Raw genomic sequence first — 211,388 nt, forward strand, 5'->3', positions numbered from 1 at the left:
ATTGCCCTTTAAAGCATGTACAGGCCAAGGCCAGAGTCTTCCAGGCACTTCTTTACCCAGTATTCTGGAGGGAGCAGCTCACCTACAAATCTAAACCTGAATTCTGCATTAAAAGTGATCATTGGAGTTCCTGTCATGGCTCAGTGGTTAACAAATCTGACTAGGAACCGTGAGGTTGCAGGTTCGATCCCTGGCCTTGCTCAATGGGTTAAGGATCTGGTGTTGCCGTGAGTCGTGGTGTAGGTTTCAGATGTGGCTCGGATCCCTCATTGCTGTGGCTGTGGTGTAGGCCAGCAGCTACAGCTCCAATTCGACCCCTAGCCTGGGAACCTCCATATGCCACGGGAGCGGCCCTAGAAATGGCAAAAAGACAAAAAAAAAAAAAAAAAAAGTGATCATTGAGTTCCCTTGTGGTGAGCGGGTTAAGGATCCAGCATTGTCACTGCAGCGGCTTGAGTTGCCACTGTGGCGCAGGTTCAGTCCCTGGCCTGGGGAGGAAATTCCACGCACTGTAGGTGGAGCCATAAAAAAAAGGGATAAGGGAGCAAGACATTCCCACATACCATGAAGGTCCCCAGGAAGTCACGGAAAGAAACCAAAACCCCCTTTTTTATCCCTTTCCACAAGTAGAATCAAGGATTCATGACCTTGGTCCCCAAATGGTCCAGATTGTAGTAAATCAGAAAACCATCTCCAGGCCTTTACAGGGAGAATCGTCCTTGCTCATCCTTTTTAAGCCCGCCTTCAACCCAGCCTTCTCTCCAACTCTTTACAGGAAAATCGGTGTGGCGGGGTATTCTTGTGGGGTGCCCTCCACAGTCAATGGTTCTGTCCTGAGTTCTGAGGCACAGAGGGGGCGGGAGGAACACACTCCAGATGCAGAGGCACGGAAAGACGGCGCATCATGGAAACGAAGAGGAGTTTATGCATACCAGGAATTCATCTACAGGAGAGCAGTAGCAGAACGAATGAAAATCAGGAACGTTGGCGAACAGCACCCAGCACAACTCTGGTTCGAAATCAGCTCTTACTAAATTTGAGTCTCCTAGAGTTCCCGTTGTGGCTCAGTGGTTAACGAATCCGACTAGGAACCGTGAGGTTTCAGGTTCAGTCCCTGGCCTTGCTCAGTGGGTTAAGGATCCGGTGTTGGCGTGAGCTGTGGTGTAGGTTGCAGACGTGGCTTGGATCCCAAGTTGCTGTGGCTGTGGTGTAGGCCGGCGGATACAGCTCCAATTCGACCCCTAGCCTGGGAACCTCCTTATGCCACGGGAGCGGCCCTAGAAAAGGCAAAAAAAAAAAAAAAAAAAAAAAAAAAAAGACAAAAAATAAATAAGTAAATTTGAGTCTCCTTCCTCACCTTTCTGTCCTGCTTAGTTTCAGGTGAGGGTTTGTGGGGTGAGGAGACCGAGGAGATGGACTGACAGAAATCTGGGTTCCCTGAAATCTTGGGTCAGGAGAATCACCGAAGCTGGAGTGGGAGTGTGCACTGGCGTTCATCCAGCCGTCCTGTTACAGAGGCAGAAGCCAAGCTCCCGGAAGAAGTGACTTCCCTGAGCCCACACAGCGTGTTAGTCAGAGGGAGAAGAGGGCCTGGACCACAGATGCCACAGGCTTCCCAGGATGACAAGGAGCCGGGGGACACAATGGACAAAGCCATCCTTGGAGCCAGGTGCTCCTCCCTGTTGATGTGCCCTCCTCCTTTGGGCACATCCCTTGACGTCTCTGTAAAGGTGGGCGGGCTTCTATGTATGGTGGAGGCGTGGGGACGCGGGGGCCGGGCACGCCATGCGCAGAGGCTGTGCCGAGGAAAAGGGGGAAGACGGGTGCAGATGCTGCAGAGTTGGGAAGTGTGAACAGCCAGGTGAGGTGGCTTCACACCAGTGTCCCCGTGAGTTGTCCTGACGTGACGTGACTGGTTCCTCTCCTGCCCCAGTGAAACTCTAGCGCTCCTGGAGCAGGAAAAATTGCTTTAACCAAACAACTGTCTGGTATTTTCCCTCCTATTGATATGGAAATGTCAAGTTCAAGATTCTTACGTAAGGTAGACAGAGAATCAAGTAGGTCTTTCAAGGTCACCCTTTACAAGCCCCTCGGGCCTCTTCAGTCATCAGCCCAGGGCCTCTCCGCCCACCACATCGGAAGCCCAAAAGCTTGAGTCAGGCCTCCAGCGTGGCTCACAGGTCCTGGGTGCCAGCCTATCTGGGCCAGGGGAAGCTAAAGGTGATGGTGACAGTGTCCCCATCCTCGGCCTTCCTGTGGCGTCACGTCCTGCTGGCTTCGCCCCTGCGTCCTAGCCTTCCACATCTCATTTCTCCTTCCTGGTTTCATTCCTGGTTCCGTCCATTCAGCCCAGCGGTCACAGAGCAGGGGCGGGGAAGGCGTGAGGGAATCCCAGGCCCTGCCTGCAGAGGGCGCGCGGCCTTGAACGCGGAGTTGGCAGGAAGCAGATGGCCACCATGTGCCAGGCTGGGCAGGCACCCCAAAGGGAGATGCTTAACACCCCACTGTGCAGAAGAGGAAGATGAGTCCTTGGGAGGCCACATCCCCACGGCCAGCAAGCAGCAGCGCCAGACTTGGACCAAGACTCCGAACCTAGAGCCTAGGCCCCCTCGTCCTCCCATACTCACTCACTTTGGGTGACTCGAATGACAGATAAGAAAGAAGAGTCAGGAGTTCCTGTCATGGCTCAGTGGTTAACGAACCCAGCTAGCATCCATGAAGACGCTGGTTCGATCCCTGGCCTTGCTCTGTGGGTTAAGGATCCAGCATTACCATGAGCTGTGGTGTAGGTCACAGGTGCAGCTCAGATCCTACATTGCCGTGGCTCTGGTGTACGTAGGCCGGCAGCTGTGGCTCCGAGGGGACCCCTAGCCTGGAAACTTCCACATGCTGTGGGTACGGCCCTAAAATGACAAAAGACAGAAAAAGAGAGAGAAGAGTCGGAAAGGTGGCTGTAAACCTGAGGTGTTAGCAAGCTTAGAAATGGCTTTGTCACTGTTCTTAGTTTCAAGGCAGCGGAGGGAACAGTGGCAAGAATACTTACCGTTTATGGGGAGCAGGTACTATGTCCAGGCACTGTCTATTCTAAGCGCTTTATATGCAGTAACTCCTTTAATCCTAACGACTATCAGGGAAGGCAGGTGTTATTGTCCCAATTTTCTCTGGGAAAACTGAAGTTCAGGAAACAATCAGCCCACCGTCCCGGCCCAGCTTAGTGACAGGCAGGGGGCCGAAACCAGAGGCAGAGAACACCAGCGCCCCTGCTCCGAGCTGCGGCGGGACCCCGCCCCTCCCAAGGCCTCTCGGCCTGACGGCAGGGGCACAGGCGTGTGCCGCCCTTAGAGTAGCGAGTGACACAGGACAGAGTAAGCAGCAGTGGCGTGGCCTGTCAACCCCGTCACCATGGAGAAGCAGAAACAACCATACATGCTTGACAGTTTATCCAATTGTACTGGCAATATTTCTATAGCTGGGAATACAGCTGATTTCAATTGCCTCCCATCCTTGGGGCTCCCAAAAATAGAACGACCTGGTCTTTAAAGGCTGGTCTTTAAACAGAAGGCAGTGTGGGGTGGGGCCGGGCAGGCTGGGGTGGGGTAGTCCCCGGGAGCCATAAACGAGGACGGGACTGAACCCTGTCCCAGCAAGTGTGTGAGCTGAGCCCCGCTGTGGCCGCCTGGGGGCTCCAACCCCCTCGGAGCCTGAGCAGAAAGAGAGGATTAAGTCCTCACCAGAGGGGCAGCTGGAGGAACGCGGCCTAAGCGCCATGCTGAGATCCAGACCCTCTCCTCCCGTTAGGCAGGGGCAGGAGAACTCACCTGCTGGAACAGGCTGTTGGAAGAAAGTTTATCTGCTCTAAGCACTGGGTGAAAGAAATGATTCCCGGGAATTCAGGACTCCAGGCTTTCTCTTCAAAAAGAGGTGGAACCTGAATTTATCTCAGCCTGGGATCCCCAAGCCATGATATTATCATAAAATTGGTTGCAAAACTGGTCTGGAAGGACTTTCACCACAAAGCTACAAGGAACTCTGATGGGGGAGACAGGCCCCACTGAGCAAGTCCCCAGTCAAATGGCAAAGCATGTGGGCCCGCAGCCAGCGTGAGTGAGCAGGGCTGCAGATGCTGGAGGTAGTGGGACCACAGGGTGCGAGAGACTGTAGCGTCGAACCTTGAAAAAATAGAAAAGAATGAATCAAACTTCTAAAAAAGAGTAAGGTCCTATTTCAAGGGCGGGGGGGGGGGGTGTTGAAAATGTGCCACGTAGAACTTTCAGGAATGAAAACCACGGTCAAATAGCAACAGTGCATACAGCTAAAGAGAGATTCAGTCGCATTGAAAGGTGCCCTGAGGGAACCGTGCAGAGAGCAGCACTGAGGTCAGGACCCATGGGTGAAGGGAGAGACGTGGGAACAGGGGGAGGAAGCCTGTCTGGCTCACAGGTGCCTCGAGGAGAACAGGAGAGGGGCCACGTTCAAAGACAGGGGCAGAGACGATTTGTAAGTTTTCAGATCCAAGAAGTTCAAGTCCCAAACAGTGTAAATAAATAAATAGAAATCCAGAGGGTTTTTTTTTTTTTTAACCATGCCCATAGCGTGCAGAACATGTCACAGCAGTGACAACGCCAAGTCCACCAGGGAACTCTGATGCAAAGGTTTGAATGGCCCACGCCAAGAAGGCAAGGAAACAGGAAGCAACTTTAGTCCTGCGGTCGTGTCGCTGTCCAGTGTCTCTCTTCACTGAAGAAGAATCTGCCTCTCGTCATCAGCAGGACACGCCTGGGAAGGGGCACCCAGGCGGAATAGAAGAAACCCTGCGAAAGAGCGAGCAATTGACAGGAAGGAGGTGGCGAAGGTGGGCTGGGGGCTGGGGTGGGGCCAGGAGGCGCAGTGGAGGAAGGGGCTTCCTCTGAAGCTGCTGAGGCTCCTGCCGGGGAATCAGCCAGGAGCACGCGTGGGAGGGAGCGGGGAGAGCAGCTCAGGTCTCTCTGACTCGCCAAGCTACTGACAGTCGAGACGCCCGCCCCACCCTCACTGCCCCCATTTCAGGGTGGAGAATTGTGGTCGTTCTCCCCCAAGGTTTGTGATTCTCAAAAGTACCCAGTGCAGTGTCCCTCAGAAAGGGCTCGTAGGCACTATTATTTTTCACCATCATGTAATTTCTCCGGTTTGGACCATGGACACGGGAGCTGTTCTCACATTCAAAAGTATGCTTCCCCCAAGGTTTGTTTGTTTTAACCATATTTTCCCAAAAAAAAACTTGCCACTTTTAGGACAACTATTTGGTTAAGAAGTGGTTTGCACTGAAAAGTGACATAGATTCAAATGTCTGCAAAAAGTATTTGAAAACTATACTGAAATTTGCCCTAGTTATTATCTCATAGGAACATGCACACATGAAACATTTTAGAGCTGTACAGGTTCTTATACAACCTCTCAGCCAGTGGAGAAATGCTTTTATTTTCTTTAAAAGACCCTTAGGGAGTTCCCGTCATGGCGCAGTGGTTAACGAATCCGACTAGGAACCGTGAGGTTTCGGGTTCCATCCCTGGCCTTGCTCAGTGGGTGAAGGATCTGGCGCTGCCGTGAGCTGTGGTGTAGGTTGCAGATGCGGCTTGGATCTCGCGTTGCTGTGGCTGTGGTGTAGGCCGGTGGCTACAGCTCTGATTAGGCCCCTAGCCTTGGAACCTCCATATGCCGCGGGTGCAGCCCTAGAAGAGACAAAAAGACAAAAAAAAAACCTTGAACACGTGTTCCGTCAGTAATGACTTCATTAGCTCTTTTGACGTTTTCAAATATGACACATGCCCTTTTATGACAGTGGGAATATTAACTTAAAATCAGGAGCCCAATAAAAGGGGAGCACGGCTTTGATTTTCACGTGTTCTGTTCCCGTACTGATTTGTGCACATGTGGCAGAAGTAACAAGCGTGTATTTCAAGGCACGTCCAGCTTTTGTCTTAAAGTAAAAATGCTGGAATGTAAGTATGTGACTGTCCCTGTCCCCACAGTGGCCTCGAAGAGCAGCAGAGTTTCAGGAGGAGAGAGCATTTCTCTCTGAAATCAGTCCGCACATGGCTAAGATCACGTTCTCATACCATGTGAATGCTGCCGTCTGACACACACGGCTTCTGAGGTCGCGTGGTCCCAGCGAGGTCTCTTGCCTTGTGTGCGGAGTATGTTTCACAGAGGCTCCCAATCTATAACAGACACGAAAATAGCTCCCCCTACGAATGCTCACTCCCTACGGACCCCAGGGCCCTCACCTTCCCGGGAGGTGAGCACGTGGGCCCCCGGGCTCGGGTGCGAAAGCGCAGCCTCCATAGAGCAGGGCAGGCAGTTCCAGTGTCGGCAACTCGACCCTTTGAGGCTGGAAGGACTGTGCGGACGCAAGATTCAAAGACTCCAGAAAGGCACCAGGGCCCGACCCGGTTCCCTGGGACAGACCAGCTGAGCATCAGCAGTGCTGTGTCCGGAGCCGTCTCAGCCCATGCCCAAGGGGGCTGGGCTTTTCCCTCTGATGCCCTCGATCAGCTGCCAGGCTGATGAGCTGTCTGCACTGGGAAGACCTGCCTGCGGGACAGAAGGGCAGGAACGGGCAATTGCTGTGGCCCAGGGGAAGCCTGGCATCGGTGGGCCAGGAAGCGCTGCCCACCTGTGCGTATGGGGGAGCATCCACGGGGCCCAGTCCCTTCGGTCAGCAGAGGCTCACGCCGCAGTCGGGAGGCCAGCCTAAAGGGTGCCGAGCTGTCTACACAGCAGCTCCCGGCAGGCGTGCTGCACAGCCATCTGGGCTACCTCAGAGAGCAGGGCAGGCCAAACCATCCCTCAGGCTTCTGTTCCTTGGCTGAGGGATGTTCCTGTGCCTTGGGTTTGAAGTGATTTTTATGAAAACCGAGGGTTGAGCAGTGCACAGAGGAGAATTTTCTGCTGTGGGTTTAAGTGGGTGAGACCTGGAGAGGAAAACGCTGTTGGTAAATAATTACTCGTGAGCATTATGCAAATGTTTCATCTCTTGAGCCCTGAAGTGGGTGGACAGGGAAGCAGAGGGAGGCGAGGTGCCCGCAGGCCTGGCCTTGGGACGGGGAGGAGGCCCCCGGTGCCTCTGTGGTTTGCGCTGACGTGCGTCCCCGGGTGGGTGTGGGTGTTTGTACCTGTGGACTCTCCCCATGCCTGAACCAGCCAGTTTTCAGAGAGCCGCTTTTTGCATGCCTAGGGTCACCACTTGGCAGCTGGAGCACCCCTCCGTCTCTGCAAACCCAAGATGTTGGCCCCCAGAGGGCTGGGAGGGGGGAGGGGTAGGCACTGTCCCCAGGGCTGGTGGGCACACTGGACCCGCCACGCGGGGTTGCTGGCGCCCGTCTGTGCTGCTGTGTGTCTTGACATCAACCCTGAGGCAGGTGACCCTATCGCCTCTACAGGGGAGGGTGGCCCCACGCCAGGACCACCTGCCAAGTGACGGCCATCTCCCTGGGGTTCAGGAGCCCGGCCTGGCCACCAACCAGCCCTCACCTCATCACACTCAGGAGCCTCAACCGCGCCCCAGGCTCTCCGAGCTGGTCCTGGTGCCCTGGGGCTCTTCGACCTCCGGGGACAAGACACTTATCGAGCCACAGTTTCAGACCCACTGAGGCTCTCAAGGCCCAGTTTGCGTCTCTCCCTCCTTACATGTGACGGGCGTGCAGTCCAGGCCCTCCACCCAATCAAGGACATCACCTTCCACTGGCTCTTTGCACCACTAGCTTCGTTTCCATGTTCTTAAAACACTCTAAAGATAACTCTTTATTTTTATTTTTATTTTTGAGCTGTACCCATGGCAAATGGGAGTTCCCTGGGCCAAGGGTGGAATTGGAACTGCCTTTGTGACCTACCCCATAGCTGTCCAGTCCCAGATCCTTAAACCGCTGGGCCACAGTGGGAACTCCTAGAAGACTTACTCTGATCTAGTTGACAAATGGCTTAAAAAGTTTCCAGTGAGAACCTTGAATTGTATGTACATGATACTAATAACGCAAGCAGAAGCCAACAAAAAGGACATGGCCAGGCTGGCAATTCTGCATCTAGGGCAGGCGCTCTGTAAGTCACACTAGGAACTGAACATAATGATAATTCTAATGAGCCAAGAAGTCAACAAAAATGTAAATTATCTATGGAGACCGTTTCAAATGTGGCTTTAACGCATTACCCTTATGACGAATCGCATCTTACGTGATACCTTGACATGTGAGCTAATACATACGTGAAGGTATCTGCATTTTTTAAAATTAAAAGTTACTTTGTATTTATCTCTATTTATTTATTTTTCCTCCTTGGCAGTGGCTCAGTGTGGGACCTCATCGGGTTCCCACACCAGGAACTGAACCTGGGCCACAGCAGTGGGAGTGCTGAGCCCTAACCCCTAGGCCGCCAGGGACTCCCCTAGTTTATTTGATTTTAATTATGTTGATAACATACCTCACGTGTTCATGCTACAGTACCTGTCCATCATTAATCAACGATTATACATAGATTGGGGTCAGGCCTCAAACGTTTTTCTTGCTGATAATGATGTGAGATCATCAAAAGCTGTTGGAGCACAGGTTCAGACCACGAGGACTCTGTTAGGTTCGTTAACTCTTGAAAATAAAATCCATCGTCTCCCTGGCATCAGCCTGGGCCTACACTAACTTACTGGTCCTTCAAAACCTGCGCCAGGCGGCCTCCGCCAGCATCACAATAGTTAACTACGGCCTTTGGAGGGTCCAAGACCCGTTCAGAACAGAGGAGAGCACACGTGTGCGCGGGCCTCTCTTCTTCTTACCGTCCATCCAGATAACTGGAGAAGCCTCGGGGTGGGTGAGCAGCACCCTGCCTGGCTCAGCCTCCTATCCACTCAGCCCAGGAAAGGCCTCACGAGCCGCGCTGGTACCGAGCGCTGAAACGCATCCACGGCACTCGCCTGCGCAGCACACGAGCCAAAGTTGCAGCAGTACCGACCCGACGCTGGCGTGGACCCTGTGCGAAGATGACACACAGATCCATGAAGCCTTCCAGCCCTAAAAAGACAGGAAGCGAAAAGCAGATGTCCATGGAGTGAAGACAGCTGCCCCAAACTGAAACGGATAAAACTAAATAACCCCGTTCAGCACTTCAGACAATGACACTGTCTACAGCCGTGTTACACATCGAGCCGCTAAACAAAATCAGACCTTCCTCAGGCCGGATTTTGATCTGGTTATGGTCCAAGGGGAAACCCGGTTAGCTGCCCTCGCATTTTCAAACTGAAATTGACTCTTCCACGGTAACTGCACAGAACCCTAGAGCCTGGGTCAAATACTGTTCAGCTAAGAGCTTTAACGGATTCTAAGCCCGTATTGAAAAACCTGACCCTCTCCACAGATAGTCCAAAGAAAGATAGGCTTCTATTTAGGCTACACTGCTGACTGGATTTGCAAAACTGAACGTTTATCATGATGCCCAGAGTTTGGAATTTAAAGCATGTCAATATCACAACTGAGGAGAACAGCATCTCAGGTGCTCAGCTTGTCAAAGGTTCCAGAGAAGACGTTAGTTTACTTTTGTGCCCATGGAGCACTTCTCACTCCACGAGCCTTCCCAATATTACGTAACCGTGCTAACGGCGTTAAAGTTCCCAGAACATACCTTGGTAAGTGCGACTCCAAACCAAACGGCTTCTTTTACCAGAACCCAAATAACCTGATCGGTTTTCCTTTTGTTTTGATGTCCAGATCCTTAAAGCTCAATTTATTTTAAACTCAGTAAGTCTGTTTCGTTTCTTTAGAGCCACACCTGCGGCATATGGAAGTTCCCAGGCTAGGGGTCAAATCGGAGCTGCAGCTTCCGGCCTCCGCCACAGCCACGCCAGATCTGAGCCATGTCTGTGACCTACAGCACAGCTCGTGGCAACGCCGGATCCTTAACCCAGTGAGCGAGGCTGGGGGTCAAATCTGCATCCTCATGGATACTAGTCAGGTTTCTTTCCACTGAGCCACAACGGGAACTCCGTAAGTCATTTTTTTTTTTTTAAGTTACCAACAATGCGTCTCTTTGTTTATTGTGATGTTTATGAAGATTTTTTCTTTTTGCAAAATTTGTGGAAAAGTTGGAAATTTAAGAAAATATAGGAGTTTCCTGGTGGTCTACTTGTTAAGGAGTCAGCGTTGTCACTGCTAAGGCTCAGGTTCAATCCCTGGCAACTTCCACATGCCACAGGCGAAGCCAAAAAAAGTAGAAGAAGAAGAAGATATGACTTCCATAACTTTTAGCACTTAGAGACAGTCACTGTTAAAATTTTGTTATATTTTTCCAACTTTGTAGTATACATTTTGTCTCAAAACATTGGAACTACATTTTATATAAGCTGGTCTTTTTCCACAGAATATTAATATTGAATATTTTCCAGAAGTTGCCATCTGGCGTAGAGAATAGAGGATCCAGTGTTGCCACAGCTGTGGCACAGGCCTCAGCTGCAGCTCGAGGTCGATCCCTGGCCTGGGAACTTCCACATGCTTTTTTTTGGGGCCAAAAAAAATATTTTTCCCATGACAACTAAATATACCTTCAAAATATGAGCTATACTAGCTGCATAATAGTGTATGGTTTTAATTATTGTTCGACTTTTAATTTTTTTGTTTTAACTATTAAAATATATAATTTTTAAATACACCAATACACATTGCCAAACTGCTTTCCAGAAATTTTGCCAATCTACACTCTTACCCATAATGAATGAGAACACCGTCCCAACACACCCTCACCAATATTGAGTAATATAGCTTTTTTTCCCTTTAATTTCACCAAGTTGGTAGGTAAAAAGATAGCATTTCATCTTTATTTGCCTGAATTTTACTGCTAATTGAGTAAAACTCATTTCTTCATTTGCTCATTTCCAGCTTGTATCTTTCATGCTCATGGTCTTACTCCTATATGGACGTGTTTATGTATATTCAATTAAAAGTTCTTTAGATATTAGTAATTGTACTACTTTCTCTTTCACTAATGTCCATATATTTTCATTTGTTTGACATCAGACGTTTTAAATTTTTTATAGACAGATCTAATGACGTTTCCTTTTCTGGCTTCTTCTGTGGATTATTCCCTCCTTCCCTACCCCACGCGTAGCCCTAGGGTCTGTTTTTGTTTCTTTGTTTGTGTATCGTACAAAGTAGGAGTGTAATTTCACTTTTTTGCACATAACATTACTTCTCTAGTCTTCATACCTCTCCTGTCTTACCTGAGGTTTTCATATAAACACGTGTTGTCTTTTCCACTGATCTATTTTTGAACTTTTCTTCCATTTGTCTACTTCGATTCAATACGCCCCAGTGTCTTAGATACTGTAGCTTAATGATAATTTCTTACATCCAGGAACTCAAGTGCTTCCCCTTAATTTTTTTTCCAGAAACATTTTAGCTATTCCTAGATCTTTACTCTCTTTCTGTGGTCTTTTAGGGCTGCACCTGTGGCATATGGAGGTTTCCAGGCTAGGGGTCGAATCGGAACTGAAACCCCCAGTGTACGCCACGGCCACAGCAGTGCAGGATCCTAGCTGAGTCTGCAGCCTACACCACAGCCCACAGCAACGCCAGATCCTTAACCCACTGAGCGAGGCCAGGGATCAAACCCACATCCTCATGGATACTAGTCGGGTTCGTTAACCGATGAGTCACGACGGGAACTCCCTAGTTCTTTTACTCTTTCACTGGTGACTTTTCACCAAAAAATTTATTGGAATTTCTGTTGGGACTTTATTGGATCTACAGATAAATTTATGTAGAATCTGCATTTCCTGGTTATTGATCTACGCAGTCATGAAACCCGGCCTATTTCTGTCTTTATTTGGCTCTCCCACTTCTTTCGATACTATTTTAATTGATTCCATAAAGTTCTTGCACATTTTTGTTTGAAGTACCTTGCAGTTTGTTGCTATTTTTTTCCTACATTTTCTACTTGGTTTTTGCATTAAAATATTATTAATTTTTTAAAACCAATTTCACTGAAGTATAACTTACATAAAATAAAATGCACACATTTTAAGTGCATCGTTAGAGAGTTCTGACGACCACCCATCACCCCAATGGCTCCCAATCTTTACCCGAAACCCAAACACCAGAGATTCACTGCTCAGCTTTGGGGCACTACAGATCAGATCTGTCTTTCCTAGAATTCCACACAAATGAAACAGTATAGCGTATACCTTCTGCCTCTGGCTTGCCTCGCAGCATGTTTTAAAAGGCCATCCAAGTAGTGTGTGTCAGTGTTAATCCCGGACGTTGCTTCTGTTGCACGGATGGACCATAGGTTGTGCATCCATTTACCAGCTGATGGACATTTGGGTTGTTTCCAATCTGGTGCTATTTTATCTTATGGTTTTTATTTTTTCCATTATAGTTGATTCACAGTGTTCTGTCAGTTTTCATTGTACAGCAAAGTGACCCAGTCACACATATATATATTCTTTTTCTCACATTATCCTCCATCATGTTCCATCACAAGCGACTGGAGGTGCTATTTTATTTTATTTTATTTTGCTTTTCAGGGCCACACCCAAGGCATGTGGAGGTTCCAGGCTAGGGATCAAATCGGAGCTACAGCTGCCAGACTACACCACAGCCACAGCGACGCAGGATCGTTAACCCACTGAACAAGGCCAGGGATCGAACCTGAAACCTCGTGGTTCCTAGTCAGATTTGTTTCCACTGCACCATGACGGGAGCTCCTGGAGATGCTAGTTTACACAAAGGTGCCATGAACATTCATGTACAAGTCTTTGCATAAACATACATTTTCATTTCTCTTGACTAAATAACGAAATGTGGCATTGCTAGGCAATATGTTTACCTTATAGAAAGGTGCTGGAGTTCCCATCGTGGCGCAGTGGTTAACAAATCCGATTAGGAACCATGAGGTTGCAGGTTCGATCCCTGGCCTCACTCAGTGGGTTAAGGATCTGGCGTTGCCATGAGCTGTGCTGTAGGACGCAGACTCGGCTTGGATCCCGAGTTGCTGTGGCTGTGGTGTAGGCCGGCGGCTACAGCTCCAATGGGACTCCTAGCCTGGGAACCTCCATATGCTGCGGGAAGCAGCCCTAGAAAAGGCAAAAAGACAAAAAAAAAAAAAAATTGTCTTCCAAAACAGTATTTTACATTCCACCTGTAATGCATTTAGCTGCTCTACGTCTTAGCTAACAGTTGACAATTTGACTCTTCATTGATATGGTACAACTCCTTCAGCAAATTCACCCATTGCTTTTAAGTTTTCAAAATTATTAAATTTTAATGTCTATCATCCTTTTCTTTCTTCACCCATCTAGATGTATCCATTTTACCCACTTAAAAAGCTTTATGTTTTGTTTTCTGTATTGCTTGTCTTTTCAAATTTCATCCCTGTCGTCATTTCTCCCTTCCTCCTTTGGGTTTAACTTCTCCTAGCACTTCGAATTGGAAACTTAGAGAGTGATTTTAGAGCTTTTTTTCTAATACAAACACTTAAAGATACAAATTTCCTACTTTTGTGCACCCCACAGATGGTATGTTGTGGGTTTAATTTTTATTTTTATTCATTCCAAAGCATTTTCTACTTTTCCTTGTGACTTCTTTTATCCATGGGTTATTTAGAAGTACGTTGCTTAATTTCAAAACATTTGGGGGGTTTCCAGATATCTTTCTGTTATTGAATTTAGGAATAATCTATCCAAAAAATTGCTGAACTCACTTGTTTGTAGTCATAGCTCATAACCACATTTTCTTGACTTGTCCCTAAAGGTAACTATTTCATATGATAGTACAAATTTCACACTGACTAGAACCACTCCAGTGAAATGTTAAATTATAGCAGTGATAAGAGCTCCCGCTGTGGCTCAGTGGGTTAAGAATCCAACCGCAGCAGCCCTGGCCAGCGAACTTCCAAGTGCCGTGGTGCAGTCAAAAAAAAGAGAAGAATTGGAGCAGTAATAACAGGGACGTGCTGGGTCTGAGATGCTTGTACGACTTTGCCGTTCAGTCCAGTGTTCGCTGTATGTTTTGAAGCCTTGCCCTTTAACAGATGGAGAAGTATTTATATGAAGAGACACTGGACATTTGAGTGCATTTTCTATATCTGCTGACAACACGACGCCTTTTTTTCTCTTTTAATTTTCCAAAGTGATGACTTAGATTGAAGATTCTCTAACAGTGCATCACCTTTATAATCCTGAGATAAACTTTATTGCTCATTTCTTAAATACAATTCTGGATTCATTTTTGCTTGCTTTTTTTGTTATTGTGCTTTGACAGTGATTTTAATATACATGAAATTTATTTGGGCATATGGTATGAGGTGAGAACCAAGCTGTAGTTTCTCCTTCCTTCCTATATAAAGCTTTTATCGTGACTTAGGGAGCACAGAATGAGCCTGTGGCCTCGCCTTCCCATGTCCTCTGCTCCCTGGTGAGGGGTCTTCCGTCCAGGCATCCATGGTTTCCAGGTGGACCTGCTGCTCCTGGGGCCAAATGACCCTGGACCTTCAGCCAGAACCCAGCAGCTCCTGCCCTGGGCAGGGCGCCCTCCAGGCTCCTGACCCAAGCTGTGGGTCAGCCAGAGCCCCCAGCGCCTCAAAGGACTGCTCCCCCGGACACGATGCGCTGGGCATGGGATGGGGGTGGTCCTGGGGCCCCTGCTGGTGTCTGCTCCCGGCGGCCGCGCCTACCCACCGCGTCCTCAGGGCCCCGGGCTGCAGGGGCTCCGAAGGCAGAGGAGCCAGAGCCAGGGAGCCGCAGAGGTAAGGGCTCCATCCTGAACGAAAGCTCCAGGGGTCTGGGCATCTTTTCTTCTTTGCGTCTTACGTACAAACGCCCGGAAGGTAGGAAATAATCCGCCGTCGCCCGCAGGGATGAAGGACCTCACCCTGGGTGGGCAGAAAAGCTGTCTGTCCCACCTGAGCGGCGTCAGGACGGCCTGACCTTGAGCTTCCCCGTGGAGCGCTCCCCCAACTAGGCCCCTGTAAAGCTACGGCCTGCGTGTCCTCCACGCCTCCTCCCACGCCCCCCTCACCCCCATCCCCTCCCCCTCCCTCGGCCCTCCCACCTCCTCCCGCGCTCCCCCCCCCCCGCCTTTCACACCCTCCCACGGCCCCCCATCCCTTCCCAGGACCGACGGCTGACTTGTGGCCTCTTGACCCCAGACCCAACAGACTCTGCTGTGAGTCTCCGCTCACCCAGAGCCTCCGCTGTGAGTGAGGAGCCGGTTAGCAGTGATTCCTTCCATGAAGGCGATTATCTGAGGAGTATTTTCAGTTACTGTCAAGCTCAAGGCGGAGGGAGACCCTTCCAGGCGGCCAGGTCTTGTTTAACGGGCCTCTTAAAGACTGGCTGGAGAAGCGGGCAGTATGTCCCCTAGCTGGCCCTCTCTGATTTCTTCATCCAAGCCTGTGATCCTGTCACCACGACGCTGCCGCATCCAAACGCCTGCACGGGGCCTCGGTGCGACACCAAGTCTAGGGCGAGCAAGTGGGGCGAGCGCTCCTCCAGTGTCGGCGCTGCCCGGGCCCAGCGTGTCCGCAGCAAGGCCGGCCCCGCCGCACCGCGCCAGAGTTGATTTTCTGGCTGCTTTCTGTTGCATAACTCTTGTATTTCCCACTGGTCCGTCGTTCTTTTTAAACAATTTAGTTGTCCTGCAGTGTTTTTGTTTGTTTGGGTTTTTCTTTTTTTCTTTTGTTTTTTTAGGGCTGCACCCACTGCATAAGGAGGTTCCCAGCCTAGGGGTCCAATCGGAGTTGTAGCTGCGGGCCTACCCCACAGCCACAAAAACGCTGGATCCAAACCACGTCTGCAACCTACACCACAGCTCTCGACAATGCTGGATCCTCAACCCACTGAGCGAGGCGAGGGATCGAACCCTCATCCTTACGGGTACTAGTCGGGTTCGTGAACCAATGAGCCGCAGCGGGAACTCCCTATCCTGTGGTTTTGATTAATGTATTTTAATGTTGACCACTTCAGATTTTTCTTGAAAATAGATTACAAACAGGATGTCAAAGATTTTCTCATACAGGAAAGCAAAAAAAAAAAAAAAAGTACTGTCAAAAGATTGTTTCTTGACTGGAAATATTTTTACTTAGTGGAAGGTAATTTGAGGTAAAAGGGAGCTCTGCTTATCTCTGCAAGAATATTTACTGCCACCTATTACGGCAAATGCATTTTAATTGATGGGAAGGCGAGCAGGTCCAGTCTGGTCCACCTAAACCATAGCCATGCTGCAGTCCGGCTTGAGCTGGGTCTGGGGACATCGTCTCCTCAGGAAGAGTGCTTCAAGGACAAGGCTCTGACCCTCCAGAGCAGGCAGGGTTGTGGCCAGTCCCAGCCTTTGCCCAGACGTAACCACTGCCCCTGTTTGCGTGTGTCCTTGCAGAGCTCACAGCTGTACCTGTTGGTCACATGTACATTCTGGAATGCGGAGTGTGGTGGGGACAGGTGTGGCTTGCTGTAACAGTGGCGTGACTTATTCTCGATGGCTTTGTTCATCAGTGCCTTGGAGGTCTTTCCAGGTGAGTGCACGTGGGTTGGGCTCCGTCTGCACAGCACTCTCCAGGGGTGTAGAGGGGCAGCCGCCTCCGCCTCGTGTAACCAGCCCTGATGGGTGGTGTCTGGGCTGTCACCAGTTCTTCCCTGCGACACTGAAAGAGTGGTCTTTCAAGATGACGTTGAAAAGTATTCCACGGCACCTGACGTTCTCGCCTCCACCTGCCTCTGAAGCCTCACCTCCCAGTTAGGCAGCCTTCCCGGAAGAGAGCCTCCCCGACTAGTCTAACACGATTTTCTGGCCTCATAACTGCTGAGCGCGTCTTATCCTTCCCCCAGAAGGCCCATCTCTCCTCATCTTCCTAGATTCAGCCTCTGTTAGGAAGCAGTTTCCATGACTCCAACCCCAGCAGACCCCGCTTCCCCATCATCACCCATCCGGACGCCGCCAGGCCACGTGGAAACAAGGAATCCGGTCGGAGCACCACACCACTGCCCGCCTGGTGTGAGCCTATGCGGCCTTTGGCCATGCCTCGGCCTGCAGGGCCTCGGCCGCCCCCAGGTCTGCACGTGTGGCCCCTCAGATGAAGCAGGAGCGTGCTCAAGACTCACGAGTGCCCTTAACTGCTCCACCCGGAGCAGAGCTCTGCCCTGGGGCCTGCCCTCAGCCCATCTGCAGACTTGACTCAGGCCTGAGAGACTGGAAGAGGCTTGGGGGGAGGGGCACACACAGGAGGCTGGAAGAGCACCTGCCGCCTTCGCCAGCGCCCTGTCCTGAGGAACATGGGGCCCGAAGAAGTGGAGGCAGCGAGACGCCATCGACAGCAGAAAGAGCCCGAGAAGCTGCTCACGCAGGAGACAGACTCCGGTGTAAGCTGGGGGGAGGCCTCTGACCCCCAAATGCCCCCCCACACACACACTGTGGGAACCTTGACATCACTCTGCCTAAAATCCCAGCGCTACTGAGGCGTTCAGCCTAACTAATTTTCTTCTTGCGATCTGGAATTCCTGTCCTGTCTCAGTGGTACTGAACCCATCCATGAGGTTTTGGCTTTGATCCCTGCCCTCGCTCAGTGGGTTAAAGATCCAGCGTTGCTGCGGCTGTGGTGTAGGTCGCAGCTCCAGCTCCGATTCGACCCCTGGCCTGGGAACCCCAGTATGCCACAGATGAAGCCCTAAAAAGAAAAAAAAATCTGAGGTGACTTTGAGAAATCTAAGTGATTGCATTCTCTGTGGGTTAATTCAAATCCGCCTTTCCCCTCGGTCCCTGGTGGGGCCCGTGAGAGAACAGGTGCATGTGGGAAACCCGAAGAGGTCGTCTTGGAGCAGGGACGACTTTAGAAGGCGACCTGGCTGGGCAAGGGGCCAGCAGTCAGGAGGGCCCAGAGAAGCCAGAAGGAGGAGCCCAAAGTGGGCACAGCAGCCAGATTTCACTCTCCTTCCTCACTCACAGCCCTTCCTCCTCCTGGACCAGCTCGAAGGCCGGCTTCACAGGGAGACGGCAATCCCTATGAGAAGGTGGCAGAGTTAATAATTAGATTAGCCTTATCTTTTTTTTTTTTTTTTGCCTCGCCTGCAGCATGTGGAAGTTCCAGGGCCAGGGATCCAACCTGTGCCACAGCACCAAGCTGAACCACCAGAGCCTTAACTCACTGAGCCACCAGGAAACTCCCTAGATTAGCCTCCTTTTTTTTTTTTTTTTTTTTTTTTTCTTTTTAGGGCCACATCTGTGGCATGTGGAAGTTCCCAGGCTATGGGTGGAATTGGAGCTGCCGCTGCCAGCCTGCGCCACAGCCACGCCAGATCCAAGCCGCATCTGTGACCTACAACACAGCTTGTGGCAATGGCAGATCCTTAACCCACTGAGCAAGGCCAGGGATTGAACCTGCATCCTCAGAGGCGTCGTGTCAAGTTCTTAACCCACTTAGCCAAACACAAACTTGAAGCAGTAATTTTCAGTTACTTTTTAGGTTACATAGAATTTTATCGTTTTGCCTGGGGATCCAAACAGCATGTTATTTGTTTCTTTTTTTTTTTTTTTTTTTTTTTTTTTTTTTTTTTACTTTTAGGACTACACCCTCAGCATATGGAGGTTCCCAGGCTAGGGGTCGAATCAGAGCTATAGCTGCTGGCCTACACCACAGCCACAGCAACACAGGATCCTTAACCCATGGAGCAAGACCGGGAATCAAACCTGCATCCTCATAGTTCCTAGTCAGATTCATTTCCACTGTGCCATGATGGGAACTCCTTAATGGTTTCTACAGGAGAATATAACAAGGGAGTTCCCTGGTGGCCAAGTGGTTAGGATTTGGGTGTCTCCCTGCTGTGACCCAGGTGCCATCCCTGGTCTGGGGACGGAGTTCCCCCATCAAGCCACTGCACACTGCATCCAAAAAAAAAGAGAGAGGAAGAAAAAGAGCTTTCTGTAATGATCTAAGTTCCGAGCACCTGGATTACTTTATTTTTTCTTCCAGTTTTATTGAGATATAATTGATATACAGCACTCTATAAATTTAAAGTGTACAGCATAGCAATTTGACTACATGCATGAGGACGTGGTGATCACTGTCAGTTTACTGAACACCCATCATCTCATGTAGATACGAAATAAAAGAAAGACATGGGAAAAATAGGGTTTCCTTGTGTGGTTAACCTTCTTTACATGAGACCTGTTGCTTTTCTCTGGTTATAAAAGTAATCCATGTAATCATAATAAAAAGACATATAAATATAAAAGAAGCAAATTTAAATCATCGGCAGTTTCACTTTTGAACCACGACCCACACTTTAACTGGAGCAGCACACACGCCAGCCACCAGCCAAAATTCCTGTTTTTGCCTCCAGGGCTACACAGCTGGAACTCACATCCTCTGTTGCCGTCAGGCGAGGCCACTCACTAAATCCTGGCTGACGACCATAAGTAGTTACACGTGCCCCTTCTGGGTCTGGCCCATAAAGAGCTCCCACGCTGCACTTCCCCGTGTCCTTCCTTTCCAGCCGGGATGAAGACAATCTCCAGGGCAACCTTGGAAGCCACACAGCAGGACAGCAGGGCCTCCATCAGCCTGGGAGCCGCGAGAGCGCTGTAGAGCAGGGGTCCTGGGTCCCGGGTCCCGGGTCCCGGGTCCCGGGTCCCGGGTCCGCTCTAGAGAAGGGCCTCCCCGCTGCACAGCCGCCCAGTGCTGCTAAGCCAGACAACGTGACCTCCTTGAGTGCAGTCTTCATACTTGGGGCCCACCTACCTGCAGTCACCTGTCCAGCCAGCATAGCTGAGCTTCGCCTGGATTTCTCGTCACTCATGCACTCTCTGTCATGGGCCTAGCATCGATGACAGGCCCTCAGCAAACATTTATTTGATTATTGATCAGTTGTTTGACTGAACACATATATTCTCACAGAAACGATTCCTACAGAATCTCCTTCGCTCTGCAGCTGCAATTGCTCTAGGACTGGAGTCGAGGCCTTGCTACGCAAGCGCCCCATGGCCCGTCTGGCTGGGAAGCCTTTGGCCGACTATGGAATTCTTCACTTCCTCATTTCCTCCACTGGAAGCCCGACCATAAACCTTTCAGAGCACAGTCCTGTCTAACAAAGAGTTTTCTCTCTGTTTTACAAACCTGCAGTGTCGAAAGGAATGTCACATCCTCACACCTGAATTCGAGGTTCCCGGTGGGAGTTCCAGTCCAGCACTGAGGGGTCAGTCCGCTACAGTTTTCCTGCTAAGCACATTCGCTTCCAAGCAGGCAGACAGGCAGCTTTTGGAACACAGACAGTGAGCACATGTCCCCGGAGGAAAGAAAACGGGAGCGTAAAAGTGGGCCGTTCACTTGAAAATGTAGAGCAAGAAAATATAAGAAGGAAAATACTGAAATTTTTCTGAGATTTTCTCGCTTCCTGGTGGCCGCTGGCCAGGTGAGGCTGGATGGAGCCTGGTTCAGATCCGCAGCAGGGGGTGAGTCTTTTCACAGTTGCAAGATTTAATGGGTGTCCCAGGGCCTTTCACCCACTTTCTCCTCCAGGAACAGACCTTAGTGTAGAATTATGCCAGCTATTCTGGAATTGCCTCTTCAAACGAGTTTAACGGCTTGCTTAAGCCAGAGAGATGCAGGGCCGAGACTCATGGAAACAGGAAGTGGTCCAGGATCTCCACTCCCACAGTGTCACCTTCTGCCGCTGACCGACCTGACCCTAACCCTAACCCTAATCTTCCATGGAAACTCACCGCCGCCCGATGCCGGGCGTTTGCATGGGCAGCTGTGGCCTTGCCACGTCTTGCCAGAAGCCCCTCAGGGCAGAGCCCCTTACGGATGAGTCTCTTGCCTACGGGACCCGAGTCTGAGTGCAGAGGCAGGCGTGGTTCCGCCCTCGCCCGCCCCCCGTGTGTCTCAGGGCTGTTGCGAGCAGAGCACACATGATACAAACTAAGACCAGGACCAGCCTTCAACAAAGCTGGGAAGTGAGCAAAGTTCCTCTTGCCCGTTGCCGCCACTTGTGCCCCCGACCCCCCCCTTCACCCTTCCTGTCATCGTCTGGCTCTCTGAAGTGTCCAGCTGATAAATGCCAAAGTCACGTGTATGTTTGCAATAAAGCTCTTAGAAATCAAAAGACCTTCAGGACCCGCGGGGAGGAAACTGCAATAATAGGATTTCAAGCCCTTTGCAGATACTGGAGATTTACAGGGACCTGCAGATTCCCCCCAAACCATACCCCGTGGATGCTAATAACTCAGTAAACGGCTTCGACTATCTGTCTCCACGTCACCTGCCCACTGTCACTGTGGAAGTGACCCCGGAAGGGTGAGCTGTGACCCTCTTCTCCTCTCAGCTCTCAGGAGGGTGTGTTTAACAACGGATTCTGAAGGCTCCATTCAGAGTCATTCCATGAGGCCATAAAGTGATTGAACCTAAGGAAAATTCGAGAGATGTTTATTCCGGCTTCCGCTTCCTCCTTCCCCCAGTCAGCCTGTTCCCAGTTATTCCATTTAGCGCAGTGATTAGATCTGTGCTACCCCACAACGTTCCAAGACCCCACATCCTGCGGGAGACTCTATCGTAAAAGGAAAAGTAATAACCCATCAGGAAAAGCAGAGGGGAAGCTAAGGGCTGGGTGGTGGCCATCGCAGGTAAGCAGCCCTGAGGCTCTCAGACCACAGGTAGAAGTTCTTACAGATACAAAGCATTCCATCACCGATGCTTCATCGGGTCCAGGCATCCGAGGCCCTGGGCCAGGCGGGGTTGCTCCCCAAGGAGCCGGGTAAGTCAGACAGCTGTTAACGGACAGAAGAACAGTTTTCCAGGCTCTCATCCAGTATTCTTTTCACTGTATTGAATTACCCCTTGTGCAGATATGCCCGACTCTAGACAACTGTCTTCCCAACTGAACAGTGTAAAGATGCCTGTTGAGAGGGTCATTTTAGCCCCAACTCTGGCTGGAACCAGGCCCCGGACCCAGAGGCCAGCGGAGAGCAGCCATCATGCCACCTCTACCTTCCCATCGCCTGTTTCTGGGGAAAGATGATCCGTCAGCACAGCTCTTGAGTGTCGGAGTCTCCAGTGATTCAGCAAGGGGCACAGTTCCGAGGTAAGAAGGTAGAAGAAAGTAGCCAAAGTAGCAGTTCCCGTCGTGGCTCGGTGGTTAACGAATCCCACTAGGAACCATGAGGTTGAAGGTTCCATCCCTGGCCATGCTCAGTGGGTTAGGGATCCAGCGTTGCTGTGAGCCCTGGTGTAGGTCACAGACGCGGCTAGATCTGGTGTGGCTGTGGCTGTGGCTGTGGTGTAGTCTGGCAGCTGTAGCTCTGATTAGACCCCTAGCCTGGGAACCTCCATATGCCGCAGGAGTGGCCCTAGAAAAGGCCAAAAAAAAAAAAGTAGCCAAAATAAAATGGACTGAATTCACCTGGAAAAAAACAAACACTGTCAGTTTGTGTTGCTGTTAAAACCCCCCATTACTCAGGGACAGGAGCCGCAATGCCCCACCCCTTAGGTGGGGGTGGCCCATGGCAATTTTCCTTCCAAGAGCGAACAATGGGTGGTGGCTGGGGAGAGTAACTTACAGTGGAGAAAACTGACGAGCTGAAAAAACTGAACTCAAGGAGTCCCCATCGTGGTGCAGCGGAAATGAATTTGATTAGGAACCATGAGGTTGCAGGTTCGATCCCTGGCCTTGCTCAGTGGGTTAAGGATCCGGTGTTGCTGTGAGCTGTGGTGTAGGTCAAAGACACAACTTGGATCCAGAGTTGCTGTGGCTGTGGTGTAGGCTGGTGGATACAGCTCCGATTGGACCCCTAGCCTGGGAGCCTCCATATGCCAAGGGGGAGGCCCTAAAAAACAAAGCAAAACAAAAAACTGAACTCAGAAACAGAAAAGATGGAGTGAGAAGGGACGGGATGGATACAGGTGGTCAAAAGGTATAAACTTGCAGGAGTTCCCGTCATGGCTCAGTGGTTAACGAATCCGACTAGGAACCATGAGGTTGCAGGTTCAATCTCTGGCCTTGCTCAGTGGGTTAAGGATCTGGCATTGCTGTGAACCGTGGTGTGGGTCACAGACGTGGCTCCGATCCCGCGTTGCTGTGGCTCTGGCGTAGGCTGGCAGCTACAGCTCCAATTGGACCCCTAGCCTGGGAGCCTCCATATGCTGTAGTTGCAGCCCAAAAAAGCAAAAAAAAAAAAAAAAATTAAAAAAAATTTTTACAAAAATAAAACTATTCTAAAAAATGGTCTAGAAACAAAAAAGTCACATGATTACTTCATATAGTTGCAGAAAAATAATCGCAACTCAACAATTATTCAGTATCTGTTATAGTTTCTATTTACTGAGTTATTATTGAATAAATAAATAAATGATGTTTATTAAAGCTCTTGGCAAATGTGGGATTAAAAAGGATTTCCTTAACCTGATAAAAAAACGTTTACTAAAAACATCAAACCTAACTGTGAACTGAGACATAGTCCATTTAAAGTGGGGGCAGGGTCAGACACCCAGTCAGCATCTGGAGGGCAACCCAATGCAATAAGAAGCAAAAGATGTTAGGAGTATGCCAGAAAAAAATTCATTATTCACAAGTGACAAACTTTATCATGTAAATGGAAGCAGATCCCTCTGAGGAAACATCCTGTCCGCTGGTGTGTTTCTCCTGCTGTCTCCTTCCACGTCCTCGTGCCAGGACCCTGGTCTCCTCTCCACGTGAGACCAGAGGGATCGCACAGCTGCCCTGGAGCTGGAGGATGGTCAGGTCACGGCATCAGGACCAGCCAGGCCAGGGGTCCAGCTGGCAGCGCCCCCCACCCAGCCCCAGCTGCCAGATGATTTGCACCCAGAGCTTCCCGTGTCCCTCCGTCTCTAGGAGGACGGAAGATTCATGGATAGAAGCTTGGCCTAAACTACCCAAGGCCTCGGATCTGCACAGAGCCAACACCGGGGAGAGGCGGGGGCCCCATTTACACCAGGACTTTCTACCCCCTGGCCAGTGGAGTTCAAAACAGAAATTAAACTGTTTTAGAAAAGAAAGTTCTGTTTCTCACACACCCACCACGTTGGCGATCTGAGTCTCATTCCCGCTGCATGATTGGTGCTCAGTGCGTGTTCAGTGTAGCAACTCCTAACCTAAGTCGGACACTGCAGCGCCGGGGTCTCCTCGGGCAGCAGAAATCTGTGCTCCAGCCAGCGGTCGAGGGGATGATTTCTGAAGACAAGGACCGTCGGAAGCTTTCAGCCACCGTGTGCATCACTTTGTGCTGAGACCTGCTCAGCAGGTGAGGGCTGAAGAACAGGTGCTGTGAAACTCAAGGGAAAAGTTAACATAAAACAAGACACAGAGACATTCATCTCAAGTAAAGGTGGGAACCGGGGACTCAAGGTCTCAGGGACCAAGAGCCCCACCTCAAGATACCACACTGCTTTGGCTGTGCTCTTTAGGATGACGTCAGGTGAGCTGCAGGTGCAGGATGTAGGTTTTTTAAAATTATTTTAAAAGTCCCATAGCCGGTAGCTGATTAAGCGTTGATTCTGACCTTTAGGCATTTAACAATCGTGAGCATTGAGGAAGCTTGGTGTCATGGCATTCTAGAGAATCGCCATTGTGCTTCTGCAGCAACCTGGCGTGCCTAGACCAACGCATTTTGTCCTCATCAGCTGACCACATGAATAATTTGTGCCTTTAGGTCTTTGTACTTAAGCTTAAGTCATTTACCAGCACTGCGACTGTTTTTCAAGCAGGGATAGGGGTAAAGTACGGCAGGACAAGATGGAGTTTTCAGCATAGAAAATAGAAGCAAAGAGGCTAAGAAAGTATTGTAGAAACATGTCTTGTGACAACTTTGTAATTTGAATGTCAATTAGACATCAATTCAAAAAAAACTGTTTTTGTCTTTTGTCCTTTTAGGGGCACCCTTGCCGCATATGGAGGTTCCCAGGCTAGGGGTCGAATCGGAGCTACAGCCGCTGGCCTACACCACAGCCACAGCAATGCGGGATCCAAGCCGAGACTTCACCCCATCCCACAGCTCACGGCAACGCCGGATCCTTAACCCAGTGGGCGAGGCCAGGGATCAAACCTGCAACCTCATGGTTCCTAGTCGGATTCGTTTCTGCTGCGCAATGACAGGAATTCCAAAACTTTTTAATAAAATTATATTTATAGTGAACCTGGCACCTAGTGAGCACTGACTAAATGATAACTAACGATGGAAAGATTGAGGTGAAGCAGCGACTGTGAGAAGAGAGCTGTCCATAAGCTGGGAGACTATGTCCTTTCCAGGAGGACTTGCTTTTATCATGACTGTAGTTTATTCTGCCCAATCTTTAAATAGAGTATTTTGACTGACCAATCATGTATGTAATCAATTAACTAATGTAAATGTTAACAGTTTCTTTTTTAAATGATTTTTATTTTTCTCCATTATAGTTGGTTTAGTAAATGTTAATATTTTCTAAACAACAGAACATAATACATGAACTCAAATAAAATGCGATACTTCAGTGGGTACTTCCAAAATTGTGCACGAATATCTTACTTTATGGAAAAATTAATTTTTTGATAAAATGATCACTAAAACTGCCTTCTTACTCATATCCTGTTGTTTTCAACTATAAACGGCAAGGGGAGGCAGAAACTATATGCTTGTCTGAAAATGGTTGGTCTAAGGCTAATAAAATGCTTTCAGAGTTCCTGTCGTGGCGCAGTGGTTAACAAATCCAACTAAGAACCATGAGGTTGCAAGTTCGATCCCTGGCCTTGCTCAGTGGGTTAAGAATCCGGCATTGCCATGAGCTGTGGTGTAGGTTGCAGGTGTGGTTCGGATCCTGTGTGGCTGTGGCTGTGGTGTAGGCCGGCGGCTACAGCTCCTATCCGACCCCTGGCCTGGGAACCTCCATATGCCGCAGGCATGGCCCTAAAAAGAAAAGGAAAGAAAGAAAGAAGCAGGGATTTGGTCACCGGTGCTCAATGCTACCAAAATGACAAGTTAAGAGCCATGGTTTTTCATTCTTAGCATTTTAGTGAATTCATCAAATAGAGTGTTTTACCTAAAGGGTTAGCTCTCTAATTCCAGAAGATAAGGAAAGAATGGTGCAGATTCCATCACTGGCATATACTTGCTAACATCGTCGGAAAGAGCCGTGCTCACCAGGAAACTTTTCTCCTTTTTTTTTCTTTTTTGTCTTTCTGCCTTTTCTAGGGCTGCTTCTGCAGCATGTGGAGGTTCCCAGGCTAGGGGTCTAATCAGAGCTGTAGCCGCCGGCCTACACCAGAGCCACAGCAACACCAGATCCAAGCCGCGTCTGCGACCTACACGACAGCTCACGGCAACACCAGATCCTCAACCCACTGAGCGAGGCCAGGGATCGAACCCGCAACCTCATGGTTCCTGGTCAGATTCGTTAACCACTGCGCCACAACGGGAACTCCCTTTTCTCCTTTTTAAAGGGAGAATGGCCGTGCTAGTCACCAGGTTACACAAGGAGGGAGGTGAAAGTTACCCAGAGATCCTCCAGGTCCATTCAGAGAAGGAACACTCCTCATGTAAACAATTACCCAGTTGTGTTTTACTTTAAAAGTTATATCATAGGCTCTATATATTCCCCTACATTCCCCATAAAATAAAAATAACTCAACTTCTGCTGCGGCTATAATTAGCTCTTCCAAAAAAAGAAGAAAGAAAGAAAGAAAGAAAGAAAGAAAGAAAGAAAGAAAGAAAGAAAGAAAGAAAGAAAGAAAGAAAGAAAGAAAGAAAAGAAAAGAAAAGAAAGAAAGAAAAGAAAGGAAGAAAGAAAGAGACAGAGAGACAGAGGAAGAAAGAAAAAAGAACTCTCTTTCCAGCCTTCCTGGTTCCAAATGAGGCAGTCTCTTGAGGAAGCAATCTTTTGTGCAAACCACACATCTGGCCTTGAAGATATAATTTTCCAACCTGTGTTAAATCCATATTGACACAGACTTTATGAGTATAGAGATGGAAGTTCTATTTTAAGGATATTGTGACCTCATAAGGAAACTGCAAAGTTTAATTTAGGTCGTGTATTTGGGGTGTCCTCTTCCTGCACCCGGAGCTCTGCCCCTGGCCTGGAAGATACCTTTTGAACCTTGTTTGTTAGGTATGAACTCATTTTTCCTGGAAGGAATTTTCGAGGACTTTCTCGCCCATCTCCCTGCCTCTAGAGTTAATGGGCTTTCCGGGTTTCCAGGAAGAGAGCCGCCTGTGAGAACACTGTCCTTGGGCATCTCAGTCCAGCCGGGTCCCTGGACCCTGGCACTGACACTCCTGTGTGACTGCGAGGTGGGAAGTGCGTTTGCGCAGCGGCAATCGCCAGATCGCCATGGGATCCCCTTTGGCCACCTTTCCTTGGGACCCTGCCTGTTGGGTTCCAGACCCCTGGGTGTGGCCACCCGCTCTCAGCGAGGTGAGCAGGACTGCAAGACGCTCTCAAGGAGCCTGTGCTGGCTATTCTGAGAGTGTGGAGGAGGAGGGCCAGGCACATAGTTTCCAGCGTTTCAAAGGAAGTTCTATCAGCCTCATGAAACTTTCTGTGGAACTTTACAAAGGAGGGTCAACAAACCCTCCCTTCCCTTTTGCCCCGAGTCAGAAAAATGAAGAGGCCACATAGCAGAAATAACTCCGGCCCGAGGTCCGGATCGGTCCTTGTGCCGCACGCACCTGCTGGGGAGTCCACTGAATTCCATCGGCCGTCCCGAGAGCGCAGTGGCCGCCTGGTCCAAAGTCACCCAGTGGATGGCAGAGACGTGGCTCCCGCACCGAGGGGCCATCAGGTGTCCTGCAGGGGGAGTTTTTCACCAGAGGGCTTTGGTCCCTTCACACATCTTCCAGGACCGTCTGCGTCACTCAAGTCAACCGACTAGGGACCAGTCGCCTCTGCAAAACACACCACAACACCTCTCAGAAGGTCACACGACTAAGTCCGGGGTCTGAAGTGTTGCCACGTGGACACATCAAACTGACCCTCCCGCGAATGTCTGTCCTCGGCAAGCCCCCGGGACATGACCACCCGCCTCACACACTTGGGAGGTTTGCACCTTGCTCCTTCAGAAACTCGAACCATTGTGTAAAGGGAACGCCATCAGTGTCACATTCTCAACCACCAAGGTCATTCCACTTCTCTCACAGTCGCTGACATACATACGTAAAATTCCACGTAAGGGTTATCATTGTACACACAACCTTTTTTTTTTTTTTTGCTATTTTCACCTATTTCACTTATGCGTGTCCTTGAGTTGATATTTTCTGCATGACTGCCATTTTTCCAATTAACTCATAACATTCATTCATGTTAATATGCTGTAAATTTTAATTATAGCCCACTTTGTGACATTCAAATAGTTTTGAATGTTTGCCATTTAAAAAACACTACTGTGGGAGTTCCTGTCGTGGCTCAGTGGTTAACGCATCCAACTAGGAACCATGAGGTTGCGGGTTCTATCCCTGGCCGTGCTCAGTGGGTTAAGGATCTGGTGTTGCCGTAAGCTGCGGTGTAGGTTGCAGATGCGGCTCGGATTCCGCATTGCTGTGCCTCTGGCATAGGCTGGCAGCTACAGCTCCGATTGGACCCCTGGCCTGGGAGCCTCCATATGCCACGGGAGCAGCAGAAAGACAAAAAAAAAAATCACTACTGTGGATATATTTATGCAAATAATGTTGTGAACTTTTGAATGAAACCATTCTTATTACTTCTTCCTGCCCTCCAAACCCTCAAGCCCATGGTCAATGCTGCGCTAACACCTGCCCTGCTGGGCTCCTGGCAGAGGTGGAAGGAAGGGCTCCCTCGGCTTCCCTGCTGGTAGAGGGCCAGCTCCCTGGAGGGGCAACGCATTCTCACAGCACAGGTGAGACTCTGCATATGGCAATGGTGGATGGAGAACTGTGCGTGGGCAAATTAAATAAATCTCCTTCTGATTAACACAACCTTATAAAATCAGATTTTCTATTCCAGTAAATGGCCCCCTGAGGGAGGCTGGTGGGGTCCTAGCACCTTTTCAATGCTAAAGCATGGCACTTTCCAAGGATGAAAAGAGCACAGTACAAAACGTTGCTGCCTGTGTTTGTCCTTATGACTATGTGGCAGAACTAAGAGTCCATGGCGCACATTTGGGGACTCTGATAAAATAAACAGTATCAGAGTTCTGTGGTGCAGCGGGTTGGGGATCTGGTGTGGTCACTGCAGCAGCGCTGGTCTCTTTGGAGGCACAGATTCAACTACTGCAGCTCTGGTGTAGGTCACAGCTGCAGCTCAGATTTGATCTGTGGTCCAGGAACTTCCATGGGACATGGCTGGGGCCAAAAGAAAAGGTATGTATATAAATTTGTGAGCACTGCAAAAAATAAAATAAAGTAGTGTTTGTGAAAATGGATAAGTTGATGATAATATCCGGTGGCGATAACATCAGTAGCTTTTCTCCATAAACCAATTTCTGAAAGGCACAAATGACTGAAAACAGCCCTTGACATTTGATTCCTTCTCTAGGTGATAAAAGTTCTATGTGAGGTTTGCTAGGCTGAACTTAAGGAACTTAAGGAGGTTGTGTTAGCTCAGGATTCCCCAGACACATGGAAACAATAGGATGTTCAAATAGATTTATTTTCAGGAGTTTGTTCACACAGTCGTGGGGCTGACAAGTTCACAGTCGTCAAGGCAGACCCAGGGAGGAGCTGATGCTGTAGCTGGAGTCCAAAGGCATCTGGAGGCGCACTTCCCTCTTCCTGGGGGACCTCAGTCTTTTCATTTTTTTTAGATCCTTCAACTGATTAGATGAGGCCCACCACATTATGAGAGGTAGTCTGCCTTTTCTTTTTTTTTTTTTTAAGGGCCACACCTGTGGCATATGGAGGTTCCCAGGCTAGGGGTCAAATTGGAGCTGCAGCTGCCAGCCTACACCACAGCCACAACAACACTGGCTCTGAGCCCTGTCTGCAAACTATACCACAGCTCACAGCGATGCCCGATCCTTAACCCACTGAGCAGGGCCAGGGATCGAAATCTTGTCCTCATGGATACTAGGTGGGTTCATTACCACTGAGCCAAAATGGCAACTCCAAAGTCTACTGATTTAACTGCCCGTCATGTCTTTAAAAGATCCCTTCATGGCAACATCTAGACTAGTGTTTAATCAAAAGCTGGGTTGCATCAGAGTTCCCTGGTGGCTCAGTGGGTTAAGGATCTGGTGTTGCCACTCCTGCAGTGCAGTCACTGCCATAGCATAGATTTGATCCCTGGTCCGGGAATTTCTGCCTGCTGTAAGCACAACCCCCCCCCCCCAAAAAAAAGCCAGGTTGCAGGCCTAGCCAGGTTGACACATAAAACCACAGAGCTTAAAACCACGGAGCTTTAGTCAGAACTTTCCAGGCCCTGAAATGTTACATCAGAAGTAGGATGGAGTGGCTGAACCGAGACAGCTCTCTAGCTTCCATGGGGCGTGCCCTTCATGGCAGCTGGGCAATGTTCCTGGCAGAGGATCTGGCCCAGCCCCTGGGACAGGCAGCGTCTCCTAGTCTAAGCCGACCCCAGCTCATCTCCCCAGCCCCGTAGGGAGGGTAAGAAGGACAAGAAAGGCGCCCAAGTCACCACTTACCTCCAAGCATCGGGGGGGAAGAAGTGCTTGGAAGTGGCGATGTGGCCCCTGTCATCACCTAGACTAGCAAGGATCTCCACGTGCTTGCTCGCTCACGACAGGGGTGGTGAGTGTCCCTGCAGACAGTCTGCTTCTTACACAGAGGGGTGGAGGACAAGCAGCAGAGCCTGGCGTTTTCTGAGCTGAGCTGAACAGTCTCCTGCAAAGGTCCCAGCACCCCGATCCCCACGGGCCGAGGGCACGGCTTTGTCAGCCCTGCTCCCCCGCTCAGAGCCTCGCCTGCAGCCCCCGGTGCAGGAAACATAGCGACCCTCCTCCCCTCCTCCGCTCCAGCCCTGGTCACGCTGCGCTCACACCCCACCCCCCAGACAGGAAGCTTTGTCGCCACATCCCACAAGTTCCGTGGAACACTTCCGTGGAACACTTGCCCACGGCCCTCAGGGCTGAAGCCTGGCCCCTCCATGGGCCCCAGATGCACCACGACCCCAGCGGGCAGGACAGCCCTGCAGGTCCTCCCAGGGACCGAGGCTTCCGTGCTGCACCAGGGGTGGCCTCCCTCGCTTCTCCCCGCCTCAGGGAGGTGCCTCCATGGTCCGCCCTCCCGCCAAACGGGCAGGGCCCGGTGTTGGACATCACTTAGGCTCAAGCTGGAAGCCCTGCCGCACTTGCGATGTGTTTCTCTGCCTTTGCCCAAACACACATGGGTCACTTTTTAAAATATAGAAAGAAGCTGAAATGTGGGAACTCTGGGGTCATCACAAGCCAATGAGTTGTCCGCAGAATGAACCAAGACGCCTGTGTATGAAAAGCTCCATGCAAATGTCAGTGACACACAATCAGAGCCAGCACCAGGCCGCAACGCCTGCTTGCTGTTGGTAATCGTGCAGGCCTGGCCGTCTCCTTGGCGGTGGCGGGGGCTAGCACTGACTCACCCGTACACCACACCCTTTTTCTGTGAACAAGGGCGGTGCTGTGTCAGGAGGTGGCTACGAGTCTGCAAGCTCAAATGACAAGAGCAAAGCGCCACTTTAATTAAATGCAGTAAAGCTGCCACATGAACACTTATAAAGACGAGGCAAAGGTTCTCAGACCCTGGTGTGTTGGAGTCAGAAACAACTTTAGAGTCAGGCCCTTGACCTTGGCTGCACCAGCACCACCCCGTCCAGCCATCCAACCTCTTCTCACAGCCAAGCACGGACGTCACTCTCAGTCCGGGCCCCAGGATGTACAGCCGAAGGCCTAAGACCGAAAGCCCACGGGCCCATGAGAGCCACCAGGGAGACCTCAAGACTTACTCCAGATTTACAGGATGTGGGGTCAGGGAAACTTTTAAACTCCCAGAAGATTCTGTGACCAGGCAGGTTTGCCAACCATTGATCTACTCATCTCACACCCTCTGCGGCCACAGAACGTCAGATGTCTTGTCCGGCAAATACAGCCCACAAACCTGAAGCCAGAAAGCCAGGACCGAAATTCGGGTCTGCAGGCTCAATTCCACACTATTTATGAAGAAATGATCAAGCCTCTCCCTCAAGCTGGAAATAAGTATCGACTTTCATGTTTTAGGTTTCACAAAAAATGTAAATCATTTTTCTTCTGTTTCATTAGGACCCCACATACATAGAACTAAACAGTTGTACAATTTTTCCCGTAGTTTATAAGGAAAACTTTGCTAATTCCAAGAGTCAATGACTAAAATCAAAGGTCTTAAGGTCAGATCATGTGATCCTCCTTTAAAATATTTTTAAAGTATTCTTTCATTTCCCCCAAGAGAATTGGGACATGGAGGCACCTGCCATGCCCGTCACTGTGTGTGCCTTTGAGAGACCCAGTCTACCTGTGTTGCCGTGGTGGGAGACAGACAAATGACATGAAGCTTCGGGGCTGTGGGAGGAAGACACTCCCTCCACCTTCTAGGTCCTTCTGGCCGCTCTAGCGTTAAGTGGGCCTGAGGCAGACTAACCGGAGAAAGTCAAACCGAAGTTTACACCTGGTCTGCCCGGGAGAGACCCAGGAAAACGGAGTGACTCACCTGGACGGGCCAGGCCCCCGCCGCCAACACCGTCCGCAGCTGGAGACCCCAGAGGGTGTTGGGGGGCAGCTCTGGGAGGACCGGCGAGAGCACGGTCACAGGGCCAGGCTGCTCGGCCTCCTCCCGTCCTCGCCGTCTCCGTCGATGGCTTCTGGACCCTGGGGACAGTTCCCTTGCAAACGCAAGTGTTTCTCAAAGAGGGAACCCCTTCTCGGCGCGCAGTTTTTCCCACGCCTGCCGTTTCTTTGACAATAACCAGCTTAAAGCAATTCATGTGCCAAAGAGCCGCATCTGGGGGTGCATTAGCCCTTTGAGGAGGCGGGCGTGAGGTGGGCTGTTACTCGGAGAACGTCTCAGGGAAGACGTTTCCAAGACCCACCCCGCCCTGGGAGGAAGGAGACACTGCGTAGGGGGTTTTTTCTTTTCTTTTTAGGGCCCCATGTGCAACATATGGAGGTTCCCAGGCTAAGGGCCCAATCAGAGCTGCAGCTGCCAGCATGCACACCATCCACAGCAATGCAGGATCTGAGCCATGTCTGCGACCAGCACCATAGCTCACAGTAGCGCCAGATCCCCAACCTGCTGAGCGAGCCCAGGGATTGAACCCACATCCTCATGGATACTAGGTGAGTTTGTTACCGCTGAGCCATAACAGGAACTCCTGGTTTTTTTCTTATATCATGGTGTTTTCATTGTTTCTGTGTGGTGATTATCAACAGAGTTTTGTTTCTTTTCTTTTTTTGTCCACACGGCACCTGTGGCATGTGGAAGTTTTTGGGCCAGGGATCGAACTAGTGCCACAGCGGCAACCCAAACCGCGCAGTGACAACACCAGGTCCTTAACCCACTGCACCACAAAGCAACTCTTGTTTCTTTTCTTTTACTGGTGTTCTTTTTTTTTTTTTTTTTTTTTTTGCTGGTTTGTTTCATTGGGTTTTGTCTTTTAGCAAGGTGTCCACTGATCTATCAGAAATGAAGTATTTGGCACGAAGGAGCCAAGCCAACAGGTGTTCTCTAAGTTCTCCATGCCTAAGTGCCTGCCTATGGCCTTTGGGGGCTCTGATCTCACCCTGGATCCTGAGTCCCAAGTGGTTATGGAATGCGCGCCCTCTGCTGGTTGCCTCTAAAATTGAAAGTTGGTCTTGAGACAGCCTTAAATTCCCTCAGCGCTCTTAGCAGCTCTGAGAAAGTGACCTCTGCACAATGGTAAGAATTTTCTGGCTGAAGAGATATTTGATTTAAAAGACAACAACAACAGCTTACTTCCACACTCATTCAGGTTGACAAATCCAGCTCATGTGGGCTCTTGGGAGGGGCTGCCATGGAAAAAGAGAAAGTCTGAACATTTTTATCTTCCTGTCCCTTCTAGTGATGGAAGACTGCTCAGGCTCAGGCCAGCATCCCAGATGTGCCTGCTGATGGGCAGTGACGGACCCCCAAGCATCCAGCGGGAGCAAAGTCGCCAACGTCAGCAATTAACAAAGACATCCAGTTACACGTGTACTTTAGCCAAACAAGGAACACTTTTTTAGTGTAAGTGTGTTGCATGCAATATTTATATCTGAATTAACAGCTGCTTAGGGACCTGACCCACTCCAGGCGTTGGTCAATCGCATGCCGCTGCACTGGCACTGCCAGCTGACAGCAGCCTACAGGGACGGGAGCTGGGTTTTAGCCTTGCGCGCGGCGGCGGCGGCGGCTGCGGCGGTGGCGGCGGCGGCGGCGGCAGCGGCCACCCCACCACGCCAGGGCCTCGCTTTTGCTGGAGTATGCCTCGTTTTCTCCAAATGCTGTTTCCTTTATGCCCCTCTCATCCTCAAGGGTTCCCCCAGGCAGAGTGATAGAGCCCGGGGGCCCCACAGCCCCCACCTTGACAGCTGGACCTCCTGCTGCTCCAAGAGGACCCCTCTCTCCAGCTGCCCCCACCCCCGCCCGCCCCCCTCCCTGAAAGGCCCCCGGTCTCATCTTTGCAGGAGCTGTGCCCTCCTCGCTCCCCGCCTGTGTCAGGTCACCCAGCCTTCAGGATGCCCTTGGACGTGATTGCAACTGCACCGCGCGTGCCTTCCTCGGCCGTCCTGCAGACTGGCTCCGCTCACCGACTCAGCGCTGCACCTGTCAGGCCTTTGACTGTCCCACCTGGGGCGACGATCTTATCTCCTCAAAGAGCTCCTTCAGAGGGAGGTCCTGGAGTGGTGCTACAGACACAGCTCAAACCTCCGAGAAATATTAGAGGCCTAACTAAATCGCGGGGTGTCTGCGTTTGGCTCCCCAGCTCTGAAGAATGTGGCAGTTGGTGACCAAGAGAGACTCCCTCACACCTCAGAAGAGGCCAGTTCCTGCAAAGTGGACCAGGCATGTTCATATGAATGCTACCCTTCAGGTCATACGTGTTAGGTGTTATCTATGTTACATACATAGGTATGTTACAACTTCCAAGATAAAGGCGAAGATGACTCAAGTGGGGAAGATATGTGTTCCTCCTAAGATTACAAAACAAAATCAAAGACTTCAGAATGCAATCAGTATTTTTCAATCACTTATTATAAGGAACATGGTAATTTTCTGAATAAGGATCCTATTACCCCAAATAAGCCACAGAGAAGGAGCGCTGCAGTGCCCTAAGGCTGGGGGCACTATATGCCCCTCCCCGAGCCTGTGGCTGCCCCCGCGCGCGCGCGCGCCTGAGCCCCTGCAGCCACCCCACCCCTGGGGCACCCTGTCCATCTGGCCACAGGTGCCGATTTCTGGAAGCGGGTTTCCTTTCTGCAGGATGTGTGAACGCCCATACGAGGGAAGAAATGAGGAAACGGGGCAGAAGCGTGCCTGATGGAAGCTTTGTTTTTGTTTTTTCATCGTGACTCCAACTCCGGTGGAGAAATGCCGCCTCGTCACAGCCCAGCCGGCAAGCAGACGCAGGTGTGTGGGGCTGCGCGTGGGAGAGCAGGGCGGTGGGCGGGAGGCAGGAAGGGAAACTTCCTCTTCCAGGTACTTTAGCGCCTGATGTTCCACTGGGAAGCCAGCTGGTGACATGCCTCCCCCACCCCACCCCTCCCCACCCCCAGGACTGCGACAGGAGGCCCCCGGGGACCAGGAGGGGTAACGCACAGATACAGGACCAGCTGCCTCTCATCTTTCTAGGAGGGTAGGGGATGGAAAAACCCCAGATAATTAAGTCTAAGTAATAAAATCTTGCCATCCCCCCTCCCATCTTTCCTTTAAACTCCTAGCACTCAGAGCCTATACCATTTAGCGCTAAATTCTATTCTGTCTTGGATCATGTACTACCCTTGACTCGTTCGTTGTGCCTCTTCAATTCAAGGGCAAGTCCCTCCAAGGCAGAGGATAACAAACTTAGCACCATTTTTCTCAGCCAACCCCCATGTCTGGTGCAGTTTCAGATACATGAAGTGGATGAATTGATGAAAAAAGCTGGGAATGCTTATGTATTTTTGACAAATATTTGTCACTGAGACCGTTCCTGGAAGAGACTCAGCAAGGACAGGAAAACAGCCTCAGTAGAAGCTGCCATAGGGAGTTCCCCTCATGGTGCAGTGGTTAACGAATCTGACTAGGAACCATGAGGTTGCGGGTTCAATCCCTGCCCTTGCTCAGTGGGTTAAGGATCTGGCGTTGCCGTGAGCTGGGGTGTAGGTGGCAGATGCATCTCGGATCCCGCATTGCTGTGGCTGTGGTGTAGGCCGGCGGCTACAGCTGATTCGACCCCTAGCCTGGGAACCTCCATATGCCGCAGGAGCGGCCCTAGAAAAGGCGAAAAGGCAAAAAGACAAAAAAAAGAAAAAAGAAGAAGAAGCTGCCATCACAGTCTCTGGGGCTGAGGAAGTGTCCCAGGTTGTACCTCAGCCTGTCCTGCCCGTCCAAGAGAAGTCACTAGAACTGGGGGCAGGTCAGGGTCCAAGGCCCAGAACAGCGTGGGAGATGACCCCTGGGGCCTAAAAGAGACGGCTCTTTCTCTCAGGTGAGGCCGGCTGCAGGTGCCTATATCACACACCCCTGGGGGGCATTCCCCTCCAGGAGCAATGGGAGGGGGAGCTCTGGGGCAGGACAACTCTGCAGGTAGGGTGGGTGCAGGGAGGAGAGGCAGCGGTCACATCCAGAACCCTGAGACTGGCACCTGGAAGCCAGGATTTCTGCAGGACCAGCAGCTCGCGGAGTGTTCTCTGTGCAGCGGGTAGTGACCCAGGTTTTTCCAAACTTGACACCAAGATGGACAGCAATCTTCTCCAAGAGGGTTTTTACAACTTAGAGTTTTTCAACCCCCCCCCCCATCTCCTGTCCATTAGTGCGCCCCTCCTCCACCTGCCTCTCTACCGTCCCCCGTCCCCCGTCCCCCGCACGCCCCCCCCCTCCAATTAGTCAGTGGGCAGGGCGTTTGCTCCCTAGGGTCCCGGTCCTCCGCTCCCGTCTGTCCAGAAACACGGAGCCGCAGCCTCCGTGTGTCAGCAAAAGCTCTTCTCTGGGATTCCCAGCAAGGGGGGAAACGTGTCACACCACGTTTGTATCTCCTTACACAGCTCTCACCTCAGAAGCAGGTGCCGCGAGAGTCTGGCCTCTAAAGAACCTGATATGTGGATCTGTAACCAGATGCCACAGGAGTCTCCCTGTCCCTCAGGACTTAGTCAAGGAGTGACTCACTGGTGTTGCCCTGCTCCAGGGGGTGGGGGGTGGATGCGAGTTCAAATTCTGCCCATTCGGAAAGACAAGGGATGGGAGGAGGAGGGAAGAAGGGAAGTGGGGCGGGGGGAGGGGGCCGATGCGCCCTTGCGGGAGGGGACAGGGAGACGGCCAGCCCCACCGGCGGGTGGGGGTCCAGCCCAGCCCAGCCTCCCAGCATCCTCCTCCCAGAGCCCTCCGACCTCACAGCCCCTCCATCCTTCTCCGGATCCTGCAGATATGCGGCTGTTCGGCAGAGGCTCTCCGGGCTGTTCCCGAGTTCGCTCTGCCCAACTCCATTCTCGGATAATCCCGGGCCCCTTATGGCCGGGACACCTTAGGGCAGGGTCGCTGCCGGGAGCTGCCATTCCCCCACCCCCGCCCACCCCCTGCTTTGGAGCAAAGCAAGTTCTAAAGAGAAAGGCGGCTGGGGGTTTTCCCCGGAGCTCTCCGGGCTGCAGGTCGGGGCGGCCCCACGGCACTGCCCACCGGACCCCACGCCCGCCCGGCGCGCAGCCCGCGGCAGGGGGCGGAGCTGGCCGCGCATTTAAGGCCGCGCCACCTCCCGGGCCCGGCTGGCGCTGCACCGCCTGAGCCAGGACCCGAGCCGCCAGCCTCAGCCGCCGCGGGACCCCGTCACGTGCCCGGACGCCCGCCCGCCCGTCGGGACCCCCGCGCCCCGGCCCCCGCCCGCCCGAGAGGACGGGTCCCCGCCCGCGCCATGAGCCAGGTGCGTGCAGCCGGGGCGCGAAGGCGCGGGGCGGGAGGGGAGAGCAGGGCGGGCTCCGCTCAGCGCTCCCACTGGCCGATGCTCGGCTTCTCTCCTCTCCCAGCCCAAAGCGCCCTCAGTGGGAACTCCAGGGCTGGCACGGTAGAGACCCTGACGCAACCGCGGGGCGGGCCCCCGGGGGTCCTGGGCCGGCTCCATTCCCAGGGCGGCGCTGGGCACTGCACGGGTGCGGTGGTCCTGAAGCCGTCCTGGGCGCTGAACTTCAGGAGCGGGGTGGGCGCTGCGCACCCGTTATCGGGCGCGCGCGGGAGTGTCCTGGGGGAGAACAGCTAACTCCCCCTCCAAGAAACGGGGCGCTCAGGAGTGTCCTGGGGGAAACAGGTACCCTCTCCAAGAAACGGGGCGCGCCGGAGTATCCTGGGGGAAACAGGTACCCTCTCCAAGAAACTGGGCGCGCGGGAGTGTCCTGGGGGAGAACAGCTAACTCCCCCCCAAGAAACGGGGCGCTCAGGAGTGTCCTGGGGGAAACAGGTAACCCCCCAGGAACCGGGTGCTCAGGAATGTGTTGAGGAGAACAGGTACCTCCCCCCAAGAAACAGGGCATTCGGTAGTGTCCTGGGGGAAATGGGTTACTCCCCCCAAGAAACGGGAGGTGCAGGAGTGTCTTGGGGGAAACAGGTACACCCCCCCCCAACGGGGTGCACAGGAGTGTCCTGGGGGAAATGGGTTACTCCCCCCAAGAAACCAGAGTCTGGTGGGGTTGGGGTTAGGGTTAGAGGGAAATAACTTCCCACCCCAGGGAGGGGTCTCCTGAGGAGAAGCAGGTGCCCACCCAGCCTGCGCCCCCCCCACCAGAGAAAAGGCTGGCACTACTGTTTGCAGGAGGGGGAGAGAACCTCTTGGGAGGGGGCACCAGAGGGAGGGTGGCCTCTTCCCCGAGGTCCTGCCCTGGAGGCCTTCAGCGCGTCTCCAGAAACGCCTGCCTGCCTCGGGCTACCCTGCCTCTGCTTCTCTTTCAGAAAACAGAAATTTACTCTGTGGAGCTCAGTGGAACCAAAGCCTTGGAGAACCCAGACGAGGGGGGTGGCAAGAAGTGCAAGGGCCAGAAAAACAACCTCTTGGAACTCAAGAAGAAGCCGCAGAAGGAGGAGCCTAAGAAAGAGCTAGATCTGGTCAGTGCTTCTCTCCCTAAGCCAAGTGGGTGCCTTGGGGCACTGCCCTCCCGTGGGAGCTGCCCCCAAGCCCACCTGTTATGAGAATTCAGGCTCAAGAATTTGAAAATCTCTGAGATTTGTTTCCTTGCTTTAAAAAAAAAAAAAAAAAAATGGTGTGATAGTATCTGCCCAGGGGTCAGGGCCTCTGAAAGATTCCTGCATTCAGGCTGCAGGCACGCGGCCCCACAGAGAACTCAGAGGGAAGAGCCTTTGGTTCCAGTCCCCACAGGTCTGGCCCAGACCTCGCTCCTTCCTGGCGGCTTCCTTGAGATAGAAGTAACGGCTTGCCAGATTTTAGCTGATAAGATTGGACTCTGAGCCAGAACCACCCAGGAGGAAAAGCGCTAAACCCAGCTACATTTCTGAGTGTATGTGCCCCACGAGAAATAATGTCGGTGGTGAGGCTCTTAGGCTTGGACTCAGACAACCGTAGGCTCAACTGAGGTCCAGTTCTCTCTGACTGACCGGTGGCTGGGAGCCACGGTTCAAGCTTCTCTGAAACCTCCCCCGCCCCTTTTTTAATGAAAAACTGGAAATAAACAGTTTGCTTGGGTCGGTGAGGGCGAAAGGTGAGATGAGACCAAGAGCATTTTGGAATTAAAGCGCTTTGGGAAAGTGCAGTGCTGCTACTTGGGAGAGAACTTTGGAGTTAGGAGAGCTGGCCTCTCTGCAAAGAGCTGCCCTAGAACTGAAAGGTTGACCAGGTACACCTCAGGAGGGCCAAAGGGGAAACGCTAGCATCTGCAATCATGCTAGATCTTCTCTACGCTTCATTGCGACTTTACAGCTTTTTTTTTTTTTTTTGTCTTTTTGCCATTTTTAGGGCCGCTCCCACAGCATTGGAGGTTCCCAGGCTAGGGGATCTAGTCAGAGCTGTAGCTGCTGGCCTACACCACAGCCACAGCAATGCAGGATCCGAGATGTAGCTGCTGGCCTACACCCCAGCTCACAGCAATGCCAGATCCTTAACCCACTGAGCAAGGGTAGGGATTGAACCCGCAACCTCATGGTTCCTAGTCAGATTCATTAACCACTGAGCCACAACGGGAACTCCACAACTTTACAGCTTTGACCCTGAGCTACTGGTCGCCATGTAAGACCCCCCCCGCCCCGTGTGCTGTAGAGCCTCTTGTTAAATACTCAGGAAGTGGGCAAACTGACTGATGCTGTGTTGGTAGCTTGAAGTCTGGTTATGGTGAGACATCAACAAATGCTGCGAATCAGAGCTGTGTACTGATTTTTTCTGGAGAGCTCATTGAATAGCCCGAACCACGTAGTATTTGTCCACGTGTATTCTGAGGACACGGCAGACCACAGCCCTGGAATCGCACTGACCTGAATTCAAATCCCGGTTTGACTGGAGTTCAGTTTCCTATCTTGAAAAATTGGAATTAGAGATGGTACCCACCTCCGAGGGTTGTTAAGACGGTTAGATGAGACAAAGCAGGAGAAAGACTTAGGCGGTCGCTCTTTCTGTTTGTTCGTTCTTGTCTTTGTTTGTTGTTTTTTTTTTTGTTTTGTTTTGTTTTATTTTTTGTCTTTTTAGGCAGATGGAAGCTCCCAGGCTAGGGTCAAATTGGAGCTGCAACCACCAGTCTACACCACAGGCACAGCAATGTGGGATCCAAGCCCTATCTTTGGCCTACACCACAGCTCATGGCAACGCCGGATCCTTCACCCACTGAGCAAGGCCTCGGATCAAACCCGCCTCCTCATGGATCATAGTCGGGTTCATTACCGCTGAGCCACGACGGGAACTCCCTGTGGTCATTCTTGCTCCCTTTGTATGTCTAGCATTTAGGAGTGTGGGCATAACGAGTCTTACTTAAAATCAGTATTTATAACATGCATATATATCCATCTATCAGATGCCTGTTAATTATAATGAGAAATTCCTTTGAGATCTGAGCATTTTGTGAAGATATGTAATATAGGAAGGGAGTTTCCATATCATTGGCCAAAATGTTCCTTTGATTCCTTGTTGAGAGAGGTTTTTTTTCACAACCTTCTCACAAGAATCCTATCAAGCGGACATAGTTACCCTTGAATCCTCACACACACACACACACACACACACACACACGCACGCACGCACGCACACGCGCACACGCGCGCACACACACCCGCCCCAGCAAATTAGAACCTTGATGAGAACTGCAACAGCCCTGGCTTCTGAAGAAACAGGCAGAAAGTGACCCAAGCCTGAGCCAGCTGGTGCTGCCCTGTGCTGTCCCAGCAGAGTTCCCACACAGCCCACCTGCCTGCCGTCCCCCGACTCCGAATCTGGGGAGCGGGGAGGAGGCTAGTGCAGGACAGGTCCATAGAGCCTCAGGTCCATCCTCCAGGCAGTGGCTCAAATTATCTGTTAGCTTTTATCAGCCCAGAACTTAGCATACTGCGCGAGCTCCTACAGTGTATTCAGTTGATATTTGTGCAGTGATGCGAGTGAGCAGAGCAGATCTGGCCGAGGAGAGGGCAGAAAGTCTAGCTCTTAATGTAACACGAAACTTTTACATACACTTAAGAAAAGAGATGGTTCTTTACCAGTCACAATGTAGATTTTTATTTCAGACCACGAGAGTTTTAGCTGTTTTTCTAGGGTTTTTCCTTTCTCCCTCATCTGAGTTATAGTTCTCCGTCTTTTCATTTTTATAGGTTTTGGGTGTGGTGACCTTTTTACAGATAATAGAGTCGTAGCCTCTCTTACTTCTGGTGTCTGCCCCCCTTGTGGCTGAAGCTGGTATGGGGGTTGCTGTGGGCTTTCTCATGGGAGGGGCTGATGCCTGCCCACTGGTAGGTGGAGCTGATTCTACTCCCTCTGGAGGGTGGGGCTTTGTCTCTGGGTGAGATTAGAGGTGGCTGTGTGCCTGGGGGGTCTTTAGGCGGCCTGTTTACTGAGGGGCGGGGCTGTGATGCCACCTGGACTGTTGTTTGCCCTGGGGCTTCTCAGCACTGATGGGTGGGGCCAGATTTTTCCCAAACGGCCACCTCCAGAGAAAGGCACTGCTGCTGAAGATTCCCGAGAGCTTTGCTTCCAATGTCCTTCTCCCACATCAAGCCACATTCACCCCTATTTTCCCAGGAGGTCCTCCAAGAACTGCAGTCAGGTTTGACCCAAATTCCTATGGAGCCTCTGCTCTGCCCTGGGACCCAGTGCACGTGAAAGTCCATGTGTACCTTTTAGGAATGGGGTCTCCGTTTCCCCCAGTCCCGCGGATCTCCTGCGCACAAGCCCCACTGGCCTTCAATGCCAGATGCTCCGGGGGCTCTTTCTCCCAATGCCATATCCCCACACATGGGGGTTTGATGTGGGGCTCAGAACTCTCACTCTTGTAGGTGAGTCTCTGTGGTAGTTACTTTCCAGTCTGTGGGCTGCCCACCCAGAGAGCTTGGGGTTGCTTATATCACGTAATCACCCCTCCTACCTCTTGATGTGGCCTCCTCTTTGTCTTCCGGAGTAGGATATCTTTTTGAAAGTTTCTGGTCCATTTGGTTGAAGATTGCTCAGCTTTTTGTTGTAAGTTTTGTTGTTTTTAGGAGAGAAGTTGAGCTCCAGTCCTTCTGTCCCGCCATCGTAATCCCATCTCCCACGAGAGTTTTAGAATCCTGAGTGCTGAGTCTTCTGGGGGTGGTGAGGGAGACTGAGCACCAGGTTTTCTGCTACAGGAAGAAGCTTCTAGTCCTTTAGCCCAGTGATTCTCAGAAGGCAAAGAGAGCGGGATTTTGCCCCCCAGGGGCCAGTAGGCAGTGTCTGGAGGTTATCCCTTCTCAGGGGAGGGTGCTGCTGGGTAGAAGCCCCCACAATGGAGTTATTGCCCCCAACATCAGTAATGCAGAGATTGAGAGACGCTCTGCTTTCGTCTAGTGCTCCTGTGGCAGAACTAGCAAGCATGCGCCCCCGCCCCCATGTTTATGTGGCAGGTGTTTAACCTGAGGGCTTCTCTGATGGGGAACTGAGCCTCAGGTACTGGAACAAGGAAGGGCAGGCGAGCTTCTGCCAGTGAGGGCCGTCAGAACATGTGAAGCGGGGAGGGCTGCTAGCATCCTCTCCCAGCCCCCTAGGTCAGGTCCAAGTTCAGCATCCAGACCCCTGGGACCCGGACAGCAGGTGTGTTAGGATGTGCACCTGCTGGACATCAGACTGAGGGGACATGCCTGCTTTGCTCCTCAAAACTAAAGACACCTGCTGTGTGGGAAACAGTGACTTAAGTCTGAACTCTTCAGAGACAGAGGATCCCCGCCAGTGACCTGTCCTGCAGCAACTCTGTCTGCACTGCAGGAGCCACCTGGGACTAAAGGTTCTCTTTCCACCCCGAAATTCCTGGTCCTCTCCCAGCCTCAGTGCTGCTCCCAGCTTTCGTGGGCCTGTCAAGGCAGAGCATATGAGTCTTTTGGAGTTATCTAATTTACTCTGTTCTTTTTTCCATGGGCCTCAGGATGACCACAAGCTCAGCAATAAGGAATTGGAAACAAAATATGGCACAAACATCATTACAGTAAGTCATCACCGACCCGGGGTGGGGAGAGAACCGGTGACCCCACAAAGGGGAAGCCTGGCTCATGTTTGTGCCAAAGAACGTGGTGCCTTTAGGATGGGTGACCTGTAGCTGCAATTCAGAGAGGGCCAGCCCCCCCCCCCCCCGCCCCTGTGCCAACCTCATGAGAGAGGGCTGGTTCACCGCAGCAGCTACATGTCTGAACCGCAGCCCTGGCCGAGCCCTCTGCTGAGCTGTGTGCCCTTGGTCACGGGCGGGTCCTTGACTGTGACAGCAGGAAAGCTGTGCTGACCAGGGAAGGTTCAGATGCTTCCTCGTTGTCATGGTCAGAGGTTGCTTTCCAACCCCGTGCCCTATCCAAAGCCTCATCTGGGGAGAAAGAATGGCTGCAGGTACCAGGTACCCGGCGTGCCTCACAAAATCACCCACCATGGAATTAGGCTTCCTTCTGTGAATTCATCCAAAATTTCAACAGTTCTGGTGTCTTCACATCAGGAGATTTGGATGCAGCTGGTCAGGTCAACAAAAATCCCTACTGTGTGACACCCCAGACCTGCAGGGCGGGGGCGGGGAAGCAGATGTGCAGGGGAGCGTCACCACCTCCGCACTGCTCCCCTCGGTGGCACATGAGAGGGTTCAGGGGTGTGCTGAGAGAGCCGTGAGTTCTGACTGTGTGGCTCCCCGCGTGGCACAGTGGTTGCCCTGGGGCACAGCAGCCTCTCCCCGCGGGCTGTGGAAATGTGACATCCAGCACCGGGGGGTGGGGTGGGGGGCAGACGAGTCTGATCTGAGTCCTGTTTCCTTCGCTCGGCTTTCTCAGGGTCTCTCCAGCGCCCGGGCTGCTGAGCTCCTGGCTCGGGATGGGCCCAACGCCCTCACCCCCCCTAGGGAAACCCCGGAGATCATCAAGTTCCTCAAGCAGATGGTGGGGGGGTTCTCCATCCTTCTGTGGATAGGAGCCGTCCTGTGCTGGATCGCGTATGGGATTCAGTACTCCAGCGATAAGTCCTCCTCCCTGGACAACGTAAGGGCCTGCGTGGGTCTGCAGGTGGCTGGGTGCGGGGGGCCTGGGCCGAGCCCGGGGCTGCAGTCGGGGGCTACCACTGACCAGTCTCTGCACGGGTGTGGGGACATCAGTCGTTTTCCAGCAGGAAATAGAACTCGTAGCTAACTCTGATGACTCAGAGGCAGTATGAGCATGAATTTTTAAGAGAGAGAGACTCTTAACTTTCTAGGTGAAAAAAATCGATATTCACACTCTGTGTGATTCCGTTACTATGAAATGTCCGGAACCAGGCAGCCTGGGGTCGCAGAGCTGATCAGCACCTGCCAGGGCGGGGCTGGGGCAGGGAGTGACTCCCGTGGGCACCAGGGGACGGATTAGGGCAGTGGGTTGTGGAGTTCCCTTCGTGGAGCAGCAGAAACTGATCTGACTAGTATCCATGAGGATGCGGGTTCAATCCCTGGCCTCGCCCAGTGGATGGGGATCCGGCATTGCCGTGAGCTGCTGTGTAGGTCACAGATGCAGCTTGGATCCCGCATGGCTGTGGCTTTGGCGTAGGTCAGCAGCTGCAGCTCTGATTGGACCCCTAGCCTGGGAACCTCCATATGCTGCAGGTGTGGCCCTAAAAAGACAAAAAAAAAAAAAAAAGGATGGTGGGATGTGGTGATCGTTATACAACTGTGTCAGTTATGAGTAGTTATTTAATTACATACTTCAGGTGAGTAGATTGTGGGAACTCCGGCCGTGGGATCTGGCTCCTTCCTGATGCTTGTTTTTCCGACCGATGGCTGTCCTTCTCTCCCAGGTGTACTTGGGCTCTGTGCTTGCCCTGGTCGTTGTTTTAACCGGGATCTTTGCTTATTACCAAGAGGCGAAAAGCACCAACATCATGGCCAGCTTCCACAAGATGATCCCGCAGGTGAGTGCAGCCGTCCCTCTGCGTCTGCGAGACCTCAGGTGAGCAGCATCGGATGAGGAGGAGACAGGGGCCTGGGAGGCACAGGGTCGCGCCCAGGCCCTGGCCCCATCCTTGCTGCCTGCAGACTCCTGGGCAAGTGACGTTGTTTGTCTGAACCCCCGTTTCCTCCCGGGGTTTCGAGGTGTTCAGGATGAGGTAAGATACAGGAAAATGCCCAGTGAAGAGCAAACTGGGACAGAAGCATGAGTCACTGTACGGCATCAGCTTCAGTGAACCATCCAGACAAGAGCTGTGGTTCATGACGGTGGCTAGCAGCCACGGAGGCCAACTGTGACGCTTTATCTGTGACCATTTTTGCTGCCACTTTGGAGCTTCCCTGCTCGCTGCCCGCAGATGCTGCCTGCGTGGGAGGGCCACAGCTCCACGCCCCAGGAGGCCCCAAGCCCCTGTCAGCTCAGCAGGCACAGCGCCCTCCCTAAACCACAGGGCTGCCAGGGGGGACTCTGGGGCAACTCTTGTGCTCAAAGTGGAGCCCCAGCTCTCACTGCACTCAGTTTTCCTGACCTTGAACCCTTGGGCTCAACCTTCAGGCGTCTCCCAAGACACCCCAGCAGCCTGGCTCATCTTACTTGTCTCCCTTTCCATCAGGCCCAGGGCTGTCGCTTTGCTGTGTGCCCTCATAGCGGCATTTTCTGCTTCCAGAGAAACTGCTGTGTGTGTCCACTCAAGAAAACAGTTCTGAGGGTCTTCAAGTCAAAGCCTTTGTTTAATTTTTAGATTTTGTTGTTGTTGTTGTGAGGGTTTTTTTTTGTTTGTTTTTTTGTTTTTTGCTTTTTAGGGCCATACCTGGAGCAAATGGAAGTTCCCAGGATAGGGGTCGAATAGGAGCTACAGCTGCTGGCCTACACCACAGCCACTGCAACTCAGGATCCGAGCCTCGTCTGCGACCTATACCACAGCTCAGGGTAATGACTGATCCTTAACCCTCTGAGAGAGGCCACCTCACGGTTACTAGTCGGATTTGTTTCCACTGCACCGCAACGGGAACTCCTAAACCCATGCTTTTTTTTTTTTTTTGTCTTTTGTCTTTTGTTCTTATAGGACCACACCAGCGGCATATGGAGGTTCCCAGGCTAGGGATCGAATCAGAGCTATAGCCACTGGCCTACGCCACAGCCACAGCAACGCCAGATCCGAGCCGCATCTGTGACCTACACCACAGCTCACAGCAATGCCGGATCCTTAACCCACTGAGCGAGCCCAGGGATCCAACCGGCATCCTCGTGGATACTAGTCAGCTTCGATGCCACTGAGCCTTAACGGGAACTGCCTTTGTTTCGTTTTTGCCGTTCTGATAGCTATGGGTTCCAGTGCCCCTGGCCACCTGCCCATGACATCGGGGAGCAGGGGAGGGTCGGCACCAAGCCGGGAGGGAAGCTGAGATGGGGTGCTGTTCTCCTCACACAGCAAGCCCTTGTCATCCGCGACTCAGAGAAGAAGACGGTTCCTGCAGAGCAGCTGGTGGTGGGGGACATAGTGGAGATTAAAGGCGGAGACCAGATTCCTGCGGACATCAGGCTGCTGACGGCCCAGGGGTGTAAAGTGAGTGTTGTGGGTGCTCCCCAGCTGTGGGGTCGCGGACAGGGAGCAGGTGCCTCATGTTGAGCTCTTTGCCCGACCTCTTCAGGTGGATAACTCATCGCTCACGGGGGAGTCAGAGCCCCAGCCCCGCTCCTGTGAGTTCACCCACGAGAACCCCCTGGAAACTCGGAACATCGGCTTCTTCTCCACAACCTGCCTGGAAGGTACGTCCAGCCGCACGCAGGCTGCCGGCTGCGCTCGTGTCACTTTGTCCCCTCTCCCTCGTCAGGCTCTAGGTTTCTGTCTCTTTACCATTTCTTGCTGCAAAGCTTGTCCAAGGCAAACCCACCCTGAAGGGCTCAGCGCGCCGGGGCTGGGCCCTGGCGGTATCCTGAGCGGGCTGGCCGTGTGCCCCCTGGTGAGGGCCCCGGGGTAGACTGTCTGCCCCTCCTGCAGGCACGGCCACGGGCATGGTCATCAACACGGGGGACCGCACCATCATCGGGCAGATCGCCTCGCTGGCCTCGGGAGTCCAGAACGTGAAGACGCCCATTGCCGTCGAGATCGAGCACTTCGTTCACATCGTGGCTGGCGTGGCCGTCTCCGTCGGCATCCTTTTCTTCATCATCGCCGTGTCCATGAAGTACCACGTCCTGGACTCCATCATCTTCCTCATCGGCATCATCGTGGCCAATGTGCCCGAGGGCCTCCTGGCCACGGTCACGGTGAGTCTGAGCTGAGAGTGCCCACACCCTGACCCCACTAACCTGCCGTTCCGCTGTGCGCGGTCAGCTCCCGCCACAACCGGCTTTCTTAGTGGGACAAAAGGAATATGTGTTCATATTTGAGTGCATTGTTCCCCCAAACCTTGTATTTTCGTTTTCAGGAGATCTATCGGCAAATCACATGTGATATGTTGCCCTTTTTTTTTTTTTTCTTTTTTTTTTTTTAAATCTTTTTGCCTTTTCTAGGGCCGCACCTGTGGCATATGGAAGTTCCCAGGCTAGGGGTTGAATCAGAGCTGTAGCCGCCAGCCTACGCCATAGCCACAGCAACGCCAGATCTGAGCCTCGTCTATGACCTACACCACAGCTCACAACAAGGCCGGATCCTTAACCCACTGAGTGAGGCCAGGGATCGAACCCTCGACCTCCTGGTTCCTAGTCGGATTCGTTAACCACTGAGCCACGACAGGAACTCCAACCACTCACAGATTTTCTAGAAGCCTGATACCTTCCCCACATTTCCACAGTTCTTAAAAAGAAAACAAGGGAGTTCCCATTGTGGCTCAGCAGGTTAAGAACCTGACTCGTACCCATCAGGACGCAGGTTCCATTCCTGGCCTCACTCAGTGGGTTAAGGATCCACTGTTGCCGTGAGCTGTGGTGTAGGTCGCAGATGCGCCTCAGATCTGGCATTGGCTGTGGCTGTGGTGTAGGCCAGCAGCTACAGCTCCGATTTGATCCCTAGCCTGGGAACCTCCATATGCTGCAGGTGCAGCCCTAAAAACAAAAAAAAAAAAAAAAAAACAACCCTGCTGAGCTCTTGAAGTGAATCACATGTTCCCCGATTCCCCAGAGCAGCAGCCGAGCCCGCTGGGCCAGCCCTTGTTTGTGGCGACAGGGGCTGGAGCATCAGTCGGCGTAGCCTTGCGCGGCTTTGCTGCCTGTGGGTCCCTTCGCATCATTTTTCCCAAGGGGCAAAGGTACCAGAAAGCATCCCGTATTTACTGAAGAAAGAACTGAGACGTCTAAGGCTTTCTGTGGCCTATGAGCTCTGGTCTGTGCACCTGTGCTCTGTCTGTCACCACACCAGACACCGTCTGGCCCTGTTCCTGCCTGACTGAACCACCCTGAAAACGATGGTTTTCTCTCTCCCCTCATCTAGGTGACTCTGTCACTGACGGCAAAGCGGATGGCCAAGAAGAACTGCCTGGTGAAGAACCTGGAGGCCGTGGAGACCCTGGGCTCCACCTCCATCATCTGCTCGGACAAGACGGGGACCCTGACCCAGAACAGAATGACCGTGGCCCATCTGTGGTTCGACAACCAGATCTTCATGGCGGACACCAGTGAAGCCCATTCAAGTAATGAGCGCCTTCCGCCTGGCCCCGCGCGGGCGGGGCTCAGCAGAGGGGCCGTCGGCCCTCAGGGGACCGCGGGCACAGCACCCTCGGCATCCGTGTTCCTCTTCCAGACCAGGTCTTCGATCAGAGCTCTGCCACCTGGGCCGCCTTGTCCAAGATCATCACCCTGTGTAACCGGGCTGAGTTCAGGCCAGGCCAGGACAGCGTCCCCATCATGAAGGTGAAGCCTCGGGCGGCGGGGGCGCCTTGTCTGTCCCGTGTGGTGCTGGACGTCGTCTCTCCAGCGGAGTGACGTTTGTGCTGTTAAGAGCGAGTCTAATGACCAGACTTGTAGAAATCCCTCTTCTCTGTAACTGGCTCCGAGAACCCTAAAAGCGCTCAGATGAAGCTCTCAGGCCTTTTGAAAATTCTGTCTCATTCCAGAAAATGGATGTGCCTTTAAGTGACTCTCTTCTTTACCGGCTAAGAGGGTATAATCGAAGGCTCTTCGTTAGATAAATGCCATCCCCTGGCAGGATCCTAGAGCGGATTCCTCTGGGCTGCAGACGGAGTCCCTGTAATTGCAGCATGTAAAAGCCAACTCCTCCCCTCCTCCCCCCTCCTGCCCTCCCTTGTCCCCTCCTCCCTCCCTTCCCACCTCTCCCCCCTCCCCCTCCCTCCCCTCGTCCCATCCCACTTCCCTCCCCTCCCACCCTCTTCTCGCAGTGAGTCACTGAATCTGTGCTCTCCTGGCTCTTCTGTTTGCCATCTTTTTCCTTCACAGGCTCTTACTCTTTCTTACGGTTTTTGTTTGCTTTTCTTTCTCTGTCGCCCAGGTCACTAACTGTCCTTTTGGCCAATTACTTCTCTGTATCTTTCAAATCCTTATCTCCAGGACTAATTTCTCACCCAAACTCGGGGACCTTCGCCTAGCCGTGTGTTTCCATTTGGAAGTCTTGTGTGTTACACGCTCAATACAGAGTCACTTGTCCCCTTCCATCTGGACCCAGACCGGCTCCAAATTAATATCTGGTCCCACCTTTTCTATTTTCCTGTGATGTAATTATTTTACCTGTCATCCAGGTAAAACTTTGGGAAGCCGTCTTTATCTTTATATCCTTTCCAGATGTCTAGCGCATCACCGAGTCCTATTATTCTCGTTTCAGAATATCTGTAATTATGCATTTCTGCTGAATCACCAACACCTTGCTCTGAACAGCGGTACTGGCCTCTGAACTGGCCTCCACGATCCCCCCGATCCCTCCCCCAGGCTTTCCTGCCTGCCACTCATTTTCCTTAAGAACCGCACTGCAGGAACTTCTCCATCTGACTTTGTGCAGAAACTTTCCGCACGTCTCTGCCTTGCTTCTCGAGTGTAGGCCTCGGCCGCTTCCAAGGCCCTCTGAATCCACAGCGCCCTCCTCCCCCAGCTGTCCTCCGGCCATCCTTGACGGAACACTGGTTTCTAGAAGGCTTTCTTCTGCTCCTCTCCATAGATAACCCACCTGTCTTGCAAGATCTAGCTCCGAGCTGCTTCTTCCAGAAAAGCTTCCAGCCTCAGAGGTTCTGCCTTTCCTGAGCTTCCCTGACACCAGCAGGCGGCACCAGGCAGCCGCGTGTAGCTTGTAGTGTGTCGTGTGTAGCGTGCCTCGGTCTTAAGTAGTCACTAACTGAGGTGTAAGGTTTTCTTCCTCCAGTTACAGAGGAAGCTTAGTTCATTGAAAATAATCACAAAAGAAGCAGACTAGGTGCTGCAAGTATGTCTCTCTTCTGATTTTCAGAAAGTTGTGGTTGGCGATGCCTCAGAAAGTGCCCTTTTGAAATTCTCAGAGGTCATTTTGGGTGATGTGATGGAAATTAGAAAAAGAAACCGCAAAGTAGCTGAAATCCCTTTTAACTCGACCAACAAATTTCAGGTGAGTTTTTCCTCACAACTGTATCATTATTATTATTATTATTTTTGTCTTTTTAGGGCCACACGTGCAGCATATGGAGGTTCCCAGGCCTAGGGGTCAAATCGGAGCTGCAGCTGCCGGTCTACACCACAGCCACAGCAATGCGGGATTCAAGCCACGTCTGCGACCTACACCACAGCTCATGGCAACGCCATATCCTTAACCCACCGAGCGAGGCCAGGGATCGAACCCTCATCCTCGTGGATCCTAGTCTGGTCCGTTAATCGCTGAGCCACGACGGGAACTCCCACACCTGAATCTTTATCATCACTAGAACCGCATTTCTACCTGCAAGTACTCCCTGGGTAATATGTCCTTCGAATGATACGCGAGCTCAGGGATGCGGGGCCTGGACATTGGGTGAACCGAGAGCAGGTTTCCCTGAAGTGCGTGGGGAAAATGGGAAAGTGACGGTCTCACCGGGGTCTGTGTTCCTGCGCATGATCTGTCCGTGACACGCGCCCACATGCACACACGGACCAGCGCCCGCATGGGGTAACCTCGGTGCAGGTGAGGGGCGCCCACCTCATCCCAGAGGACAAGCAAATGTGGGGACATGGGGAGAAGCAGGACTGCACACGGTCTGGGTGGGGCACTTGACACGCTTCCTCTCGCTTAATTCTCATGTTGCGCCTGCGGGGTGGAACCAAGCCCCCCGAAACCGGCAGGTGGAAGCGGCCTCAGAGTCCCACAAGCATCTGAGGGGCGTGGCCAGTTCGCACACCTCTGACTCCTGAGTCTGTGCCTTTTCCACCACGACACAGGCAGGGCATTTAGTTCCAGCCTGGGGCAAGCGGTGCCCTTCGTGAGACCAGCAACAGCTGTCCAGTCGGCCCCGCGTGCCGTGTGGAGTGCTCTCCTTTCCACCCCCTGCTTGGGAGGAGCGTGGCCATCCCTGCTAGCTGTCCCTCCCCTCACCAGGTGTGGGGGGAGCCAGCCCTCAGCCATGCCCCCCCGCCCCCCACCTCCTGTCGCTCCAGGCAGCTTCCCCTGCCCCCCAGAGCTGAGACCAAGCAGCCGGACGTGGTCTTTGCATCACAGACATTGTACAGATAGGATGCCATGATGGCGTGGGAGTTTCTGGAAATGACCCATGCATTTTGTTTGGAAGGAATTTAGGATCGGAAAGTAACTGCAGCACACATCTTTGTGGATAAGTGGCCAGTGAAGAATCATGGCTAGCCAAGTAGCCAAGTAAGCAAAGGTGTGATGTTAAAATCCAGGGAGTTCCCTGGCAGCCTCGTGGTTAGGGCTCAGCCCGTTCACCACTGTGGCCCAGGTTCAGCCACTCCACACCGCAGCCAAAAAAATGATATAAAATATAGAAGAAATCAGATCTCTGATTTCAGAACATTCAGGATGTAAGTGGAACTAGAACGAGTAACAGTCCTACAAAGCACTCGTCATAACCACGAACAGGGGCTGATTTCCACACGTGTTAAAAAACGACCAAACAAAAACTACCAACTTAGAATCAACCGATAGACCGCATTGGGAGGGTCTTTCTTTGTAACTGACTCGTTCTCTCCCAAATACTCCCGCCTCCTAAAGTTCCTTTTAAGGACTTAGAAGGGTACCTGGGTACAGTCTGGACGTCGTCAGACTTAGCTCCTTTATTACTGTCTGTACGTGTTTTCACATCTTCCCTGATTATCTTAGGAGGCAGGTGGAAGTAGAGCTGCTCGGTCAGAAGGTGTCGCTCTTACAGTGGTTCTGTCCCCTGCGGGCCCGTGCGTGACAGCCCGTCCCACACCCCAGCAGAGCTGCCAGCACCCACCTGCGCCCAGGCTGCTTCTCACAGCAGGGAGGTCAGGGCAGCAGCTCTTGTTCCAGGCAGGTTTCTGGGTCCCAGAGCTGCCAGGGTCAGTTTCAGAGACAAGCTGTACTTGGTCTGAATTCAGACTCAGGGGGTGTCGCCCTGGGCTGGGACAGCGCTGGAGCTCTGCATGTGTCCTGGGCCCGAGAGAAGGGACAGGCCCTGCCTGCAGAGAACGCGCCTCCTAGCGTGTGGAGGACCACGGGCAGCCGAGAAAGGATGTGTGCGGCCTGGTCACAGGGCTGCCCTGCAGGTCTGCATGGTTCAGGCCCCAGGACCAGGCGGGTCACCCCCGCATGGCACGGCCCGTCTCAGCAGCCGCGTTCCTCTCCCCAGCTCTCCGTCCACGAGACCGAGGACCCCGACGACAAGCGTTTCCTGGTGGTGATGAAAGGGGCCCCCGAGCGGGTCTTGGAGAAGTGCAGCACCATCATGGTCAATGGGCAGGAGCAGCCCCTGGACCGGAGCACGGCCGAGGCCTTCCACACGGCCTACATGGAGCTGGGCGGCCGGGGCGAGCGCGTGCTGGGTGAGGGCCCGCGTCTGCCTGTTAGGCCCGGGAAGGGAGCCTCTGGCGACCCCTCGAGTCCCAGGGGACAATGTGGTGACCCGGGGAGGAGCCCCGCAGGAAGAGCAGGGCGGGGTCCCGGAGGCTTCAAGGGGTCCCTCTTCCACCTGGACCGCGGCATGAGGGCCAGGACGTGCAGGGGGCTGGGGTCCGCCAGGGACTGCAGAGGAGGCAAGTGGCTAGGGCCCAGGGGAGGGTGGAGCGGGCTCCTTGGGGGTGAGGCTGGGACAAGGGGCCCAAGCTTGTGCCCGGACTTCGTGCTACAGCGAGCAGAGGGCCCTGGCGGCCGCGCCAGAGGTGACAGATCACAGTGTTTGGGAAAGGCTTCTAGCTGGGGGGGACGCGTGGGTCGCAGGGGCAGGTCTGCATCCCCCCATCCCACCTGCGCCCGCCCGGGAAGAACTGGAGTGTGCAGGGCAGATAGAGACCAGCAGAGGTGGCATGAGTGAGGCTTAGAGACTCATTGGAGGAAAAAGCAAGTTTGGAAAAGAGTTGAAGACGTCCGGCTTCGTGAGCGGAAGGGGACTGCCAGTCCCTGGGAGCAGGGAGGTTACAGGGGAGGAGCCTTCGAAATACAGCCACCGAGGCGGGCGCCTGGCAGTGGTAAGGTAAGTGGGGTCACAGGACGGGGCTGTGGTGAGACTCGGGGCCGGCGGAATGGCACCTGTAAACTCCCGCCTGGTGCCCGGTTCCAGGTAACAAGCTCACGGTGATGCACAGCCCAGTGAAGATCGGGGACGTTCTCGCCAGCAGAGAGGGACTCTGAGGCTTGGGGTTTCCGGAGGATATTTGAGTTTGTGAAGCAAACACAATGTGTAAATGAGGTGATGATGCCGGCACCCTTGAACCTCACAGCACCGGAGGGTCTTTTCAAGGCAGGACGGCCGCCCGTCTGCCGAGAGTTGCTCCAGGAACCAGGGCTTGACTCTCAAAGCCTGTGCTTCCCTGAGACGCGGAAAGCGCGCCCCACGCCTCGTGGCTGCTGTGAAAAGCTGCGGAGAAAGGCCCCTTCGCTGGCTTGTGCAGGAGCTGTTGCTCGGCCTCAGAGGGCCTCCTCCGACCCCCGCCCCCACCTGTGCTCTGCACACTCCGCCTCCTCGCGTCTGTCCCCCCCACGGGGGCGTCTTCAGAAGTACAGGCTGTCAGCTCCGGGCTTTGTAGCCCCAGGCCCTCACAGAGCACAGTAGCTTGTTTTCCTAAACATGCGAGTTATGGAGCGGAAAGAAGGAGACGTCCCCTCGGAAGTACTGGCAGCACACGAAGCATGGGGGGTGTCTGAAAACGGTCCTTCTTTCTCTTGTCATTTCTGGTCCTCGTTTCATGGGCTCCCAAATTCATATCCATTTCAGGCTTCTGTCACCTCTACCTGCCGGCGGATGAGTTTCCAGAAACCTACTCGTTTGATGTCGACACGGTGAACTTTCCCACGTCCAGCTTCTGCTTCGTGGGCCTCTTGTCCATGATCGACCCGCCTCGGTCCACGGTCCCCGACGCGGTCGCCAAGTGCCGGAGCGCGGGCATCAAGGTGGGCCTTCTGCCTTCCTGGCTTGAAGTCCTCCTCCACGTGTCCTTCTGGGGTGACTTCTCACAGCAGAGTCGGTGTTTAGGTTCCTTCAACTAAATGTCACAATTTTTTTTTAAATTTTTTTGTCTTTTTGCCTTTTCTAGGGCCGCTCCCACAGCACATGGAGGTTCCCAGGCTAGGGGTCTAACCAGAGCTGTAGTCACCGGCCTATGCCAGAGTCACAGCAACTCGGGATCCAAGCCACGTCTGCGACCTAAACCACAGCTCATGGCAACACCGGATCCTTGAGCAAGGCCAGGGATCGCACCCACAACCTCACGGTTCCTAGTTGAATTCGTTAACCACTGCGCCACAATGGGAACTCCTAAATGTCACAATTCCCTTTTAAAACTCTGCTGGCACGATACTAAGATTTTAGTAACTGTCCCATAAAAGCAAAGTGTTTGTGTGGGAGAAACCGCAGGAGTAACTGCAGTGAGCAGAGTGCTGTCCCTGTGCCACGAAGTGGCCGTGTCTCGCCCTAGACGCTGATGGACAATGAGACATTTTATGGGGGCTCCCCAGGGGGTTAAGCAGGTTGAGGATCCCACACTGTCACTTCTGTGGCTCACATTCAACTCCTGGCCTGGGTACTTCTCATGCTGCGGGCGTGGCCAAAAAAAAAGATTTTATTTCTTTAAAAAAAATTTTTTTATTGTTATTTCCCCAATACAATTTTTTTTTCTACTGTACAGCATGGGGACCCAGTTACACATACTTGAATCCATTCTTTTTTCTCCCATTATCATGCTCTATCATAGGGACTAGACATAGTTCTGAGTGCTACACGGCAGGATCTCATTGCTAATCCATTCCAAAAGCAATGGTTGACCCTAAGCTCCCAATCCATCCCACTCCCTCCCCCTAAGATTTGATTACCACATATGAATTCCATTACTGTGCAAACTCCTAGCTGGAGCCCGTGAAGCTGCCTGAGGAGAGAGCCTCGGCCCACTCAGATGCACTTCCCTCAGAGGAGCGGGCTTCCTCTCAGGTCAGAGGAGGAGATGAAGGAGCCTTAGGAGCAAGGGTGGGGTCGTGGTCTTTGACGGGAAGGTCAAGACTGCCCCGGGGGCGAACCCCAGGGGTCACCAGCGGGCTCTGCCATCCTGGCCGGGGTGGGGGACGAGCCGAGCTCCTCAGTGTCCACGGGCCCTTCTCCTTTGTGCTCTAGGTCATAATGGTGACGGGCGATCATCCCATCACAGCCAAAGCTATTGCCAAGAGCGTGGGTATCATTTCCGCCAACAGCGAGACGGTGGAAGACATCGCCAAACGCCTCAGCATTGCCGTGGAGCAGGTGGACAAGCGGTGAGCTCAGAACCAACGCAGCCCAGCTCAGGCGCTTGGCACCAGGCCCAGTTGCCTCTGGAGAAACGTGCTGCTCGGAGCAAAGCTCCCTTTTGCCAAACATCCTCTTAGGGCACTGCAGGGCTGGTGTACTCTAGGATTGATACCTGCATTCACCATTCCAAGCTCCCTTGAGCACCTCACATGTGCCAGGCACTGTGCTGACAGCATAAAAATGACCTCTCTGCACTTCCTGTGTGAAATTCCAACCCAACCAAGTTGCATTTAGTCCATTAACATTTAAGTTAGTTATCGATAGGTATGTTCTTCTTGACATTTTATTAATTGCTTTGGCTTTGGTTTTGTTGCTCTTTTTTCTTCCCTTCTTCTCTTGTTCTCTCCTCTTATGGTTTGATGACTCTCTGTAGTGTTGTATCTGAGTTGATTTTTCTTATCTGTTTGTGTATCCATTGTAGAATTTTGGTTGGAAGTTACTCTGAAGTTTCAATATAAGAGTCTATATATATATACACACACACACATATATATATATATATACGAGATTAAGTCGTTGTTCTCTTAATTGCAAGTGCATCTCCAGTGTCTTGCGTTTGTTCCCTCCTCTTCTCACAGTTTCTGATTTTGGTGGCATAATTGTGTGTGGATGATTTCCTATCTTTACTGTATATATACCTTTACTGGTGAGCCTTGTCATTTGTGGTATTTTTGCTTCTGGTTGCATTCTTTTCTTTTCTGCCTAGAGAAGTTCCTTTAGTATTTGTTGTAAGGCTGGTTTAGTGTTGCAGAATTCTCTCAGCTTTTGCTTATCTGTGAAGGTTTTGATTTCTCCTTCAAATCTGAATGAGAGCCTTGCTGGGTAGAGTAATCTTGGTTGGAGGTTTTTTCCTTTCATCACGTTAAGTACATCATGCCACTCCCTTCTGGCCTGCAGAGTTTCTGCTGAAAAATCTGCTGGTAACCTTATCGGGGTTCCCTTGTATGTTATTTGTGTCTTTTCCCTAACTGCTTTCAATATTCTCTCTTTGTCTTTCATTTTGGTCAGTTTGATTAATACGTGTCTTGGGGTGTTCCTCCCTGGGTTTATTGTATATGGTATTCATTGTGCTTCCTGGATTTGAGTGGGTGGTTCCTTCCCCATGTGAGGGAAGTCTTCTGCCATTATCTCTTCAAATATTTTTTCTTCCCCTTCTCTCTCTTCTCCTGCTGGCACCCCTGTAATATTGGTGCATTTAATGTTGTCCCAGAGTTCTCTGAGACTCTCAACCCAACGAAGTTGATCTGAAGACTTAAGTACCTAATTTTGAGTAGAAACTTGGAGCAAAGACTTTATAGGCAAGGACTGGCCATTGAAGCCATTGTGTAATCAGGAATGTCAAGAATCCTTTGCATCCAGCACATCCGCTCATGGGCCTCTTGAGATTGATTCGCTCAGCTTCGTAACTGAAACCGTGGAAACGTACTTCTCTTTGCCTTTTTATTTGGTAGAAAACAGAATGAAGGCTTCCTAAGGAAAGAAAGACTCAGGTTTTCCTGTGTCCTCCTTTTAACCATGTTCATCTTTTAGTCCAAACGTTGTCCATTTATTCTGTATTCTCTCAACCGTTCCCTGCTGAGCGCCAGCAGTAACCAGGCTCTGTGCTAGAGCTGGAACTGTAGCAGCAGACAGACCAGACACTCTCCCCGTGTCCAGTGCTCCTCTGTGTAAATAACTTGATGTTGGGAGCTTTTGTGTATTTGTTTTGTCTTCAAAAATATAGAATTAAAAAAAAAAAAAGCGCCAGGCCCTGCAGACCATCTTAGGGATTCTGGGGTCTGTTGGAAGCACAGTGGATCCCACCACCCTGTCTGCATGAGCAGTGGTTTCTAGAACCTCACTTTGATAGTCAGCAGGTCATAGGTCTCCTCGAAGAAGATCTCAGTAAACTCTTCTCCCTACAAAGCTCATTGCATAGGAAATGCTCTAAATCTGAAATAAACCACAGCACAGAATTGTTATCTATGTGTTTAGGCGTAAACTGAATTCTAGGACCCAGATCACACAAACAGGGAGCTTTTCACAAACCACCTTTTGCATGTGGAGTAAAGCCCTTCCCAGGAGGTGCCACCCCCACCTGCTCCTGCAGAGAAAGGGCTCCTTGGCCTTTTCCTCTTGTATGACCAGGAAATGGCCTTATTTGTTAGCCTCATTTACTGTCCTGAAACGAGACCCCAGTCCTCCCAGTGCTCCCCCGCTGGAGTCCTGGGTGTGGGGACGCCGGGTTCCGGGTACTCAGAGGCTTCAGCCCACCTCCCCCCAGAATAGAGTCGCAAGCTCAGATTCACCTTGGGCCTCACCCAGTTCCTCCCGGCCCTTCTAGGGATGCTAAAGCCGCCGTGGTGACTGGCATGGAGCTGAAGGACATGAGCCCGGAAGAGCTGGACGAGGTCTTAACCAACTACGCGGAGATCGTCTTCGCCCGGACGTCCCCCCAGCAGAAGCTGACCATCGTGGAGGGCTGTCAGCGGCAGGTGGGCAGATGCGGCCCCTGGACCTTCCCCGACTGTCACGTCCCTCAGGGAAACGCCACGCAGAGGCCTGGGTCCCTGCCAGGGCTCTGGCCGGTCCTCACCGCCCCACATCCCCACCTGGCAGGGCTGACCCTCTGCCCACTTTGAGACCCTCCCACATGCTCCCCAAGGGCTTTCTGACCATGAAGCTTGGGAGATGTGGGCACAGGAAGATTTACAATGCATGGCAGAGAACAAAAGTGTCAAGACGCAAGGTATGGAGTTCCTGTCGTGGCTCAGAGGTTAAGAAACTTGCCTAACATCATGAGGATGCAGGTTCCATTCCTGGCCTCGCTCAGTGGATTCTCATGTTGCCGTGAGCTGTGGTGTAGGTCACAGATGCGGCTCAGATCCAGCGTGGCTGTGGCTGTGGTGTAGGCTGGCAGCTGTAACTCCGATTGGACCCCTAGCCTGGGAACCTCCATATGCCACAGGAGCAGCCCTAAAAAGCAAAAAAAAAAAAAAAGGCATAAGATATAAGATATCCACTCTTGCCTGCCACACACTGTTTTTTTCCTCCGGTTTTATTGAGATGTAACCGGCGCACAGCACTGTTACTGTGTGTAACTGTGTGAGCATAACTTGCGCAGCAGAATGATCTGCTTACGTACGTCATAAATGATGATCACAGGTTTAGTGAACAGCCATCTGATGTGGATACGAAATTAAAGAAAAACAAAAATGTTTCCCTGTGCTGAGACCTCGAGACTTACCCTCTTCAACGACCTTCAGATGGCGCGTACAGCCTTGTTAATTGGGCTTTCAAGTGGTACCTTCCACCCCCAACTCTTCAAACCAGAGGTTCGGACTTTTGGACCTCCTGCCTCCACTCCCGCCTCTGGTAACCCCAAATCCCATCTCTTTTTGGATGAGTTTGTTTGTTTTTAAGTATGAATGACCTACAACACTGTTCATACAAGGCAGTGATTTGATATTTCTGTCCATTTCAAAATGATGCCACCAGTAAGTCTGTGACCACCTGTCCCCACACAACGTCAGAGTGGCTGGCTGTATGCCCCCGCTGGACGTTTCATCCGCGATTTGTGTGTTTCCTGACTGGCAGTTTGCACATCCTAGCCCTCACCTGCTCCCCACCCCACCCCCGCCCCGTGCCTACCCCCCATTCCCCACCCCACCCCCGCCACAACCATAGACTATATCTGTGACTCTTTCTGTTTTGACATGTTTGTCTGTTTTGTCTTTTAGACTCCACATGTAAGTAAAATCATGATATTTGTCTTTCTCTGACTTATTCACTTAGTATAATACCCTCTAGCTCCATCCAGGTTACAAATGGCAACATTTCATCCTTTTTTTTTTTTTTTCAGGGATGAGTAATAGGTAGGTAGGTAGATATAGATAAATAGATATGTATGCCGCATCCACTTTATCCATTCATCTATTGATGGGCACTTGAGTTGTTTCCATGTCTTGGCTATTAGAAGTAATACTGCAGGAGCTCCCATTGTGGTGCAGTGGTTAATGAATCTGACTAGGAAACATGAGGTTGTGGGTTCGATCCCTGGCCTCGTTCAGGGAGGTGTGGCTGGCAACTGTAGCTCCGATTCCACCCCTAGCCTGGGAACCTCCATATACCATGGGTGCGGCCCTAGTAAGCAAAAAAAAAGAAAAGAAGAGAAATAATAATGCAATGAACATTAGGGTGCATGTATGTTTTCTAATTAGTGTTTTTGTTTTTTTGGAAAAATAGCCAGAAGTGGAGTTGCTGGATCCACTGGTACTTGTCTTTTTGGCTGCATCCATGGCATGTGAAAGTTCCCTGGGCCATGGATCGAATCTACCCCATAGCAGTGACCTGAGCCACAGCAGTGATAACACCAGACCTGTAACTGCTAAGCCCTCAGGGAGCTCCTAGTAGTTCCGTTTTTAACTTTTGGAGAAACCTCTGTACTGTCTTTCATAGCGGCTGCACCGGTTTACATACCGACCAGCAGTGCAGAAGGGTTCCTCTTTCTCCCACCCTCACCAGCAGCTGTTAATGGTTGTCATTTTGATGAGAGCCATTCTGACAGGTATGAGGTGACATTTCACTGTGGCTTTGATTTGATTTCCCTGATGGTTGGTCATGCTAAGTATCTTCTCATGTGCCTGTTGGCCATCTGTATGTCTTCTTTGGGAAGATGTCTATTCCCATTCTCTGTCCATTTTTCAATTGGATTTTTTTGGTTTTTTGGTTTTTTTTACACCGTGCCTGCAGTGTATGGAAGTTCCCAGGCTAGCGGTCGATTTGGAGCTGCACCTGACACCTACACCACAGCAGGAGCACACCAGATCCTTTTTTTTTTTTTTTTTTTTTTTTTTGTCTTTTTGCTATTTCTTTGGGCCGCTCCCATGGCATATGGAGGTTCCCAGGCTAGGGGTCGAGTCGGAACTGTAGCCCCCGGCCTACGCCAGAACCACAGCAATGCGAGATCCGAGCCGCATCTGCGACCTACACCACAGCTCATGGCAACGCCGGATCCTTAACCCACTGAGCAAGGGCAGGGACTGAACCCGCAACCTCATGGTTCCTAGTTGGATTCGTTAACCACTGCGCCACAACGGGAACTCCTGGATCCTTAACCCACTGAGCGAGGCCAGGGATCAAACCCACATCCTCACGGACTTTATGTCAGTTTCTTAACTCGCTGAGCCACAACGGGAACTCTGGTTTATTTTTTTTTAATGTCAAGTTTTATGAGTTCTTGGTGTATTTTAGATATGAACCCTGGTGGACATATCATATGCAAACATCTTCTCCCCTTTACAGGTTGCCTTTATGCTTTGTTGGTAGCCGCCTTTGCTGTGCAGCCTTTCTGGTTTGGTATAGTCCCTCTTGCTTCCCTTGCCTGAGAAGACAGATCTAAGAAAATATTGCTAAGACTGATACCAAAGAGCATACTGGCCTATGTTTCCTTCTAGGCCTTTTACAGTCTCTGATCTTATATTTACATTTAAGCCTTTACTCTCTTTTGAGTTTATTTTTGTATATGGTGTGAGAAAGTGGTCCAATTTCATTCTTATGCATGCAGCTGTCCAGTTTTTCCAACACCATTTATCAAAGAGGCCACCTTTCCTCCATTGTGCATTCTTCCCTCATTTGTTGTATATTAATTGCCAATATTAGTGCAGGTTCATTTCAGAGCTCTCCATTGATTCATGTGTGTATGTTTGTGCCAGTACCATGTGGTTTTGATTCCTGCAGCTTTATAGCATAGTCTAAAGCTAGGGCATACAGTACTTCCAGCTTTGCTATTCTTTCTCAAGATCATTTTGCCCACTTGGGATCTTTTGTAGTTACATTTAAATTTTATAATTACTTGTTCTAGTTCTGTGGAAAATGCCATTGATATTTTGGCAGAGATCACATTGAATCTGTAGATTGCCTTGAGTAGTATAGTCATTTTAACAACATTATTCCAATCCATGAACATGGTATGTCTTACATCTGTTTGTTTCATCTTCAGTTTCTTTCATCGGTGTCTTAGAGTTTTCCAAGTATAGGTCTTTGACCTCTTTATTTAGATTTATTCCTGGGCATGTTATACCTTTTGATGTGACTATAAATGGGATTGTTTTCTTAATTTCTCCTCCAGATAGCTCTTTGCTGGTATATAGAAATGTAAGAGATTTCTGAATATTAGTTTTACATTTTGCAACTTTAATGAATTCATTCATTAGTTCTGGAAGCTTTCTGTTGGTGTCTTTGTGATTTCCTATGTTTCATTTCAGGTCACCTGCAACCTGTGACAGTTCCACTTCTTCCTGTCCAGTTTAGATTCACATCGGTTTTAATTATTCAGACATCTTGTTTGGAGCTTTTTCTTGCTTCTGGGATTTCCTTTCTTAACCTTCCCCCCAAACCCAAAAGGGGCCTTCGTTTCAGCCCCCGGCCATCCTTGCATCCTCAGGACAAAGGGGAGACGGTCACTCCTGCCCAGGCTGCTCACTCCCACCTCCTCCTGGCTCCCCACAGGGCGCCATTGTCGCTGTGACAGGGGATGGAGTTAATGATTCTCCTGCCCTAAAGAAGGCAGACATCGGGATTGCCATGGGGATAGCAGGTTCGGACGCAGCCAAGAACGCAGCCGACATGGTCCTGCTGGATGACAACTTTGCGTCCATAGTCACGGGGGTGGAGGAAGGTGAGTGGGGCCTCGAGGGGTCTTGGCGAGGACTGGGGTCACCTGGGAATCCAAGCGAGGCCTCTGAGGAGACACGTCTCGCCTAGGTCGCCTCATCTTTGACAACCTGAAGAAGACCATTGCGTACACCCTGACCAAGAACATTGCCGAGCTGTGCCCCTTTCTGATCTACATCATCGCTGGGATTCCTCTGCCCATTGGCACCATTACCATCCTGTTCATCGACCTGGGCACAGACATCGTAAGTAGCCCTAAAGGGGACAGGTGACTCCTTGGGGTCCTTGCCTTCAGGGAGAGCGGTGGACGGAATCAGGGCTTCTCAAACCTCCACGCGATGGGGCCCGAAGTCCCACGTTTCTGACAAGCTCTCAAGCGATGCTGATTCTGCTGGCCCAGCAACCATACTTCAAAGCAAAGGACTCGAGATCTGTCAGATGCTGGGAAATTAAAACCACTTTACTGACATAGGAACTTTTCAAGACAAGTAAGTTTGTCATCTTTCAAAACAGGCCTGGAGTTCCTGTCATGGCTCAGTGGTTAACGAATCCAACTAGGAACCATGAGCTTGCGGGTTCGATCCCTGACCTTGCTCATGGGTTAAGGATCCCGCGATGCCATGAGCTGTGGTGTAGGTTGCAGACGCGGCTTGGATCCAGCGTTGTTGTGGCTCTGGCGTAGGCCAATAGCTACAGCTTCAATTACACCCCTAGCCTGGGAACCTCCATATGCCGCAGGAATGGCCATAGAAAAGGCAAAAAAGACCAAAAAAGACCCAAAAAAAGACAAAAAAAGAAACAGGCTGTTGGTTGGTTTCAGCTCATGTTGCTCCCTTTTCTCTTGAGGAGGTGCAGCTTTTACCAGAATTGTCCCTAAATGGTTGGGGCCCAGAGGCACAGCCGCCCCTGGTGAGGTGAGAGTCTGTGACGCAGAGGCCGGTCACCCAGCACAGTAAGAAGTAGCGGTTGGTAACGCTTGTAAAGCCTCACACTGACCCACAGTCAGGCCTAAGCCTGCCCTCTTCTATGATGAATCCACCTGGGACAGCTCTGTGACACGTCTGACTCTGGCTCACACGGGTGACGGGGAGCAAGCGGAACTCACAGGGACGAGCCCGGCCCTGGCCCTCTCGTTTCTTATGACACCAGGCAACCTCCATGCTGCAGGGAGGGTGGGCGTCTTTTTCTTACCGGGGCTGCGGGCCCAGGGCTATGGTCAGATCCCTTGCCAGGCCCTGGCATTTGCTCATTTTTCTCTGCTGGTGTAGTTCTTCCAGGCACTGCCTGGGAACTTGTTAGAAACGAAGGCTCTGGAGTTCCCGTCGTGGCGCAGTGGTTAACGAATCCAACTAGGAACCATGAGGTTGCGGGTTCGGTCCCTGCCCTTGTTCAGTGGGTTAACGATCCGGCGTTGCCATGAGCTGTGGTGTAGGTTGCAGACGCGGCTCGGATCCCGCGTTGCTGTGGCTCTGGCGTAAGCCGGTGGCTACAGCTCCGATTCAACCCCTAGCCTGGGAACCTCCATATGCCGCGGGAGCGGCCCAAGAAATAGCAACAACAACAACAACAACAACAAAAAGACAAAAGACAAAAAAAAAAAAAAAGAAAGAAAGAAATGCAGGCTCTCTGCCCCCCAGGTGGCAGGATCTCTGAGAAAATGACTGCTCAGTGGCAGCCGAAGCGGGAGAGGACCTTGCTTTTTGTTGTTGTTGTTTGTGTGTTCTTTTTTTTTTTTTTTTTTTTTTTTTGGTCTTTTTCTAAGGCCACACTTGCGGCATGTGGAGGTTCCCAGGCTACAGGTCTAATCAGAGCTGTAGCTGCCAGCCTACGCCAGAGCCACAGCAATGCCAGATCTGAGCCATGTCTGCAATCTACATCTACACGGCAACACCGGATCCTTAACCCCCTGAGCAAGTCCAGGGACTGAACCCGCAACCTCATGGTTCTTAGTCGGATTCATTAACCACTGAGCCATGACGGGAACCCACCCTGCGTTGTTTAGAGCTGGCAGCATGGGGGGAGAATAGACAGCAGATAAATTCTCTCCAGAAGGCAGAGCTGACACCGCACCTGCACAGACCAGTGCCATCAGCGCTGCCCAGGCCCGGGCTGTGAGCGCAGTGGGTGGGAGTCAGGGCTCACAGGCCGTCTCCCTCCAGATTCCCTCCATCGCCCTGGCTTATGAGAAGGCAGAGAGTGACATCATGAACAGGAAGCCTCGCGACAAGAACAAGGACAGACTGGTGAACGCGCCACTCGCCGTGTACTCCTACCTGCACATCGGTCGGTGCCCGGCGGCCACCCCGAGCGCCACGCCTGCTGCTGGGGTGGGGTGGGGTGCACTGTGACAGTGAGCCCAGGGGGGAGGAGGGCAGGGCTGTTCTCCAGTCCGCACAGAGCTTCCCTTGTTCTTTCAGGCCTCATGCAAGCCCTGGGAGCCTTTGTTGTGTATTTCACCGTCTATGCTCAGGAGGGCTTTCGACCAGCCACCCTGCTTAACCTCCGGGTGGAGTGGGAAAAGGACTCCGTGAACGACTTGGAAGACAGCTACGGACAAGAATGGGTGAGGGCGGGGCTGCCAGCGGTGTCCCCCACGTCTCCCTCTGTCCCGCCTGGCCTGGCCTGACGCAGAACCTTCCTTTCCCGGGGGCTGTGAGGGGACAGAGAAGGGGACCATTTTCTCGGCTCAAGGCCCCTTGCTTGCAGCGGTTGGCCTCCGCCTAGACCCACCTTTTTGCATTAGCTTTGCTGATGGTGTGGAGAGGGACCAGCCCACGGCACCACCGTTGGGCCTGACCTATTAAGTTAGCATGCTCGCCCAGGCTCCCCCTCAAAGGAGGTGAGCTCTCTCAGTCCCGTGGCGGGAAGGGAAGTCAAGGTTTATAGAGACGTGCTGACACCTCCCGGGTTTCCCTCTGGGACCTCACGGCCTCCTCCTTCTCTGGCCGTTGGCAGACGAGGTACCAGAGGAAATGCCTGGAATGGACGGGCTATACCGCCTTCTTTGTCGGCATCCTGATCCAGCAGATAGCAGATCTGATCATCAGGAAAACCCGGAGAAACTCCATCTTCCAGCAGGGCCTCTTCAGGTACCGTCTGCCCCTCCCGCAAGAGTCAGCCTGCACCTTCCCCGCTGGGTGCCGGGTGGGGAGGCGCTGACTGCGCGGGCTCGGAGCTCACCCCTGCGCCGGTGTGTCTTCCAGAAATAAAGTCATCTGGGTGGGGATCGCCTCGCAGATCATCATCGGGTTAATCCTCTCCTACGGCCTGGGGAGCATCACAGCCCTGAACTTCACCATGCTGCGGTGAGCCTCAGCAGGAGGGCCGGGACCCTCGCTCGTCCCAGCCTGGCTCCGCGCGAGGATTGCCGGGGTCTGGGCAAGACCCTCCGCTCCCTTCAGTGTCTGACCTGCGGGTCTTTTCGGGAGAAGTGGGTTTTCCATCCCTGGCCAGCGTCCCGTCTGCGCGCTCCACCGAAGCCCACGTCCAAGGCAGCTATTGTTTGTGGTGGCCACACCCACTTAACTGGGAAGCTCCCCGGCTTCCTGTGTGTGACCCGGTAGACTTGTCCTTGGCAGTGAGGCAGGGGGCGAACACAAGCTCTGCCATGTGGGGGGGATCCCTCTGGCTGCGTCAGGCTCACCCCCCTCCCCGGTCTGCTTCCAGGCCCCAGTACTGGTTTGTGGCTGTGCCACACGCGGTTCTGATCTGGGTGTATGATGAGGTGCGGAAGCTTTTCATCAGACTCTATCCTGGCAGTAAGTAGTGGTGTGACCCGGGAGCGCCGTGCTCTACTCAGCAGACTCTCCGTTTCTAACCTGCTGCTTCTGTCTGCAGGCTGGTGGGACAAGAACATGTATTACTAACACTTGCCGACCTCCTGAGGCGCCAGCCGCATGTCCGGACCTGCGTCCTCACCTTCTAGCTGCCAGCTGGCCGGCTGCTGCCGTAAGGACCTGTCAGAACCCATTTAAGAAAAGACAGGGAACTGTATGGACGAGACTCACTGAGGTTTTGTAATTTAAAGCAGAGATTTAAGTGTTTATATATGATTTTCCTGTATACATCTATCTCCTTATTTAAAAATATGTGAATTTCCAAGTAGCGCTGTAGAAAGAATGACGTGTTTATATGTATATAAAGCTCATGCATGTTAGTCTCGGGGAAGCAGGACCCCTGCTGGCGTCACCCTCTGCTTTGAGCTCCAGGTAGGCTTGCTCAGACTTCCGTTCTATACCCTGTTGAAGGCCAGTGACCTCGGCAGGATTCCTGTGACCTCCCAGAGAACAGTATTTCATGTTCACCTTCCTCAAAAAGGCGAATTCAGAATTCCCCTTGTGGCGCAGTGGGTTAAGAACCCAACATAGTATCCGTGAGGTTGCGGGTTTGATCCCTGTCCTCGCTCATTGGGTTAAGGATCTGGTGTTGCCACAAGCTGCATCCGTTGCAGACGCAGCTCGGATCCGGCATGGCTGTGGGTATGGTGTAGGCTGGCAGCTACAGCTCTGATTCCACCCCCGGCCTGCGAACCACCATAAGCCACGAGTGTGGCCCTAAAAATAAACAAACCAAAAAAAAGGCTAATTCAGCTAGAGAATTGCAGGAGAGGGAAGTGATGGCAGGTGGCCTCCCAGAAGCCTGGACGCCTGTCTGACCCTAAGGCGTCCTTCTCATCGGTCCTCATACCCCTCTCAGCACCTCATGGTCCTTTGATGCCCCCGCCCTCCCCTCCCCCCGACTCCGGAATTGAGCCCCCAGGCCGAGGCACCGCCTGCTCCTGGTGCTCCCTGACCGAACGGTGTTCACCTCCACCAGGGCTCAGCCTCGGTGGAGCACCACTGTGGTTTCAAACGTGATATTTATTTCCTGTGGGGTGGTTGTCAGGCTCTCTGCAACACTCGTTTTGGGTTTCATGCTTTCACTCAAGTTTATTCACGGGTAACATAACTGTCCTCCTGGCATCAGCCCCAGAGAGGCCTCATATCTAAGTAATACTTGTTTTATAAAACCAGGCCTAATTGTAGTCTAATTCATTCAAGTTTGTCTAAAACACAGAGCATAGGACAGAAAAAAATGAGATATAATTTCAAAATTCCTTTTTAGTGGCCGCACCCGCAGCAGATGGATGTTGCCAGGCCAGGGATTGAATCCAAGCCACAGCTGCAACCTGAGCTGCTGAGCTTGGGTTTTTGACTCCCTGTGCCACAGGGAGAACTCTGATTTCAGTTTTGTTTTGTTTTACTTCTTCTGGTCATTTTGCTTTTCTGTGGAAGGTCTGAACCCACTGCAACACACTAGAAAAAGTCGTGTTCGCAGCCTTTCCATCACCAGCTGCACGTCCAGCACACACTGGCCAGAACCTGAAAAATGACGCCTGGTAAACCTTCCCACTTCGTGGGCCACCCCACCCCTTCTTCCGTCATCACTCAGACGAGGGCGCACTGCAGCTGGGCACCAGGCTGGTCTTGGGAAGAGGAAGCGGGTCTTAGAGCCGCAGCTCATCATTGTAACTTCGTGTAAATAGATGACAATGTACTGTGTTACTGTGTGTGTGTGTTTCTTTTTTTGGCCACACCCATGCGATACGAAAGTTCCCAGGTCAGGAATCAAATCCAAGCCAGAGCTGCAACCTACACCACAGCTGCAGCAATGCTGGATCCTTAACTCACTGTGCCAGGCTGGGGACTGAACTGGAGCCTCCACAGAGATGAGCTGGATCATTAACCCGCTGTGCCACAGCGGGAACTCCATAAATATCTTTTTTTGTTTTTTTGGCAACCTCACAATACATGGAGTTCCCGGGCCAGGTATCAGATCTAAGCCGCAGCCCAGCAACACCAGATCCTTAACTCACTGTGCCGGGCAGCGGAATCGAACCTGCATCCCAGGACTTCAGAGAAGCCACCAATCCCGTTGTGCCACAGTGGGAATTCTGTGTGTGTATTTACATTAGAAGAATGCTGCTGTCCTCAAGTTTTTGTTTGTTTGTTTGTTTGTTGTCTTTTTAGGGCTGCACCCGCAGCATATGGATGTTCCCAGGCTAGGGGTTGAATAGGAGCTTCAGCTGCCGGCCTACACCACAGCCACAGCAACTCAGGATCTGAGCTGCATCTGCCACCTACACCACAGCTCATGGAAATGCCAGATCCTTAACCCACTGAGCGAGGCCAGGGATCAAACCCGAAACCTCGTGGTTCCCAGTCGGATTCGTTTCCACTGCACCACGACGGGAACTCCTGTCCACAAGGTTTTTAACCTCTGTCTTTTGCCGCAGTTGTCACACAGTTATCACTGACTGCTACTGTCAGCAGCTCCCGTGGACTGGAGCCCCCTTCCAGGTAACATTGTAACGGCTGTCTCAGTCCAGCCCTGACAGGGCAGTGGTGCTTCCTAAACTGCAGCTGAGAATAATCAGTCCTCACTCTCCCTCTGGGCTGTCCAGGTAACCCTCTGTGAGGTGGGGCAGTGGGAGCAGGCCGAAAGACAGCAAAGCTGTGAGGGGTTTCTCGGGGTTCGATCAAGCTTGAGAGGCATTAAATCTGAGGTCAAAGTCTGCATAGCAGGAACCCTTTCTGGAAGAATTTTCACATTGTACATACCTACCCTTGCAAAAAGTTGACACAAAGATTTGTAAAATGGATAAGTAACCATTTAAAAAAATCACAGAAAAGGCCTACCAAGGGGCTTTATTAAGTTGTAGACAGAAAAAGGGCAATAAAGTCTCGTATCAGATGGTGTCTGTTTTGTGTTGTTTGTGTGGCGGCATTGCTCCACTGACCCACTAAGGTCTAAATACTTTTTAGACAAAGTAACAGTTGACTTACAGTTAATTGATGTGGCAGGGGCTATCAAGCAATATATAACTTCATCAGCGATATAAACTGATACGTAACTCAGATATAAAGATGTCGAGCGCTTCTTAAAACAGATTTATTCTGACTGTAAGAATGTAACTCATTTTAGAAAATTTGGAATATCCAAGAGTAAAAAGAAAATTAAAACGACCCAGAATCTCACTACTTAGTAATACACATAAATGACACAGTAGTTATTTCTTTAAAGTATTTATTTGTTTATTTATTTATTTTTAGGCAAAGCTGGAATAGAAAGCTTTCCATTCTGCCTTTTAATTTAACACGGAAGACCTGGCTCCAATGACTGCATCTCACCCTCATCGAGAGTGCTTTAACCGCATCCCACTGTCGGATGGCTCATTTATTTCCTACTGGCCATCTTTTTTTCCTTTTTTAAAGTGCTGCCTCTTGTCCCTAAGCCTTATACCACATCTGTTATTATTTGACCATAGAGTCCTCAAAGTGGAATTAGGGGGTTAAGAGCATTTTCAAGGCTCTTGATATCAACAGTGCCAAATTTATTTTCAGATAAGCTGTATAAGTTTTATAAAGAATCTCTTGGAGTTCCCATCGTGGGTGCAGCAGGGACGAATCTGACCACAAACCCTGAGGTGGTAGGTTTGATCCCTGGCCTTGCTCAGTGGGTAAAGGATCCGGCGTTGCCATGGCTGTGGTGTAGGTCGCAGATGAGGCTCCCATCTGGCGTTGCTGTGGCTGTGGTGTAGGCTGGCTACTCCAATTCGACCCCTAGCCTGGGAACCTCCATATGCCGCAGGTGTGGCCCTAGGGGAAAAAAAAAAAGAAAGGAAAAGAATCTCTTGCCTGTCAATTATGAGAGATATCGGGGTGGGGGGTGGCCTCACCCATGGGATGTGGAAATTCCCAGGCCAGGGATCGAATCTAGATCCTTTAACCCACTGCACCAGGCTGGGGATCAAACCTGTGCCTCAGAAGTGACCCAAGCTGCCAGAAACAACACCAGGTCCTTAACCTGCTGTACTGCAGGGGCTACTACTGGGGATTATTAAGAAAGGCAGAGACTTGCTCCAGCTCACATGTCAGCATCACATGGCTTTAGTGTTCAGGGTAGCAGGACACCCAGGCAAGAATGGATGCCAGCGGGGGAGTTAGGAGGCAAGGAACGCAGTGACCTAGACTATGCAGGCGGTGACAGCCTGAGGCCAATAGGTGAAGTGCTTGGCCGTGTGTGTGTGTGTGTGTGTGTGTGTGTGTGTGTGTGTACCTGTAACTGGATGAACAGGCTTCCATGGAGGGGTCTGTAAGTAAGGTACCTACCTGCCAAGGATGGAATTAGGAGTGCTCAGATCAGGGTCCTGGAGAGGCCACCAGCTTCCCTAACTGGCAGTATTGCCCGAGACGGGATGAGAAGTCTTCCCAGGAGACTTTAACGGCAGGACAGTTCATAGGTGCTGGTTGCTGCTGACGCTACTTACAAAGATGGTGAGGTGTCCGCACTCTTCCTGCAGGCGTTCCCCATTCCCCTGGTGGAGGTCACTGTGTCTTAACTGAACAGTGACAACTGTTGATGTTATTAAAACCTGCTATGGGAGTGCCCGTCGTGGCTCAGTGGTTAACGAATCCGACTAAGAACCATGAGGTTGCAGGTTCGATCCCTGGCCTTGTTCAGTGGGTTAAGGATCCGGCATTGCTGTGAGCTGTGATGCAGGTCGAAGACGTGGTCAGACCCTGCATTGCTGTGGCTGTGGTGTAGGCAGGCGGCTACAGCTCTGATTCTATCCCTAGCCTGGGAACCTCCATATGCCGCAGGTGCGGCCCCAGAAAAGGCAAAAAGACAAAAAAAAAAAAAAACCAAAACACAAAACCTGCTATGTCCTGGGGATCGTAACGACCTGAAAGCATCATCTCATTGATCTCACAACAACCCTGCGAGTTGATAGGGTCAACCCTGCCCTCTGTCCAGCGCTGTCAGTTCCCCTCCACATTTAGAATCTGTGAAGTCATGTTAGGACGGAAGGGGACCACGAAGCGGAGCACACCCTGTAGGCATGCTGTGCAGATCTAAGGCTCCGGGGAACCAAGAGCGATGCAGAATATTCCTCGTCTGTGACGTGTAACCATGCGAGGCAACCCTCCTTCCCCTGGAAAAGCCAGTTTAGCTCTGTTTGCACAATCCTCGGGCATTCCTCGACTCCAGACATGTGTGTCTTTGCTCCTTTGAACCGGTTCTAACAACTGCCTGGTTCCCAAGTCTAAATATAAGCTAAATAAAATCTTTAACACGTGTTCATGTTGATATCTGGATGAGAGCCCCGATTTTACCCTTTCCTTTCACTCGGACAAGAGAGGAGGAAAAGCAGCATTTCCTCCTTTTAGGGCCCTTGCCTTGGCGCAGTGAGACCCCAGCTCCAGGGGCCGTGCGTGCACAGGGCTCCCTGCCAGCACCCATGCAAGCTCCAGGGCTGGCTCTGCTCTGCCCCTGAGCTTCACTGAGGCTGTTTTTTCTGCTTCAGACCAGATCTCCAGGCAGCCTTCTTTTCCTCTGCCCCCATTCCTGTGCCCCAGCCCTCCTCCCAACATACCAGAACCCAACTAAGGGGATTTTATCTTCCTGGTCCAGAGGTTCTAAGATAAAGTTTAGTGAAAATTTAAGGCAAAAGCCTGATTCATTTTAAAGGCATAGAAACTCCCTTCTACAAGAGTTGTTGTAGATAAATTGAGATGTTGTGGGGAAAAGTGTTTTGCAAATGCAGAGGTACTAGAATTTACTAATTGGTAGGTTTTTCCCCCTGCCTTTTACATTTACAACCAGTAGAGGATTGCTTCCTCTTGCTCTCATTTTTCGACAAATGAAGCACCTACTGGGACATAGCACGAGACTAAATGGTGTAAGCAACACCAAGACTGAGCCAGGCGGTGCCGCCTTAGAGGGGCAGGTGGTGCAACAGCACAAACCTAAATAAGTAAACGGTCTGGCAGGGGCAGGATTTGTGGCGACAGCAGAGGCGCAGGGCAGTGTGGGTTTTCAGGGACCAGCGGCCCCAGCTCAGGTTTTAAGAGGCAGGACTTCAAAGGCGCAGATGATGGAGAGCTTGGCAGGAACTGGAAAGGAAGGGGCAGGAACAGAGATGTTCCCGGTGGGTCACGGTGTGTCCTGGAAGCCAGCACCCTCAGGGCAGGCTTCAAGCTCCCTGGTTTGCCCAGCTCACTTGGTGACCATGGGGTAAGACAGCTATCGGTCCTCAGAGCCCCTGTGGGCCTGGGTCCACTACGCCCCCTGTCGTCCCTGGGCTCCGCAGTATCTGTGACCGATCCCCTAAGGGACAGAAATGGGACTGCCTGTGGGGGTAAAGCTAAGCCACACATCCAGAGCCAGGGCAGAGACAGTAGAGCATCCACTTTGATGAGGAGACTATGGGCAAAGCTTGTCAGCCGTGCACAGGAACACACCCCCGCCCCCCGAGGCATGCCTCTGACCCTCCTCCGTGACTGGCCACACGGACCCTTGAGCTGGCTGCCAGCTCCGTGGAGGTGCCTCCCTCCCAGGCCATGCGGCCCCTTCCGTGCTGCACTTCTCTCTTCTCTCCAGGGCACATCCCACAGCTGCCATCCACCGAGTTTTCCGTGCCGATCCACTTGGTGGCCTGCAGTGTAACCTCCAGGAGGGCAGGGACTGGGCACACAGCACAAGCTCAGCAAGCATTTGATGACTGAGTGACTGGAGGAGCAGGTCATCAGCAAGAGAATGCGCTCCGGGAAGAGGATGAGAAACAGAAACCTTCAGAAGGCAGAGGGAAGACGGGGCAGACGGGGCCCAGAATTTGTGACCGGTTGTTCCCAGAGGAGGGTCCTGGGCTTTGGAGTCAGGTAAAGCTGGCTGGAATGTTCTCTGCCTTTGCCAGCCCTAGGACAGGGTCCATAACTCTGATCTCAGGGCATGTAGAGGGAACCAGCTGTGAATGCAGTATCTACCAGGCACCCGGTGTCTGTCCGCTGCTGCTCTTTTTTTCACAGTATTGCATTATTTTCTTCATCTTCACCATGAAGCCATCACCAAAAGCAATGCCATCCTGTTAGAATCATAATCGGGGGCTGTGAGCCACGTTTAAGGGTGTATCTGATTAGAGTGTAGGAAATAGGATGATATTTACAACTAAAAACAGCAGCCATAAAATCCCACCGCTAGACAATATTCGACCAAAGAAGTGACTGGGCTTCTCGAGCTTTGAGTGAAATATTTTTATTCTTTTACAACGTCAGAGGAGGGATAGGGAGCCTTCTGCCCAGGAGCAAAGAGCAGGTCAGAGATCTCCTGGGGATTGTCTCTCAGGAAAGAACCCACTGCTCCCATCCTGTCCCCTAACTCTTCACTGCAGCAAGGCTGAAGCCTGCTTATCCCTACAAAGTCCTTCCAGTCTGGCCTGAAGCAGCAGGATCATCTCTCCAGGCATCTAAAGTTTCATGTCTGTGCAGCCTCTCTCTCTTACAATTCCCAACGTGGAGTTTTCCAGACGTGGACCTGGAAATAAGTGTAGTCCCGTCCAGGAGGATGGTCCAGAAGTCAAAACATTGGGACTCGGAGTTCCCACTGTGGCGCAATGTTTAACGACTCCGACTAGGAACCATGAGGTTGCAGGTTCAATCCCTGGCCTTGCTCAGTGGGTTAAGGATCCGGTGTTGCAGTGAGCTGTGGTGTAGGTCGCAGACGCAGCTTGGATCCCAAGTTGCTGTGGCTCTGGCGTAGACCAGCGGCTACGGCTCCGATTAGACCCCTAGCCTGGGAACCTCCATATGCCACAGGAGCGGCCCTAGAAAAGGCAAAAAAACCCCACAAAACACAAAACACTGGGACTCTTTCTTGATCCAGGAAGGTCAGAGCCTTGGCTTCCTCGTCCTGAAAGAGGAGGTGAGTTTCAGCAGTTTCTAAAGGTCCTTCCTGCCCCACTGCCCTGCCCCTTCAATTTCTAAGCAAAAAGCCAGAGTCACTAGCTGGAAGAGTTGGGCATTCCCTTCCTCTGGAGTGTACATGGAAGACAACTCTGCCTGTCCACGGCACATCTCTCCCAGCAGTGATTCAGGACAGAAAGGTCCGAGACAACGTAGCAGAGGACCTGAAAACTACTTTCCAAAAGTAGGCAAGGAACCAAACTTGCAGGCTGGTGCCATCTGGTGCATCAGGAAACCACAGCACACGGGCTGGCACACATGGTGTGTCCGCCACGCTGCCATGTTCTCTCACCATGTGACTATGCACAGTTGCATTTCTGCTGTGCACGTATTCTGGGACTGTTGTATACAAAGTTATTTTGATGACAATCTGATACTCTTAGTGAGTCTCGAAGAAACATGATAAACCCAAGATTTTATTGGAAAAAAAAAAAGCAGGATCGATCTTTTTAAAAATCATAATAAAATGCCACTGTGCACAGCAGTCACGAACCCGACTAGGATCCACGAGGATGCAGGTTCCATCCCTGGCCTTGCTCAGTGAGTAAGGATCCAGCATTGCCGTGAGCTGTGGTGTTGGTGAGAGATTGGGTTCAGATCTCGAGTTGCTGTGGCTATGGTGTAGGCCAGCAGCTGCAGCTCCCATTCGACCCCTAGCCTGGAAACCTCCATTTGCTGCGGGTGCAGCCCTAAAAAACAAACAAACAAACAAAAAAAGATTCCAAAGATTGAAACAATCTAAATTAGATGATAACTCTGGATACAAGACCTAATATATTCGGTCTAAACATATGTCACTGTATTTCTCACTGACCCTGACTTAGCTGAGATTTATTGAAGTGGGATTACCAAGGCCTAATTCTCTCCAGTCTAGTGTTGATATTGAGAGAGAAGTCCTCTGTACTCATCACGTTCCATTCATTTCATGACCCAAGAAGAACTGCTATGCAATGAGACTGCACTGTTTGATTATAGAAGCCTCTCCTAATGGAAACGGAGATTGGGGCTAATTGCTGCAGTGCTGAGAAATCTATAGCGGGGAGAAATCTGAAGGTTTGGAAGGAGGTGCAGATCGCTAAAGCTGGTGCAGGAAGGGTGGGCTCTCCAGAAACGGGACCGGCAAATAACAGGCCCAAAACTGTAGAATGAGGATGTTACGGGGGAATATGGGCTTGATGAGGACTCTAAATTCCATTGCGGATTAGTAGTGGGAACTAGTGGATGGGTAGCACAGAGATGGGTTAAGGAATCAGTGCACTTTCCTGAGCGCAGCAAAGTAGAAAGACTTTTGAGTAGGGGTGAACTTTTTTTAAATTGAAGTATAGTTGATTTACAGTAGTGTGTTGGTTTCAAGTGTAGAGCAAAGTCATTCAGCTTTTGTTTAATGTGGGTTTGTTTTTTGGTGTGTGTTATTATAGGTTATAGGTTATTAAATTATAGGTTATCCATTACAGGTTATTAAAAAACATTGAGGGTATTTCCCTGTGCTACACAGTAAATCCTTGTTGAATCTATTTTATGTAAGCCATTCGTATCTGTTAATCCCATAATCCTAATTTGTCCCTCCCTCTCCCTGTCCCATAGATTTGTTTTTTATGTCTGTCAGTCTGTTTCTGTTTTGTATATAGACTCATGTATTGTGTTTTAGATTGCATGTATAAGTGATGTCATGTAGTATTTGTTTTTCTCTTATTTATTTCACCAAGCTTAGTATCCTCTAGGTTGTTGCCAATGGCAATATTTCATTGTTTTTTATGGCTGAGTTACATATACACCATATCTTAATCCAGTCATCCATTGATGAGCACCAGGTTTTTTTTTTTTTTCTCACATCTTAGCAATTGTAGATAGTGCTGCCTGTGTACATTGGGTTGCAAATAACTTTTTTAACTAGAGTGTTCCTTTTTTTTCCAGATATATACCCAGGAGTGTAATCACTAGACTATATGGTAGTTCTATTTTTAGTTTTTAATTAAACCTCCATGCTGTTTTCCATAGTGGCTGCATGCACTTACAGTCTCACCAACAGTGTACAAGTGTTCCCTTTTCTCCACATCTTCTCCAGCATTTATTATTTTTAGAGTTTTTGATTATAGCCATTCTGACTGGTGCAAGGTGATACCTCATTGCGACTTTGATTTGCGTTTCTCTGGTAATTAGGCCTCTTTTCATGCCTGTTGGCCATCTGTACGTCTTCTTTGGAAAATGTCTATTTTGCTCTTCTGCCCATTTTTTATTGAGTTGGGTTTTTTGTTCTTTTTACAGCCACATCTGCAGCATATGGAAGTTTCCGGGCCAGGAGTCAAACCGCAGCTACAGCTGAGGCCTATGCCACACCTACGGCAACACCAGATCCAAGTTGCATCTGTGATTTACGCTGCAACTTTCGGCAACAACCGGCCACTCCTTAACCCATTGAGAAAAAACAGGAACTCCTATTGAGTTGGTTTTTTGATATGAGATGTTATGAGCTGCTTGCATATTTTGTATATCAAACAGGGGTGAGTTTTTGAATAGAATACCTCTGTTTTTATTTCAAATAAAAAAACGAAAAGAGAAAATGAAGAGTATATGAAGGGTTTTATTTGTAGCAGCTGAGGGCACCATTTCCAGGTGCTTCCTCAATATACCTGCCACATTGCTGCCGGATTACTTCGTCTCTTGCTCACATAATTTTGCCAACATTCTACTGTTCAAAGGGTCAAGTACAAATTCCTTAGCCCTACATTCAAGACTCTCTAAAGTCTGATCCCAAAATACCTTTCCAAAAAACTCACGTTAAGGAAATTAAAACTCTGGCCAAATGGTCTGTAAGTTAAAATCCAAATAGGCCACAACATCTCCCACCTGTTTACCCTTACTTATGCTGTTCTTTCTCCCCTGAATGCCTCATCTCCTCGTTTCCTTCTGCAAGTCCTACCCAGGTTTTAAGGTAGTACAAACCCGGTATTCTCTAGGAATGCTATTCATACAACAGAGACAGTCTTTATTTTCTCTAACCCTTCTCTAGCATTTAATATAAGCTACCTTAGTAGAAGTTACCTTTTATGTAACTACTTAGTTTGAAATTGTTAACTGAATTTAACAATTAGCTAGATTGACTTCTCCCCCAAAGCCACCATGATGCACCAGGGGAGGGGGGCGACTTCATGAAAATCGTTTACCACCTGTGTGGTCAAAAAGCAGTGTAAGGAGAACGCGGGAAATGATTTAAAGGCAGCAAAAGTGCTAAAAGTGGTGATGCTTTCAACAAAGACTGGTCCGGAGACGGTTCTCTAGGACCACACGCCGAAACCTCACCCGGCACTGCTTCAGCGTCCAGGTGATGACCCGCCTCACGGCCTCCTCGGCAGGAGCGGGGGCGGGCTTGAGTTTCCTCGCCGCCCATTGGCTCCCTGGGGCCGCCGCCTCCGGTGATTGGCCGCTGCCGCCTCCGGTGATTGGCCGCTGCAGCGAAGGACGCCGGGACTGCTCGAGGCGCGGGCCCTCGGATCAGAAGCCGGAGGAGTGATGGCGGCCGAGGCGTCGAGGGCTGGGCGTACCCAGTCGTTCTGCCGGCTGGTGGAGACGCAGGGTTGGGCCCGGGGTGCGGCCGAGGTTCCGTGCACCCGCTGTGGACGAGGAGCGCCTAGAGCTCCTGGTGAGGGGCCCGAAGGACAGGCGCGTGGGCAGTGGACGTGGCGGTGGAGCGAGCCCAAGCCCAGAGCCCTGAGCCTTTCCTGGGAGGGCACGACGCCAAGGGCTGTGAGGGGCAGCGAGGGCGGCGAGGAGGGGGACGCCGAGGTGGGGGCGAGGCCGAGGGGGCACGCTGGGGAGGGGGACGCCGAGGGACACTTTGGGGTGGCGGCGGGGGCGGGGACGCTGGGGTCGAGGGGCTGTTAGGCCAGGCCGAGGGGTGTGAGGGGCAGCGAGGGCGGCAAGGGGTGCACGCCGAGGAGTGGACTCGGTCGAGGCACAGCGAGGGCACCTTCCTCCCTGACGCGTTCACGGCTTCTCTTAAAGGGAGGTGTAAAAATTCAGCCGTCGTCTTGTGAAGAAGTCAGAAAAGCTGATTTTCTTGTGTAGCTTTTGTTGTGGTAACGAAGAGACCTCCGGGAAATGTCCTGGAAATTAAGAAGCTGATACTAGGGGTGGGGGCGGGGGGCGTGTTGCTCTCTGGCTGGGGGCGTAATTGGAACGACGGGAAGTGGCTCCTGTGGGCTCGTCTTCTCCTGTCCTTGCCCATCAAGGGAGAACATAGGTCTCACTTAGACTCTCGAGGGAAAACAGGTTCAGGTTGTTTTCAAGTAACAAAAAGGCCTTAGATGCTGAGTCGCTGCTAGGGTGTGGTAGAATTTCAACTCCTCAAGCTGCCCCAAAGCCGGCTTATTATCCTGTGTGACTGTTGCATCTTTCTCCCTTCAGAATGAAAGTCAGTTTTCTTAGTTCCTCCGAGACAGACGCTGCTGGGGAGACAAGAACGGGCGAAGTTGCTTACTTGTGTTTTACCCCCGAGGGAGAGCCAGGTGTCTCCTATTCCAGATTTTCATCACTGCTGTTACATAGAAAATCTCCATTATTTGAATGATAGAGTATTACACAATAACGTTTTAGACCAAGAGGTTTTAAAATCACTGGGTTTAAAATTCTTACAGACATGTAAATTGTATAATACTGAGAAGTCCTCAGCTGGAACATTGGTGCCTGTGCATCTAGAATTGTGAAAGTGCTCTGTAAGTTGTAATGCTGCACATGTTATTTTGACTTGTAAACAGTTAAAACAGTTTTTATTTCTTTAGTATCATTAGTTCTGGAATTTAAATAGAGCTTTAAAATTTAGCTTCTCCCTGGCCTCGCTCAGTGGGTTAAGGATCCAGCGTTGCCATGAGCTACGGTGTAGGTCGCAGACGCGGCTCAGATCCCCCTTGCCATGGCTGTCCTGTAGGCTGGGGCTACAGCTCTGATTGGACCCCTAGCCTGGGAACTTCCATATGCCATGGGTTCAGCCCTAGAAAGACAAAAAAAATAAATAAAATAAAATTTAGCTTCTTTGTAAGCAAGTTTCAGATGTTTCAGTTGGCTTAAAAACTAAAGCTTTTTTAATCAAAAGAATGTGGAGTTCCCGTTGTGGTGTAGCAGAAACGAATCTGACTAGGAACCATAAGGTTGCGGGTTTGATCCCTGGCCTTGCGCGTTGGGGTAAGGATCCAACATTGCCGTGAACTGTGGTGTAGGTTGAAGACAGAAAAAAAAACAAAAGATGTAATTATTATAATGTAAATCACCAGAAACACTGTACTTTTATAGTAAGTGGTGATAAATTTTGTCTACTTTTTCTTTTTTTCTTGCAAAGTCTTGTAGGATTTTTTTCATTATTCTTCTTTTGGCCTTGGTATGCAGCAGCTTGATGTGGGATTTCAGTTCCCAGACTCGGGATTGAATCAGGCTGAAGCAGTGAAAGTGCCAAGTCTTAACCACTAGACAACCAGGGAACTCTCTTCTTGCAAAGTTTTGTATTTAAAAAAAATTTTTTTGGCCGTACCCACAGCGTATCGCAGTCCCTGGGCCACGGGTTGAATCTGACTTGCAGCTGTGGCAACACCAAATCCTTAACTCACTGCACCACAGCAGGAACTCCTTGCGATGTCTTCTTTTTTTTTTTTTTTTTTTTTTTTGTCTTTTGTCTTTTGTCCTTTTTTAGGGCTACACTCGTGGCATATGGAGGTTCTCAGGCTAGGGGTCTAATCTGAGCTGTAGCTGCCAGCCTATGCCAGAGCCACAGCAACTCGGGATCTGAGCCATGTCTGTGACCTACACCACAGCTCACAGCAATGCCGGATCCTTAACCCACTGAGCAAGGCCAGAGATAGAACCTGCAACCTCATGGTTCCTAGTCGGGTTCATTTCCACTGCACCATGATGGGAACTCCACAACGTCTTTTAAAATGACAGCCATTTGGAGTTCCCATCATGGCTCAGTGGTTAACAAATCTGACTAGGAACCATGAGGTTGCCTCAATCAGTGGGTTCAGGATCCACTGTTGCTGTGAGCTGTGGTGTAGGTCGCAGACGCGGCTCGGATCCCAAGTTGCTGTGGCTCTGGTGTAGGCTGGGAGCTACAGCTCAGATTAGACCCCTAGCCTGGGAACCTCCACATGGTATGGGAGCGGCCCTAGAAAAGGCAAAAAAGACCCCCACAAAAAAAATTTTAAAAAAAGAAAGCCATTTGAAGTGACATAGTTACAATGAATATGATTATTGTAAACTTCAAATTCTACTTAGAGTGTTAAAATTTTGGTATTAGGTTTTCAATCAAGATTATGGCATGTCTTTTCATAAATGCTTGGTTTGTAAAGATGATTTTTTTTTTTATGAGTCATGTGTGACAGTGGTGGCATCTAACTTTTGTCCTGGCTTCTGTCTTTGCTGTGTATTAGATTATTAAGAGAAGGGTCATAACAGTATCTCAAATAGGTCCTTACTGTCCCCATCACAGGATGGGAAGTATAAATTAGGGGGAAATGTGACCAAGTAGAAGGACCATCAGGCTTGGAAACAAAATTTGGTTGAAGTCTGGATCATACCATCACCAAAATGTTTATCCATCTTGAGATGTCATGTAATATTCCCAGCCTGCTTAGCTATTGCATTTACAGTGATCAAATGAGGTAGGTCAGAGCTCTTTATAAGAGACGGCAAATTCAAAATATCATGGGCACCAAATAACTATCCTAATGAATGCAAATGGTGTTACATGGCTCTGCCTGGATCTTCTTTTGATTTTTTTCTTCCTCCTTCTGACTTGTATTGTTTCTTCTGAATTTTGTTTAATAAATCATTCATTTCTAGCTAAACTGGGTGTCTTTTTCTATACAAGAGTATCCCCTTAATTTTCCTTTAGGCTTATACTGAACATTCAGTGTTAACAAACTGTGGAAAGTTTAATTCACGATCGAATTTCATCAGTAGGTCACCACCGTGAACTTCAGTGTGGACATGCTTTTTGTGAACTGTGCTTGTCAAGACCTGAAGACTGCAGCACGATTGTATGCCCTGATTGTGAGGTAAGTGTTACTGTCTGCATATTCAGTGTGTTATAACCAAGTGTTAAAGGTTAAAGTGTTGGAGAAGTAAAACATCCACTTAGGAGCTGAAAACCTGGATTTTTGCTGCCAAGTCCTTTAAAGAAATCTAGCAAAGATAAAGCTTTTCACATCCATTTGATTGATTGTTTGATTGATTCGTGGCCACACCCACAATGTGTAGAAGCTCCCTGCCCAGGGATCAAACCATAGCCACTGTAGTGATGTCACAGCTTGGGCAACCTGGATCCACTAGATCCTCAACTGCTAGGCCACCAGGGAACTCCTCCATCCATTTTATAATTATTCAAATTGATCAAGAAGAACACAAGGTTAAGATCATATATTAGCTTTCATATTTTGACTGTTTCTGTGGAATGTTGCCTCGTTATTTGTTTTTAAGTATATTCCTTTCTGATCTCTGCCTCCCTTTTCCACACCAGTTCAAGCAAGTTTTGAACTTTCCACCTTCCCCCTGTCTCTCAACCTGTGTGTGTCATCAGATTTACATTTGTAGAGATAGGTTAAAAAAAAAAATAAAAAAGGAATGAATGGCCTAAAGTTAATATTAAACTTAAGAAGCACTAAAAGTAATACAGTTGCACTAAAATCTGCGGGCTTGTAATAATGAAAATAGATTATGGATTTAAAATAAAATGTACTAAACACTTTTTGCATTTACTATAAATACAAACATTCAATTTATATAGAATGTTCCTAGAAAGTTGTATTAATCTCTAAATCCTTTTCTTTTTTCCGGCTGTGCTGATAGCATGCAGAAGTTCTTGGGCCAGGGATGGAACCCCCACCACAGCAGTGACAGTACAAGATCCTTAACCCACTAGGTCACCAGGGAACACCTAAATTCTTTTTTTTTTTTTTTTGTGACGAAGTATAGTTGATTTGCAGTGTTGTGTCAGATTCTGCTGAGTCACAGCAAAGTGACTCAGTCATACATGTATATGCATTATTCTTCTATTATTTTTCATCATGTTCTATCACAGGGATGCTATACAGTAGGACCTCATTGCTTATCCATTATAAATGTAATAGTTTGCATCTACCAACCCCAAATTCCCATTCCATCCCACTCCCTCCTGTCTCCCCTTTGGCAACCACAAGTCTGTTCTCCATGTCTGTGAGTCTGTTTCTGTTTTATAGATAGGTTCATCTGTGCCATATTTTAGATTCCATGCATAAGTGATAGCATATGGTATTTGTCTTTCTGACTTAATTCACTTAGTATGAGAATCTCTAGTTGCATCCCTGTTGGTGCAAATGGCACTATTTTGTTCTTTTTTATGGCTGAGTAGTATTCCTTTGTGTGTATGTACCTCATCTTCTTTATCCATTCATCTGTCAATGGACATTTAGGTTATTTCCATGTTTGGCTGTTGTGAATACTGCTGCAGTAAACATACAGGTCCATGTGTATTTTTTTTTTTTTGTCTTTTTGCCATTTCTTTGGCTGCTCCTGTGGCATATGGAGGTTCCCAGGCTAGGGGTCGAATCGGAGCTGTAGCCACCGGCCTATGCCAGAGCCACAGCAACGCAGGATACGAGCCGCGTCTGCCACCTACACCACAGCTCACAGCAATACCGGATCGTTAACCCACTGAGGAAGAGCAGGGACCGAACCCGCAACCTCATGGTTCTTAGTTGGATTCGTTAACCACTGCACCACTATGGGAACTCCCGTGTGTATTTTTGAATTGTAATTTTGTCTGAATGTATGCCCAGGAGTGGGATTGCTGGGTCACACTGCAGTTCTAGATTTAGTTTTCTGAGGAACCTCCATACTGTTTTCCATAGTGATTGTACCAATTTACAGTCCCACCAACAGGGAAGGAGGGTTCCTTTTTCTCCACACCCTCTCCAGCATTTGTTGTTTGTAAACTTACTAATGGTGGCCATTCTGACCAGTATGAGATGGTACTTCATGGTAGTTTTGATTTGCATTTCTCTAATAAATTAGTGCTGTCGAGCATTTTTTCATGTATCTCTTGGCCATCCATATGTCTTCTTTGGAGTACTGCCTATTCAGGTCTTGTGCCCATTTTTCAGTTGGGTGGTTTGTATTTTTGCTGTTGAGTTGTATGTGTTGTTTGTATATTTTAGAGATTAAGTCCTTGGCAGTTGCATCATTTGAAACTATTTTCTCTCATTCCATAGGTTGTCTTTTTGGTTTATTTTTATGGTTTCCTTTGCTGTGCAAAAGCTTGTAAGTTTGATTAGGTCCTTTTGGTTTATTTTTGTTTTTATTTCTGTTGCCTTGGGAGACTGACCTAAGAAAATATTTGGTTGATGTCAGAGAAAGTCTTGCCTATGTTCTCTTCTAGGAGTTTTATGGTGCATTGTCTTAGGTTTAAGTCTAAGCCATTTTGAGTTCATTTTTGTGCATGGTGTGAGGATGTGTTCTAGTTTCATTGATTTACATGCAGCTGTCCAGGTTTCCCAGCACCATGTGCTGAAGACACTGTCTTTTTCCTATTTTCTATTCTTGCTTCCGTTGTCAAAGATTATTTGACTGTAAGTGTCTGGGTTTATGTCTGAGTTCTCTATTCTGTTCCATTGGTCTGTATGTCTTTTTGTACCGATACCACACTGTTTTGATTACTATAGCTTTGTAATGTTATCTGAGTCTGGGAGAGTTACGCCTCCTGCTTGGTTTTTGTTCCTCAGGATTGCTTTGGTAGTTCTGGGTCTTTTATGGGTCCATATAAATTTTCGGACTGTTTGTTATAGTTATGTGAAAAATGTCATGGGTGATTTGATGGGGATTGCATTAAATCTGTAGATTTCTTTGGGTAGTATGGCATTTTAATAATATTAATTCTTCCAATCCAGGACCATGGACTATCTGTCCATTTCTTCAGAATTCTTTCATTTCTTTGATTAATGTTTTATAGTTCTCAGCATATAAGTCTTTCACTTCCTCGGTCAGGTTTTTTCTAGGTATTTAACTTTTTGGGTGCAATTTTAAAAGGTATTGTATTTTTTTTTTCTGCTGTACAGCCTGGGGACCAAGTTACACTTACATGTATACATTTTTTTTCCCACACTTTGTTCTGTTGCGATATAAGTATCTAGACATAGTTCTCAGTGCTACTCAGCAGGAGGTATGGTATTTTTATATTCTTTTTCTAATATTTCATTGTTAGTAAACAGAAATGAAGCTGATTTCTGAGTGTTAATATTGTATCGTACTTTGCGGAATTTGTTGATCAGTTCAAGTAGTTTTTGTGTGGAGTCCTTGGGGTTTTCTGTATATAGTATCATGTCATCTGCTTAGAGTGACAGTTTTGTCTCTTCTTTTCCAGTTTGGATACCTTTCATTTCTTTTGTTTGATTGCTGTGGCTAGGTCTTCCAATACTATGTTGAATAAAAGTGGTGAGAGTGGGCATCCTGTCTTGTTCCAGATTTTAACAGGAAGGCTTTCTCTTTTTTTTTGGGGGGGGGGGAAACCAGGAATGTTATTAATCTTTTTTTTTAACTCAGTGAATTTTATTACGTTTTTAGTTGTACAGTGATCATCACAACCCAATTTTACAGCATTTCCGTCCCAAACTTCCATCCCATCCCTCACCTCCCATGGCACGAAGGCTTTCAGCTTTTCTCTGTTGAATTACATTGGCTGTGGGTTTGTCATAAATGGCTTTTATTATGTTAAGGTATGGTCCCTCTGTGTTTACTTTGGTAAGAGTTTTTATCATGAATGGATGTTGGATTTGTCAAATGCTTTTTCTGCATCTGTTGAGATAATCACGTGGCTTTTTACTTTTCTTTTGTTAATGTGTTGTCATTGATTTGTGTATGTTGAACCATCCTTGTGAACCTGGGATGAATCCCACTTGATTGTGGCATATGATCTTTTTTATGTGTTGTTGGATTTGATTGGCCAAAATTTTGTTGAGAATTTTTGCATCTGTATTCATCAAAGGTATTGGCCTATAATTTTCTTTTTTGGTAGTATCGCGATCTGGTCCTGGACTTTGGTTTGGAGGGAGTGTTTTTATTACATATTCAATTTTATTTTTAGGGATCAGTCTGTTCAAATAATCTATTTTTGATTCAGTTTTGGTGGTCTGTAGGTCTCTAGAAAGTTGTCCATTTCTTCTAGGTTGTCAAATTTGTTGGCATATAATTGTTCATATTATTCTCTTATGGTTTTTTTGTTTGTTTTAGGGCTGCACCCATGGCATATGGAGGCTAGGGGTCAGATCGGAGCTACACCTGTCAGCCTACGCCACAGCCACAGCAACGCAGGGTCCAAGCCATGTCTGTGACCTAAACCACAGCTCATGGCAATGCCGGAACCTTAACCCACAACCTCATGGTTCTTAGTCAGGTGCATTTCCACTGTGCCATGATGGGAGCCCCTCTTTTGTTTTTTTGTAATGGATGTTGTGATCCACTGAGATTTCTCCTTTTTCGTTTCTTATTTTGTTTGAGTTCTTTCTCTCCTCTTTTTGGTGCGTCTGGCCAGAGGTTTGTCAGTTTTGTTTACCCCTTTCCAAGAGCCAGCTCTTGGCTTTATTGACTTTTTTTTCTATTGTTTTTTGAATCTCTATTTTATTGATATCCTCTCTGATCTTTATGATTTCCTTCCTTTTGCTGACTTTAGGATTTATTTATTCTTCTTTTTCTAATTCTTTAAGGTGGTAGGTTAAGTTGTCAACTTGAGGTATTTTTTCTTTTTTGAGGAAGGCCTGTATCACTATGAACTTCCCTCTAAGAGCTGGTTTTGTAGCATCCCATAGGTTTTTGAATGGTTGTGTTTTCATTGTCATTCGTCTCAAGGTATTATTTAAATTTCTCTTTTGATTTCCTCGTTGACCCATTGGTTTTTCAGTAGCATGGTTTTTTAGTCTCCATGTCATCAGTTTTTTTCTTATTTCTTTTCCTGTGTTTATTTCTGGTTTAATGCCATTGTGATCGGAGAAGATGCTTGAAATAGTTTCTATACTCTTAAATTTGTTGAGGTTAGTTTTGTGCTGCAGTTTGTGGTCACCTCTTGTTTTAGGAACCCTAATACATTTTTGGGGGGTTTTATTCTTCTTCTTAGAGCCTATATTTTTCTTTTCTTTTCTTTTTTTTTTTTTTTTGGTCTTTTTAGGGCCACACCTGCAGCATATGGAGGTTCCCAGGCTAGGGCTCCAATCGGGGCTGTTGCCACTGGCCTACACCACAGCTACAGCAATGCTAGATCCGAGCCGTGTCTGCGGCATACACCACAGCTTATATTTTTCTTACTAATGTTAGTCTCAAGTATTTTAGTTTTGAACATATCTTAAGATAGCACTGTAAAAAATTTATAGTAAATTTTTAGGCTATTGTTCCAAGTGTTTCCTTTAAAAGCATGGTAAATTACTTGAGTTAATGTTCTATTTAATTAAATTAACTGATTAAAAATTAAAAAAGGATAAATAACATGAGTACAATTTTTCTTTGATTTAAAAAGGATTTAAAGATCTTTAAGGTTATTTTCAACTTTATGAATGGCACACTAGTGTTTTGAATTCTGGCTAAACAATTTATTGAATGACTTTCTGGGTTTTTTGTTTTTAATTTCTGTCCTAAGATTGCTACAACTATGAATACAAGACAAGGATACTGCCCACTAGATGGACATATTAAAGAAGATTCTTTTATGGAGAAACTGCAGCCTAAAAAGTATGGTCTATATGCAATTATTTTAATATTTAAAGTTCAACGTATTTCTTTTCTTTTCTTTTTTTTTTTTTTTTTGTCATTTCTACAGCCGTTCCCGTGGCATATGGGGGTTCCCAGGCTAGAGGTCTAATCGGAGCTATAGCCGCTGGCCTACGCCAGAGCCACAGCAACCCGGGATCTGAGCCGCGTCTGCAACCTACACCACAGCTCATGCCAAAGCCGGATCCTTTAACCCACTGAGCAAGGCCAGGGATCCAACCCGCAACCTCATGGTTCCTAGTCAGATTCGTTAACCACTGAGCCATGATGGGAACTCCAAAGGTCAACATATTTCTGAAAGAGTTATTTTAGAATTATTGATAAAATGTCTTTTTTTTTTTTTTGGCTGCCCCCATGCCATGTGGAAATTCTCATCCCTGGGGATTGAATGGGCATCTCCACAGAGACAGCCTGGATCATTACCCCACCGTGCCACAGTGGAACTCCTGAAGTGTTATTCTTATATCAGTGTTTCTAGCCCATTGTTTATAGAGTGTTCTCTAAATTTATTACTTTTCTTAGCTGTTAATGAAATGGAGAATCCAAGTCCTAAAGACGCAGCATTACTTTGTCCCTTTTTAAAGTAAGGAAAGGAGTTCCTGTTGTGGCTCAGCCATGATGAACGCAACTAGTATCCATTAGGACACGGGTTCAATCCCTGGCCTTGCTCAGTGGGTTAAAGGATCCGGCTTTGGCATGAGCTGTGGTGTAGGTTGTGATCTGGCATTGCTGTGGCTGTGGCGGAGGCCAGCGGCTGCAACTCCAGTTCGACCCCTAGCCTGGGAACTTCCACATGCCGTGGGTGCGGCCCTAAAAGACAAAAAATTAAAGTGAGGGAAAACTGAGTTCCTGTCGTGGCTCGAGGAGGTTACACACTGGACTAGTGTCCATGTGGATCTGGGTTCCATCCCCGGCCTCACTCAGTGGGTTAAGGATCCAGGATTGCTTTGAGCTGTGCTGTAGGTCACAGGCATGGCTCGGATCCTGTGTGGCTATGGTGCAGGCCAGCATCTGCAACTGTGTTTCTACCTTTCGCCTGGGAACTTGCATATGCCGTGGGTGCAGCCCTAAAAAGCCAAAAAAATGAAGTGCAGAAAAACCAAATGCAGGCTTACCGTCTCAAAATAAGAAAAGCTAAGAGAGCAACACTCACAAAAGCTATTGGTGCTGGGTGAGGAGTTGAGGGAAAAAGATAACTTTTACTTTTCCGTTGATTCTCAGTAGTAGCTTAGTGTACATCATACAGTGCGGGACTTTGGGATGAGGTGGTTTGAGAGGTGATTTATAAGGAGAAGTAATAACATTTATTGTTACGGGTTTTCTTTCTTTCTCCATTCTTTAGTAAGACTCTGCAAGCATATGTATTAATACATTCTCTTTTTGAATTAGCAGTGCAGGTACTTCTTGAACATGTCCCAGCTAGAGAAGAACACCTTTGTCAGTTTTTATTGCATTTATGTGTTTATGGATGTCTTCTCCTCCTGGTCTACCGGCCCCTGGAAGGGCATGGACCATATTTTATTGCTTTCTGTGTCCCTGCTGCTGGACACAGAGTAAACACGTGATAAATGTGTGTTGGATGAAGTACAGTGGCATTTTGACATTTGCTCTAGTTTTTCTAAAATCATTTCTTGATTCTCGGCAGATTTACATGCAGGGCTGACCAGGGGCAGGATCAGGAGTGAGAAAATGGTAAAGTTTGACTTGGCAGCTTTTTTTTCATTTTCTGGCTGCACTCATGACATATGGAAGTTCTTGGGCCAGGGAGTGAATCTGAGCCTCGGCTGTGCCCTATCCTTCTGGCTTCGGCAATGCCAGAACCCTCAGCCCATTGGACCTGACTGTGGATTGAACCTGTACCTCCACAGCAACCCGAGCCACTGCAGTTGGATACTTAATCCACTGCACTAGGGCAGGAACTCTTGACTTTTTTTTTTTTTTTTTGGTGGAAGTTCCTGGGCCAGGGATCAAACCTGCACCACCACTTTAATAAGAGTCACTGCAGTGACAGCATCAGGTCTTTAACCCGCTGAACCACAAGGGAAATGCTGACTGTAGCCTTTTAAGGGCTAAAGAGTCTCTTATAAATTTACCAAGACCTTGCTTAGATGGTAAGTATATTTTTGTACAACTTTTAACTTCTTAATGCATTTTTAATATGGGAGTTAATCATATGGGAACTAAAGTAAATACAGGGTACCCCCTAGGAACGATCTCATTTGGAAGTTTTTATTCTTGTCACTGGCACCAAGTGTCTACATTACCCTGTTCTTAACATCTCACCGGTTTCACCTCATGCAGATTTTACTGTCACAAAATGACCTGTATCCTTAACTTGTCCTCCATTGTTACACCATGTTTAATTCTTTTATCCTGTTTTGCCTACCTCCTTAGCACTTCCAGAATCTTTCCTTTTCTTTGGTTCTTTATCGCCTATCCAAACAGAATCCAAAACCTTTTTTTTTTTTTTTTCCTTTTTTAGGGCTGCAGCATGTGGAAGTTCCCAGGTGAGGGGTTGGATGAGAGCTGTAGCCGCCAGCCTACGCCACAGCCACGTGGGATCTAAGCCTCATCTGTGATCTGTGCTGCCGCTCACGGGAACACTGGATCCTTAACCCACTGAGCAAGGCCAGGGATTGAACCCGCATTCCCATGGATACTAGTTGGGTTCTTAACCCGCTGAGCCACAACAGGAATGCTAAATCCAAAATCCTTTAGACTGGCAGTCATGACAGTTCACGTTACTGCTGCAGCTTCTCCGTCCAGGTTTAAATGGTGCTTAGAAACCAACAGAATAGTTATTGCTTTCAGTAGTAAAACCACTTAGCTAAAGTCTGGCAACTGGTTACTGATAGAACCAGCGGTAAAACTGAGGCTCGCTGAACGCCAGTACTTCTCCCAACTACGCTATTTGTGTCCCACCACTCGCTTCCTCCATCAGCTCTGAGTGGAGTGATCAGTGTACATTTTTAGGAATCTCGGTGGCTTCATGTAAGTCAGTGGCCATAACAAATTGGAACACCTGCAGGAACCTAGCAGCGACTTCCTGGGTAAGGTGGACTGACTTTGAGTGATTGGTAAGGGTTGTCGAGACGAAGAAGTTCACCCGCTCCAAAGGAGCTCGCCTGCTCAGCTCCAGCCAGCTACTGCTGGGTGCTGAGATCCTCCCAGGGTTGTCAGAGTTCCTTTTTTTTCCCAAGGAAATAGAAATCTGGACTTCTGTGCAAAACTTTCATACTCTTCAGACATCATGTGATTCATACCTGACTGTATTTTTGTCTAGATATGTGAAATACCAGATATGGCTGCTAAGTCAAATTTCACTTTCAGGAGTAGATAAATCTGTCTCACGTGTACCAATATTTCCAGATTACCTCATTTTTTAAATTAGTTCTCCACATCTGTAGTTAGGTTAGAAACTCCTACCTCCTAACTTCAGTAGAGTTTAGTTTGAATAGTTACACACACACATTTTTGTGGCCTCGCCTGAGGCAAGCAGATATTCACAGGCCAGGAATCAAACCCGAGCCACAGCAATGACCCTGACTGATCCTTAATCTTTAGGCTACCAGGGAACCCCTAAATAGTTATATATTTTAAAATAAAAGCGGAGTTCACGTCGTGGCTCAGTGGTCAATGAATCTGATCTAGGAACCATGGGGTTGTGGGTTCGATCCCTGGCCACGCTCAGTGGGTTAAGGATCCGGCGTTGCCATGAGCTGTGGTGTAGGTTGCAGACGTGGCTCGAATCCCGCATTGCTGTGACTGTGGCATAGGCCGGTGGCTACAGCTCCGATTCGACCCCTAGCCTGGGAACCTCCATATGCCGCAGTAGTGGCCCAAGAAATTGCAAAAATAAATAAATAAAAAAATAAAAGCATCCCTTGATAAATGATAGGTTTCTTTCCTGATTTGTCTTTAATATTTTGAAACAGGAGTTGAGTAATGGACTCTTTATAGCTAATGTGTTCATGTATGTTTTCAAGAGCATGAACATTGACATTTTAAAGTAATTCAATGTTTAAAAATCATTTAGTCTTTCTCCCTATTTAAGTAACATATTTAATCATCCTGGTTTCTTTCATAAATTGTTATAGACTTATGATTAACTTATTCAGCAAACAGTGCTTACTGCGTGCTAGCAAACAAAGATAGAAAAAAATAGGCGAAAACTCCGACATCTCTAGATAAGAAATGCAGCTTGCTTTTTCTCTTAAATTAACTTTCCTAGTAAATTCATTACCTTTATATACATTACCTAGGCCTATAAGAACATTTTGTAAAGAGCTGGCATTTGTCTGTATAAATACTTAATTGAGCTTAATATAGTTCAGCAGTTATCACTATTTATACCAAGAAAATAATAGGGAAGCAGAGTTTATACTGTGAGCTATTTTGTTAGGAATTCATTGACTTGATTTCTTTTTTTTTTTTTTTTTTTTTTTTTTTTTTGTCTTTTTGTCTGTTGTTGTTGTTGTTGCTGTTGTTGCTATTTCTTGGGCCGCTCCCGCGGCATATGGAGGTTCCCAGGCTAGGGGTTGAATCGGAGCTGTAGCCACCGGCCTACGCCAGAGCCACAGCAACGCGGGATCCGAGCCGCGTCTGCGACCTACACCACAGCTCACGGCAACGCCGGATCGTTAACCCACTGAGCAAGGGCAGGGACCGAACCCGCGACCTCATGGTTCCTAGTCGGATTCGTTAACCACTGCGCCACGACGGGAACTCCTGATTTCTTGATTAAAATTAAATTTTATTCAAAGCATGACTAGTCATAGTTTTCCCCTCTTTGCTTATCATAGGTAATTGAGAACTCACTGTAAATTGTCCTAAGTATTAAATTTTGACAGAGGGTAAAAGAGTAGAAGATTAAAACTACTATATTAGAAGTACCTGCTGTGGCTCAGCAGTAACAAACCTGACTAGTATCCATGAGGATGTGGGTTCGATCCCTGGCCCCACTCAGTGGGTTAAGGATCTGGCATTGCCATGAGCTCTGGTGTAGGTCCCATACGAGGCTCAGATCTGCTGTGGCTGTGGCTGTGGCTGGCAGCTGCAGCTCTGATTCGAGGTCTAGCCTGGGAACTCCCAAATGCCGTAGGTGTGGCCCTAAAAAGGAAAACAAACGAAAACCTATTATATTCATGTTGGTATTTACAGTAATGTACTTGACATTTTCAGAATAAAGACTTGTTCTCCGGACTTTAAAAAGACTGCTGATCAGCTAACGATTGGTCTAGGACAAGCACCCTCCACACACAGGACTTTCCTGACCCCATCAACTGTGATAGAGGTATGAAAAATGTAATTCTTCGTCTCCTTTTTTTTTGCTTTTTAGGGCCACACTTGAGGCATCTGGAAGTTCCCAGGCTAAGGGTCGAATCCAGGCTACAGCTGCCAGCCTGCACCACAGCCACAGCAACACTAGATCTGAGCCATATCTGCAACCTACACTATAGCTCACAGCAGCATTGTATCCTTAATCCACTGAATGGGGCCAGGGATGGAACCTGCATCCTCATGGATACTAGTCAGGTTCATTACTGCTGGTCCACGATGGAAACTCCAAAAAATTTAACTCATGAGGTGCGATGAAGCCATACGTTTTTACTTTGCGTCTGGTAGCTTAACTTCCTCTTCTCTCAAGGTTCCTCTAATTACAGATTCTTTTGGAAGCTTGAAGGTAACGGGGTAAACTTAGACTCTTTACGTGAATCTCTTGTTTTATTCTACACTGGGCTTCACCGGTTCTCTTTTCTTCCCAAGGCAGCCGTTTTACCTTTGACCAGCTCTGTCAGTGCTCTTGCCTATGAACCTAATGGTTGAATTCACATTCTCTGCAACTTGTAGAAAGTAAAAGTTTCTAAATTCTCAGTGTGATGTTCCAGTTATTTCAGTGACAACTAAAAGGTCTGATGGTACTTGATGATGATTGTTGTTGGAAGATGGAGTTTTACCTGTTATCACTCTTGATAACTTTAAAGAATGTGTTCCTTTAATTTCAGATTAGAAACAGAACAGTCTCCAAAATGACGACAATGAAGTATTATTAAGTCTTGGTTAAGGAGCTCAGTAGTGGACTGGGACGAGAGAGAGCACTGTGTTTGACTTCAGTGTTTAAATCTTAACATAGCCAAATTACAGTGTTTCTTCTTAAGAACTGATTTTTAACATGTATATATTTATTCCTATGATAAATTTTTCAGGTAGTCTTAAGTGGCAGAATGGTTATTGGGCATAATTGCATTTTTTTTCAAAAAAAATTCTTAAAAAGAAGTCTGGAATGCTATCACCACAACTCTAAAATGTTCATTGTTACTTCCTTTGAGATTTCTGAAATGGGTCTTTGCTTTTGTAACCAAAGTGGTGTTTTAGTGTTTCTGCAGCTAAGGTAGTGTATCTAAGCATCTGTTTTTATAGTTTGTATGTGGTCCTCTCCCCTTCTTAGGAGACTAAAACTGTGGAAGAAATTGATGAAGCACTGAAGATTGCAGGCCAAAATTTTGAACAATTAAGTATTGCTGTAAAAGTAAGCATTTTGAATGATTAAATTCTACCGTAAATTAAGGCATGTTTTCTTTAAGTGTGTATATTTGGATGTAATACCACTGAAGTAGAGCTTAGCACTGAGTTATTAAGTATGACAATCTAATGAGAGAGAGAAACACAAAAAGAATGGAGAACTCCGATGGTTTGCTACGATGATCTCATGGTTGTGCTAGCAGCCTACTGAAATTGGAACTCTATTAAGGAACTACAGTTTCTTTCTTTCTTTTTATAGGGCCACACCCGCAGCATTTGGAGGTTCCCAGGCTAGGGGTCCAGTCGGAGCTGTAGCCACCAGCCTACACCACAGCCACAGCAACGCCAGATCCGAGCCCTGTCTGCGACCTACACCACAGCTCACAGCAACACTAGTTCCTTAACCCACTGAGCAAGGCCAGGGATTGAAGCCCGCGTCCTCATAGATCCTGGTCGGGTTTGTTACCACTGAGTCACGACAGGAACTCCTCTTACTATATTCTTTTAGTTAAGTTATAGTTGAATTACAGTGTTGTGGCAATTTGTGCTGTATGGCAAAGTGACCCAGTCTTGGAGATATATATATATAATATATAACACATGTATTACACACGTACATTACACATGTTACATACATATATATTACATATATTGCATACATATATATTACATTCAAGACCACCTTTCTGACGTTGCTCATTATTTTTATTTATTTATTTAGATCTTTTGTCTTTGGGGGCCACATCCACAGCATATGGAGGTTCCCAGCCTAGGGATCGAATCTGAGCTGTAGCTGCCAGCCTACACCATAGTGACAGCAATGTGGGATCCGAGCCACATCTGTGAGCTACATACACCACAGCTCATAGCAACGCCGGATCCTTAACCCACTGATCGAGCCCAAGGATCCAACCAGTGTTCTCATGGATCTTAGTTGGTTCATTAACCACTGAGCCACATTGGGAACTCCTGACATTGCTCATTCTTTGCCGTGTACTTTTCTGCTCTTTTCTCCCTTATATCATCACCCGAGAGAGAGACAAAGAACAAGCTGTCTCATGCAGCAACAGCAGATTCACAACCACGGCATTCAGAAGGTTATAGCTGATAGGTGAGGTAAGACTTCATCTGAGTTTGGGACAGGGGTACAAAATTCAGCCTATGAGAGGTTCGTGTCCTCACATGCAAAATACATCCATCACATCTCACATCGTCCCCCACTCTTATTTCAGCATCACCTCTAAGTCCTAAATCTCATCTCAGTATCTTCTAAATCAAGTATGGATGAGGCTCAGAGTATGATTCATGCTGGGGCACAATCCCTTTCAAACTGTGAATGTGTGAAAGTAATAAATCATCGTTGTCTACAAAACATCTTTTGGACTGGCATAGGGTAGACATTCCCATTCCAAAAAGAGAAATTGGAAGGAAAAAGGGCACATCTCCAGCAACAATTCTTTGTTTAAAAATACAAAGAAGTGGAGTTCCCGTCGTGGCACAGCAGAAACGAATCCAACTAGGAACCATGAGGTTGCAGGTTCGATCCCTGGCCTAGATCAGTGGGTCGAGGGCCTGGCGTTGCTGTGACTCTGGCGTAGGCCAGCAGCAACAGCTCCAGTAAGACCCCTAGCCTGGGAATTTCCGTATGCTGAGGGTGCAGCCCTAAAAGGACAAAAAAAAAAGAAAAAAGAAAAGTATGTGGATTAGTTAACATGTTAATTCGAGTATTTTTTGACATTATATTTAAAATTTTTATAAATACAAGGAATACTGCCAGAGAGAAACTCAGCTCTCCAAAATGATTCATTGTCAATACTGATGAAAAGTACTAAGTTTAGAAAACTTAGTGGGATTTCTAGGCCTTTTTGCCAGTTTATCAGTACAAAGTGCTAACACCTGTGAGCTTGCTGACATGTACCAGGACTTAAAGTTTAACCTTGTGACTCCTTTTTTATCATCTAACCTACTCTTGTGGTGTTATTTTGAAAAGTCTAAAAATTACCTTTTACTTTCAAAATTTTGTTGAAGAGTACAATTCCTACAAAATAAAAATACCAAATTAGGTCTTTGTGTTATGTTCTTCCCAGATGCTTGAACACATGTACAATCAAACAAAAGAGGAAACAGTCAGTCTTATAAAGGTTCTGGAGAAACAGTTTGATCAGCTTTTTACTTCTCTTGATTCCAGGTAATAAGTTGAAAATGCAGAGTCAATGAAACTGAAGCTTGTAACATTAATTTGCACTTTATTCCTTGAATAGAATGAAGAAATGTGTAAATTTTAAACAAGTTTGGAAGGTAGTGGGTGGTCCCTACAGCTGATGTGTATAGTTTCAAAAAGAAGAATACTTTATTTTTTTTATTTTGGCTATTTTCCTTCTAGTCTCAAAGCTGTTAAACAATTTTCTTTATTAAAACAGCATAGAAAAACACTAGTTCTGAATCCTGTTGTAGAATTCAGCATACTTTGGGAAATGCAAACACACTTTTTCTTGTACATAGTTCCGTCATCATGTTTTTTCATGTGTTTATTTGTATCAGGAATGAGTCAATTGATATTTTTTATTCCTCAAAGTTGATGGTATCTCACATTTGGTATTTAATTATTACATTTAAGTGATCATCTCCGTGCATTTTAAAAATATTTTTAATAGTGGTAAATATACAGAATGAAGTTTACCTTTTTAACCATTTTATTGAAGTTTTTTTATTTCATGATGATTTTTATTTTTTCCATTATAGCTGGTTTACAGTGTACTGTCAATTTTCTACTGTACAGCAAGGTGACCCAGTCACACATACATGTATACATTCTTTTTTCTGACATTATCCTGCTCCATCATAAGTGACTAGATATAGTTCCCTGTGCGTACAGCAGGATCTCACTGCTTATCCATTCCAAAGGCACTAGTTTGCATCGATTAACCCCAAATTCCAAGTCCATCCACCTCCCTCCCCCTCCCCCTGAGTAACCCCAAGTCTGCTCTCCATGTCCATGATTTCTTTTTCTGTGGAAAGCTTCATTTGTGCAGTATATTAGGTTCCAGATGTAAGTGATATATGGTATTTGTCTTTCTCCTTTTGACGTGTCACTTATTATGAGAGTCTAGTTCCATCCATGTTGCTGTAGATGGCATTATTTTGTTCTTTTTTATGGCTGAGTAGTATTCCATTGTGTATGTACCACATCTTCTTAATCCATTCATCTGTCAGAGGACATTTAGGTTGTTTCCATGTGTTGGCTGTTGTGAATAGTGCTGCAATGAACATGCAGGTGGGTGCATGTGTCTTTTTCAAGGAAAGTTTTGTCCGGATAGATACCCAGGAGTGGGATTGCGGGGTCATATGGTAGTTCTATGTATGTATTTCTAAGGTATTTCCATACTGTTCTCCATAATGGTTGTAGCAATTTACATGCCCACCAACAGTGCAGGAGGGCTCCCTTTTTTCCATACCCTCTCCAGCATTTGTTATTTGTGGATTTATTATTGATGGCCATTCTGACTGGTATGAAATGATACTGTAGTGGTTTTGACTTGTATTTCTCTAATAATTTCTTAACCATTTTGAAATGTACGTATGGTAATTCTGTCTAACTTTTTGAGGACCAGCAAACTGTTTTCTATGGTGGCTACACATGTTCCGTTCCTACTAGCAGTTCACAAAGTTTCCAGTTTCTCCATATCCTTACCAACTCTTGATATTTTCTTTGCTTTTTACTGCCACAACGGCTTATGGCTGTTCCTGGGGAAGGGGTCAAATTGGAGCTGCACCTGCTGGCCTGCACTACACAGCCAGGGCAACGCTGGATCCAAGCCGTGTCTACACCCTATGCTGCAGCTTGTGGCAGTGCCAGATCCTTGACTCACTGAGTGAGGCCAGGGGTTGAACCCATATCCTCACACATACCATGTCAGGTTTTTAACCTGCTGAGCCACAACAGGAACTCCTATTGTTTTTCCTTTTAAAAAATACTAGCCATTCTGAGGATGTCAAGTGTTACCTCATTTTGGATGTGATTTGCATTGCCCTAGTGGCTAGTATTGTGGTGCGTATCTTTTCGTGTGCTTATTAATTGACCATGTGTCTGTCTTCTCTGGAGTGGTATCTATTCTAGTCTTTTGCCATTTTTTTTTCTTTTTTGGCTGTCCCGTGGCATGTGGATTTCCTGGGCCAGGGATCAAATATGAGCTGGAACTGTGACCTACACTGCAGCTGTGGCAACATCAGATCCATGACCCACTGCACTGGACCAGGGATCCAACCTGTGTCCCTGCCACTGCAGAAACACCATAAATCCCATTATGCCCCAGCAGGAACTCCATCTTTTGCCCATTTTTGAATGGAATATTTATTTTGTAGTTGTTCGTAGGAGTGACTATATACGCTATAGGTATTAATCCTTTATCACATATATCCTTGTCAGATATTTTCTCTTTGTGTCTTAGCTTTTTTTTTAATTTTTTAGTTGACATATATAGTTGACTTACAATGTGTTAGTTTCAGATGTACAGCAATGTAATTCAGTTATATGTATTTTTCAGAATCTTTTCCATTATACAATATTACAAGATACTGAATATAGTTCCTTTTGCTGTACAGTAGGTTCTTGTTATCTATTTTATATGTAGCAGTGTTTATCTGTTAATCCCAAACTTCTCCCTTTCCCATTAGGTATCCCTTCCTCCCCTCTCCCCTTTCATAATCGTAAGTTTGTTTTCTATGTCAGTGAGTCAGCTTCTGTTTTGTAAATAAGCTCATTTGTATTATCTTTTAGATTCCACATGTAAATAATATCATGTGGTACTTGTCTTTCTCTTGACTTCACTTAAGTTTAATATTCTCTAGGTCCATCCATTTTGCTGCGAATTGCAGTATTTCATTCTCTTTAATGGCTAATATCCCATTATATTTTGTGTGTGTATGGACACACACACCCCACATCTTCTTTATCCATTCATCTGTCACTTGGGTTAGGTTAGGACACTTAGGTGGCTTCCATGTCCTGGCTATTGTAAATAGTTCTGCTATGAACACTGGGGTGCCTGCATCTCTTCAAGTTAGAGTTTTCATCTTTTCCAGATAGGTGCGCAGAGTGGGATCACTGGATCATATGATAGCTGTATTTTTAGCTTTTGGAGAAACCTCCGTGCTGTTTTCTCTAACCACCAACAGTGTGGGAGAGTTCCCTGTTCTCTACATCTTCTCCAGCATTTATTATTTGTAGACTTTGTTTTCTTTTGGCCACACTCGTGGCATGCAAAAGTTCATGGGCTAGGCGTGGAACCCATGCTGCGGTTGCCATCTGCTCCATGAATGCAGCAACATCCAGTCCCTAACCTGCTGTATCACAAGGAAGCTTCCTGATAACTCATTGTAGTTTTTGTTTGTTTGTTTGTTTGTTTGTCTGTCTTTTTGCCATTTCTTGGGCCGCTCCCGCGGAATATGGAGGTTCCCAGGCTAGGGGTCAAATTGGAGCTGTAGCCACCGGCCTACGCCAGACCCACAACAACGAGGGACCCGAGCCACGTCTGCGACCTACAGCTCACGGCAACGCCGGACCCTTAACCCACTGAGCAAGGGCAGGGACCGAACCCGCAACCTCATGGTGCCCAGTCGGATTCGTTAACCACTGCGCCACGATGGGAACTCCAACTCATTGTAGTTTTGATTTTCATTTCTCCAATAATGAGTGATGCTGAGAATCTTTTCATTGCCTGTTGGACACCTGTTTGTCTTCTTTGGAGAAATGTTCATTTAGGTCTTCTGTCAATGTTTTGGTTGGGTTATTTGGTTTTTCATATTGGGATGTATGAGCTGTTTGTATATTTTGGAAATTAAGCCCTTGGTCTCATTGTTTGCAAATATTTCCTGCCAGTCCACTGGTTGTCTTTTCATTCTGTTTATGGTTTCCTTTGTTATGCAAAAACTTGTAAGTTTGATTTGATCCCATCTGTTTCTTTTTGCTATTACTATTTTTTTTTTTTTGCCTTGGAAGACTGGCCTAAGAAAACATTGCAACTGTGGCTTGCCTTTTCACTCTCCTGGTAGCAACCTTTAATCCAAAAAAAGTTTTTAATTGATAAAATCTCTGTCATCCTTTTGTTGTTGTTGTTGTTGCCTCTGTTTTGGTGTCACATGTAAAAAATCATTGCAGAATCGGTATCACAAAGCTCTTCCACCCTGTTTCTTCTTCTGAGAGTTTCATAGTTTTAGCGCTTACGTTTAGGTCTTTGAATCATTTTGAGCTAGTTTTTGTATACAGAGTAAGAGAAAGGTCCAACTTGATTCTTTCCCATACGGATATCCAGTTTTCCTGGCACTGTTTGTTGAAAAGATGGTCTCTTCTCCGTTGAATGGTCTTGGCACTCTTGTCAAAATTCAGTCAATCAGTCAATCATAAGATGTGAAGATTTATTGCTGGGCTCTCTGTTCTATTCCACTGGCCTATCTGTCGGTCCTTACGGCATTAGCACACTGTTTAGATAATGTGGCTTTGTAGCAAGTTTAGAAATCGGGATGTATCAACTCTCCAACTTTGTTCTTCTTTTTCAGGATTGTTTTGGAAGTCTGGGGTCCCTTGAGATCCCAAGTGACTTTGAGGATGAGTTTTTCTTTCTTTCTTTCTTTTGTTTTTTCTTTTTTTTTTTTTTTTTGTCTTTTTAGGGCCGTACCCGCAGCATATGGAGGTTCCCAGGCTAGGGGTCAAATTGGAGCTACAGCCGCTGGCCTACACCACAGCCACAGCAACGCGGGATCCAAGCCGAGTCTGCAACCTACACCACAGCTCACGGCAACGCCAGATCCTCAACCCACTTAGTGAGGCCAGGGATCACACCCACAACCTCACGGTTCCCAGTTGGATTTGTTTCTGCTGTGCCACGAGGGGAACGCCTAGGATGAGTTTTTCTATTCTGCCTGAGACACTATGGGGATTTTGATGGGGGTGGCTTTGAATTGTAGATCATTTGGGGGTATTGATATCTTAATGATAGTTAAGTCATCAGCTCATGAGCATGGGAGCTCTTTCCATTTATCTTGTGGTCTTGCTGTGTAGTGTACAAGCCTTTGCCTCCTTGGTTATGGTTATTCCTAAGCATATTCTTATTTCTATTATAAAATTGTTTTCTGAATTTTCAGACTGTTCATTGTTGGTGTGTAGAAATGCATCTGATTTTTTGTATGTTGATTTCGTATCATACATCTTTGCTGAATTCCTTTATTAGACCTACTAGTATTTTTGTGGCATCTTTTGGGTTTTGTACCTGTAAGATTGTGTCTTCTGCAGAAAGGTCATTTTACTACTTTTTGCCAGTTTGAATTGCTTTTATGTTTTTTTCATGCCTAGTTACTCTGGCTAGGGCTTGTAATAGTATGTTAAATGGCAGTGGCAGAATCTCACATCCTTTTCTTGTTACTGTTCTTAGAAGAGCTGTGGTTTTTTCATCAGGAAATGTAGTGTTAGCTGTTGATACAGTTTCCCTCAATACCCACTTTGGGTGTTTTTACAAGAAACAATGTTGAAGTTATATGAGAGAATGAAGTGGGAGTTTTCCTTCTTTCTGTTAATGTGGTATATGACACTATCGATATACATATGCTGAATCATCCTTCATTCCAGGAATGAATCCCAGTTGGCATGACATATTATTTTTTTGCTGTGCTGTTGACTGAATTTGCTAGTATTTTGTTGAGGATTTTGCATTAATACTTGTGAGAGACATTAGGTGTGTAGTTTTCTTGTAGTGTTTGATATGACTTTGGTGTCTGGGTAATGCCGACCTCATAGAATGAGTTAGGAAGTGTTTTCCCTGGCTTTTCAATCTTCCTCCAACCCTTCCAAAAATTGGTATTAATTCTTCATTTAGTATGTGGTAGAAATCACTAGTGAAGCTATCTGGTCCAGGGATTTGCTTGTGGGGGAAGGTTTTTGATCACTGATAAAATCTCTTTAGTTTTTATTGGTCTGCTCAGATTTTCTCTTTCTTCATGTTTCAGTCTTGGTAGGTGGTGTCTTTCTAGGAAATTGTCTTTTTCATAGATTATCCAATTTCTTGGCATACAGTTATTCATGGTACTCTCTTCAAATTCTTTTTGTTTCTATAAAATTAGCCTATGCCTTCCTTCTATTTGGTTTTAGTAAGTTAATTCTTTTCTTGTTTTCCCAGACAGTGTAGCTTAAAGTGGTCATTGTTGATTTTTTTTTCCAAGAATCAACTTTTGGTTTCACTGATTTTTCTCTATTTTTTCCCCTATTTTCTATTTATTTTCATGCTGATCTTATGTCTTCCTTCAGCTTTGGGTTTAGTTTGTTCTCTTCTAGTTCCTAAGGTGTAGAGTTAGGTTGTTGGTCTGCCATGCCTTTTTTTTTTTTTTTGGCTGCACCCATAGCATGCAAAAGTTTCCAGGCTGGGGATTGATCCTGTGCCACAGCAGTGACCCAAGCTACTGCAGTGACAATGCTGGATCCTTAATCTGGAGCGCCACAGGAGAATTCCTGCCGTGTGTTTAAATGTATTTCTGTGTATTTCTCTTTCAGCTCTTCTTTCACTGCATCCCATAAATTTTGATGTTTTGTGTGTAGGGTGGGGGTTGTGTGTTTATTTCACTTTGATCCATTTGTGTTTCCGAGTATCTTAATTTCCACATATTTGTTAATATTCCAGTTTCCTTCTGTTAATGATTTCTAGTTTCATCTATTGTCATTAGAGAAGGTTACATTGTATACTTTCAGTCTTTTCAAATGTATAAAGACTCTTTTTTTGACCTAACATGTGATCTAACTGGAGAATGCTTCCTGTATGCTCGAGGAAAATGTGTGTTGTCTGTTGGTGCGTGGAGTGGTCTTTTTATGTTTGGTCCAGTTGGTCTATAATGTTGTTTAAGCAGTCTCTTTGCGTCTTGAGATTTTGTCCTGTTTTCTGCTCACTATTGACAATGTAGGATATTGAAGTCCCCACCTAAAATTGCCGTGCTTTCTATCTCATCTTTATCAATGTTTGCATCATATATTTTGGGCCTGTGATGTTTGGTACACAGGTATTTATAATCGTTTCATCTTATGGTTGAGTTGACTCTTTGATCAGTATATAATATCCTTCTCTGTCTTATAACAGTGTCTGTTTGCCTGAAGCTCGTAGAGCCGCTCTTGTTCTCTTTAATTACTGTTTGCATAGAATATAGCTTTCTATCCACTTACCTTTCAACCTGTGTTTGTCTTTAGATTGAAAGTGAGTCTCTTATAGACCTGACTATATGCTGTCACTTAAAAAAGACTTTGCTTCCACTCTGTGCCTTTTGATTTGGAAGTTTAATCCTTTACTTTTTTTTTTTTTGGCTGCACGCATGGCAGATGGAAGTTCTCAGTCCAGGGATCAAATCAGAGCCACAGCTGCAACCTAAACCACAGCTGCTGCAAACGAAGGATCCTTAACCCATTGCATCACAGCGGGAACACGTAATCCTTTACATTTAAAGTAATTACTAAGAAATTGTTGCTTGTTTTCAATATGTCTAATAGCTTTTTTGTCATTAATTTCCTCTGTTACTTCCTTCTTTTGTGTTTACTTGATTTTGGTGTGGCAGTGCATTTTGATTCTTCTGTCATTTTTCTTTTTTGCATGTTCTATAGTTAAGTTTTTTGTGGTTATCATGGGATTACAGATAACATCCCACAGTTATAATAATCTGTTTTGAATTGAAGCCAGCATAACTGAATTGCACAAAAACCTCTACTCCTTTATCTTCCCAACCCTTCATGTTTTGTAGTCATCATTGCACTTTAGACGTGAACATAGCTTCATAGTTACTTTATGTCCTTGCTCTTTAAATCCTATGGAAAATAGAGTCATGACCCAAAATTAAAATAATCATACATTTTATATTTGCCTGTATATTTGTTACCTTTTCCAGGGATATATATATCTTCGTATGGCTTTGAGTTATTCTCTAGCTTCCTTTCTTTTTTTTTTTTTTTTTTTTCTTTTTATGTCTGCACTTAGAGCATATGTAAGTTTCCAGACTAGGGGTCGAACCAGTGCTACAGCTGCAGGCCTATGCCACAGCCATGGCAGCACCACATCCAAGCCACATCTGTGACCTGTGCCACAGCTTGTGGCAACGCTAGAACTGTAGCCCACTGAGTGAAGCTGGGATTGAACCTTCGTCCTCACAGTAGCTTCCTTTTATTTTTTATCTGAAGTACTCCCTTTAGCATTCCTTGTAGGACAGACAGATTGGTGCTGAACTCACTCAGCCTTTCTTTTTTTTTTAATTCAGTGAATTTTATTATGTTTATAGTTGTACAACCATCATCACAACCTAATTTTACATTTCCATCCCAAACCCCCACCGCATCCCTCACCCCCGCCCCTGCAACCTGTTTCCTTTGGTAACCATAAGTTTTTCAAAGTCCGTGAGTCAGTTTCTGTTATGCAAATAAGTTCATTGTATCTTTTTTAGATTTGACATATGACTGATACCATATGACATTTGTGTCTGTCTTTCTTCAATTAGCCTGATAATTTCTAGATCCATCGGTGTTGCTGAAAATGCCATTATTTCATTCCTTTTTGTGGCTGAGTAATATTCCATTGTTACATGTACCACATCTTTATCCACTCCTCTGTCAGTGGCCATTTAGATTGTTTCCATGTCTTGGTTGTTGTATATAGTGCTGCAATGAACACTGGAGTATGTGTATCTTTTTGAGTTATGGTCTTCTTTGAATAGATGCCCAGGAGTGGGATTGCTGGATCACATGGTAATTCTATTTTTAGTTTTTTGAAGGCACGCCATACTGTTTTCCATAGTGCTTGCACCAGTATGCATTTCCACCAATAGTGTAAGAGGGTTCCCGTTTCTCTACACCCTCTCCAGCATTTGTTGTTTGTAGACTTTTTCATGATGACCATTCTGGCTGGTGTAAGGTGGTACCTCATAGTAGTTTTGATTTACATTTTGCTAATAATTAGTGATGTTGAACATCTTTTCATGTGTGTTTTGGCTATCTGTATGTCTTCTTTGGAGAACTGTCTGTTTAGATCTTTTGCCCATTTTTTTGATGGGGTTGTTTGTTTTGTTGGTATTAAGCCACAGGAAGTGTTTATATATTTTGGAGATGAGTCCCTTGTCAGTCACTTCATTTGAAAATACTTTCTACAATTCTGTGGGTTTTCTTTTTGGTTTTTTTTTTTTTTTGTTGTTGTTGTTGTTGTTTTTAGGTTTTTCTCTGCTATGCAAAAACTTTTCAATTTAATTGGGTCCCATTTGTTTATTTTTCTTTTTATTGTCATTATGAGGTGAATCTGAGAAGATGCTCCTGTGGTTTATGTAAGAGAGTGTTTGGTCTATGTTTTCCTTGAAGAGTTTTATAGTATCTGGTCTTCAGTTTAGGTCTTTAATCCATTTTGAGTTTATATTTGTGTATGATTAGGGAGTGTTGTAATTTCATTCTTTTACACATAGCAGCACTTACTGAAGGGGCTGTCTTTTCTCCATTGTATATTCTTGCCTCCTTTGTCATAGATTAGTTGACTGTAGGTGCGTGGGTTTAATTCTGGGCTTTCTATACTGGTCCACTGATCTATATTTCTGTTTTTGTGCCAATACCATGCTGTTTTGATGGCTGCAGCTTTGTAGTATAATCTGAGGGAAGGGAGTCTGAGTCCTCCAGCTCCATTTTTCTTTCTCAGGATTGCTTTGGCTATTATGGGTCTTTTGTGCTTCCAAACAAACTTTAAAATATTTTGTTCTAGTTTTGTGAAAAATGCCACTGGTAGTTTGATGGGGGTTACATCAGATCTGTCATCTTGACAATATTGATTCTTCCAGTCCACAAACGTATATTTTTCCATATGTGTCATCTTTGATTTCTTTAATGAGCATCTTAAAGTTTTCTGTCTCTTTAGGTTTATTCCTAGGTATTTTATTTGTTCTGATGTGATGGTAAATGGGATTGTTTCCCTAATTTCTCTTTCTGATCTTTTGTTATTAGCATATAGAAATGCATTTGGTTTCTGTGTATTAACTTTGCATCCTGCAACTTTACCAGATCCATTGATGTGTTCTAACAGTTTTCATTATGGCATCTTTAGGATTTTCTAGGTATACTATCACGTCATCTGCAAACAGTGATAGTTTTACTTCTTCCTTTCCAAGGATTGCTTTTTCCTGTTTGTATTCCATGGATTGCTTTTTCCTGTTTGTGTGTGTATCTCTTGTAGATTTTTGGTTTACAGTTACCATGAAGTTTTGATATAGGAGTGTCTCTCTCCACTCCCCACCCATACATACACACACACACACACACACACACACACACAAAATTTTTTTTAAGTTGTTGGTTCCTTAATTGCAAATGCATCTGCAGTATCCCGCATTTGTACCCTCCTCTTCTCACAGTTTCTGGTTTAGGGAATATATTTGCGTGTGGATTATTTGCTACCTTTACTATATGTTTGCCTTTACTGGTGAGCCTTGTCATTTGTAGTACTTTTGTTTCTAGTTGGGGGCCTTTTCTTTTCCACCTAGAGAAGTTCTTTTTTTTCTTTTTTTTTCCCCACTGTACAGCAAGGGGGTCAGGTTATCCTTACATGTATACATTACAATTACAGTTTTTCCCCCACCCTTTCCTCTGTTGCAACATGAGTATCTAGACATAGTTCTCAATGCTATTCAGTAGGATCTCCTTGTAAATCTATTCTAAGTTGTGTCTGATAAGCCCAAGCTCCTCATCCCTCCCACTCCCTCCCCCTCCCATCAGGCAACCACAAGTCTCTTCTCCAAGTCCATAATTTTCTTTTCTGAGGAGATGTTCATTTGTGCTGGATATTAGATTCCAGTTATAAGTGATATCATATGGTATTTGTCTTTGTCTTTCTGGCTCGTTTCACTCAGTATGAGATTCTCTAGTTCCATCCATGTTGCTGCAAATGGCATGATGTCATCCTTTTTTATGGCTGAGTAGTATTCCATTGTGTATATATACCACATCTTCCGAATCCAATCATCTGTCGATGGACATTTGGATTGTTTCCATGTCCTGGCTATTGTGAATAGGGCTGCAATGAACATACGGGTGCATGTGTGTCTTTTAAGTAGAGTTTTGTCCGGATAGATGCCCAAGAGTGGGATTGCAGGGTCATATGGAAGTTCTATGTATAGATTTCTAAGGTATCTCCAAACTGTTCTCCATAGTGGCTGTACCAGTTTACATTCCCACCAGCAGTGCAGGAGGGTTCCCTTTTCTCCACAGCCCCTCCAGCCCTTGTTATTTGTGGATTTATTAATGATGGCCATTCTGACTGGTGTGAGGTGGTATCTCATGGTAGTTTTGATTTGCATTTCTCTTATAATCAGCGATGTTGAGCATTTTTTCATGTGTTTGTTGGCCATCTGTATATCTTCTTTGGAGAAATGTCTATTCAGGTCTTTTGCCCATTTTTCCATTGATTGATTGGCTTTTTTGCTGTTGGGTTGTATAAGTTGTTTATATATTCTAGAGATTAAGCCCTTGTTGGTTGCATCATTTGAAACTATTTTCTCCCATTCTATAAGTTGTCTTTTTGTTTTCTTTTTGGTTTCCTTTGCTGTGCAAAAGCTTTTCAGTTTGATGAGGTCCCATGGGTTTATTTTTGCTCTAATTTCTATTGCTTTGGGAGACTGACCTGAGAAAATGTTCATGATGTTGATGTCAGAGAGTGTTTTGCCTATGTTTTCTTCTAGGAGTTTGATGGTGTCCTGTCGTATATTTAAGTCTTTCAGCCATTTGGAGTTTATTTTTGTGCATGGTGTGAGGGTGTGTTCTAGTTTCATTGCTTTGCATGCAGCTGTCCAGGTTTCCCAGCAATGCTTGCTGAATAGACTTTCTTTTTCCCATTTTATGTTCTTGCCTCCCTTGTCAAAGATTAATTGACCATAGGTGTCAGGGTTTACTTCTGGATTTTCTATTCTGTTCCATTGATCTGTCTGTCTGTTTTGATACCAGTACCACACTGTTTTGATGACTGTGGCTTTGTAGTATTTCTTGAAGTCTGGGAGAGTGATGCCTCCTGCTTGGTTTTTGTTTCTCAGGATTGCTTTGGCGATTCTGGGTCTTTTGTGGTTCCATATAAATGTTTGGATTGTTTGTTCTAGTTCTGTGAAAAATGTCATGGGTAATTTGATAGGGATTGCATTGAATCTGTAGATTGCTTTGGGTAGGATGGCCATTTTCACAATATTGATTTTTCCAATCCAGGAACATGGAATATCTTTCCATTTCTTTACATCTTCTTTGATTTCTTTGATTAAAGTTTTATAGTTCTCAGCATAAAGGGTCCTTTACCTCTTTGGTCAGGTGTATTCCGAGGTATTTGATTTTGTGAGGTACAATTTTAAAAGGTATCGTATTTTTGTATTCCTTTTCTAATGTTTCATTGCTCGTATACAGAAATGCAACTGACTTCTGAACGTTAATCTTATATCCTGCTACTTTGCTGAATTTATTAATCAGTTCAAGGAGTTTTGGGGTTGAGTCCTTAGGGTTTTCTAGGTATAGTATCATGTCATCTGCATACAGTGACAGTTTGATCTCTTCTCTTCCTATATGGATGGCTTTTATTTCTTTTGTTTGTCTAATTGCTGTGGCCAGGACTTCCAAAACTATGTTGAAGAGCAGTGGTGAGAGTGGGCATCCCTGTCTTGTTCCAGATTTGAGTGAGAAGGCTTTCAGTTTTTCCCCATTGAGGATTATATTTGCTGTGGGTTTATCATAAATGGCTTTGATTATATTCAGGAATGTTCCCTCTATACCCACTTTGGCGAGGGTCTTGATCATGAATGGATGTTGAACTTTGTCAAATGCTTTTTCTGCATCTATTGAGATGATCATATGATTTTTGACTTTTTTTTGTTAATGTGGTATATGATGCTGATTGATTTGCGTATGTTGAACCATCCTTGTGAACCTGGGATGAACCCAACCTGGTCATGGTGTATAATTTTTTTGGTATGTTGTTGGATTCGGTTGGCTAAGATTTTGTTGAGAATTTTTGCATCTATGTTCATCAATGATATTGGGCGATAGTTTTCTTTTTTGGTGGTATCTCTGTCTGGTTTTGGAATGAGGGTGATGGTGGCCTCATAGAATGTCTTTGGGAGTATTCCTTCTTCAACCTTTTGAAAGAGTTTAAGGAGGATGGGCACCAATTCCTCTTTATATGTTTGATAGAATTCACCTGTGAAGCCATCTGGTCCTGGACTTTTATTTGTAGGGAGTGATTTTATGACCTTCAATTTCATTTCTAGTGATTGGTCTGTTCAGTTGGTCTGTTTCTGCTTGATTCAGTTTTGGCAGGCTGTAAGATTCTAGAAAATTGTCCATTTCTTCCAGATTGTCAAACTTGTTGCCGTTTAGTTGTTCATAGTATCCTCTTATGGTTTTTCGTATTTCTGCTGTATCCGTTGTGATTTCTCCTTTTTCATTTATAATTTTGGTTATTTGAGTTCTTTCCTCTTTTTAGTGAGTCTGGCCAGGGGTTTGTCAATTTTGTTCACCTTTTCAAAGAACCAGCTCTTGGTTTTATTAATTTTCTCTATTGTTTTTTGAGTCTCTATTTTATTGATTTCTTCTTTGATCTTTATAATTTCCTTCTGCTGACTTTAGGACTTTTTTGTTCTTCTTTTTCTAATTCGTTTAGGTGGAGGGTTAAGTTGTCAATTTGGGATCTTTCTTCTTTTTTGAGAAAGGCCTGTATTGCTATAAATTTCCCTCTGAGCACTGCTTTCGCAGCATCCCATAGATTTTGAGAGGTTGTGTCTTCATTATCATTTGTTTCAAGGTAGTTTTTAATTTCCTTCTTGATTTCCTCATTGACCCATTGGTTTTTTAGTAGCACGTTGTTTAGTCTCCATGTAGTAGGTTTTTTCTCTTTGCTTTTCCCATGGTTGATTTCTAATTTCATGGCATTGTGGTCAGAGAAGATACTTGAGATAATTTCTACGCTCCTAAATTTATTGAGATTCGCTTTGTGTCCCAATATGTGGCCAATTCTTGAGACTGTTCCATGAGCATTTGAGAAGAATGTGTATTCTGCTTTTTTTGGATGTAGTGTCCTGAAGATATCAATGAAGTCTAACTTTTCTATTGTTTCCTTTAGGATCTCTGTTGCTTTATTGGTTTTCTGTCTAGAGGATCTGTCCATTGATGTGAGGGGGGTATTTAGGTCTCCTACTATGATTGTATTCTCATCAATATCTCCCTTTATGTCTGTTAATATCTGTTGTATGTATCTGGGTGCTCCTATATTTGGGGCATATATGTTGATGATAGTAATAACATCCTCTCCTTGGATGGATCCCTTAATCATTAAATAGTGTCCTTCTTTGTCTTTCTTTATGTCTTTTGTTTTAAAGTCTATTTTGTCTGATATGAGTGTTGCGACTCCTGCTTTTCTGTCATGTCTATTGGCATGAAATATTTTTCCCCACCCTTTCACTTTCAATCTATATGTATCCTTTGTCCTAAGGTGAGTTTCTTGTAGGCAGCATATTGAAGGTTTTTGCCTTTTTATCCACTCAGCCACTCTGTGTCTTTTGATTGGGGCATTCAGCCCATTGACATTTAAGGTGATAATTGATAGATGATTACTTATTGCCATTTGAACCTCGTGTTCCAGTTGATTCTATGGTTCTCCATTCTTCCTTTTTTTTTTTTTTTTTTTTTTTTGGTTGGATGGTCTCCTGTTATTATCTGCTTGAGTGTATTTTTTTTTCATTTTTTGCAAATGCAATATTTGTTTTGGGCTTGTGGTTGCCCTGTTTTTTAAGTATGCTAACCCCTTCCCATAATTGTGTGTTTTAGCCTGATGGTCCTGTAAGTTCAAACACTTCCTTACTATATTAAAATTAAGAAGAGAGACATACAAACAAACAAAAAGGGTTATTTACTTCCTAACATCCCTTGCCCACATTTTATGGTTTTGATGACTCTTTTTTATTTTTTTCTTTTTAATTTAATTTTGTTTGAAGCATGTTCATGATTAAATCTGTATGCTGGCTTATTTGAGTGACTGCTCTCTGATTGCGGTTTCCTCAGTCCTAGTTCTTCCTCTTCTTCTTCTTTTTTTTTTCTTTTCTTTTTTCTTCCCTTTCCTCCCTTTCTTTTTGATTTAGAGAAGCCCTTTCAATATTTCCTTTAACCTGGGTTTTGTGTTGCTGTATTCTTTAAGTTTTTGTTTGTTGGGAAAAATTTTTATTTCCCCTTCTATTTGAAATGATATTCTTGCTGGATAGAGTATTCTAGGTTGCATATTTTTTCCTTTTAGCACTGTAAATATCTCTTGCCATTCCCTCCTGGCCTGTAGTGTTTCTGTAGCTAAATCAGCTGATATTCTTATGGGGGTTCCCTTGTAGGTAACATTGTTTTTCTCTTGCTGCCTTTAGGATCCTCTCTTTATCACTAACTTTTGCCATTTTTATTATGATGTGTCTTGGTGTGGGTCTTTTTGGGTTCAGTTTGTTTGGGGCCCTCTGTTCTTCTTGTATCTTGAACCCAGTATCCTTTAGATTTGGGAAGTTTCCATCGATAATTTCTTCAAATATATTTTCCATTCCCTTATCTTTTTCTACTCCTTCTGGAATTCCTATTATGCGTAGATTGGCCCGCTTTATATTATCCCATAGGTCTCTTATATTGCTTTCCAGTTTTTTGATTCGGTTTTCTGTCTGTTGACCGGATTGAGTCATTTCCACTATTCTATCTTCCATATCACTGATTCATTCTTCTGCATTATTCATTCTGGTTTTTACTGCCCCTAGTTCAGTTTGCATCTCTGCAAATGAATGTTCTAGTTTTTCTTGGCCCCTCCTTATATTTTCTAGTTCCTTTCTGAGGGTATCTGCATTACTGTTCATATCTTCTCTTAATTCCTTCAGTATTTTCACTATTTCTCTTTTGAACTCCAGGTCTGTCTGACTGCAGAGATCTGTTTCATTGTTGACTGTTTTAGGTGAGTTCTCCTGTTGGTTTGACTGGGGGTGGTTTCTCAGCTTCTTCATCTTGCTTGTTGTTTTCTTTATCCTGAGGGAGTTGTACTCTCCGTGATCGGGTAGTGTTTGCCTTGTCACTGCCGTGGAATATTTCCTGAGGGCTGGCGTTGTTGGTCAATCTTTTGTGAGGCAGTGTGGCTTTTCTGGAGTGTTGATGGGGCTAACAGTGTTTCTTTGGAGCAAAGGAGGGCTTCCTGAGGGCAGACAGGACTGGGAGGTCCACACCACGATGGTAGCAGATGTCACTCGGTCAGGCAGAGCTTGCTCTGGTATTTTTAGGCTGTGGGGTTCTTGCAGGGGGTTGGCGGTGTTGGGCAGCTGCTCCTCAGGAGTGCAGCACCCCCTGGGGGCTGGAGCAGCTATCTGGGTCACTGAGAACCTAAGAGGCTCTTCCCTAGGGCAGCCCAACTCAGGACAGCCTGAGAATGTAGGCGGATCTTTTCACAGTCTGGCCGAGCTTGTTGCAGCTTTTCCGGGCTGCAGGGGCTCTTCCAGGGGGCTGGTGGTGCTGAGCAGTTATTTCACGGGAGTGGGGCACCCCCTGGGGGCTTGGGTGGGTAGCAGGGCCGTTGGAGACCCAAGAGGCTCCTCCCCGGGGCAACCCGACTCAGAAAAACCGTCCGAGAATTAGGCCGATCTATTCACAGCCTGGCTAAGCTTGTTCTAGCTTTTCTGGGCTGCAGGCCTTTTCTCAGGGGCTGGTGGTGTTTGGTGCTGCTCTGCGGAAGTGTAGCCCCTCCAAAGGGTAAGCAGGCCTGTGCAGGGACAGCCCCTGCGGTGGTAGGCTTCAGGCAATTGTTGAGGCCAGCCCTCCTGGATGGCAGGCAGCCCCAGGTCCGGTGAGAGCGTAGGGGGTGGCGGGGGTGGGGGGAGGGGATGCTGGGAAGCACAGCTTTCAGCTAGCTAGCGGGCCTGTAAGCTTGCTGTGGCGTGGGGGGTATTCTATGGGGACCCACCCCTTCTTCTCTCCCCTCCCCAGCACAGGTGCAGACCAGGCTCTTCTCCCAGGTTCCCTCTGATGGGGCTTTCCACTTCTCCGCTCCTAGAGTATTGTTCCCTTCCTCTGCGACAGCTTTGTTTTCTAGTCTCCCAGGCAGTCTCTGCCCCGTCAAATGGTCTCTAGACCTCCCAAGCAGTTTCCGCTCCGCCCTGCCCCCCCAGCCCGGGGACCAACCTCTGGGGCCGAGGTCTCGGTGCCCAGCCCCCACCCAGGCGGCATCCCCCAGCCCTTTCTCGGGGACTAACCTTCGGAGGCGAGGTCTCGGTGCCCAGCCCCCACCCAGGCATCCCCCGGCCCTTTCTCGAGGACTAACCTTCGGAGGAGAGGTCTCGGTGCCCAGCCCCCACCCAGGCGTCTCAATTTTTGGTGACTGTGCCCGTAGTTCAGATGGTCCGTTGGGTTCTTGATCGGCTTTTCCATACTCCAACTTACTGCTACACTCTTCTCTGCATCTGGAGATTCCTCCGGTTCGTTTGATCTTTCCCCCAGTAGGTGACTTTCCAGGGTGCGGCATCCCTTTCTCCTCCGCAGTTCCCTTTCCGGAGCGCCCGTCCCGCTCGGATTCACCTTCTCTCACTCTCCTCTTTTCTCCCATTCTGCCCAATAATGTCACGAACTTCTTGCCGTTATTGTAGTTTAGGTTCCTCTGCCAGCGATTGGTTGCTGTTCTGTGCGAGTCATTTATTCTGTAGATGTGCTTTTTTTGTTGTGTTTGTGGGAGAGGGCAAGCGTGTCCCCCTACTCCTCCACCATCTTGTCCTCTCTCTCCTCGAAGTTCTTTTGGTATTTGTTGTAAAGCTGGTTTAGTGTTGCTAAATTCTCTTAGCTTTTGCTTGTTTATAAAGCTTTTGATTTCTCCTTCCAATCTGAATGAGAGCCTTGCTGGGTAGAGTACTCTTGGTTGTAGGTTTTTTCATCACTTCAGGTATACTGTGCTGCGCCCTTCTCGCTTACTGAATTTCTGCTGAAAAATCAGCGAGTAACCTTGTCCAGGTTCCCTTATATGTTACTTGTTTTTTTTCCCTGGCTGCTTTCATTGTTTTCTCTGTCTTTAGTTTTGGTCAGTTTGGTTAATAAGTATCTTGGGTTTATTGTATATGGTTCTCGTTGTACCTCCTGGATTTCAGTAAATGATTCCTTTCCCATGTTAGGGAAGTTTTTAGCTATCATCTCTTCAGACATTTTCTCTGGCCCTTTCTCTGTCTCTCCTCCTTCTGGCACGCCTTATAATATGGACGTTGGTGTGTTTAAAGTTGTCCCAGAGTTCTCTGAGTCTTTCTTCATTTCTTTCCAATCTTTTTTCTCTGTTCTGCGTCAGTGATTTTCTCCAGTCTGTCTTCCACCTCACTTATTCATTATTCTGCCTTCCATATTCTGCTGTTGGTTCCTTCTAGTGGATTTTTTATTTTTTATTTTTTGTCTTTTTGCCTTTTCTAGGGCTGCTCCCATGGCATATGGAGGTTCCCAGGCTAGGGGTCTAATTGGAGATGGCAGGAGGGGTGATTATGAGATATTGGCAACCGTGTACCCACTGGGTGGGTGGCCCAGACTGGAAAGTAACTATATCACAGAGGCTCACCCAAAGGAGCGAGTTCCGAGCCCCACACCAGGTTCCCACACCAGGGGGTCTGGCACTGGGAGGAGGAGCTGCTGAAGCATTTAGCGTTACGAGCCAGTGGGGCCTGTGTGCAGGAGCTCCATGGGACTGGGGGGAGCAGACTCCCCTCTTTGTTGTTGTTGTCTTTTTAGGGCCACACCCACAGGATGTGGAGGTCCCCAGGTTACGGTTGAATTGAGGCTGTGGCTGCTGGCCTCCACCACAGTCGCAGCAGTGCCCAGATCTCGTCCATGTCTGCGCTACACCGTAGCTTATGGTTAAGAACCTTAACCCACTGAGCACAGCCAAGCTGCATCCTTATGGGTCCTAATTGGGTTCCTTTCCACGGCGCCACAAGGGGAACTCCAGAGACCCCCATTCTTAAAAGGCGCGCACAGACTTTGACATGCACTGGGTCCCAGGGCAAAGCAGAGGCTCCATAGGAACCTGGGTCAGACATGACTGCAGTTCTTGGAGGACCTCCTGGGAAACCAGGGGGTGACTGTGGCTCATTGTGGGGAAAGGACATTGGGGGCAAAGGTCTCAGCAATAATCATCAGCATGTGCTCCTTTAGAGGTGGCCGTTCTGGAAAAACCTGGCTCCACCCATGAGGGCTGAGAAGCCCCAAGGCCACACAACAAACCGGGTGGGAACCCAGCCCCACTCTCAGCAAACAGGCTGCCTAAAGACCCCCACAATCACGGAGCCACCTCTAATCACACCCAGAGACAAAGCCCCACCAGACAGAGGGATAAGAATCAGCTCCACCTTCCAGTAGGCAGACACCAGTCCCTCCCAACAGGAAGCCTGCAGCAAAAGCCCCCGTACCAACTACAGCCACAAAAGGGGCAGACTTCAGAAGCAAGAGAGGCTAAAACCCTATTGTCTGCAAAAAGGAGACCATGCCAAAAATCTACACAAAATGAAAAGGCAGAGATTTATGACTCAAATGAAGGAACAAGGAAAAAAACCCAGAAAAATAGCTGAGTGACCTGGAGATTACCAACCTCCATAAAAAAGACTTTAGACTATTGATAGTAAAGATGATTCAAGATCTTGGAAATAAACTGGAGACAAAGAATGATAAATTACAATGAATACTGAACAAAATAGAAAATTTAAAGATTAAGCAAGCAGAGATGCAAAATACAATAACTGTAATAAAAAAAATAAACTAAGGAGTTCCCGTCGTGGCGCAGTGGTTAACGAGTCTGACTAGAAACCATGATGTTGCAGGTTCAATCCCTGGCCTTGCTCAGTGGGTTAAGGATCCAGCGTTGCCGTGAGCTGTGGTGTAGGTTGCAGATGTGGCTTGGATCCCGGGTTGCTGTGGCTGTGGTGTAGGCCGGTGGCTACAACTCTGATGAGACCCCTAGCCTGGGAATCTCCATATGCCACAGGAGCAGCCCCTAGAAAAGGCCAAAAAAAAAAAAAAAAAAAACAAACAAACAAAAAAAGAAATCTTGCCAAGCTTACAGATGCAGAGAACAGATTGGTGGTTGCCAGAGGTAAGGAATGAGGGAGCTGGTGAAATCTGTAAGAAAGGCAGAAGGTACAAACTTCCAGGTATAGAGTAAGTCATGAGGCTGTAATGCACAGCAAGGTGACGATAGTTGATGTTGCCGTGTTGCGTGTTGGAGAGTTACTAAGAGTAGATCTTGAAAGTCCTCGTCACAGAGCAAGTTCTGTAACCGTGTATGGTGATGGATGTTAACTAACCAGACTTACTATAGTGATCATTTTGCAGTATATGCAGATAACAATTCATAATGTTGTATACCTGAAACTAACAATGTTATATGTAAATAAACCTCAATTTTTTTTTTGTCTTTTTGCCGTTTCTTGGGCCGCTCCCATGGCATATGGAGGTTCCCAGGCTAGGGGTCCAATCGGAGTTGTATCCGCCAGCCTACGCCAGAGCCACAGCAATGCCGGATCTAAGCCACCTCTGCAACCTACGCCACAGCTCATGGCAACGCCAGATCCTTAACCCCCTGAGTGAGGCCAGTGATCAAACCCACAACCTCATGGTTCCTAGTCGGATTCGTTAACCACTGAGGCACAAGGGAACTCCGATAAACCTCAATTTTTAAAAATAAGAATTTTTAAACTACAGAATTAGCAGGTTAAGAATCTGTTGTTGTCAGTGCTATGGCTGAGGTTGCTGCTGGGGCCTGTGTTTGAATCCTGGCCCCAGAATTTCCACATGCTGGAGGCATAGCCCGCCAAAATTAAATTTTTTGAAAAAAGCATCAACTCTCCCAGTCCTTGCAGACTGTTTACCCATGCGGTTGAGTCTTCGGGTCAACCTCAGTGAAGGCTTAAGTTATTCTCAGGTATCTTCTGTACATGCATCTTGCTTGGGTCTGAGTGTGGCTTTTTCTTATTCCTTTGTATTCACAGCGGCTTTAAAATATTTTAATTTCCAAAGCACCTCACCCCAGCTTTTCCTGTGAGCTTCACTGGGTTGTTGCCTGCCTTCATCTGTACTCTCCTGCTAGAGCATCCTCAGCCATTAGTCTATCTGCAGGCTTCCCGAGTTGTCCTGGTTCCTCTCGCTGCTTTAGTTCCACATTAGTTGAAACAGTTCTTCAGGCAGCCTCTAGACAAGTTAGGAGTCGCAGATAAGGTCTGCTGTGCTCCCCTGGTTTGGAGGGAGGGAACTAGGGACTGTGCTGCTGCCTCCAGACCAAGACTCCCGTGCTGAGGAGGAGGGTCTGGTCAGGAACAGGTGAAAACACCAGTTTCCTACTAACTTGAATGTATATTTTTCTCCATTGCCTATTTGCTCGGTTGCTGTATACCTTTTCCCATCCTCCAGAGTCCTACAAGATTGTTTTAAACATTTGTTGGCTGTTGTTTGACATTTGTGGTGGGGAATGAAGGCTTAGCGTTTCTTGGTCATTTCACTGATGCCACTCGATGGGAATGGTTATTTTGGGAATCATACTGGAAGTTTTCAAAATGATCATCTGTCCTCTAAAGAAATGATTTTCAGGGAGTTCCCATTGTGGTGCAGCAGAAACAAACCTGACTGGTATCCATGAGGATTCTAGGCCTTGCTCAGTGGTTCAAGGATCCTGCGTTGCTGTGAGCTGTGGTGTAGGTCACAGACGTGGCTCACATCCAGCATTGCTGTGGCCGTGGTGTACTCCAGCAGCTGTAGCTCCAATTAGACCCCTAGCCTGGGAACTTCCATATTCTGGCGGTGCAGCCCTAAAAAATGATTTTCAGGAGTCTCTTGCTGGCTTTGCAGTTAAGGATCTGGGATCACTGCTATGAGCCAGGTTCGATCCCTGGCCTGAGAACTTGTGCATGCTATGGGCACAGCACCCCCCCCCCAAAAAAAAGAGAAATGATATTTAGAGTATATGTCTGATTACTGAAAGTTGTTTGGAATACTTCACCTTCGGAGCCTGGATCACATTCTTAGTACTCTTCAGTGTGGCAAACTCTCCTTTTTTGAGGCCAGATTTGATTTTGATAAAGTCATTTTATTCACTTATTTGATGAATAAAATGAGCAAGTTTGACACAACAGTTTTTGGCACAGAATATCTTCATTGCTCTAATAAAGTAATTCCACTGTAGGCCCAGAAGAACTGAGTAATGAGGTAGGAGTAATGAAGCAATAACTCTAAGCTTTATGAGTGATGACTTTGAAGATGATAATTAGTCGATACCTAAGTTTGAGTTTGGCAAAGTCTATTTTTAAAATCTCATTTTTAGTTTGGGTACTATGTATCTGCTTATGGAAATTTTCTAATGTGCAGATAGGTCCTTGTGAGGAATAAATACAGGTGTGTGTTTGTAACGGCACATGTGACCGCGGCGTGGCCAGAATTTCTCTTTTAGAAATGGTGGCGTTGTTTAGGATCTCTCTCAGCTCCGCAGTTCGGTGACGTAACTCTGTGCTTCTGCAAAATTTACTTTTTCTTTAGTTCATATGTACATAGCTTTCAATTATAATAGATTTCAGTTCACTTGAGTGTCTCCTTTAACCGTGTTATATCATTTATGCGCAAACAGTAGTGAAATTACCTTTTTGATACTGCTGATCTACTATAAATTTACTTTCATAAAAATGTTTATGCAATACTGAACAATAGCTTTATCTTGAAGGAAAAAGAACCTGTGTAAAGAAGTAATGAGAAATACAGATGCTTATTTATCAAATGTTACAATGGCTAAAAGCTACATCGAAGTGAAAAAAAATGATTTGGATGCAGCTATGAAGATAGCAAGAGAATTGAAATTGGCACCTTCTCTGAGGACATACTGTGACTTGAATCAGGTACTGTTAGTAGTTCACAATGTGGGTTGTCTCTGTGGCAGCTTATTTTACCTACTATGGAATATGATGTTTAAGACCTTTTTTTTTTTTTTTTTTTTTTTTTGGTCTTGTCAGGGCTGCACCTGCAGCATAGGCAGGTTCCCAGGCTAGGGGGTCAAGTTGGTCTACACCATACCAACAATGCCAGATCCGAGCCGCATCTGCGACCTACACCACAGCTCACAGCAATGTCAGATTCCCTAACCCACTGAATAAGGCCAGGGATTGAACCCGCATTCTCATGGATGCTAGTTGGGTTTGTAGCCACTAAGCCACGACAGGAACTCCTATTACCGGTTAACACGTGTCGCCAAAAGATTCCAAACTCGTTTGGGGGAGAAGGCCATGAACACTGCTTGCAACCCTCCCTCTACTTTTGCCTAAAAATCAAACCTTGAGCATGTGAATCCGTGAAACACCTGAGGATACAGTTTTCTCTCTAAAATCTTCCTCTGTTGCAACGGTATTTATAATGAAATAAAATGCACATGCGAATGATACTTCTCTATTGATTCTAGATTATACGGACTTTGAAGTTAACTTTCGAGAGTGAACTGTCACACGTTACCTCTCTAAAACTGAGGAACTCTCCCAAGTAAGTTATAATTCAGAAGAACATGATAATTAAGTATAAAATGTATTAGAGTCTAGATTTATTAAAATAGCAATTATAAATTGAAAATCGGGGTTAAAAAATGTTTCCCAGGTTAGTAACCAAATTAAAATGAGTGTAATTTATGATAAATTATGAATTTATTTACATGTGCTTTTTCAGAGCTTTTAATGTTCACAGCTGATTTTTATTGAAAATAACTTGATTTAGAACATTTTTTATGCTAAGTTTTTAATTTTAGGTTGAATATGAATTGCAGTGAGATCATCTGTATGTTTGACAATGTGGGAAAGATTGAATTTGAGGACTCAACAAAGTAAGTATTTTTAAGAATGGCAGCATGCCTGAAGTGTCTGACATGGCCTAAGGGGCAGAAATAATATTTAAGGGACAGAAAAATTGGTGTTTAGCACTTATGATTAAAAAGTTGAAAATAATATAAAGGGAAAAAATGTTTTCTATCAGTTAAATTCTGCGTAAAATGTTGCAGAGTTAAAAGGCCTTGAAGAATCAGTATTCGGTGGTATGCGTCTGTGACATCTCTGAGATTGATTCGTTTGGCCAGCACTGAACATGGCTTTGGGCTGGGCACTCACCCTGCATCTTGAGGCTTGTGCAGAGAAGGCACACTCGGCAGAGAGTGACACGTGCAAATGATAAAGTACACGATGGTTATGGAAGTGGTGTGTGCAGAATTTAAGGGAGATGCGAAGGAAGAGAAGAGTCCATTCTTTGTGGTGGTGGTAATGGGACTTGGAAAGAGGTGATTTTATTTTCCGTCATCCATGAAAAATGAGGAGCCGTTGGAAAGGAGGACAAAAGGGAGGCAGGCATCTTAGCAGAAAGAAGTGTGTGGGCAGTGAGATGACATACTACATTTAGGAAACTTCATGCATCATTCCACATGGCAGAGGATATGTAGAAGCTAAATCCTAAAGCCTTTGCAGGCCACTTGGGGGTATTTGAACTTTCTTTCCTATATCTGTGCTATCCTGTGTGGTGGCTGCTAACCACATGTGGTCATTTAAATTTACATATAAATTAATTAAAACTCAAATGAAAATTCCATTCTTTGGTGGCACTAGCTACATTTCAGGTGATCAGCAGCCCTGTTTGGTTAGTGGCTATTATATTGGAGGGTGCAGCACAATTTCATTATCACAGATGTTGGCTGTATGTGCTGAAACTTGAGGAGAGGTTCTGGACTTGGTTCTTGGCTTAGGAGTAGTCAGAATGTAAAAGTGTAGAAACCCTTAAAAGGAAAGAAGTTTATTCAGGATTGTAGGTGACACGACTCCTGGAGAAATGGGGAACTCGTGCGGGTTGGGCCCACAGCCTTTGAAGCTCAGAAACAGACATGAGCGATCCACTCTAAGCCGGGGAAGCTCGGGTAGACCAAGGTCACAAAACTGACATATGGTCAGAATGCCTGTTTGTTTGTTTGTTTTGTCTTTTTGACTTTTCTAGGGCCGCTCCCTCGGCATATGGAGGTTCCCAGGCTAGGGGTCAAATCAGAGCTGTAGCCCCCGGCCTACACCAGAGCCACAGCAACGTGGAATCCAAGCTGCGTCTGTGACCTACACCACAGCTCATGGCAACTCTGGATCCTTAACCCACTGAGCAAGGCCAGAGACCGAACCCGCAACTTCATGGTTCCTGGTCAGATTCGTTAACCACTGCGCCACGACGGGAATTCCCAGAATGCTGGTTTTTTAACTTTAGGGGCAAATATAATTGCCACAGGGACTGGAATATTTATATTGTCATTCTTTTCCAGTATGCAGACAGAAACAAGAAGCCAGCTCATCAGAAGGTGCTTTGTTTGCAGTCTTTTTGGAATAAGAGAATAAGATTTACCAAATTGCTGAACAGCGTTAGTTCTAGAGAGCCTGCTCCATTTCTTGACCCCAGGGGAGACCTTGCCAAAGGCCTGGATGACCAGTCCCTTGGATCAAGTCATCTTCCCCCCAGACCGGAGCCCTGGCCCCGTCTGCCCATCACGTGACTTTCTGCAGTTTTGTGGATAATCATCCTTTCCAGTTGGTACACTCGTCTGCATACTGTCGTGACCTGAATGTGGTTTCCGTCAAATACTTTTGATACCAAAAGCTATTCTGCCTCTTTAAGAGGGTAGTGATCTGGCTTGGTTTTAAAGTTAACTCAGAAGAGTCTTTTAAATTTCTTTCTGGGTTTTGGGGAAAGTATCTCTGTGACCTGACTCAACCTGTTACAGCTGATAATTAAAGCAGGGGTTTGCCCAGTGATAGTGTGGAGGCAGGTTAAGGACAGTGCCCTGGAAAAATACTAAATTTTAGGATAGGGAGAGGGTAACATGAAAAAAAACAAAGAAAACTGACAGGCATGGGAGAGAGAGGTGTTCTGGAAGTCAGAGGAGAAGCTTATGCGCCTGGAGTCGGTGAACCATGTCAAGTTTCTGAGTAAGGTTGGGTAAGCGTTGTAACAGAAAAATGTCTGGATTACAAAGTTGTCTGTGTATGTATCTTTAGAAGGTGTTGGGACCTTAGTCACTGTGTACTAAGAGGCAGATAAGATAGGGCATTGTTGAATCCAGTTGGCTTTGTAGGCTCTTACTTCTGAAATGGCTTTTCTTCTTTTTTTCTTCTGGCTGCACTGGTGGCACATGGAAGTTCTTGGGACAGGGATCAAACCCGAGCCATAGCAATAACCTGAGCCACAGCAGTGACAGCGCCAGATCCTTTACCTGCTGGGCCACCAGGGAACTCCTGAAAAGGTTTCTTAAATAATGATCCATAAAGAAGCTAAATCTGTCATGGGTTAATAAAATGAAAGCTTTTGAAACTCAATCTCATTTCTTAGATAGAATTTCTATCAAAGATATTTCTATCACCTTGTAGATTTGATAGTCGGTCTTTGAGTGGATTTGTGAAGAAGATAGAAAAATACAGAATAAATAGTCAGCTGTAGGTTAGTGGCTATTGAATAGTCCTACCCGAAGGATTCAGACCAATGGGGACTTTTAGCCTAGATGGAGGTTTCTAGTAACTTGCTCAGGATTGTATCCCTCACTGCCTCTTTGTTTATTTGGGATTCTTTCAGGCCGCACTTGAGGAATGCGGGAGTTCCTGGACAGGGATTGAACCCATGCCACATCAGTGCAACCCAAGTCGCTGCAGTGACAACACTGGATTCTTAACCTGCTGCACCACAAGGGAACTCCCTTACACTTTATTTTTAAGCCAGTAAATTAAAACTAGGAATAATCTTAACGATAATTTAAAGTAAAAATTACTGGATTTTATTGTGTAAATTTAAACATCAATAAAGCTGTTGGAAAAAATACCCATGAGATACCTATTCAGCTTTAACTCTTTGTGTCACAGTATTAACTGTCATGTGGAAAGGAAATGGTTTTAAGGTAGATATAAAATATTTATGAAATGATTTAAAGTAGCCTCTATATTTTTAAACAGATACGATCCTCAAAAAAATGAGATCGGACAGACTGTTCAAAAGAAATATAATCACGAAAAGGAATTTTCTTACAGTGGTACATACCCACTAGAAAAGAAAAAGGTTGACATTTCTGCTCTAACTACTGAAGCCCCACTAGCTCCTTTGCAACGGGAAACCGGTGATGTGCATTTAGAATCACAGAACTTGCAGCCACTGAAAGAGGTTGTACCATCGTCCTCGAAAACCATTGCTGCTCTGCCTCAGATGGAATCTAGCCCTGATGTAATAATTGAAGAGATTATTGAAGAAAACCTGGAAAGTGAGTAAAAATAAAAAAGCAAGGGAACAACATTTGTGTCTGGAATTAGAAGCAAAGTTAGTACCGTTTTGTCCCATACTTAACAATCTCAAGTATCTCCCATCCTTGCCGTTATCTCACACCTCATGAGGAGTTAACACTTGCTGATTATAGGCACCTGCTTTTGCAGTTTCTAAAGTCAGGATAATTTTTATTTTTAATGCCATATGTAGCTAAATTCTAGTATTTGTCCTAGGGTATTTGACCTTTGAGTGTTCTACACATACATCTCTATAAAGGAAGAAAGTACCATAAATAAACGAGATAGTGGTAGGAGCAGTCTCAGGACTTTCTGCTTCAGTGTGAGAACAGCATCTCTTAGATCTCTGTTGTGAGAGTGGAACCATCACGAATAAGATAACATCTATTTAGTAATATATTTTTTTTTGTCTTTTTTTTGCTATTTCTTTGGGCCGCTCCCGCGGCATATGGAGGTTCCCAGGCTAGGGGTCAAATTGGAGCCGCAGCCCCCGGCCTACGCCAGAGCCACAGCAACGCGGGATCTGAGCCGCGTCTGCAACCTACACCACAGCTCACGGCAACGCCGGATCGTTAACCCACTGAGCAAGGGCAGGGATCGAACCCGCAACCTCATGGTTCCTAGTCGGATTCGTCAACCACTGCGTCACGACGGGAACTCCTATTTGGTAATATTTTGATGTATTATAATTGTTGAGATTTCCAATACTGGTACTCTCCCCATCAACAGCAGCGTGTGATACTATCATATGTTGTTATAGCATCAGTTTGCTTGAGGATCTTTTTCAAGATCTGCGTGGTTTTCTCCTCACTCCACTCCCAGTAGGTTTCATTGGCTAACTTTCTAGGACTCCCCCCCCCACCCCCCGACTGTGCCTGCAGCATACAGAATTTCCTGGGCCAGAGATCGAACATGAGCCACAGCAATGACAGTGCCAGATCCTTAACCCGCTGACCCACCAGGGAGCTCCCAGAATAGTACTTTGAATACCAAGAAAAGGACATGCTGTTTTCTCTCATTTCTATGGTGTTATTAATAGCACTGATCATCTTAGCAAGTTAAGAAAACTATCACGACTTTGCCGATACAAGGGGATCTTGCCATTCTAGTATTTTGTCAATTCAAATACAGCTCTTTAAACAACATGGGAAGGATTCCATTGTCACCATTATAAAGATAATAGTTGCCTTTATTTCCTGTTCACAGATTATCTCGTGGAGACACCTGAATATCCAAAAAGGCCTCTTCAGAAAAAATCGTCTGTCCCTTTTGGATCAAAAGCAGGTACTTGAACACCTGTGGACTTGATGTAGTGGAGTTTGATGCCTGTGTAGTAGCTCCTTAGAATGTCAGTGAGTAACGTGATTTTTACTGAGAACTGAAACTTCTCCCTAACTGTTAAAAGTTCTGGCGGAAATATCTCTGAAATTTGTAACACTTCTCGAGCTGTCTCCCCAGTTATACACACTTATCTCTTTACCTCATTCGTGGTACAGGTTTTACTCTGCAATCTGTATTTTTTTTTTTTTTTTTTGTCTTTTTGCTATTTCCTTGGGCCGCTCCCGCGGCATATGGAGGTTCCCAGGCTAGGGTTCGAATCGGAGCTGTGGCCACCGGCCTACGCCAGAGCCATAGCAACGCTGGATCCGAGCCGCGTCTGCAACCTACACCACAGCTCACGGCAACGCTGGATCGTTAACCCACTGAGCAAGGGCAGAGATCGAACCCGCAACCTCATGGTTTCTAGTCGGATTCGTTAACCACTGCGCCACGACGGGAACTCCTGCAATCTGTATTGAACCGTGAAATGACCTGTTCAGTTTCTGTCATCTTTCTATACTTCAGTTACTTCTAGTTTTTGTTTCTAAACATTTTTACTGGATTTGCTAGCAGTTGTGTTGTTCAAAAACTGAATGTGTATTTCTATGTGTGTGTAAACAGCTCGTGAAACTTGTCCTCGAACCTGTTCCTGTTCCGTCTAGTCTCCTCCTCCCTCCACTGTTTCTTTATGCAAATTTGAACAAGCACACACACTCTTTTGCTAACCCATTTTTTGTTGTTCTTATGCACAAAATGCAGCCTGCGGTCCGCACTGTTCTTTTAATTCTTTGCTTCATGTTACACTCCGGGTGTCTTTTCACACCAGTACACACTCGCCTTACTTACTCTTCATGCACAACGGCCTCGCTGTCTTCCACTCTGTCCCACCCTCACTTCCACCACAGTGTTTGTGGCTTCCCCTAAATGCTGCTCGGTGTGTTGGCTTTCCCAGACATTTGTTCACGATTAGCTGGCATAAGATTTAGGACTCACAGTGGCTATGAACTAATTATTGGTTCTTTTGGTTTAGTATATAGTATAAACAGAATTTTGTGGGCTCTACTAGAAACCTCATTGTTATCTGTGGGTTTCTTTTTTTTTTTTTTTTTTTGTCTTTTTGCCTTTTCTAGGGCTGCTCCCGCGGTATATGGAGATTCCCAGGCTACGGGTCTAATGGGAGCAGTAGCCACCAGCCTAGCCAGAGCCACAGCAACGCAGGATCCAAGCCGCGTCTGCAACCTACACCGCAGCTCATGGCAACGCCAGATCCTTAACCCACTGCGCAAGGCCAGGGATCAAACCCGCAACCTAATGGTTCCTAGTCGGAATCGTTAACCACTGCGCCATGATGGAAACTCCCAGTGGGTTTCTTATTTATGTTAATAAACAAACTCTGAAGCTTTGTTGTAATACAGTAAAGTTAGAGCATATACCCTGGCTTCAGAACCTGAATACCACATGAATTTCAATCTACTCAGGTAACATATTTTGCAAGTAAAATGTTCACAGTTCAGTTGCTTAAAAAAATCATGGGAGTTCTCTGGTGGCTCAGCGGATTAAGGATCCAGCCTTGTCACTGATGTGGCTGTGGTTACTGCTGTGGTACAGATTTGATCCCTGGCTCTGGAACTTCTATATGCTGTGAGTGTGACCAAAAAAAAAAAAAAAAATTACTATGAAAATGAGATGCATTTGTTCTATCAGTCTAGTACTATTTTGAGTGTAGTCTCTTTTCTGTAGGGACTAGGTGTTCTAGCGTTTGCCGGGTTAGAGTTATTCTTTTAGAGGATACAGTATTCATTCTTTTGAACTCCTTCCTAACGTTTGGCTTATTAGTGTGGTTTCAATATTCTCATCCAGGTTCTCCAGAGCTAGTTTTTGTAAGCCATGTAATACATCCTTGCCACTTCTACGTTCGGAAGTACTCGCAATTAAAAGACGCTACACTACTGGAAAAGAAGGTTAATCAGTTTTGCAATAAGAGTTCACCCCTTGAGCCTTCAGACATTTTGGAGCTAGGTAATGAAATATTATTCTAAGTTAAAATACAGAGTCTATTTAAATATTGTAATATTTGGCCAACCCAGAGAGACTTTCTGTAATACAGATTTCTGCAAGCGCAGAGGTTCTGGAAAACAGGACGGTTGTATCTATTTCCTAAGGCCACCCAGAGTGTAGTCGTAAACTTAGTCATCCATCTTAATTCTAAGGCTGTGTGTCGTTTGCTAGAGTTTAGGCTTTCATTATAAATATTTTCCTTAGAACACTAAATTTGATTGTATACTATAATAAGATAAAGCGGTGATTTGAGTATTTTCGTCACTTTGTTAATATCAATCAATGCCTATATGTAGCTAATACCAAAAGTACTATATTATCTGCGTAACTTCTGTAGTTCTTCAATAGTGTGATTAACCCTTCAGCTCATTTGTGAGGCTTATCAGAATATCGGAAGACTAGAATCATCACCTACTTCTCACAAATGAGTAATAATTTTAAAAGCAAAAAAATAGTGTTTAGCAGTTCCCTTGTGGCGTGCAAGTGGGTTCAGGGTCCGGCATTGTCACTGCAGCAGCTCGGGGTCAGTTCTTATCCTGGGAACTTCCATATGGTTTGGACACAGCCAAAGAAAATAGTGTTTAAGTTATGAGTAAGGAGGAAAGCGTAGTATTAAACTTAATTTTTTTGGCTGCAAATAATCCCTTCAATTTAATATATGCACTAAACTTAATTTAGATTCAGAAAATGTTCTAAGAAAGCCAAAAAGTCATCCTTTATTTTCAGTTGTCAAGGCTCATTACTATTTTAAGGTAGGTGTACATGATTTAAATGTCGTTGGTCTTTTAGGAAGTTAGAGGTAGGAGGGAGATGTGATAAGATGCTGAGTGTGAAATGCAATCCTCCTGTTCCTTTTTTCTGCCTGTATTCCTTGTTCCTCATTATACGGAACAGCAAATGGTTTCAGTAGGCACCTTTTGGAGGGGTGCTGTGCCCTTGGCATGTGGAGGCTCCCAGGCCAGGGATTGAACCCGAGCCTCAGCACTGACCTGAGCCTGAAGTGATAACACTGGATGCTTAATCGGCTGAGCCCCAAAGGAATTCCCCTCCCCTTTGTTTTAAGAAAGGGGGGAGTCATTGATTCTCCTTTCACACTGTCCCTCAGATACAAATGCTCCAGTTCACTCAGTCAGTCACTGCCAGTCTCTTTCAACAGGCTTTTGTCTCATCCTTTGCTTAACGGCGTGTGGTTTAAGAATACCTACCATATGGCGTATCAACATAAGAGTCAATGACGGTCTCAAGGCCCAGCGGATGTGCCTGTCAACTGCGGAAGGGGTTGGGCGGCGTCTTTCTAGATCATCAGTGAGCAAGTCTCACCACATTTACCTCTGACGCTAGCTTGGTTGTTAGGAGGACGGGCTCTGAGACCGCCTGGGTTCTCCTCCTGCCTCTCCTCATGGGGCTCCGGCTGGGTTTTTAGCTCTCTCTGCCTGGTTTTCTCACCTGTGGGATGAAAGCAGCATCTCCATGGGGTTGTCGTAGGGAGGAGGTGAATTCAGACACAAAATACTGAGGACACTGCTGAGCCCAGAGTGAAAATCCAGGCTTTTTTCTAACTTGGTGTTTTTTCTGGTTATTAACGTGTTAATTCACCGGATCCTCCGCAAGGTCGTCCTCTGCCACGGTCCTTGGACCATGTTCCGCGCCTCTGCACCCTCTGTGCCCTAATTTCTTCATTCCGGCCTTTCTCACTCTGCTTCTGTGGTTTCTTTCCTTTCACTCCCCTTCTATCAAGAGAAGGGAATTGCGTCTTCCTTTATGCTATGAAGTTTTACAGATTGCGGTTCACACATACACACAAACCATTTATAGTTTGTACAGATTTCGGCCTATAGATGTGTGTGTGTGTGTGTGTGAGAATGCGGGTAGAAGGTCTTTATTGTTATGAGTGTGTAAGTCATTTATTTGCCTGTCTGTCTTTTCTTGAGCTTCTTGACGGCGGGTTGGTCTCGTTGGTCTTTGTTATAGTTGATGTGTTAAACAGAGCTCCTCAGTAAAGGACTGCTGGCTTCTTTGTTCTTAACCTCTCCATCTGGCTCATGTGTTTCTGTATTACAGAAATTGCCAAAACACACCACCCTTGTCCCCTCATAGCCTTTGACATGGTCTGTATCATCGATAAGTAAATGAATTGACGTCTTGGTACTGGAAATAATACCTGTAAATTAGAGCTAATTAGGTATTTTTCTCCATAAACATTGATAATGATTCATCTCCCTCCTTATTTAGGTGCAAGAATATTTGTCAACAGCATTGAAAATGGAATGTGGTGCCGAGGAACTATTACGGAACTAATTCCAACAGGAAGTGAAAACATGAGGAAGCTTTGTAGTCCCTTCAGATTTGCAGTCCATGAAGTTGCACTAATCCAAATATTCATGGTAGATTTTGGGAATTCTGAAGTCCTAATTGTTGCAGGGTATGCTGTTTTATAATTATTACATGTTCCAGGCCTGCTTAGAAACACTTGTGATGGGGGAGGAGGGAAGGTTGAACACGAGCACACTTGGGGCAAGAGAGGAGTAATTTATCGTTCTTCACTTCCAAGGCGTGTACTTGGCACTCTGTCCTGTAATCATCTTACTGAAGACTAAAGTACGAATTACAACTACATCAGTGTTACTGGACGGAAAGCTTGGAACTTTTTGATGTACCAAACTAAATGCTCTGCTGTGTTGCTTCAAAGCAGGGAATGAAGCACAAAAAGTGGTTCTTTTAAATGAAGTATAACAGTTGCAGATAATTGAATTGAAAAAATGTGTTTTACGGTTTGTTTGTTTGTTTCACTTTTTATGGCCGCACCTGCAGCATATGGAAGTTCCCAGGCTAGGGATCAAATCCCCGCCAGCCTGTGCCACAGCAGCGTGGGAACCAAGCTGCGTCTGTGACCTGCGCCACAGCTCATGGCAACACTGGATCCTTAACCCACTGAGCAAGGCCAGGGATCGAACCTGCATCCTCATGGAGTCTAGTTGGACTCTTAAGCCCCTGAACCACGTCAGGAACTCGCGATCGAGGAAACTTTTTGACCATAGCTGTGATCATCTCACTACTGCCTGTTAAGGTGCTGCAGTGTCAGAGTCACTCCAAACGCAGGGCTTTTCCTCAGTCCTCTCAGAAAAAAAAAACAAACTGGAAGCGTTTGTGTAGTTAACTACAGCATGGCCACTGTGTTAAATGGTCATGTTTTAGGAGTCCCCATTGTGGCTCAGTAGAAACAAATCCATCATCCATGAGGATGCAGGTTCGATCCCTAGCCTTGCTCAGTGGCTTAAGGATCTGGCGTTGGCATGAGCTGTGGTGTGGGTCGCAGATGCGGCTTGGGTCTGGCTTTGCGGTGGCTGTGGTGTAGGCTGGTGGCTACAGCTCCAGTTGGAGCCCTAACCTGGGAACGTCCATATGCCGTGGGTGCGGCCCTGAAAAAAAAGGTCGTAGCTTTATAAATAAACAGATTTTGGAGTTCCCATCGTGGCACAGTGGTTAACGAATCCGACTAGGAACCATGAGGTTGCGGGTTCGATCCCTGCCCTTGCTCAGTGGGTTAACGATCCGGTGTTGCCATGAGCTGTGGTGTAGGTTGCAGATGTGGCTCGGATCCCACGTTGCTGTGGCTCTGGCGTAGGCCGGAGACTACAGCTCCAATCTGACCCTTAGCCTGGGAACCTCCATATGCCGTGGGAGCGGCCCAAGAAATAGCAAAAAGACAAAAATAAATAAATAAGTAAATAAATAAATAAAATCTAAAAAAAAAAAAAAAAAAACAGATTTCTATTTGGGGGTTGTCATTATGCCTTTTAAGTTTTAACTGAATAGGTATATGAAAGACAATCCAGATAAAGGCAGTCGAGATTTATTTCTATAGACAGAGTGTGTTTGTTTATAAAAGCTGGATTAAATCTATATAGTGAGATAGTATGAATCAGAATGTAACTTTCTAGATTAACTTAAGGAGGATATCTTTAGAAGTGCATACCTTTGTGGGGGAAGGCAAATTTGGGTTTGAAGCATTATTTTCAATAAACTTTACTTCAATTCTTCCAAGAGCTGGTGATGCCCACGTGAGGTCAGAGCACGTTCCTAAGCAGCACGTTGTACTGAATGACTTGCGTCTGGTTCTGAGGAAGCCTAGACCTCACACCGAGGGGCTGCTGCGAGACATCCCGCCGTCAGCTCAGGCCTGCTCCTTGAAAGACATTGTTCCGCAGAGTTCAGTAAGTGGGCTCCAGCTGTGTCTCCGTCGACGGCCAGATACTGGGATTTTGCTATGTATTGCTGATCAGATTACTGGATGTAGGTTCAAGGCACCATTTCTCTTATTAAATACATTTTGCATGATCATCGTGGTGCCAAATAAAAAGGGAAGAAACTTCAGTTTCTACAGTTAGAAATGTTCTTAATTGGAAATTGAATTGAATATGTACATACGAACAAAACGATGGGTGAAGTATCCACGTAAACCGCTAAACATTGGAGTCCAGTTGAGTGTGGAGAGAGAAGTGAGTTTAGCAGGTGTTTCTCTGCATTTCCTCACCGTTTCCACGGCCTTTGCTCCTTAAGTATAGCCCACACTGCATTCTGTGTTGTATTATTCGTGAATATTTATTCCCCAGCAAGATTGAAAACTCCCAGGAGACAGAAATTGTGTAAAAATAGATGTTAGGCAGTTAATATCAATAAGCCTGTGGAAGCAGGAGTCTGTGCCTTTGCTCATCTTTATCTTCCAGAACCTAGCAAATCACCTAACAAATGGCAGGCATTTAAAATCTTCAAAAGAGTGCACAAATGAATAAAAAAGTAAAAGAAGTACATAAAAATACTAGCACCGGTGTTTTCCTCAAAATGATAAAATTGTTTTGGCTTTACTTTTATCTTTTATACTTTTTTTGCACTTTTTTTGTTTTTGTTTTTGTTTTTTAGGGCTGCACCTGTGCCGTATGGAAGTTTTCAGCCCAGGGGTCAAATCAGAGCTGTAGCTGCCAGCCTACACCACAGGCACAGCAACACCAGCTCCTTAACCTACTGAGCAAGGGCAGGGATCGAACCCGCATCTTCATGGATACTAATTGGGTTCCTTACCACTGAGCCATAGTGGGAACTCCTGCACTTCCTATTCTAAGTAGGCTTTACTTTGATCCTCATAAACTCATTTTTCAGGGCTGCACCTGCAGCATGTGAAAGTTCCGAGGCTAGGGGTCTAATTGGAGGTACAGCTCCCAGCCTGCGCCATAGCTGCAGCAATGTGGGATCCGAGCCACCTCTGCAGCCTGCACCACAGCTCACGGCAACGCTGGATCTTTAACCCACTGAGTGAGGCCAGGGATCGAACCTGCATCCTTAGAATGCTGGTTGGGTTCGTTGACGCTGAGCCACGATGGGAACCCCTTATACTCATAAACTTGAGAAAGATTTTTTTTTTTTAAGGAACGTGTAGTTTTGCCCCTTGAAATTTACGTTACATATGAGTACTTAAAATTTCAAAGATCAGTTGAAAAAATACTTTTTCAATGGAGTTCCTGTCGTGACTCAGTGGTTAACGATTCCGACTAGGAACCATGAGGTTGCGGGTTCGATCCCTGCCCTTGCTCAGTGGGTTAAGGATCCGCCGTTGCTGTGAGCTGTGGTGTAGGTCACAGACTCGGCTTGGATCCTGTGTTGCTGTGGCTCTGGTGTAGGCTGGGGACTACATCCCCGATTGGACCCCTAGCCTGGGAATCTCTATATGCCGTGGGTGCGGCCCTATAAAGCAAAAAAAAAACAAAAAAAAACCCACCTTTTGAAGGGATGAGTGTTTTTCCTTATTAAGTGGCATATACCTTGTCTATTGCTAGAAGCTAAGTTAACCGATGAAGATTATAAATACCTTGAAAGTACTATGTGGCTTCCATTATGCTTTCAAAATTACCTTTTGGATTTCATCATTTAAGTGGGAAATTTGTATATAATACTTGTTTTTAAATCTTTATTTGTTATCTTCCTATTAATATTCAGAAGTAATACGAAATCCTAAGGTGCAGCAGCTTATGGTCACCGTGAGGCCGTGTCTGTAAAAGCTGAGTGTGGTCCATACATTGTGCACGTAAAGGCAGTCCTTGGTTTGTGGCCCCACCTGCTTCACAGTATCTGGTTGGTTTGGCGCCTTTGCTCAAACATACAGGCTTTGGCTGGTGTGAATCTTGAGCTGCAGCACTTGGCCTTTAGAGCTAATTACAGTTACTGAATACATTGTATTTTACTTTGTCCACAGACTGAAGGCTGGGGAGAAGAAGCTAAAGTAGAATTTTTGAAAATGGTGAATAAGAAAGCTGTTTTAATGAAAGTTTTTAAAGAAGAAGATGGTGTGCTTATTGTAGATCTGCAGAAACCGCCAGCAAATAAAATAAGCAGTGACATGCCTGTGTCTCTTAGAGATGCGTTAGTTTTTATGGAGCTAGCAAGGTGGGTAACTTACTAAAACTAAAGGTTTTCAGATTAGAGCTGTGAATTGGAATAGCATATTTTACCTTTTAAAAAAATGGGCTCTAAAGTGAACTATAAAATACTCTTAAAGGAGTTCCCGTCGTGGCGCAGTGGTTAACGAATCCAACTAGGAACCATGAGGTTGCGGGTTCGGTCCCTGCCCTTGCTCAGTGGGTTAACGATCCGGCGTTGCCGTGAGCTGTGATGTAGGTTGCAGACGCGGCTCGGATCCCGTGTTGCTGTGGCTCTGGTGTAGGCCGGTGGCTACAGCTCCAATTTGACCCCTAGCCTGGGAACCTCCATATGCCGCGGGAGCGGCCCAAGAAATAGCAAAAAGACCAAAAAAAAAAAAAAATACTCTTAAGAGGTTAAAAAATATTGCTATCAGAGTTTTCTAGGCATAGTTGTCTGTGAAAAATGTGAAAATTGCCTTCAGATCATTTGACTTAGGGAAATAGAGAAATTAAGGTAGCTCAGAACAGAAATGATTTGTAGATACTCAGCGTTTTTTTAGACTCTTTCTAACTTCACAGGCAGCTCCACTAGGGTTTCAAGAATTGTAGTTTAACGTTTCCTGACTTAAATTTTCTAACCTTCAGAACAAGGTCGTGACCACCACTCTGTGTTTAATGTGCGCATGTGGAGATGGTTCATCTTCCTTCCTCCTCCATCTCTGATGAACAAAACAAAGTAAATGGCTAAATAACCGCAGAGATAGTGGAGGATACTGACTTTCTGTCCCGACCAACTGCACAGCTCTGGGAGGGACCCAGGTAGACTGCATTCTGGAAAAAGAGCAGTGAGGTAGAGTATTGGCGCTGGTAGGGCCACAGCAGCCTCGGCTGACCTTGCTGAGCACTGGCTGCCACGGACGCTGGTTATCAGCCCAACGGGAAGAGCAGAAGCTCAACGTAGAACATCCAGACCCAGCACGCAAGTGTTCGGTCCAAACTTGAAGGCTCATTATTGAGTTCTGAGACTTGCCCTCTTATTGACTCTGGTTTGATAATGGGAGGCAATGCCAAGAAATGTCATTAAATTAGGAGAGAGATTGGAAGGGTACTCTTGGCAGATAAGTTAGTGCATGTGTAAGTCCTTTCTTCAGATCAGTTCATTGAGGGAAGGGAGACTTGTAAGAAAATGGCTCTTGCTTATGCTTTTAATTACGCTTTTCGTTAGGTTTAGGTCACAGTCCCCAGAAAGTCGCTCTGAGAAAAGCAAGACTTTACGCTATCACCCACCCATTTTGCCTAAGGAGATGACAGATGTGTCCGTCACGGTTTGTCACGTCAACAGCCCTTCTGATTTCTACCTTCAGTTGGTACGTATATAATGGTTCTTGAAGACTAAAGTATGTTTTCGGATTTTAAGTAGAAATGTATGACGGAAATCAGTGCCCAGTGTGAGTCTTAGAGCAAACAAACCACTGTCAACCTTCTATAAATTTAAGTTTCTTAGAAGCTGCAACTTGAAACAAGAAATGCTCTTGATTTGTAGTCAGTTGAAGGGAATCCTCATCATGCGAGTTAGTGACGTGTGGAGAGAAAGGACCAAGGGCGACCGCAGTGTGAAAATGCTTCCGGCTGCCTCAGAAAGCTAGAAGCCAGAGCGCACGTGGAGCGGGCAAATCAAAATAAAGTAACACCTGTTTCTGATCGTAGACATGAGAGAATTTACTTATTACTACATAATTTTCTGTATTTGGATTCCAAAATAGATTCAGATTAATGACATTTCACATTCACTTTTGGGTGGTAACTGTTGAGTGATTTATACAGCCACCAGCAGTAAGGATTTTTTTGTTTGTTTGTTTGTTTTTGCCTTTTCTTGGGCCGCTCCCGCAGCATATGGAGGTTCCCAGGCTAGGGGTCCAATTGGATCTGTAGCCACCGGCCTACACCAGAGCCACAGCAACTCGGGATCTGAGCCATGTCTTCGACCTACACCACAGCTCATGGCAACGCTGGATCCTTAACCCACTGAGCAAGGCCAGGGATCGAACTCTCAACCTTATGGTTCCTAGTCAGATTCGTTAACCACTGCACCATGCCGGAAACTCCAGTAAGGCTCACCTTTATTGATCTCTCTGTGTCAGTGCTTCATATGAATTAACTCGCCCTAAGGGCCGTAGTGCTTTGTGTGAATTAAGTGTTTAATCTTGACAACAATCATGTGAGAAAGAGACTATTATCCTCATTTAGACGTGGAAACTAACCCGAGGGGTGAGGCAGCTTGCCTGAGGCCGGTCACACAGCCACAGAAGAGGGGAGTCAGGATCGAGCATGCACCACGCTGGACTGACTTCCCACGTGGCTCGTAGGGTCTTGCTGATTTATCACTAAGAGGACTCACATGTATTTCTTTTGTTGATTTTTCTTAGTGTCTTTAAATCAAAATAAAATACATAAGCAATGAGGTTCTACTGTACAGCACAGTCACTTGTGATAGAACATGATGGCAGTTAGTAGAAAAAGTCTGTATCTGTGTGCGTGTGTGTATGAGTGGGTCACTTTGCTGTACAGCAGGAATTGACAGAACAGTGTAAATCAACTATAATAAAAATTTAAAAAATAAAACATATGTAACAGGAAGTTTACCATTTTAACAGTTAAGTGTAAATGGCACTTCAGTGATGGCCCCACTATCCATGTCCAGAAGTTTATCATCCCAAACTGAGAATCATTAAACAGGAACTCCGCATTTCCCCTCCCTCAGCCTCTGGTAACCTCCGTTCTGATTTCTTTCTCTCTGAATTTGCCTTTCCTAGGAGGTGACTCCTAAGCAGAAACGAGTATTTTTCCTTTTGTGCCTGCCTTATTCACTTAGCACAGTGTTTGCCTGCTGTGGCATGTATCAGAATTTCATTCCTTTGCTTTTTTCTGTTTGTTTTTATCTTTTTAGGGCTGCACCCACAGCATATGGAGGTTCCCAGGCTGGGGGTCAAATTGGAGTCGTAGCCTCGGGCCTATGCCAGAGCCACAGCAACTCGGGATCTGAGCCACGTCTGCGACCTACACCACAGCTCATGGCAATGAGCAATGATCCTTAACCCACTGAGCGAGGCCAGGGGTCGAACCTGTGTCCTCATGGATGCTAGTCATTTTTGTTTCCACTGAGCCACAGTGGGAACTCCCTCAGAATTTCATTCCTTTTCAAGGCTGAATAATACTACTTCAGTATATATATAGACCAAGTTTTGCTTATCCATTAATTTGATAATGAACTTGGACTATTTCAGCCTTTTGGCAGTTTGAAATAATGCTGCTACGAACATAGGTGTGTAAGTCATCTGTTTGGATATATACCTGGGTATATATATAATTTCTGGTTTATAGTATAACTCTTTGTAACTTTTTGAGGACTACCAGTCTGTGTTCTGTGGTGGCTACACGTGTTACTCCCACCAGCAGGTAGTGCCCCAGGATTTCAGTTTCTCCACATCCTTACCAACACTTGTTTTCCATTTTCTGAAAAATAGCCAGTTCCGGGGGTGAAGTGTTGCCTCACTTTGGATGTGAGTTGCATTTCCGTAACAGCCAGCACCGTGGAGTATGCTCTTCATGTGCTTATTAATCAGCCACTTGTATGTTTTCTCTGAAGAGGCATCTGTGGCAGCCTTCTGCCCGTTTATGAGTTGGATTAATTGGTGTGTTGTTGTTGGGCTATAGGAGTTCTTTACACATTATGGATATTCATCCTTTATCAGATACATCATTTTCAGATACTTTCTCTCATTCAGTGGTTTGCCTTTTCACTCTCTTGATAGCATTCTTTGATCCAAAAAAGTGCTTCGTTGACAAAGTCCATTTTATTTTGTCATTGTTGTCGCCTGTGTTCTGCTGTCATATCTGACATACAGATTTGCTGAATCGGTATCACAAAGCTCTTCCACCCTGTTTCTTCTTCTGAGAGTTTCATAGTTTTAGCGCTTACGTTTAGGTCTTTGAATCATTTTGAGCTAGTTTTTGTATACACAGTAAGAGAAAGGTCCAACTTGATTCTTTCCCATACGGATATCCAGTCTTCCTGGCACTGTTTGTTGAAAAGATGGTCTCTTCTCCGTTGAATGGTCTTGGCACTCTTGTCAAAATTCAGTCAATCAGTCAATCATAAAATGTGAAGATTTATTGCTGGGCTCTCTGTTCTATTCCACTGGCCTATCTGTCGGTCCTTATGGCATTAGCACACTGTTTAGATAATGTGGCTTTGTAGCAAGTTTAGAAATCGGGATGTATCAACTCTCCAACTTTGTTCTTCTTTTTCAGGATTGTTTTGGAAGTCTGGGGTCCCTTGAGATCCCAAGTGACTTTGAGGATGAGTTTTTCTATTCTGCGTCAGACACCATTGCGATTGTGGTGGGGTGGCTCTGGATTATAAATCGTCTGGGATTTGACGTCCTAACCATATTAAGTCATCAGCTCATGAACATGGGAGCTGTTTCCATTTATCTCGTGGTCTTGAATTTCAGCAGTGCTGTGTAGTGTACAAGTCTTTGCCTCCTTGGCTATGGTTATTCTTAAGTTTATTCTTTCTGAGGGGACATACCAGCAACATATGGAAGTTCCCAGGCCAGGGATCAAATCCAGCTGCAGCTGCAGCAACACTGCAAAATGCCCTCAGGGTTGATCCATGTTGTAGGATATGGTAGGACTATTAATCCATTCATCCACTGAAGAACACTTGGTTTGCCTCCCCCGGTAATGTTGTGAAGTCGTAGGCGTGGGTGTGCAAACACTGTAGCGTCATGTTTGTTTCTCACTCCCTTTCGTATATCCATGTGTTTATCTGTCATTACCATGGGATTTCATACAACATCCTAAAGGTACAACAGTCTGATGTAAATTGATACCAACTTAACTTGAATCACGCAAACATACTCCTGGACAACTCCATTCTCCCTTTATATTATTGATCCAACAGGTTAATCTTTGTACATTGTGCCTTCGCTAATACAGATTTATGATTATTTTTATGCATTTGTTTTTTAGATCCTATAGAAAATAAAAGTGTAGTTACAAACCGAAGTTAATCGTATTTATCTGTGTACTTACCTTAACCACAGAACTTTATATCCTGTTGTGGTTCTAAGTTTCACTTGAGCATCCCTTCATTTCCTCCTGAAGGACTCGCATTCACATTTTTTATAAGGCAGAACCAGTGGTAGTCAACTTTCTCACCTCTTGTTTATCTGGAAATGGCTTAATTTCTCTGTTTTTGTTTTTGTCGTTGTCGTTGTTTTTCAGCCGTGTCCACAACATGCAGAAGGTCCCAGGCCAGGGATTGAAACTGCGCCACAGCAGTGACTCAAGCCACTGCAGTGACAATGCCAGATCCTTAAGCCGCTACACTACAGGGAACTCCAAGAACTGCATTTTAACATAACCGAATAGTCCAGTTTAATAAGAGAAAGCTCTATTCAATTATGCAGTCATTGCACAAAGTCTACTGAAGTTATTGACTTAAAGATCAGTTCACCTTAAAACCATTAGAAGGATGGCTGATGGGAGACCGGACATTCATGCAATGTCACGGTAGCACTACATGAATTACTTGGTGGGAAAAACATAACTGTACGACGAAGGCATCAGAATCACCACCCCACCCCACGCCGTAGGTGAATCTTCGCATATCAGCAGTGAGTCAGGAATGTGTTTTTGATGTGTCGCAAATTGAGTATACTCTGATATAGTCTGGCCAAGAAGATTTTCCTCGAATCGATCAAATCCATAGATACAACCGTGAGCTTTTGGGAAATTCGGGGGGGGGGGGATCCTACTCGGTGGAGGTAACAGAATGAGGACATAACCACATAAATCCAAAATATGGGCATTCTGCAGAAAAATGGTAAGTGCTTTACAAGACAGAGTCCTTTAAAAAAAATAAGGAGTACTGCAGGAGTTCTCATTGTGGTTCAGTGGTAACCCAACTAGTATCCATGAAGATGTGGGTTCGCTCATTGCTCAGTGGATCAAGGATCTGGCATTGCCGTGAACTGTGGTGTGGGTCGCAAATGAGACTCAGATCCCTAGTTGGGGTGGCTGTGGAGTAGGCTGGCAGCTGCATCTCTGATTCGACCCTTAGCTGGGGAACTTCCATGTGTCATACCTGCAGCCTTAAAAGAAAAAAATAAGTACACTATAGTAAATTATAAGATTTACTGAGGTAATTACATATGCAGTCTTAGATTCATCCTGGGTTTGATCAGTTAGGGAAATCTAATATGGTCTGAAAGTGCTAGTAGGAATGCTTGCTGAAATAGAAAAAATGAGAATTGGTAAAAAAATGCAGATTATACATTGTGTGTATGAAATGGTCTCTTTTTTGGTAGTAACAAAAGTATGGTGAGTGTGTGTATAGAAAGATGTGGAGAGAAACATACTTAAGATACCTAGAGAAAGACGATTTTAAAATTTTTATGTGTGTATATATGCTAATTTTATATAGTATTTCTGTATTTCAAATATAAATACGTTTATATCTAATTCAGTTCTAATACTTCATAATTTTATGAGCAGCGCCTATAATTCATGCAGCATTTAAAATTTTAAGTTTCTATTAAACTACAGTGCTTTAATCCCTTTGTTTCTCAGATAGAGAGCCTGGATTTTTTATTTCTGTTAAAGACAGTCGAGGAATTCTATAAAAGCGAAAATGGAGAAAATCTGGAAATCCTCTGTCCGGTTCAAGATCAAGCTTGTGTAGCTAAATTTGAAGATGGAGTTTGGTACCGAGCAAAAGTTGTTGGTAGGCACTTGCACACTCTTGGTACAGCGACGTGTTACCCTTCACTGCAAAACTGCCCTTCGCGTCTGTACCCGTGAAACCATGGAAGCCGTGGTTCTTGGACCTCACAGTTTTGCTCTGTCAGTCAGCTTTCGAGAGCTCGTGATCTTGTCGGGAGAGCAGTCACTGGCTCCTTGGGTTTCACCTGATTTGACTAGGACTGAGCCATTTTTTGTGTTCTCATGTTTGCCTTATTTAAAAACATTAAATAGTGGTAAATGCCACAACACACACTCCAGTCTCCTCCTAAAAAATAGGTGCTTTTCTCTCTTGCAGCTTTCTTGAGTTATCTGTTATTTCTTCTCATAATATGTAGTACTTTGTGGAATCTTCAGGCTTAGCTGGTGTCTATCCTTAGGTTGTGTTAGATAAGTTTAGCTGTTATGACTCTTCTGTCCCCTCCCCCTCCCACACAGTTAAATCAGTTTTTAGATTTATATTCTATGCACGTGTTTTCACCGCTACTCCCTAAAGTATATTTGTTTAATTCTGAGTTAATAATTGCATCAATTTTCACCTTCTTTTCATTTATGGCTACATTTTCCTAATAGTTGACAATTTTCCACGTGATTAGACTTTTCAGATAATGCTGGTTTTATTTTTTTTTTTTAGTATATATATAATGGTGAAAACATCCTTCTCTCATCTGCTCCGGTTAGGCTGCTTGTCCTCTAGGCTTACTGAACTTGTGTCACTCTGGGAGTTTATTTCTCTCGTTTTCCTGTACTGGGTCTCTCGTTTTCTGGATCCCATTTGCTTTTCGGTTCATTCCCACATTTAGGTGGAGCATTTTCATCAGAGAGAATGGGTGGGAGGTGAATTTTGAGACCTCCCCTGTCTCCTCACTCTGCTCCCACATGCGATTTATAATTGGGATAAAAAAAAAAAAAGTTGTTTAAATTCCATCCGCATCCATTTGTTTGTTTTGTTTAAAAGTACAGCTCCATTCGGGGACTTGAGGAATGGTAAGAGTCTCATGGCTGAGAAGGGCCTTCCTGCAGGAGGGTCCTCATGGCAAGGAGAGAGCTCCCGTCCCCTGCTTCTCTTACCTGAGAGTCGCTCGGCCCCTCAGCCGTCGCAGACGCCCCTCCTGCGAGGCCACCCTCGTCTGGGTGCCTCTCGGGTGGGACCAGTGCTGGTCCACCCCTTTGCTCCTTCCGCCAACCAGCAGAGAATGCCTGAACCTTTTCCATTTTGAAATTAGAGGTACTGTGTTCGTTTTCAAATTGGAAAGTGATGGCAGCAGGTTCTGTAGTGCTGTACACATGTACTGGGAGGAGCTAAGGTCCGTCATGTTTTGAGTATTTACAGAAACGTCAGTTTGTGGAGTTCCCTGGTGGCGCAGTGACTTCCGGATCTGGTGGTGTCACTCCTGGGGCTCAGGTTCGATTCCTGGCCTGGGAACTTCTACATGCCGTGCGCATGGCCAAAAAAAAAAAAAAAAAAGATCATTTGTGATAGATCTTTATTCAAATGTTGGTGTGTTTGAACCTTCCAGAGGTTTCTTTGCTGTCCTTTAAAATAGGAAAACTAGGAGTTCCTGTCCCGGCTCAGTGGGAACAAATCTGACTAGTATCCATGAGGACGAAGTTTCAATCCCTGGCCTTGCTCACTGGGTTAAGGATCCGGTGTTGCTGTGAGCTGTGGTGTAGGTCGCAGACACCACTTGCATCTGGCATTGCTGTGGCTATGGCGTAGGCTGGCAGCTGCAGCTCCAATTTGACACCCAGCCCGGGAACCTCCATATGCCACAGGTACATCCCTAGAAAGGCAAAAATTAAAAATAAAAAAAAAAATTTAAGATATGAAAACTAGATTGGCTTAAAGGTCCGTCTCTGCTCGTCTTTCACAATATCCCCAGATAATTTTTTTTAATGGCCACGCCCATGGCATATGGACATTCCCTGGCTAGGGGTCGAATCGGAGCTACAGCTGCTGGCCTCCACCACAGCCGCAGCCATGCAGGATCTGAGCTGCGTCTGTGACCTACACCACAGCTCACAACACCACCAGATCGAGGCCAGGGATTGAACCCGCAACCTCATGGTTCCTAGTTGGATTTGTTTCCACTGCACCACAAAGGGAACTCCCATCCCCAGATAATTTTTTTAATTTCGCAGATATTGTTATGTGAATGAATAGGATTATTAAATCTTTTGCCATGTTTGATTACCTGTGTTGATAACAAACGTTAAGGGTTTACTTTGTGTTTGGTGATTTGCAAAGTATTTTAAATATTAGTACACCCACTTCACACATGAAATAATGAGGCTTAGAAAAAATGACTTGCTTAGGATAATATCTTAAAGACATTAATTAGCTTGCTCAGAATCACTTGGCATTTCAGTGTCTAACTCCAAACCTCAGTCCTAACTTTAACACCTAACATTTGATGACTGTTTTGTTACCCTGATTTTCGTTGTCCTCTGGATATTTAAATTATTAGTTTCTCATTCACCAAGTCTGAACAGCTGTGCATTATGGTTGATTTTGTTAAATTCACATGTTAGAAGTATTTTTTATCTTAGAAAAATGCTAAGTTTGTATGCTCAACATGAAAGTATTCTAATCTAGCTGACTGTAGGCAGTCTACATTTTGCCAGATATTTTTTTCCAAGTTTGGGATTTCTAATTTCATAATTTTTGAAGGATTGCCTGGACATCGTGAAGTTGAAGTTAAATATGTGGACTTTGGCAACACAGCAAAAATAACACTTAAAGAAATGCGTAAAATAAAGGATGAATTTCTGAATCCTGCAGAGAAGGTAAGGTCCTAATTGTGAATGATGGGGTTTTTAGAGGATTAGCACAAACACGAAAGTATTTTTAGAAGTCATTTTCACCATAGAAATGTCTTCTTAACTATGATTTTTCTGTGAATAATCTCATATTAAATGGGTTTCTATAGATGCTTTTTAAGTAATCATATATATTTTAGCAAGTAAGCATTAATTATAAACATGTATATGTGTCTTTGTAAGTACTTTCTGGTCTGTAGCTTGTAATATGTATTTTGAAATAGTTGCACAAGGTGGTAAGAATATGATATATCGTGAAAAAAACTCATTACAGAAATGGTTTTACTGTGATCCCATTTATGTTTAAATATATATAATGTGTGCAAGAGAAAGAAGTCTGGAAAAACAAATAAAAAAATTTATGCTTCTCTTGGAATCCTACTCCCCAGAGATAAGTCAAGTTAAGGAAGCTTATTTCCTGATTTATATACTCCTACTATTTGAATTGTTATTGAGCAGTATTTTTCATTTAAAAATGGGTAAAATGTTACAGGAAACACTTGAATGAGAGGGGAATCACTCAGAATTATTCAACACTTTGGATGTATTTTCTGTATTTTTTAATGGTTAAGGGATGAGACTATATGTATTCCTGTGACCTGATTTTTCATTTAACAGTTTATCATAGTAAGAGTGCTTATTCAGGTATCTGAATGCACAGTAATTCATTCAACAAAATGTTCTTTTTTTAGTTTTGTTTCATTTTTGGTTTGTATTCTTTTTTTAATAGGTTACTAGGATTTTATTGTTTTAATTGAGTATAGTTCATGTACAATATTATATGTTACAAGTGTACAATATAGTGATTGATGATTTTTGAAATTTTTGTTCTCTTTTGTTTTTTGTCTTTTTAGAGCCAAACCCATGGCATATGGAGGTTCCCATGCTAGGAGTCTGTCTGGAGCTATAGCCGCTAGCCTACACCACAGCAACACCAGGTCCTTAATCCACTGAGTGAGGCCAGACAGTGAACCCGAACCCTCCAGGATACTAATCAGGCTTGTTGCTGCTGAGTCACAGCGGGAACTCCTGATTCTTGAAATTTATAACTCATTTATAGTTACTGTGAAATATTGGGCTGTATCTCTCCCCTGTGTTGTATCCCTGTTGCTTATTTTATACATACTAGTTTGTACCTCTTAATATCATACTCTATTTATTCCAGCTGTTTGCATTTATAGGTAGTGTTAGAAACATCCTTGGACATCTGTTTTTTAATATATATTAAATTCAAATGCATGGGTTTAGGAGTTCCCATTGTGGCTCAGCAGAAACAAATCTGACTAGGAACCATGAGGTTTCAGGTTTGATCCCTGGCCTCACTCAGTGGGTTAAGGATCCGGCGTTGCTGTGAGCTGTGGCGTAGGTCGCAGACGTGGCTGAGATCTGATGTGGCTGTGGCTGTGTTGTAGGCCGGTGGCTACAGCTCCAATGAGACCCCTAGCCTGGGAACCTCCATATGCCACTAGTGTGGCCCTATAAAAACAAAAGACAAAAGACAAAAAAAAAAAAAAAAAGACATGGGTTTAGGAGTTCCTCTAGTGGTGCAGTGGAAACAAATCCGACTAGTAACCATGAGGTGGCAGGTTTGAGCCCTGGCCTCTCTCAGTGGGTTAAGAATCAGGCATTACCCTCAGCTGTGGTGTAGGTCACAGACACAGCTCAGATCCTACGTGGCTGTGGTGTAGGCAGGCAGCTGTAGCTTAGATTCAACCCCTAGCCTGGGAACAACCATGTGCCTCAGGTGTGGCCCTAAAAAAAATAAATAAATAAAAATAAAAGCAAATGCTCGAGTTTAGCTGTGTACACATGTTACCACTGTTATTTTAATTCTGAAATGGCTGTGAACTGCGATGGCGTTCTCAGTAGTGTGCTTTTGTCTGATTGCAGGCGATTAAATGCAAGCTGGCCTATATTGAACCATGTGAAAGGACAAGGCAGTGGTCAAGAAAAGCCAAAGAAAAGTTCGAGGAAAAGACTCAAGACAAGTTTATGACATGCTCGGTCGTCAGTAAGCCATTTCCATTTGTACTTGTGGCTGTGGGATCCTCACTTTAAATCAGACCAGCGTTACGCTGGAACCTTGGCCAGATCTTACAGTAAACTGTGTGTGTCAGCAGTACGAATAGTGAGCGATAACCCTGGTTGAGAACTAGGACAGTGGAGTAACATCTTCTGCAGGCGGTCGCGTCTAAAATCGGCACATGCGTCAAAAATGCCCGTTAAAGAACAGTCACCCTCAAGAGGGCCTCGTGAAGGCCCCACAGCCAGGAATTAGCGTCTCTTGTTTCTTCTTTTTTTTTTCCCCGTCCCTCATCTTGGAGTGAAGGTTTAATTGACAGGAGAGTGAGGAGAGATGGGACATCACTGGTGAATCGTTCTTGCTTGTTTGTTTCATTTTATTTGACTGAATTGAGTTTAACCGTAGGCTCTCAGCATATTTTTTTTTTAAGTTACTTCTTTTTTGGAACATTTTGGGTCTGAGATAGACAGGCTGAGCACTAGCCCACAGTTCTGTAACCCAGCAAGTTGTGGAAGTCAAAAGTTTATTGGCCAAACCCGATCTGAGCTGACAGGAAGATACAGTGCTGTGTAGATGGTTCTGCTAATAACCCCGAATCTCTGGGGTTATTAGCAGAATACACAGTGTATATTCTACATGGCCTTTCTCAATTTGAAGAATTCTGAAACAGTCTGGTCGCAGAGGATTCGGAATCTGTTATTACCTGGGCTTTTGACCGCTTACAAAGCTGGGATCAAGGTGCGGTTGTCCCTGTTGCCTGAGCAGGTGTCCGTGCAGCACAGGTGGCCGTGCTTTCCTGGGGTCGCTGTGTGGGACTTTGAAGGGTACCTTTTACCGCGTCCGTTTTTCATCTTCATTATACTGTCTTTTAACAAACCCAGATATCATGGCATTATTAACCTGTTTCACAGTGAGAGAATTAAAGCTTCGGTGTCAGTTGCACATGGCCACATAACCTAAAAATGATTGCAAGTCTCTATTGATTTATTCACCTTGACGTAAGACATTGTTCTGAAGTAGTAGTTCCCTTAGAGGAATATGGTTATGGAAATTGTATCCTTAGTCTATAGAATTTTTATTTTGACTGTGTCTGCGACATGTGGAGGTTCCCCTGCCAGGGATCAAACCTGCACCATAGCAGTGGCAACACCAGATCCTTAACCTCTGGGCCACAAGGGAACTCTGCTAGTCTATAGAATTTTCATGTCTGAGTTCTCTGATACGAACAGTAAATTAAGGGCCTCCCGTCCTGAGTAACCTCCACTGATTTTGAGTTGACTTTAATATGCTTTAATTCTGCTTCCCGGTTCACCTTTTGGTATTTTATTCTGTTGGTTTTTAGCTCCTCCCTTAAATGTCTCCTCCTGAGGTTAACCCCTGAAGACATGACTCCTGGGATTTTTCTTGACTCCCCCTTTCTCATCTTAATTCCTTGCTATACCAGTAATAGCTAAACACTAATTGTAGTGTATCTTTACCGAGATAGTTTTATTTAAGGAGTGTCAGAAGGCCCTGCTGGACCTAAAACGTCTTTCCCCAGGAACCAACACAGGGATGACAAAAGTATACCTTGTTACCTTATAAACAAGGGACATTTCAATTTTAGTTAGCAGAGCAGGGGAGCTTGCGAAGATGTAGGACCCAGGGAGGGCTGGCCCTGTGGAATCAAGAACTTGTGCGTGGAAGCATGTGGTCACAGCCCAGAAGGGAGCACAGGAGAGGGAAGGTAAAGAGGTCAGAGTTTATTGAGGCTCAGATAGCTTAGATCACATATCTGGTCTGTTTAAAATACCCAGAAGGCTCAGTGATAATGAATTTGACTAGTGTCCATGAGGGTTGCAGGTTTGATCCCTGGCCCCACTCAGTGGGTTAAGGATCTGGCGTGGCTGTGGCCGCCCAGCTCCAGTTTGACCCCTTAGCCTGAGAACTTCCATATGCTATGGGTGTATCACTAAAAAAAAAAAAAAAAAAAAAAAAAAGCAGTCAGGAATGGGAGTTCCCTTGTGGGACAGTGGGTTAAGAATCTGGCATTGTCACTGCAGCAACTTGAGTTGCTGCCATGGCATGGGTTCCATCTCTGGCCTAGGAACTTCCATATGCAGCAGGTGTGGCCAAAAAAAGTTAGACCTAATAAGTGAAAAGGTTAGATGGTTTGTCCTGAAAACAGAAGGATGGGAAAAAATTCCAGTTATTGCTCTGGATTGAATTTTTTAAAGTTTGCTCCATTCTTATAAAAACTATAAAATTTCACAAATAAGCACTGGCCTGAATTAACTTTGATTCATTTCTTTTTTCCTCTGTAACATGACAGAATGTAATAAAACAGTTTAGAAACACAACAGGAGTTCCCTTGTGGTGCAGTGAGTTAAGGATCTGGTGTTGTCACTAAAGCACCTTGGGTTGCTGCTGTGCCATGGGTTTGATCCCTGACTCAGGAACTCCTGCATGCTGTGGGTGCGACCAATAAATAAATAAATGTCACAGGAGTTCCCGTCGTGGCGAAGTGGTTAACGAATCCGACTAGGAACCATGAGGTTGAGGGTTCGGTCCCTGCCCTTGCTCAGTGGGTTAACAATCTGGCGTTGCCGTGAGCTGTGGTGTAGGTTGCAGACGCGGCTCGGATCCTGCATTGCTGTAGCTCTGGCGTAGGCCAGTGGCTGCAACTCCGATTCGACCCCTAGCCTGGGAACCTCCATATGCTGCAGGAGCGGCCCAAAGAAATAGCAAAAAGACAAAAAATAAAAATAAATAAAAATAAAAAATAAATAAATGTCACAGTTTTTTTTTGTTTTTGTTTGTTTGTTTGTTTGTTTTTTGCCTTTTTAGGGCTGCACCCTTGGCATATGGAAGTTCCCAGGCTAGGAGTCGAATTGGAGCTAGAGCTGCCAGCCTACACCACAGCCACAGCTACATGGAATCCAAGCCGCATCTGTGACCTACATGACAGCTCATGGCAATACCAGATCCTTAACCCACTGAGCAAGGCCGTGGATCGAACCTGCATTTTCATGGATACTAGTTGGGTTCATTATTGCTGAGCCGTGACAGGAACTCCAATGTCACGATATTTTTATGAATCTAAAAGCTTTAAACTGCTTATGGTTTATTATGGAACAGTACACAATAACCTAAAATAAAAATTGTATTAACATTGGTAATGCTTTTATGTCTGAAAATGCTGCTTTTACCTCTAGAGAGAGAGTGACATCATTGAGCCAGAAACTTTATCTTTGCAAAATAAAGGAAATTAAGTTTTCAGGGTTTTAAAACTTGCTTCACTTAAGTGTATTTTGCAACATATTTATTTCTTTCCCCAAACTAGTCTTAATGGTTTTACAGAAATTCTGGAAGATAATGTGCTCGTAGTTGAGCTTTTCGATTCTCTTGATGCTGCTGGAATGGCTCCTACCAGTATTAATGACCAGCTAGTCAAAGAGGGCCTAGCATCTTATGAAGTAGGGTAAGTGGACCTATAAACTTGTATTTTTAGTCCATGTGTAACACTTTATTCACAGGAAGGAAAACTGGCATATCATTCCCCATTGAGGTATCTGTTTAGGCCACAGACGTGAAGCTTGTCCCTGTTGTGGGTCACTAAAAAGAGGAGGAAAAATAGTTGGAGTCATTTATCTAGCCCCTTCATATCTCAGGGACTCTCCAGCAATAGGAATGGCGTGTGCCTGTGGTGAAGAGGGTCAAGGAGGAGGCAGCAGGATGGCGCAGGTGCTGGCCGGAGAGCTCGCACCCTCATGTGCAGACGTGTGAATTTTTCCTGCTTCAAGTAGATACTTTGAAAGAGAACAAGGCTTGAACCATCGTGCTGATCCCCAGACAGGCCAGTGGTTGAGGTGACCCCGGAAGCAGAAGGCAGAGGTGTCAAGAGGGAGTGGGAAGCTTCGAAGTCAAGAAGCAGGAGGGACTGGTGCGGTTGGGTGGCCCCTGAGGGTCTTGGGAAGCGCTCCCATGCACAGCCCTCAAGAACGCCAGTGTTGGGTAACCCCCCCGCAGAATGCCTCTTGGGGTGAACTGGAGAAGTGGGGCCACCCGGCGGAGGCCTGCATCGACCCGCTCACCTTAAGGCCAGAGCAGCCAGTGGCAGGAGAGCGAGGGCCTGTCCTTGTCACTGCAGGTCCTGAGGGAGGGAGGGAGGGAAGGAAAGCCAGGAAAAACTTCCGTGTGTGGGACGGTGTTTGTTAAGATAACCATCGAAATAATGTAACATCCACAGTAAACGTTTACCCTTTTCTGGTGCAGTTAAGAGTTTCAATAGAAACGTGTAGTCAAACAACCATCACAGTCAAGAAACACAGTTTCCCTCCCCCACAGTTTTCCTGTGTACCTTCATGTCATCAGTCTCCTGCCTGCTGAGTGGATTTCTGCCTCTACGGTTTAGACTTTTCCACAGCTTCATATAGATGGAATCACAGAGTGTTTTGCCTTTTTGTGTCTGGCTTTTCTATTTAGCATAACGCCTTTGGGATTTATCCACACTGCGTCACCTGTATAGGAGTTTTTATTGGATGGATTCACCCCAGTCTTACAGTTTAGCACGTGAGGGACATTTGGGCCATTTCGAATGTCCAGATTTGAACAGACAAATCTCCCCACGTGCTGGGTTTGGGGAGATTTCATGAATAAAGCAATAGGTTTTTTTAACAGATCTTTGTGTAAACGTATGTATTAGATTCTTTTCTCTTGAGTAAATACCTAGGAGTGACATTGCTGCTTGTAAGCTTATTTCTAACTTTATTACAAACTGCCAGATGCTTACGTTTGAGAGTCCTGCTGTTCTGTGTCCTTGCCAGCGCTTGATTTTATCATTTTGTGTTTATATTAGCCCCTTTAATAAGCGTGTGCTGGTGTTTCGTAGGTTTTCGTTTTAATTTCTTTAATGACATTAGGGGTCTTAGCATGTGCGTATTTGCATCTGTATCTCTTCTTTGGTGAAGTATCTTCAGATGTTTTGCCCTTCTTAAAAATTGTCTTGCGATTGCTACTGAAGTACCGAGTTCTTTACACATTCTAGATACAAGTCTTTCATTAGGAATCTGTTTTTCAAATATTTTCTTCCAATTTGTAGCTTCCTTAAGTGTCTTTCAAAAAGCAGAGGATTCTGGCTTTTAAGTCCAATCTGGCAAAAATTTTTCCATTATTATTTAGACACTTAATGTTGTAACTAAGAAATCTTTGCTTATCCTGAGATCATAAAGATTTTCTCCTATGTGTTATTCTAAGGTTTTACAGTTTTATGTTTTATATTCAGGTCTATAATCCTTTTCATTTTGTTAAAAGGGCTTTATTTTGTAGCAGTTTTAGGTTCAGAACATGGAGCACAGAGTTCCCCCATACTTCCTGCCCCTACACAGGCACAACCGCCCCCCAACTATCAGCTACCAAAGTGGTACATTGGCTCATGTCGGTAAAACCATATTGATACGTCAGAAGCATCAAAGTCTGTAGTTTATATTAGTGTTTGTTCTGTGGGTTTTAATGTGTAATGACTTGACTCCACCGTTGTGGTATCACACGGAGGACTTTCTTTGTCCTGAACCATCTGCGAGAGCCCACCCATCCTCCCCCCTCCAGCTTCTGCAAACATGGACGTTTGTGCTGTTTTCTGTTCCACGGCGGAATCATCCAGTGCAGCCTCCACACAGCGGCTTCCTTCCCTTAGTAATTTGCACCTCAGCTTCCTCCCTGGCTTGTTCTGGCTTGAAAGCTCATTGCTTTTTAGCACTGAGTGACATTCCATTGTCTGGATGTATCACAGATTATTTACCCACTCATCGTAGTTGCTTCCAACTTCTGGCAGTTGTGAATGAAGTTCCTGCGGACATCTGTGTGCAGGTTTTTGTGTGGATGTCAGTTTTCATCTCTTTGGGTAAAGACCGAGGAGCACGGTTGTTGGTTCATAGAGTTAGAGTATGTCGTTTTATAAGAAACTCCACAAACTTTCTTCCGAAGTGGCGTACCATCTTGTATTCTCGCCGGTGGTGAATGAGAGTTCCTCTTGCTCCACATCCTCACCGGCGTTAGGTTTTGTCGGTGTGCTGCGTTTTGGAGATGCTAGTAGATGTGTAGTGAGATCTCGTTGTTTTAATTTGCATGCGCATAGTTCTTACCGCACACCATACACAAGGCCAGCTCAAATAGATTATGCTTTTTTTTTTTTTTTTGTCTTTTAGGGCCGCACCCATAGCATATGGAGGTTCCCAGGCTAGGGGTCTAATCGGAGCCACAGCTGCCGGCCTACACCACAGCCACAGCAACACCAGATCCTAGCCGTCCCTGTGACCTACATGCACCACAGCTCACAGCAATGCCAGATCCTTAACTCACTAAGTGAGGCCAGGAATCAAACCTGCGTCTTCATGGATGCTAGTCTGATTCGTTTCCACTGAGCCACGATGGGAACTCCTCAAATGGTTTAAACTCTTAAAATTAAGAGCTAAAACTAAATTTCTAGAAGAAAACAAAGTCTGCAATTCAGTGGATTGAGCAAAGATTTCTTTGATAAGACACCAAGAGCACAATCCATAAAAGAAGAAAATTGAGCTTTTCTCCCAGGCAGCTCTGCCGAGGATGTTGGAAGGGCAGCAGGTCTGGTGCTGCATGGCAGAGGCTATCTCCTGGGCTGCCTGACAGTGCTTCTGGGAGGAAAGCCAGGGCTTGTGGGCTCTGAAGGCATCCCCATTTCTGGCAGTTTCTGCAGAAACAAACAGAAGTACCTGGCTTCCCACTGCAAGCTGACGAAGGCTGGCCCAGCCCCCAGCTTCATTTTCTGGATGGTGTGAGGCATGCTGCCCCAAGACCCAGCGTGGCCTCAGGGTGTTTGATGGGATGCCGACCCCTGTGATGAGAAAAGGCAGGTGGTGGTTCCTGCTGCCTTCAGGGTGGTTTGCTTGACGCCTACGGGAAGTTCACCTACTTAGAGCGCCTGGCTTGTGAGGTTGGCTGGAAGCACCAGGCGGTAACAGCCACCCTGGAGGAGAAGAGGAAGGAGAAGGCCAAGATCTGTTACTGGAAGAACAAGCCACTCAAGAGGCCACGGAAGCAGGCTGAAAAGAACATACAGGAGAAAACGGACTGATTCAGAGATCCTCAAACCCGTGGGTTCCTAGCCTGAGCCCAGTAAAACTGAGTGTTTTTTCTTCCTGCTTGGCCTGGTCTCCTCTCTCTCCATTGCCACCCAGGGGCCACACGGGTAGGCCGGGGCATAGGAGGTGGGTATAGCAGGGGCCTTGCTCACTGCTAGTCAGGAAAGGCCCTTCTAAAAGCTTGGCTCTGATGTGCTGGAATGATTTACCTGTGACCTGTTCATTCAAGTTTTAGGACGTGGCCACTTGGTACAGCCAGTGCAGTGGCAGTATTGGCAGATGTGGGCTGAGAGGCCTGATTGGAAGGCACCCTGCATCGTGCACAGGGCATCTGTTTAAACCTCCCGAGTGAGCTTGGGCTGCCTGAGTCTGGGCCTCTCCAGCAGTGCTTGTGGAAGGGAAGTGCAGCCAGGGGTCACAGGCCGCGCCCTCCTGTCTGCCTGTATTTTGTGATCCAGAACTAAGAAGTTATTTTTAAAGAAAAGAAAATTGGTAAGGTGGCCTCAACACATTCAAAATTTGTCTACTTCAAAAGACTCGAGTTCTCTTCGTGGTTCAGTGGTAACAAATCCAACTAGGAACCATGAGGTTGCGGGTTCAATCACTGGCCTCACTCAGCAGGTAAAGGGTCTAGTGTCGCCATGAGCTGTGGCGTAGGTCACAGACGTGGCTCGGATCCTGCACGGCTTCAGCTGTGGTGTAGGCTGGTAGCTCTAGCTCCAAATTGACCCCTAGCCAGGGAACTTCCATATGCTGTGGGTGCAGCCCTAAAAAGCAAAAAAAAAAAAAAAAAAAAAAAAGACTCTATTCAGTAATTGAAAAACACACAGCAGACTGGGAGAAAATATTTGCTGAATGTATCCCATAAAGGACTTGTATCTGGAATTCCTAGAACTCGTACAACTCACTAAAAGACAGTCCACCCAAAGAAAATGGGTAAAACGTATAAACAGACATTTACGAGAAGACATCCAGTTGGCTGATCAGCTCATGAAGGATGCTGAGCGTCATTAAGCATCAGGAAAATGCAGTTGAAAACCACAGTGAGGCGCCTTCTCTCTCTCCCCCCCCTTCCCCCGGAAGAGCTGTTCCCGTCAGAAGGTTAAAGGTGCTGATGAGGATGTGAGGTTCCCCTCGTCACTAGGGGGCATGTCCAAGGGCGTGGCTCCCTGGGACATGGCTTCCACATCTCTCAAAATCTGAACACGGAAGGGCTCCACTTCCTCTCCTAGATAGATCTCCCTGGCGCAGATGAAAACACGTCCCTGCACACACTCGCAGGCGTAGTTCATAGTGTCTTTATTCATATTCCCGCCAAAAAATTGGAAACAGTGTAACTAACCAGGGACTGATGAATAGACAAAACACAGTACATTCGTGTAATGGAATACTGTTCAGCTATAAAAAGGAACAAATTGACATCTACATTGTGGATAAACCTCAAAAATTTTAATCTAGGCAATAGAAGAAGCAGATTTTTCAGAAGAGGCAAACGTATAGATAACCTTCCCACAGAAAAGAAAATCATAGACTTGGAGAATAGACTTGTGGTTGCCCAGGGGGGAGGAAGTGGGAAGGATTGGGAGCTTGGGGTTAGCGGATGCAAAGGATTGCTTTTGGAATGGATTAGCAATGAGATCCTGCCGTGTAGCACTGGGAACTATGTCTAGTCACTTGTGACAGAGCATGATAATAGAAAAAAAATATGTATACATGTATGTGTAACTGGGTCCCCATGCTGTACAGTGGGGAAATAACAATAAATAAAGTAGGTTAGGGGTTGCTGAGGGGCCGGGACAGAAACAAGGATTAACTGTAAATGGGTGTGAGGGATCTTACGTGGGGAGGAGTGTGTGAAAAGTGTGTGAAAATGCTGTAGAACTGATTTTGTGGTGATGGTTATAACATTTGGTAAAGTTACCAAAAATCATTAAATCATACACTTGAAATGGGTGAGCTTTGTGACATGTAAGATACACCTCAGTAAAGTTGTTTGAATAAAAACCAAAATAGGCCATTATTCCCTTCTTATTGTTCAGCTATATAAGCAAGAAGTCTTTACACAGCTTCTGCTGCGCTGTCACCGCTGCACCTCTCAGTGGTGACTGAAGTTGGTGTGTCATAGGAAGGGGTGGTCCCTCGTCCCTCTTGATGCCTGAAGCCTGGGCGAAGGGGGATCGCAGGACTCCGGGAATCCAGAGGGCTCGCTGTTGAGATCTCCCCGAAGCCGAATTCCCCGGTTCCACCAGGACACAGGAAACGTGGGTGCAGGAGAAGGATGGTGTGTGGACGTGGTGTTAGAACACTCACACCGCTGACGGGAGGGGAAACAGTAGTGGGGGCCGGTACTACTGCAGAGATGAGGCAGTTAAAGAGCCTTGATCCCTGAGGCATATACTGGCACTTCACCTCTCAAACTTTTAACTTCAAACACTTAAAATATCTCTTGAAGAAAGGGGAGCTATTGAAGGATTTTAAACAGAGGACTGAGAGGAGGTGTGCATGCTGGAAAGCTGTCTCTGAGTGTGAGTTTTGGAAATGAAGGGTTTGGCTAGAATTGCGTATTAAAGGCTACCAAAGTTACAGTTCCCTGGGGACAGAACAGTGGGTAGCTCATGAACACGAAGGGGGCGGACCTCGCAGGTCCTGGCAGTTCGTGGTAGGCGAGGAGAAGGAGGGAGTTGAGGGAGCCTCTCAGGATCACTGACGTGACCACACAGACGGTGAACCATCCCTGAGAATAGGGCACAGGAATGGGGCTTGTTGGAGAGACCGAAGTGACAGCAGCTCTGGGCAGGTTGTGCCAAGTCCTGTGGTACATTAAAGCAGAGGCAAGAGTTCCTGTTGTGGTTCACTGGGTTAAGAACCGGACTATTGTCCATGAGGATGCAGGTCGATCCCTGGCCTTGCCCTGTGGGCTAAGGATCTGGCGTTGCCGTGAGCTGTGGTGTAGGCTCAGATCTGGTGTTTCCGTGGCTGTTGCATAGGCCAGCGGCCGCAACTTTGATTCAACCCTTGTCTATCTAGCCTGGGAACTTCCATATGCTGCAGGTGTAGCTCCCCCCCCTCCAAAAAAAAAGGTGGAGGGAGGCCTCTCCAAGCTTCAAAGCACTGCAGTGGTCGGGGAGTCGGAGCTGTGGGTGGGCCTTGGGGACCCCGGGGGTCTCTTTGATTATGTACTAGCAAGACCACATGATGGAGAGAGAGGCACAGGCATTGCAGTAGCTAAGAAAGTTTGATGAGGAGAGGCAGGCATGGTTACTCCCTACTGGATGCTGGACGTTGTACTCAAAGGGAAAAGCCAGGTTTCATGGGTGGGCCTGAAATTTGTCCCATTCAGGGGACCCCCTTTAAGAAACGGAATGCAGAATTATAACTATACAATTAAATAAGCAAAAGTAACACTAATGTGGACTGATAAAAGAAATCAACAAATTACAGGTTTTCAAAAGCTGACAAATACCACGAATATTAGAAAATTCAGTCATCTACAAAACTTGGTTTTTTTACTAATTATCTCATGAAATGTCAGATTTTATAATATTTCCTATACAGTAGAAAAGTTATCAGTCTTTTCTCTACTGTGGTTGATTGACATTTGTTTATTGGTAATTTTTTTAAAGTTTCTTTTAGATCCGTAGATAAGTTATTGGTAAGGTCATGTGAATTTCTAAAAGTTGTAGTTAATTTTAGGAAGAAAATCTATCATTTCTTTCATGTGTAATATATACATTATGTGTATACATAATGTTTCAAGAAAGTTCACGCTTTGTTTAATGAATCTTCAGTACAGTTCAAGTTGACATTTAGCGATGTATTGATTTAATTAACTAATAGGGTGACCCTACTTCCCATCCAGACTGAGACAGGTTTAAGATGGAAAGAGAAGCACTGTTTTGCCGGAACAACAGGTATAGAGGGGCTCACTGTATTTGTTAAATGCTTTGTCTTCAGCATCCTTATCATAGTGGTTATTACGAGTTTTATACCGAACCTTATATTTTCATGTTGTGACACTAAAGCCATAGGAGCATTTCTGGAGTCCATTCCTATACCCAGTGGCTAGCAATAGCATAATTCCACAGGGGAGTGGCTCTCAATCCTGAAACTGTATCCCACCAAATCCAAACTAGATGTATGTCCAACTCAACGTCCCCTTAGCCAGCCAGCCAGCACCAAAGATGAGAACAAATACGACAGAGGAAAAGTGAGAGTTGAAAGAGTCAACAATCTTAACTAACTGCAGTTCAAAGTATTTACTTTTGGATTTCCCGACGTGGCCCAGAGGTTAACAAACCCGACTAGGATCCGTGACGACATGGCTTCGATCCCTGGCCTCAGTGGGTTGGGGATCCAGTGTTGCTGTGAGCTGTGGTGTAGGTCACAGATGTGGCTGAGATCCACTTTGCTGTGGCTGTGGTGTAGGCGGCAGCTGTTGCTCCTCTTTGGCCCCTGGCCTGGGAACCTCCATGTGCCACACATGTGGCCCTAAAAAAAAAAAAAAAAAGTTACTTTTGAAAAAAAATTTTATGATTGACTTACAGTGTGTTCTGTCAATTTCTGCTGCACAGCAAGATACATATACACATTCTTTCTCCCTAATTATGCTCTATCATGTGTGATCACAAATGATTAGATATATAGTTCCCTGTGCTGCACAGCAGGATCTCATTGCCCGTCCACTCCAAACGCAAGTTTTCATCTACTAACCCCCCAATCCATCCCACTCCCTCCACCTCCCACCTGCCAGCAGAGTCTTCTCATGTTCTGACCTGTCCGTGATCTTTTCGGTTCTGTAGATAGATTGTTTGTGCCGTATTTTGGACTCTGCATATAGTGGTGTCGTATGGTGTCTTTCTTTTTCTAACTTACTTAATATGAGAATCTCTAGTTCTCTGCAGGTTGCTGCAAATGTTGTTATTTTGTCCTTTTTTTATGGCTGAGTACCACATCTTCGTACTCCATTCATCCTTCAATGGACATTGAGGTTGTTTCCATGCCTTGGCTATTGTGAATATTGCTACAGTGAACATAGGTGTGCATGTATCTTTTTCCTTTTTTTTTTTTTTTTTTTTTTTTTGTCTTTTTGCTATTTCTTGGGCTGCCCCCACGGCATATGGAGGTTCCCAGGCTAGGGGTCGAATCAGAGCTATAGCCTCTGGCCTACGCCAGAGCCACAGCAACACGGGATCCGAACCACGTCTGCAACCTACACCACAGCTCACGGCAACGCCGGATCGTTAACCCACTGAGCAAGGGCAGGGACCGAACCCGCAACCTCATGGTTCCTAGTCAGATTCGTTAACCACTGTGCCGCGACAGGAACTCCATGTATCTTTTTCAATGAAATATTTGTCTGGATATATGCCCAGGGGTGGGATTGCTAGGTCATATGGTAGTTCTGTATTTAGTTTTCTGAGGCATCTCCATACTGTTCTCCATAGTGGTTGTAGCAATTTACATTCCCACCAACGTGCAGGAGGGCTCCCTTTTATCCACACCCCCTCCAGCGTTTGTTATTTGTTGACTTGTTAATGATGGCCATTCTGACCAGCATGAGGTGGTACCTCAGTGCAGTTTTGATTTGCATTTCTCTAATAATTGGTGGCATTGAGCATTTTTTCATGTGCCTGCTTGGCCATCTGTATGTCTTCTTTGGTGAACTGTCTGTTTAGATCTGCCCATTTTTCATTGGGGTTGTTTGTTTTTAGTTGAGTTGTATGAGTTGTTTGTATATTTTGGAGATTAAACCTTTGTCAGTTGAGTCATTTGCAAAAATTTTCTCCCATTCTCTGGTTGCCTTTTCATTTTCTTTTTAATGGTTTTTTCTTTTTGCAGAAGCTTTTGAGTTTAATTAGGTACCACTGGTTTATTTGTCTTTATTGTCTTTATTCTAGGAGGTGGTTCAAACAAGATGTTGCCGTGATTTATTCAAAGAGCGTTCTGCTTCTCTTTTTCTTTAGGAGTTTTATAGTGTCTGGTCTTACTAGGTCTTTAATCCATTTTGAGTTTATTTTTGTGTATAGTGTTAGACAGTGTTCTGGTTTCATTCTCTTACATGCAGTTGTCCAGTTTTCCCAGCACCATTTACTGAAGAGACTGTCTTTGTTCTACTGTGTGTTCTTGTTTCCTTTGTCATAGGTTAATTGACCATAGGCATTTGGGTTTATTTCTGGGCTTTCTGTCCTGTTCCATTGATTATTCGAATATTTTTCAAAAACACGTTGCTTTGCCCCTCCCAGGGTACCTCTTTTTTGTAGACCCACCTCTGATGCTCTGGAAGCCCCAGCCGGTCTCCTTGCCCCTTGGTCCCCAGATTGCTGACTGCAGAGGACCACAGTGAGACCTGCTGTTTTCATTGTGCCTCTTGCCTGTTCTCAGATTAGAAAATGAGCTTCCTTTGACCAGTGCCTGCCCCGAGCACCCAAAGAATAGGAAGAAGAGAACCGTGAAGTACCGCAGTCTGAGCTCAGCTGTGTCATACATGCACCATCCTGTGTAAAATAAAACATAATGTTTCCCAAATAATCTGGCGCCTGTCTACCTCTAGGTTCATACCATGGCCTGTTGTTTTACAACATCAAAGCTGCATGTTTTCTTCCAGTTTTTAGAATGCCTCACTAACTTCTAGTTGTCCTTTTGAAATCTCAAAGGAACCGACTCCATCTCCCAGACTAGGTTAGATGTCATTGGCCCGTTCCCTTGTTCTTTATAATTTATTTTTATAATTTATAATTACCTAATCTTTATCACAATACCATAAGCTCCAAGAGGACAGGAACCCTGCTTATTTTGTCTGCTGCCATGTTGCTGGCACCTAGCCTTCTCAGCCCAGTACGTACAGAATGGACGGAGAAAAGCGATATCTGAACATGGAGCCCAGAAGATGGAGCTGGTTAGGTGATCCAGGTGGGAGTTAGCACACCCTGATAAACGAGCCCATCGTGTCCATCTGTCCTCTCAGTCGCCCTGGATGGAGATGCATCTCTGAGCATTATCATGTACAGAAGGAGGAGTAAAAAGATGGTAGATCAAAGGAGAGCATTCCCAGAAGCAAAGAGCTGTTGATGCTCAGAGTTCATGTCAAGTGAGGACGGAAGAGCTTCATTAGATTTAGAAGGAAAAATTGTTCGTCCCCTACGTTAGCAAAATATCAGGCTCCTTGTGGAAGAACTTAAGTTTTTCCTTTGAAGAAATTTTAGGGAGTTCTCTGGTGGCCTAGTGGGTTAAGGCTTCTGCATTTTCACCGCTGTGGCTTGGGTTGCTGCTGTGCCAGAGTCCATACCTGGCCAGGGAACGTCCACATGCTGTGGGTGTAGCGAAAAAAGGAAAAAGATCCTAAAATAAACATTGCAACTCTCATTTAAAAAGGAGGATGAGAGGACAGGGGGTCGGCTGGCAAGATGGTGGCTACTGTGGCCAGTGTGGGCCATTTGGAGGAAGAGGCATTGCGGCAAAAGGAACGGCTGAAGGCCCTATGGGAGAAAACCGGGCGCAAGTGCTCTGAGAGATGGGATTAAGATGGCGGAGTAGAAGGACTGGCGCTCAGCTTCTCTTCTAAAAACAACAAAATTCACCACTAAAGACTGAGCATTCTACACCAAATGGACCAGAAACCTTAAAAAAGATAACCTACTCCAGAAGAAAAAGAGAAGGACACATCAAGAGGTAGGAGGGGCGATTTCGAGATATAAACAACCCCCTACCTCCCGGATGGGAAACCCCACAGACTGGAAACTGACTGGTTCACAGAGACTCACCTACAGGAGTGAGAGTTCTGAGCCCCACATCAAACTCTCACGTGTGGGGATCTGGCACTGGGAGAAAGAGCCCCTGGAGCATCTGGCATTGAAGGCCAGTGGGGCTTGTGTGCAGGAGCTCCACGGAACTGGCGGAAACGGAGACACCATTCTTAAAAGGCGCACACAGACTTTCACGTGCACTGGGTCCCAGGGCAAAGCAAAGTCTCCATGAAATCTGGGTCAAACCTGACCACAGTTCTTGGAGGGTGTCCTGGGAAAAAAGCAGTGAACGTGGCTGGTTTTGAGGGAAGGGCATTGAAAGCAAAGCTCTCGGGAATCTTCAGCAGCTGTGCCTTTCTCTGGGGAAAATCTGGCCCCACCTGTCAGTCAGCACTGAGAAGCCCCAGGGAAGACAACAACCCAGGTGGGATCATAGCCCTGCCCCTCAGTAAACAGGCTGCCTAAAGACCCCCCAGCACACAGCCGCCTCTAATCCCATCCAGAGACTAAGCCCCACTCACCAGAGGGAGTAGAATCAGCTCCACCTACCAGGGGGCAGGCATCAGCCCCTCCCATCAGGAAGCCTACAGCAAGCCCCCATACTGACTTCAGCCACAAGGGGGGCAGACACAGAAGTAAGAGAGGCTACAACTCTGTTATCTGTAAAAAGGTCACCACACCCCAAACCTATAAAAATGAAAAGACAGAGAACTATAACTCAGATGAGGGAGAAAGGAAAAACCCCAGAAAATCAGCTAAGCGATGAGATCCTCAGCCTCCAGGAAAAAGACTAGACTGTTGATGGTGAAGATGATGCAAGACATTGGAAATAAACTGGAGGCAAAGATGGATAACTTACAGGAAACACTGACCAAAGAAATACAAGATACGAAACTTAAGCAAGAAGAGATGCAAAATACAATAACTGAAATAAAAAATTCACTAGAAGCAGCTGACAGCAGAATACAGGAAGCAGAAGAACGAATAAGCGAGGTGGAGGACAGATTAGTGGAAATTGCGGATGCAGAACAGAAAAGAGAAAAAAGACTGAAAACAAATGAAGAGAGTCTCAGAGAACTCTGGGACAACGTGAAACGCACCAACATCCATACTATAGCGGTGCCAGAAGGAGAAGAGAGAGAGAAGGAGACAGAAAAAATATTCCAAGAGATAATAGCCAAAAACTTCCCTCACATGGGGAAGGAATCACTCACTCAAATCCAGGAAGCATGAGTACCATATAAAATAAACCCAGGGAGGAACACCCCAAGACACATATTAATCAAACTGACCAAAAGTAAAGACAAAGAGAAAATCTTGAAAGCAGCTAGGGAAAAGACACAAATAACATACAAGGGAACCCTGATAAGGCTATCGGCAGACTTTTCAACAGAAACTCTGCAGGCCAGAAGGGAGTGGCATGATATACTCAACGTGATGAAAGGAAAAAACCTCCAACCAAGATTACTCTACCCAGCAAGGCTCTCATTCAGATTTGAAGGAGAAATCAAAACCTTCACAGATAAGCAAAAGCTGAGAGAATTCAGCAACACTAAACCAGCCTTACAACAAATACTAAAGGAACTTCTCTAGGCAGAAAAGAACAAGAGAAGAAGGGAAGAAAAAAGAGCAGCAAAAACAAATCTAAAGCAATTAATGCAATGGCAATAAGAACATACATATCAATAATTACCTTAAATGTTAATGGACTAAACGCCCCAACCAAAAGACACAGACTGGCTGAATGGAAACAAAAACAAAACCCATATATATGCTCTCTCCAAGAGATCCACTTCACTTCTAGGGACACATACAAGTTGAAAGTGAGAGGATGGAAGAAAATATTTCATGCAAACGGGGATCAAAAGAAAGCTGGAGTAGCAATACTCATATCAGACAAAATAGACTTTAAAATGAAGACTATTTTAAGGGACAAAGAAGGACATTACATAATGATCAAAGGATCAATCCAAGAAGAAGATATAACAGTTTTAAATATCTACGCACCCAACACAGGTTCACCACAATATAGAAGGCAACTGCTAACAACCTTAAAAGGACAAATCGACAATAACACAATCATAGTCGGGGACTTTAACACCCCACTGACAGCAATGGACAGATCAACCAGACAGAAAATCAATAAGGAAACACAGGCCCTGAATGATGCATTAAACCAGATGGACTTACTAGATATTTATAGGACATTCCATCCAAAAGCAACAGAATACACATTCTTCTCAAGTGCACATGGAACATCCTCTAAGATTGATCATATCCTGGGCTACAAATCCAACCTCGGTAACGTTAAGAAAATTGGAATCACATCAAGCATCTTTTCCAACCACAATGCTATACGACTGGAAATCAACAACAACAACAAAACTGCAAAAAACATAAACACGTGGAGACTAAACAACATGCTACTAAACAACCAATGGATCGATGGATCACTGAAGAAATCAAAGAGGAAATTAAAAAATACCTGGCAGCAAATGACAACGAAGATATGACACTCCAAAACCTACGGGATGCCGCAAAAGCCGTTCTAAGAGGAACGTTTATAGCAACATAAGCCCACCTCAGGAAACAAGAAAAAGCTCAAATAATCAAGCTAACTTTACATCTAAAGCAGCTCGAGAGAGAACAGGCAAGACCTAATGTTAGTAGAAGGAAAGAAATCATAAAGATCAGAGCAGAAATCAATGAAATAGAAACAAAGAAAACCGGAGAAAAGATCAATGAAACGAAAAGCTGGTTCTTTGAAAAGATCAACAAAATTGATAAACCCCTAGCCAGACGTATCAAGCAAAAAAGAGAGAAGACTCACATCAATAAAATTAGAAATGAAAAAGGGGAAGTAACAACGGACATCACAGAAATACAAAGGATCATAAGAGACTACTATTTGCAACTATATGCCCAAAAAATGGAAAACCTAGAAGAAATGGACAAATTCTTAGAAAAGTGCAGTATTCCTACACTAAACCAAGATGAAATAGAAAAGATGAACGGACCCATCACAAGAACTGAAATTGAAACTGTGATTAAAAAACTTCCAACAAACAAAAGTCCAGGACCAGATGGCTTCACAGGCGAATTCTATCAAACATTTAGAGAAGAAAAATGGAGCTGGAGGAATCAGGCTCCCGGACTTCAGACTATACTACAAAGCAACAGTCGTCAAAACTGCATGGTACTGGCACAAAGACAGAAATATGGATCAGTGGAACAGGATAGAAAGCCCAGAATTAAACCCACCCACTTACAGCCAACTAATCGATGACAAAGGAGGCAAGACTATATAATGGAGAAAGGACAGCTTGTTCAGTAAGTGGTGCTGGGAAAACTGGACAGCCACATGGAAAAGAATGAAATTAGAACACTCCCTAACACCATACACAAAAATCAACTCCAAATGGATGAAAGACCTAGATATAAGACCAGACACTATCAAACTCCTAGAGGAAAACAGAGGCCAAACACTCTCTGACATAAACGACAGCAACATCTTCTCAGACCCACCTATCAGAGTACTGACAACAAAAACAAAAATAAACAAATGGGGCCTAATCAAACTTCAAAGTTTCTGCACGGCAAACGAAACCCTAAACGACTCAAAAAGACAACCCACAGAATGGGAGAAAATCTTTGCAAGTGAATCAACTGACAAGGGAGTAATCTCCAAAATTTATAAACACCTTCTGCAGCTCCATAGCAAAGAAACAAACAACCCCATCCAAAAATGGGCAGAAGCTCTAAACAGACAGTTCTCCAAAGAAGACATACAGATGGCCAAGAAACACATGAAAAGATGTTCAGCATCACTCATTATTAGAGAGATGCACATCAAAACCACGATGAGGTACCACCTTACACCAGCCAGAATGGCCATCATCCAAAAGTCTACCAACAGTAAGGGCTGGAGAGGGTGTGGGGAAAAAGGAACCCTAGTACACTGTTGGTGAGATTGTACATTGGTGCAACCACTGTGGAAATCAGTATGGAGACTCCTCGGAAAACTAAACATAGAACTTCCATTGGATCCAGCAACCCCACTCCTGCGCATCTACCCAGAGAAAACCAGGACTCGCAAAGACACATGTACTCCAACGTTCATTGCAGCACTATTTCCAATAGCCAAGACATGGAAACAACCTCAATGTCCATCGACAGAGGAGTGGATCCAGAAGATGTGGTCCATACGTACACACAATGGAATACTACTCAGCCATTAAAAATGACGAAATACCGGCATTCTTAGCAACCTGGATGGACCTAGAAACTATCATGCTACGTGAAGTCAGCTGTACAATGAGACACCAACATCCAATGCTTTTACTGATATGTGGAATCTGAAAAAAAGTCAGACTGAACTTCTTTGCAGAACAGATGCTGACTCACAGACATTGAAAAACTTACGGTCTCTGGAGGAGACAGTTTGGGGGGTGGGGGGATGTGCCTGGGCTGTGGGATGGAAATCCTGTGAAATCAGATTGTTACGATCATTATACAACTACAGATGTGATAAATTCATTTGAGCAATAAAAAAAATAAAATATATATATATCAAGAAAATAAAAGGGAAAATAAATTTTGACATTGTGTCACTAGAATGTGAGCTAATCTGATTTATTAAACATTTGAAACATTTTGTTCAATAATTTTGCTTGTGAACACATTTTAATAGCAATTGTATGCCACATGTATTCCTTTTGGCAAACAGATTGGCAGTTTTTAGTTGAGAATATTCAGGCTATCAAAAAAACAGTTTTATCCTTTGTGAGTAGAAAATATCAATGGGAAATGGCAAAATTTATGAGCACAGTTGGTATTTTAAACTATGCTTTTAAAATAAAAAGTTTGGCTTTGATGTTGCAGGCTTTTTTTCTTTGGGTCATAAAGAACTCTTTGAAAAAAGACTAAAATTGCTGTTGATGTCAAAACTGCAAAGCAGTGTATCATAGGTATCTCATCTCTAGATCTAAGCAAATAACAAACAAATATTTTGCTAACTACTCTTTCTGCTAATGGGCTTTATTATTTTTTAGATACACAATCAAAGATAATTCCAAGAAGCATATTGAAGTATGGGATCCTTCTCCAGAAGAAATTATTTCAAATGAAGTAAACAGGTTAAATCCTGTATTTGCAAAATCTCTACCTGACGAAAATCTCCAGTCGCTTTATAATAAGGAACTGCCTGTGTACATCTGTAATGTAATGTCTCCTGAGAAGATTTATGTTCAGTGGTTATTAACAGAAAATTTACTTAATAGGTATAACATACAAGGAAAACATTTATTGCATATCATTTTATTCTTTTTCTGTATTTCATTTTTGGAGGATCTAGAAGTCACAAATGGAGAATTTCAAAAGTACAAAATGATTTCAGCTAAACATTCACTAAAAGATTATTAAAAGTAGGGTGTTCCCCTGTGGGGCAGTAGGTTAGGGATCTGGCTTTGTCACAACTGTGGTCTGGGTTGGATCCTTGACCCAGGAAGTTGCACATGCTGCAGAAGCAGCCAGAAAAAAATCAGTTAAAAGTATAGAGATAGTGTCTTTATGATGATCTGCACTGTGTGGGGATTTAAAAATTCCATAGATGCTTACTGAGCACCTGTTATTTGACAGCCAGTATTATAGGTGTTGGGGATACAGTGGTTAAACAAGGACAGTTTGTGTGTCATGAGCTTAAATGCTGCTTAGAGAGCGTGAACAAGTGCACCATGTGGTGCCGCCGATGATGATAAAGACAGTAGAGAAACACCAAGCAGCTGGGGAGGAAAACCTCACAGATGGAGTGACCCTTGAGATGGGTCCCGAGGGAGAGGGAGTGAGCCCTGAGGATGTCTGGGAGGAGGGGAGCTGGCTCAGCACCCTGCCGTGGAAAGAGGCTTGGGAAAGCTCGGGAGAGCAGGGTTCCGCTTGGGCTGGACTAGAATGAGGAAGGGACAACAGAAGAAGCATCTTGCTGGAGAGTTACGTGTTATGTGAAGAGGCTTAGAGAGTTAAGTTTTTTCTTCTTTACATAGTTTGGGAGAAAAGATGGTCGCTGCTTATGAAAACTCAACGTGGAAACCCGTTAAATGGGAAAACGACATGCACTGTGCGGTTAAGATCCCAGATAAAAATCAGTGGCAGAGAGGCCAGATCATCAGGATGGTTACAGACACGTTGGTAGAGGTGAGTGCGGATTTAAAAACGTAGTCATGAAAGTGAAAAATAATGAAGTTTGTGCTTTTATCCAGTTTTTATTATGCTTTTCAGTTTGCAAAAAATAATGCAAGTACTGTCTTGCCGTGGACCTAAAGTTGTCGTTTTCCCAGGTCCTGCTGTATGACGTGGGTGTTGAACTGGTGGTGAACATCAACTGTTTAAGGGAGCTTCGGGAAGATCTGAAGACGATGGGAAGGTTGTCTTTGGAATGCTCTCTTGCTGACATAAGGTAGTTTTTAGCTGAGTAAATTTTTCTCATTATTGAATATGATTTTAAAGATTTTTCTTTTTGGATGGGTTTTCATTCCACTGACATAGTCTGAAATTTTTGTAAGATTTAGTTAATTTTAAGGATTTAAGAAGCAGGATAGATAAAAATGTGCAGCACATCAACTTTGATGGTGTTAAGGAAATGGAGATGGGTGATACCTAGACTCAGGTCTCTGGGTAGAGTCCAAACTGTGAAGGTAAAAAAAAAAACTTGAGAAACACAAGCAGATAGAAATAAAATATTTCATAAACTTAGAATTGCATGGAGAGCTAAAAATGTATAAATTACCGGGAGTTCCCGTCGTGGCGCAGTGGTTAACGAATCCGACTAGGAACCATGAGGTTGCAGGTTCGGTCCCTGCCCTTGCTCAGTGGGTTAGGGATCCGGCGTTGCCGTGAGCTGTGGTGTAGGTCGCAGACGCGGCTCGGATCCCGCGTTGCTGTGGCTCTGGTGTAGGCTGGTGGCTACAGCTCCGATTCAACCCCTAGCCTGGGAACCTCCATATGCCGCGGGAGCGGCCCAAGAAATAGCAACAACAGCAACAACAACAACAGACAAAAAGACAAAAGACAAAAAAAAAAAAAATGTATAAATTACCAAAAAGAGTGCATCAGGAGTCTGGGAAATGGCATAGCATAGGTTTAGAGTCTGCTAGAATCCTACCATCAGCGCATAGTCCTGGATGCAGATCTACAGACTGCATGGTCAGCATCTACAACAAAAGTAGGCAACAGGGCGCCCGCCGCCCCCAGCGCAAGCAGGAAGGGCGCCCCACCTTCCAGACCCTGTGGTTATCCCGTTTGCGGGGGAGGATGGGGAGGGAACGCTGCTGGGATCCGCACAGGTCTGAGGATCGGAAGTGGCAACAGTATGTCACCAACGCATTCCAGCCAGTTTGAGAACAGCGATCAAAACGGAGGTTGTGAGGCCGGTGCTCTGGAACAGGCTGCCGGTTCACCGTGCTGGGCCTGCTTAGCCATACAGGCTGCCTTCCGGGACCCCACCCCGAGAAGCTACTGGGAAGGGAGCCTGGCTTGAGCAAGACAGCCAGTGGGGCGAAGGAGAGAAAGATGCAGATGAAAGTAGGGAGAGGAGCAAAGTGTGATGCCCTAGTGTCTGTCACTTTGGGAAAACAGCACAAGAGTTCCAGAGCCATGAAGCTAGAAGAGGTTCGGGTCAAATCCCGTACAAATTATCATGAGAAGAAAAGAATAAGGAACCACATAATACCCTTGAGTCAGTGGAGTTCACGGAAAAGACCTGCTCACCCAACAGCAGTGTTTCGGGGTAGACTCAACCATGCGGAGAATGGTAGACGCCATGAAGAACAACGTAAAACGGAAGTAGGAGAACTCAAGCAAGACCAGTTACAGCCAAAGGAAGACTTGAAAAGAGGGGTGACGGCACTCAGGAAGGACAAGGACATCGTCTCAGAAATGTAGACCAGACTAGAACACACACACACAGACACGTAATAGAAAATGTCTTACGAGAAATACAAGATTAGGAGGACAGATTCTTTTTAATTAAAAAATAGAAACCCAGGGCACCAAAAAGATACCTAAAATAGACAAAGACCCAGTATACATACTAGTAGGAACTTCAAAGGAAGAAAACTAAAATAGAACAAAACAAATATGAAAAACACAATTCCAAAAAGTGTTCCTGAAATTAAAGACTATTTAAAAACATGCGTTGAGAAGTTCCTGTCATGGCTCAGCAGAAACGAATCCGACTAGGAACCATGAGGTTGCAGGTTTGATCCCTGGCCCCGCTCAGTGGGTTAAGGATCTGACACTTCCCTGAGCTGTGGTGTAGGTCGCAGACGCGGCTTGGATCTGGCGTTGCTGTGGCTGTGGTGTAGGCTGGCAGCTGCAGCTCTGATTCGACCCCTGGCCTGGGAACCTCCATATGCTGCAGGTGCAGCCCTAAAAAAAATAAAAATAAGTATTGAAAGGGCACACTGCTTGTCTTGGGAAGTCAGTTCAGGAATGACAACACGGGGAGATTATCTGCTAAAATTACTGATTCACAAGAGAAGTAAAATAACTGTCAGCACCAAAACTTTATGTCAGACGGTAATAGAATAACCTTTAAAAAATACTCAAAATGGCAAACGGTGGGTTTTATGTCCAGCCAACTGACCTTCAGATGTAAAGATCACAGAAATGTGATTTGACCACTCAGGGAGAACTGTTTCCAGGAGCCCTTCCTGAGGACCCTGTGAGGACAAGCTGTGGATAACCCGTAAGACACGAGGGGATTTGACAGGAGGACGATGATGAGCGTTCTGTTTACCAGGATTAAATGATCGCTCTTCTGGAAGCAGGGTCGCATGCAGGGAGATGTGGCACAATTTCAGAGCATGGGAGGTGGAAGAGTATGTATGAGAAGCTGCATAAGCTCACTGTTGTCTGACTGGAGTTAACTGGGAATAAGCACTTCAGATAAGTTGGGAAAGAGAAGAGCTTACTAATACTGATTTAATGGTGGAACTGTATTAATACTTTATATGGAGAAATCAGTGAAAATAGGAAGGTGGCGTGAACTGTGTGTAGTGGGGTCTTAGCTTCTCAGAGAGGAACTGCTTCAAATGGCTTTAAAACACAGACTGTGCATGCTTACCAGAATATATCCCAAGGACAGAAATTACCACCCCCAAAAAAATCATCGCCTGTGGGCATCAGTCCCAGAGCTGGTTGCAGTGTCCCTGAAACTGTGGTGTGTGTGCTGTGGGATAACTCGAAAGAGTGCTCATGCGTTTATCAGTAAGAACAGAGGTGGTTGGTAGACGGTAAAAATGTAACGTCAGGTTACCTTGTGCTCCCAATTGTGAATTAGAAATAATAGTAGAAACTCATAGTGTATTTTAACTGTAAAAAGTATATGTATTTTTAGCCTTGTAACATGAAGGAGCCAGTAGCAGTGAGCTATGCTGGTGCACAAATTGTGGTCTCCAGATAGCATTTCCCACTCAAAGAAATTGGTTTTCTTTGGGGAAAGATTTGATTCCAGGTCTTGGGCAGGAAATGTACAACATGAGCCTAGAATATCTTGACATAGCGAAAAGCAGTGTGTCCGTGCTGGCTGGACAGGTGAGATGACAGAAAGACTGAAGGAGCCAGTCTGGAGGAACTTCCACTCACCGAAGATGGGACGGTTTGAGCAACAGTAGGATGATTATCGTCCTGTGTCAGAGCATTTGCTATAAATCCCTAGGCTCATAGAGTGATTTTTTTAAAAATCTTATTGCTAACTTTTCGAGGATCCTAGGGAACCAACATCTCTTTGTTCTGAAAAATCGGTAAATAAGGGAAATGAGCACTTTCCTTGTGTGCAGTCTGTCTTTATTTCAAAGTAATCAAATAGGTAAGGGCAGGTTCTTTCTAAGTATTCCAGCTGACAAAGGAAGAACGCTATCACTGGAACACCACCATTTTACAACCCCCATAAACTAAGGGGTCTAATCGTTGGTGGCTGCTGACCTCCCCAGGAGAATCAGACATGAGCTTCCTCCGTCAAGGGCACAGTACCGTCTGCATAGTGTTGCTGAACAAAGAAACATGCAAACCCGAATCTGACCAAGACTCTAGACCTGACTATGAATTTGAAGGAAATACAGGGCAGAGGAACATGGGGACACCCCGAGAATGCTGACGATGTAGCAGTCAGCCACATTCAAGCCATGGAAGTTGCAGAGCAGACAGCAGCTCAGTTATTCAGCAGAAAACTGCAGGGGAAGAGATGGAAGGGCATTGCGGGTACATTGTCCGCTTGGGAAGCGTGGACCGTGCTTGCGTTACCTGTCCAGGCTGTCACTGAACATTGTCTAAACGGTCGAGATTAGTGAGTTACTAAATTTTAGTTTATTTTTTGTTTTTGCTTTGTAGAGCCACACCCTCGGCATATGGAGGTTCCCAGGCTAGGGGTCCAATCGGAGCTACAGCTGCCGGCCTACACCACAGCCACAGCCACAGCCACAGCCACTCGGAATCCGAGCCGTGTCTGCGACCTACACCACAGCTCACGGCAACGCCAGATCCTTAACCCACTGAGCGAGGCCAGGGATCGAACCTGCGTCCTCATGGTTCCTAGTTGGAGTCGTTTCTGCTGCGCCACAACAGGAAGTCCTGTTTTAAGTCGGTCGTTACATTTTCTCTCCTTGCCCCATGTTTTATACTTCGAGGGACACATTTTACATCTTTTTATTTTAGTCTTCCCTTAAGTAAATGTTGTAATTTTAGTTATTTTTGCTTCTTTGGCCTCTTTAACATTTCAGCATTCATGCTTGCTTTGCAAGTGGTTGGTCCACTACTTTTCATGTAGTTACCATCGTCAGTGAGATTATCGCTTGCGTGTGTTTTCTTATTGTTAACCAGTGGCGTTTCTTCTCGGCCTAAGTTAAGTCCTCTAACATTGCTTGTAGGGCCAGTTTAGTGAGGATGAACTCCTTTAGCTCTGGCTTGTCTGGGGTACTCCTCATCTCCCTTCAGCGCTGAAGGAAACATTGCTAGGTAGAGATTTCTTAGTGGGAAGTTTTTTCCTTTTCAGCAGTTGGACCATATCATGCCACTCTCGTTTGATCTTTAAAGATTGTTTAAGAATCTGTTGATAGCCTCATGGGGATTCCTATGTGCATCACCAGTTGTTTTTTCTCCTGCTTTTAGGATTTTCTCTTTATCCTTAACTTTTACAATTTTAATTATAATGAGCCTCCATGTAACCCTTTGTGTTCATCTTGCTGGAGCCCTCGCAGCTTCCCGGACCTGGAGGTCTGTTTCCTTCCCCAGGTTAAAGAAGTTTTAGCCAGTGTTTCTTCAGACAGTTTTTTTGGCTCTTTGTCTCTCTCTCTCCTTCTTCTGGGACTCCTATAATGCAGGTGTCATTCTACTTGATGTTGTCCCAAAAGTCCCTTAAGGTCCCCTCACTCTTATTTTTTCATCCTTTGTGGCTGGGTGAGTTCCAGTGCTCAGCCTTGTGCTTGCTGACACGCTCTTCCTCCTCCCCAGCCTGCTGGGGGTTTTTTGGGGTTGTTGATTTTTTTTGGGGGGGGTGCCTTTTGTCTTCTTAGGGCTGCACCCACGGTATCTGGAGGTTCCCAGGCTAGGGGTTAAAGTGGAGCTGTAGCCACCGGCCTACACCACAGCCACAGCAGTGCTGGATCCTGAACCCACTGAGTGAGGCCAGGGAGCGAACCCACAACCTCATGATTCCTAGTTGGATTCGTTTCCACTGCACCACAAAGGGAACTCCCCCTTCTGCTGTTGAACCTCTCTGGTGCATCTTTCATTCAGGCGCAGCTTCTCGTTGGTACTTTGTCGTATTCTCTGTCCCTCTGTCGAAGTTCTCACAGTGTTCATCCATTCTTCTCCTGAGTTTGGAGAGCACATTGATGATGGTAACTTTTAAGCATTTATCAGGTGGATTACTTTATTTAGTTCTTTTTCGTAGGTTTTCATCTTGTTCTTTGGTTTGGAACATATTCCTCTGCCTCCTCATTTTGCCTCATTCTCTTTGTTTCTACAGATTAGGTAAATCACTGTCTCTTCCTGTCTTGAAAGAGTAGCCTTATTTAGGAGATGCACTGTGGGGCCCAGATGTACAGTCCTGCCTGCCACTGCAGCCTGGCACTCAAGGTGTGTCCCCTCTGTGGGCTGTGTGCGCCCTCCTGTTGGGCACTTCTGCAGGGCACAGGAGGGCAGGGTTGCTAGGATGGCTTGGAGGCCCAGCTGAGGCCCCAGGATGGTCAGGGCTTTGAGCAGGGCAGACCCACTGGTACTAACACGTTAGGGGGAACTTTGAGTGCTGGCTTTAGCAAGACGCCTGCAGTGACAAAAAGGGCACCTGCTAGTGTCTCCATCCCTGGGAGGCACTGCAGCTGGTCCCTGCTTTTCCAGCAGATGCTTTACTGTTTAATAAGAGGGTCCATGCATTGTTCAGTCTGGTGTTTTGCACTTGTTTTAGGTTAAGTCTGGGCACAGGCCTTTTAAGAACAGGTGTTCTGGGAGTTCCCATCGTGGCTAAGTGGTTAACGAATCCAACGAGGAACCATGAGGTTGTGGGTTCGATCCCTGGCCTCACTCAGTGGGTTTAGGATCTGGCGTTGCCATGAGCTGTGGTGTAGCTTACAAGCATGTCTCGAATCTGGCGTGGCTGTGGCGTAGGCTGGCAGCTACAGCTCTGATTAGACCCCTAGCCTGGGAACCTCCACATGCCACGGGAGCAGCTCTAAAAAGACAGGGGAAAAAAAAGAACAGGTTTTCTATTCCCTGCAGTTCTCTGGTTTTCCTGGTCATATTCCCTGTTGATTTTCAGAGCCAACAGGGAATCTGGGGGCGCCTCTGTTCTGCTAGGGGGCCTCACATAGAGCTCGAATCCCTTGCTCCTCGGTGAAGAGTTCCAGCCTCTGTGACCCCTCCTGATGGTGGATCTCTGCAGCTGGGGGGCCCTTTCCTTGCTGAGGATGTATCTCTGCCTCTCCTGCCTTTTGTGACGCTGCCCTTTTCCCCTTTGTGGTGGAGGCTCTGTTCATTGTTAGGACAGAATTCTGTCTACTCTTAGTTGTTCCCAGGATTGTAGAGAAGGCGTTGCTGTAGACACCTTGAACTCCATGTGAGGGGCTGCAAAGGAACACCGCTGTCTCCAGAGTCTGGTAATGGCTGAACTCAGTCTTGTCTGGACCCTGTGTTAATTGCCTCTTAACGGGTGTCATCTTACTTCATCACCACAGCAAACCTTTAAGCTCTAGATAGTTTCTTAAATGAAATCTTCATGAAGATAAGGAACTTCCAGATGGCATGGGTGTGGCCCCAAACAAAAAAACTTATACCTACTTTTTGAAGGGTTCTCAATGTAGCCTCAGAGCAGATGTAAGTAAGTAAGTTAGCATGTGATTTGGACCATAAGTAGAAAAGAGGCTATGAAAATGCTGAAGAAAATTGTAAAAATAATACACAGCCATGTTTAAGTTGATTTCTCACTACATACGTCGTTGATTCAAACATGTATGTATGTGATGGTTCTTTGACTTGTCTGTATCCTATTCTGTTTGTTAGAAACAAGTTGTCGTTTCCATTGTAGACCAGCCGGTGGGAGTGACAAGTGGACGGCGACCGCCTGTGACTGTCTCTCGTTGTACCTCAGCGGAGCCGTGGCGACAGTCATCCTACAGGTGTGTCACGGGGTGGGGCACCGCAGACGCACACGGGTCACTCCTTGTGTTTTCCACACGTCCCCTTCTTTCGCTGAGAAAGTTACAGCGATTTGGATTATTTTTGCAGTTTTTTTTTTTTTTTTTTTTTTGCCTTACTTCATTGTAATGTGTTTGCTAGTAGATGTGTCCCACAGATGATTATATGGGGGAATCAAACAAAAGGCAGACCTGGGAAAGTGTATTTCAGTTATATAATTTACAAAGAATTTAGGAGACTGGAGAAATTGGTTGTTGAGGGGGCACCCCTCCCACCCAGTCTAGGCTTCAGCCGTCCCGCACTCCCTGCCTTTGGTAAAATCAGCGGTGAGGTTTTCCTGACATACGTCCTCAACACTGCCTCTTCCCCACTGATGCGTCCAGGCATCTTCCTCTCTGATGTATTCGGATATCAAAATCACTCACTGGGGAGTTTTCCTTTCTGGCATATGGAGAAACGAGGAGGAAATGCCTGTGAAAAGTGTAATGTTTATAAGAAGATTGCGTTTTTGTGTCTCATGTTTGCTCTGCTCTTAAATCACTGCAGGAGAACAACACAGCCTGGCCACTACCTGTGAAAATTTTCTGCAGAGATGAGAAGGGAGAACGTGTTGATGTTTCTAAATACTTGATTAAAAAGGGTTTGGCTTTGAGAGAAAGGAGGTATAGACTTTCAAAAGATTTTTCTGATGGAGGCTTCTGATTTTTGTGTGTAAATCTTCATAGCTGTGTGTGCTCAGACCGGAATTGCCTCTTTTTTTGCTCTTAAAAATTATTTATAATCTAAACCTGAGGAGCCAGCTCAGAAGTAAGTTCATTCAGGATTGCAAAATGTGTGAGCCTTTAGTGATATTTTTGCTTTTTATGCTTTGCCCTTTAGTCTGTCATTTACACTCTGAACCAGAGGAAGAGAGATTATAGAGTGGGTTCCAGATCTGAGCCCTTGGGCCTCGTCTGCTTAGGTGTTGATGTTTATTCAAGCTGTATGTTAGAATTTTTCATAGGCGTATGCTAAAATGTGTGTGTGTGAAATGCGTAGCAAATAAATAGAAATGGGTACCAAAAAATATAATTGAGCATGTTAACATTTAAAGATGCTCTTAGGTAATAAGCTTGGGGTTTAAGTGCCTTTGGTCCAAGAGGAAACGGGTCACAATATTGTCAGCGCCCTCGTCTCCTCTTTTGATCTCTCCTGGCAGAGGTGGAGGTGTATTAGAATGGCAGACACACGTTCCAGGTAGCCACCTTCTGCCGTGCGCGGCCAGACCTCTTTCTTTATCTTAGGTTTTTGTATCTTACCTTATTTGCACCAGGACTGCAGTCCTAACGAAATGGAAAGAGAAAGAGAAATCAGCATTAAAATGGAATCTGAAGTAGCTGGCTGGGTGTGGTGGACTCGGACTGCGTGTGGGGCTTGGCCTGTGTGCGGGGCTTGGCCGATGGCCAGCAGCCAGGCTCGGCATCTTCACTCCTACCTGTGTCTCTCTTCCTGTTCACTGACTTCAGGTGGATGGTCAGAAAGGCTCAGCAGGTTAATACAACCAACGGTATCTGCCACTGCTCCATGTTCTTTTCTGCTTTTGTGGCAGTAAAACTACTCCTTGAGGCTGGGGTGATGAGGGAGCATCCTTCGTGCAGAATTATGAAGCTGTTTGTATCAGTGCTCATTCCCTTCAAAAAAAATGCACAGCAGTGGAAGGAACAACAATCTGCTGAACTTTTTCTAACATAAGTGGTGTTTAGTTCCTCCTCGGATTTCCTAGGCTTTTTTTTTTTGTTTGTTTGTTTTTTTTTTTTTTGGTCTTTTGTCTTTTGTCTTTTTAGAGCTGCACCCATGGCATATGGAGGTTCCTGGGCTAGGGGTCAAATCGGAGCTACAGCTGCTGGCCTACACCACAGCCACAGCAACTCAGGATCCGAGCCGTGTCTGCAGCCTGCACCACAGCTCACAGTGATTTAATGCATTTAGGTGAAATTATATTGCTTTATTCTCATCAAGCTTGTTCATGATTTAAAATAATTTTCATTACAAATTAATTATGGTCATTTTTATGTAATGTTAGACTAAGATATCCCAGATAGGGCAAATATCTTCTTTAAATGTCAAATACATCGTAAGGATTTTTGTTTTCTTTGCCCATGGTTAGATATTTTCTTTTTGATGTTACAGAAGTAATAAATTAGATAACAGTCATTCATTATCCCAGAAGTCTCTGGAGATTCCCCTGGAACAGGGGGCGTCAGTGATTCCTAAGTGTGTTCAAATTAACTCCGACCCTGACAAAAAAGCTGCTGCTGTTATCAGTGAACCCAAGGTGTCTGAATTTAAGGAGAAAATTCTGGACCCAAGAACCACTGGATGCTATAAACCACCAGCTATTCCTAAGCAGGAAGTTTTTGAGGCAGTAGTCAGCTGCGTTGGTGATGATGGAACCATATTCGTGGTGCCTAAAGTATCAGGTAAGGTCTGTCAGATTATGAAAGGTTATTTGGTAAAAGCAGTCACTAGCAGCTCCACTTCCCTAGCAAGATACACATGGATTGAAATAATTTGGGGAGATAGTTAACCTTTCTGAACCTCGTTTTCTCTGAGTTGTTGTGAGGGCTAAATGATACTGCACAAAAGGTGCTTTTCACAGTGACTAGCGCATAAAAATCATTTATTGAGACGTTGGTGCTGGATAAACTGGGCCTAAGATAAGCATGGGGGTGGTCCCAGCTTTGTAAGAGCACTTAGGCAAGTTTGGAGGCTCTCTGAAAAAAGAATATAAATGTCCCCGTTCTTGCGATCTCTTTAGGCTTATGTATCAAGGCTTCCTTCCTACAATCTGATGTGTCTAAAACACTGCATGACCTACAGCAAGACGTCAGCTCCATTAGCTTCGTAGTAAAGTTCACCTAGGGGTCAGGGGTGTGATGGCAGCGAATTTGTCGAAGGCTTCGTCTCATTGGTTGATTTCCTAAATGCTGTTTTTTAATTTGAAAACCAGACTAAACCTTTGTAATCAGCCCCACTAGAAGTGAGTAGTGGTTCAGACCTCTAGCAGTAGTTGTTAATCCAGAAACTTGGCTTGATGGGTGTAAGTCCTCACAGCTAGAACAGGTTGACGGCTCTGAGCCAGGCAGGGTGCTCGACCCTTCCATCCAGTCCCCTGCCGTCCTGATGACGTGGGTGGGCACCGTTGCACCCAGTGTGCAGAAGAACAGACTGAGGCTTATGCCCAAGAACTCACAGCTGAGGTGGTAGAACTGTCAACGGGAACTGAGACCAGAGCTTGCCTTCTGTAGTGTCAGCTATCAGCATATGTATTTCCTGTGGGAATAATGAGCCAGTTTGCAGGAATTAGCAACGTCAGAATTTTAGTTTTATATCCACAGCGTTAAAACGCTGTGTATGAGCATCAGATAGCGTATCAGGCGTGCTCACTGTCACGTAGATGTGCTATCAAAGTGATACTAAAGGCTTAGCTCCTTTGTATTAGGCTCCCTGGTATGTGTCTACAGCTTTTAATACTCTTGCACTCTCAACATGATGCTTGCATTTATAACCAGAGATCAGAATAACACTTTACACATTGTTAGTAGTATGTTTCAAAACATGTAGAAGCCACTGACTGAATTACATGTTTATTAAAGCTCTGTTATATGGGGACTGATTTTTAATTTCTTACAATGTTATCTAAGTGATGAAGTTATAAAGGTAGATGATGACTTCATTTGAAAATCGTAGAGAATTTTTCCTAAATGCTCTGTTTTTAATGATTTCTTTAGAATTCGAGCTACTAAAAATGATGAATGAAATTCAAAGTAATTTAAAATGCCTTGGTCTCTTGGAGCCTTATTTCTGGAAAAAGGGAGAAGCCTGTGCAGTGAGGGGATCGGACACCCTGTGGCACCGAGGGAAGGTAACGGAGGTCGTCGGCGGCACCGTCAGGGTGAGTCCGACCTGCTTCGTGCCTCCTCTGAGGCTGAATGCTGTCTGTAAATTAGGTGGTCTTTGGAATCTGAATACATACATTTGTGAAAAAACAGTTTTAATGAGGTCATTCCTAAAGGAAGGTCAGTCAGATGCATTACACATTTGTGATGAGAATTCTCTTTTTAAGTATATTTATTAACCTGAATAACAAAAAAAACCTATGTCTAGGAGTTCCCGTCGTGGCGCAGTGGTTAACGAATTCGACTAGGAACCATGAGGTTGCGGGTTCGGTCCCTGCCCTTGCTCAGTGGGTTAACGATCCGGCGTTGCCGTGAGCTGTGGTGTAGGTTGCAGACGCGGCTCGGATCCCGCGTTGCTGTGGCTCTGGCGTAGGCCGGTGGCTACAGCTCCGATTCAACCCCTAGCCTGGGAACCTCCATATGCCGCGGGAGCGGCCCAAGAAATAGCAACAACAACAACAAAAAAGACAAAAAGACAAAAAAAAAAAAAAAGACCTATGTCTAGTGAAGGATTTGCCACTAATGCTTTAATGGTGCCAACTCAGTTTGAATCGGCAGCCCTGTTTGAACATGGAGTGTTGAGTGAAACAGCTTGTTTTCCAGAGTGTTTGGTATCTCTCAGCAAGTCTGTTTACAGGCCCCTAGTTTACGCTTCCCAATAAGGGTTTGTGTATCTTTCCAGACTCCTAAGGCCAGTGCTTGAGTTTTATCCACAATCTTCAGAAAGAGCTGCAGGCAGCTGACCCCTGAGCAGCAGGGGGTCTAGGGTACCAACAGCCCACCTCAGTGTATCTGTGCTGTTGCTCTGTAGCTGTGTTTCCGTGTCGCAGATTCAACCACCCATGGATTGTGAGGTACTGTCACAGGTTTCTATGGAGGAAAATCCTTGTCTCAGTGGACCTCATAGTTTAAACTGGGGTGTTCAAAGGGTCAACTGTATTTTGAAAAAATGTGTTTATAAAAATAGAGATGAAAATGCCTCCATTTACAATGTACTTACTAACTAAAGCAATGAAATCAAGAGACATTCTACCTATGAAATTTTGGTTTTAACAGGGGAGGAAAAATTAAGAAGAAAAATCTTACGTTAGTACTTGCATAGGAGTTCCTGCTGTGGTGCAATAGGTTAAGAATCTGACTGCAGCAGCCGAGGACACTGCAGAGGCATGGGTTTGACCCCTAGCCCAGCGCAGTGGATGAAAGGATTTGGCATTGCCATGTAATTCCAGCCCTGGCCAGGATCTTCTATATGCCTTGGGTACTGCCATTAAAAACAAAAACCAAAAACTCTCTTTTTTTTTTTTTTTTGCTTGCTACAGCTATACCCGTGGCATATGGTTGTTCCCAGGCTAGGGGTTGAATTGGAGTTGCAGCTCCTGGGCTGTTCCACAGCTACAGCAACACTAGATATGAGCACCTATGCCACAGCTTACCACAACGCTGGGTCCTTAACCCACTGATCGAGGCCAGGGATCGAACCCACAGCCTCACGGATACTAGTTGGGTTCTTAACTTGCTGAGCCACAACAGGAACTCCCCCACAAAAAAAAAAAAAAACAACTAGCACAGGAATTTAGTATCTATTTCATGATGACACCTAATGATTACATTACATTCAGGTTTATAAGGTTTGCCACACGTGTGTGCTCTTATTTTCTTGTTTCCAACTAGCATAGATGTAGATTATCTTCCACATTTTACTAATAGGAAAATTGAAGTTTATGTTCTGTGATGTGCCCAAGGTCAGCCTTTCAGTGGGCGATGGTGCTGAAATTCATGTCCAGTTGTGGGTTCCTAAATTTCCCATTAAGTCTTGTGGGTTTGTGCTGGAATCCAAATTTTAGATGCTTTTAATAGAAATCAAGTGGCTACAAATTTTGGATTAGTATTTAAGTATATGGGTACTTATAGACATGTATTTATATGCCAATAATCCATTTTTATATGTATTTGAATTATTCAGCTAACCTTTTTTTATATAAAAGTAAATTGAAATGCAGTCTTTATTAAGTTGTCAGCATTCATGAACTCTACATGTATATAATCCAAATAAATAAGGATGACCTTGGAAGTAACCCTGACCCTAACTAGCCCTCTTTCCACATGAGAGACCTCCACCTCCAGCCCGCTGTGTCTATGCTCAGTCACTTGAGAGCAGAGAACAAAACCTGAGAAACGCTGGTGAAGGCTGCAGTCCAGTAGGCTCCCTGACATCATAGACTCCAGACCACTCCCCCCGACACCTTCCTACCACATCACCGAAGGCCCTTGAGAGCGGTTCCTTTCACACAGTATATGTCTGGCTCTCAAGAAAAGAAACAGGAGTTCCCATCGTGGCTCAACGGAAATGAATCTGACTAGTATCCATGAGGACGCAGGTTCGATCCCTGGCCTTGCTCGGTGGTTAAGGATCCAGCGTTGCTATGAGCTGTGGTGTAGGTTGGAGATGCAGCTTGGATCTAGGATTGCTGTGGCTGTGGCGTAGGCCGGTGGCTACAGCTCCGATTGGACCCCTAGCCTGGGAACCTCCATATGCCGCGAGTGCGGCACAAAGAAGTAGCAAAAAAAGACAAAAAAAAAAAAAAAAAAAAAAAAAGGAAAAGAATCTAAACAATAGGATATTGGCATAAAAACAGATGCGAAGATCAGTGGCCTGGAATAGACAGCCTAGAAATAAACCTCTGCATGTATGGACAATTACTTTATGACAAATGAGCCAAGAATTTGCACTGGGGATAGGACAGTCTCTTCAATAAATGGTGCTGGGAAAACCAGGCAGCCACATGTGGAAAAAAATGAAGCTAGACCATGGTCTTATACCATATGCAAAAATTAATTCAAAATGGATTAAAGATGTGAACATAATGCCTGAAGCCATAAAACTCCTGGAGGAAAACATAGTAAGTTATTTAACATATATGGTATGGTGTATGTATATATGCCATATATAATATATATACAAATTACCATAGATACGTTGGTAATTTGTTGGAGCTGACTAAAAAGCTGAACAGCAAAGGAATCAGCAAAATGAAAAGGCAGCCTACTGAATGGAAGAAAATATTTTGAAATCATGAATCTTTTAAGGAATTGATATCCAAAGTATATGGAGAACTCATAAACCTGCAGCCCAGAAATAAACCCACACACGTAGGGTCAGTCTGTAACAAAGGAGGCAAAAATATACAGTGGAGAAATGATGGTCTCTTCAGTAAGCAGTGCTGGGAAGCTGGACAGCTGCATGTGGAAGAAGAAAATTAGGAAATCCTCGGAGTTCTGAGCTGTGGCTCAGTGGTAACAAACCCGACTAGGGACCATGAGGATACAGGTTCAGTCCCTGACCTCGTTCACTGGGTTAAGGATCCGGCATTGCTGTGGCTGTGGTGTAGGCCAGCAGCTTCAGCTCCAGTTTGACCCCTAGCCTGAGAATTTCCATATGCCATGGGCACGGATCTAAAAAAAAAAATCTCTGTTGTTTTTTTCTTGATCTCTTTACAGCTGCACTTGCAACTTACGGAAGTTCCCAGGCTAGAGGTTGAACTGCAGCTGCATTTGTGATCTACGCTGCAGCTTGCAGCACCGTCAGCAAGGCCAGGGATTGAACTTACATCTTCACACACACTGTGTCAGGTTCTTAACCTGATGAGCCACATGGGAACTCCTAGAAGATTCTTTAACACTATATACAAAAATAAACTCAAAATGGGTTATAGACCTAAATGTAAAACCAGACGCCATAAAACCCTTAAAGGAAAACATAGGCAGAATAGTCTTTGACATAGATTGCAGCAGTGTTTTGGGGGGGGTCCATCTCCCAAAGCAGAGGAAATAAAAGCAAAAATAAACAAGTGGGGCCTGATTAACCGTAAAAGCTTTTGCACAGCTAAGAAAACCTTTGACCAAAAAAAGCCTATTGGAGTTCCCGTCGTGGCTCAGTGGTTAACGAATCCACCTAGGAGCCATGAGGTTAAAGTTTCAATCCCTAGCCTTGCTCAGTGGGTTAAGGATCCGGCATTGTTGTGAGCTGTGGTGTAGGTTGCAGACACGGCTCGGATCCCCGCATTGCTGTGGCTGTGGCATAGGTTAGTGGCTACAGCTCCGATTCAACCCTAGCCTGCGCCACAGGAGTGGCCCAAGAAATGGCAAAAAAAAAAAAAAAAAGCCTATTGATTGGGAGAAAATATTTGCAAATGATATGACCAATAAAGGGCTAATATCCAACATATATAAACAGCTCATACAACTCAGCTTCAGGAGTTCCTGTCATGGCACAGTGGAAATGAATCCAATTTGGAGCCATGAAGTTGAGGGTTCGATCCCTGGCCTTGCTCAGCGGGTTAAGGATGAGCGTTGCCATGAGCTGTGGTATAGGTCGTAGACACACTTCGGATCTGAAAAAACAACTTAAAAAAAAAAAAACCAAAAAACCTGGTTTAAAAACAGGCAGAAGAATTGAGTAGATTCTTCCAGAGAAAATGCAGATGGCTAACAGACACATGAAAAGATACTAAACATTGCTAATCATCAGGAAAATGCAGATCAAAACCACTACACAGGGGAGTTCCTGTTGTAGCGCAGGGAAAACAAATCCAACTAGGCACCATGAGGTTTGGGGTTCAATCTCTGGCCTCGATCACTGGGTTAAGGATTCGGGGTTGCCATGAGCTGTGGCGTATGTTGCAGACGTGGTTTGGATCTGGCGTGGCTGTGGCTGTGTCAGGCCGGAAACTGTAGCTCAGATTCAACCCCTAGCTTGGGAACCTCCATATGCTGTGGGTGTAGCTCTAAAAAAAAACAAACAAACAAAAAAAAAAGAAATGCAGCACAGTATCACCTCACACCTGTCAGAATGGCTGTCCTAAGAAAGAAAACAAATAAATGCTTGTGAGGATGCGGAGAAAAGGGAACTTGAGACACTGATGGTGGGAATGTGAATGAGTACAGCCACTGTGAAAAGGAGTATGGGGGACCCTCAAAAAAATAGAACTGCTATAAGACCCAGCAGTTCTAATCCTGGGTATATCCCCCAAAAAAACTACACTAATTCAAAACGATTTATGCTAATAATAGCAGCATTGTTTACAATAGCCAAGATATGGAAGCAACCTAAGTGTCGGTTAAAGAAGACGTGGCGCATATACACAACGGAACATTGTGTGTACCTCTTAAACCCCAGATCTTATATGGCCCACCCCCTTCCCTCTCCCTCCTGGTAACCACCAGTTTATCTACACGTCTGCTGCTTTTTTGTTTTTTGTTTTTTGTTTTTTTCTCAAATGAATTTATCACATCTGTAGTTGTATAATGATCATAACAATGTAATTTCACAGGATTTACATCCCACAGCCCAGGCACATCCCCCCACTCCCCAGACTGTCTCCTCTGGAGACCATAAGTTTTTCAATGTCTCTGAGTCAGCATCTGTGCTGCAAAGAAGTTCAGTCTGTCCTTTTTTCAGATTCCACATGTCAGTGAAAGAATTGGATGTTGGTGTCTCATTGTACGGCTGACTTCACTTAGCATGATAGTTTCTAGGTCCATCCAGGTTGCTAAGAATGCCGGTATTTCGTCATTTTTAATGGCTGAGTAGTATTCCATTGTGTATATGGACCACATCTTCTGGATCCACTCCTCTGTCGATGGACATTGAGGTTGTTTCCATGTCTTGGCTATTGGAAATAGTGCTGCAATGAACGTTGGAGTACATGTGTCTTTGCGAGTCCTGGTTTTCTCTGGGTAGATGCGCAGGAGTGGGGTTGCTGGATCCAATGGAAGTTCTATGTTTAGTTTTCCGAGGAGTCTCCATACTGATTTCCACAGTGGTTGCACCAATGTACAATCTCACCAACAGTGTACTAGGGTTCCTTTTTCCCCACACCCTCTCCAGCCCTTACTGTTGGTAGACTTTTGGATGATGGCCATTCTGGCTGGTGTAAGGTGGTACCTCATCGTGGTTTTGATGTGCATCTCTCTAATAATGAGTGATGCTGAACATCTTTTCATGTGTTTCTTGGCCATCTGTATGTCTTCTTTGGAGAACTGTCTGTTTAGAGCTTCTGCCCATTTTTGGATGGGGTTGTTTGTTTCTTTGCTATGGAGCTGCAGAAGGTGTTTATAAATTTTGGAGATTACTCCCTTGTCAGTTGATTCACTTGCAAAGATTTTCTCCCATTCTGTGGGTTGTCTTTTTGAGTCGTTTAGGGTTTCGTTTGCCGTGCAGAAACTTTGAAGTTTGATTAGGCCCCATTTGTTTATTTTTGTTTTTGTTGTCAATACTCTGATAGGTGGGTCTGAGAAGATGTTGCTGTCGTTTATGTCAGAGAGTGTTTGGCCTCTGTTTTCCTCTAGGAGTTTGATAGTGTCTGGTCTTATATCTAGGTCTTTCATCCATTTGGAGTTGATTTTTGTGTATGGTGTTAGGGAGTGTTCTAATTTCATTCTTTTCCATGTGGCTGTCCAGTTTTCCCAGCACCACTTACTGAACAAGCTGTCCTTTCTCCATTATATAGTCTTGCCTCCTTTGTCATCGATTAGTTGGCTGTAAGTGGGTGGGTTTAATTCTGGGCTTTCTATCCTGTTCCACTGATCCATATTTCTGTCTTTGTGCCAGTACCATGCAGTTTTGACGACTGTTGCTTTGTAGTATAGTCTGAAGTCCGGGAGCCTGATTCCTCCAGCTCCATTTTTCTTTTTTGGGATGTCTTTGGCGATTCTGGGTCTTTTGTGCTTCCAAACAAACTTTAAAATATTTTGTTCGAGTTCTGTGAAAAATGTCCTTGGTCATTGGAAAGGGTATTGCATTGAATCTGTAGATTGCCTTAGGTAATATCGTCATTTTGATAATATTAACTCTTCCAATCCACGAGCATGGTATATCTTTCCATCTATTTGTGTCATCTTTGATTTCATTCATCAGTGGCTTGTAGTTTTCAGAGTACAGGTCTTTTGTCTCTTTAGGTAGGTTTACTCCTAGGTATTTTATTCCTCTGGATGTGATGGTAAACAGGATTGCTTCCCTAATTTCCTTTTCTGCTCTTTCATTGTTAGTATATAGAAATGCCGTCGATTTCTGTGTATTGATTTTGTATCCTGCGACTTTGCCAAATTCGTGGATGAGCTCTAACAGTTTTCTGGTAGAGCCTTTAGGATTCTTTAGGTATAGTATCATGTCGTCTGCAAATAGTGATAGTTTTACATCTTCCTTTCCAATTTGGGTTCCTTTTATTTCTTTTACTTCTCTGATTGCTGTGGCTAGGACTTCCAGAACTATGTTGAAGAGTAGTGGCGAGAGCGGACATCCTTGTCTTGTTCCTGATCTCAGCGGGAATTCCTTCAGCTTTTCACCATTGATGCTTTTTTGTTATATTCACTAGTTTGCTGTATGTTTTAGAGTCCGCATATAAGTAATAGCATATGGTATTTGTCTGACTTATTTCACTTAGCATAATACCTCCAAATCCATCCATGTTGCTGTAAATGGCAAGATTTCATTCGTTTTACGGCTGAGTAGTACTCTGTTCATTACAAGAAAAGATGAGTACAGACCAGTATCTCTCAGGAGCATAGATGCAGAAATCCTCAACAAAGTATTAGAAGTCAGATCCAACAATGTGTAGAAAGATTTATACACCATGACCAGGTGGGGTTTATCCCAGGCATAAAAAGCTGGTACAGCCTTTGAAAATAAGGTCTTGCAATCCATCCCATCAGCAGGGTGAAAAAGAAAAATCACGTGATTGTATCAGTAGATGCAGAAAAAGCATATGAGAAGATCCAACCCTCATTTCATGATAAAAACTCAGTAAATGGAATTTCCACTAAGATCAGATACGAGGCACGAGAGCCCTCCCCAGTCCTTTTCCACATTCTACTGGAAATCTTAGTTCATGCAGTAAGGAAAGAGAATAAAGGGTATACTCACTGGGAGGAAAGACATAAAACTCTGTGTTTGTAGATGACATGTTCACCTGCATTAAAAAAAAAAAATTGCAGGAGAAATGACACAATACTCCCGGAACTAATAAGCGATTACATCAAGATTGCAGGACATAAGGTTAACACAGAAAACCCAATTCATTTACCGGATAGCAATGAAGAAGTGGAATTTGAAGTAAACACAATGCCATTCACATGAGCACCCCAAAACAGAATACTTGGGTATAAATCTAACAAATTATGTATAAGAATTATATGAGGAAAGCTACAAAACTCTGCTGGAGAAAATCAAAGATTTAATGGAGCAATCGTCTGTGCTCTTGGAGAGGACGTCAGCAATGTCAAGATGTCAGTACTTTGCAGCTGCGTTTACTGAGTCTGAGTCCCAGTCAGAATCCCAGCAAGTTGCTGTGTGGATGTCAGCACACTTTGTCGATAAGTCTATACGGAGATGGAGTACCCAGAATAGCCCGTACAGAGAGGACTGACACGTTAGGCTTCAAAACTTACTATGAGGTCGTCCAGACAGTGTGGTATTGGCAAAACAAAGATAGATCAGAGGACAGAGAATCCAGAGATAGACCCACCTAAGCAGTCAGTGACGTGCGATGAAGAGCTATGGCAATGCAGCTGAGCAGAGGCAGTCTTTTCTTCAGATGGTGCCAAAAAATTAATCTAGATGCAGACTTTATGCCCTTCATAGTAATTATCTCAAAATAGAGCACAGACCTAAACTTACATCATGAAACTCAAAAAGAACTACAGAGGCAGCATGGAAACATAGGTGACCTTGAGTATGGCAATGACTTTTTAGATACAGTACTAGAGACATGACCTATGAGAGAAGTGTAAGCTATACTTCATTAAAATTAAAAACTTCTGTGCAAAGGCAGCACATGCAACAGACAGCTTGAAGACAACGAGAAGGCAGGCTACACACTGGGAGAAAATGATTGCGAAATATACATCTCTTATCCAAAATATACCAAAAAGAGCCTCTTAAAAATTCAGCAATAGGGAGTTCCTGTCGTGGCTCAGTGGTTAACACATCTGACTAGGAACCATGAGATTTTGAGTTCGATCCCTGGCCTTGCTCAGTGGATTAAGGATCCGGCGTTGCCGTGGTATAGGTTGTAGACACAGCTCAGATCTGGCGTTGCTGTGGCTGTGGTGTAGGCTGGCGGCTGCAGCTCCGATTAGACCCGTAGCCTGGGAACCTCCATGTGCCACAGGTGCGGCCTTAAAAAATAATAAAAATAAATAAAAAAACTCAAGGAAACAAACTCAATTTAAAAAATGGATCACAGACCTTACCAGACACCTCACCAAAGGAGACACACAGATAGCGAGTCAGGAAATGAAAAGGTGCTGTGGATCACATGTCACCAGGACAATGCAGATTAACGTACGAGACCACTGCCCGTTTGTCAGAATGGCCAGATCCGGAACGCTGACAACACCAAATGCTGACAAGGATGTGGGAAAGCCAGGGCCTCATTCACGGCCCGTGGGAATGCGAGATGGCGCAGCCGCTTTGGAAGAAAGTTGGGCAGTTTCTCAAAGACTAAACCTACCCTTGCCACGTGACCCAGCAGTCACACTCCTTGGTATTGCTGACCTGAAATAAACGTGCAGACACTTCTCCAGCGAAGTTAGGTTTGTTCAGGATCAGCAGAGAATTGCTGTTGAAGATCTGCAGCCATGGCAGGTCACGTGCAGGTCCCTGCAGGGCAAGGGGAGGAGCACACGTTTATAGAGAGGAGGAATTGGGGATGCTCTAGTCAGCAGGGTCCATGGCTGTCCATTGGCTGAATCCTTGTCAGGAAGGAAGGGCCATTTGTCTTCCTCCCGTGGGGCGGGGAGTGCCCGTCTCTGGTCTCCTGACTGTTTAATTGAGGTTTCTGTTGGAGTTCCCCAGGGGCTCAGTGGGTTAAGGATCCAGGGTTGTTGCTGCTCTGGCACGGGTTTGAACCCTGGCCCAGGAACCTCTACATGCCACAGGCATGGCCCCCAAAAATTATGGAGGTTTCTGTTGAATGAATTTTTGCAGTGTTTACCCAAAGGAGTTGAAAGTGTGTCCACACAGAAACCTGCACGTAGATGTTTATAGGAGCTTTGTTCATAATGCCCAACTCAGAGGCCCCCAGAGGGCCTTCAGCAGGTGAGCAGATAGATGAACTGTGGTGCAGACTGGGGCTCTATTCAGTGATAGAAAAGAAATGAGCCGTCATGCCACGAAGAGCCATAGCCGAACCTCAGATGTGTATCACTGAGTGGAAGCAGCCAGTCTGGAGAGGCTGCATACTGTATGACTCCTCATGTATGACCTTCTGGAAAGTACAAAATAAGGAAATTATAAAGGAGTTCCCATCGTGGTGCAGCGGAAATGAATCCAACCAGGAACCAAGAGGTTTCAGGTTCTATCCCTGGCCCCGCTCAGTGGGTTAAGGATACGGCGTTGCTGTGGCTGTGGTGTAGGCCGGCAGCTGTAGGTCTGATTCAGCCCCTAGCCTGGGACCCTCCATATGCTGTGCATGTGCGCCCCCCCAAAAAAAAAATAAGGCAAAAAAATAAAATAGCAATAGAAAGATTAGTAGCTGCCAGGACATGGGAGAGGGAGGACTTTATGGGTGGAGCACCGAGGACTTTTAGGGCAGTGAGAACAGGCCGTACCATTGTGAAGGCAGAGACATGTCACATGTCCACCCCCAGGCGATCCCTAGCTCATCTGCGACATATCCATGTAGTTTCCTGAGGATGACAAGTGACCGTTCTGGTGCAGGATGTTCGAGTCAGGGCTGGGATGGGGGTGTGGGAGTAGGAGGGAAAGCTCTGTACCTTTGACTAAGTTTTGTTGTGAACCCCAAATTCTGTGTATTTATTTGTTTATTTATATGGTCTTTTTAGGGCCACACCCACAGCAGCATATGGAGGTTCCCAGGCTCGGGGTCCAATCGGAGCTATAACCACCAGCCCACACCACAGCAGTGCCGGATCTTTAACCCACTGAGCAGGGCCAGGGGTCAAACCTGCGTCCTCATAGATACTAGTCAGGTTGGTTAACCACTGAGCCACGACAGGAACTCCCCAAAATTCTTTTTAAAATGAAGTCTGTAAAAAGTTACTTTACAGACTCTGAGGGGCACTGAATGACTTCAAGGCGAGTTTCTGCTCACAGGGCTCCTCAGAACCGTTTCGCTGCCCTGCGATCCTCTAGGAGTCCAAGCCGGGGCACCGTCTGAGGAGCACTGAGAGTTCGAGAAAAGTCTTTAATTAAGTGGACCTCGAGATTTCTAAAGTGCTTGGAAAAACAAAAGAGAGCTTTAAATGGCCTCTCCACAACTGATCATTCTCAAGGAAAGAAAAAACTTTCATTTATGCGTCATAAAAGATCTTGGCAGTGAGGCTTGAGAACACTGTGGGGTGAGAAAATACACTGTTGCTGTTTTCTACAGAATTTTAAAATCCAGATCTATTTCTCTTTCTAGGATGGCTTCTTTTTTATATACTGGGGAGTCCCTTCTGTCCCCTAGTTTTCAATAGTAGGTTTTAATTATAACCCGTATGTGCTCTGTTTCAGGTGCAGTATTTAGATCATGGATTCACTGAGAAGCTCCCACAGTGTCATCTTTATCCTATTTTGCTGTATCCTGATACACCCCAGTTCTGTATTCCCTGTCAGCTCTGTAATACCACACCTGTGAGTAAGAGTGATGTGTAGGGCGATGAATTTGAAACACTGCATTTAATGCTCGCTTTCTAGAAATCAGAATGGAGAGTGAGATCCCTTTCAGTGCAGCAAAAATCATGCAATATTTAAAAGTACGCCACAGGGCTTTTTAGAAGAAAACTACAGAATTGTTTTTGGGTTTTTGTCTTTTTAGGGCCTCACCCGAGGCATGTGGGGGTTCCCAGGCCTGGGGTCCAGTCAGAATAGTAGCCGTTGACCTACACCACAGCTCATGGATACACGGGATCCTTAGCCCACCGAGCAAGGCCAGGGATGGAACCCGCATCCTCGTGAGTGCTGGTCGAGTTGTTTCCGCTGAGCCGCAGGGGGAGCTCCTGGGTTTACACGTGTAAAGCATGAACTGCTTTAGGAGAGTAACACGGGGGGAAGCTGAGACAAATTGCTAGTTTCTTAAGATTGCTTTGCTTAGTATCCCCACGACACCCTCTGGAAGCTGCCTGTGTATTTTGTCCTCCCCTCTCGTGCTCTCCGTTGAGGCTGCTTTTGTGCATCTTCGTCGACCTCCTGCGTTTTCTCACTTTGTGAAAGTGTGAAGGCGTCTGAGCTGATTAATCCCTCACAGGTTGGGAATGTCTGGCAACCCGATGCAGTAGAGCTCCTCCAGGAACTGCTGTCCAAGAGAGAGGTGGAAGTTCACGTGATGGTAACGTGTTATTTAAAGCATATATCCTTGGTTCGTAGTGTGTGCTGTGTGTAATTATGTTACAGGTCACGTAATTTGAGGAACTTTTTTATGATGAACTGTTTTCCTGTGTGATTGTAAAATAGTCATTAACATAAAAGAAGTTATCGCCTTGGCTCCTAGGCTTATCTTTTTTTTTTTTTTGCCTTTTTGCCTTTTTGCTATTTCTTGGGCCACACCCTCGGCATATGGAGGTTCCCAGGCTAGGGGTCGAATCGGAGCTGTAGCCACCGGCCTACACCAGAGCCACAGCAACGCAGGATCCGAGCCACGTCTGCGACCTACACCACAGCTCACGGCAACGCCGGATCCTTAACCCACTGAGCAAGGCCAGGGATCGAACCCGAAACCTCATGGTTCCTAGTCGGATTCGTTAACGACTGAGCCACGATGGGAACTCCTTATTTTTTTAATTGATTTTTTTTTTTTGCCTGTGCCCGCAGCATGGGAAAGTTCCCTGCTCAGGGGTCACATCCGAGCCACAGCAGTGACAACGTTGGATCCTTAACTGCTAGGCCACCAGAAAACTTCCTAGGCTCATTTTACTTAAAGCTAATTTTGAACACGTTTCTGAGAGCGTGCATAGCAAGAAAGTCAGTAATTTGGAAGCGTCTTTTGTAACTTACTGTGATGTAGGGAGAGTACTGAGGAATTGGAGGTGTGTTTGAACACAGTGGTGGTTCTCAGGCTGCTGTGTGGAGCACTGTGTTAGGTCCTCAGGGGCCCTGGCCCGTTTGTGAAACGACACACAAGACAAAAGCCCAGAGACGTCCCAGCACTAAACGTGCCGCGAGCGGATGGCCGGCGTCAGTGTGGCAGGGCCGTAGGCCAGTCCCGGCAGTGACGTTGCCCGGACCAGGGCTGTGGGCTCCGAGATGTGGAAGTGGGCCCAGCTTTGGGAAGCGGGTGTGCTGGCAGCATGGATGTGGGTGAGGAGAGGCCTGTGAATAGAAGTGAGAGGCAGAGTTGACTCAGGGGCCCTGGAGGTCTCTGAGCCAAGCGGTGTTAGAAGGTAGGCAGCCTGGAGCAGGGGTGGAGAATTTGAATAAAAAACACAAAGCTGTTGGCAAGTATTTGTGTATGGAAGGTGTGAGGAAGGCTGAGAAAGACCTCGGAGAGCCACAGACACGCTTAAAGAAGAGCTTCTTCACAGCCTCTGCGGCCGGTGCAGAGGTGGGGACTGCTGCGTCGCTTTGCCCCTTAGCTGGGTGTAGGCGAGCAGTCTCTAGTGGAGCAGAGGCGCCCGATTGCTGGCACAGCAGGCCTCCCCCGCCTCGCTCCTCTGCCCCGACCTGCTGGGACGTCTGGGTGCCTCTCATGCTGGGTGGTCCTCTGGGCCCGAGGATACAGCCCTGAGCTGAGTAGCCAGAAACTCCTGCCTTTGTTGAGCTTCCATTTTAAAAGGAAAACAAACCTTTTAAAAAATAGAGGAAGATCCTTGTGGCACAGTGGGTTAAGGATCCAGCATTGCTGCCTGTGCCACAGGCCATAGCTCTCGCATGGGTTTGATCCCTGCCATGGGTATGGCCAAAAGAATGAAAATGGAAATATTAAAACATAAGGTATAATAAATAGAGATTCATGCTGGGAAGGAAAATGAGGCCGGAAAGGTGGATAGAGAGAGCGGACAGAGGAGGCGGCGACATCTTAAAACAGAGGGCGGGGAAGATAGAAGACGTCTTATTAGGATCTTGTTACACAAGGTATAATTTTATCTTTTACCGAAAAAGATTAAAAGTCTGATTAAGACTTTTAAATGACACGAGGACACACCATGCAGATGCCAGAACAATGCAAAGAGCCCCAGGGAGGGGGCGCCTTGAGAGCTGGGGCGTGATGGGGAGGCCACAGAGCCGGAGCAGGGAGCGGGGCTGGAGGTGGGAGGGCTCGGAGAGCTCAACTGGGGCTGCTCGAGGGCCGGCGATCAGACCTCAGATCCGCTGCTTTCACTGCACGGATGAAAACCGGACGGTCGGAAAGGATGGAAGCAGGGAACCTGCTAGAAGGCGATGGCCCTTGGTGCAGCAGATTCGGAGTCTGGACTGAGGCGCGACAGAGGGAAGTAGGGCAGGAGTGGCCAGCTTCTCCGTCGTGTGCGTGTGGGGGAGGACCTCGTGTTTATAAATGGACCCCTGGGTTTAAAGCCATCATGTGGCTCCCAGGCCGTTGGTAGTTTCCCCCGATTCCTGGCATTCGTAGATTTTAACCAAACTTCATCTCTTTATCCTCGAGCATCCCTTTTCTCTAAACTCCTCCTACTTAGGAGGTTGTCAGTGTCACCTGATGATGGAGTAGCATAAATTGTTTTCTGGTAAATAACCAAAAAACTCCCTACCTTACAGACATGTAAGTATATTTTATATAAACCAAAGGAGTGGAGTGATTGCATTACCTGCCAGAAAACCGGGAAGAACATTTTACAAACATGAGTCACAAGTCTGACTTAGTAATACTGTGTTTATCATCAATCTGATTGCATTTTTCTGACTATAAATTTTAACCTTCAAATCTGTTTTATTTTTGTAGTAACAATCTTTCTTGAACTTAACTAGGAATTACCTGAAAACCCATGGGAGAAATTATCTGTTCACCTCTATTTTGATGGAATGTCACTTTCTTACTTTATGGCATACCATAAACACTGCACTTTGGAACATTCTGAGGAAACACTGAAGGAAGTAAGTGAACTATTTTTCTGTAAAAATCTGAACCATAGGAAAAGAAACTGTGGTAAAAATGTCATGGTTTGTCTTATGCCTCAAGTCTTCCTGTAGTTCTCCATGTCTGTTCTTTGTGAAGAGAGTCCAGAGGCTTTATACATTCTGTACTGAGAAAACAGTACACTGTGTCATGCATTATAAATTTCCTAAAACCACTTCAGTTGCATTGAGATTAACTGAATGTTTCTGTATGTTTTCCAGTGTTGTTTGAATATAGAAGTAAATTATAAAATCATAGTTTTATAATTTACAGAGAGTCCAGGAAAGGACGCTCTCCCAAGATAAAATTCTTGTTCTTTTTATTTGACATTGCGTTTCTTTTGTTTTGCCTTCTTGCAGGAAACTCAGAACCAGATTTTAAGCTTAGCTTCAATAAGTAGCCCAATCCAGTTGCCCAGTGCTTCCGTTTTTAATATTTTTAAAAACATAATTAGCCTGTTATAGATAGTTGCACATTGGGTGCTGCCACAGATACTTCATAGAAAGGGTATTCACCGTAAATAACACCATGAACATTTTCTATAGTGTGACATTTTTATTTCTAGACTCACAGCTCACTTGTTAGTTTTTTACTATTCATTTTAGTGCTAGTTCACAACCAAACAGTGGGGGTCCAGTTCATGTAGAAAATGAGTTTCTTCTCTCAAGTAGAAAATTACGACACACCTTTGAACATGTGCTCCTCGTGGCCACAGCTATTTCTTTCGAGCAAAGGCATGTGTGTGGTGTGTGTGCACGTGTGTTTGCTTAAAGGTGTTTCGTCTGTTAAGCGGGTTTTGTGAAGAGTCATCTCACTCTGACAGTTGTCCTCCACTCTGCAATTATAAACTAATTACAGTTAGCATGCATTTAGCATGCTTTTAAGAATTCTTCTTGCTGCAGTATTAAGATTACTCAGAACATTAACTTTTCTCATGGTTAAGCTGAGATGAATGCACCAGTTTTTGTGGGATGAAATATGAAAGTGCCTTAAAACAATATTATATAGTTAAAGATAGTTTTGTTCTTAATAATACTGTATTATTTCAGAAACCAAGAGATTACAATAAAACGTATGAGGAAGAGAGATGGGAAATAAGGTTTGAGGTGAGTTTCAATCCGTGTGTTTTGAAAATTTGGACATTTCATCAGTATGAAGAATCTGATACAAGATCAGCAAGTAAGCAGTTTGTTCTGTAACAGCATTCTCGAGTAATAATTTACATACCCTACAACTCGCCTTTTTTAAAGCATGCAGTACAGTGGCTTTTAATATGTTCACAGAGTTGTGCAAATCCTCACAGCTGTCTCATTCCACACATTTCCTCATCTCGGAAAGAAACTCCACACCAGCCCCACTCGCCTCCACCCCTTCCTGCTAGTTGCCTGGAAGCCCCTCACCTTGGGTCTCCCTGGGTTCGCCTGTGCCAGACATTCCGTTCGAGGGACTCCCGGAGTGCCCAGCCCTTAGTGATGGCTTCTCTCAGCCAGCATAGGCTCCCTCTCTCTATCTTTTTGTTTGTTTGTTTGTTTTTTGCTTTTGCTTTTTAGGGCCACACCCACAGCATATGGAGGTTCCCAGGCTAGCGGCGGAATTGGAGCTACAGCTGCCGACCTACACCACAGCTCACCACAACACCAGATCCTTAACCCACTGATCGAGGCCAGGATTCAAACCCATATCCTCATGGATACCAGTGGGATTTGTTTCTGCTGAGCCATAACGGGAACTCCCAGCGTGCTGTTTTCACATAAGTCCTTTTCTTGCTGAGTAGTGTTTCATTATGTGGACACACCACACTGTTGATGGACCTGAGGTTGTTTCTTCCTTGAGGGGTGGTGAAGAAAGCCACTAGGAACGTTTGTCTGCACATGTTTAAGTGGAGGTCTGTTGTCACTTCTCGAGTATGGACTGAAATCACCAAGTCATATGGTGACTGCGTTTACCATTTTAAGGAAGTGTGGCACTGGTTTCCAGAAGAGCCGTGTCACTTTACCTTTGTGTGAGGATGGCCCAGGGGCTTCATTTTTTCCGTATCCTCATTAGCGTTTGTGATGACTTTTCTCCTACCCGTTTCAGGACAGGCATGAAGGGGAGTCTCACTGTGGTTCTGATGTGCGTTTCTGTCACAGCTCATAGTGTTGAGCATCTTTTCATGTGTCCTTTGGCCGTTTCCTTTGCAGAAATCTCAGTTCAAATCCTCTACCAGGTTTGACACCAAAAGGAAAGGCAACAAAAATAAAATTGAACAAGTAGAACTATATCAAACCAAAAATCAACTATATTTTGATGTGTATTTGTTTTTGACAACTGTTAACTGCTTTGATCCTCTTTGGTGTCACATTAACTTTTCATTATTCCTTATGCTTCATAGAACTTCAGAGAGAGCACACTTTTTTGATGATTTTAACTTAAATCTTCTCTTGGCACTTCATATATTTTAGTTTTTATTATAAATCCTCTAAAAGTAAACGAAATACCACAGAACTGCGGAAAGGAGGAAGATCACCCCTATTCTGCACATCAGACCTGCCAGTCCCACTAAACAGGGGCAATTGCTGTTGACTATTTCTTAGCCATTGTTCTCGACTTTTCTGTGTGTATGTAAATAACCATTCGTGTGGGGGTTTTACACAAAATCCTTGCTTTTGGTGGGAGATGGGGACGAAAGAATTCTGAAGGTCTCTTGATGACTCATCGCATCTGGCGCTGCCTCCCGCAGAATCATTTTGTGCTACTGGGGTCCCAGCTGGCTTCCTGCTGCCCAGACGTCACTTGGCCCTGTAAGGAACTTTGGCAGCGCGGCAGATTTCTGTGATGGTCCTTCTGAAACAAGAATTTATTTGTGGTGTTTCAGGAATTGCTTTCGTCTGAAACGGAGACTCCGATTTTACCGCCGTATCTGTCTTCGTCTCTGCCGCCCCCGGAGCAGCTCTACGCTGTGCGAGTAAAGCACGTTGTCTCGCCCAGTGAGGTAGGTGGTTTGAGTAATTACAGACGCAGCCGGGAGCGTTGCTCCTAAATCCCAGGGCCGATTCTTTTTTTTTTTTATTAATTTTTTTTTTTCCCACTGTACAGCAAAGGGATCGAGTTATCCTCACGTGTATACATTTTTCCCCCACCCTTTGTTCTGTTGCAATATGAGTATCTAGACATAGTTCTCATTGCTACTCAGCAGGATGTCCTTGTAAATCTATTCTGTGTTGTGTCTGATAAGCCCAAACTCCCACTCCCTCCCTCTCCCACCCGGCAGCCACAAGTCTAGGGCCGATTGTTTACATGTCCGTCTTCCGGTTTAGTCACTGACACTCAGAGGCCTCCGGTTTTCCTGTGCTGTCGTTTTCTCTTCGGACGTTTGCGCTGAAGTATTTCTTAGTCGCGTTCAGGTTCCCCAGCCCCATGTCAGCTGTTGAGACGCTTCGGTGTTTAGGTTGGACCCTTGCCGTCTCTGACCCCTGTTGGTGCGTCTCGCCGCCCTCTTCCTCCTCTGGACGTGTGCTCTGTACCCGCCCCCAACCTCTAACCTGCGGCCCCCTTTGACTGTCTGCTGTTTCCCCCCCCCCCCCGCCACAGAAACAGGCATTTTTGTCCGTTTTGGTCACGAGTGTGTCCCTAGAACCCAGAATACTGCCTGATGAGTAGTAGGCACTCCGTAAATACTGGCCGATGGACAAGCACACCAACGAAGATTCGGTCCTGTAGGCTTGGCTCCCAGAGAGAAAGAAATGACAGGTCAAGTGGCAAGGAAGCCCTTCAGCCTAATGACACAGCAAACCGTGCTCTCAGAGACAGAAGAATTGGCTCCAGAATTTTGCCATGGAGCAGAGTGGTGTAAACTGTTGGTTTTTATAGTCATTTTTAATCACTTAGTAGTAGTTACTGCTGCATAGCAAATTACCCCAAAGTTAGCAGCTTAAAACTAGAGACATGAAAGCCAGGAGTCCAGGAGCTGCTGCCTGGTGGGCTCAGGGTCTCTCAAGGGTGCAGTGGCGGTGGGGGAGGTGCTGCTGCAGGACCCAGGTCTGGGCCCCTTGCCCTGCGGGCCCCTCCTTGACCCTGCACGTCGGCTGGCCTGCCTCCCTGCGGGGCAGTCGTGGACGGCACCACCAAGGCAGAGGCCACTGCTTCCCCAGTCTGAGCTCAGCAGTCAGGGGCCGTCTCTGGTTTGATGGCAGGAACTCTCCAAGCGTTGGGGCGCCGTCCTCGGAGGCTGTCCTGCAGCAGTTTTGTCCATACTGTGAACTGAAAATGACAGGATCTGAATGGTTTTTTCCTTCCCTCCCCCACTTAGGTGTATATTTGCCTTGATTCTGTAGAAAACTCTAAGGCGTTTAACCAGCACAGCAACACGGACGACCGTGGGGTTGGTTTAGGGACCGAGTCCGAGAGCCTGGAGGAGACACTGCGGAGGTTCAACGAGGCTGCAGAGACGTCCCCTCCTCTGACGGACTTCCGAGCAGGTGCTGGCTGGCTGACCAGAATGGGCTGTGGATGGAGCCGGTGTTTTGTGCCGGTGCTGGTGGGACTGGGCCATTTCTAAGGTTAACTGGTGTTTTTCATCGTACTCACTTGATATGCATGACCTCTTGCTTAGGGGCGCTTTGATTTTCCAGAACTGAGGCTGTGTTGTACGTCGAGTGTGCGAAGATGGTTTTTCTAAGCTTCAGGTTTTGCCAGGAATTCAGATTGTGAGCTGTTACTCAGACCTGAATGGCAGTTAATTAGAAGCCACCTGAACTGATGATTTTGGTGTGGGGTTCGAGGAACTCAGATTATGTCCTGTCCTGTCAGAATCGGTCAAGTCCTGCTTTTTTTCCTTGCTAACCCGTCTTACCATCTTTATTAAATACGTGAGATTCTCCCACGAGGACAGTGCGTCTGGTTGGTGTTGACAGTCCTGAACACCACGAGTGCTGTCTACACCTCCGAGGACCTGCTGTGTAGACAGTGCTGTCTACACCTCCGAGGACCTGCTGTGTAGACAGTGCTGTCTACACCTCTGAGGACCTGCTGTGCAGAGGGGCCCCTTCTCGGGATTTTGTGCCCCTCAGAGGGTATTTTTGCCAAGGAGAATATCAGCTGTGTCTTCACCCGACTTGACTTAATGAGATTTTAATCACTCGTGACCCATGTTTGGCCGATAAACAGGGCTTGGTGTTCCCTCTGCTCGGAATGGGAACGGGAGTGCTATGCACCGCTGAACTGCCAGCGCTTACAGGGGCGCCTTGGACAAGGAGGTGCTCATAGATCATAAACACTCATTAAATGAGAGAGAGTTAAGTCATGACTGTTCTCCGTGTAAACTCAGTCATGTCTGGAAGCAGCAGTCCTTGCACGTTACGTATGCTCTTGTCTCAAGGCAAGTTACACAATCTGTGGATGATGCGGTGATTCACAGAGCTGTACTTACATTATTGGTGCATTTTCTGTAGTTATTCTTCAAGTAAAGTTTTTGTCTTTTTTTTTTTTTTTTTTTTTGTCTTTACCTTTTCTAGAGCCGCTCCTACAGCATATGGAGGTTCCCAGGCTAGGGGTCTAATCGCAGCTGTAGCCTCTGGTCTGCACCACAGCCACAGCAACACAAGATCTGAGCCATGTCTGCTACCTGTACCACAGCTCACGGCAACGCTGGATCCTTAACCCACTGAGCAAGGCCAGGGATCGAACCTGCAACCTCACGGTTCCTAGTCAGATTCATTAACCGCTGTGCCACGACGGGAACTCCAGGCAAAGTTTTTTTCAAGTATGCATATGTACAAGTTGATTCAAAGGCAAGCACCTGTCAAATATGTCTGTGTGAAGAAGGAATCTCTGCTGAAGGAATTGTTCTGTGGGTTAAAATACCATGACAACGAGGTGGGTTTTTTAAGTTTTATTTTGAGCTGAAACTTCAGCCATGTTTCAAGACTAGAAATGCTAAAAGCTGGAAGGGGCTGTTAACTGTTGTCTCCTGTGCAGACAGCGGTATCAGACGAGATGCTTTCCTGTTCTGCTGATAGCCTCTGTATGCTCAAGGACTTGCTTACAGCTCTTCAGCACCTGGTGCAGTGGGTTAAAGGATCTGGGATTGCACAGCTGCAGTGTAGGTCAAAGCTGCGGCTTGGAGTCAGTCCCTGGCCCAAGACCCTGTGTGTGCCGTGGGTGCGGTCAGAAGAAGGAAAGTGTGTATCCAGTGCCACTTGCCCACCACCCCACTTTTCTTCGTGGGAATTATGTGGAAGAGGGTCTGATAACATAAAGGGCAGGTGGACGTGGGAGAGGACAGGGACTTGGGGTCTGTGCCATCTACTCTGAAATGTAAACGCATGTGTAAGGAGTTCCCATGGTGGCTCAGCAGTAACAAGCCCAACTAGTATCCGTGAGGATGCGAGTTCAGTCCCTGGCCTCGCTCAGTAGGTTAAGTATCCAGCATTGCCATGAGCTGTAGTGTAGTTTGCAGACTGGGCTCAGATGCCACATGGCTGTGGCTGTGGCTGGCGGCTTAGCTCAAACTTGACCCCTAGCATGTGCAGCCCTAAAAAGAAGAAAAAAAAATCATAAAAAGACAAGGAAGTACATACTACACTGATCTTTCCTGCAGTTTTACTCAGGTGTGGTTTTCATTAGCAGACTTTTTACTGAGCAGTTGTCTGCACCAGATACCGTGTGAAGAATGCAGACGGCGCTTCTGCATGTACGAGGGCGTGGGCCACGGGAAGGGATGCGTGAACCAAGGAGGGTGTGAAAATGACAGCTCATCCTACAGCTGTGTGTGTCATGCCCAGGGTCACAGAGAAGCAATGACAAGGAGCCGTCAGCTTTCTCAAGGTCATGTTAAAGCTGATGTTTGAAAGACGATAGATGTTTTTCATAAAAAGTCACAGGGGAACATTCTAGAATGGGGAACAGCCCTGAGCTAAAGTAGGGGCTCAGGTAACTGTTTAGGACACATGTCAAGGGTATGTGGTGGGAGGAGGTTGTGAAGAACCTTGGAAGTTTCGGTCGAAGGACTTGGCACTGCAGACATTTCAGAAGCCACTGAAGTTTTTGTTTGTTTGTTTGTTTTGGGGTTTTTTTTGGCCACACCCATGACATGCAGAAGTTCCTGGACCAGGGATCAAACCCGTGCCACAGCGGGTAACCAGAGCCACAGCAGTGACAACGCCAGATCCTTAACCCACTGAGCTACCAGAGACCTCCCCGCTGAAGAATTTCAAACTAGAAGTAAATGGAATTGAAGTTTTCTTCTAAAATTTTGGTGGTTTTATGGAGAACGGGTTGGAGGAAGACAAAGGAGTAACAAACCATTTTACTATGCTTCATAGGAGAGAGTAGCCCAAGGGAGAAGACATTTGGGGAGTTAAGAGTCGGGGCAGCAGAAGGGGCCTTGGAGGAACCAGGGGCTCTGAGGGCAGGAGAGCAGCCTTCAAACCTTTCTCTGCTTCAGGAGTCAGAAAAACGAGGTTTATAAAGTGTAAACAGAAAAAAGAACACAAGTCAGCGTCAGGCTTCATTTTGAATAAGGGGTATACGGTGATTGTATTCACCTTGTACTTTACTGGAGTTTTTTGTTTTCTGATTTTTAAGAAAATGCAGTGTGATTTTCCTCTTTTTCTCTCTTTTCAGAAATGCCTTGCCTTGCAGAATATGATGATGGCTTATGGTACAGAGCAAAGATTGTTTCCATTAAAGAATTTAATCCTCTAGCTGTCCTGGTACAATTTGTTGATTATGGATCAACGGAAAAGCTGACAATAAACAGGTTAAAAACCAAAAAAGTTAACTTAGTTGAATTAAGAGTCTTAGTTTTCTATTATATGAAAAATCAATCATTGCAAAGATGTGGTTTTCTCTTCTGTCTTTTGTCTTTTTAGGGCTGCGCCCAAGGCATATGGAGGGTCCCAGGCTAGGGGGCCAATCAGAGGTGTAGCTGCCGGCCTGCACCGCAGCTCACGGCAGCACCAGGTCCTTAAACTACTTGAGGGATCAAACCTGCCTCCTCATGGATACTAGTCAGATTCATTTCTGCTGAGCCCTGAGGGAAACTCCTGGCTTTTTTTTTAAGAAAAAAAAGCTATCTTAAAGCTGTTTATATATCGGGAACTTTTTTAATGTAAAGGTTTTTCATTGTGGTAAAGTGTACATTACAAAAATTTACCATGTTATAAATAAATACATTTTTAAAAGAGAAAAAACTTACCATGTTACCCATCTTTAAGTATTTAATACATTGTTGTGCAGCCATTGCTGCTGTCCGTTTTCAGGACTTGTTCATAATCCCAGACAGAGACTGTCCGCGGGGAGCAGTGACTTTCCACCCCTTTCCTCAGCGCCTGGCGATCTCTCTTCTCCTCTGTATGAATTGCTGCTTTTGCGGTCTTCTTACGGTATAACCCTACAATATTTGTACTTTTGTGTCTGGCTTCTTTTACTTAGATTGTTTTCATTGTATGTATTAGAACTGCATCACTTCTGTGACTAAACAGTATTCCATCCACGTATGTACATGTTTTGATAAACTGGTCACCTGTTGATGGACTTGGTTGTGAATCATGCTGCTGTGGACACTGATGTACAAGGAGCTGTTTGAGCCCTGCTGCCAGCTGTTTGGGGGTATGTTCCTCAGAGTGGGATCATACGGGAATTCCGTGTGTAACTTGCTGAGGAACTGCCACACTTTTCCACAGCAGCTGTAGTAGCTACATTGCCACCAGCAACCCACAGGAGTTCTGTTTTCTCCACATCCTTGTAGCATTGTGATTTTCTGGGGGTTTTTATTGTTGTTTGTAATATTTTTTAAATTGTGATAAAATACATATGTCATAAAATCTACCCTCTTAACCATTCTTAAATGCACAGTTAGGTTGTGTTAACTCTACCCACTGTTAGCCAGTCTCCAGAACTCTTCATTTTGCAAAGCTGAAGCCATCTCGACCCGTTAAATGACTGCTCATTCCCCCTGCATCCAGCCCGTCGGCCACCGTGCTACTTACTGTCTCACTACTACAACTTCGACTCTTCTTGGTACCGCATGTCTTTGTGTAGCTGGCCTATTTCACTTTGGTTCAGCCATGTTTAGCATGTGTTAGAATTTTCTTCCTTTTTAAGATTGAATACTATTCCATCATATTATGGAACGCATTTTATTTATCCATGGGCCCATCGATGGATACCTGGCCGTTGCAAATCATGCTGTGAACATGGGCGTACAGACACCTCTTCGAGACCCTGCTTTCAGTCTGCGTGGAAGGGGAGTTGCGGGATCATGTGCTCATCCTGTTGTCAGTATTTGAGGAACCACCAGGCAGTCCCCACAGGAGCCTTTTTCACTCCCACCAAGTGTCTGGGGTTCTAGTTTGTATCCTTACCAACTCTTGGAGCTCTTGTTTTCAGTAGCGGCCATCCTGTAGATATGAGGTGGTATCATGTGTGGCTTTGACTTGCGTTTCCCTGATGATTAGTGATGCTGGGCATCTTTTCATGTGCTTGATGGCTGTTTATGGCACTTTGGAGAAATGTCTGTGTTAATGTGTATTTTCTGTCATTCTGTAGGTTGCCATTTATCTCAGTTGACTACAGATCTGATGTCATCAAATTTCTTTCTTTTGTCGCTCATGCTTTTGGTGTCATGTCCAAGAACTCATTGCCAGATCCAATGTCATAAACTTTTCTCCTAATTGTGACATTCTTTATCTTTTATATTTTAATTGTGATATTCTTAACATTTTAATTTAAGACTTTCTTTTCTGACAGACTGCGTCAAATTCCTCTTCGTCTTATGCAGTATCCAGCCAGAGCCGTGAAGGTTCTCTTGGCAGGATTTAAACCTCCCTTAAGAGATTTAGGAAAGGCAAGAATACCGTATTGTCCCAAGTGGAGCATGGAAGCTTTGTGGGCTATGATAGACTGTCTTCAAGGAAAACAGCTTTATGCTTCTTCCATGGTAATTATCCAAAATGCTTGAGAAGCTATTTCAAGAATAACTGGAAACAATTACTATAAACTGTTTACCTTTCTAAAGCGCTGTTTTATCCAAGCAGCTGTAGATGCAATGATGCTTTAAAAGCATATAATGCTGTAAATACTTCAGGATGCATTTTAAGACTTGTTTCAATGATGTCTTGGTTGTTTTGTTTTGTTGTCTTTTTGCCTTTTTTTCTAGGGCCGCTCCTGCGGCACATGGAGGTTCCCAGGCTAGGGGTCGAATCGGAGCTGTCACCACTGGCCTACACCACAGCCACAGCAACGCAGAATCCGAGCCGCGTCTGCGACCTACGCCACAGCTCACGGCAACCCCAGATCCCTAACCCACTGAGCAAGGCCAGGGATTGAACCCGAAACCTCATGGTTCCTAGTCAGATTCGTTAACCACTGCGCCACGACGGGAACTCCTCTTGGTTTTATATTTAACGAATTTTTTACTAGCTCTGCAACACAAAACATCAGTCATATCATGACCGAGATCAGGATGAGTATCCGGTCATCAAAGAATTTACAGGTCAGTGAAGGAAATGTTTAAACCACTACAGAAGGTAGAATGAAATAAGTGCTGTAAAACAGGCGGAGGCGTCTTTGAGGCAGGGGTTGCAAGAAGCAGGCATGATCGCGTCTGTCAGGAGAGACCATGGTAGTTGAGCCCCTGCTTAGGAAGCACTCAGTGCTCATGGAATAAGTAGGGCAAGAAGAGCTGTTCGAGCTGCTTCCTCAAAGCAGGAAAGACCAGAATGGAACTCTGGTCAAAGTCAGAAAGGACTGAATTGTACTAATACCATAATTGTAGTAATTTTGATTTGCTTACTGAAGTAGAACCTGTATCAGAAAATCCAAATAAGAAAATCCAGGTCATGTTTAGTGTAATTGTGCTTCCTATTTGAGAGACGAGGCACAAAGAGTGGCCCACTGGCAGGGTCTGGCCTGTACCCATGTTTGATCTAGTGCAGAGCTGTTTTATTTTATTTTAAATAAAGCTGTTTTGAAATTGGAAATTTTTACCAAAAAAAAACCAAAGTCGGTTATTTCTGACTCCCAGAGTGACAGCTGAACTGGTGCGGCAGTCCCTTCAATGGGAACGTGCTCTTGAGTTCACCCTAGTCCTCACCATGGCTGTTGGAGCCCACCCCGCCTTCATGTGGGGATTTCTGGTAAATCGGCCATGGCAAGAGTGGGCTCTTAAGGAAGCAGTGCCGTTACCAGAAAGTGCTTTTTGGAGACCTTTGTACATACTGCGCTTCTGTGTATGCAGTGGTATAAACAGTGTGTGCAGCATTTCTCTCAAGGAGCCAGTCGAAATTCCAGCAGGGCAAGTAAGTGTTCTGTAGATGCACGTGTGCTCACTTCTGTGAATACAGTTCAGCGTTGGTTCACCTTATGCATCAAGTTATGCTTTCCGTATGCAGTGTAAATGGATCTTGACAGGGACAGCAGGATGGAGGTCCGTTGCTCAATCTAGGAAAGCTCCGAGGAGGAGTTAACGTTTTAAATAAAGTAAAAGATGCAAAGAATGGGATTTAGTAAGAAACCATCACAAATATCTTTGGAAAGTACGGAGTATAAATTACAAATCTTAAGAATGCCTTGTCCCTCTTACCGTTTGTGGGAGGAACATGCAGCAAAGACACAATCGTGTTTTCCTGACAACTGTCTTGATTTTAGGCTCAGGTACCGGAACACATAGTGACCCTGTATGAAGATGAACAGTATCCGGTTCATATGTCATTAGTGGAGATGGGGCTTGCAGACGAAGACGAATGATGTAAGTACTGTGACCTCTTTCACCTTACACTCAGCAGAAGGCATGTATGCCATAGAGCAGAGATTCCTACGAAATTGCCCCAGAAGGCACCTTTGGCTTTTCTTTGATGTCTCAAAGGATTGACAGCAAAGCACAACAGGAATCTCTCTTCTGGATTTCTCCTCCATAGGCCCTTCTTGCCTGTTGAGGACCAGTATCAGAGAGGGGCCATGGCTGTACAAATTCTGACTGTTGACAGTACCGAGTGGTTATGGGTAAGGGGACGAGCAGAAGGAAGGGGCACCATCAATAATTTAGGTGCATCGTCTGTGGTGCGCGTATAGCACTGTCGAGTCGTCAGTGTCCTAACAGAGTTAGTGAAGTGGTTCAGTAAAGGGCTCTTCATCCAGTCACAGAAATGTTTCAGTAACTCGACTGGAACATTAAGCAAAGGTTTAAAATAACACTTGTTTTGTGTTTCAGGTGTGCAGTACGGGGCACCTGAACAGCCCAGAAGAAAGGTGTCTGTTATACGTAGACCACTTTAGGCTTATTTTTCTTGACTTGTTCTGCAGTAATGTGGGCCTTTTTTTTTTTCTTCTTACATGTTCCACTGTTAGGAATTGTTTGAGAAAAGTTAATAAATATTTGCTTTCAATATTTCTTTTATTTTACTATAATTTTAAATAAAATATTACAGCACATTTTAAAAACATATTTATTTAGTTCATTTTATAACTGATGGATATTCAGGTTAAGAAATAAGAGATTCTCAGCACAGCTGTAGGCCCCCGTTCTACTCATTCCCTGCCCTGCAGAGATGAACACTAGTGTGGATTTGGTGACTGTCACTCTTAGACGGGTGTCTGTGGATGCATCCCGCAACAAGAGTCAGTGTCACTCTTGAGTTTTGTTTGTTTTCTCTTTTTTGGCTGCCCCACGGCATATGGAGTTTCCAGCCAGGGATCAGATGCAAGGCACAGCTGCAAGCTGTGATGCAGCTGCAGCAGCGCTGAGCCTGCTCGTTTATTGCTGGGTGTGTGCAGGATCACGGTTACCTCTGTCCTCCTGCCTTCTTGCCACTGTTGAGCCGTGTTGGTGGATTGATGCACGTTCACTGTTACATCCGTCTGTACACATTCCGTTGTTAGATAATTAGGTTGTTACTGGGCTTTTCTCAATTACAAGTATTCTATTGTAGGACCTCATATACCAGTGAGGGGTTTTCTAGTAAATGTATTTATTAGTGGAATTTACTAAGTCATGAGGTAATTGCTTTCCAGAAAGTGATTTTACCAACTAACTCCACCGTCAGTAGCCTGAGTCCCTCACCAGTATGTGGTGTGACAGGCGTTTTGTGTGCCAGTTTATGGCCCTAGGGTAAAAAAAAGAATCTCGTTGTAACATGCATTTAGTGATGTAGTCACTTGTTTATTGCTTATTCATATCTTTTGTCCATTTGTCTATTGAGTTATTCGTAATTATCTATTTTTACTACTAGAAATTCTTTATGTATTCTGCTTACTAATCCTTTGTCAGATGTGTACCCTTCCTAGTCTGATTTATGGTAACCTTTTTGTGGTAACCTTAGAAAAACAAAAAAAATTTTTTTTTTTGGTGTTTTTTTAGGGCCGCACCTGCAGCATATGGAAATTCCCAAGCTAGGGGTCAAATTGGAGCTACAGCTGCCGGCCTACCCCACAGCCACAGGAATGTGGGATCTGAGCTGCGTCTGCGACCTACACCACAGCTCACGGCAACGCCGGATCCTTAGCCCACTGAACAAGGCCATGGATCAAACCAGAGCCACCAGAAAGAAATGCTGGATCCTTAACCCACTGTATTACAATGGGAACTCCTATTCAGTTGTTAAATCATCTGCAGGTAATAAACACAGCTTTTTAAATTTTTTAATTTTTTTCAGCTGTACCCACGGCATGTGGAATTTCCCAGGCCAGGGATCGGATAAGAGCCATAGCTGTGACCCGTGCCACAGCTACAGCAATACCAGATGTTTTACCCACCCACTGCCAGGCCTGGAACTGAACCCAAGTCACTACAGAGACAACTCAGGATCCTTCATGCCACAACAGGAATACATGTAGCTTTTTAAAAGTCTGAAGTGTAGTTGGAGTTGCCATTGGTGGTTCAGCAGCTTAAGAACCCAACTAGTATCCTGTGAGGGTTCAGGTTTGATCCCTGGCCTTTTGCTCAGGGGGTTAGAGGGTCAAGTTTTGCCACAAGCTTTGATGTAAGCCACAGATGTGGCTTGCATCTGGCATTGATGTGGCCATGGTGCAGGCCGGCGGCTGTAGCTCCGATTCGACCCCTAGCCTGGGAACCTCCATATGCCACGGGTACAGCCCTAAAAAAAAAGAAAATGAGTCGTGAGGAGTGTAACTAAGAACAAAGTGGCTTTTTTTTTTTTTTTTTTTTTTTTTGCTTTTTAGGGACACACCCGTGGCATATGGAGGTTCCCAGGCTAGGGGTCTAATCAGAGCTGTAGCCACCAGCCTACACCCACGGCCACAGCAAGCCAGATCCGAGCCGCGTCTGCGACCTACACCACAGCTCATGGCACCGCTGGATCCTTAACCCACTGAGCAAGGCCAGGGATCAAACCCACAACCTTATGGTTCCTAGTCGGATTTGTTTCCGCTCCACCACGACCAGGAACTCCAAGAACAAATTCTTATTAATAAAAATATAAATACATAAAATTGAAGTATAGGTGATTCATAATGTTAGTTTTGCTGCACTGCAGCGTGACTCAGTTATACATATGTGTACGTTTTTTTATATTCTTTCCCATTATAGTTTATAATAGGCCATTGAATTTAGTTAATGTTGCTAACCCCAAACTCCCCGTCCATCCCACTTCCTGCCCCTTTCCCTTGGCAACCACAAGTCCGTTCTCTCTGTCCATGAGTCTGTCTGTTTTGTAGGTTCATCTTATGCCATATTTTAGATTCCATGTGTAAGTAAGTCATATGCTACTTGTCTATTTTTTAATTATTTACTAGAGTTGAGGTACAGTGTCCTGTGAGTCTCTGCTGTACAGCAGAGTGACCAGTCATACATATACGCACACTCTCTCTCCTTCCTCCTTCTCCATCACGTTCCGTCACACGTGGTTAGATACTAGTTCGAGGTGCTACACGGCCGGATCTTGTTGCTTATCCACTCCACTCCAAATGCAGTAGTTTGGCAATAGTTTGCATCTAGTAACCTCAAACTCCCAGTCCGTCCCAGTCCTCACCCCACCCCACCCCCACCGCCCCTTGGCAACAAGTCTGTTCTCCAATTCCATGAGTTTCTTTTCTATAGATAGGTTCATTTTTGCCATATATTAGATTCCAGACACAAGTGATATTTGTCTTTCTCTTTCTGACTTACTTAGTATAAGAGCCTCTAGTTCCATCCATGTTGCTGCAAATGGCATTATTTTGTTCTTTTTATGGCTGAGTAGTATGCCATTGTGTATATGTACTGCTTTTGTATTTTCTGTTTTTTAGGGCTACATCTGAGGCATATGGAAGGTTCCCAGGCTACGGATCAAATCAGAGATGGAGCTACCGGTCTACACCACAGCCACAGGAACTCAGGAGCCAAGCCGCATCTGTGACCTACACCACAGCTCTCAGCAACGCCAGATCCTGAACCCACTCAGCAAGGCCGGGGATCAAACTCACATCCTCATGGATAATAGTGGGAGTCATTACTGCTGAGTCACGACAGGTACTCTCTGTATCATATCTTCTTAATCCATTCATCTGTGGATGGACATTTAGGTTGTTTCCATGTCTTGGCTGTTGTGAACAGTGCTGCTGTGACCATAGGGGTGCATGTATCTTTTTCAACGAAAGTTCTGTCTGGATATATGCCCAGGAGTGGGATGCTGGGTCATATGGTAGTTCTCTATTTAGTTTTCTGAGGAACCTCCGTAGTGTTCTCCATAGTGATTGTACCAACTTACATTCCCACCGACAGTGCAGGAGGGCTCCCTTTTCTGCACACCCTTCCAGCATTTATTTGTAGACTTACTAATGATGGCCATTCTGACTGGTGTGAGGTGGTGCCTCCTTGTAGTTTGGATTTGCATTTCTCTAATTAGTGGTGTTGAGCCTTTTTTTCCCATGTGCCTGTTGGCCATCCATGTTTTTCTTTCAAGAAATGTCTGTTTAGGTCTTCTGCCCATTTTCGGATGGAACTGTTTGGTTTTTTGCGGTTGAGTTGCATCAGTTGTTTGTAAATTTTGGAGATTAGGCTCTTGTCAGTTGCATCGGTTACAGCTACTTCCCCCCCATTCTGTAAGGTTGTCTTTTCACATTGTTTATGGTTTCCTTTGCTGTGCAAAAGCCTGTAAGTTTGAGTAGGTCCCATTGGCTTGTTTTGTTTGTATTTCTGTTGTCTTGGGAGACTGACCTAAGCAAACATTTGGATGGTGATATTAGAGAATGTTTTGCTTATGTTCTCTTCTAGGCTTTTATGGTGTCTTTGTCTTATGTTTAAGCCTAAGTCTTTATTTTATTTTTTTGCCATTTCTTGGGCCGCACCTGCAGCATATGGAGGTTCCCAAGCTAGGGGTCGAATCGGAGCTGTAGCTGCCAGCCTACGCCAGAGCCACAGCAACGTGGGATCCGAGCCCGTGTGTGACCTGCACCACAGCTCACGGCAACGCCGGATCCTTAACCCACTGAGGAAGGGCAGGGATCGAACCTGCAACCTCATGGTTCCTAGTCGGATTCATTAACCACTGAGTCACAACGGGAACTCCAAGTCTAAGCCATTTTGAGTTTATTTCTGTGCATGGTGTGAGTGCATGTTCTAGTTTCACTGGTTGACATGCAGCTGTCCAGTTTTCCCAGCACCACTTGCTGAAGAGACTTTTTCCCATTTTCTATTCTTGCCTCCTTTGTCAAAGATTAACTGACCAAAGGTGTCTCGGATTTATTTCGGTTTCTCTGCTCTGTTCCGTTGGTCTGTCTTTTTACCTTTATTGCTTCATTACCCCCAGGCAAAGGGGGCTGCAGCAGGCTAATGCCTTAAAGACTGTGCCCCCTTGTCTCTCTCTTTCTGACTTTGTAGTGTCATCATCTCTAGGTCCATCCTGTGGCCACACATGGCATTGTTGCCTTTTGACGGCTGAGTAGTATTCCATTGTGTGTACATATCATGTCATCCTTATCCCTTCCTCTGCTGATCACCATTGTCATCACTGCCATGTCTTGGCTCTTAGAAATAGCGCTGCTGTGGACAGAGGGGTGCATGTATCGCTGTGTCCAGATGCATACCCAGGAGAGGAGCTGCCAGAGCATCTGTGGTAACTCTCTTTAGGCTTTTCAGGAACTTCCATTCCAGACTGTCTGCACGTGCCTGCACCAACTAGATTCCCACCAGTAGTGATAGGAGGTTCTCCCCACCGTCGGCAGCACTGTAGACTCTAATGAGGTCTGTTCTGACTGGGATAAGGTGGCACCTCACTGTAGTTTTGATTTTATTTCTCCAATAATTGCTGGTGACCATCTTTTCTTTTTTGCTCTTTTGGGCCAAACCTGTGGCACATGGACGTTCCCAGGCCAGGGGTCTACTCAGAGGTGCAGCTGCCAGCCAACACCACAGCCACAGCAACACGGGACACCAGCCGCTTCTGTGACCTACACCGCAGCTCGCTGCGCCAGATCCTTAACCCACTGAGCGAGGCGAGGGGTTGAACCCATGCCTCGTGGATCCTATTCAGAGTCATGTCTGCTGAGCCCCGATGAGAACTCCCTTGAGCATCTTCTCATGTGCCCACTGGTCGTCTGTCTGTCTGTCTGCTTTAGAGGAATGTGTGTTTAGGTCTTCTGCCCATCTTTTGATTGGGTTATTTGATTTTTTGGTATTATTGAGTCGTATGAGCTGTTGATATCTTGGAAATTAAGCCCTCGCCAGTTACATTACTTGCACATATTTTCTCCCAGTCCGTAGGTTGTCTCTTTTTCCATCTTTTAAAGTTTTATTGAGGTATAACATGTGGTGTGAGAATCTGCTGTACAACAGAGTGAATGAGTTATGCATACACACACGTCCATGCACTTAGATTCCTTTCCTTTCTAGAAGATCACGGAGCACTGGATAGAGTTTCCCCGGCGGTACAGCAGGTCCCTGTGGACCGTCCGTTCCAGGTACAGTAGTGCGATGACTGCAGCTCTGCAGTCCTGTCCGAAATTGGGAGGGTTAAGCCTCCTGCCTTGTTTCTTTCCTCTCAGGATTGCTTTGCTTGTGGTTCCGTATAAATTGTAGAATTATTTTAGTTCTGTGAAAAATGTCATGGGTAATTTGATAGGGATTGCCTAAAATCTGTAGATTGCTTTGGGTAGTATTGCCTTCTGAACAATAATAATTCTTCTAATCCAGGACCATGGGATAGAGTTCCATTTCTTTGTACCATCTTAAAATCTATTTAACCAGTGTTTTAACAGTTCTCAGTCTTTCACCTTCACCTCTTTGGTCAGGTTTGTTCCTAAACATCTAATTTTTTTGGATGCAGTTTATTTATTTATTGCTTTTTAGGGCCACACCCAAGGCACATGGAAGTTCCTAGCATAGGGGTCGAATCGGAGCTATAGCTGCTGGCCTATGCCACAGCCACAGCAACACAGGATCCAAACCTCATCTGTTACCTACACCACAGCTCACAGCAACGCCAGATCCCCAACCCACTGGGTAAGGCCAGGGATCGAAACCACATCCTCATGGATACTAGTCAGATTTGTTTCTGCTGCACTACAACAGGACTCCCCTGGATGTAATTTTGGAAGGGATTTTTTCATTCCTTTTTTAGTATTTCATTGTTTAACATAAAGAAGTGCAACTGGGAGTTCCCATCATGGCTCAGCAGAAATGAATCTAAATGGTATCCATGAGGACATGGGTTCGATCCCTGGCCTCTCTCAGTGGGTTAAGGATCAGACATTGCCATGAGCTGTGGTGTAGGTCACAGACATGGCTCAGATCCTGCACTGCTGTGGGTATGGTGTAGACTAGCAGCTACAGCTCCGATTCAACCCCTATCCTGGGAACCCACACCCACAAGCCCTAAAAGGCCCGTGTGTGTG

General features: G+C 46.2%; 2 protein-coding genes and 1 pseudogene across 5 annotated transcripts; all 3 read left to right on the forward strand.

Moving 5' to 3' along the window:
• ATP12A (ATPase H+/K+ transporting non-gastric alpha2 subunit) lies at positions 37,863-68,727 on the forward strand. Its single transcript, XM_005653851.3, has 23 exons — positions 37,863-38,007; positions 39,027-39,179; positions 43,658-43,717; positions 44,538-44,741; positions 45,526-45,639; positions 47,107-47,241; positions 47,327-47,444; positions 47,677-47,945; positions 49,108-49,306; positions 49,417-49,526; positions 51,067-51,201; positions 53,393-53,585; positions 54,974-55,149; positions 56,363-56,499; positions 58,857-59,007; positions 63,023-63,191; positions 63,278-63,432; positions 65,347-65,470; positions 65,605-65,750; positions 66,143-66,276; positions 66,391-66,492; positions 66,854-66,945; positions 67,025-68,727. Exons 1-23 carry the CDS (start codon positions 37,999-38,001, stop codon positions 67,051-67,053), a joined length of 3,114 nt encoding a protein of 1,037 aa, XP_005653908.1. The 5' UTR covers positions 37,863-37,998; the 3' UTR covers positions 67,054-68,727.
• On the forward strand, positions 78,419-205,001 carry RNF17 (ring finger protein 17). Of its 4 annotated transcripts, none has more exons than XM_021065407.1 (38): positions 78,419-78,607; positions 81,913-82,010; positions 87,611-87,702; positions 92,923-93,034; positions 94,190-94,270; positions 96,351-96,451; positions 119,013-119,184; positions 119,742-119,818; positions 120,078-120,152; positions 121,614-121,649; positions 123,289-123,590; positions 124,816-124,893; positions 126,790-126,948; positions 129,220-129,409; positions 131,033-131,201; positions 133,235-133,425; positions 134,626-134,767; positions 140,037-140,190; positions 142,879-142,994; positions 144,918-145,038; positions 148,390-148,510; positions 164,941-165,168; positions 165,928-166,078; positions 166,222-166,340; positions 173,463-173,553; positions 174,119-174,234; positions 175,742-176,031; positions 177,343-177,506; positions 189,026-189,145; positions 189,759-189,839; positions 192,431-192,556; positions 193,628-193,684; positions 195,436-195,552; positions 196,870-197,038; positions 200,184-200,319; positions 202,311-202,500; positions 204,210-204,309; positions 204,772-205,001. In XM_021065407.1, the coding sequence occupies exons 1-37, from the start codon at positions 78,478-78,480 to the stop codon at positions 204,306-204,308; spliced, it is 4,971 nt and encodes a 1,656-aa protein (XP_020921066.1). In that variant the 5' UTR covers positions 78,419-78,477; the 3' UTR covers position 204,309; positions 204,772-205,001. The 4 variants fall into 4 exon arrangements, with proteins under 4 accessions (XP_020921066.1, XP_020921067.1, XP_020921069.1 ...); XM_021065408.1 differs by having other exon boundaries at positions 78,420-78,607; positions 81,916-82,010; XM_021065410.1 differs by lacking the exon at positions 121,614-121,649 and having other exon boundaries at positions 78,421-78,607.
• On the forward strand, positions 148,720-152,176 carry LOC110255784 (annotated as a pseudogene).

This window comes from Sus scrofa, chromosome 11 (genome assembly GCF_000003025.6).
Source record: "Sus scrofa isolate TJ Tabasco breed Duroc chromosome 11, Sscrofa11.1, whole genome shotgun sequence".
In the NCBI taxonomy this organism is placed as follows: Eukaryota; Metazoa; Chordata; class Mammalia; order Artiodactyla; family Suidae; genus Sus; species Sus scrofa.

What these genes read in the sequence shown, in the direction of transcription:
- ATP12A (XM_005653851.3), top strand. An exon ending in ATGGCACAAACATCATTACA is followed by an intron (nt 43,718 to 44,537) that starts GTAAGTCATCAC and finishes CGGCTTTCTCAG; the next exon opens with GGTCTCTCCAGCGCCCGGGC. An exon ending in TGACGGCCCAGGGGTGTAAA is followed by an intron (nt 47,242 to 47,326) that starts GTGAGTGTTGTG and finishes CGACCTCTTCAG; the next exon opens with GTGGATAACTCATCGCTCAC.
- RNF17 (XM_021065407.1), top strand. Translation starts at nt 78,478, where the DNA reads ATGGCGGCCGAGGCGTCGAGGGCTGGGCGTACCCAGTCGTTCTGCCGG. An exon ending in TTTACTTCTCTTGATTCCAG is followed by an intron (nt 96,452 to 119,012) that starts GTAATAAGTTGA and finishes TTTATCTTGAAG; the next exon opens with GAAAAAGAACCTGTGTAAAG. An exon ending in TTCAGACATTTTGGAGCTAG is followed by an intron (nt 126,949 to 129,219) that starts GTAATGAAATAT and finishes CTCCTTATTTAG; the next exon opens with GTGCAAGAATATTTGTCAAC.